The 224,939-nt window shown below is 35.1% G+C and overlaps 7 protein-coding genes, 1 long non-coding RNA gene, 2 other non-coding genes and 2 pseudogenes across 12 annotated transcripts; 8 read left to right on the plus strand and 4 right to left on the minus strand.

The window, feature by feature from the left end:
- The first annotated feature begins 43,820 nt into the window (after nt 1-43,820).
- On the plus strand, nt 43,821-48,677 carry LOC146936977 (Zinc finger (CCCH-type) family protein / RNA recognition motif (RRM)-containing protein). Of its 2 annotated transcripts, none has more exons than XM_085751508.1 (10): nt 43,821-44,159; nt 44,437-45,579; nt 45,768-45,947; nt 46,097-46,282; nt 46,368-46,450; nt 46,641-46,889; nt 47,003-47,180; nt 47,407-47,610; nt 48,011-48,096; nt 48,195-48,677. In XM_085751508.1, the coding sequence occupies exons 2-9, from the start codon at nt 44,591-44,593 to the stop codon at nt 48,072-48,074; spliced, it is 2,133 nt and encodes a 710-aa protein (XP_085607634.1). In that variant the 5' UTR covers nt 43,821-44,159; nt 44,437-44,590; the 3' UTR covers nt 48,075-48,096; nt 48,195-48,677. The 2 variants fall into 2 exon arrangements, with proteins under 2 accessions (XP_085607634.1, XP_085607635.1); XM_085751509.1 differs by having other exon boundaries at nt 46,097-46,276.
- A 12,916-nt stretch (nt 48,678-61,593) lies between these two features.
- Nucleotides 61,594-68,997, minus strand: LOC146936978 (uncharacterized). Its single transcript, XM_085751510.1, has 3 exons — nt 68,789-68,997; nt 65,620-65,931; nt 61,594-61,944 (listed from the first exon to the last, which is right to left on the minus strand). The coding sequence occupies exons 1-3, from the start codon at nt 68,908-68,910 to the stop codon at nt 61,893-61,895; spliced, it is 486 nt and encodes a 161-aa protein (XP_085607636.1). The 5' UTR covers nt 68,911-68,997; the 3' UTR covers nt 61,594-61,892.
- Nucleotides 68,998-76,878: 7,881 nt separating this feature from the next.
- Nucleotides 76,879-81,183, plus strand: LOC146936979 (albumin-1-like). The gene is made up of 2 exons (XM_085751511.1): nt 76,879-77,006; nt 80,559-81,183. Exons 1-2 carry the CDS (start codon nt 76,955-76,957, stop codon nt 80,969-80,971), a joined length of 465 nt encoding a protein of 154 aa, XP_085607637.1. The 5' UTR covers nt 76,879-76,954; the 3' UTR covers nt 80,972-81,183.
- Nucleotides 81,184-85,010: 3,827 nt separating this feature from the next.
- LOC146936980 (putative disease resistance RPP13-like protein 1) lies at nt 85,011-199,519 on the plus strand (annotated as a pseudogene).
- Nucleotides 130,204-130,309, plus strand: LOC146936981 (small nucleolar RNA R71). The gene has a single exon (XR_015033822.1). It is a non-coding gene; the product is annotated as a small nucleolar RNA R71 (small nucleolar RNA).
- LOC146936982 (F-box/kelch-repeat protein At3g23880-like) lies at nt 133,824-135,457 on the plus strand. Its single transcript, XM_085751512.1, has one exon. The coding sequence runs from the start codon at nt 134,099-134,101 to the stop codon at nt 135,266-135,268; it is 1,170 nt and encodes a 389-aa protein (XP_085607638.1). The 5' UTR covers nt 133,824-134,098; the 3' UTR covers nt 135,269-135,457.
- On the plus strand, nt 146,725-148,576 carry LOC146936983 (uncharacterized). The gene is made up of 8 exons (XM_085757367.1): nt 146,725-146,803; nt 146,991-147,048; nt 147,144-147,273; nt 147,384-147,538; nt 147,723-147,843; nt 147,938-148,114; nt 148,202-148,273; nt 148,376-148,576. Exons 1-8 carry the CDS (start codon nt 146,725-146,727, stop codon nt 148,574-148,576), a joined length of 993 nt encoding a protein of 330 aa, XP_085613493.1.
- Nucleotides 150,071-155,922, plus strand: LOC146936984 (uncharacterized; annotated as a pseudogene).
- LOC146936985 (small nucleolar RNA R71) lies at nt 157,761-157,867 on the minus strand. Its single transcript, XR_015033683.1, has one exon. It is a non-coding gene; the product is annotated as a small nucleolar RNA R71 (small nucleolar RNA).
- On the plus strand, nt 164,265-165,599 carry LOC146936986 (F-box/kelch-repeat protein At3g23880-like). Its single transcript, XM_085757752.1, has one exon. It carries the CDS (start codon nt 164,266-164,268, stop codon nt 165,451-165,453), a length of 1,188 nt encoding a protein of 395 aa, XP_085613878.1. The 5' UTR covers nt 164,265; the 3' UTR covers nt 165,454-165,599.
- LOC146936987 (protein CORTICAL MICROTUBULE DISORDERING 3-like) lies at nt 178,195-182,047 on the minus strand. Of its 2 annotated transcripts, XM_085751514.1 has the most exons (7): nt 181,290-182,047; nt 181,103-181,173; nt 180,945-180,981; nt 180,086-180,634; nt 179,150-179,371; nt 178,717-178,808; nt 178,195-178,511 (listed from the first exon to the last, which is right to left on the minus strand). In XM_085751514.1, the coding sequence occupies exons 5-7, from the start codon at nt 179,363-179,365 to the stop codon at nt 178,502-178,504; spliced, it is 318 nt and encodes a 105-aa protein (XP_085607640.1). In that variant the 5' UTR covers nt 179,366-179,371; nt 180,086-180,634; nt 180,945-180,981; nt 181,103-181,173; nt 181,290-182,047; the 3' UTR covers nt 178,195-178,501. The 2 variants fall into 2 exon arrangements, with proteins under 2 accessions (XP_085607640.1, XP_085607639.1); XM_085751513.1 differs by having other exon boundaries at nt 181,103-182,047.
- Nucleotides 199,520-214,927: 15,408 nt separating the features above from the next.
- LOC146936988 (uncharacterized) lies at nt 214,928-215,968 on the minus strand. The gene is made up of 2 exons (XR_015030811.1): nt 215,412-215,968; nt 214,928-215,325 (listed from the first exon to the last, which is right to left on the minus strand). It is a non-coding gene; the product is annotated as an uncharacterized LOC146936988 (long non-coding RNA).
- Nucleotides 215,969-224,939: the final 8,971 nt, after the last annotated feature.

Genomic DNA, 224,939 nt, shown 5'->3' on the forward strand with positions numbered 1-224,939 from the left:
CGATGGCTCCTTACCGTATGTCAGCTTTAGAGTTGGCAGAGTTGAAGAAGCAGTTAGAAGATTTGCTTGATAAGAAGTTTATAAGGCCAAGTGTGTCACCTTGGGGAGCGCCTGTGTTGCTAGTTAAGAAAAAGGATGGTAGCATGAGATTGTGCATAGATTACCGTCAGTTGAATAAAGTGACGATAAAGAATAGGTATCCACTTCCGAGAATTGATGACTTGATGGATCAGTTAGTGGGTGCTCGCGTGTTTAGCAAAATTGACTTGAGGTCAGGTTACCATCAAATTAAGGTGAAGGATGAAGATATGCAGAAGACGGCCTTTAGGACACGGTATGGACACTATGAGTATAAGGTGATGCCTTTCGGTGTTACTAATGCACCTGGTGTGTTCATGGAGTATATGAACATAATTTTTCATGCTTTTCTGGATAAGTTTGTTGTTGTATTTATTGATGATATCTTCATTTATTCTAAGACTGAAGAGGAGCATGCAGAGCAATTGAAGATTGTTTTACAGGTGCTGAAAGAAAAGAAGTTGTATGCAAAGTTGTCAAAGTGCGAGTTCTGGTTAAGTGAAGTAAGTTTCCTTGGCCATATTATTTCTGGTAGTGGTATTGCAGTTGACCCGTCGAAAGTTGAAGCGGTATCACAATGGGAGACTCCTAAGTCAGTTACGGAGATTAGAAGTTTTCTTGGTTTGGCTGGGTATTACAGAAGAATTATCGAAGGATTTTTGAAGTTGGCACTTCCATTGACTCAGTTGACCTGTAAAGGTAAAGCGTTTATGTGGGATGCTCAGTGTGAGAGTAATTTCAATGAGTTGAAGCGAAGATTGACGACGGCTCCAATTTTGATTTTACCAAAGCCATATAAACCTTTTGTTGTATATTGTGATGCTTCCAAGTTGGGCTTGGGTGGTGTGCTAATGCAAGATGGCAAGGTAGTGGCTTATGCTTCGAGACCGTTGAGAATTCATGAGAATAATTATCCTACGCATGACCTGGAGTTAGCTGCTGTGGTTTTGTGTTGAAAATTTGGAGACACTATTTGTACGGTTTCAGATTTGAAGTGTTTAGTGATCATAAAAGCCTGAAATATTTATTTGATCAAAAGGAGTTGAATATGAGGCAGAGAAGGTGGCTAGAATTGTTGAAGGATTATGATTTCAGTTTGAATTATCATCCAGGTAAAGCCAATGTTGTTGCTGATGCCTTGAGCAGAAAGACGTTGCATATGTCTGCTATGATGGTAAAAGAATTTGAATTGCTGGAACATTTTAGAGACTTGAGTTTTGTTTGCGAATTAGCACCTCGGAGTGTATAGTTGTGTATGTTGAAAATTAATAATGATTTCTTGAAGAGTATCAAAGAAGCACAGGAAGTTGATGTGAAATTTGTAGACTTGATGGTTGCTAGTGATCAGACCGCAGATGGTGATTTTCAGGTTGATGATCAAGGAGTGTTGAGATTCCGAGGCAGGATTTGTATCCCTGATAATGATGAATTGAAAAAGTTGATTTTAGAAGAAAGTCACAGAAGTAGCTTGAGTATCCATCCGGGAGCTACAAAGATGTACCATGACTTGAAGAAGTTGTTTTGGTGGTTCGGGTTGAAGCGAGATGTCGCGCGGTTTGTATATGCTTGTTTGACTTGTCAGAAATCAAAAGTTGAACATCAGAAACCTGCCGGTTTGTTGACGCCTTTCGATGTGCCGGAATGGAAATGGGATAGCATCTCCATGGACTTTGTGACTAGCTTACCGAATACTCAAAGAGGGCATGATGCCATTTGGGTTGTTGTCGATAGATTGACAAAGTCAGCACATTTTATTCCAATTAATATCACTTATTCAGTAGCTCAATTGGCGGAGATTTACATTCATAATATTGTGAAGTTGCACGATGTCCCGTCGAGTATTGTGTCAGATAGAGATCCGAGGTTCACTTCGAGATTTTGGAAGAGCTTACAAGAAGCTTTGGGCTCTCAGTTGAAGTTGAGTTCGGCTTATCATCTGCAAACAGATGGTCAGTCGGAAAGAACGATTCAATCATTAGAAGATTTGTTGAGGGTGTGTGTACTTGAGCAAGGTGGAGCTTGGGATAGTCATCTACCGTTGACAGAATTCACGTACAACAATAGTTACTATTCGATTATTGGTATGGCACCTTTCGAAGCTTTATATGGTCGAAGGTGTAGGACTCCTTTATGTTGGTTTGAGTCGGGTGAAAGTGTTGTGTTGGGACCTGAAATAGTTCAGCAGACTACGGAGAAGGTCAAGATGATAAGAGAGCATATGAAAGCGTCGTAGAGTCGACAGAAGAGTTATCATGACAAGCGTAGAAAGGACCTTTAGTTTCAAGAGGGTGACCATGTGTTCTTGAGAGTCACTCCTATGACCGGTGTGGGTCGTGCATTGAAGTCCAAGAAGTTAACTCCAAAATTTATTGGTCCTTATCAGATATCTGAGAGAATTGGCAAGGTGGCTTATAGAGATGGTTTGCCACCACATCTTTCGAACTTGCATGATGTGTTTCACGTGTCGCAACTTCGGAAGTATGTAGCGGATCCTTCGCATGTTATTCCTAGAGATGATGTGCAAGTTAGAGACAACCTTACGATGGAGACTTTACCTTTGAGGATTGATGATCGCAAGTTGAAGACGTTGAGAGGCAAAGAGTTACCTCTAGTGAGGGTTGTTTGGGGAGGAGTAACTGGTGAAAGTCTTATTTTGGAGTTGGAAAGTAAGATGCAGGAGTCATATCCTGAGTTGTTTGCTAGAGGTAATATTTCGAGGACGAAATTCTCTAAGTTGGGGAGAGTTGTAACGCCCCTTTTTAATTCTATTATTTTCAGTAGATGTGTGAATATTTTTATATGACTTTATTTGTTAAATATATGATTTTATGTGAAATATATGTTTTGGGTGATTTTATGCGATATATGGTGTAATTCTATTTTATTATGTGATTTATGGAGTGGTGTTTGAATGGATATTGTTTTATTATTTGATAAGATAATATGAGAAATAGAAATAATATAGAAATAGTATTTATTTTGGTTTAAGGGGAATAATGAGGAGTTAATAGAAATTGAGGGAGTTAAGAGAAAAGAGAGGTTTTAGTTTACAGTAAAAACAGAAAGTCAGAAACAAAAACATTTTCACGTGAAAACTCTAGAAAAACTGGTTTTGGAGAGAAGGAAGAGAAAGCTAGGAGAAGAGCTAGGAAGAGAGGATCCAACCAATTTTGCTGTAGAATTTGCTATGATAAGGTAAGGGTGGGATTCCTTTCAATAATCATGGTATATAATTCTGAAAATTGATGATTTGTTGTTCTTGATTTTAGGGTTTGAGAAGTTATGATAAATGATGAAATATGATGAAATATGTTGTTGAATTGCATTATTGTATGTTGTTTTGCTCCCTATGTTGTCTACTAAACCTGTAAACATGTTTGTAAAACAATTTGAGTGATTATGGGATCAAAGATGGGATTTTTGTGTGAAACCATGTTGAAATCGCAAATATTTTTCTGAAACCTGAAGTCGCATGCTTAAGCATGAAATGCACGCTTAAGCGTCCTAGCCAGATAGCTGCTCAGAAAATTTTATAGACAGGACGCGAAAGCGTCCCAAAAGCGTCCAGAAAGCGTCCCAAACTTGAGTTTCGACATTTTGGTCGCGAAAGCGTGCATTTCTCGTAAAAGCGTCCTACCCTTTTTATAGAGGACGCTTAAGCGTCCCAAAAGCGTCATGTTAGCGTACTGGTCCTGTGCAACCTTTTTCTGAAATTTGCTTCGTGCACTAGGAGTTCCCATGATCATTTTAATATGTTCCCTTGATTTATTAAGAATTGTTTAAGAGGTAAAAATTATATATGGGAGTGGAATGATGTGAATCCTTGTATAAAATGCATTCTATTATGCTATCTTGATTTCCTTTGCGTTGTTGACATTGTAGTATCGTCTAATGTCAAAGTTGGGGAGTGTGTCATAATTGTTTTAGGCACATATGTCGCTGTTGTAGTCGTTGTTGAAGTTGTATGTTGATATACACAAGTTGAGTCCATATGCATACTCATATTCTGTTGGGGGCTTATGCCCTGGAATGTTTATCATTCAACCCGTTGGGGGCTTATGCCCTGGAATGTTTATCATTCACCTGTTAGGGCTTATGCCCTGGGATGCTTTAACCATCCAAATTGTTGGGGGCTTATGCCCTGGAATGCTTAGCATGCAACGCGCGTAGATTGGTACCACCTGCATGATGCATTAGTTGTTGTCGTTGTCGCATTGTCGAGTTGTTGTTGTCGTTGTCGCATTGGCGAGTTGTCGGTGTCGTTGTTGATAACGAAGTTGTTGTTGTTGTTGCTGTTCTTTGTTGCTAAAAATGATTATGTTGTTGCTTACGTATTCTTTATATATATTATTAATGATGCATGTTGTGATATGTTGTTGTTTTCATTAATTTGATGAATTATATATTATTATTATTATTATTGGATAAGTTTCTCACCCCTTCTGCTTGAAAATGTTGCCCTTCGTATGGGTAACTTGCAGGTAATGATGGCTTGTAGGTTGGTTGGCTCAAGTGTCTAGGGCTCTGATACATATTAGGATGGGGATCGTCGCGAATGTTTTCTTCATTACTTTATGTATCATATTTTTGAAAAGACTTGTTGTTGGAGTTTATCGTTGTTGAAAATAACGTTTATTATCATGAGGCCTACGTGCCAAGAATTTCATTGATGTTGAATTTGGATGATGTTGAATTATATTTTCTAAAAGAATTATTCCGCTGCAATTTAATAAGATATTCTAAATGTTGGTTTTAAATAAATAGTTATTTTCTATTTATGAATTTTTGAAAAGCAGTGTGACACTCCGTTGTATGATTTACTCTGATTATTATATTTAATATTAGGACTGTTGGGAGAACGGGGTGTTACAGAAAAAGTCCCACATCGAAGAACAGGAAGAAATATGCAAAGATTTGACCATATAAATATAAGCCTTATGTGTTAGTATTTCTTGCAACAATAGTTAGTATGGTTTTTTTATAGCTGGTATTACCTCTACTATTCTTTATTTGTTCTCTATTTGTAAACATTGATTATAACGAAATTCTTTTCAGTGGCTATACTCGTGGATTAGTCAACACAATGCTAGATATCACATTAAATCTTTTGTCCTTTTCATTCTTTCTTTTACTATTTTTATCATTATTCTCGCGTCTTGTTATAACAATCTGGTATTAGATCGTTGGTTCAGATCTGTTCAGGCGGGAACAATGGCTGGAGGTAAACGTTTGAAAGTCGACAAGTTCACTGTGAGAAATAATTTCAGTTTGTGGCAGATCAAGATCCGGGAGTTTCTTAAACAACATGGTCTGTGGACACCTTTTTTAAAGCTTACATCAAATCCTCTACTTGCTGATATCGCCACTCTGGAGGAGAAGGCACTTTCTACGTTGTTCCTTGCTTTGAAAGATCATATCATCACTGAGGTTGTGGAAGAGGATATCGTTGTTGGTTTGTGGTGTAAGCTAGAGAGTTTATAGATGAGGAAGAGTTTAACTGTAACGCCCCGGATTTAAATCCAAGAGATTACTAAAATATTTCTTTTTTTAGAAAACGTGACGCTATTTTTTTAATAATAAACTATTAAAAAGGAAGTTAATAGAAAGCATTTCTAGAATTAGAAACCATTACAAATTAAATCATAGAAAATAATTTCTTAAATTTTTTTTTCTAAAAGGTGGGAGAAGTGATAAACTTCATGAGTAATTTAAATTACAATAATAATAAATAAAAAAACCCAAATTCATTCCCTGCGTGCGTACGATTTATACATCATTCTTCTTCAAATCTTCAAACTCATAAATACCTAAAATGTTGGTTATAAGGGGTCAATATTTCCTAAACCGCAAAAATACAATCATAAAGGGATAAAGGCACAGGATAGCAAGAATAATAAAACACTCACCACATAAAAATCAAAAGCTCAATACAAATAAAAGAAATTAAAATACAAACTTTATGCAAATACTAGACCATGATCCGGTTATCGTCCCAATTAGCATAAATTTATAATCACCCCATTTGACACCTAAAGACAAATCACCCTGATTGACATAAAAATAAATCGCCCTAATTGGCACCTATGACTCAACTATATATCATGCTATGCATGATGTGTACACTCTTTTAAATCATCACAATTTCTTCAACTTCAATTAAATATTCAAAGTCTCTTTCAAAAGATTCATCTGAGCATTTTCTCTAAAGAACAAGAGAATCAAACATAATGTCATGCAGGAGACACCATAAAAACGTAGACAATCAATGTGGAAATAAAAATTTATATTAAGGGGAATTATTATGGTCAATGATACTCATAAATTAGAATGAAAGGATATCAAATAATTGTGATTAATGATCGGACCAAAAAGCATGGACTAATAAAGAGAATTAGCTTTAATCATATTTTGGAGCAAAAGAATAGGAATGTATGCGAGAAGGATTGGCTCGTTACATACTTCCTGGCAGAGAAATGAGGGATTGAAGCACATGGTAATTTAACACAAAATCGCATTAGTCATCAATTATATTCAATTGCACCCTATTAAAGGAAATGATGCATAGTAGATGAGTTGGCTTGTTTGTACGAGTCTTGAAAGAGAAAAGGAAAAGCATACACACATTCAATTTGAGAATAGCTAAAACTAAATTAAAGGGAATTAAAGTAATGAAATCTCCTAGTTAATGGCTTATGGTTGAAACATATGGAATAGAGAGGATTAAATATTTTGGTCAAAGGTTACTACCCTTTTAACAATTGTCTTGGATGTAATTAAAGCATAAAATCAATTGCCTCCCGTGTTAGCATGAAAATTAGAATAAAGAAAGGAAATTATATTCTTTAATTATTTATTTCTTTTTCACATAAAAATAGTGTCTTTCAATAAATCAGAAAAATTACTAAAAGGGACATATAATGCATATAAAATATTGGGTCGTTACATTAACCAACAAGTTGCTCTTGAAGCAACGTCTGTTCAGTCACCATATGCAGTAAGGTATGTCCTTGAGAGAACATCTAGATCAATTGAATTCAATATTATTAGATTTGCATAATATTGATATTAAGATTGATGATGAGGATGATGCCTTGATTATGTTTGTTTCTTTACAATTATCATATGAGAACTTTAAGAAGTTTTTCATTAGTGGTAAAGATTCATTGTCTCAGGAAGAAGTTAGGTATGCCCTTCACAATAGACAATTGCGTCATAGCTATAGGGTCATTGTTTCGGATGGTCAGACTGTTGGGCTAGTAGCAAACAACAATAAGGGATATGGTAAATCAGTTAAAAGGAAGTTCTCTAAGAAACCAGTCATTAGGGGTCCGAAACCGACAAATATTTGCAATTATTGTAAGGAGAAGGGGCATTGGAAGAATGATTGTCCCAAGAAGAGGCAGATGCAACAACAGAAGGCATCAGGTATTGTCGTTGTTGTCAGTACACATTCCGAAGAGGATATCACTTTAGTTGTTGATGGTTACACACATTATACCAATGTGTGGGTTCTGAATTCCAGAGCGTCTTATCATATTTATCCTAGAAGAGAATGGTTTTTAACCTATGAGCAGCTGGATGGTGTCAATATTGCTATGGCCAATAGTTCTGTCTGCAAGGTGGTTGGGATGGGGTCTATCAAAATTAGGACTCATGTTGGTAAATTTTGTACACTGAACGAAGTTAGACTTGTTCCACACATGACGAAGAATTTGATATCTCCGAGTCTTTTGGACAAGAAGGGGTTTAGTTTCAAAGGTGAAGGTGGAGTTATGTTTGCAAGAGTTCAAGTGTGATTTTGAAAGGTGTGAAACAGGGTACTATGTACTTTCTACAAGGTACGACGCTAACCGATTATGTTGTTGTTGCTTCCTCTGAGATTTACCTAGAAGATATGACGAGCTTGTGGCATATGAGGCTTGGGCACTGAAATATTATGTTAGTTTATTTCATGGATAGTTTAATTCACCAAAACTTAATTATAATACAAAAATTTAACCCGATTTTTAAAATGATCTAAGCTAATTATTAAGCATGCTTAACTAGAATTTCAATGAACAATAACATGAAATTTTCTTTAATAGTTTTTATTTGTGAATTCAAACACACAAAACCTATTAGTACAAAATTCTAAAGAAAATATTCATTCATGGTAAAGGGGAGTGCAATTGAATTTAATTTTAAGGGTTTAATGATAATTATGAGAGAAAAAATATCCAATTTAGGACAATACTGAAAACACCCTTTGTTATATGCTATTCCAAATTCAATTGCATTTTTAAAAAACAATATATTTGTTTAAATAATGATATATTTGTGGGTCACATATCTCCAAATCAAAATCACTCAATACCTTTTAAATAGATCTAATGGTTCATATCCATTTTGCACAAAAAAAAAAAAAAAAAATCCAGGTCTTCCATGCTAGGAGATCCAATAAGGTCATGCACCGTAACCTAAACGTATATTTTCATTTAAGTAGGTTAACAAAGTTCAAAAGGGCAGACGCATATTTTTTTTTTGAGGGAGCGCATATGTTTAAAAATAAGAATATGATAGGTTCCATGTCATGTCCATGTTTAGCCCTTCAAAAAAAAAAATTTGTTTAATTCTTGAACTTTTATACTCCCTCTGGTCCTATTTACAAGAGAAAATTGACTTTTTAGATACATTGAATAATGTACGTATCTAGTCAAGAACCTAAACCAAATACATAAATTATTTAATGTATCTAAAAAGTAAATTGTTTCTTATAAATAAAACCGGAGGGAGTATAAATTTTCAAGTTTAGGGGACATTTTGCACATAAGTGCAAAACTTCAGGGGAATATTTGCAAAACGTCATGTTGACTATCTTCAGGGAAGTATAAAGCAGTTCTAAAGCCTTTTAAAACCTAACTCGACAGTCGACACAACATACTCTCACCCTTGACAACGTAACAAATATTATGATGCAGTATCGTATCCCAATCAGTAAAACAAAGTTAAGAGATGATATGTACAAAGCTTATACTAATTAAATGTTGTTCAGAACATATTTTGAAGTCATTATTAATGATCTTTAAATTAGAACGAATTTCCACATTCATTAGCTAAAAAGATGCAATTGGATAGATTTTTTAGGGGCCCGTTATATTGTTTGGTCCAATTTGCATCCAATAGGAGCCATTGTGAGAATGTGAGTGTGGTAAAAGAAACAAAAGAAGACTTGTCTCTATTTAGCATTGGGAGGACAAAACAAACAGTTAGTTAGGACAATATTGTTTAGAATGGGTCACGTGCAAGTAACTTGAATGGCACTTCAAGTTTCAGGACAAAGACTATTTGGTTCTTGTGTTTATGAATTTAATTAGGCCTAAATTCTTGCACCCTATGCATGAAACAAAACACCAACCACCTAATAATTTATGGTGTTAAGATGATATAGACTCAAAAGACACATACAGCATCTTTGACCAACAAAATTAGGTTAAGTGTTGTGTCAAATTAAAAAAATAATATTGTTATTTAGAGAGTGTGTTTAATTAGGGTTTCAAATTTATTCTAAAAGATTTTTTTTTGAAAAAAAGTAATCTTCAATTGCTGAACCAGTATGTACAGAAAGAAGAAAGACACAAAGTACACCCTCCGGTCACTATTATAAGCAAAACTTTGTATTTTAGATTCATTCATTAAATGATGTATGTGGTTCATAATAAAGACCACATACATCATTTAATGAATGAATCTAAAATACAAAGTTTTGCTTATAATAGTGACCGGAGGATGTAATTTATAGTGGTTCCTTCCACAATCCGGAAGTAGTCCACCCCCCTTGCACTTCCAATGAGAGTTCACTAAAATCAATATCTGATTACAATTGCTCAAGCACAAAAGCAAGAGACTTCAAACTACTAAAGCACAAAAGCAAGAGGTTTCCTATGCTCAAGCACAACTGCAAGAGACTTCTTATGCTCAAGCACAAAAGTAAGAGACTTCTATTCAAACAGAATTACAAAGAAAAATGTTTGACGTTGAACACTTGATATACAATCAGTGGTGTTCGCAACACAAATCAGATAAGACTCTTAAGACTCTAGAATTTCTAATATATGAAAGTTGTTAAGAAATTCTAAGTGAACTTTGATGTGGAACAATTTCAGCAGAGATTTGTCACTTGTAAAATTGTTGTTAGAGTCTTGCCAATCTTCAAGTTTTCACTCCTTTGTATAGAGGTGTGAAAGATATACGTTGAAAATTGCCAGCACATCAAAAGAGTTGTTGTTGGAGCTTGATAATCATCAATGATCTGTTGCTTGATTTGGTTATTGTCCTGTGAAGGAACAATTTCAAATCCATTCAAAGAATAGAGGATAACCAGCGTTGATATAGTTGTTATGTTGTACTATAGCATACAGGGAGAGTGGAGTAGTGGTTGTACAATTGTACTATGTCCTTTTTCCTGCGCTCTTAAGTGGATAAGCATCTAATGCCTTCAAATTCCTCTGAATTAGTCGTTGCTCCAAGCTTCCATTCCTTTTGCAATCATAAGCATGAGAATAACAACATTTAACTAACTGTAGCTTCCAGTCTCCAGCTTCTGATGATCTTCAGCTTCTGATGGCGTCAGCTTCTGGTAGACAGCTTCTTGTAAACAGCTTCTGGTGAACAACTTCTGATGAACTACTTCTGATGAGCTGCTTTTTAATGTCTTCAAACGCTATCTTCTTCAAACTCTATCTTGTAACACAAGCTCCTTTTTTGTGAATTCCATTGCTCTCATTTGTTTTTTCAGAACTTATGCTTGATATAAAGACACTTAAAGTTTTGTCTATTGTCTTGCATACTTGAACAAATATTAGCATATCCAATTGACATTTTCTAATACCTTGTTATCATCAAAACTCAAAGGGTAATGTTAAACATATTCTGTTCCAACGATCTCCCCTTTTTTTATGATGACAAACACTAGTATTAAAATGCTCAATTGTTGTTAATCTAACTAACAAGTTGGCTTTTAGGGTCTGAGGTTTGTAAGCTCCCCCTAAGTCTGATAGTTCTTAAGGTGAGTTTTGTAAGCTCCCCCTGAGTTCTATCCATGTTAATTAAATTCATTTAAAAACCGTCAATCAGAAATAATCTCACAAGAAATTAAAGACTAAGAGAGATGAGAAGCAGATTCTCCTAATTCAATTTTAAATTAGTGGGGCTCAGAGCCTAAATAAATACTATATCTACTCCCCCTTTTGTCATCAACAAAAAGTAAAGTAAATACTAAAAAGAGAAGTAAGAAAAACATGAGATAATTCTAAAGACATAAGAACCAAAATAATCAGCAGTAAATTCTCAGAAGTAGCAACATAGTGTTATCAGAGCATAATGTAAAGAAATAGTTATCAGAAGCTTAACAAGAGACAAATAAGAAATTACTAGAAACATAAGATAAATTGTGTGCAATATATGGTTTGGCTTTTTTCTTCATCATCTCCATCATTTCCTTCATCATTGCAGTCATATCCTCTGATTGTTTCTTCATAGCTTCCTTTAACTCATCATATCCTCTAGCTTGAGCTTCTCCTCTTGCTCTGAATTCTTCTTTCTGATTAGCCATGCTCCTCTTTAGATTCTCATACATTAGCTTCTGCTTAAAGAGGTCTCTTTCAAGCTTCGTAATCTTTTGCTCTTGTACAGAATCATGTTTCAACTTCTCAAGAATAGGAATATCAGCTTGAATCTTCAATTTTGTTAACCAAGACAAGTCAAGGTTCTCTTGAACACCAGAATTGATAATTGATGAAGCATCTAGAAAGAATGGAGTATTTGAGATGTACAATCTTCTCTTGGCTTGATTTCTGTTAACTTCCACTTCTTTCATGCTTTTGACAACATCTTTGAACCAGTTGTTGAGATTGTTGAGAGACTGATTATGAACTTCTAGAGATAGCTTCTGAAGTTCACACATAACTGTGTCTACTCTTTCTCTAAGAGCAATCTGTAACACCCTATTTCTAATAAGCGGTAAAACGCGCGAATATATAAACATATTCTAGAAATAGATGCTACGTCTACGAATAAACCACAATACATACATGCATAAAGATCATGTCACATCACATAGCAGCGGAACATATTCATATAATCCATAAACAACTCCCAATCTCAATATAATAAAAATATATCCTCCATATCTCAAATACAACAATATCTCAACTCCAAAATACATAGTCAATAATGCAACATGCAAGAACTATCCTAGATCAGAGCTCTAATCTAGACACTTGCAAATAAAGAGGAACGTCGCTCCTCGGCATCATCAAGCAAACAGACTAAGTATCCTGCACTCCATCTACCCGTCCATACGGAAAGGTAGGTGGTAAACCACTGAGGGTTAGCATTACATCATCATAATCCATATAAGATTAATAAGAACTTTGAAAATGAAAGATATAATCAAGGATAAAGAATGACAATTCATACATGGTTCCTCAATATTCACAACATATAAGCAATCCAAGATCATTCAATATCATTATATCAAGTTCATATCCACAAGTGTATCATACACATATCACAACCTCACCTTGTCAATCAACAATTAACAATTCAATCCACAAGTACAATTAGCAATAATCAACCATCAAAAACACATCTTAATGCAATTCAATCCACCAACAGTTTATGCAATGTCTCTAGACTCGTCTAGATGCATGTGGTACCAAACACCTCAAGGTCGTCACCTTTGATGCAACAAAAACATCGTAATCACCTCAATTGGATATAAAATCCACCACCATCAGTCATGTATGCATGAACATATGACTCAACTACAAATGCACATGTTCACACAAACAATAATCACCTCACCATCACCAATACTTGTATATATGCAATCATTAACAATTCACCACCACATATCATATATACAATCACCAACAATATCCAAAAATTCCACAACATGTAGTTGTCACATAAATACACCACCAATCATCTTCACATAACATATAATAACTCTCCATAAAGGATTCACCATCAATTAATTCTCAAAAGTCATTTCTAGTTAAGTTCGTCTCTCAAAATTACAACATTAAGTTAATTGAACATTTGAGTCAAAACCAAGTAAACAAGCTCAATTTCCTATGCCATGTATTCTCACAAGTCACATATGCGTGTAATAGAGATTACATAAGCATTTTATCGGCCAAGTACGACAAATTCAATAAAAACTCAAAGTTCGTCTCACTTTATCATTTTTCACAAAAACTCTCATTTTCAAGCAAAACAAGTTAAGACTTGGTGGAACCAATCACAACTACTTTTTAAAAATCATACAAGCAAGAGCCTAGGCCAATTATAAGCAAACAAGCCTTAATTCCAAAAATTAGCCTAAGTCGTTTGAGGAAAATCACAAGTTTCAAACCATTTGAAAATTCGAACATTCAACAAAGCCAAGTATGTTCCAGTTGAAAAGTAAGTGAAAACAGTACAAGAACACCTTCAAACGGTCGCTACGGACCCCTACACGACTGCCCCCGACCCCCCGAACACAGAACAACGGGTACATTGCCCTGTGCAGGGCGCCTGGCGCCAGGAGTGCAGCGCTGGGCGCTGGCTCTCTGAGTGTGGGCGCCTAGCGCCCTAGCTCAGGCGCAGCGCTCCGCAACGTGCGTTTTCGCGCGTTTCGGCCGCGGGTTTATGCCGTTTTCGCCCTAAAATCGGATGTTTAAAACCCTTCAATGTCAAAAGTGATCCGAGGCATAACCCGAGGCTCCAACACATCAAACTCACACGTTTCGTGGCATTTGAATAAGTTATACAAACCTTTGAAAATTCATTTTCTCAAAACAACAAGTTTTCTTCTCTAATCAAAACCACTTTTCTCAACAACCAATTTCAACAACAACATAACAATTCTCATCACCAATTCATAATTAATGATACCCAATGTATCAATTCAACAACAACATGATTCAAATCATCAACAACAACAATTGAACATGAATCCATTCATAATTCATCAACCACAACTTCACAATTGGTTAATTTCATACAAAAACATACTATGCTCATTTCTACTCATTTTGACATACAAATTCAACAACAACAACACAATTATCATACTAATCATGTTCTCAAACATAACAACAACAATTATGCACGAATTTACATCAATTAAAACCAATTCATCAATTTCATGAAAATGGGTAAAAGAGAAAAGTTATGAAATTATGAGTGAAGCCTAACCCTCTTACCTTAATCCTTCACAATCACTAGCTAGTGCCTCACTTTAGCTCGAACCCTTGATTATCTAGCCTCTTCTAGCTCTCTCTAGTTCCTTCTCTTCAAAACCTTTTTTCTCCTCTTGAGCTTTCTCTCTAACTCTCTCTAATTGTGAAATGAAATGAAATGAAATGTTTGTAAGACCCCAATTTCACTACCAACTAGTGTTTATATAATCTCTACTCAATTGGGCTCAACTCACAATGTTTTAATGGGCCTAACCCATTTCTATCCTAACCCAAAATGTTACTACTCGCTAAACGGTAAAATACAACACTAACGGTCACTTAACGGTAAACTAAATAATTACCCCACTCTCCAACACTTAGTAAAATAACACCCTCACTAAGCACTAAAAATAACCTTCATCAAAATTACAAAATTACCCCTGCCCTCAAAACGACCAAAATACCCCTAAGTCCAAAATGACTAAAATACCCTTCTAACACCGAATTCTACGAATCCCAGCCAAAAATACACACAGAGGCAATTAATCACATAAGAGCACATATAACAAACATAAATAAATAAATAATAAAATATATCTAGCGAAAAATCGGGCTGTTACACAATCCACTTATCTTCATAGTTCTCATTGTGAATAAGATTATTTCTAGCCTTCACTAGCTTGTTCAGATGCTCAAAGATGTTCTCACACACCTCCTTTAATATAATAGAATCTAGTAAAAGGGTAGGTGCTGTTGGTCTATATGGCTTTTAGGTTACAAAGCTAGGGGGTGAATAGCTTTTTGAAAAGTTTTTCTGAAGATTTGTTTAAAACCGATTTTAACAAAATTGACTATTGAAATTGTGCTCGAACAATCACAAACAATGAATCAAAAAGACAAATACATGTGCAATAAGATTTAATCTTAGAATTGATAGATTTACGATACAAATCTTATCATACAATCAAACTTTAATCAACCTTGAACAATATATAAAACTTATAACAATTTCAAACCAAACCTAAGTGAACAAAAATACTATGCTTTCAAATCAAAACACAATACATGTGTAATTGAGGAATTGAATAGATATTGCAATCAATTGATCTAAGAAAATTATATGAAACCTAATTCAATGAATTAAATTAATTTTCTATGAAAAACAACTTAGACCAACACAAGCAATTATTCTATCAACTATTTAATTAATCACATGCAATAGCAAAAAGTAAAAAGGATAGGGAAGAGAGATAACACCGATATTTTTATAGTAGTTCACTCTTTATCGTCCTCGCAAGAGCTACGTCTACTCTTCTTGATGAAGTATGTCTTCACCATGGTCATCCACTAAGTAACAAATGTTGATTACAATGTATTTACAAGAGTTCTTTGAAATTAAACCTAATTTTTCAACCCCTATGCAAACACTCCCCCAAACACCAAGTAACCCTTGAATTTGTGCTCCTTGAATCTTCGGATCCTTGATTGCCCGTGCACCTCTTCGAACTCTCCACTCAAGTCTTCGATGCTACGTCCGGTAAACGAACCCCCTTCGACTTCAAGAATGGTTAGAAAGACCCATAAGTCCTTTAGAGGAGGAATGAGATTATTCACTTCCTTTGAAGCCTTGATTAAGCCCAATCAATCTTCTTGAGAAATGAGGAAACTCCCTATTGGAACGATACTCTTTTACTACTCTGATAAAACCGTGCACTTGCGGAAACAACACACCAAGTTTTTGGCGCCGCTGCCGGGGAGTTAAGTAATTTTGATTAACTTTTTAGTATCGGTTAGACTGAATTTCCTTTTCCTTTTTACCTTCAACTTTTGGAGTTTCTTTTTCTTTTATGCGAAGAAGCAAAAGTCTTGGTGAATTCGTTCCCGATATCGAAAGGTTCTTGCACAAGAGAAGGAGAAAGGTACGTAATAATAACGTCATGACTGAGGAACGCACTCTTAAAGGTTCTTGCATTCATCTATTACTAGGAAAAAGACGGAGACTAACATGTTTGTTTTTTTTTGACAAAAATAAACGATATTCATTCATTCAAATTGATAGAGTACATCGATACAATACAAATCCAAATTCGCTAAAAACAAAAAGGATGAATCTGTGACCAAACTCACAACATCCATGTTAATAGCATAAAACGGCAAAGTACTTATGCCTACAAATATGACTAATTTGACTATATTCATGTCTCCGGAATACTCATGTCTCCGGATCTGCAACGTTGACGACGCCAAAGTCATTGTTCATTGATCGGATCTGCACTTGCTCAAAGCTAATCTTTCAACCTGAATCAAATAAACACCGCACTAAGACGGGAAATCAAAACAAACAGTGTCGTTCAGAGACGACGAAATCAGAAAAACAAATGAAAGAAAACAGAAAATATGTGAAATCACTTATTCAATTAGGATAGAAGGAAAAACAATTTGGAGGGGTGATTTTTGGGTCAAAATTGACCCTAAATCACCCCTCTGAAACGAAGAAGAAGAAGAAGAAGAAAAGGGTGACGGCTAGGGTTTGAGAAGGAGTGAAGAGAGAGAGGAAGAAAGGTGGAGAGAGATGCTAACATGTTTGTTTGTCCACCACTTTTCATTGTATTTTGAAATATAAATATTTTATTATTCACTATAACATTCAATTTATATGCTTTTGAATATGAAAAAAAAACATGGTAATAAAATATATTTTCAACTAAAATATAGGTAATTAGTTCTCAAAATCCTTACAATTATGGTGTAGATTTGATTTTTAATTTAAATTCGAGTTTATAATGGTAAATTTGTCCAAAAAAGTCCAAACAAAAAGTAGTTAAATGTTAGTCAACTTTGAAATTGCATATATAATGACAATGACTAAGAAAGATATGCATTAACTCGTTTATCTATCCGCATTAACTCTTTTATCAATTGTATTTTAAATAAAATGAAAAATAATGAAAAATAATGTGAAATATATCAATCAATATATTTAAAATGTGGGTCTTAATATGAGAAACGATAGAAGTTACTATTAATGGCTTTTTATTAAGCAAAAGACTAATGAAACTAAGTGTTGCTACCCGTTAAAAAGAGAGAGAGGACATTTACAAAGGGAGAAGCGGGGCAAATCAAATCTTCTCATAAAGAGATAGCTCTAAAATTACGAAGACTAGGCATGTTCAACAACCAAACATAACCAAACATGTTAAGACCTATGCTAGCTAGCTTATCTACACAACAATGCTGTAAAGATATAACACACCAAAATTCATGGTTCTAGAAATAGCTAAACAATTGCTCCATCTATTTATTAGAATCCTAGGCACAAATATGAGAATTGGAAAGCTTGGACAACTAGCATAGAATCATTTTCTAACCAGAAATTATTCCAACCCTGATCCTTAGCAATTTCTGTTGTTCACATTGTACCACAGAGCTCATCCTGAAGAGCATAGTCAATACCAAGATTTTTAGCAACACGACCAACACAATCAGCATCTTGATTCCTGAAAAGACCACCACAAGAGGCTTGATTGATCTGGGATGCTTCATCAACATTGCATTTAATCCATTCAGAAGAGGGAGGCTGCTAAATGACTTTTTTAATAACTGGATCTTTATGATGATAATTCACCACCTTGAAGGTTTTGAGGATAACAAACCCTCCGATAGTAATGGATGTTACCTTCTTTGTTTTGCTTCCTAACAGTGAGATAGATGATAAAATATGAGAGGTTGATGTCTTCCAAGGGATGCTTCTATTTTGGAATCTTGGTTGACTTCTAACATACCAAATAACATTTATGGTGTTAATTGTTCGAATTCTGCTCTTCTCCCAACACGTTTTTCTCATTCCCAATCAAACTTCTGAAAATGCCCCTGCGTGAGTTAACTCACGCTGCGTGTCGTTTAAAAGACCAGACAGAACCTCATTTCCTCATTTCCCATCTAAAATCTCCAAAATCTCTCTCAAATCACGCAAATCCAAAATTCCTTCAAGTTCAAATCAAACAACACTCCAATAACAAGTTTTCATAATCAAACTCCATTAACCTTTTTATGTTTATATGTTAGATTTTTCCTCTTAAATTAGATTTTTTTAGTTTTAGGGTTTTGTTTAAATTTTGATTTTTCTGCAAGAAATTATACAATGTTACATGTAAATGACTTATATTGCTTATTTGTTTAGATTTTGCATGTTTATGTTGTAGTTATGAGTTTTAGGGTTTATGTATAATTTGCACTCCAAGTGTTTGATTGAATGTTTGAATGAGTTTTTCATTGATTGTTTGATTTTTTAGGGTGTAGGTTTGAAACAATGGCCGATTTGTTCAGTGTTTGCATACGCTTCAACGGTGGAAATCCTCAGTTGAGGTTTGGTACATTAATGTCACGTTAAAAGGTTTCAAGGATCAACTGAATGAAATCAACCAAGGACTCAACCATGAAGACACAAGGAGCGTGAATACGTTTGGTATGAACGTCGAACGTTCGACGAGAGGAGAATAATGTTCAGTCAGCCAGAGTTAATGAACGACGACGATGTGAGGAGCATGTTCTCGATTTTTTGTCAGCACAACATGTTCCCGTGGATCGATATGTTTGTCATGTTGCTGAGATCGTTTGAAGATATTCTCAACAGTTTGATTCCGCCAAAAAACTATGTTTAGGTAGCATCATTATTCTGTAGTGTCTTTATTTTGTTGGAATTTAAGTTTAATTCTTGTTAGTTTGTTGAAGATGTTGTTATTGAAGTGTTGTATACTTAGGGTAGAGATTTGCAAATTCTTTAAAATGTCAAAGAATGAAGAGAACATAACATGTATTCTAGCAAATCAACTTTATAGGTTTTCACAACGAATTCCTTCGTATAGAATGAGTGTCACATAAGGGAATGCACCTCTAAGAGGTTTCTTTGAATTGGATCATGTTCCTCTGTCAATTGAAACTTGTCAATTGGCAGGGCAGTGAGATTCAATTCAAAGCAACCTCTTGGAAGGCATTCATTTATGTGATGACAGGAATGCACCTCTAAGAGATTCTGTTGAGCTTGATCATGCTCCTCTGTCAATTGAAACTAAACCATCTTGGGGTAATACTAAACCCTCTTGGGGTAAAGCTAAACCTCTTGGGGTAAATTTAAACCTCAAGTGGTGCAAGGTGATGGGGGAGAAAGAGAAGGGGAATGATAAATAGATGGTGGGGAAGAAGGGTACTGGGGTAAGGTATGTTTCTTGTCTAATGTGAAGAAGACCTTCAATGTCAACCTTCTTTGCAGTGCTTTGTCATCTCCATTGACCGTTCATACAATCCCTGAAATTTTCAAAGAGGTCTCTTTCTATGAAAGGTTAAGGATGGGAAAACATTGTTGTTGTAGAAGGAAGAGGAGAAGAAAGTGAGGAGGAGAGAATGTGAGAAATAGTGATGGTTGGAAGAGTATTTATAAAGGGAATGCAAGTCTAGGTTGTATCTAACCATTATGGTGGGTCAAAAACGTGCTAAAGCATCTGACCACCATCCAAAAAAACGTGACAAATGTGGTGTAGATAGGTGCATGAGTTAACTCACGCCACCGGCCAAAGGTGTGTGAGTTAAGTCACGCCACCGGCCAAAGGTGCGTGTCGCGGTGATTTTCGGAGATCAAGCTAGTAGTTAGCATTGACTCACAATTTTTTTATTCACCACCGAACTTTAATTTTTCCAAAGGAAAGGGGGGGAAGTTCGAAATAACCCACATTTTAAGATTTTAGGTTCGTGGGTTAGTTACGTAAAGGGAATGTGTTAGCACCCTAAACGCCCGTAGTATTTACGGGAACCTCTTGATTTTATTTATTTTTTGGCTATAACTTACTTGCTTTTAAAAAAAGAATTAGAGTGAATGAGTAAAAGAAAAGAAAAATGTTTTTTATGATTTTTGATTTGGAAGGACATGATCATTTGCCTACATACCCGTGAGGGATCAAAACCTCGTAGTTCGGGGGGTAAAAAGCCGAGTGATTTGTTTGATGTTTTTTAATTATTTTTGAAAAGGTTTTAAAAATGAAAGCCAAATGGCAAAGAGAAAGATTTGTTTGGTGTTTTTTAGTTTTAGAAAAAAAAAAGTTTAAATATGATTAAATGCATTAAAGTTTGTATTAAAGAAAATTAAATGAAAAAGTCTCTTGATAAGAGTAAAGGTTTTTTTATAGAAAAGGAACTCTTTTTAAAATTTGTTTTTTTTAATATTTGAATTTTTTTATTTTATTATTTAAAGCCTAAAAATTAAAGGGTGACAAAAAAAACGTGAGAGATTTTCGTAGTGACGTTGGATCAATACGAAAACCCCTTTCCCTTGGATAATAAACTAACCTATTTTTTTTTTTTTTGCATTTTTTTACATAAGAACTAAACAAATAATAAAGTAAAGATAATGCATATTTTTTGATTTTTTATATTACAACTTCCTAAAATACAATCTAAACATGGATAATAAGCCGAATAGGGACTATGTTCTTAAGACAGTTCTTAATTTCGAAGGGACATTATAAACCGAAGGGACTATGGCCTTAAGAACACTCTTTAAATCTGAAGGTAGAGAAAAAGAGGGAGAAGAAAAGAATAGCTCGTCAACATAAGCTAAAAGAGGGAGAAGAGAGAAAAGTTCTTTGACAACTCAAGAGAACTTTTGATGTGTCTATAAGTGAGGAATGAGAGCTCTATTTATATGTGAGTAGGTAGATGAAGATGGAAGACTGCTTTAATGTATTTTGATGGGGATTAAATGTGATTTGATGGTGAATTTTGAAAGAGAAATGTGAAAGTTGACACTTGAAACTTGGCCACAAATGGTGGCGTGGCTGAAGAAAAAAAAATTGGACCCCTTTGGACACTTTTTTAATTTTTTTTTGGACCTATCTAAATGACTAATTAAAATAAAAATAAAATAAAAGGTAAAAATAAAATAAATAAAAACTAAAAATAAAATAAAAGTAAAACAAATAAAAAGACCTAAAATAAAATAAAAAGTGTGCCCGAAAAAGAACCAAAATGAGTTATTTTAAAATAACTCTATGTCGAAATTTTCCTTGAAAAGTCAAGGAATATTCTGGGTCAAAGAGCATATGAATGTAGGATCTTAGGTCAAAAATTGGGGTATGACAGATGCCCCTATTTAAGTTTCTTCGTCCGGAGATTTGAAGATGAAATCTTTGATTTGATGGGCCGAAGAGACTCAAATACACAGTACACCATTTTTTACCCTAAGATACTACGAATGCAGGACGACAAAGATGATTTGACTGACAGAGAGAAATAACAACATGATGCCCAAGTTCGTTGAAGAAAGGGGTCAGCCTCCGCTAGGGAGTAATGTAGTTTGACTGGGGAAAATGTTTGTCTACTATCGTATTGATAGTTGAGTGAAAACAAAAGACATATATTTACCTACTATCGGGATTGATTGTTGTATGAAGGTAAAATTGAAAAGGACATTGTCTACAATCTGTACGGATAGCTGTATGAAGACAAATGACATGTATTACCTACTATCGAGATTGATAGCCGTATGAAGGTAAGATGAAAAAGACATTGTCTACTATCTGTATGGGTAGCTGTATGAATACAAATGACAAGTATTACCTACTATCGTTATGAGGATAGCTTAATGAAGGTAAAATGTAAAAGGAAACGGCATTGTCTACTATCGGTATGAAGATAGTTTAATGAAGACAAACAATAGGTTTTACCTACTATCGGTATAAGGATAGCTTAAGGTATTTGCAAGCATATGCGCTTGGCTTAAAGGTGTTTGCAAGCATGTGCGCTTGGCTTAGAGGTGTTTGCAAGCATGTGCGCTTGGCTTAGAGGTGTTTGCAAGCATGTGCGCTTGGCTTAAAAGTGTTTGGAAGCATGTGCGCTTAGCTTAAAAGTGTTTGCTAGAATCCACTGGGCTTATGATAGTTTGCCGGAATCTACCGGGCTTCGTAAAAGTTTGCCGGAATCCACCAGGCTTTGTAAAAGTTTGCCGGAATCCACCAGGCTTTGTAAAAATTTGCCAGAATCCACCGGGCTTTGTAAAAGTTTGCCACAATCCACCGGGCTTTGTAAAAGTTTGCAGGAATCCATCGGACTTTGAAAAAAGGTTTGCCAGAATCCCCTAGGCTTTGTAAAAGTTTGCCGGAATCCACCGAGCTTTGTAAAGGTTTGCCGGAATCCACCGAGCTTTGTAAAGGTTTGCCGGAACCCACCGGGCTTGGCTTACGATGAGTGACATCTCATTATCCGACATACAGGGGACGACACTTGTGACAAGATTCAATGTATTTACAAATTGTTTCTATAAAGAAAATGCCACTTGCTGCTTGGGTCAGGACTGAACCAGAGAGACACGGCCAAACAAGATTTATGGGTGACCAATGATATCATGTATGAATGATGTTGTGTATATGATGTGTATGCATGAATGTATGAATGTAAAACATGTATGGTTGGATAACTGTATGACTGTACGACAGGTGAACTCGACGAAACATACATGGTCAAATAAAACGGGAGGTGGACTGACATCGCAGAACCAACACTCGGCAATCTTCGTTGGAGATGAAATCATTGGGGACAAATTGAGCCACAGACGGAGTAAAGCCCGACACAAGGTAATTGATAGAGGAGTAGTTACTTCTTAGGGAGAAAGCCCATTATTAATTTAAAGTTTGGAAGAAGACACCGTTGGTAAATCGGCACAAAATGTTCTTCCATCAGCACGCTTCAGTAGCCATGCTTTTTCTATTGTTTTTTTTCCTTTTTTTTGAAAATCCCTAACTTTTGCATGGACTGCCCTTTCGGGTTTTCAGTGTACCGGGAATATATTCCTTTTTTGTGCCCCTAATTTTTGCCTGGACCGTCCTTTCGGATTTTCAGTCCACCGGGACGCTCTCTATTGCCTAAGTCGCCTTTTTATGTTTTCGACTTAGCAAGGTTTTTGTTTTTATTATTATTTTTTTGTGTCTTCTTGACATATGTTATCCCACAGCGTTTAGCCATGTTTCCTTTGCAGAGTTTAACCCTTCTTGAGGCGGATGTTGACGTACGTTTCACCTACTCACGAGTTCAAAGAGAGTGTGTTTGTTGTTTACACTTTTCAAAAGATGTGAAAAAAGTTTTATATTTTTTTGAAAAATTTTGCTTCAAGTATTGACATCAAAAATAGAAGAAATTTTACAAATAGAATGAACGAGAATTCCAAATAAATGGGCACATGCTCAAATTTGATGAATTAAGTGGTGGTCTGCCAATGACGTGGCCCCACGGATCTCTGCAAAAGTTGGAAAATGGTAATTATATGGGAAAGATACATTGACCACAATAACCGCTATTCTCCCTAACAACTTTGAATTCCACCGTTCCGAGTCTTTGATTTGCAGATGCTTCATATCGGAGGTCTTCTGACAACTGAAATGCCCCATGTGAATCATGTCCGACCTGATGCAGTTACTTTTTCATGAGCCTTAACTTTTGCATAGATTTCCTTTTCAGGTTTTCAACCTATCAGGATAATCATTTTGTTTTTGTCTCTAATTTTTTCCTAGACCGCCCTTTCGGGTTTTCAGTCCACCGAGACACTCATTTTTGCCTAAAACACTTTTTCAGGTTCGTGACTTACCGAGCTGTTCTTATATTTTTGGACAAAGTATTTCTTGATTGCATCTGTGTTCACAGGACGTGGAAGTTCTTCACCATCCATAGTTGCAAGAGTCATAGCATACGTGCCTTCATAGTTAGGTGTCCACTTGGCCCCTGGAGTCTGGTTGAAAAGATATATATATATATATATATATATATATATATATATATATATATATATATATATTGTACAAGGTCTCCTTCACGAGGGCGACCTTTCTTGCCAAAAGCTTATTTCATCCTCTTTTGATATAATTGTTCATGACATATGGTGGTCATGCGTTTAAGTTTAATCAAGCTTCTTTCATCAGAACTCTCATTGCGGGACTTCGACCTCCATGGGAAGCACGACCTCCATGTCATATATTAAGGAAGAAGGGGGTTTCCCCTGTTGAAGTGTGTACTGGAGTATGATACCCATGCAAGGCAGATGATGGCATCTGATGCCAGTTTTTGTAAGTAGATGCCATTTTCTGGACGATCTTCTCGATATTTTTGTTTACAGCTTCAACGGCTAAGATGCCCCAGTAGGCGGGAGATCTCATCGGGATTCTTTTCATCCTCCTCTTCTTCAGCCTTGGATACAAGGACCTCAAAGTTTAGAGAGAGTACATGGTTAATGTGTTCAACGGGTTTAACAATGTTTAATCTACATTTATGTTTGATTTTAGAAAGTGAATGATTGTGTGTAGACATTTGGAAATGATTATTATTCTTTAAGGTTCTTTGTATTACCATTTTTCCATAAAAACACAATAAAAACAAAGTCGGAATCAAAACGACTTTTTATTAATGATGGAAAATACATGAAGCAAAAATCCCTTCATAAATTCACTTTCGTCTCGGGCGGGAAAAAAGGATTGTTTTTGAAAAATAAACACGCATTATTCGGAAAAAAAGTAGCGGAAGGAATGGCAACAACGACTCAATTGCGGTTAACCATTCCATGTGTCATAACACTAGGTACCATGATTCGGTAGCAGTTTAACTTTGCACATTTGGATTCAAACCTCCGAAGGACAGGATGTTAGCTCGGACTAAATTTCAAATTGCATTCTTCAAAGTATCGCAGTTCTCAACATCATGACCTAGTGCTCTTTGATGGAAGATGAAGGTGAGAAAAACACAAGAAGGGGGGTTGAATTGTGTTAGCTTTTTCTTCGTTTTCTCCTAAGCTGAAACACACTGGCCAGAAGCAAATAGAGACTGCTTCTGAAGTGATGTTCAGGACTAACTTGCAGCGGATAAAAACAGAGAGAGAAAGAAGAAAGACACAAAGCAATTATACAGGTTCCTTCCACAAACAAGAAGTAGTCATGTCCCCCTTGCACTTCCAAGGAGAGTTCACTAAAATGTAATATCTGATTACAACTGCTCACTGCTACAACTAGCAAGAGACTACAAATGCTCAAGCACAACTGCAAGAGACTTCCTATGCTCCTGAACACAATCAAGAGACTTCTAATGCTCAAGCGCAACTGCAAGAGACTTCTAATCAAATAGAATTACAAAGAAAAATGTTTGAGGTTGAACACTTGATATACAATCATTGGTGTTCACAATACAAATCAGATACAGACTCTTATGACTTTAGAATTTCTAAGATATGAAAGTTGATAAGAAATTCTAAGTGAACTTTTGAATGCAAAACAATTTCAGCAGAGTTTTGGCACTTGTAAATTGTTGTTGAGTCTGATGCCAATCTCTAAGTCTTCACTCCTTTATATAGAGGTGTGAAAGAGACGTTGTGAAATTTCCAGCACATCAAAAAGAGTCGTTTGAAGCTTTGATCAATCACCAATGATCTTTTGCCTGCTATGGTAGTTGTCCTATGAAGGATCAACTTCAAATCAATTCCCATTGTGAAGGAACATCATTGCAGGCAGAGCTGTTTTTCTTGTCTTGTAGCAGAGAAAAAAACAGAGTAGTGGAGGTAGTGGTTGTACACTTCGTACAATTGTATTTGTCAATGCTTTTTGAAGATAATCATCCAATGCCTTCAAATCCTCTCAAAATGATCGTTGCTTTACATTTCCAGTCTTCTGCAATGCTTAGACGAGTTTCAATCCATTGAACAGCCCTTGAAGCTTTAAGTCTTGCATCTCCTGATGAACTTCAGCTTCTAGTGATCTTCAGCTTCTGATGAGATGCTTCTGATGAACTTGCTTCTGATGATGTCATCACTTTAGGAGCACTTCTCTTCAGACCCTTTAAGCTTCCTTTTTGTTGATTACTTAGTTCTCTTTTGTTCATCCAGAACCAATTTAAGATGTCAAATTTTGTCTATGGTCCTGTACACTTGAACAAATATTAGCTAGTCCAATTGACAATTTTTAATACCTTATTATCATCAAAACTCTCAAAGGTTCATTGTTAAACACATTTTGTTCCAACAATCTCCCCCTTTTTGATAATGACAAACAATAGTATTTAAAATGTGCAATTGTTGTTAATCCAATTAACAAGTTGACTGTAAGGGTTTGAGGTTTGCAAGCTCCCCCTGAGTCAAATAGTACTTAAGGTGAGTTTTGTAAGCTCCCCCAGAGTTCTATCCATGTTAATTAAATTCATCATTTAAAAGCGCAATAACACTCAGAATATTCTCACATTAATAGACTAAGAGATAAGAAGTTGGTCCTATTAATTTAAGATGATTAAAAATTAAATTAATGGGGCTCAGAGCCTATAAATATTATACATATACTCCCCCTTTTGCCATCAACAAAAAGTTTAAAAACTAAAGACAAAAAGACAGCAGTAAGAAAAAATAGTGAGAAAAATATTCTATAATAAGAGCATAAAACATATAAATAAATCAGAGCACACAAAAAGATGAGGAATATATCAGAGCAAAACCACATAATTAGAAGTATATCAGAGCAAGACAATAGAGTTCAGAAGCATAAAATAGGCTTAATTGCATGGTTGGTCCCTTATGTTTATTTTAGTTTTCAAGTTGGTCCCTTACGTTTTGAAAGTTTCAAGTTGGTCCCTTACGTTTTAAAAATTTTCAAGTTGGTCCCTTACGTTTTGAAAGTTTCAAGTTAGTCCCTTATGTTTATTTTAGTTTTCAAGTTGGTCCCTTATGTTTATTTTAGTTTTCAAGTCGGTCCAAAACATAAGGGACCAACTTGAAAACTAAAATAAACATAAGGGACCAACTTGAAAACTAAAATAAACATAAGGGACCAACTTGAAAACTAAAATAAACATAAGGGACTAACTTGAAACTTTCAAAACGTAAGGGACCAACTTGAAAACTAAAATAAACATAAGGGACCAACTTGAAACTTTCAAAACGTAAGGGACCAACTTGAAAACTAAAATAAACATAAGGGACCAAACATGCAATTAAGCCCATAAAATATTAATCAGAAGCGCAAAATAAGTTCAGAAGCAAAGATTGAAGTCAGAAGCACAAAAAGTGTAAGAAGATTGTAAACAAGGACACTTAAACTAAACAAGCTAAAATGCGTGCAACTAAGGGTTGGCTTGGTTGGCTTGTTTGTTAAACATTTCCATCATCTGTTTGATCATCAAGTTGGTCTCTTCTTATTTCTTCTGCATAGCTTCTTGTTGTTACTTCATCTCATTCTTGAAGTCCTCATTGCTCTTTATCAGATTCTCTTCTCTTGCTCTAGCTTCTTCCAGCTTAGCTTCAGTAGTTGACTTATATTCCAGCATGAGTTGCTTTTGTTCCATAAGCTCTTTCTTCAGCTTCCTGTTCTCAGATTCCAAGTCAACATTTCTTTTCAATAAATCCAGGCTTCCAGATGCTGATTTGAAATTGACCTTGATCAGAAAGCTTAGATCCAAGTCTCTATGATGCACACCAGAAGGAATGAAGTCTGTAACATCTCTTCCTTTTAAGCTAGGAGGATTCTGCACCCAAGTTCTGAGAATCTTAACTTTCTGCAAGTTGTTATCTACTCCTTTCAACCAGTCTTGAAACTTCTGTTGAGCTGAGTCTTGTTCATCTAGACATGTTCTCTGGAGTTCAGACAAGACAAAGTCAACTCTATCTTTTAATCTTCTCCACTGCTTCTCATAGCTTTCCTTGTGAGTAAGATTATTCCTTACTTGAATCAGCTTGATCAACTCCTGACCTATATTCTCACACACATCTTGTAATAGAGTAGAATCTAGAAAGATGGTTGGTGGTGAGGGTATTTTTGTAGGTTTGGGAGGAGCTACAGGTTGAATACCTAAGGATGATGATGATTGAATGTTTGTGGAGTTTAGAGTTTGAGTGTTGCTGGTTGAGGGTTGATCAGGAACTGACTTTACAATCATAGTTGAAAATGATTGCTCAATCTCAACATCAGGAGCATATGGTGTGATCATGAAGTCAGGTTCACTGACGGTTTCAGGGATGGAGAGTGAAATGATATGCTCAGAAGCAAGTTGTTCAGGAACAACATGTTCAGGTGAAGAAACATGTTCAGGGCTAGTTGTTGTGGTCATTTATTGGTTAGGTGCTTAGTGTGGGGGGCGTTCTAAATTAACTTCCATAGTAGTTACTTCAGAGGCTTTTTCTATGATTGGCCTAACTTCTGGTAGTTCACCTGAGTAATGACTGACCAAATTGTCTAGTACAGATGTTTCTTGGGTTTGGTTGGTTGAGGTTGGTTGAGATGATGATGAAGCATTGGGATTGGATGACTCAGAACCTATGTGTTCATCTGTGAACTCTGCATCAGCAGGAACAACATTCAAAGGTTGGATCATTGGTGGTTTCAATGGATTATTAGCAGGAAACCTATTATAGAAGTCTGCTTTCCTTTGAGACAAGCCAATGATTCTTTCATCAATATTTGATCTAACAGGTTCATGAGTGATGTTATCAGCAGGCTTTTTGTGGAGTTTGGTTGAGTAAAACTGACCTATAGGTATGTCTTCTAGATCTATAGATGATGAAGAGGATAAGGATTAAGAGGATAATGATTGGGTTGAGTCTGATTCTACTACAATAATAGTTTCAGAGTGTGGAGAATTAGGAATACTTGTATCAGCTTCTGGAGCAGCAGCTTTGTCCTCCTGGACATCTTCACCAGCCTTCACAACCATCAGCATGTTCCCAGCCTCTGAAGTTACCAATTTCTGCAAATCTTCAGTAACTTGCACCAACTGCTGTGGCACAACACCAACATCTTCCTAAATGACTTATATTGCTTAATTGTTTAGATTTTGCATGTTTATGTTGTAGTTATGAGTTCAAGGGTTTATGTATAATTTGCTATACTAGAAGCAGGAACTTCAATTCCTTTTGCAAGTTCTCTGATCTTTTCAAGTGCATCAACATCTTCCATCTTCTTCTTCTTTACTTCCCTTGTAACTAGGTCAGTAGCAACTGCAATTTGCTCTTCCTCTTCAGCCACATATGTTGATTCCTTCAACTTCCTAACAGGTTGCTTTCTTTTCTTCTTTGGGATTGGGGGCTGTTCAGGAGCAGTTTGAGTGGAAGCAGCAACTTTGCCACTTCTGGTTCTCTTGTTCAGGACAATATCTGTGTCCAGATCCTGAACCACCTCTTCAATTGATGGTAAGACAAAACCACCAATCTTCAGCTTATCAGAGGCTTTATCTTTTTTAGCCTTCTCGGAGGGTTGTTCAGCTTCCAAGTACTCATCTTTGGAGGCTTCTTTCCTCTTGGACTTTCTGCTTTTGGCCACCGGTAGAGCACCACCATACATCTCTTCAGGCACATCTTCAAGTCTGATGACTTGACCAAATGTTTCGAAATGATCTGTGATGAAGTGCATCTGAACATCAATAGAGTCCTTCTTGCAGATGGGAGGAAAATCTTCCATCAGATTTGACTTTGCTCTAGATTCACTAATGTCAGTGTTGAGCTTTTTGAAGACATCTTTAGGAATCAGAGACATGTTCCTGAGAGTCTTGCCCTTGATTACCTTCCCTGTTTCAGTTTCAAGATGCTTATCAGTGAAAAAGTTGACAGCACTGAGAGCTTTCAGAATCCCTCCTTGATGAAGAATTTCTAATATCAGTCTTCCATAGGGAACCCAGCACCTTTTGTTCTGCTGACTTTCCCTGAGCTCCTTGATCATATGCTTGAAGATGTATTTGGGAACATTTGCCTTGTCCTTCCCGATGAAGAAGTGAAGGAATACCATGTGTCCCAGTGATGGTTGATCATTGCCACCACCTTTTGGTAGCAGATTCTCATTTTGAATCTTCAGGAGTATCTTCTTCTCCATGCTCAAGTCAGAATAATTTCCTTTCTTTTTGCTATTGAACATGGACATGTTGACAATCTCGTTCCAAGGACTTGTCTTGGGGTTAGGTATCTCTGATCCTGCATATTTACCTGATGCATCTCTTCTGAGAACATATGCAATGGCCTCTTCAGAGATGTATACAGGAATCCCCATGATGTTGGACCTTATCTTCATGCATTTGAACGGTTCCAGCCCCATTTCTTCTCTAGTCCAAAGTACACCATTAGCCCTTGTTCTTCGTAGTAGCTTCTGATATGACACCCATGATATGCAAGAGAAGTGAAGTCAACTGGATTCTCCATCTGAATCTTTAACTCCCATTCTTCCAAGGACATAGTCCTCCCTTTGATTTCATAGGCAGGTTTACCATGTGTAGTTGATTCTGGAATATCTTGTTGCATGCTAGATTCAGAGGCAGAGCTTGATGATGCCATTGATGTTGAAGAATGCTTTTAGGGTTCTAAGTTTTAAGTTGCAGATAGTGCGCTTGCTTTCGCAGAGAATGGTTGAGAATAGAAAGTGTTTGTTGTGAAGTGAGTAGTGTGTGAATTGTCTAAGCGTTTTTAGTAAAAACGATTGCAATTCAGAAAGGGGACAAACAAACACAACATTAATGACATAGGGGGAGCGTGATAGTATTTTCAAAGCTAAAATCATCATTGCCCTCTTACGTTATACAACCGTACACATAAGCCACGTTAGAAGTTTTTAGAGTAACTGCCAAGTTAGTGGGCCAGGTGTCACTAAAAATAACTTCCAGCGTTTCCACTAACTCTGTTATTCAGAAGCACAAAACCCGGCTTCTGGACTTCAGATGCTGACGTCATCTTCAGAAGCACATTTTCCTCAGAACCTCAATAAAGAGCTTCTGATGGACCATAGCTTCTGGATAGACTTCAGGACCTAAATTCCTATTCAGGAGCAAGCAAATTCTAATCAGACACAAAGTGCATGTTCAAATTTTTCTTTATAATATCAAATCTTTCCACAGTTAAAGGCTTAGTAAATATATCAGCTCAATGATGCTCAGTATCAATGAATTGTATATCTAAAATTCCTTTTTGAACTTAGTCTCTGATAAAGTGGTGTTTGATTTCAATATGCTTGGCTCTTGAATGTAGAATTGGATTCTTTGACAAACGAAGAGCAACAGTATTATCACAATAAATGGGAATACTGTTAGCATTAATCTGATAATCTTCTGACTGATGTTTCATCCAAAGTAGCTGTGTACAACAACTTGCAGCTGAGATGTATTCTGCTTCTGCTGTAGACATAGCAATAGTTGCTTGTCTTTTGCTAGCCCAAGATATCAGATTATCACCCAGAAATTGACAATTGCCACTGGTTGATTTTCTTTCAATCCTATCACCAACATAGTCAGCATCACAAAATCCAACCAACTGATAATCTAAGGATTTCCTACAAAGGAGTCCAAGATTAGTTGTTCCTTTCAAATACCTGAAGATTCTCTTAACAGCAGTTAAATGAGATTCTCTAGGATCTGATTGGAATCTTGCACACAAGCATACACTGAATAAAATATCTGGCCTAAATATAGTGATGTATAACAAAGAACCAATCATACCTCTGTACAGCTTCTGGTCTACTTTTGTTCCAGTATCTTCTTTGCTTAAGGTGCAGGTTGGGTGCATTGGAGTGTTCATCATTCTACAATCTTCCAGCTTGAACTTCTTCAGAAGCTCCTTAGTATATTTTGTTTGATGAACATATACTTCATCTTTGCTTTGTTTACCCTCTTGAGGTAAAAACTTATTTTTACCCTCTCCGGTATATGCCAATAGCTCTTTGGGTAAATAGTGATCCATCCTGTTGGGGAAAATGACATCAAGACCCCTTGAGGTAAATTTAAATTTGGTTTCTTTTATACCCCCATGATGATTCTATTTACCCACGGTAAAAAGATTTTAGGAGTAAAAGGAAGCAAATCGAAATTTACCTCATGGGATAATGCCCTTTTCCCCAACCGAACGGACCACTACTTACCCCAAAAGCCACTGGTATATACCTAAAATGGTATAAACACTCTAGAAACTATAGAAACAAAGAAGAAGAAGAAGGAGGAGGAGGAGGAGGAGGAGGAGGAGGAGGAGGAGGAGGAGGAGGAGGAGGAGGAGGAGGAGAAGGAGAAGGAGCAGGAGGAGAAGAAGGAGGAGAAGAAGAAGGAGAAGAAGAAGGAGGAGGAGGAGGAGGAGAGAGTGGGAGGAGAAAATGTGAGGAAAAGAGGAGTATGTGAGGGTTTTTATAGGTGGTATAAGGTATATAACACTTAATGAGGTCCAAAAACGTGGTCAATCTGAAGGAAAACGTGCAAAAACGAGTCAAGAACATTGACTATCGTCCAAGAAACGTTTTTCCTTCAGTTTTTACCACCGGCCAACGTGCGCAAGTTAACTCACGCATAGGCCAGTGGTGCGTGACTTAAGTCACGCACCACCGGCCAACGTGCGCAAGTTAACTCACGCATAGGCCAGTGGTGCGTGACTTAAGTCACGCATAGCTTATAAGGTGTGTGACTTAAGTCACGCATAGCAAGGTGCGTTAGTTAAGTCACGCAGCGTGACTTAACTAACGCAATAAATTTTTTATAATAAAGTAAATAAAATAAATTAGAATAAAGTCAATAAAATAATTTGAATTAAAATTTGCGATTAAATGAATTCGAATAAATATTGCGATAGCGTGAATTCGAATAAATATTGCGAGTGGGTGAATTCGAATAAATATTGCGATAGCGTGAATTCGAATAAATATTGCGATAACGTGAATTCGAATAAATATTGCGATAGCGTGAATTCGAATAAATATTGCGATAGCGTGAATTCGAATAAAAATTGCTACAACGTGAATTCAAATAAAAATTCGAATTAAGGTTTCGTTACATTACATAAACGACATGTATGTCAACAATTACATTACATTACATGCATCTTCCAACTACAACAATTGTCTTGCCTCTGAATGGGGCAAATTCAAACTTGCTAAGTAGCAGGACTCCAGCATACGATCAACATCTTGAATGGTGGTATTCAAGTGCCAACGAAATGAGGTCCATTCCTTGACACTTGAATACCATCATTCAAGATGCTCATCGAATGTTGCAGCCATGCCGATTAACAAGTTTGAATTGCCTCATACTGAGTAAGACAATTGTTGTAGTTGGAATGTGCATTCTGAAGGTGAGAAAAACACAAGAAGGGGGGTTGAATTGTGTTTTGAAAAATTCTTCTTTTCTCCTAAAAACTGAACACATTGATCAGAAGCTAAGTGAAACAGCTTCTGAAGTGATAATCAGAATCTGAACGCAGTGGAATAAAACAGAGAGAGAGAGAGAGAGAGAAGAAAGACACAAAGCAATTATCCCGGTTCCTTCCACAATCCGGAAGTAGTCCAGACCCCCTTGCACTTCCAAGGAGATTTCACTAGAATGTAATATCTGATTACAATTGCTCAAGCACACAGCAAGAGTCTTCCTTTGCTCAAGCACACTTTGCAAGAGTCTTCCTATGCTCAAGAACACAATCAAGAGACTTCCTTTGCTCAAGCACAACTGCAAGAGACTTCTAGCTAAACAAAATTACACAGAAAATTGTTTAAGGTTGAACACTTGATATACAATCAGAGGTGCTCACAATACAAATCAGATACAGACTCTAAGACTTAAGAATTTCTAAGATATGACTTTGAGACACAAAAATTCTAAGTGAATGCAGAACAATTTCAGCAGAGGTTTGACACTTGTAAAAATGTTGTGAGTCTTTCGTTCAGCATTGCCAAATCTCTAAGTCTTCACTCCTTTATATAGAGGTGTGAAAGAGACGTTGTGAAATTGCCAGCACAACAAAGAGTCATTGTTGAAGCTTGATCTTTCACCAATAATCTTTTGCATGATTTGGTTGTTGTCCTATGAAGAACCAATTTGAAATTCATTCCCATTGTGAAGGAACATCTTTGCAGGCATAGCTATAATTCTGGAGCTGTTTTCTTGTCTTGTAGCGTGGACACAAAACAGAGTAGTGGAGAAGGTGGTTGTACAGTTCGTACAAAGTACAATTTCAACGCTTTTTGAAGATAAGGTTCCAAAGCCTTCAAATCTTCACTAAAATGACCGTTGCAACCATCCACTAGTCTTCTGCAGTGTTTTCGAATCCAATAGACAACTTTTGAAGTGTTGATCTTTGAATCTTCAGCTTATGGTGATAATCAGCTTCTGATGAGCTTCAGCTTCTGATGAAGTTGCTTCTGAACTTTTCGCTTTTGATGACTATTCGCTTCTGATGACCTTCAGCTACTGATGACCTTCAGCTTCTGATGACGTCATCATTCTTCAGGCGCACTTTTGTCTTTAGATACTCTTTCATATTCAGATGCACTTCAAGCTTCCTTTTCTTGATTCCTTAGCTCTCCTTTTGTTCTTCAGAACCTTTACATGATGTAAATTTTTAACTATGGTCCTGTACACTTGAACAAATATTAGCTAGTCCAATTTACAATTTTTAATACCTTGTTATCATCAAAACTCTTTAAGGTTCATTGTTAAACACATTTTGTTCCAACTACAACAATTGTCTTACCTCTTAAATGGGGTAAATTCAAACTCGCCAAACAACAGGACCTCAGCATTTCACCCGGCATTCATGTTTTCCTTTGAAAAGAATAAATTGTTGTTAGGCTTGCTTTAGATGATGGTATTCAAGTCCCAACAAAATGAGGTCCATTCCTTGACACTTAATACCTTCATCTAAACCAGCCTAACAAAAATTTAATCTTTTCAAAGGAAAAACATGAATGCCGAGCGAAATGCTTGAGTCTTCGCCGTTTGGCAAGTTTGAATTACCCCATTTCAAAGGTAAGACAATTGTTGTAGTTGGAATGCACCTTACCCTAACTAATGACGATCTTCTGGCGAAATCAAGTTGTTGATGATATCTTTAGTTGATCTCAGCAACGTCACCCGCATATCGATCCACTGGAACATGATGTGCTCCCAAAACATGCTCGTCAGGTTTTCGTCGTTCTTTAACTCCACCCAAGTGAATGATACCCTCCCCTTGTCGAGCGTTGGACGTTTATACCGAACGTTTTGCACCCTCCTTGTGTCTCTGGGATTGACTCCTTGGTTGAATTCATTCAGTTGATCCTTGAGACCTCTTAACGTTACATCAAGGCACCGAATCTTCAACCTCTGAGGTTCTCCGCCGTTGAATTGTGCATGAACGTCGATCCACCCGGCCATTGCTTCAAATCTACACAATAAGAAATTAAGCACAACCAATGAAAACCTCATTCCAACATTTCATCAAACACTTGGTGTGAAAATTATACATAAACCCTAAAAATGATAACTACAACATAAACATGCAAACATCTAAATAACTAAGCAATATTACTCATTTGCATGTAACATTGTATCATATCTTGCAAAAAAAATCAAAATTTAAACAAACCCTAAATCTAAAAAAATTCTCTAAAACTCAAAACTACAACATAAACATGCAAACATCTAAACATTTAAGCAACACAAGTCATTTACATGTAAACATTGTATGATTTCTTGCCAAAAACACCAAAATTTAAACAAACTTTAAATCTAAAAATTTCTAATCTAAGAGAAAAATCTAACATGTAAAAATAAAAGGTTAATGGTGTTTGATCATGAAAACCTACTTGTTATTAGAGTGTTGTTTAATTTGAACTTGAAGGAATTTTGGATTTGGGTGATTTGAGAGAGATTTTTGAGATATTTTGAGATTTTAGATGAGAAATGAGGAAATGAGGTGGTCTGCATGTTTAAGACAACACATAGCGTGAGTTAAATGGCGCAGAGATTAACACATGCGCTAGTTAAGTTGCGCAAGGGTATTTTTGGCATGGCTGCAGGGCGAGCAAAATGTGCAGGGTGAAGAGCAGAATTCAAATTTCTTTAGGTAGGGCTTGCTATTTAGAATGTAACATGTACATCCAAATTGATGAAAGTAAGAGATATTGATCTTCTTCCCTTAAAGAGTTCATATGCTGTTTTCTCCAAGATAGGTCTGATATAGATTCTATTTTGGACATAACATGATGTATTCACTGCTTCTGCCCAGAAATGTTTAGCCAAATTGATTTCATGAATCATGGTTCTAGTCATTTCTTGTAAAGTTCTATTCTTCCTCTCTACAACCCCATTTTGTTGTGGAGTTCTAGGAGAAGAGAATTCATGGACAATTCCAAGTTTTTAACAAAAGTTTTCGAATGGCTCATTTTCAAACTCTCCACCATGATCACTTCTTACTTTTAAAATCTTCATTTCTTTTTCAGACTGAATTTGAGTGCAGAAGTTACTGAATACATCATAAGCATTGTCCTTACTTTTCAGGAATTTTACCCAAGTCCATCTGTTGTAATCATCAACAATAACTAATCCATATTTACTTCCATATAAGGATGCAGTGCTAACTGGTCCAAATAAGTCAATATGAAGTAATTCTAAGGGTCTGGAGGTTGAGACAATGTCTTTTGTTTTAAAAGATGATTTCACAATCTTCCCCTTCTAGCATGCACCACAAAGTGCATCTGAATGATAGTCAATGTCTGGTAGGCCTTTGACAAGTTGTAACGTACTAAGCTTAGAGATTAATCTCCAGTTAGCATATCCCAACCTTCTGTGCCACATCCATTTCTTATCATTCACTGACAGAAGGCAAATTACCTTCTGGTCAACCAGTTTAGAGAAGTTGATTTTGTAAACATTCTCCATCCTCTTTCCCTTGTATACTATGGACTTGTTATCTTTGTTGATTACTATGCAGTTGGTCTTTTCAAACATCACATCATAACCATTGTCACAAAACTGACTAATACTCAGTAGGTTATGTTCAAGACCATCTACCAGCCACACATTATTGATTGAGATAGAGGAGTTACCAATAGTTCCTGTACCAATGATCTTGCCAGACTAGTTGCCTCCAAATTTCACACTTCCTCCTTCTTTCATTGTGAGAGTAGGAACATCGACTTCTCTCCTATCATATGCCTTGAGCAACCGCTGTCTAGGTATCATGATTTTTGCTTTTCTTTTGCTCTTAGACATATATCATTTTCATCTTCAGAGTCTGAGTCAAGATCTGCTTCAGAAGTCTTAGTAGCCACTAACTCCACAGCTACATTTGCTTCATCTTCAGCTTCTTCCTTTTTAGATCCAGATTCACTGTCTAAATCTTCCCAGGTTGCCATTAAACTCTTCTTAATCTGCTTTCTGAATTTCCTTGTGTTGAAACTTGATTTCTTTGACTTATCCTTTGATTTATCCTTCTGAAGATCAGGGCAATCATCAATGAAATGTCCATGCTTCTTACAGTTGAAGCATCCCTTCTGATCTTCTTTCTTGGAGCTCTTGTAGCCACCTCTCTTACTCAGAAACTTCCTGTTCTTCCTTGCCAGATACTCAAGCTTGTTGGAAAGCATAACCATCTTCTCAGTATGATCTTCATCAGAGTCTCCATCAGGTGACTCATCTTCAGATTCAATAACTTTAAGAGCTTTTAATAACTTTCCTTTAGATGGTAGAGCAATATATTTACTTTTCTTAGCAGGCTCATGTTCATTAAGACTTATCTCATGAACTTTGAGAGAGCTGACAAGATCTTCAACACTTAAAGTGTTTAAATCTTTAGCTTCCTCAATAGCAGTAACCTTTGGTCTCCATCTAGCAGGGAAGCTTCTTAGTATCTTGCTAACATGATCAGAAGCAACATACCTCTTCTTCAGTATTTATAGTCCAGAGACAAGGGTTTGAAACCTTGAGTACATTTCCTCAATAGTTTCATCATCCTTCATCTTGAACAACTCATACTGATGAACAAGCATAAGAGTTTTTGCTTCTTTGACCTTCTTTCTTCCTTCATAGTTAGAAGAAATAGAAGCAAACATATTTTTAGCAGTGGATTTGTAACTCATCTTCATATACTCTGCTTTAGGTATAGCAGTGACAAGTGCTCCTCTGATAATATAATGCTTCTTGTAAAGTTTTTTTAGAGCAAGAGTATGTTTCTTTCTGTCAACATCAGCTCCTTCTTCATCAAGGACCAAGTCACCAACACCATCTTCAAGTATGTCCCATAGTTCTTCATTTAAACACATGACACAGCTGTAGAAGTTGGCTTTCCACCAAGAAAATTTTTCAGGATCTCCATTAAACTTAGGAATCTTTCCAAAGTTAGATTTCTTGTCACCATAATCATATGGAACATCATGATTGTGTGAAGGTCCAGAACTGGGGGAATCACCAGACATGTTTTTCTCAGATCTTTTTATGTTACATTGTTAAGTGTTAAGACAACAGACCAAGGCTCTGATACCAATTGAAGGTGAGAAACACACAAGAAGGGGGGTTGAATTGTGTTAGCTTTTTCTTCATTTTCTCCTAAGCTAAAACACACTGGCTAGAAGCAAATAGAGACTGCTTCTGAAGTGATGTTCAAGACTAACTTGTAGCGAATAAAAACAGAGAGAGAGAGAGAGAGAGAGAGAGAGAGAGAGAGAAAGAAGAAAGACACAGAGCAATTATACAGGTTCCTTGCACAAACCGGAGATAGTCCTGTCCCCCTTGCACTTCCAAGGAGAGTTCACTAAAATGTAATATCTGATTACAACTGCTCACTGCTATAACTAGCAAGAGACTTCAAATGCTCAAGCACAACTGCAAGCGACTTCCTATGCTCCTGAACACAATCGAGAGACTTCTAATGCTCAAGCACAACTGCAAGAGACTTCTAATCAAACAGAATTACAAAGAAAAATGTTTGATGTTGAACACTTGATATACAATCAGTGGTGTTAACAATACAAATCAGATACAGACTCTTAAGACTCTAGAATTTCTAAAATATGAAAGTTGATAAGAAATTCTAAGTGAACTTTTGAATGCAGAACAATTTCAGCAGAGTTTTGGCACTTGTAAATTGTTGTTGAGTCTGATGTCAATCTCTAAGTCTTCACTCTTTTATATAGAGGTGTGAAAGATACGTTGTGAAATTGTCAGCACATCAAAAAGAGTCGTTTGAAGCTTTGATCAATCACCAATGATCTTTTTCCTGATATGGTAGTTGTCCTATGAAGGATCAATTTCAAATCCATTGCCATTGTGAAGGAACATCGTTGCAGGCAGAGCTGTTTTTCATGTCTTGTAGCAGAGACAAAAACAGAGTAGTGGAGGTAGTGGTTGTACACTTCGTACAATTGTACTTTGTCAACGCTTTTTGAAGATAAGCATCCAATGCCTTCAAATCCTCTCAAAATAATTGTTGCTTTACTTTTTCAGTCTTCTGCAATGCTTACACGAGTTTAAATCCATTGAACAACCCTTGAAGCTTTAAATCTTGCATCTCCTGATGAACTTCAACTTCTGATGAGATGCTTCTGATGAATTTACTTCTGATGACGTCATCACTTCAGGAGCACTTTGTCTTCAGGAGCAGTTTTAACTTCAGGAGCACTTCTCTTCAGATGCTTTAAGCTTCCTTTTTGTTGATTCCTTATCTCTCTTTTGTTCATTCAGAACCTATATAAGATGTCAAATTTTGTCTATGGTATTGTACACTTGAACAAATATTAGCTAGTCCAATTTACAATTTTTAATACCTTGTTATCATCAAAACTCTTAAAGGTTCATTGTTAAACACATTTTGTTCCAACAGAAGACACATGAGAGGTCAACTCTAAACCAGGTTGGCAATTTTTTGGGCATCAGAGGAGGCGCCTTGGTCAGGACCAAATTCTTGTCAAGCAAAGCTGGGAGCCACTATGCATACTTCATGGGAATCAGGTCAGATGGTGTTCTTCGACCGCGATTCTGTGGATTGGACTGCTGGATAGCCTGTTGTTAAGGCTGTTGTTGATGTTGGTGTTGGGGCCTTTGCTGGGACTGTGGCTGATCCTGCAAAACCACCAGCAAAGATACCAAGGTACTCAACTTCTCTATCTTGGCCCGAAGTGTTATCACCTCTTGCTCGATCTTATCCATTTCTTTCTTAATGTTTGCCCGAGTGATGTAAATGCGAGTTTGGCTACGGACGAGGACGTCGGGACACTTATGAGACGGATTGACCTTTTATTGAGAAAATAATGTATGAGACTCGGACTTGAAACTATGAATGCAAAAATGATGCATGATGCTTATGCAAAAATGGATAATTTTTATTTTATCGAAGGACTTTTCAAAATAATGGTAAATATTACGGAGAACTTTTTTTTTTTTTTTTTTTAACAATCAGTTCCATATTCCCTTTTTTAAAAACAAGAACAAATCCAAGGGAAAAGTCTTTAGCAAAAGCTAAAGTTTAGTTAAGACTTTAGAGGAATGTATTTCTTGGTGCTCCTTTTTACAAGGTCCGTATCCTTGATGTTTACAAGATGACTTATCTAAGTTCTTCGATGGGGTACTGGTTAGCATTCTCCTTACATGGATTGTTAATGTGCAATTTAATTTCCATCTACGCTGTTAATTTTCATCTATTGTCATGGTGTTAATGTTGGTGACAGAAAATGTTAGAGAAAGAAAACTATGCGATACAATTAAAGTTTAATCTTTCTTTAAAAAAAAAAATTTTATAATTATTCTCAATAAAAATAATGAACAAAATAATAATATAATATAATAATATATATCAATGACAAATATGTATCTTATGTTTTTCCAACAAATGATCTCATTTTTTCACTCACCCACAATATTAGTAGAGTTTTATTTAAAATATGCTTGAAAATAACGTGTTCCACAGATAATTGAGATTTGAAAATTATTTATAATGGAGATTATGAAAATATGCTTGAGAATAACTATCTGGTTCGATCGAAGGTAATCAAAATCTGAACATGAAATTCCTTAAAAATAAAATAAAATCTGAACATGAAATATTTCAACTGGTAGCTAATTTTTCACTTGAGTTAAATAAATTGTTATAAGTAAAAGATTTTTTTTTTGACAAAAGTAAAAGATATTTTGTTATTTAGTAGTAAAAACAATTTACTTCTTTTTTTATATACATGATATAGATTCTGAATTGAATTTCAATTAGTAATTATTATATATTGTCATTAAATATGATATGGTCATTTGAACTTGACTTTTGTTTGGTTCTCAAATATACTTATAGTCAAATTTTTTTTTTTGGTATTATAATACTTATAGTCAATTATTAAAAATTAAAATTAAAAATTCAAAAATATTTAAAATTACACTCCCTCCGTCCCTATATGTAAATACCCTTTTATTATAGGGAAAGAGTGGTTACATATAGGGACGGAGGGAGTATGATCTAATAGGAGAATCCGTTCAATTCTTAGTAAAATATTTTTTGATCAAACTTTACTTATCTTCTGACCGATCACTTCGGATTATCAAAACCACTTTTCCTCTAAGAATCGAAAGGTTAAAAAAAGAATACAATTATTTAAGATTGATTCATATTTTAAATTTTAGACCACTGTATTATTTTTGGAGTGGTAAATTTTAGACTACTGAAAAATTCTTCTTACGTTTATTCAAAAAGTATAAAATTCTTCATTTCAAAAAGGTAACTCTAAATATTAAACTTGTTCCAAATTTATTTGAAAACTTACTCTACACAATTGTATATTAATATCTTCTCTCAAAAAAAATTGTATATTAATATCTGAATTTAATTTTTATGCAATATCAATGGAAATTTACTTGATTGTCTTAGTTATAAAAAAGAAACTGATAAAAAAAAGATATAAAAAAGAAACTCTACATTTATTTGACACAACACAAGTATCAAATCAAATCCCACCATAAGTATCTGGAGAGATTTTGTCAAAAAAAAAAAGTATATGGAGAGATATTTTAGGAATTTCTATAAAAAAAAGAGAAATTTTAGAAACTAAAATTTTAGCAAAAACAATTTCTATATTTAACGACAAATATAAATCAATGTTTTTATATTTAATGAATTTTTTTTTGTTGGAGAGAATATTTCATGAAATTAGAATCTGATTTGATCGTGTGCAAAATTTACTAATTTGGTGACAATATTTTATGAATTATGTTTGCTATAGAAATTATATTAATCACAAAGTGTAAATTTATGTCCTTAAAAAAAAGGTGTAAATTTATGAAAAAGTGTATTTTTTTTTGTCAAGAGTAAATTTATGTCCTTAAAAAAAAAAGGTGTAAATTTATGAAAAAGTGTATTTTTTTTGTCAAGAAAAAAGTGTAAATTTATTTGACTTAGAAACCAAAACAAACATATTTAATGATATTATAATCCGATTTGATTATGTGCAATATTTACTTATTTGGTGCCTAAATTTAAGAACCGCTTTTGCTATAGAAATTATAAATACCGGTGCAACGAATCAAAGTTGTTAGACCAAATACCTTAACAAAGTTTGGATTTCGACTACTCTACTTATGTGCATTAGTTTACGACCAAATTTGTTAGACTTAATGTCGTAATAGTTTGGATTCCGACTACTCTACTTATGTCCATGAGTTTACGACCAAAGTTGTTAGACCTAACACCGTAATCAGGTTTGGATTTCGACTACTCTACTTATGTGTGTGAGTTTTTAATTTCTATCATCCTTTTGTCTTTATAAGAAAAAAACCTAAATATGACTGTGTCACATGTTAGAGGCAAGTGAACGTGCACTATTTGAAACACAGATCTGGATCTAGGGATGGCAATACGGGCCAGCCCGCCCCGTTTAGGCCCAGCCCGCTATTAGCCCACCAAAAACGGGGTGGGGCGGGGCGGCCCAACTTGAGGGGGTGGGCTCAAAATCACACCCCGCCCCGCCTAAAGGCGGACTAGCGGGCTGGCGGGCTGGCCCGTCTATCTTTTTTTTTTTTTTTTTGATTGTTATTAACAAATATGTTGCTATTATAAAAACAATAAACTCAATATAAAGACTCTAACATTAAACAAATCTCAAAATAAATTCACCATACATTGAACAACGTCCTGTAAACTAAAATCAGTTCAATTTTACCCATTTTAAGGATATTTAAATAGAAACTTTTGTTTTTAGAAATTAAGACAAGAAAGAAACTAATATAACATATCATGGCTTCAAAAAAGAAGAAAGGAAGAAATAAGCAGATCAACGCAAACATTAAGTTCACTCAACACAAACAACAACTAAGATAAATAAGCAACAAAGCTTACCTTAAACCCAAGTGAATCAGAGCAAATCAGACTCCGATCGAGAGTGTAAATTAAAAATTTGGTCACTAATAGTAAAGAAAGAAAGTTTAATAAGCCCGCGGGCCAGCCTGCCCCACTCCGCCATGACCCGCTTTTTTAGCGGACTTAACAGGGGCGGGCCAACTAGAGAGATGGGCTCAAAATCTCACCCCAGCCCGCCTAAAATGGTAGGTTAAACGGGCTGGCCCAACGGACCGACCCCGTTTTGCCACCCCTATCTGGATCCATTCAAACAAACAAATTCTCCTAACACAAAGACACACAAACACACACATAAGCACTAGCACTTGTTGTTGCTCCTAAACCACACTACCATCACTCCTTGTTTTTTTTTTTTTATTGTTTCAAAACACACACACAAAAAAAGACTCAGAGTAAAGGGTCTATATAGATAGAGAAAGTGTCATTGTTTGTGTTTTGTGTGTGTAGTTAGTGAGAGAAGAGTAAGAGAGAGAAACTGAAAGAAAGGGAGAGAGAAAAGGTCTTTGGAAAAAGACAAACTTTCAACTTCACTACTTACACACACTCTTAACTCACACCACACCCCCATAAAACACAAACTACAGTAGTAAGATGGTTGTGCAACTAGTTGCTTATGTAACAACTATGGTTTTGGTTTGTGTTATTTGTACTAACTGATAAAGTTTGACTCTTCTTTATTGTGTTTGTGTGTGTGTTAGAAATTTGAAAGCAGTTTCTGAACTCAGACTCAGAACTCAGAAGTGAAGTAACCAAGAGAAAGATTTATGCTTTCATGGGTAAGTCTGTGATTTCTGCACAGAATTGGTTTTCATCTTTGATTTGGAAAAAAGGGTTGTTTTTTAATCATTAAAAAGTGTATAAAAATTGAATTTTTATCTCTCTTTCTCTCTCTTGTTTTGCTACTTTTGAACTTGTTTCAAAAAACCAAATTTCTTTGTATGTTTTTTTGTTTTCCTTTTTTGATTCACCACACGAGAATAGTCTTTATAAGCACTTTACTTTCTTGTTTTCTTTCTTCTTTAACATGCTTTTTTCTCTCTTAATCTTTTGCAGGAACATGAGAAAGAAACACACACACACTCACACTCATCTTTTGGTTGGTAGGTAGGGCTTTTGTGTGTAGTTGAGAAAAAAAAAGCAAACTTTTCTTGAGAAAGATTGAAAATTTTCTTTTGGGTCTAGCTAGTTTTTTCCTTTTGAAACAATCATGGATGGTTATGAAGCTACTAAGATAGTTTTTTCAAGGATCCAAAACATGGACCCTGAAAATGCTTCAAAAATAATAGGATTACTTCTTCTTCAAGACCATGGTGAGAAAGAAATGATTAGGTTAGCTTTTGTACCTGAATCACTTCTTCATTCAGTGATTTTCAAAGCTAGAAATGAGTTAGGATTACCTTTGAATTCTCCTTCAACACCTCAATCTCCTTCACCTTTTCATTCAAGTAACCCTGTCCCTATTTCAAGACAAAATTCCAACTCTTCAAGACTCATAAACAGTGGAATGACCCTTCCTTCTAATCTTAGTATTCCAAATCCAAATTCAGCTTCTTGGGCTACTTTATCTGAACTTCAAAACCATGATGATTCTCCTTCTATGAATAATTCTTCACCTTTTTATGCAAATGGAGGTGTTGCTTCTGCTGATTCAATTGATGAGTTTCACCTTCAAGACCAACTCTCTTTCCTCAATGATGGAACATCATTATCATCACCTTCTTTTGTGTCAAAGAATTCAGATTTGTTTTACTCACAATCAGAGTTATCTTCTAGTCCTAGTAATGGTGGAAGTGTTGGTAATGGTATTGACCCTTCATTTTATGGTTATGGAGGTTCAGTTCATAGAAGGAGTTGTTCTGTGAATGATGCTGCATGTTTGGTTTCTGAGGATCCAAATTCTGGTTTAGGTTGGAAACCATGTCTTTACTATGCTAGAGGTTACTGTAAGAATGGTACTAGTTGTAGGTTTCTTCATGGTGGATTTGGAGATGGTGGTGAAGGTGTTCCTTCAATGGATGGTTCTCCTAATAAGATTGAGATGATGGATCAGTGTCATGAACAGCTTCTTAGATCTAAATCTCTTCAACAACAAAGACTAGCTGCAGCTTCTCAGCTTATGGCCACTTCACCTTTTCCTTACTCACCTAAGTCAATGAGTTTGCTTCTTCAGCAGCAACAACTAAGTGATAGTCAAAGGTATAAACTTATACTATAAATTACAATTACAAAGTTTTGTTCTTTTTAAGTTATTGAGTTTTAAACACAGTGCATGTTTGGAATGATGTTGAGTTCGACAAAATCACGCCGGCACTGTGATTTTGTTGAAGCTTCAGCTTAAGCTTAATCTACAGTTTGTTGAATACTAATCATGAATGATATTGCAGAGCTGCTGCAGCAGCACTTATGATGAATGAAGATTTGCAGAAATTTGGAAGGTCAAGGTTAGAAAGAAATGATTTTTCTTTGAACAATATTGGAATGATGAATCCAGCTTCTAGGCAGATATACTTGACTTTTCCAGCTGATAGTACTTTCAAAGAGGAAGATGTTTCAAACTACTTCAGGTACCTCTTTTTCCCTATCTATCCTTAATAATGAATTGGATTATTCATGCGTGTTCGGTTTGACGTTGAGTTTGTAAGCAAATCCGCCGAACTCACGGTACTAGTATAGTTTTTGGAAATTAACTTGTTTTGCATTAATTATATTGCAGCATTTATGGACTTGTGCAAGATGTGAGGATTCCATATCAGCAAAAAAGGATGTTTGGATTTGTTACCTTTGTTTATCCAGAGACAGTGAAACTTATTTTAGCTAAAGGAAACCCTCATTTTGTTTGTGATGCTAGAGTGCTTGTTAAGCCTTACAAGGAGAAAGGCAAAGTCCCGGACAAGTACAGGCACTTCCTTTTCATTGTCTTTAACACTATCAAATTGTTTCATGTATGCTTTGAAACTGTGCTGAGGTTTTCTTTACATTTGCAGAAAGCATCAACAAATGGAAAGAGGAGATTTTTCTCCTTGTGGTACACCTACTGGACTTGATGGTAGAGATCCATTTGATCTTGGTAAGTTAATAACTATGAAACACTCACACAGACACTGGACATGCCACTGACACGTGTTCATAAGTGTTGGACATTAGACACGCCTTTAATCAGAAGTGTTGGTGTTACATATGTTGATAGTAACTTATTTGAGATCGTGTTCTAATTATGTTGGTCGCTTTAACACGTGTTTTGTTGTCAAATTTCTTAGGGGGAAGAATGTACTACAATACTCAAGACATTCTTTGGAGGAGGAGGTTAGAGGAACAAGCTGATTTGCAGCAAGCGCTTGAGGCTCAAAGCAGAAGACTTATGAGTCTTCAACTCCTCGACATCAAAAAGCAACATCAGCGTGCACTTTCGTCGGGAAGTCCAATTCCATCCCCAACTCACTCCCCTAATATGTTCAATCACAATTTCCCATTTTCTTCATTTCACAGCAGCTCAGAAAGCCAAGAGGGTAATAATCTATTTTTCTTCACCATTTTAACTAAATTTGAACTTGAGTGAACTGCGTTTTCATCTAGCATTTTGATTAAACTTATTGTTGCATTTTATGTTGTTTGATTTCAGAGAATGGTTCGGGTTCGGGTTCAGGTTCCGGTTCTGCTAGTACTGCTTCAATTCCTGTTGATCAACAAGTCAACATTTCTGTTGGCAAAGAAGGAGCAGTCAATGGAGGAGAGAATGGAAATAGTGATGCAAGTGGGAAACAAAGCTCAAATCATGAAGAAAGTGATTTACAAGAATGGTATAAAACTTTTTTTTTCTCTCATTTAGAATAATAACCAAAGAGGATACAATAATAGCATGTAGTTGCACCTTACCTTTATTTTTTTGCATCCAATTCCTCTTTTAGTCCATGCTAAAAGTCTCATGCATTTATTCCTCATTTTCATTACTAAACTTTGAAAACTCTGACATTGATTGTTGTCTTTTAAAGGTTATGCATCTAAATATGTTGTGAATAAATGCAGCTTGGAGCATAATCTCCCTGATAGCCCTTTTGCTTCCCCTACTAAAGCTATTGGAGACTACATGGCTGCTTTCAACAATGGACCTAATGAGACCAATGATTCAGATGCATCTGCCAATTCCAAATTTAGTACTAACACACTTCTTCCATCATCATCTTCACTTGACATGGGATCTTTCAAGTCCTATAACTGCCAAATACCAAGGTAGTAGCAGTAACCATCATTACATTTAGACCGATGTTTGAAAAATTGAACCGGACGGTTCCACAAGTTAAACGCCAAACCAACACTGTTTGGTTATTTGAAACAGTTGAACCATGACCTAAAAACTATGAAGCACAGACACTCTTCGGATTAGACGTGTTCCGGCAACACAGCACCGACACTTGTAATTATACTGAATTATGTGATTTTTTTTTTTAAATTATTAGCTATGTCAGCGTGTCTGTGTTGTGTCCAGTGTGTGTGCTTCATAGCCTAAAAATCCTGTCAGTTCAATGTATGATTCAGTTTTTAATACATTGATTCAGACTAGTAACACATTTAAATTTCTAGTAATCTTAATTTTTTTAATTATTGATTATATATTTTTAAAAACTTATAGGTTCTCTTCTGGCCATGGAACCATTGGAATGATCGCCGGCACCGGTGGACCAATTGGCATTTAGCATTTAATTTTCTCTGGTCCAGGTAAATTATACTTCATATCTCTTGTGTTGCATGTTTACATAAATCTCTTATTAGTTGCTTTTGTTGAATAAGATTTTTATGATTGAATAATTTTACAGGAAGAGAAACATGACAAAACAATCCTGGACATGAAAACAAAAAATCTTGTAGAGAATCACCACCACTGATGCCATCACCATCAATCATCAATACTATACTAATTACTTCCATACAAAATGCATACTTCAAAAGCAGTTCAGTAAAGGAAGTGGGACATGCATTCCCTTTCTTTTCTCCTTATATCATAATTATCATTGTACTATTTTCACTTCTCATTTTCTGTAGTAAGCTGAACCACAGGTTAAAAGAAAACAATAGCAAAAGAATCAAGAGAGTGAATATCTAGTAGTAGTAGTAGTAAAAAGTAACAAAATCTTTCACCTTTTCCTTTTCCTTGCTTTTTTTTACCTAAGTTTGATGTATTAGTCTTTTAGTTTTATATTAGAAGGGTAATTTTCAAGATCATAGAGAAGATTTGTTGTATAACTATTTGAAGGCTGATTCAAAATATGATGATAAGTAACTTTAGATTGAAGAGCAAAGGAGAGGTGGAAGTTATAATTATTAGTAGTTTTTTTTGGTAAAGATTATACTCCCTCCGTCCCATATTACTTGACCTATTTAGAATATTTGCACTATTCATGTAACATGCTTTGACTCTATTTTTCTACTAATATATAAAAACAAAATATAGCATATAAGATGTTGTTAGATTCGTCTCGATTAATATTTTCAAAATATCAAATTTTCGTAATTTTTTATACTAGATTATTAAAGAAATTTAAGTTTAAAATTGTGCATTGGCATACGTGACTGAGTCAACTAGGTCAAGTAATATGGGACGGAGGGAGTAATTATTAGTCTTAGCTTTGTTGAAATTTCAAAAAGGAGATTTATAGCACTTTTATTTTTAATGTTTGCAGTGATGTCTTGTACTCCTATAATTGGTTGTAACACAGTTATCAACCCCTAGGCCACCACCAAGACACAAAAGTGAAAGATTTTTAGAAAAGTAAAAGTAGAAAGCAAAAGTGATTATGACTATTTGGTCTCATTGCCTAGATCCCTCACCCCCTCTTTTGTTTTTTCTATCTCTCTCCTTCTCTCTCTTATGTGTTTTTTCATTTTGGGAAATTAATCTTCAAAAAAAATTCTACTACTAGATTGAGGTAATTTGAGATATATAGAGAATAATTAAATTACATACGACACTTACATGGCTATGATACTATTGACTTTGTTGAAAGTGTAACTTTTGGTAACTAAATTGTAAATCTAAATATGCACCATGTGATGTCACTATTTAATTATATATATAATTTTTAAAATAAAATCTACTATTATATACACTGAACAATAATTTAAGTTTACACAATAATTTAAGGTATTTGTTAGCATTTGCCTATTTATATATCATTAAAACTAAAGTAATGAAGGAACAAAAAAGAATTAAAAGATTGAGTGTTTTTTAAATTAATATATGAAAGGGAAATTTGTCACATTGTTGATGCAATAATTTAAAACTTTTGAATATGTAAATTGGTGGGAGGTGAGGTGGGGTAATGTCTTTTATTTGATGCCATTATTGGAGAGGGAAAATATAAGAAGAGAGAGAGGTCCACAAACAATTACAAACACATCTTCACATGGGTTATGCTGACACTGCAAGTGGGCCTTATATTCATTTATATTATGCCAGGTTGTGTGTGGGGTCCACCCACCAAAACCCACCCATGTGACTGATGCCCACTTTCTCTCTCTTAAATATATATATGCAAAATATATAAATAAACTCTTGCCCTAGCCTTTACTTTCTCTATCTGACAGGAAAGGACATGCAAAAATCTATATAAAAGTAGATTTAGATGCCCACACGTATGACAAAAGTTCACAGTTACTCGAATATTTTGGGGTTTGTGACTGTGCCCTTGTGAATATGTAGTACTCCTATATTGTGTTACATAAAATAATACTGTATACTAGTACCTCATTTCCTTTTTAATTGTTACTTTTTCACATTTTACACAAATCAAACAATCAATAAATGTTACTCTCTTTGTCCCTCAATAGATGATCTAGTTGACAATATACATTATTGACTTGAAGTACTTTGACCATATTTTTCTATTAATTCACAAAGATAAATAATATCATGTACTCCGGTCTTAAATATAAGAAAAGATTCCTTTTTTAGGTTCATTGAATAATTAATGTATTTGCTTTACAATGTAGACCAGATACATTAATTACTCAATGAACCTAAAAAAGGAATATTTTCTTATATTTGAGACCGGAGGGAGTAGGATGTTGTTGGATTTGTCACGATGAATATTTTTAAAATATTAAATTTTCATAATTTTTTTTAGTAGAGAATTGAAGATATCAAAGATAAAACACATGCATTGGTACATGTGTCGAAGTCAACTAGGTCATCTATTGAGGGACGGAGGGAGTATTACTTTTGATACAATTGTTTTTACTTTTACTACAATGACCTTATTAATTTAATATTTCATTTCATATGTTTCTCTCTCCGCAATAAATATTTAAGGGTAATATTGGTAAAACAACATTTAATGTTGCATTGAACTTTGAAAGTGGCAGTTAAATAGGAACAAAAATGACAATTAAAAAGGAGCGGAGGGAGTAATATAATGTCATAGCATAGCGGCATAGCCTCGTGAAGTGAATTACAATGGCGTTACTTTTATTTTACCCTTTTCCCAAGCTATTATTTTTAACTGCTACCTAGGTATTGTGGTACTACCTCCGTTCCTTTTTAAGTGTCACTTTTTAACATTTTACACAAACCAAGACACTCAATAAATGTTACTTTTTCTTATACAATAATCTATACTTTTACTATAATAGCCTTAGTCATTTAATATCTTATTTCATATATTTCTCTCTTCACAATAAATAACTAAGGGTAATGTTGGTAAAACAACATTTATTGTTGCATTGAACTTTGAAAGTGACAGTTAAATAGGAACAAAAAATTTCTCCAAAAGTGACACTTAAAAAGGAACGGAGGGAGTAAAATTTTAGTATTAACTATTGAGCTTGAAAGTTGAAATTGTTTTGAAATTGAAAAGGAAAAAGGTTGTTGATAAAGAAAAGAAACTGGCTCCTCGTGGATATGCACGAGGTGTTATTGTGATTGGTTTGAAATTTTGATTTCCTGTGCTATGGAATTTGTAGGTCAAAACAAACAATCTAGATCGAGATGATTTGATGACTGACAATGTTTAAAAATTGAAGAGGATTGAATGGATAAGATCTTGGAATCATGGTTTAACTGTCATAACCAGCTTTAATCAAGATAATCCTGCAAATTGGTTTAACCGTCCTTTCTAGGTGAAAGAGACCTTAGTAATTAATACGTGGAGTTCGGTTGGAGGTAAATAAAACATGTTAAATAATTACGGAGTATTTCATCACTGAACTCGGATTTTTTTTGAAGAATTTGTTCTTTGGTAAAAGTTATTAACCACTTAAGTTCAATCACTTGGTTTTATATTATTGCATGATAAACACAATATGCAAGACTCTCTTTGTGAAAAGCTGATCTCAAACTCTATTGTTGAATGGAAAAGCTTGCAAATATGCATAAGAGCTAGAGAAGAAGCATGAGAAGAGGAATTTTTATTTTATTTTACCAATCTAACGGTTACAATCTGATATGCTATCTATAGTGAACTAGATACAATTACACATATAACCAACTCTCTATCAAACCAACTACTAATTAGTTATATCTTTATTGCATTGCTTGTTGAACAAGCAAGCTATTTTGCCTTCTAATTTTCACTATTAACATCCCCCTTAAAACTGGAATATATGTGTATAGTTCCAACCATGTTTTGTAGTAAGTTGAAAGGACCATGATGAAAGGACTTTGTCGTTATATCAACTACTTGTTCCTTTGATTAAACTGGAAGCATGTGAACAATCCTCTGATGGAACACTTATTAGTAGCTATATGGAGGGTTGACTTGTTATCATAGTATATGATTGTAGGTGATGGATGTTCTATGAGAAAATATTTGAGTAAGTATTTTAATCATTGTTCTTCACAAGTTTCTTGGGCTAATGCTCTATATCCTGCTTCAAATGAAGATCTTGAGACAACTATTTTCTTTTTACTTTTCCAGCTAACCAAGGAGGTGCCAAGGAAGAATCAAAAACCAATTATTGATCTTCTAGTATATGGACATGCTCCCCAATCTTAACCTGAAAAGCCCTTAAGTTTCAAAGTTGATGAAAAAGTGTAATCCTTGCCCATGATTAATTTTAAGGAGCTTTAAAACATGAAAAGTTGATAGCATATGTTCATTGATAGGAGATGTAACACCCTACGACTCCGAATTCGAATTATTATATAAAGAATATAAATAATTGAAAAGGTGTTACATACATACTCAGCTTTTCACCAAATAATAAAACAAATATCATAGAATAAGAGCGAAATGGGCTTTGGCCCTCTTTTGTACCAAAAAAAAAAAGAATAAGAGCGAAATAATTCATTCATCTCAATAATAAAACAATTTTAGGTTCTCAACATCAATTAGAAAAATAATTTAAAGTTTCAAAATACTTTAACTCTATGGAAAAAATATCAACGTTTAAACACCCTAGTGTTACAGATCAGAGCACATAATCGATTGCATAGTTATTCACTAATAAAATCATGACGGAAGATAAACTCCCATCGTCACCTTCTAATCGTCCCGCAGCTAGAGATTCTCGTCTTGAGTATCTGTATCATACGAATACATACACCACAAAACACACAACAACAATAAAGGGGTGAAAATATATTTCAAAACATATGATCAGAACAAATGAAGCAACATAAAATAACAACAGTATATAGTCATTTCACCATTAGCATCAACGTTTATACACATCATTTACAACATCAATTACTATCAAAACATCATCATGTATATGCGAGAATGAAACTCTTTCCTATCACCTATATGCATGCCGGTATCAGTTTCTACTCACCAAAATTGTATGTCAGAGTTATGTTACTGAGCAATACAACACATCACCAATCATCACCATAATCCTAATTATGTTATGATGCATGAAGACTCACCATATATAAACAACAACAATTTGTATTGCTCAGAGTTATGTTACTGAGCAATACAACACATCACCAATCATCACTAGAATCCTAATTATGTTATGATGCATGAAGACTCACCATATATAAACAACAACAATTCATCACCAATGTTCATCATCCTAAGATTTTTATTTAACATCACCATTTATTATCACCGTATTCATTTATCATCACCAATAATCATCACCGTAATATTTGTTTATCATCACCAATTTATTTTATACATCACCAAATCATCACCAAAGTTTAAGTTTATATATATCCCCAACAATATTATCAAAATTAACAATAGTCTCACCTCGTATTAACACCACCACCACCACCATTTACGTCCATATAACTACACCATTTATGCCACTAAAAATTCTTACTATATACTTTAAGATACTTAACATTTTGCCCCATCATTTTAATTACTTCTAACCTTACCTAGTGCCTTAACTCATCATTTCCTAATTTAAATTATACTCATCTTAGCTCTTCTCTTAGCAACGTTAATTCTTCTTAATGGGTTACATTCTACTCTTTGTTCATTTGAATCTTTTACTAAGAGTAAACCATTAAATTGGTCCATGTCTTTGTATCAAATTTTTAAATTGGTCCCTAACTTTATTAATAACTCAAAATGGTCCCTATCTTTGTTAAACATTTCTCAGATTGGTCCCTGACTCTGTTAGTTGTTTTGTATTTTGAGTGTTAATGGCTCAATGTCTTTTGGATATTATTTTATGGCTAATGGCATAATGCCTTTTCGATCTTATTTGGCACGATAATGACTTAAAATACAAAACAACTAATAGAGTCGGAGACTAATATGAGAAATGTTTGACAAACACAGAGACCATTTTGAGTTATTAATAGAGTCAGGGACAAATTTGAGAATTTGGTACAAAGACAGGGACCAATTTGAAGATTTACTCCTTTTACTAAGTTATCCAACATTTATTTTTAGACTCCTTATTATCCTAGATGATTTACCTTTGCCATCTTTACCTCACCATACCTCTCTTTGTATCATCTCATGTTCCTCCCTTTAACTAGTTTAGTTTTTTAGACTCACCATTGTTTCATGAAATTACTTCTAAAACGCCTAAATACATTCTCCACACTTCGGGACCCTATCCTTCACTTTAGGAACTAATTTGGGGAAGAAAAGTTGGTTTTTTTAAGGCTGGGAAAAGTGCACGGCTGTGCACTTCAGAGTGCACGGTCGGACACTTCAGAGTACACGACCATACATTTTTATAATGCACTGGAGAGAAAAATTGCAGGGACAAATGCACAGTCCGTGCCTTTTAGGCGCACGGCCGTGCGTTTCTAGCAGGGTTTAGAAAATCACATATTTATTTTGCGATTTTACTTTAAGGGACCTTTTTCGATTCCGTTTTTGACCATAAACTCATTAAACTCGTCCCTAATCATCACCTTAAGGTTACCCTATCATTGAAACACTATTTTCCTCTTAACCTATCCAATTTCACACTACTTTCATGGTTAAATTCTCAATTCAATTACACTAACTTTCTAACTTTGGTCAATAAGTTTTAATCTCTCAATAATAACAACAACACCAATTCATCTCCAAATTCTCACCATGAATACATCCCCAAGGTTCATAGAATAAAAACCAACTCATAAATCCAGAATTAGAACACCCTAAAATGAAAGTTCCCCCTACCTCGAATTCTCTGACGGTTCAACTTTTGACTTGGTTTTTCCTTAGCTAGGGTTTGCCTCATTTTTCTCTCCGATTCTCACGCGTAGCAATAATATGTGTTCTAATTTTATATTCTTCTATTTATATTAGGAAGTAGGTTAACTCTTATTATTATATTTTTTTTCTCCCTTACTTATCATAATTTTACTCATTCCTCTCCCACTTATTTTATTACTTCTATTTCTCACCTCCTCTCTATATTATTTGTTACATTATTGCTCCCCTCATTATTTTAATTAATAGAAATATTATTAATCACCAAAAGATTATCTCTTTCTCATCAACGGCATATTATTTCAATTAAAATGCCTCGTCCCCACAATAATAATTAAAACGCTGCTCATTTCATGTAATTAAATTAAATAATAAAAAATTTGTGGTGTTATAACTCTTTTCCACTTGAAGAATTTTCGCCCTCGAAAATTACCTGAAGAAAATAGCTCTGAATAAGATTCCCTCATTCGACTCTCTAGCTCCCATGTTATGCTTCCCCCAGCAGGTCCTCCCCATGTTACCTTCACTAAATTAACGATCTTCAATTCATAAAGGTAAGGCCTCAACGGTCAGGTTGTCTCTTAATTGCACTTCATCCATTTGAATCACGTGTGATGTGTCAAAGACATACTTCCGAAGTTGAGACACATGAAACACACTATGAAGATTCAAAAGTGACGGCGGTAAAGAAACTTGATAGGTTAGCTCTCCAACTCTTTTTATAATATGATAAGGACCAATGAAACAAGGTGTAAGCTTTTTAGACTTCAATGCACGTCCAACACCCGTTAATGAAGTGACTCTAAAAAATACATGATCCCCTTCTTGGAATTCCAATGGCTTCCTCCGCTTATCATGATAACTATTCTGCCTGCTCTGCAGTGCTTTCATCCTCTCCTGAATCATCTTAACTTTCTCAGTAGTCTGTTGTACAATCTTCGATCCAAGCACTGCACTCTCACCAGATTCATACCAACACAAAGGTGTTCGACATCTCCTACCATACAATGCTTCGAAAAGGGGCATCCCAATACTAGAGTGAAAACTGTTGTTATAAGTAAGTTCAATCAATGACAAGTAAGTATCCCAACTTCCTCCTTGCTCTAGAACACATGCTCTCAACAAATCATCTAAGGACTGAATTGTCCTCCCAATATGACCATCAGTCTGAGGGTGATAAGCAGAAATCAACCTCAACTTGGTTCCCAATGCCCCTTGCAAACTCTATCAAGATCTTGATGTGAACCTCAGATCTCTATATGAAAACATAAGGGGATTCTCGGTCTATTTTTATTAACAACCAGTTGTCGAGGTTGTAACATTGTTTCTTCGCGATCGTAGCATTTTTATTATGGTTTGATAATTTATTTTACTCCGCTAAAATGGAAAATGGTAACAACCACTTTCGAAACTGTTATGATGTGGTCAAATTCTTGATAACGATCTGTTTTTGAAACATTGGTCTAACCCAGGTTTTCAGATGTATCAAACTTTATCAAAGATTGATTGGACCACATGCTATCAAGTAATCGCAATTGACCCACTCGATCATAAGGGTGTTGGTGTGTTGGGCAGTCCCACATTGGATAAAAAAGTCAAAATATGAGGTTATAAGTTGAAGCAATCTTCACCTTACAATAGATTTTGTAAGGGTTGAGTTAGGTCCAACATAAATTTGAAGATATATTAAGTATTTAATATTAAGTCTAATTCATCTTTACACGAGTTTGTAAGATGAAAGATGTTATAAACTTATTTCAGGTCTTATATTTATTCTATATATAATTTTTTGGTTACATTATATTTATTCTATATATGACACTTGAGTTTTCTCAAATAATATATTTTCTTTTTAAAATTATCCTTTAATTATTAAGAGAGATAAAATATTGATATTTCTCCTCATTTCATTAGGTTTTTTTTTTAAATGAAAACATAAGTAATGTGTCTTGTAATTTAGAAAGAGTTTTGTAAAAAGGATACAATTTTTTTAAGTCTTATAAATAGGAACAAAGCAATCATGCCCTAATTTTTTTAGCTTCAGTTTCTCTCTAAATTCTCTCTTCCTTCTTCTTCATTCATCGGAGATGAGTGGTTTTGAGTTAGTATCACTCCTTTGAATCATTTTATTTTCCTCTTTTAAATTATATAAGTGATTTCCACATAGATCATGTTTTTCGTTTCGTGTTTTTTTCGTGATTTTATGTCACGATGCGACATGCGACGTTGTATTGTTCGTTGTCTATGGTGCAACATTGTTTAATTTTCCGTCTTGTTGCAATGTTTACTTAATTTAGATTGACATATCAACTTTGATCGACAAATTTCATGACTTGCTCATCAAACTTGCAAACGGGATGAATGTGTATTCTACTAAATTTTATATTTTTCATTATTAGTAGGCATTTTGTTATTTTACGTTATTAATTTGAATGTTTTGAGTTCGTTTACAATTTCATCCCTTTTAATTTTTGCAATATTGCTTTGTGTTTGTTTTTGGTGTACTCTATCGTTTAGTATTAATAGATTGTTTTTAGTTAAAAAATAGTAAATTTTTTTAATTTTTTTATGTATCTATAGTTTTTCTGTAATTTCTATAAAATAATCAAAAGTAATATTTATAATAGGATGGAAAGTTAATATTTTCTTCACTTGAAAGTGAGATGATGTAGTTTGAGCTGTTTGATTTTGATTCAAATGTTCCGATTGGAGTGATTATGTGGATTATACTACAAGTACAAACAATTGTGATATTTAAATTTGACACGTTGGTTTGAGGTGTAAATTGAAATTGAAATTCATTATTAATAGTATTATTTATGATATGTACTGTTTCTTTAGTGGTTGGTGGTGACTAGTGAATGTGTATATGACCCCTTTCTAGGAGACCCTGTTTGGAGTTTTGGAAGTTCATGAGCTAAGATTTTGTGGATCAAAGAGATAACCGCATGATGCTGGTTTGATGAAGACAATTTTGTTTTCTCATGTCACTTGTAAAGTTTTTGTTCTTTTGTATGAGGGCATGTGTTCTTGAAGAAGAATAATTATATGATGGGTTTGATTTGTTTGTGGTCCAAATTATAAGCCCCTAGTTCAATGTAATTTAATCAAATTTCATTTCAAATATAAAGTTAGAATGTTAATCTTGATCTAACAATCAAGATGTATTGATTGTGATAGCTATAAGATTTTTTGATTGCATGTTAAATCAAGTGTTGTTTGTAATAAGTAGTTGGTATTCATGTTTTCTAATTGTATAGGACCACTTTTATTAAAAGAGTACCTATATTTTGCTTTTGGCAAAATTTTCAAATAAGTTAGGCGTTGTTTGATTGTAAAAGTGGGGAATGTTTTTCTTGAACAAAAAGAGTCTTTAGGTTTGGACTCACTAGATTTATCTTTCTAACTAGAAAGGCTAGTGAGATTATGAGAAATAGAAATGGCTGGTCACTTATCAATTGTGGGGAATTTATTTATCAAAAAGTGGGGCTCGACAAAGATATTTATGTTAGGATGTTCACTTCATATTATTTAATATTTTAATAATAAATTAAATTGTTATTGCATATTAAATGTATGGCAGATTCAAATCTTGGCCACCCACTTATGTGAATATCTAGCACTATTTTTTTTTTTTGAGGTAAGCCACTGGACTACTTGAAAATAAACAATAGTTTGATGATAATTTGTAGGTCTGTTTTTATGTAAAAAGCGAAAATTGCAGTCTTAAATTAAATGATTTTTTTTGTGAGCGTTATATTTTAGAATTTAATATGTTCTTGATCCCTATAAATATGTCAATTTTTTGTTTTAGTCCCCCCAAAACTTTCTTCAATTGTTAGTCCCCACAAAGTTTTTCATCTTCATTTTTGGTTCCTCATTTAAAGTAAACTCATATGTACAATTCATATTTTTGAATAAAATTTTACAGAAAAATTTATAATATTATAAGAATCTCTCCCAAAAAATATTAGAACTTTTTAAGAAAACATGAATTAAATATGAATTTTTATATTTTTTGCGGTTAAAAATTCATATTTAATTTATGTCATATTAAAAAATTCTATTTTTTTACAATATTCTACAAATTTTTGCACAATTTCATTAAAAAAAAATACAAAAATTAACTTAAAAATAAGGACCAAAAGTACTTATTGAAAATTTTATAGGGACTAAAAGTTGAATAAATTTTCAGAGGGAATAAAACAAAAAGTTGATATATTTATATAGAACAAAAACATATTTAACCCTATATTTTATATAGTACATGTGATTAAGTTTTTAATAGCAAAACAAACTTAACTCATCCCCTAAAAAAACAAACTTAACTCATATTATTAATCAAATAAAGTTTAAAAAACAAAGAAACAATCTAAAACATTTGGATATTTATTAAGTCTTCACTTTTTTTAAGCAAATATTCACATATTTTAAACAAAAAAAGCGTTATTATTGTTAATTTATTGCATGTTAGGGTAGGGAATAAGAATGTAACTTGTTGATTTAATTTTGCATGTTAGTGATATTATTTTAAACAATTTTTTTTAAAATAACATTAGAGTCTCATCTACTCTAGTGCAAGCTCTATCGTCTCCGTGCCAGGGTGATTCAGAATTCTATGCTATTGATTCTAGTATTATTTATCAGTTATCTTACATTCCAACTTCGAGGTGAAGTTTGTTAGGAGACAAACGAACATGGTTGCTCATAGTTTAGCTAGGGCGGCATGTTCTTGGGCTAGTCACCATATTTTTGATTCTTATCCTTCTTGTATTGAACATTGGATGATTAATGATAATAGTTAACTTTGTTTCGGTAAAAAAAAAATATAGAGAAAAACAAAATAACTAATATCAATAAAATATAAGCATAACCAAGTTGGGTTGATCTGGTGATATTGACTTGTGACCTTGAAATATGTTCCCGTTCGATGTTTCATGTTCGATTCCCCTTAGTATCAATCGAACCTGAAACTCTGAGGAGAAGCACACTTAAGATCTCAAACTAACACAGTCAAACCAAACCAAGTTTAGTTTAGCACCTAGTGTTTGAACCTTAACATAAAAAGAAAAGAATCGAATCAATTTAATTAATTTATATTATATCTTCCAGTTTGTCGGGTGATTAGTTGATTCTTAGACTCTTGCTACCCTTGTATCACATGGACACAAACTTTTTTATTTTTTGTTGAATAAACACAGCACATACATTTTTTTTTTGAAGTTACACACAACACATACATTTTTAACCCTTGAGTAGTTTTTTTTTAGGGGTGACGATAATAATTATAATTTAAACAAAACATGAATGGCAGGTTTGATTGCCGTGTGTGCTAACACAAACTACAAAAGTTTTTCTTCTTTAATGGACAAAAGAATTAAATAGAGATTGCGCCGAAAAAAACACCAGGAAGAAAATAAGAAAAATCAATCATATTCAAATAACCACTCAAATCAATATAATGAATATATTGACCGAAAGTTTAAATATATAACTTTATATTATATCCCCTCAAAAACTTCATATTATATTATTATAAAGTTATAAAGGCAAAAACAGTCAGCCTAGTTATTCAGACTACCACAATCACACGAAGTAGAGGCAATGAACTTAAAGGAATCGATGAAATGGCTTGACAGTATAGGTCTATCTAAGATGTTTATTGAACTTGATTGAAAGCAAGTGATTGACATCTAGGAGATTTAACACTAATTTCAAAGTTGGCGCTATTATTGATATTTGCAAAACTTCACTTTGAATCTATCCAAACTTTATAAGTTTCATTATAAGACAATCAAATAATGTTGTCTATTTGTTAGGAAGGACGTCATTATCTTATGTCAGTTACCACATTCATGATTATGTGTCATCTTGTATCGAGACTATTATCATTAATGAAATGAGTTAAATTTGAGTTAAATTTGCTTTTGTAAAAAAAAAAAAAAAGTTTATATAACTTTATCTACTCCTCTCCTCTATATATGAAAATGGTAACAAATGTTCTAATGATATTAAATAAGAAATTTAATGATCGACTCATGAAGTAAGCATACACCTACCTATTAACCTGTATACGCAACCTGAGATATAAAAGGGAATATAAAAAAGATTGGACTAAATTGTTTAATATAGAGCCTATTAATATATATCCCAAATTTAAGGCTTTTGGTTACTATTTATCTGATAAACACAATTTTTTTACGTCTAAAATGACTTTTATAAAAATTTGATTTGCCCTCAAACTTAAATGAAAACCTGTTTCGTAAAAACACTATTTAAACGTCCTAGGTAACAATCAAGCTTGGAAGAATTTTTACCATAAAAATGGATCCTTTTGGCAAAATAGTTTTTTATAAAGAAAACCATATGATTATTTAGAAAATAAGTCAGATGTAGACTCTTTTTAGCAATGTCAAACCACTAATTTATAGCTGATAACTTGTACAGTATAGTTTCGTATGAAAATTATAGTTATTTAGAAACAATTTTCTCTCACGAGCTAATCATTTTTTCACAATTTATCAGCAGTATTCTCTGAAATTCTAAGCAAGTGTTTACTTCCACATATGGAAATTCAAGTTATAACTTCATAGTTCAAACACATTGATCATTGATGGAACTCATTGTGGATCCAAACACGCCGTAAATCATACCTGCAAATCTCAAAAAAGATGATGCAAAGTAAATCATACCTACAATTCTTTCTTTTACATTGCTAAGCTGGAAGTTACCAGAATAATACTAAAAACTACCCTGCAGTAAGGATATAAACAAGCTTCAAAGGTTGTTTGTTCTAGTTCACATTCTACAAAAGTAAGCACTTTCAACAAGTGAAGTGCTGGATCTTTAGGTGTGATTTCTCACTCATAATTGATTTCAATTCATAAACTTATAAGGAGATGGATGTTCCTAATGTTTTCGGACAAATAGCTTGCTTATGTCTTCAGTAACAACGTTTTTCCTGAAAAATATAAAATCAGAAATTCATTAATATTATATATTTCAGAAAGAACACAATAGCAATTTCAGATACGAGAACATGTATAACTCATTATCAAATGGCTTTATTAAGCCGAGAACATGTTATGTATAAAAAAAGAATAAACATAAAATAAAAAGAAGCAAGAAATCCAATACATCTAATGCATTGTACCAAAGCATAAGTTACCAAACAGTACAAAAAGGAATGGCAACATATGCGAGGCGATTATCTACTTAGTTATCAGAGCAATCTGCAGATCACTGACTTTTTTATTAGTTACAGCCATGAAATCATCTATGAAACAGTGGGGAAAAATGAAAAATAGCATGAATGCAATAATTTACTATTCTATTAGGAACTGGAATAGAAAAAGGAAGAATAGATAGAACAGAACAGAACTATCTATGAAACCCGGAATCCGAATTCAGATTATTGCAAAATCAAAAGGGTGAAGGGAAAACAAGATTTACATATACAAAACTGTTATGAACCGAGAGAGAGAAAATAAGAAACTGAATGAAACAAATGAAAAGAAAAAACAATATTATTAAATAAATGATTGAGAATGGGGAGACTGCACATATTTCAATTCTATTCAGAAGCATCGGGACAATTGATTAATAATGCGAAGAGTAAGTTTTATTCGGGGTCAATGTCGCGCGCCTGTTTATATTCTATTTCCACTTTGTTAGGTTTCACTGCTGGTTTGATTCCTTTCCAATATCTCAGCTGTCCTATTTTTAAAGGTAAGCCAAGGAGCATTTATTTTCAAGCTATTACTGATCGTATTAAAGTCAAATTATCGACTTGGAAGGGTTCTCTTCTATCAATAACGGGCAGAGTGCAGCTTGTTAAATCTATTATTCATGGCATGTTAGTTTACTCGTTTCATGTCTAATGGCCGGTGATGTTGCTGAAGTCTATAGATCGTTGGATTAAAAATTTCATCTGGAGTGATGATGTTAATACCAAGAAAGTTTGTACGGTTGCTTGGAAAACTATTTGTCTTCCTTGGGAAGCGGGTGGTTTGAATTTGAAGTCTACTCGTTCCATTAATGATTCCCTCATTTTGAATCTTAGCTGGAAGCTTATGGCTGAAAAATCACAATGGTCGGATATGTTTCTGAAGCGCTATTTTTCTTATGGTCAGCCTACTCAGCATCACTTCCAGTCCTCGGTTTGGGCAGGTATTAGAACCAAGATTGGCCTAGTTCTTGACAATTTTTTAGGCTGACTGGCACCGGTAACTGGTAACTGTATTCATCTTTGGCGTGACAACTGGCTTGGGGTTCCTTTGGTTGATTTGCTGGAAATTCCTCCTACTCTCAGGCAGCACCTCTCCAGTACGTTGAACTCTTTGATCAAGGATGGTCGTTGGCATATTCCTCCTGAATTGGCTTGTCAACCAGAAGTTATGTCTCGAATTAAAAATATTTTTTTACCTATTGCACCCCTTGATGATCGGTTTGTTTGGAAGCACTCTCCAGATGGTTCTTTATCAGCTAAGCTTGCTTTTAATTTCCTTCATCCGCCTTCTATGGCTGTTCCTTGGGCTGGATTGATTTGGCGGAACTGCATTCCTCCTTCCTCTTCTTTTACTTTTTGGCGCGCCTTGCATCATAAATTGCCAACTGACGAGAATCTTCGATCCCGTGGTTGTCTCCATTTGTGTGCTTTGCTACTCGATAGATGAATGTACCTCTCACATCTTCCTGCATTGCCCTTTTGCGGTCTCCATTTGGGCTTGGTTGGAGGCTCAGTTGCAGTGTACTTTTGATAGGTCCTCTCTGACCTCTTTGTTAGATGTGGTGCCTCGGATGTGCAGCTCTCAAATTCGTGATATTTTTATTTCGGCTATTGTTCACACTATTCACACCATTTGGATTTTCCGCAACGCCGTTAGATTTGGCTCGGGTACGCTATCTTTTCATGGGGCTAAGGCCAAAATTCTCTCTTCCGTTGCCATGTCAGGTAGTGTGTCTACTGGTAAACGCTTACCTTCTGACTATTGGTTGTTGAATGCCTTCCTGATTTCTCCTCACCATAGAAATGTTGCCTCTATAATTCCTGTCGTTTGGAAAGCTCCTACATTGCCTTTTGTTTAGGTTAATACGGATGGTTCTGTTGTTGATGGCTTGGCCGCTTGTGGTGGTATTTTTTGTGATTATCGAGGATCTTTTTTGGGTTGTTCTGCTTGTAATCTGGGGCACAGATCAGTTTATGAGGCTGAGTTATTTTCATCTTTGGGTGGAGGCTCCCAAAGTGCGTTGCATGCTTTCAGGAACCCTTCATTAGTTCCTTTTGATCTTAGAAACAGGTGGTATAATTGTACTCATGGAGGAATTTCCATCCTTTCCTCTCATATTTTTCGTGAAGGAAACTGTTGCATGGATAAGTTAGCAAATCATGGTCATGGCTTGGTTGATGTTCTTTGTGGGACTCTATCCCCATGTTTATTCAAGATGACTTTTATGGAGACAGATTCGGACTTCCTAGGTTCTGTTTCCCTTAGGTCTCTTGTTTTTATTTTTGGTCTTTTGTACTTTGTTTTCAGGGGGTTTTGGTTTGGTATCCCCCTCTCTTGTACAGCTTTTCCTTCTTTTTTTTTTTTTTTAATAAAATTTTCTGAGCAAGGTGAGGTTGGAGATAGTCTTGGGGTGCCATCCTAGTTGGGATGTCAAGCTTTCTTCTGCTACCCTCCCTTTGTTCTTGATTCAGCTAAAAAAAAATTGATAATGGGGAGAGATTTCTCCTTAAGGGTTTTCCCTTTCACATAATTTCTCATTGGACATCAACTATCACATTCACATATGTCCATTCTTATCATCCATATAATTATAACTCCTTCAAACTAACATACATAAATATTCGCAACTACTTTAATTCCTCTATTATCCTAACAACATCTCTAACAAGTTCAAGAAATCATCAGAAGGATCATTTCTGAATAATACACCATATTTTGTTTTTTTTCTTCCTATTTTCTTTCTACTAGTGTTCTAGTTCTAATAAGGAGTCTTCTAGAAGATTAAGTCTGATGCATGTTATTTGGCAAATGCCACAAGATGAAACAAACGGCTTTAGGTTGTTCAACAGCAATTACGGTTTTTGTAACAAAGATACAGAAGCTATCTTTGTTGTTAATGCAACTCAAACGAATACTTGGAAGTTCACCACTTCAATAATAACAATCTTTTTTTAATAGAAGCTATTTTTGTCATGGGTTTTGGATCATGGTTTTAACAAAGGGATTTCTATCTTTGAGTTGATGTTTCATTCAATATTAATTTGTTTAACTTCTCTTTTTTTTTAAATAAAGAAATCCTTTTATCAAAATATTAATGCATACAAAAAAATCTGCATACACCCACAAAAATAAAATAACAAAGTATACTAAACAATAAGAAAATTAGAAAAAACAGCATTTTATTGATGAAATCAAAATTATAGGCAGACAACACAGCATAACTCTTTTAAACTTTGAAGTTTGCAATTTCTGAAGAAAACAACCTGATGTCACCGCTCATCAATTAAGCATCTACTAATCTCAGATATGAAGAAAAGACATCTAACTTTTACGTAGCCAGCAACAGATGCACAAATAAATTAACAAGCAGACAGCCATCTTAATCACAAGTACACAACACTACTAACCTTCCACTGAGCTGAGGTGGAACCAGCAGACCAGCTGCCGTTTCTGGTATATTCCTTGAATGAGGCGGGTTTGCTCTAGGAACTTTATTGCGACTGGAAGAGGAGACCTTTCCATTTGAGTCTCTCTTACGTGAAGCATTTTCAGCTTGAGCTGCAGCAACTCGAGAGGAGTGATCACTAGCATTCATCAGACTCGATGGGACACCAGGTGAATTCAATAGAAGTGAAGCGTCAGGAAGTTTCTCCACCGAAGAGGATGATGACTGTGGTTTATTTTCTAGCCGCTGGGTGGATGAAGATCCAGATTTTGTCCTACACAAAAGTGCATAAATACTGAGTACAGAAAATAATGTTTGATCGAGAAAGGTGAAATGCTACTATAGTTAGTATTTTTCAGGGTAAAACAGTGTTTTGATGGGATCTAGCCCACTGATTCAATATGATGGGATCTGGCTGATTACATTTTTTTACTCGAAAAATTAAATTTTATTTAGAACATCCATTAAAAGAACAGAGAAAAGTCACTGCAACAACCACCAGCTAATCTAGAATCTATCAATGGTCAAGAAGCCATTGCAATCCGTATCAGATCCAAAAGTCAGTGTGCAGAACATAAGAGTATGACCCTTCAACCCAGGTCAACACCAAACTTAACAGTCACTACCATTGGTTTAAAGTCTTCAATCAATCAAAATTTAATCCACGGTTCAAACTCAGGAAGAAAAAAAGAAGAAATACAGAATCCCCCACAGAAACAGGGATCACCATGAAACACGAGACCATATCAAATTCATCTTTGGCAAACAGATAGTATTAATATAACACAAAATCATAAACAGAAGACGAAGAACGGCTACCAAACCAAATGACTTATGAACCTCAAAATTGTGAAAATATGATACGAACCAAACCGCCTACAATCAGAGGCGAAGGTCACAAAAAGCAACCAAGAACTAGTGAAACCATTAAAACTAGCTGAAAAGCATCAAGCCTCACCTCACCTCACCGACTTGACAATTCAACCCAACTAACAAATTTCAAGAACATAACATGGCTTCAAAGAAAACACCAAATCAGGCAAAAATTGTACCAAACAGAACTTGCACACAAGGCCTAGAATAAAATACCACAATTCTCATTATAGTTGCAATGTGAAGCACCCTAAACAACCTACAGCCACAGCAACAAAAGCCATCTACCACAGCAGCTGACAAAAATACCACCAACAAGAACAAACAATCGTAATATATACCTAAAATAAAATCCCCTAAAAAATTGTTACCACATTATGAAGGTCATGTACTCTCCATTTGGAGTAATTTGAAATTTTGAAACATCATGGCAAAAAAACAACTACCACGACAAAAGCCTTCCTGCTAGGTGGGGCCAGTTACTTGGATGATCAAACAATGTCATAATGTCCTATGGTAAAAAATGTATAATGACTAACTGTTTACATCTAAATCCTTCTTAATGGTCAGACCTGTGATTTTTCTTAGTTCCTCTTGTATATCATGTCAAATGACATATTATTTAAATCAAACTTGTTATTAATGATCTGGTCTACGGTTTTTCTTAGTCTCTCTTTATCGCAAACTATTAGGCACTAGTTCTATCCTTTGATTTACTTATCCATTAGGCTTCTACAGGTCTTATCCAAACAAGCCCAAACTACTAAAATGAGACTGTACCATCTTTCTCACAATAAATGGTACCAAACTTCCTATCTTAATATTTTTCTAAAGAGATCGCCAATATCTTCGAATAGCCATCAAAGACAGTCGCTTGAAGAAACTATCGGTAAACACATGCAGAACTTTAATATCAAAATAATGAGTTTGTGTGTGAGCCAGCTAGAAAAAAAAGGCCATTCCCCCTTCCTTTCCTCCTACTTTTACCGTGAAACCCCTTCCCTCCCACCTTTCAAACAAAGCGTTAGCGGGGATCGACTTTCTAACCCTGTCCTTGTTTTATACTATCAACTGCACACCTATTTCCTTCATTTTGTTTCAAATAGAGAACTTTTAAAAGGAATTAACCTTCCCCTCCCCATCCTCGTTCTCCACTAAAAAAAGAATTAAACCAGAAAGCTAACCACAACTGAATCCCTCTTCCCATACCAGAATAACCACTAACATTTGTCTATAAAAGAGTAATAATAAAAAATAACCAATTATCCATACTTTCCAACATCAAACTTTTCGACTTCAGATTTGTTTCAAGTCTAAGAAATCAACACAAATCCCTCCTAGCGTATGACACTTTTATATTTTCTCAAGTTTTACCTTTCAAGTCATACATATTATCCTCATGATAGGCACAACACAAACTACCCTTTGTCTCTATGCAAATTCCTTTCTTTTTTGTTTATTTTAAAGAGCCTAACCAGTGACGGATCTATTAAGGAGCCCATGGACTGGATGCCATGTCTCCCCCACTTAAGAAAATGATTTTTTTATATAAGAAATTTACCAAAAAAAACCTCTTCGGTAATCCATTTCACTTTCATACCCTTTCTCTTGCCAACTTAAAGCTTTGTTGAATCTCTATTACATGAACCAAATATGTATTGGTGTGAATGCTAGGCCGTTGCCCAGAAGCAACACGCTTTATAGCTAGAGTACAATGTCAAATAAGCAAGGGCTGCTGCATTACTACTTGGATGCAGCAAAAAATAAACAAGGGTCCTCACATCTTCGTGAAAAGGTTAAAGAAGTTAGTTCATGAGAGTAATATTCGTTGCAGGAAAATCTATGGAATTAGTGGACACTAAGACCGGTGAAAACTAAGCGATCCGTTTTTATATGACTTTTAAGAATTTCAATCATAATATGTTAGTTTCCTCTTAAAAACTATAATATGATAGTTAATTAGTATTTGTCGCTCCCTCATTATTTTGGGCAAGATCCTCCACTTAACCTAACGGCGAAACTCACACGTTATCGAATCCCGGGTTCGAACCTTCTCCCTGCATATCAAATATCCCTGCAACTACCCTCTAAGTTACACTAGAATTTAATCAATGACCTAACATTAACACACCAATAAATAGTATTTTCATATTAAATTAAATTCTGGAAATTCAAATTAGAATATTACCTAATACAAGGTTACAACAAAAAATGAAGGTATTGAATGAGTTAAAAAGTATAATAAAGGAATTACATACAAGTTCTGTGGAGGTTGAGGTTGTTGAGGAGATTGGGGTTTCTGTTTTTCGTTTCGTTGTTCTTCTGTGGGTTCTGGAACGTCGTCGTCGTCTGAGGAGGAAGCGTAATCGACCAGTGACATTTCCGCCGGCGAATATGTTACGGTGGTGCTCAGTAGGCGTGCGTGAGTTTTCTGGAGTTTTGTCACAACTGCGATGAAAGCCTGTAAGGGTTAATTTTATTTTTCTTGTGTGTTAATTAATTATTAAATTAAATATTATAAATTTAACTATTTGGATAAGATATATCTGTGAAGCCCGGATACGAGATACGATACGGATACGATACTGCACCGATACGCCGATACGGAAAAATTTCAAAAATCAAGATACGATACGGCTGAGATACGTTAATAAAAAAAAATTATATAATTAAATGTACAATATAATTATAACCATTTTTTAATATGCAAATATATTAACAAACACAAGAAACCAGGCTCGTAGCACATTAACATAAATATAAATAATATTGACGATTAAGAGAGTGGTCATTAGTCAATTACATACACAGTATATACCAAAGTCGTCCGATACCAAGACTTCGACGGTGGCCAAAGTGGACGGCGGCCACTTTGGAAGAAAAAGTTGAAACCCTAATTTCTTAGAAAGGGAAAGATGCAATTGTTTGTGTGGTGTGGTGTGATGTGGGTCGTACTGGCACCAAAGAACGATAAAGGAAATGTATATATATTATAGTAATAAAATGTTTTTATTCTTATTTTTTTTAAAAAAACAGAAATCAAAATAATATAAAAAACACAAGTATCTGTGTGTATCGGGACGTATCGGAAAGTATCGGATAATTAATTTTTAAAAAAATAAAATTTAATATTTGGATACTCTCCGGATACGTATCGGGAAGTATCGGGCAGGTATCGGTGCAGGATACACAGGGGATACAGTACGTCATCCATTTTGAAGTATCGGGGCTTCACAGAGATATATCATTTAACTTAATTAATTAAGAGAAATGATATTTGTACAACCATTTTCTAACAATTTTTTGATAACTTTCTCTCTCATACTCACATTATCTTCTTATTCTCTCTATTCCTTTTTCTCTCTCTATTATTTTTAACCAATCAAATGAGAGAAAACCAAAGTTGTCATAGAAGTTGTACAAATATCACTACTCATTAATTAAGGATTTTGTAAGAAAAAAAAACTTAATTAATTAAAGATCTCGCTTGAATCATATCGATGTTCTAATCGGATCGAGAACTAGTCGGTTCACACAAATAAATAATTAACCACCTAAAAGACATTCAGATGATATGATATCAAATTCCTTTTAACTTGTATGCTCGAATCTAGCTTTGGTAATCCGAGAGTTTACACAAAAAAAGGTTTAATTAGGCATTGTTTAAAAAAGTCATAAAAGAAATTTTGTCTTGAAAAAATACAAGAAAAAATTATAACTAAACAATTTTCAATACAAAAGTTACTCTCCCGTTCCAAATTAGGTAGCATTTGTTTATCCATGTGCATTATTTATATCACATAATTTGACCATATTTTTCCATTAATATATAAAGACAAATTGTCCTCGTGAGTTTAGCTCAGTTGGTTGGGACAATACATAAAATATGCAAGGTCCGACCACTACCAAAAAAATATAAAGACAAATTATAAATTCAAAATATTAAAATTTGATATTTTTACGAATGAACAATTAAAGATATTAATGGTTAAAATTGTGGATTGAAAATACACTTATTGTGCATTGGTGAAACAGTTAATTATGTCACTTATTTTGCGATAGAGAGAATATTAATTTTGAATGCTTAAACAATATTTTAATGACACTTTTCTTAAAAAAAAATATATATTTTAATGACATTTATTAGCATCTTTCTCTAATATAGGAATATTAATAGAGATTTCTTCTAACTTAAGGAGATGTCTACTTGAAAAGATTGTCAAAATCGGGATTTTGCTTCAGGTAAAAAAAATGAGCAAAATTGAAAATTGTAAAATTGCAATACAAATCGAAGGATTTTACTTAACTACTTTTGTAGAATCGATATAAGAAATCATAAAATCGCAATTAAAATCGATGGATTTTACCAAAACAAAAATAATAAAAAATGTATGTTATAAATTGTATATAACCATAAATAACTCAGTTTAAAGTCTACAAAATACTTATACATAAATGATTTAAAATAAAAGGACAAGATCCTTCAAAACCCCTTAAAATCATGTAACAAAAAAAAAACCCTTAAAATCCTCCGATTTTACATGAATTTCACGATTTTGTGCGATTTTACTATGGTTTTGCTAATTTTGGAATTCTGCTATGAATTTGAGTTGTTGAAGGTGAATAAAGTCTCAAAATCTTAGATTTTAGGATTTAAGTCGGGATTTTGACAACAATGACTCAAATCGTATTTTGGCAATGAAGATTTCACACACAAACAAAAAAGGTTTAACTACTCAATCAACTTGTTTTTAACCAAAATTACAATATTGGGTCCTGCTAACAAGTGCTTTAAGTGCATTGTTTAAGTAAGTGAAAAGGATACTCTATCAAAATTTATGAAAATAGGTTCGATTTCTAGGGGGAACAACGTTTGGCCAGTGCACATCTCTACGCACAAGCCGGATTAGGCGCCCACCTTTGGTGAGTCGGAAACAGGTGCGAAAACCAAAAAATTTATGAAAATATATTTTTGAAATAAAATGTTATATCGGAGATTATTTATTTGTCATTTGTCAAGTTTAGTCATTAGCCTTGTCGAACTAGAATCAACAAGTCCATGCCGATAAAAATTAGTAATTAGTGCGTTATGTCGTGACATCAATGATCCTGTTTAAATTATATAATCCAAATGCAAATTGAATACTTTGATGATGGTTGAACTAAGCCCTTTTACAGATTTTAACAAGTTGAATACTTTGATCATTGAAAATTGTAGAGTTTTGAACGCACAGATTCTTTGTAAATCAAATACCACACTTGTCAATTTAACTATGGAAAATGCTATTTATCTAGAAAAATAACATCAAGAATTTTTCAAGACACATGTGGCAAGTTTTAATTGCATGATTTATTTGTCTACTTCCTATTTTTCAGCCACACCTCCTTGAATTGTGGCAAATAGTGCATTGTGATTGGTTGCTCTTTATTCTTGAATAATTCTTGATGTTTTTTTTTCTAGATCTGGATATGGGTACGAAAGTTATGAATGTAAAATACCATCCTAATTCACCATCATCTTTCATTGCAGAGGTTCTCACCTTTGTTCCAAATTTATTCAAGGTTATTCACCATCATCTTTCATTGCAGAGGTTGAACGCACAGATTCTTTCATATGAATTATACATGAAATCGAGATATGCCAAGTCCAGGAAAGAAGCTGCAAAATTTCATTTGAAGAAAACTACATTAATACCTAATGGAGTACTGGACTTTTTGCTACAAAACTCACCGTGCGCAAAGGTTAACATTATAAAATGATTAAAGTGAAATGTGCTTTCAACTTCTAAAATATATATGTTTCTGGTTTGGTTTTTCGCCTCCTTTGTTTTACAAATCATTTGTGAGGATTTTTTTTTTTTTTACTTGTATACTACTAAGTACTAACATAATGCGATTCGATCGCAACTTAAGTGGATGATGTGTTGTTAGGATTAGATTATTTCCTTGTAGTATTGAATGAAAGTTGATGGTGGTTTGAAAAAAAAAATCTTTAGGTCAATGAAGGTTCAGGGTAATATCAATGTATTATGATAAATACTCCTACAATAACCTCTGAAAATTTGGTTTTTATTATCATGTTTGCTCTCTGGTTTGTGATAGGATTGTAAGTAGTTTTGTTTTACTTGATTCCATTCCCTTGAGATATCTCTCATTGGTTTGCTATGATACTGATTCTATGTCTAACTATTTCGCAGTTTTTCCTTGTACCTGATTGATAAACGTTAAGTTGATGAGTTTTCGATTAGTCTCACTAATTTCTTGCTTCCTTTTTCCTTTTTATTGGGTATCTGTTTTGATTTTCTGTTTGATGTGCTACATATTTCCTCTATGTTTTCAAAGATGTTGACACAAGGATTGACTTCTACTTTTCTTGATGTTGTACTTGTCTGGTAAAATGAAAAAGTGCTACTTGTGGAGTTCACATAATGCACTTAATTTGAATTTGTGGAGAAGTAGATACAATACAAGTTCATATTCATATTGGTGTTACTTTTTCAGTTGAAAACAGAACCAAGAGCACACGATAATGGAAGTCATAGATCTTGGGTTTTGCAGAAAGGCACGTGGAGAATACAGAAGTTTTGTCGAGAGATTGGAATCAAGAGAGTCCTTGAAGTGTGGATGCCCTAGCTATAACAAGAACACTTTTTCCAAGAGAAATCTTTCTATTAGCTAGATAACAAGTTGAAGTTTTCTTTATTTTCCTGCATTCTATTATATCACAATTCCTATTTTATTTTATGTATAATACTTTTAGGAGATTTATATACTTTAATATTTTTGGATCATGTGTATGATCTGTCTTTATTTAATTTAGAGAACATGGTTTGAAGCTAGCAAAGACCACCCAAAAGTGGGCTACAAAGGTGAGAACAAAGTGAAAGATGAGAGTAGTCTTTTATACGTTATTGCATATTTGTTCTTCATATCAAGATTCTGATTTGCTTCTCAAGTCCTATATTTTAGACTAAAGAGCAATCCTTCTGGTTGAAGGTTTGGAGTTCAGTTCACTAGGATTTTGACATGACTCCAATACCTTCTTCTCTTGTCTTCAAGTTTATGGTTGTGCATATATTATTTTTGTTAACATTTTACACCATATATTATAGTACCCGATCCGGGTCAAGCAGCGCAGAAACGGGAGAATGATTTGGTTCTTAATCCCCTCTTCTATTTCTGAGACTCAAGTCTAATAATAAGACAATGTTAAAATGAAGTTAGCGGAGTCTTTATGGTAGAACATCATGTAAATGTTTAATCATTGTAGTAAACGGTAACCCCCATGATTCATTATGGGAATATCATGTCAAATAATATTTTCTGTTCAGAAGATACTAAGATGGTGGAGATTCAAAGAGATTAAATTGCAAAGCTAGAAATAAACAATTGTATGCTTCACTATTTGTAATTTTTATTATGAGTAGCTAAATCCATAGATATTAAGTTTAAGTCTGGAGATAATTATGATGTAGATATGTTTGAACCACGTAGGTTGTGAAACACTATTTTATATGAATGACAATCTAGTTTTGTTCAATTCAATTTGTGTTTAATGTTTTTTATATATATATATATATCACACGTAAAATGATTTCTAAGTATGAATGACTAGTGACCATAGCTTTAAACTTTGACCTAATTCAATTGTTCAATTAAACATGATTAGTCTATGAATGGATAATCATTTAATTGAGGTAATGGATTAACGATTTGAAAATTTTCAAAGTTAATTAGGGGTTGTAGAATAAGAAGGGAACTTTTACTCAAGGGATTGATCAAAGTTAATTTTGTTAATCATCGTAAAACTAGAGAAACATTTATGGAATTTATGCAATCAAACCAACTGTCTAGGGCAACACCCATATTTTACACATCTAAAATCATACAATATTGTTAAATTGAAATTAATGCAGTCCTCGTGGATACGAACTTAGAATTATTACTTCGATAATTTTAATACACTTGTTAAATACTACCTCCGTCCCTATATATAAGATCCTTTTGTCAAAATTATGGAAATTAAGAAAGTTGACATTTGTATTAAAGTTGTTTGCAATCACTATTGTTTTTATATTATTATCCTTTAAGAGAGAAAATTAGTTTATGTTTTCAATATGTTATTTATTGTTGATTGAAGAAAAAGATGTATAATAAACAAAGATATGTAGGTAAAAAAAATTACTACCTCCGTTCCTTTTTAATTGTCACTATTTGATATTTTACACAAACCAAGACAATCAATAAATGTTACTACTTTTGATACAATTGTTTTTACTTTTACTATAATGACCTTATTAATTTAATATTTCATTTTATATGTTTCTCTCTCCACAATAAATATCTAAGGGTAATATTGGTAAAACAATATTTAATGCTGCATTGAACATTGAAAGTGACAGTTAAATAGGAACAAAGAATTTCTCTAAATGTGACAATTAAAAGGAACGGAGGGAGCATTAATGTAGTTGCAAATAGAAAAGATGTCTTATAAAGAGGAAAAAAAAATTCTCAAAAGGTTCTTACAATCAGGGAGGGAGATAATATCTATCGATTCCATAAAGTGAAACCAACTATGCTAATCACCGTTCTCATGATGAAGTCCCTGCGGCATGCAATCACCCACTAATTAGCTTCAAATGATTATTTTTGATCTTGCCTCTTCGTAAGTGATATCTGAAACAATGAAGATTTAAGGCTTTGTTTGCGAGTTTTGAGGGGAAGGAAAGGAAAGACTAAGGAGGGGAAGGGAAGGAAAGGGAGGGAAGGGAGAAAGAAGGGAAAATCTTTCCCTTGTTTGGGAGTTAAAGAAACCAACAATGAAAGGAGATTGACGGTTTATGTGATAATTTTACTATTTTACCATTTTTTTTCTCTTAAAATCATTACATTATGTTATACTTTGTAATTTATCTTGTAAATTATAATTGGAATTTTGAATTATTATGAGGAAAAAATTGTCAATTTGTATGTTTAACCCCCAAAACCCCCCAAAACCTTTCCCTTGTTTTTTTAAAACTCCCAAACAAGGGTTTACCTCTCCATAAGCCTTTCCTTTCCCTCCCCTCCCCTCCAAAACCCAACTCGCAAACAAAGCCTTAGAGTTTATCAATTTTAGAATAAAAAATGCACATGAGATAGACTATGAAGCAAGTTGCTTAATTTGTTTGTTGAAAGTATCCTTGTTTATCAATATCTGAAGTTCTCTCATCTATTTATATTCCTTTCCCTCATCTTTCTAAGTGTTTTCTTAGGCTTTGTTTGCGAGTTTTGAGGGGAAGGAAAGGAAAGGCTTAGGAGGGGAAGGGAAGGAAAGGGAGGGAAGGGAGAAAGGAGGGAAAACCTTCCCCTTGTTTGGGAGTTAAAAAACCAACAAGGAAAGGAAATGGAGGGTTTATGTTATAATTTTACTATTTTACCCTTTTTTTCTCTTAAAAACAATACATTGTGTTATACTTTGTAATTTATCTTGAAATTTATTCAAAACAACTTATCTCATAAAAAGTAAATTATTACAATTATTACGATTTATTTTTAAAAAACAGCTTATTTATAAAAATAAAAAAAAGCTTATTACGATCTCTTTTTTAAAAAACAGCTTATTCAAAACAACTTATTTATATAAAACAACTTATTATGATATCTTTTTCAAAAAACAACTTATTCAAAACAACTTATTTGTCTAAAACAACTTATTACGATCTCTTTTCAAAAAACAACTTATTCAAAACAACTTATTTATGTAAAACAACTTATTACGACCTCTTTTTCAAAAACAAATTATTCAAAACAACTTATTTATCCAAAACAGCTTATTACGATCTCTTTTTTAAAAACAACTTATTTAAAACAGCTTATTTATACAAATCAGCTTAATACGATCTGTTTTTCAAAAACAACTTATTCAAAACAGCTTATTTATACAAAACTGCTTAATACGATCTCTTTTTCAAAAACAACTTATTCAAAACAGCTTATTTATCCAAAACAGCTTATTACAACCTCTTTTCAAAAACCAACTTATTCAAAACAACTTATTCAAAACAACTTATTTGAAAAAAAAAACTTATTCAAAACAGCTTATTACGATCTCTTTTCAAAAAACAACTTATTCAAAACAGCCTGCAAAACTATATTATCATATTTGCAGGCTGTCACATTTGTAAGCATGTTGTTGTTGTATTCCAATAACCTGAATATTTATTATTTGATGAAAGGGAATGAAACAATTTTAACTTCATTCCCTTTTAAGATACCACAAAATTGTTAAATATCACCATCAAGCCGTCTCATATATTCCATTTTAAGGGAGCCTGTAGTGTCAGCTAGTATATGGATCGCTCTATAAATTGATGCATGTAACAATGAACTAATGCAACACTAAGCTAAGTTCATAACAAATAATTCTTTCCTCTGATCAAACAATGACTTATGTTAAGCTCATTACTTTGGCTCTCTTCCTCGTTACCACACTCTGTATGTATTTTTTTACCATAGTGTTCATCTTATCCATAATAATATTTGAAATCTCATTGACAGCCTTTTGATTTGAAAGCATCCAGTCTCTTATTATTTATTTTTTTTAATGTGTATTAGGTGTACACCGTTCTTTTTGTTGCGTTAGTGCGTATAAATTGCATATATATAATAGTTTTTGCAAGTTTATATTGTAACAAACTATATTTATCTTTTACGATGACATTAACAATATAACATTTTTATATGCGAATTTGTTTAATGATATAGAATACATAGTATAGAAAATAATAGGCAAAATTATTTTTAGTCCCTTAACTTAATTCCAGATAACAATTTAGTCTTTAATATTTTTTTCATTTCAATTTTGTCCTTTTGGGCCATTTGTATCTAAATTTTCAAGCTTAAAGTTCATGTTTTTATTTTCTTAAAGCATCTCAATCTTCAAATCTATCGTTTTTCATCTATGTTTACATATGAATATTAGATTAAAACTTGAAAATCCGTATGTAAATAGACCAAAAAGAGCTGAAATTAAGTTAAGAGGTTAAAAGTGTAATTTCATCAAAATTATAACGATCTTACGGTGGGGTAGTTTTTATTTTAATGACATTTAACTATTTTTTATTTAACAATTTGAATAAAATATTGTAAAAATGATAAAACAGTAAATAAAATTCTTAAAAATGTCATATATATATATATATATATATATATATATATATATATATATATATACGAGGAAGGATATATTGACTCCAATAGTAAGTTTAAAGAGTTACTTCACATCTCCACCATTCATATCATTTTGATCTAATGGACTAGATTTTAGTCTCATCATTCTTTACTATTTTCACCATATCTACCGCTTCCATTTCTTCACTCAATTAATATTTATGTTCATAAACACAATTAATTATTAGTAAAAACAATCACAATATATCCACAAGTCCTAGCCGGCAAAAATGCTGAAATTGTTAGGCTGGATGTTATGACCGGGGTTCGAACCCCGGTACCTCCACTTGTGTGTGTGAGTTGACGTGGGTTCGAACCCCGGTACCTCCACTTTTGTGTGTGAGTTTAAAATGACTTTGTCATTTCGTCTATCTATAAACTATCTATAAAAAATGAAAATCACAATATTTTTTTTGAAAGAAGTAAAAACAATCACAATTTTTCGTCATGGTACAACGATGTGGTGGTGCTTTGATTTTTCTTTTTGCAAAAAATTAAAAGAAAATGTAAATGATTAGAACTGAGTTAATTTTTTATTTTTTGAGATCCATAATGATATTTGCATATTTGCAATTGCCAAAACTCAAAGGAGCTCTTTGTGGAAGCTTATGAAATCATAGCATCATCTTTTGATTCATCATCCCTTCGAGAAAAAAACTAAATTAATTTGTACCATATATTAATCTATAATGATATTCTATGGATTCATTTGTCAAAAAAAAGATATTCTATGGATTCACCAAATTTGCAACAAAAACATCTGCACTTAAAATATTCAAATCATGAATGTTGAGTAATAAAAGAAAACCGTAAATTATTGCAAAAGAAGAAAGAAAGAAACCATAAATATTGTGAGAATAGTTAAGGAAAATGAGGTCACATGATTATTAATAAGACTAAAATCTAGTCTTATTAGATTAAGTTGAAATGAAGGGTGGAGATGTGGAGTAACTATTAGTTTTGGAATCAATATAACCTTCATATATATATATATATATATATATATATATATATATATATATATATATATATATATATATATATATATATATGAGTAATGATATTTTGACATACATTTGATGACAACTTTGTTGACAACCTTGTTTTTCTCACTTCTTATTGGTCAAAAACAATGGAGAGAGAAAAAGGAAGAGAGAGGATAACAACATCATGTGAGTATAAGAGAGAAAGTTGTCCAAAAGTTGTCAAAAAGTGATTGTCAAAATATCATTTCTATATATATATAGAGTTAGGATCCGTTGACACCAGGTGTCAACGGATTCGTTGACACCAAATCTCAACCCTCTAATTAATTTAATCCAATGATCCATAATTATTTGTTAAATTAATTAGCATGATCTTTTTTCCCTTGCCTCACCTGATCCCACGCTTATTTTTCTATGCCATCGTCTTCAACATATCAAAATTAATGGCCAACAATCAAAGCAAACCCAACCAAAATTCCATCGATCAATTACAATCCATCTAAAACTTGATTTCCATGTCAATTCACCAAGAATTTAGAAACTCAAGAACTCAATTTCAAAAGAGTTTTTCAAAACAAATCTTCCGTTTGAATTTCTACAAGTCAATTAAAAGTGGTGAAACTGAATAAATCAATTTCAAAAAAGAATTTTCCGTCTCAATTTCTAAAACCTAAGAACACGATTAAAAGCAATTTCATAAATATTTCCAAACTGAAAAACCCACCGATCAAAGGAAACCTATTTAATCCAAAATACCCTAGATCCACGATTCACTAGTTTCCTCTAATTTCAAATGATTTCATGAGTTTTAGATAAATTATTATGTGCATAGGTGGCAATATGTGAGAAATCTATCAAGGAATGGATGTGGTAGAGAATAACTAATTGTCCAGAACCAAAAATGAGTATGTTCTTCAATTTGTGATCAGAAGAGATACATTACGGTGAGTCAATATAGAAACTATTTATTAGCCTTTGATTAAAATAAATTGACGGTTGAGATTTGGTGTCAATGAATCCGTTGACACCTGGTGTCAACGGATCCTATCTCATATATATATATATATATATATATATAAGGTTTGCTATAATAGTCTCACTTCTTCCTTCAAAAAGAAAAAGTCTCACTTCTTTATTTGAAGGTCTATTTCAACACTCAACATCTTTTCACTTGGACCAAAAACCAATTTTTGTTTTTTGAAAAAATAAAAAATCAAGGAAAAACTTGTATTACCCTTTACTGATTAATTAATGTTTTTGTTTGTTTTTGTGAGCTTAGCTCAGTTGGTAAGGACAATGCATAATTTATGCTATGTTCGAGGTTCGATCCCCGAACACCTTGATCGACTGTTTTTTCTTGTCATTATTTCTAGTGTTCTCTCTCACCAATTCTCCATCTCTCTCATGAACAAGTTCTTCCATTTCAAATTCTTTAAATCAGTTGCAGTGGTGTTTATAAAAACTACCAATTTATTTTTTTTAACTCGTCTCTCAATTTCATTTTCTTCAATTTAATTTAAGTAACATACTACCTGAAAGTTAAGATTAATCACTCATCTCCCTCTAACTTTTGCTTCACTAGACTACTCAATTAATATAGTATTGATACTCAATTAAATACCACAAATTCGTGAATATATATTATTGTGGTAATCATATACATTTTCTGGTCACTATTATAAGAAAAAAAATCTACATTTTAGTTGGCAATCTACATGATTTAATTAATGAATGAATCTAAAAATGTTGATTTTTGCACCGGAAGGTGTAGGTTGTATGTCTAGATGTGTATGTACTGATTCCAACTTTAACTGCCTTCTCCATTTTGTAGTAATATTTCAGACGAAGAATGTTGAAGCAGTGACTTGTCCAAATTCGGGTTCCATTTGTTCACCATTTGAGATGCCACCATGTGGCAACGCCAAAGATTGTCGTTGTATCCCTTGGGGGTTATTTTTTGGTACTTGCACAAATCCATCTAGTTCTGAACATAATATGAAGATGATCGAGGAACATCCTAACTTATGCCAAACACATGCTGAGTGCATCAAGAAGGGAAGTGGGAACTTTTGTGGTCGTTATGCTAATGCTGATATCGAATATGGATGGTGTTTTGTCTCTGTAGCTGAAGCAGAAAGGTACTTCAAAATTGGATCAAACACTGCGGTAAAGAGTTTCTTCAAGATTGCCTCTAAATCTAAAGAGCAAGACTACCTTAAGATGGCTTTGGAAATTGCCACTTAAGGATGATATGTCTAAAAACAACTATGCATTATCATGCATCTACTACTTTAAATAAAATAACCTTTGTTTCCAATTGATCGATTGGATTTCTTCAATATCCGTTTGGATTTTGATAAAAAATGCATGTGCATGGGTGTGGTATTGTAATATAAAAGTATTGGAATGTTACTTTGAATGTAATGCTTTGACTTGTACATTACTCGTTCTTTTAATTTTGCAGGTTATAATTTGTTTGCGGTTTTAATTCTTAAAATGTTTAAATTTCATTTTTATATGGAGCCAAACATAAAAACAATTCGGGTTACAAATCTTGAAAGATGCAGTAAAAGATACTATTGATAAAAAATGCTTTTGAATGAAATTTACAAGAACACAAGAGTGCTTATGTAATGCTATGATGACTATTTCACTGTTGTGACCTATTAGCTTATATTAACTTTGTATAATGCTTCTCTTCTTTCTTCGTAGTAGAACAGACAAAATTAGAACAGCATGTCCTATGCATGAATACATCGCTTCTGGTATTTTTCAGAATATGAAATTTTATAAACATCATTCTACACTTTTGCAGCCATTGTCACCCCAATGATCTATCACAATACATAGACTCATCCAACATAATCCAAATATACGTAGTCATAATCCAACATAACATATATTCTTAGAAATCGTGGTTGGGCCTAACACAATCCCACAAAACCAGCTTGTGAGGTGAGGATTGTCCTCGACCAGCACTATTGGGCTTGGTTCGTGGACATAAATATGGTGGTTGTGTTAGAAATCGTGGTTGGGCCTAACATAATGCATAGACTCATCCTGAAGGTGAGAAAAACACAAGAAGGGGGGGGGGGGGGGGGGGGGTTGAATTATGTTTTGGAAAATTCTTCGTTTCTCCTAAAAACTGAACACACTGGTCAGAAGCTAAGTCAGACAGCTTCTGAAGTGATAATCAGAATCTAAATGCAGCAGAATAAAACAGAGAGAGAGAAGAAGAACGACACAAAGCAATTATACTGGTTCCTTCCACAATTCGGAAGTAGTCCAGTCCCCCTTGCACTTCCATGGAGATTTCACTAAGAGTAATATCTGATTACAATTGCTCAAGCACACAAGCAAGAGACTTCCTTTGCTCAAGCACACAAGCAAGAGACGTCCTATGCTCAAGAACACAATCAAGAGACTTCCTGCTCAAGCACAACTGCAAGAGACTTCTAACTAAACAAAATTACACAGAAAATTGTTTAAGGTTGAACACTTGATATACAATCAGAGGTGCTCACAATACAAATCAGATACAGACTCAATGACTTAAGAATTTCTAAGATATGAGTTTGAGACACAGAAATTCTAAGTGAATGCAGAACAATTTCAGCAGAGGTTTGACACTTGTAAAAATGTTGAGAGTCTGTTGTTCAGCATTGCCAATTCTCTAAGTCTTCACTCCTTTATATAGAGGTGTGAAAGAGACGTTGTGAAATTGCCAGCACATCAAAGAGTCGTTGTTGAAGCTTGATCTTTCACCTTTGATCTTTTGCCTGATTTGGTTGTTGTCCTATGAAGAACCAATTTGAAAACCATTCCTTATCCAAAGGAACATATATGCAGGCGAAACTGTATTCTAGAGCTGTTTTCTTGTCTTGTAGCGTGGACACAAAACAAAGTAGTGGAGAAGGTGGTTGTACAGTTCGTACAAAGTACAATGTCAACGCTTTCGTCCAAAATTGCAAGCACATGTCTTCAAACACCTTTGAAAAGACCGTTGCAAAATTCCACTAATCTTTTGTTGTGTTTTCGAATCCAATAGACAACTTTTGCAGTGATGATTCTTCAATCCTTGAATCTTTGCAAATTCAGTTGATCTTCAGCTTCTGGTGAAATGACTTCTGATGAGGCAGCTTCTGATAATGCAGCTTCTGATGATGCAGCTTCTGATGATACATCTTCTGATGATGTGGCTTCTGGACCTCTTGTCTTCAGGAGCACTATTCTTACTTCAGAAGCAGCTTTACTTCAGGAGCGCTTTTTCTCTTCAGTAACTTTTTAATTGTGGTCATGTACACTTGAAACTCTTTAAGGTTCATTGTTAAACACATTTTGTTCCAACACATCCAACATAATCCAAATATACGATGACTAATCTAACATAATATATATTCTTAGAAATCGTGGTTTGGGCCTAACACACAATCCCACAAAACCAGCTTGTGAGGTGAGGATTGTCCCCGACCAGCACTATTGGGCTTGGTTCGTGGACATTCTTAGAAATCGTGGTTGGGCCTAACACAATCCCACAAAACCAGCTTGTGAGGTGAGGATTGTTCCCGACCAGCACTATTGGGCTTGGTTCGTATTCTTAGAAATCGTGGTTTGGGCCTAACACACAATCCCACAAAACCAGCTTGTGAGGTGAGGATTGTCCCCGACCATCACTATTGGGCTTGGTTCGTGGACATTCTTAGAAATCGTGGTTGGGCCTAACACAATCCCACAAAACCAGCTTGTGAGGTGAGGATTGTCCCCGACCAGCACTATTGGGCTTGGTTCGTGGACATAAATGGTGGGTGGCCCGATGGCGGAAGAAATCTAATAGCAGGTGGCTCAATGGCAGGTGGCTCAATGGATTGATTGAAGAGGCTCTGATACCATCTTAGAAATCGTGGTTGGGCCTAACACAACCCCACAAAACCGGCTTGGTAGGTTAGGATTGTCCCCACTTATAAATACTTTGTCAAGCCATCTCCTATCCGATGTGGGACTCTTAACATATATTTTCAGTTGCACCTAATTCCATGTTTGAACTTAGAAGCAAACAAACAACTTCCTCATCCGAAATCTTACCATCCCATCATTCCTTCAACACAATATTGTCACTGAATTTTAACCAAAACATATATTTGAGGTACATAACGTTCACTGAACAATTTAAACACAATGATACTTCAACAAAAAGAAAAATTGATGAGTAGTCACTAGTAATCAAGCAACAAGGTGTATATAGTCAATTTTCAACTTCAACGTTTTTAACTGAATATGTATGTATAGGCAGTGTAAAGAGCACTTCAACATCACTGGCAGTGATTCACTGCGCTCTTGCACCCTTTCGTCGTTTTGGATAACTTTTCCCCTATTTCCATGAAACTCACTTTGATATCTATTTTTTTCCTAACCTATGCCTCGACCGACACCACAATGGGTTGCCTCACCTAGGGGCTGACTGTCTGGAGTGCTTTGTCGCCTTGTCCTGCCATTGTAGCTCCCATTTCAGCTATTGATGTTCTAACATCAAAGGTAGATACTGCAATAGTTAATTTAACTGGGGACACTATATTCAACTAGGTTGCACTGAGGGGCTTTTATTTTATATCCTGCACAAATTCAAATAATTGAATCAGGCTTTATTGAAAGCTATTGATCATTAGGGGATGTCCTGTACTAGAAGAAAGGTATGAAAAGCAGGAACATTGGTCCAATATTGCTCCCATTCCTGTCATTAAAATTAATGGCTAAGTAACAATATGAGCTGTTCATGTTGTTCTTTTAAAAAAAGTTGTTCATGTGGCTATGTGACTGCATTAGATTTGAAATGTTGGTAGACTCAAACCAAAGTTGAACAGTATTGAATTTAAGGTTCTGAATAATTGCATGTTGTTTGGGTAACATATATCCCTCCCAAGATAACCTCTTCATTGTCTATTTCTAAAGGTGTGCCGTATGTTTTTGAGAAATACTTATCCTGTTGTGAACAATTCATACTTTATTTCTCTTGTATATTGATACTTAACTTCGCATAGATTATATTAGCCAGAAGACGCCTGGATAAGTCAATAAACTGACTTATTTTTTTACCACAATAAAATTGATCTTATGAATATTACAACTATTAAAGATCACAGTATACAGTATTCAAAATCCAATAGCCTTTCAAGTTTGAGCGATGATTTATTCTTGATGCTATCAGATGTGACAGACCAGCTGAAAGGTATCATATGCATTGCAAATTCTTATATTGTCAATGCATACTTTATATAATATATATGTGAATGCAAATCTTAATAATTAAATATTTTGCTAAATTGACTTGTTTTAAAAGGAAACATCAGCATGTAAAATAAAAACTTTAATACTAGGAGGACCTGGGTTCTGGTAGGTAAATAATTCTATGAATTATTATATTTTATGTTGCCAGCCTAACTTCACATAAAAAAATGATTTGCGGGAGTGGACATGTTTAGTAAATTAATAGAAGTAGGCAATTGTAGATTACATATGGGTACATTACCTTTTCAGAATTTTTCATTTAACATTCACAAAACAGCTCAACCCAAAAAACATGGCTGCAACTTTTGTCGGAGGTGCATTTCTCTCTGCTTCTGTCCAAACTATGATTGCCAAATTAACTTCAACAGAGTTTCGTGATTACATCAACAAAAAGATTTTGAATGTCTCGCTCTTGAAACAGTTACAACCAACGCTGCTGATTCTTCAAGCTGTGTTGGATGATGCGGAGGAGAAGCAGATCAACAATCCTGCTGTCAAATGATGGCTTGATGCAACCAAATCAGCTACGATTGCATGCGATGCAAGCTGGAGAGTACTGAAGCTGAAAGCAAAACTAATCAGGTGTGGAACTTCCTTTCATCTCCTTTTAACACCTTCTATAGAGAGATCAATTCCCAAATGAAGATCATGCGTGAAAGATTGCAACTTTTTGCACAACATAAAGATATCCTTGGTCTGAAAACTGTAAGTGCTAGAGTTTTTCATAGAATGCCTTCAACTTCAGTGGTTGATGAATCTGTCATGGTTGGCAGGAAGGATGATAAAGAGACAGTTAGGAACGTGTTGCTATCAGACAACAACGGTACTAGCATCAACAATATAGGTGTTGTTGCAATTTTAGGTATGGGAGGTGTCAGTAAAATGGCACTTGCACAACTTATTTACAATGATGAAAAAGTTCAAGAGCACTTTGATCTAGAAGTCTGGGCTTGTGTTTTAGAAGATTTCAATACTTTGAGAATAATCAAAACTCTCCTTGAGTCTATCACTTCAAAAACTTGGAATCTATAACTATTAATAAAGGCAATACTTAGTGTTGGTGTAGCCTATTTTTACTTCCTAAAATACCCTTGACAGTTTGAGTTTGAATTTAAGTGACATCCTTACACGGTTACTAATATTCATAATAACTCCTTAAAACCAACTACACCACTAACATACTTCCCTTTTTTTCCCTACTTTTTATTGAAGAACTTGGACTTTCATGATTGATGGTAGTTTATATTTGCCAATTACTAATAGCAATACAAAGCGACAAAAGTCATCTAATGGAAACAAAGGTTGATGAAAAAAGACAAAATCACTTGCAGAAGAGGAAAGGAAGACATTTTCAAGTATGTACGAAAAGTTTAATATCGTTTAAAATTTGTGAATAATGTTTATTGCACAGAATTTACTTTTAATGAATGGCGTGTAACATATCGGATGTATGTTGATGTCTGACACCTACACATTTGATTATGTTCAATAAATTTATTTATGTGTCATTATTGTGTCTGGTATCGGTGTATGTGTATGTGCTTCATAAGTTTGTTTTCTATTGGGGAACCTAAAAGCGCAACAATATGTCAACCATTCACCATGATCATTCTTTTCCACGCGGAACGGTTAGTACTCCATTTATGTTTGCTATCTTGCATTTTTGCTTATTAGTCTCTGAATTTTTTAGAGAATTGTTAACATATTTTTCGATGGACATTTATGGTTCCCTTCACCATAAGTGTGTTTTACAGGAATTAATTTTTCATATTTAATCATCTATAATCTATATCTTTTTTTATAATCTAAAACATCTATATAGAGGACATGGACCTTTAATCTGGATTTTTATCATTCCAATTCTATTCTTAGCAAGTGATCGTTATTAAACTTGGTCTTGAAGAGGCAAAGAAAATATAACGAAATAGGAAACAAGTAGGGTATCAGTGCCATGTTTTTCAACTGCCAGTTTTGCGATAGGGAAATGGGGACATTTTGGTGGCAGTGAAGAAATCACAAATCAGTCTGTGCGTGGGGGATAAGTTTTTAACTAGGAGATGGCGGTGGTCATGCTATTTTGATGGCGCAGTACGGCAGATGCGGTTACTAAGAAAACTTTCATGTTCTTTCTTCTGTTCAGAAAAGGTAGATACTGCTCTTCTCTCAATAAGATGTAAGTCTTTTTGTTCGGGTTACATTTTTTTATCTATTCTTATTTGGCTATTATGTCCATGGTAGCAGACACACCATTCTTGATGAGGTCAAGATATTAGAATCACACGGAGCAGTAAATATTTTATTGGGTCATCCTTTATATCAATTGTAGTCATGTCGAGGAAGTTTGTGAAGTAGTAGAAGACGTAAATATTAAATCAGTGATGTTCTACCATGATCAAAGAAAAACATAGTGCATCAAGGTTTTACCATTATAATGCACAAAATCTATTTCTCTACATAACTGATTTCTCTTAATCAAAAAGAAAGTGCTCAAAAGCATTTTCTATTTCCTACTACGATCTAAAATAATCTTCAACACCGTTGACTTTTTTTTTTTTTAATGTGCACTGATGTAGGAACTTGAGAACAAGCATAGAATAGAGAAAAGGAAACACAAGGATTAGGAGAAAGTTTTTTTTTTTTTTTAAGGGGATTAGGAGAAAATATACATGTTTTGAAATAAACTTTGGTGAAGTATATATGTAACAAACTTCATTTAAGGGTTCTGAAACGAAAAGCGCTAAAGAGATTAATTGTGCATTTGGAATCACAATGAAATGTTTTAGATAAAGGTATGAAACTATAATATCCTTATGTCTTATTTATATATCTATTTTATTGTGAGCGTGTTTGATTGGTGTTGCGTCATTTTTCGGAGATCAAGGCTATTTGATTAGCATTTGACTCACTTTTTATTTCACGACTGGACTTTTTATTTAAAAGAAAGGGGAAAAGTTCAAATACCTTATCTTGAAAAGTTTAGGGTTCGGGGGTTGGTTACATAAAGGGAAGGTATTAGCACCCTTTATGTTCGTAGTATTCTACGAGAACCGGCCTCTCGGTTTTATTTAACGTTTTGTGCTTTAAACTTGCTTGCTTTTTTTAAAAATGGAATTTTGAAATGATTAAAAAGGAAGACCTAATTATCTACATTTTATTGATCTGAGAGGACGAGTGTCCTTTGCCTATGTACCAGTGAAGGATCAAAATCACGTAGTTCGGGGTTGAAATTGACGTTTGATTTGTTGTATGTTTTTTATTAATTTTTGAAAAGGTTTTAAAATGAAAAGCCAAGTGGCAAATGAGAATTGGTTTGTATTTTTTATATTGAAAGAAAATAGACTCAAAGTATGATTAAAATTGATTTGATATTTGATTAAGAAAGAAAATAAAAAGAACGATCACTTGATTGAGAATCAAGGTTTATTATGAAAATATTTTTTGTGATTTTTGTTATTTGAATGTTTTTGTTGTTTTGGAATAATAAATGAAAATTAAACTAACGGAGCAATAACAATAAAAGCGCGTGGATTTTTGTAGTGACGTTGGGTCACCAGAAAATCCCTAATCTATTTTTTTTGTATTTTTTTGATATATATAAAGCGGTAAAGAAATAAAAGACACACACACACACACACACACACACACACACACACTTTTCTCATTTATATTTACATTGGGCCTAAATACATTCTAATTGCTGGAAAATAAATGACAATAATTAAAATGCTAAATAGAAATTAAATAAAGTGCTAAAAAGAAATAAAATGCAAGAAAATAAAAGAAAGGGACAACCGAAGGGACAAAAATTACCGAAGGGACAAAATTCCGAAGGGACTTATTCCGAAGGGACAGAAAAAAAAGGGAGATGAAAAGAATAGCTCGTCAACACAAGCTAAATGAGGGAGAAGAGATAAAAGTTCTTTGACAACTCAAGAGAACTTTTGGTGTGTGAAATTGAGAAGGATGAGAGCTCTATTTATAGGTTCTAAGGTTGATGAAAAATGGAAAATTGGTTTAATGCACTTTGATGGGGATTTGAATGAGATTGATGGTTTTGGAATGTGATTTAAGTGATTTTTCAAATGGGAGAGTTGACATGTAAAAATGGCATGATTGGTGGCACACTTGAGAAAGAAAAAAAAATTGGACCTTGACACTATATTTTTTGACAATTTTTAGACTCATTAAAAAAAGTTAATAAAAACCTAAAGAAGTAATTAAACAAAAAACAAAATAAAATGGTAAAATGGAAAATTAAAAAAATATAAAAATAAAGTCTGAATAAAAATGAAAGATAAAAATAAAAACTAAAAGTTAAAAAAAAAAGACTAATAAATAAAAAAAAAGTGAGAAGAGGTATCAACGTTGAAACGCGTTCCTGATGAAAAATGGGAAAGAACTTTCTGACTTTGTGATTGAGGCTGTGATAGTGGCATGGTTGGAATAGAATTTTCTTTGGACCCCATTCACAATTATTTCGGACTCATTAAAATGGTTAAAAAAAACTAAGAGAAATAATTAGACTAAAAAAAATAAAAAAAGGTAAATTGGAAAATAAAGACTAAATAAAAATAAAGTATTAAAAGATGGAAACTAAAAAAAAGACTAATAAATAATAATAAAAATTAAAAAAAGTGAGAGGAGGTCTAAAAAAAACAAGGAATATTCCAAGTCAAAAGACATGTGTCAGTGGGACCTTAGGTCAAAAATTGGGGCATGACAGATGCCCCTATTTAAGTTTCTTCGTCAGGAGATTTGAAGATGGAATCTTTGATTTGACGAGCCGAAGAGACTTAAATACAAAATACACCAATTTGGACCTAAGATGCTATGAATGCTCATGATGCAAAGATGATTTGACTGAGACGAGAAACAACAACGGGAAACCCAAATTCGTTGAAGAAAGGGATCCGACACCGCTGGGGAATGCAATTTCACTGGGGAAAAGATTGTCTACTTCCGTATTGGTTTGAGACGATAGCTTAATGAAGACAAGACTTTTAGTGACATCTCTAGAACAGCTAATGCTGGGGATGACACTTTTGAAATTGAAATTGATTGGCGGCTTCTCTAGAACAGATAAACTGGGGACGACACCATTGAAATTGAAATTGAAATTGATTAGTGACATCACTGGAACAGCTAACGCTGGGGATGACACTTTTGAAATTGAAATTGATTAGTGACATCACTAGAACAGCTACGCTGGGGATGACACCATTGAAATTGACTTGATTTGTGACATCACTAGAACAGCTACGCTTGGGATGACACTTTTGAAATTGAAATTGATTGAAGGTAGACTCAAGTTATCCCTTGTTTAGGACTGGCGGCTTAGAACAAGATAACCATTTGCGAGAATCCGCTCGACTTGGTAAACATTTGCGAGAATCCACTCGGCTTTTGATGAAAGTTGGCCAGAATCCACTGGGCTTCATAAGAGTTTTGCGAGAATCCACTCGGCTTGGTAAACATTTGCGAGAATCCACTCGGCTTTTGATAAAAGTTGGCCAGAATCCACTGGGCTTCATAAGAGTTTTGCGAGAATCCACTCGGCTTTTGATAAAAGTTGGCCAGAATCCACTGGGCTTCATAAGAGTTTTGCGAGAATCCACTCGGCTTTTGATAAAAGTTGGCCAGAATCCACTGGGCTTCATAAGAGTTTTGCGAGAATCCACTCGGCTTTTGATAAAAGTTGGCCAGAATCCACTGGGCTTCATAAGAGTTTTGCGAGAATCCACTCGGCTTTTGATAACAGGTTTGCGAGAATCTACTCGGCTTTTGATAAAGGTTTGCGAGAATCCACTCGGCTTTTGATGAAAGGTTTGCGAGAATCCACACGGCTTGGTGAACATTTGCGAGAATCCACTCGGCTTTTGGTAAAAGTTGGCCAGGATCCACTGGGCTTCATAAGAGTTTTGCGAGAATCCACTCGGCTTTTGATAACAATTTTGCGAGAATCTACTCGGCTTTTGATAAAGGTTTGCGAGAATCCACTCGGCTTTTGATAAAAGTTGGCCAGAATCCATTGGACTTATAATGAGTGACATCTCTAAACCAGACACCATGGGGATGACCCTTTTGATAATAAGAAGGTAAATGTAAGATGTTCACGTGTAGAAACTTTCGGTTTGACGCAATGATAAGTAAAGACCGAACTGAGGAGACACGACCGAAACAAGATTTTGGTGACTAATGCAATCATGTGTGAATGATGCCGTGTGTATGTTGTTTATGCATGAGTGTATGAATGTGTGAAAGTATTAACGTATGAATGTATGATTGTATGAATGCATGAATGTATGATTGTATGGACTGGATTGTGACAGGTGACTTGACAAACAAGACAAAACAGGTAAGATGGGAGGCGGACCGACATCGTAGTACAAACACTCGGCAGCCTTCCTTGAGGATGATAGTATTACGAACAAATCGAGCCGCTGACGGGGCAAAACCTGGCACAAGGTAGCAGCTGATGCTCCTGGGGATAAAGCCCATTGTTGACCAAGAGTCTAGAAGAAGTCGCCATTTGTAAATCGACGCAGAGTGTTCTTCCACTAGTATGCTTAAACAGTCATTTTTTCATTTTTTTTTTGAAAATCCCTAACTTTTGCCTGGTGTTTTATCTTGGTTTTTCGGGTGTCAAACATTGATTAAGTTTGAACCTTTTTAACCTTTGATATCTCATTTTTTCTTGGGAAGGGAAAAATAAAAAAACCCTTGAGAATCGAGGTTCGGGAGTTGTTTTGGTTATGAGAAGGTGTTAGGCACCCACAACGACTATAGTATCCTATAGGAACCGTCTTTACTTTCTACGCGCGCGCTTTATTTTTAAATGCTATTTGAAAATGTTATTTACACCTAAGGGTTTACTAAGTGAAGAATTGGAGGGAGAAGAATGTTTGAGTTTTTATTTTATTTGAATTGAAGGAATTTTAATTCCTTGCCTACGTACCCTTTTAAGGGATCAAATCCACCGTAGTTCTCTTCCAAAAAATGTTTTTCTTTTTGTTGGTTGATTTTAAGTTTGAAAATTGGAATTTTGAAGAATGAGAGAGAGGCCTCATGGGCATGAGATTGTGAAATTGTGTGGTTTGATTAGTGATTTTGGAAAAAAGTCAAGTATGATTAATTTTTATTGAAATTTGATTAAGAAAATAAAGAGAAAATGCAAAGGAGTTTCGACTCCTATTTTCATTGGAAAAGGTTTTCAAGTGATGTTGTTCAAGTTTTTGGAAAATTGATTTTCTAAGTGTAAATCCTAAGCATTCATCTAAACATGCAATCCTAAACATACATCTAAACATGCATATCCTAGCCATATATCTAAAAATATCTATGTGATGTGTGTGCATGTGTCGGTGCTTGTGTCGGTGTACATCATTAGAGTCCATAGTCCATATTACATCTTTCACCTACATACACACTACTTTGTGAGAACTTAATCTCACATGAATGAATTAAGAGCAAAATAAAAGTAAAGAAACAAGATGAGAAAAGTGTGATGGAGAGTATGCTTATGATGTATGAAACATGAAACAAGAAAATGTTAGTAGCATAGGGTAATATCAAGGAAAATAGAGCAAGTAAAATATCATGACAAAAGCATAGAAAACTTCACAAAATAAAGCCAAAAAGTGCAAAAATATAACTAAAATTTACTCACAAAAATGCAAGAATCCTATTGCCTAAAATTCTCACATCTTAATACATTTTTCAAAGGCTTAGAATCAGGTTTTAAAATGAGAATTAAGGTAACATAATGAACTTGACATTTACAAAGTAAACTTAGGCATATTTGCTTTATTTATTCACAAATGTAACTTGCAAACCAAGTAATTAACCAAGACTCACACACATGCAGCAAGATCAAATACAAACAGTGACAAATCCATTACAAACTCACACATCACAAGTCTCAAACATATGTCAACACATTGGAATCAAAATTATGCACATTTTCACAAACTTTTCAACATAAAATCCAAGCATTAAACAAAAAAAAATGTATCAATATTTTTGTCAGGTTTTTAACATGTAATAATGTCACAAAAGTATCAAGAAAATCATCAAGAACACATGGAAATATTTTTAGGAATTTTTTACAAGAGTTTTAGGCAAGGCAGTGGTGTGAATATCAAAGAGTAGCATGAAAATAGCAAGAAAGCATATAAAACAAAAAAAAACCAACGGACCTAAGGTCCAAGCCCAAACACCAACTGGATTCGGATCTCAGGAAGCCACAAGAGGCACAGGATTGATCCAGAGACTCAAACCCTAGATCAAACGGTGGGGACTCAGGGTTTAAGGACGAACCAGACTGGTTCAGGTGAACCGGTCTGGTTCACTCCCCTTTATAAACAAAAGAGGCCGGTTCAGCCTCATTTGTCCCCTTCCTTTCTCTCTCTAACCCTCTCCTACTCTCTCTAGTCCTCTCGTTCTCTCTGCAACTTCCGATCATCTTCTCCGGTGGAATTGACCACCGCCGGTGATGACGGAACCCTAACTTCACCAAAACTCTACGATCTACATGGATCTAAACCCTAAAATGTGCTATCTTTCATGCTGATTACGGATTTGCACTTAGTTTTTCAAAATAAACGGTGAAATTCTGTAGATCTACATTTTGATGTTTCGGTTTTGAATCTTTTTCGATCTTTTTCAACTTTTCGAACGAACAAGTCTTAGGACTTGTTGATCTACTTCGTTTCACCGTTTATTTTTGTTTATAAGCCTTTGGTGAAGATTTGAAATAGAAACGAGGAGGTTTTTATGAGTTTACCTGTTTGAAACTGGAGATTCGAACCAAAAGAAAGGTGAGAAAGATGTTGAAGCTTCTTCTTCGTCTCTGATGTATATTTTGATTCAAACTTCGAAAATAAATCGAAGTTTCTTCGTCTTCTCACTCTTCGTCTTTTCGAACTTTTCTGATGCTTGATTCTTTTCCGTTTCTACCTCGATCCTCTTCTTCTCTTACCCTACCAAATCCTTCGTGATCGCAAATTCGTCTTTGACGAATCTTTGCTTGAATTGCGAAGGTGAAGATTCGGTGATGATAACTTTTCTAAGAATCTTCTATGAATTCGAACCAATTTTGTGTAATAATCGTTGAATTGAGTTTATTTGTGGCGGAATTGGTACGAATTTGTGATGAATTGAAGTTGAATTGAGTTCTGAAATTTTTAGGGTTTGGAGTTGTTCATCGTGTTCTTCATGATTCTGGAAAACGGTTACAGTTTTGATTCTCTTGGAGAAGAGAGAGAAATGGGAAAGGTGTTTGTGATGATTTGCACTTGATGATTGGAATTGTTGACACTGTGTCGTATTTATAGCTGACAAGTGTGATGCCTTGGCCTGTAAGGTGCTGCCACGTGAACATGAGCTTGCAACTAACTCTTTGGACCATTCTGCAATTTTCAGAACTTAAAGGACTGACCTGCAAAAAATTATTAAGGACTAAAGGACTTAATTGCAACTGACCTAAAAAGGACTTAAAATAAAAGTTTGATCTAAAAGGACTAAGACCTAAATTTTTAAAAGAAATAAAATGAAAAAGGACTAAAGTGCAATTTCTTAAAAGTTTGAAGGACTGAAGTGCAATTTTAAAAATCTTGAGGACTAAAATGAAAAATTAAAATAAAATTGAATTTAAAATTGGTAAATGGAAAACAACGTAAAGTGGAACCAATAAAAAACACAAAATGGACTAAAATGAACCAACTACTTAAATGAGGCACTTCAAAGTAACCTCTCTCTGCCAAAATTTTGTGTGAAAAGACCAAAATGCCCCTAGAGACTAAAATGACTCAAAATGTCTCAGATGCGAATTTTAAAATGGTTTTTTATCAGGGAATTAAAGCAAGAGTTCAAACAACCAAATTAAAAGACTCAGAGACAATTTTTAGGGATTGAACAGAGTTTTAACACTGGAAATGACTAAAATGCCCCCAGGGGCTAAACTGACTCAAAATGACTCAAATACAATTTTTGAAATGGATTTTAACATGGAATTAAACAAAAACTCATTCAAACCAACTGAAAGGACTAAAATGAATTTGAATGCAGGAAATGACTAAAATACCCTTTTTTATGAATTTTGCAGATAATGTTGAAATAAAATGCAGAGAAATATGCAATTGATCAGAGAGAAATTCAAATGACTTGAAATGCAAGAAAAATGTTTTTGGATGACTTGAAATACAAAAAAAAAACATAGACAAATACACAGTTGAAAAGATTTTTAAAGCTAAATTGAGAGATAAAGCAGAGTAAAATGTCAGTGTGAATCAATAGCAAATTGACAATTTTCAATAGTAATAGACATATATCAAAGATGAAAGAAGATTTTGAATAAGTATTTTTAGGTCCAAAATTAGGGTATAACACCTGGACCGCCCTTTCGGGTTTTCAGTCCACCGGGAATATATTCCCTTTTTACGCCCCTAATTTTTGCCTGGACCGCCCTTTTGGGTTTTCAGTCCACCGGGATGCTCTCTATTGTCTAAGCCGCCTTTTCAGGTTTTCTACTTAGCGAGCTTTGATTATTATTTTTTTGTATATTTTTTGTATTCTTGGACTGTGACAGCGTCTTGCTCAAGGCAAGAGTCCTCCCCATAGTTCTTAGCCATGTTTCTCTTTCGGAGTGTAACCGTTCTCGAGGCGGATGCTGATGTACGCTTCACGTACTCATAAGTTCAAAAAGAGGGTGTCTGTTGTTCACACTTTTCAAATGATGTAAAAAAAAGGTTTTGCATTTTGAAAATTTTTTTGCTTCAAGTATTGCCATCGAAAATAGAAGAAATTTTGCAAATAGAATAAATGAGAGTTCCAAATAAATGGGCACAGACTCAAATTTGATGAATTGAGTGGTGGCCTGCTAATGGCGTGGCCCCACGGATTTTGAAAACTTTGGAAAATGGTAAATATAGGGGAAGGTACATTGAACACAATAACTGTTATACTCCCTGACAACTTTGAATGCCCCTATTCTGAGTCTTTGATCTGCAGATGCTTCGAATTGGAGGTCTTTTGATAGCTGGATGCCCCAAGTGTATTGTGCTGACTGGTGCAGTTACTTGTCATGATCCTTAACTTTTGCATAGATTGCCCTTTTGGGTTTTCAATCAATCAGGATAATCATTTTTGTTCTTGTCTCTAATTTTTGCCTGGACCGCCCTTTCGGGTTTTTAGTCCACCAAGACGCTCATTTTTGCCTAAGCCGCCTTTTCAGGATTGCGACTTATCGAGCTCATATTTTTGACCGAGTATTTCTTGACTGCACCGGGCTTCATAGGATGTGTGTGTTTGTCACTATCCGTTGTCACAAAATTCATTGCACATGGGCCTTCATAGTTAGACGTCCACTTGCCCCTGGAGTCCGGTTGAAAACATAGCACCTTTTTTATCACAGAGTCTCCTTTTTGAATTTCACTGGGACGAACCTTCTTGTTGGAAGTTTGTTTCAACCTCTTTTGATGTAGTTGTACAAGGTCGTTAAAGTTCAATCAAGCTGGGATTTCAGCAGAACTTCTATTGACGGGAGGTCAGACCTCCACGGGAAGCACGACTTCCATGTTGTATATTGGGGAAGGAGGGGGGTTGCCCCTGTTGAAATGTGTACTGAAGTACGATATCCATGCTAGGTAACGGTAACATCTCATACCATACTTTGGAAATGATTGCAATCTTCTGGACAATCTTCTTGTTTTTCGTTTGCAGCTTCGATGCCCCAGCATGCGAGAGACCTTGTCGAGAATCTCTTCATTCTCCTTCTTCACTTTCGGACACAGGGAAATCAAAGTCGAGAGAGAATACATGGTTAATGTGTTCAACGGGTTTATCAATGCATGATTTGATTATTGATTTTGACAAGTAGAAGTTATGATTATGCAGATATTTGAGAATGGAATTTATTTTTTTGGTTTTTTGTATTACCACTTTTCCAGAAAAAGCACAAAACATAAACAAAGTCGGGATAGAAACGACTTTTTATCAATGATGGAAAATACATGAATCAAAAAAAGCCCTGCACAAATTCACTTTTGTCTCGGGTGGGACGAAAGGATTTTTTTTTGAAAAGCAGCAAACAACCAACAAACACATCATTTGAACATATAAATAGTAGAAGGAACATCAAAAGCGACCCAATTGCGACTATCCACTCCATGTGTCACAATATAGTTCGGCAGTGGATTAACTTGCACGTTCGAATTCAATTTTCGAAAAGCAAGATATTGACTTCAATCATCTTCTGGACTTCAATCTTCAATGTGAAACAGTGCTCGATGTCATGGCCGGGTGCTCCTTGATGGAAGGCACAAGAGAGGTCAGGTTGATACCAAACCAACAACTCGTTAGGCACCCGAGGAGGCGCTCTATTTTGGACAAGGTTCTTCATGAGCAAGATGGGAAGCAGCTCCACATATGTCATTGGGATTGGGTCAAACTGCATCCTCGGAGCCTGTTGTCGAGGCTGCTGTTGATGTTGGCGTTTGAGCCTTTGCTGGAACTGCGGCTGATTATGCAGAGCTACCAGTGAAACCACCAGGGTACTCAGTCTTTCTAACTCAGCCTGGAGTGTTGTGATCTCTTGTTCAAACTGATATGTTCTCTCTTATGTTTGCACGAGTGTTGTAGGTGCGAGTTGGCTTTGGACGAGAACAGTCAGAACACTTCGAGACAGATTGACCTTGTTGGAAAAGACGAATTTGTGAGAGTCGGAATTGAGACTATGAAATGCAAATGATGCATGATGCTTATGCAAAAATAGACACATTTTTTTTTATTTGAAGGACTTGTCATAGTAATTGTAAACATTATAAGGAACATTGTTTCATTTGATAATTTGAAACATTACAAACAGTTTCCTTAAGAGCAAAAGTAAAGTTAAGGAAAGAGACCCCAACAAAAGCTAAGGTTTGGATAAGAATTTTGAAAATGTATTTCTCAGTGTTCCTTTTACAAGGTTCATACTTCTGATGTTTATAAAAACTTATCGAAGTCCTTCGGTATTTAATGAGAAAGAGTTTATGAATGTATGCATGTATGCATGATTATGCTAAAGAACGGTGAAAACATGGTAAGGTTTTGGGTCCATAATAATGGAGTCAAGGGTAAAAGCGCCATTTGAAAAGGACTATGGTTTCATTTGCACTTGTAACAAGGGTTCTACCAAGTTCCTAAAGTCTACAACCCCCTCCGAATTTCATTGGGTGACAGGACAACACCCGGTCCAACAACGTTCGTAGGAAAGTCTCGTTTGAGTGTAGCATCGCGTGTCGACTAATTCCAAGACAACACTTGGTTAGCCACCGCACTACGTCCTAAGAGACCAAGATGGGTTAAAGGTAACTAAAGGTCCTTAGCTTCGACGGATGCTTAAAAGTAATAAAGTCTAAACGTGACAACACACGCCAGCATATATCACTCCAAGATCCTTCGCTAAGTGTGGCCATATCACATGCTCCAAAACACGAGAATACTCTCAGAATGTCACTATGATTCTGTCAATCCTATCTTATATTTCTCTCAAGCCCGGGTTAGGACTTATCTCACCACTCACGTTAAGAAAGAAGAAACAAGAAGGAAGAAACATATACACACGTATTTCCGTCTTTTATTTTATTTTTTAAGCAAGTTATAGCACAAAGAATTAAATAAAGCCAAGTTAGACTTAACCCTCTTAGGGGATTCCCCAGTGAAGTTGCCATTTCTGTCGCGTCATTTTTCGGAGATCAAGGCTATTTGATTAGCATTTGACTCACTTTTTATTTCACGACTGAACTTTTTATTTAAAAGAAAGGGGAAAAGTTCAAATACCTTATCTTGAAAAGTTTAGGGTTCGGGGGTTGGTTACATAAAGGGAAGGTATTAGCACCCTTTATGTTCGTAGTATTCTACGAGAACCTCTCGGTTTTATTTAACGTTTTGTGCTTTAAACTTGCTTGCTTTTTTTAAAAATGGAATTTTGAAATGATTAAAAAGGAAGACCTAATTATCTACATTTTATTGATTTGAGAGGACGGGTGTCCTTTGCCTATGTACCAGTGAAGGATCAAAATCACGTAGTTCGGGGTTGAAATTGACGTATGATTTGTTGTATGTTTTTTATTAATTTTTGGAAAGGTTTTAAAATGAAAAGCCAAGTGGCAAATGAGAATTGGTTTGTATTTTTTATATTGAAAGAAAATAGACTCAAAGTATGATTAAAATTGATTTGATATTTGATTAAGAAAGAAAATAAAAAGAACGATCACTTGATTGAGAATCAAGGTTTATTGTGAAAATATTTTTTGTGATTTTTGTTATTTGAATGTTTTTGTTGTTTTGGAATAATAAATGAAAATTAAACTAACGGAGCAATAACAATAAAAGTGCGTGGATTTTTGTAGTGACGTTGGGTCACCACAAGAAATAAAAGACACACACACACACACACACACACACACACACACACACAGACACACACACACACACTTTTCTCATTTATATTTACATTGTGCCTAAATACATTCTAATTGCTGGAAAATAAATGACAATAATTAAAATGCTAAATAGAAATTAAATAAAGTGCTAAAAAGAAATAAAATGCAAGAAAATAAAAGAAAGGGACAACCGAAGGGACAAAAATTACCGAAGGGACAAAATTCCGAAGGGACTTATTCCGAAGGGACAGAAAAAAAAGGGAGAAGAAAAGAATAGCTCGTCAACACAAGCTAAATGAGGGAGAAGAGAGAAAAGTTCTTTGACAACTCAAAAACATTAGTTTAATGCACTTTGATGGGGATTTGAATGAGATTGATGGTTTTGGAATGTGATTTAAATGATTTTTCAAATGCGAGAGTTGACATGTAAAAATGGCATGATTGGTGGCACACTTGAGAAAGAAAAAAAAATTGGACCTTGACACTATATTTTTTGACAATTTTTAGACTCATTAAAAAAAGTTAATAAAAACCTAAAGAAGTAATTAAACAAAAAACAAAATAAAATGGTAAAATGGAAAATTAAAAAAATATAAAAATAAAGTCTGAATAAAAATGAAAGATAAAAATAAAAACTAAAAGTTAAAAAAAAAAGACTAATAAATAAAAAAAAAGTGAGAAGAGGTATCAACGTTGAAACGCGTTCCTGATGAAAAAGAACTTTCTGACTTTGTGATTGAGGCTGTGATAGTGGCATGGTTGGAATAGAATTTTCTTTGGACCCCATTCACAATTATTTCGGACTCATTAAAATGGTTAAAAAAAACTAAGAGAAATAATTAGACTAAAAAAAATAAAAAAAGGTAAATTGGAAAATAAAGACTAAATAAAAATAAAGTATTAAAAGATGGAAACTAAAAAAAGACTAATAAATAATAATAAAAATTAAAAAAAGTGAGAGGAGGCCTGAAAAAAAACAAGGAATATTCCAAGTCAAAAGACATGTGTCGGTGGGACCTTAGGTCAAAAATTAGGGTATGACAATAGGTTAAGTGAAAGACATGTCAATATTTTATGTCTAATTATTGTGAGCGTCTTGGATTGTATGAAGTGTGTTAAGTGAGAGATATGTCAATTATTTTATGTTTAAAAAGTTTGTATTAATAAATTAATATCTATTTATATCATTTCATTCATGGAACAACTACTACTCTAAAGTAAAATTTTCCTTTACAACCTATCACTTTTGTATAGAAATGTGCATTTGCGCAGTAGAAAAAGCGGACAGACAGGCACGGGAATGCCCGTCTGGAAGCTAGTAGCAATAATCTTATTAGTCTTCGAGTCGAATTAAGGGAAAATTTATGGGGCAAATGATTTTTGTTTGTGTTAACCTATGGAATGATAATTATAATGATTGGGATGAACTTGTAACTCCCTTGATTAATGGGAAAACTGGTAGTAGGGTCATCATCACAACACGCAAACAAAAAGTTACAGAGGTCGTACATACATATCCTATTTATAAATTAGAAACCTATATCAGATGAAGATTGCTGGTCTTTACTCTCGACGCGCGCTTGCAATCGGAGGTGAAGAGTTTTGTGACACTAAATATCCCAACCTTGAAGCAATTGGTAGGAAGATTGCAAGAAAGTGTGGCAGATTGCCAATAGCTGGAAAAACGCTCAGAGGACTTTTGCGTTCAAATGTAGATGCAAAGGAGTGGATTGAAATTCTAAACAATGACATATGGAGCTTGCCAAATGATAATATTTTACCGTCTTTGCATTTGAGTTATCAATATCTTCCTTCTCACTTGAAGAGATGTTTTTCCTATTGTTCAATTTTTCCAAAGAATTATCCACTTGACAGGAAGAATTTGGTTTTGTTGTGGATGGCAGAAGGCTTCCTTGAACATTCTCATGGAAAAAAAGCAGCAGAAGAAATAGGTGATGACTATTTTAATGAATTGTTATCCAGATCCTTGATTCAACAATTTAATTTGTGATGCATGACCTTGTTAATGAATTAGCTATACTCGTATCTGGAAAATGTTGTGGTAGGCTTGAATGTGGGGGTGACATCTCTAGATGTGTTCGTCATCTGTCATATAATCAAGATGAATATGACATTTTCCAGAAGTTTGAGACTTTCTACGATCTTAAATGCTTGCGAGGCATCATACCAGTCGGCCCTTCATGGCGAAAAAATTACTTATCCTACAAGGTGGTTGATGATTTGCTACCCACACTCAAAAGTTTACCCGTTTTATCTCTGTCAAAGTATGAGAACATTAACATGCTACCAAATTCAATTGGCTTTGGTGTTACTCAAAAGTTTGGTGTTGTTTTCTCTCTAACACTGGAATCAAACGCTTGCCTGATACAATTTGTAACCTGTACAATTTGCAAACCTTAATTTTATGTAGATGTAAGAATCTCATTGAGTTGCCAGTACATATCAGGAATTTAAATAATTTACGTCACCTTGACATCAGTGAGACCAACATAAAGGAGCTTCCTATGCAAATTGTAAGGTTAGAGAGCCTTCAGACTCTAACTTGTTTTGTAGTGGGCAAGCTACATGTCGGGTTAAGTATCAAAGAGCTAAGAAAATTCCCACAGCTACAACGAAAACTTCCCATCCTGAACCTACATAATGTCAATGATGCCATGGAGCCATATGATGCTGACTTGAAAAGTAAAGAACACATTGAGGATTTAGTACTCGAATGGGGAAAACAAGCTGAAGACTCGCAAGCAGAGAGAGATGTCCTTGATGCGTTGTGTCCATCAATAAATCTGAGAAAAATTGGACATTAATTTGTATGGGGGGACAAACTTTCCAAGTTGGATGGGAGATTCTTTGTTTTCCAACATGGTGTCTGTTTGCATCCCAAATTGTTCATATTGCACAACACTTCCATCACTTGGGAAGCTACCTTCTCTCAAGGACTTGGTTATTTCTGATATGAGGATGTTGGAATCAATCTGTCCAGAGTTCTATGGCATGACAGGAGGAAGTTCAAACTCATCATTCCAACCATTTCCATCCTTGGAAACGCTGCATTTTCAAAACATGCCAAATTTTAACGAGTGGCTTCCAATTGAAGGAAACACAGTTCCTTTTGTTAGTCTAAAATCCATGGAGTTAGATAATTGTCCTGAACTGAGGGGACATTTTCTTAGCCTTCTATCATGCATAGAGGAAATTAAAATACTTGGTTGTGATCATCTTTTGGCAACACCGCTTACTCTACATTCACTCTCATCTCTTGATGGAGATTTTGATTCTGAGTGGCCGTTGCTTGCGAGTGATTCTCATGTCTGCCTAAAATGATTTTGAGTAGCACCTGTCTTCAACGCTTGGCACTCTATAATATTTTGAATCTCAATACATTTCCATCAAATGGTCTACCCATTTCCTTGAAGTCACTTTATATTAATAGGTGTATGAATTTATCATTTCTTCCTCCTGAAATGCACAAGAATTACACATCGCTTATAGAATTGGTGTTAGTGAATAGTTGTGAGGCACTTACCTCCTTCCCATAGGACAATTTCCCTAAACTCCAAAGTCTTTCCATTATTTTTTTTGATAGTTTGGAATCCATTTTTATTTCAGGAACTTCTTCTCATTACTCGTCAACCCTCCAATCACTTTCAGTCTTTTGATGTAAGGTGCTTAGATCAATGCCTCAACGGATGGACACCCTCACAGCTCTTGAATACTTGACTCTGGAAGATATTCCAGAACTGAAGTTATCATTTCTGCCTCCTAAATTACAGTCGATTCATATTTGCTCCATGAAAATAGAAACGCCTGTAACTGGCGGGTGTCTCCACCAACACCTTACTACTCTTTCAAAATTGACTATTAGAGGTGATGATGATATTGTTAACAACTTTTTGAAGGAGCAGCTTCTTCCCATCTCCCTAGTGTCTCTCACAATTTGTTATCTCTTTGAAATGAAATCATTTGAAATCATTTGAAGGAAATAAGCTACTTACCATTGGGGAATTCCCTATATTAGAAGAAAGGTATGAGAGTAAGAAGCAATGGTCTGACATTGCTCACATCCATGTCATAAGAATCAATGGCAAAGATACAATATCATGAGAAGCGAAGGAAAAGTTGCATTCTCGTTTCAGGTACATTTTTCTTTGGGTTAATAGTGCTTTACCCCCTGTAATATCGGTCATTTTCGGTTTTTCCCCTGTAAAATATTTTTTTTGAATTTCATCCTTGAAATTTGAAGATTTTTTGGTTTTGGACCTTACTGAAAAATTTCACCCCCTGTAATTTGAGCCAATTTAGGTTTACCCCCCTTGTAATTTGAAAAAATTTCGGTTTACGCCCTGTTAATATCTTCGATTTACTCCCTGCCATATCTTCGATTTTGTACTGTCAAAATTCATGAAGGTCCAAAACCAAAAATCTTCAAATTACAAGGACGAAATCCAAAAAAAATATTTTATAGGGGGTAAAACCGGAAATGGCCTATATTACAGGGGGTAAAACATTATTAACCTTTTTTCTTTTACTTTCCTAGTCAAGAATTTTTCAATGTGTGCACAAACTAAAGAGATATGTAACATAGTCAATTTGTTCGATATCTTTTGGTTGTTTGTCTACCTATTTCACTTATCAACTTCTCTTAATTGGAATCCCCTCATGGTAATTTTTTATTTTTTTAAGATTTCCATTTGTTTACTATCCATAAATTTAATTAAAAAAATAGTTTTAACTTATTTACATGTTACCTTCCTTCCTGTTTTTGAGAAAAACAGATTTTGTAAAAATGTTATCCTAACAACTTATTTTAAAGTATCCCTATAAAAAAAAAAACTTATTTTAAAGTAAAGAATTAATTTTGTACTTTAATTAAGTTCAACTATTGTATGATTATTTAGATTTGAAATACGAAGACAGATCAAAATTCCAAACATAACATTTTCTCTGTTTTTTAGTTGATATTTGAGACTGAAAACTGCTATTAGAATCGATGTCTAAACATTATACCAAAATTCATATCCAAAAAGGTATAATTTAGTGAACAATGTACCAAAACTAAAAGGGTGTTAGAAAAATGAAATGAAAAACATTTCTATTTTGGGATTGAGGACGAGGATGTCAACTCATTCCTGAGGTGTGGCACCATTTGTTGAGTCCACTGGCTCAGCTTCCGCCGACTCATCAACCTTGTCTTCTTTCTTACCTGAACAAAAAACAAAGCATCATTTTTCAAGCAAGAAAACTCGGATAAAGAGACACCGTGCCCTCTGTAAGGACAACATAAACCTGATATGCCTGAAGTAAAGCATACACAACCACATACATGATACCATATCCTACATTAAGGTATAAAACACTTCGCCTTGTCCCAAGGCTCGTGCATGGGGGGAGGGGGGGACTTATGGATCGGGAAAACCCGGATAAAGGACATAACGCCCTTCAAAAGGGCCAAAGTGACCCTGAGCGCCATTCGCAAGGACCAGAGTATCCTTAGGCGGTGGTCTTTATACGGGCACCGCCTAAGAAACCTTCTAGAAGCAGCTAGAAGCCTTAATGCTTATCTCGGCCCAAGTAACTTAACGCCTAAGCTAGTGGATAAATGGGTCCAACTACAGCGATAAATACCAACCTTGAGAGCATTATCAAGGCATGACCTAAACAGATTAACCCTAGTATGATAAACCGTACTCGCTGAGTGTACACAAATAATGTTTTAAAAGTATTCCAAAAACTTTTACCAAAAAAAGTATTCCATCCAAAAAACAAATATGTGTGAAAATTTGTTATATCCGAAAATTCCTCCGAAAAAGCTAGGGATACACATCTATATGAGAATTCCAAATATGAATCCGAGGATTCCACTGCTGAAATCCTATGTGATAGAAATTTTGGTAATGTTATTTTGACTTTGCTTCGGTTTGCTTCACCTTCCCATGAACGGCCGAATGCTTCTTTTGAAAGGATGCTTTAGTGTCTATGTCGTTTGCCTTTTAATTATCGTGCTGATAAAGCAATGGATCAGCTTACTGAGAATGATTTAGACCTGATCCTTGAATTGGTTTCTCGACTTGAAGATTCCACCCTTTGTGGAGGAGGTTTTGATCCCTTGCGGGTACGTAGGCAAAGGACATTATCCTTCCAAATCAAATAAACAATGTAAAAAAATAATTTTTCTTTTCTTTTAGTCACTTTAATTCCATTTTCTAAGCAAGTAAGTTATAGCACAAAAAATAAATAGAATCAAGAGGTTCCCATAGAGTACTATGAATATTTAGGGTGCTAACACCTTCCCTAAATATAACTAACCCCCGAACCCTTAATCTTTTAAAAATGAGGCATTTGAGCTTTTTTCCCTTTCTTTGAAAAATTAAAAGTTCAGTCGTGAAATAAAAACAGTGAGTCTATGCTAAACGAAAAAGATGCGAAAGCTGTGCTCGATTTCCTGCGCTAAGTGGTCTTTCTGCATAGCTTGTCCTCCAAAAATGACGCGACACTACTTTTACCACGTTTTTTAAGGCAAAGAAACTACGCGAGTTCCGGTTGTGTCTGTATCTATGGATAGTCCCTTTTTGGATGTGCTCCTCTCCCTTTTAGTGGAACTGATCAATTCCCAAAGGTTTGGTCCTTAGCCTATGTTCCTCAAAAAAATACCTGTAAAGGAGATGGGAGGCTTCCTGGTTTTAATTTGCACCCCCTGGGAAAGACAATGAGTACTCTCAAACAGACATTTGCATTCTCTGCAAGTAAAACTCAGAACTCCATGGGTTTAGAAGGATGTTCGACTTTGGTCCTCTATCCATTGGTCCATAATTTATCTTTTAGGGCTTTCATACTATCGAATGTTATGTAATAGAGGTTGATGTTTTATTGCCCCAACATTCGAAACTTTTGTATTTCGCCCATTAGTGGCTTTAATTTCTTAATGCCATGTTTTTATTTTCTTTTCGAATTATTATAAAGTTATTTTAACTTCTTGTAGTAATGGTTTATATTTCTTCAAATATTTCCCATTTATGCGTGTGATTCGATTGCCGTCATTAAACTCTTCGATTTCATATGCATTATTGGAAAAGACTCTTAGGATTTTCCATAGTCCTTCCCAACCAGGTGCCCACTTACCTAAGGCTTTGTTTCTTTTATCCATAGGCAGGATAACTTTCCAAACCAAGTCATTCACATCAAAAGTTTTTTATTTGACTTTTTTGTTTTAAAACTTGGTTATTCTCTCTTTTTGCCTCATAAGGACGTCTAATGCTTTTAACCTTTCTTCGTCTAAATCAACCAATTCGTCCAACACCATATTCCAATAATGGTCAACAGGAATTTCATGCTGTCTTTGAATTCTGGTAGATTGAAGACAAATTTCTGCAGGTAACTCGACATCATGTCCAAATGTGAGCCTAAAAGGAGTAGTTTAAGTTGACTCTCTAAGAGAGGTTCTATAAGCCCATAGAGCTTGATCAAGGATTTTATGCCAACCTTTTGGACTTTCCTTTGTCTTCTTTTTGATCAAAGTAATAAGGTTTTTGTTGGCTGCTTCGACTTGACCATTTGCTTGAGCATAATATGGTGTCGAAGTTAACAATTTGAAACCTATTTGGTAAGCAAATCGTATCATTTTCCGACCTGTAAAAATCGATCCTTGATCAGTGGTGATAGTTTCTGGAAACTAATGACCACATTTTAAGTAACTTTTCTTGAAGGTTAGTTTTTCAATTCGACATCCTTGAAACTTTCATCTTCAGAGGGAAACCTCAATACTTAGTTTTTAAGTATCGAGGTGATAAATGATTCCATAGGTATTTTTCACCTCGATACTTATCCGATTCCAAGTAATTTAACGCCTATGTTTTTCTTTCATCAAGGAAAATGATATTTGCACAACCACTTTTTGACGATGTAATTTATTTTTATCATCTTCAAAAAAAAAAATTATTCCCCGAACATGAGTGTAGGTTCTGAAAGAAAATAAGTTCAAACAAAGAATATGTGGTGTGAAAATAGAAGATGGAGAGGGCATGACATACGAAAAACTAATAACGACAGTGAGAAGAGGCGCGCATCATCTCACAGCATTGCAGACTAGCGATGGCCATTGGCCTGCTCAAAATGCAGGTCCTATGTTTTTCCTTCCTCCCTTGGTGAGTAGCTTGATCTATTCTATAGCATGTACATCACAACCATCTCTTGGGCAGGTTTTGATAATTTGGTCTCTACAAAACTTCATTTAAAATTTCAGTGAAGTATGTTGAACGACTAATCAATAGTAATATTCTACTTGCTCAAAACACTGCAGATTTTCTTTATGTACATTACAGGACATCTTGGTTATGTATTCTTGGAAGAGCATCGCGAGGAGATTCTTCGTTATATATATTACCATCAGGTATCACTCCTTCTTGTATGAATATGATGTAGGAAAAATATATTTTTTTTTGAGATTTCTTCATGTCAATTATGGACAATCAAAAGTTGTGTGGTTTGTTTAAAGAATGAAGATGGAGGTTTAGGGTTACACATAGAGGGTCACAACACCATGTTTTGTACCACACTCATATCGATAGGTTTCAAATTTTTAACTTCGACACCATATCTTCTTCAGAATCGCGGTTTCCTCTTCTTCTAGATCGTTTTCCTCTTCTTATGCGTTTACCTCTTCTTCTGTGTTTTTCCTCTTCTTCTTATTATGTGTGTGTTTCAAGTTTCTGGGTTTCTGAACCCACTTGGTTGGCCTGGTGGTATTGATTTGAGATCTGGGAGTGTGCTCATCCTCGAGGTCTCAGGTTCGATTCTCTCTGTGATGTCAATTTGGGTGGGCTAATTTAACTTCTTCAAAAAAAAAAAAAATCTAGGTTTCTGTATTATTACATTTCTGGGTTTTAATGTGTTTCTTACTTTTGTGATTTTGTTGGCAAAAGTTGAACCAATTAAAAAAGATAAAGGATGAAAGTGGAATAAGAAAAAGATAAAACTAAAATGTTACTAAAAATTAAGTTAAAAACTATTTATGTAATTTTGACTGAAAAACAGAAAAAAATAATGAAAACAAAATTACATTAGGGATTCTTAAAAAAAGATAATAAACCTTTTTGAATGCGATCAAAACCCTTTTTTAAGAGAAACGGAGTCTACAGCGCCGCACATACATTCAGAGATGGCTTCGTCAAGGAATCCTTTGCCCACCCTAACATCACTGCCACCTTCACTCTCTTTCGGCAATTCACTACACGCGCCGCCTCTGCCCACTCTTCCATTTGACGTCATTCCAGAAATCCTATGTTTTCTACCTGTGAAGTTTCTACTCCGGTCTCGATGCGTATGCAAATCCTGGAATTCTCTCATATTTGATCCCAAATTTGCCAAGAAGCACTTTTGCATGTCTGCTCGCCGTATTTACTTCATAAGCTACAGAAGGTTGCCAACCAAGTACGAATTCAGCTCTTACCCTTTCGACTCACTTTTCACAAAAAGAGCCACTGAACAAGATGTGTTTGAGTATTCTCCCAACAATTGTCTCGGAGAACGTATGTAATGCATTTTTATCGCTTTGTTGGCTCTTGCAATGGCATCCTTTGTATTTCAGACGCCAATGACAAAGGCTTAATTATATTGTTGAACCCCTCCATTAGAAAACTCAAGGAGTTGCCCCTTTTTGAAACAACACAAACTGCAATGTATAATAACGTTGAGACGACTGTTGGCTTTGGCTATGATTCTTGTACGGATAATTACAAGGTGGTTGTTCTTATGTGGTACAAGATGTGTGTCGGGAGTCATGGTTATGTTTACAAAACTGAAGTGAAGATTCATACGTTGGGTACCGATTTTTGGAAAAATATTCAAGAGTTTCCTTCTGGTGTTGTCCCAATTGGACAATCTGGAAAATTTGTGAGTGGCACGATTAATTGGTTAACCTCCATTGATCTTGAACAAAAAAGTCCCCGCTTTATTGTTTCTTTTGATTTGGGAAAAGAGTGTTTTCGAATTCTTTTACCTCCTGATAATGGAGGGATAGATGTGTGTATCTTCTTAGCCTTGGGTGTGTTGACGGATTGCTTGTGCCTGACTTCTCGTGATGATACCTACTCTGTAAAGGATGTTTGGGTTCTGAAGGAGTATGGAAATAGAAAGTCGTGGACTAAGTTGTTCAATGTTTCTTATAGGGGAGATCCTAAACATAGTGTAATTGGTGAGCCATTATATATTTTTGAGGATAATCAAGTGCTGCTAAAATTTTCGGGGTATTTAAATTTGAAGTTGGTATTTAAATTTCACGGTGACTCCAGAATCAGACTTAAGCCCCAATGATATTCCAATAGTTAGTGAGTATTTGGATGTTTTTCCACCCGATATTACTAGCTTGCCACCGGAAAGGGAGATTGAGTTTTCAATTGATTTAATTTCGGGAGCCGAACCTGTGTCGGTAGCACCTTATAGAATGTCTCCTTTGGAACTTAAGGAACTGAAATCGCAATTAGAAGATCTTATTCAGAAGCATTTCATTAGACCCATTGTGTCTCCATGGGGTGCACCGGTATTGCTGGTCAAGAAGAAAGATGGCAGCATGAGGCTGTGTATTGATTACCGTCGGCTTAATAAGGTAACTATCAAGAACAAATATCCTTTGCCAAGGATTGATGATCTCCTTGATCAACTTAAGGGAGCGTGTGTGTTCTCAAAAATTAATCTTAGGTCGGGTTACCATCAGATACGCATCAAATCCTCTGACGTGTCCAAGACAGCTTTCAGAACTCGTTACGGACACTATGAATTCCTGGTTATGCCTTTTGGAGTATCCAACGCACCAGCAGTCTTCATGGATTATATGAACCGGATTTTCCAACCTTATCTAGATCAGTTTGTTATTATTTTCATTGATGACATTTTGATTTATTCTAAGAATCAGCAAGATCATGCTCAGCATCTAAGAATAGTGTTGGATATCCTTCGAGCGAAGCAATTGTTTGCAAAGTTCAGTAAGTGCGAATTTTGGTTATCTGAAGTCAAATTTCTGGGCCACGTTATTTCTCAGGGTGGTGTAGCCGTTGATCAATCGAAGGTTGAGGCTGTTCAAAATTGGGCAAGGCCGAAGAATGTTTAAGAAGTTAGAAGCTTTTTGGGACTAGCAGGTTATTATCGACGTTTCATCATGAAGTTTTCCCAAATCGCTTTGCCTTTAACTCGACTCACGAGGAAAGAGGTACCTTTCGTGTGGGATGAGGAATGTGAAAAGAGTTTTAGGACCCTGAAAAAGAAGTTGACTCAAGCCCCTGTTTTGATTATTCCAGATTCGGAAAAGAAATATGTGGTATTTTGTGATGCATCGTCTAAGGGACTCGGAGGAGTACTTATGCAAGAAAATAATGTAGTAGCTTATGCATCTAGACAACTCAAGACGCATGAAGCAAATTATCCCGCCCATGATTTAGAGTTGGCTGCTATAATCTTCGTTTTGAAGATATGGAGGCATCACCTTTATGGAACGCATTTTGAATTGTTTAGTGATCACAAGAGTCTGAAATATTTATTTGATCAGAGGGATTTGAATATGAGGCAGAGGCGTTGGATGGAATACCTTAAGGACTTCGACTTTGATTTGAAATATCATCCAGGAAAGGCTAATGTTGTAGCGGATGCTTTGAGTCGTAAGGCCTTAGTTCAAGCCGAAGTTATGATGCACACTTGTAAGATGTATGAAAAGGTTCGTGATCTTAATCTTGGAGTTACAGATGTTGGTGATGGTATTTGTTTGTATAATTTGGAAGTCTCGTGTGACTTGCGATCAAGAATCGTACAAGCACAAAGGGATGATTTAGAACTTCGGAAACGAAGTGGTTACCCAGAATTCTCTATGGCTGCGGATGGAGCAATTTTGTTTGAAGGAAGATTATGTGTTCCAAATGATCAAGATCTTAGAATATTGATTTTGGAAGAAGCTCATAAAAGCAGTTTTTCGATTCACCCTGGTACAACTAAGATGTATCAAGATTTAAAGAAAGAGTATTGGTGGCCCGGCATGAAAAAGGATATTGCTGAATTTGTAGCTCGGTGTATTGTATGTCAACAAGTCAAGATAGAACATCAAAGACCGGCTGGTATGTTACAATCACTAGAGATTCCTCAGTGGAAATGGGAGCACATTACCATGGATTTTGTAAGAGGTTTACCCCGTACTCAAAGAGGTCATGATTCGATTTGGGTAATTGTGGATAGGCTAACCAAGTCAGCTCATTTCTTACCGGTAAGGTCTACCTACAAGACATCACAATATGCAGATTTGTTTATTTCCGAGATTGTCAAGCTATACGGTGTTCCTGTGAGTATCGTGTCAGATAGGGATCCAATCTTCACTTCGCATTTTTGGAGGGCTTTTAATAGAGCTTTGGGGACTAAATTGAAACTAAGCACGTTACATCATCCGCAAACCGATGGTCAATCAGAAAGGACTATCCAAACCTTAGAAGATATGTTACGTGCTTGAGTTTTGGAAGATGGAGGAAGTTGGAACCATCATCTACCTTTGATAGAATTTTCCTACAACAATAGCTATCATGCAAGTATCGGAAGGGCACCATATGAAGCTTTGTATGGTAGGAAGTGCAGGACCCCATTATGTTGGGCTGAGGTTGGAGACAAGAGCATCCTTGGACCCGAGATCATTCAAGAAACGACTTTGAAGATTAAGTCAATTCAAGAGAAGATGAAGATATCTCAGAGTCGTCAGAAAAGCTATGCGGACAATCGACGAAGACCTTTGGAGTTTAATGAAGGAGATCATGTATTTCTAAAAGTTACGCCTAAGCTGGGATTGAGAGGTGTTTTTAGAATCAAGAAATTAAGTCCTAGATATGTGGGACCGTTTTTGATACTCAAGCGTATCGGACCAATAGCTTATCGATTGGCTTTACCTCCAGCTATGTCAGGATTGCATAATGTATTCCATGTGTCGCAGCTGAAGAAGTATGTTCCAGACCCCTTTCAGCCAGTCGAATTAGACTCTATAGAGTTAAGGTCAGATTTGACGTTTCAGCCAGAACCAGAGAGTATAGTAGACCGTGACGTCAATTCACTCAGGAACAAAGAGATTCCCATAGTGAAAGTAGTATGGAAAGGATCGCCAGATGGTGAAGCAACATGGGAACTTGAATCAGAGATGTTGAGGCAGTACCCACATTTGTTTTCAGGTAAATTTCAAATTTCGAGGACGAAATTTTTTTTAAGGGGGGTAGGATGTAATATCCCACTTTTAAGATACGAAAATTACCTATTAACGATAGTTTAAAAGCGGTTAAGACTAAGGGTAAAATGGTAATTTCTCACGGAGGGGCTATTTAAGGATTTTTGGCTCAATAATTTCATAATTCTCACCATTTTCTCTCTCTAGGTTAAAGATTCAATTCTTCTCTCCCTTCTCTCTAGGAAAAATCGGTTCCCTCCTTCTCTCGCTCTACACAATCTTTGATTTTCATCTATCCTCATGAAATTAATGATAAAGATGGCTAGGGTTTATGGTGTTTTGGTTAGGGAAGTGATGAAGAAATCTCCTCTTTTCTCCACTATTCATAATCTTTGCTCAATCTTCTTCTTAATCCTTCATGAAACAACAATCTAAGTTAGATTAGGGTTGGAACTTGTTGGTGATAAGTTGGAAGCAAGCTTCACCAACATCTCTCTTTCAACTAGGGTTTGAGCTTAGGGTTTGCTGTCAAGGTTTTCGAGTTGTGGTCTTGATTTGAGGACATTTTAAGGTGAGTTCTTAGTTAGTAATCCAACCATGGGATGTGTTTAACTTGCAAGGAAGAACCATATGTATTTTAGGGTTTATGTGTAGTAAAGTTACCCCTTTTTATGCCATGCATCTTTATACTTGTGAATACTTGTTCAATAGCTATTTTACAGGTTCTATATGACTTCTAGTACCATGGTATGCCTTGGGGGACTTTGTATTGAGGTTTTTGGGTCCAAAATGTCATTTTTACATGTTCTGGACTGTCATAACTTGCCACGGCGAGCTAATACTCGCCACGGCGAGCTAATACTCGCCACGGCGAGCTAGAACTGCGATTAGGGGGTACCACTCGCCTCCAACTTGCCTAGGCGAGTAGCTACTCGCCTCCCACACCATTTCACTCGCCATGGCGAGTAGACAGTGGGGGAGACTCCTTGTTTTGCTCGTCATGGCTGGTATGGGCGTTTCGTGGGCGATTTTCTTAGAGCAACACTTGTAATAACAACCCCTCTAATCAAGACACCAAGGCATAGTCTTTAAAAATGTTTCTTGAGCATTTAACAAGTATTTGCAATATGTAAATGAGCATGGCATATGTGATTTAAAGCATGAGATGAACGTGTAGCAAGTAATAGCTAATTTTGGAAAGGAACTAGAGCCTCGATGTAGATATCGAGAACTAGATCATTGATCGTAATTATATGTATGATAAGTGCGATGAATATTCTTCTACGCTCATGAACTTACATGTTATTACTCTAAGGATCGATCAAGGATCCAAGTTAGAGGAATATAATTCAAATGGTTGTAGATTAATCGTTCATGTATGTATAAGACTATAACTAATATAAGTTGTAGGTGTTCGTTTCTCTCGTTATCCACGTTAGGGGGATGCGAGAGGTTCTCGACCTAAGGGGAACGGTTCAAGCCGCAAGGGACCCGCACGACACTGAGGGAGTCCGATGTACGTACATCGGTCATGTATGGGAGTGTACTCGGGGTTACTCCACCCGGGACTCTCCGTAAAACGAACCAAGATTTATGTTTGATTGTTCAACCCTAACATAATGATATAAAGAATGTGTTCATGCATGATTGTGATATGATGATAGATATGAGCAAGTTATAAAAGATTGCCAAGGACGATCTTAGGATACCCTATTCGTCCGGTATAGGCCGTGCCATGATTTGATTCATGTTTAGGCTTCGATACATTTAGTGTATCTTAGCAAAGCAGTTCTAGGAACCCTTAACCGCCATGGCACGTATGTTGTTAGCAGGCCTATAACAAATAGGAGAGATCTAAGATGGATTTAGTGTGCACGACTGTCAAAGGTACAAGTCCACACACGTATAATCAACCGCCAGGTTGTAAGGTAGACACGTGATAACCATAGGTTTCCTCGAGGTTATCACTAGCCTAGGGCTAAGAAGAACTCACTGAGACATTATGTCTCACCCAACTCCTTTTTGTTCAGGTTCACAGGTTGCGCAAGGAAAAGGTAAAGAAAAGGTCTTGGATTGATCGTGACTTCATGGAATCACTATGTTGTGAATTAGAGATGTATATGTTATATTATAAGATATGTATTATGGGTCTTGTAGCTACTCTATGTATGTTAAACCTTTCGGTGTAATAATGTAACATAGTAGCTTTGGATGGTTGCAACTGAACTTCCGACTTGATGTCGTGTCTTGTATTTGTATAATTAATGTATCCACTGCCAGTTTAACGCTTATTTGAATATTCTAGACACTTTCAAATTTAGGCGTTACACTGGCCCTCCAGAGGATTTCGCTATTAGCGACATTTGCTGGGCTCCTGTCTGAAGAATTTCGCTAATAGCGAGTTTCTTCGGGTCTGTGGTGTGAAATTTGCAATTTTTGAGCCAAAACTCATCCAAATGGCTCCTGCAATGCACCCAAACATCCAGCAACATATAGAAGCAATAATAAACATATTACATGGCAATATTAACAAGTAATCATCTTGAATTGGCTTTAGGGTACTAAAAATATAACTAATAAAATTTGCACAAAATCATAACTTCCACACTAAGTAATCCCAACCAAAGGAAGGTTAACTATCTAAGAACTCACCTTGTACCAAAAGAAGTGATACTCAAGTATTTCTATGTCCAAACCAAAACCCTAAAGTTGTAGAGATCAAAAGGAGATAGCTTGCTTCAAGTTCCTATGTTACTTCAATCAAAGACTAATCAATCATTCCTTACTTGCTTGCTTGCTTGAAGAAGAAATTTCAAAGTGAAGATGAATTGGAGTAGGGATGGGGGCCGAAATTCTAGAGATGGAAGAGAGTAAAAATGTTTGCAAAACCTAGTGAGAGAAAGGCTTAGAACAAATGGATATTTTGTGGTCCTAACTCCCTTAAATACTCCTCACGCTCAAATTCCAAATTCGCCCCTAATCTTAAGAGTAGTGCTATTTATCGGGAAAAATAATGTCCCGAAGTTATCCCGATTCACAATTAGCCAGTTAAAAGTCTTCATGTGCGGAAAAAAAGGAGGAGGTGGGGCATGGCTTTAGGAATTTATCAAGTGAATAGTATTCGGGAACCTCTCGGGATGTCATTTATCGGGACGTTTAGCAATTTCCTAATCTTAATCACGCGCATTTTCTATAGTAAACAGGTATTATTTCGCAACATAGATGAACGGGGTATTACAGAAAATTTTGGTCATAATTTGTGTTTGGCTTAATTGTATGTTTGATCCCTTATGTTTATTTTAGTTTTAAAGTTGGTCCCTTATGTTTTAAAAGTTTCAAGTTGATCCCTTACGTTTTAAAAGTTTCAAGTTGGTCCAAAACGTTACTACCGTTGGAATAAGTTAGCCCCTCTCGCAAAATTAACAAAATCAGGGTTTTAAAAGTATTTCTATCTTGAAGAAAGTCAGTTGGTTTCATTTGGTTTCAACATACAACAAAATTAACAAAAATCACAATAAAACAGGTTTCTTGATATGGAGTTTGTTGGAACAAAATGTGTTTAACAATGAACCTTAAAGTGTTTTGATGATAACAAGGTATTAAAAATGTGTTTAACAATGAACCTTAAAGAGTTTTGATGATAACAATGTCTTCAAGAAAAGGAAGCTTTAAAGCGTCTGAAGAGAAGTGCTCCTAAAGACAAAGTGCTCTTGAAGAATGATGATGTCATCAGAAGCAGAAGTTCATCAGAAGCGGGCAGTTCAGAAGCAACTTCATCAGAAGCTGAAGCTCATCAGAAGCTTATTATCACCATAAGCTGAAGGTTCAAGGATTCAAGAGTTGTTTCATGGATCGAAATTCGTCTAAAGACAGCAGAAGACTAGTTGAACTTTGCAACGGTCATTTCAAAAGTGTTTGAATGCATTTGCTTGCAAAAGGAACGAAAACGTTGACATTGTACTTTGTACGAACTGTACAACCACCTTCTCCACTACTCTGTTTTTTTGTGTCGCTGCTACAAGACAAAATAACAACTTTGAATGTACAACCAAGCCTGCAGAAGATGTTCCTTCACAATGGGAATGGATTTCAAATTGGTTCTTCATAGGACAACAACCAAATCAGGCAAAAGATCATAGGTGAAAGATCAAGCTTCAACAACGACTCTTTTGATGTGCTGGCAATTTCACAACGTTTCTTTCACACCTCTATATAAAGGAGTGAAGACTTAGAGTTTGATATACGACTCAACTACAATTTACAAGCCCCAAAACTTTGCTAAAATTGTTTTGCTTTCAAAGTTACTTAAAATTTATGTTTTCAAGTTCACATCTTAGAAATTCTTAAGTCTTAGAGTCTGTATCTGGTTTGTATTGTGAGCACCTCTGATTGTATATCAAGTGTTCAATCTCAAAAAATTTTCTGTGTAATTTTGTTTGTCTAGAAGTCTCTTGCAATTGTGTTTGAGCCTAGAAGTCTCTTAATTGTGTTCCTGAGCATAGGAAGACTCTTGCGAAGTGTGCTTGAGAAAAGGAAGTCTCTTGTTGTGTGCTTGAGCAATTGTAATCAGATATTACATTTTAGTGAAATATCCTTGGAAGTGCAAGGGGGACTGTACTACTTCCGGATTGTGGAAGGAGCCAGTACAGTTGCTTTGTGTCTTTCTTCTTCTCTCTCTGTTTTTATCCGCTGCGTTCAGATTCTGATTATCACTTCAGAAGCTGTCTCACTTAGCTTTTGACCAGTGTGTTCAGCTTTTAGGAGAAACTAAGAATTTTTCAAAACATAATTCAACCCCCCTTCTTGTGTTTTTCTCACCTTCAATTGATATCTAGAGCCTTGGTTCTGTTGATAACACCTAACAGAGTAACAGTCCAAGATCCGAGAAAAACATGTCTGGTGAATCATCTGTTTCTGGTAATGGATTTGGCAACAATAACAACAGTGTTCCATATGATTATGGTGACAACAAGAAATCCAGCGTAGGAAAGATTCCTAAGTTCAATGGAGATGTTGAAGAATTTTCTTGGTGGAAAACCAACTTCTACAGCTATGTCATGAGTTTAGATGAAGAACTATGAGACATACTTGAAGAAGGTGTTGGTGACTTAGTCCTTGATGAAGAAGGAGCTGCCGTTGATAGAAAGAAACACACTCCTGCTCAGAAGAAACTCTATAAGAAGCATCATATTATCAGATGAGCACTCGTCACTTCTATTCCTAAAGAAGAGTATATGAAGATGAGTGACAAGTCAACTGCTAAAGCAATGTTTGCTTCTCTTTGTGCCAACTATGAAGGCAGCAAGAAGGTTAGAAAAGCAAAGGCTCTTTTGCTGGTTCATCAGTATGAGTTATTCAAGATGAAGGATGATGAAGCTATTGAGGAGATGTACTCAAGGTTTCAGACCCTAGTCTCTGGACTACAAATACCGAAGAAGAGTTATGTTGCTTCTGATCATGTAAGCAAGATACTCAAAAGTTTGCCTACTAGATGGAGACCAAAGGTGATTGACATTGAGGAAGCTAAAGATTTAAACACTTTAAGTGTCGAAGATCTTGTTAGTTCTCTCAAAGTTCATGAGTTAAGTCTTAATGAACATGAGTCTACTAAGAAGAGTAAATCAATAGCTCTTCCATCCAAAGTCAAGTCATCAAAAGATCTCAAAGTAGATGAATCTGAAGAAGAAGAACTATCTGGTTCATACTCTGAAGAAGATGCTACTGAGATGGCTATGCTCTCCAACAGACTTCAGTATCTGGCCAGGAAGAATAGAAAGTTTCTGACCAGAAGGGGTAACTCCAAAAGCTCAAGGAGAGAAGATCAGAAGGGATGCTTCAACTGTATGAAGCCTGGACATTTCATTGTTGATTGCCTTAATCTTCAGAAGGAGAAGTCAAAGGACAAGACAAAGAAGTCATCTTTCAAACCAAGCAAATTCAAGAAGCAGATTAAGCAGAGTTTAATGGCAACCTGGGATGATTTGGAAAGTGAATCTGGATCTGATAAAGAGGAAGCTGATGAAGGTGCAAAGATAGATGTTGGGTTAGTAGCTACAACAACTTCAGAACCTGGATCAGAATCTGATTCTGAAGATGAAAATGAGGTATATTCTAAAATTCCCAGAGATGAACTTTTTGAGTCACTTAAAGAACTTCTTACACATTTTGAAGTAAGAACCAATGAGTTGAAGGATTTAAAAGAAAAATATGTTGATTTAGTGAAACAACAAAAATCAACTCTATTGGATCTGAATGCTTCTGAAGAAAGACTGAGAGGCTTTGAGTTCATTTGTAAAACTTATGAAGATAAGCTCAGGTTCTTATGTCAGAAGGTACAAGAAAAGTGTAATGAAAAATCTTTAAGCAACCATGAAATTGCTCTTGAAGATTTTATCATGTCTGGTATTGACAGAAGCAGAGTTGCTTCAATGATTTACAACATTTACAGAAACAGTGGCAGGGGGATTGGTTTTTCAGGAGGGAAACCTAATGAAATCAGTCTCAAATCATGTTGTGAATTCATCAAGGAGATATAAGCCTAAGATCCTTTATACAAAACATTACCAAGAGATATAGGCCTAAGATCCTTTATATTACCCGGGTCTTAGCACTTCGAGACCAAACAAATATTTGTTTATGTAAGGTTTGAAGGAAAGTAACCGCGATCCAACCAAGAAACCATTGCCTGAAAAATATCATCACCACACACATGCCAGAATCTCTGGTAAAATTCCAGGTTAAAACCATCTGGTCCTGGGGACTTATCCGGTTGCATCTGAAAAAGGGCTTGACGCAATTCTTCCTTTTTAATAGGTGATGTAAGCATGCTATTGTCATCCATCGAAACACACTGGCTCATCAAATCCAGCACCGGTTCATGGACTCCCGCATTCGCAGAAAATAATTGCTCAAAATAATTTTGTGCCATGTTACACATATCCTCTTGCGACGTAGCCGTCCTCCTATCATCCGTGCGAAGCTTACTTACCTTCTTCACTTTGTCACGGGCTATCGCTGATGTATGAAAAAATTTATTATTCATATCCCCTTCCTTAAACCAGTGCATTTTCGCTCTTTGCTTACAAAAGGCCTCTTCCTATACAAGTAGTGGAGCATGTTTCTCACGAGTTGTGACGTATTGCGTACGCATCATACCATTCCGTTGGGCACGAAGTTCCTCTAAAATATATGAATACAATGGTTAATTTCTTCCTTACACCGAACTCTCTTCCTTCTACCCCAACTTTACAACTTCGTAGAACAATTCACAACTTTATCACCGAGCTCCAACCCCATAGTACCACACCAGCCATCCACCGCCGCCTCCTCGAAATCGTCCTCTAAGAGCCAACTACTTTCAAACTTAAAAGAATAATTATACCTATGACGAACTGTAGGGATTTTATCAAGCAGTATTGGAGTGTGATCTGGGTGAGAAGTAAGCAAGTTTGTTAGTTTGACTTCTGGAAAACGTTGAAGCCATTCAGAATTTCCCATAGCCATATCCAATCTTTATTCCAGCACTCGATTGTTACTTGGACTCTTGATCCACGTAAATGGGTGACCATGCAATTTAATATCGGATAAGTCACAGTCATCAACCGCTTCATGGAAACCCATACACAACCAATTAGGATGGGGATGAATACCAGCTTTGTCTTGTTGAGACAGAAAATCATTAAAATCCCCAATGATACACCGCGGAAGAGATGACATAACCCGCAACTCCCATAGTAAATCCCAAGCATCACGATGATGAGAACATTCAGGAAAGCCATAATAACAAGTTAATCTCCATTTCTCCAAAAAAAAAAAACAAGTTAATCTCCAATCACCAGCTTCTCTATCCTCCACAATCAGATTAATGAAATTTCGAGAGTAATTTAACACACGACAATTAGAATCATCTTTCCAAAACACTGCCAGTAGGGATAGGAATAGGCTAGGCCGAGCTAGGCTTTACAAGGCCTAAGCCTGGCCTGCCATATATTTTTAAAGCCTAAGCCTGGCCTAAGGCCTGTCATAGGCCTATTTTTTCGGCATGAGACTGGCCTTCTGAAAGCCTGATACGACCTGTTAGCCTACTTAAAAGCCTATATCTTATGAACATCTTTAAATAAGTAATGTGATCTAAGTTTAAATGGACTAAAGAATTAATAGTTCAACTAGATTAAACCCTCTTTTGATAATCAACACGTGGTTTAAGAGAAATCGACTATATATTATATCATATTTCAATTCTAGTTTATAATAAACATGTATATATGCAAAAAAATTAATGTATCTAACAAAGCTTAAATTATTGAAAAAGTTTACAAATTTATATTTTAATTCAAAGTACTAAATATAATATAATAATAAATAATATTATTCATATTACTTAAATAGGCCGGCCTAACAGGCTTACTAGGCTTTTTGAAAGGCCTGTGGCTTGGCCTGTTAAGCTAAATAGGCTTAAAAAAAAGCCTAGGTCTTCTCTATTTAAGAAAAAAGCCTGGCCTGGCCTGGCCTGTCGTAGGCTAGGCCATAGGCCCCTGTACGCCAGACTGGCATATTCCCATCCCTATTTGCCATCCCACCGCTCCTGCCTTCCACATCAACTACTAAGCATGAAATGATGGTTTGTCTGATTTGTGGAATCCTCGACATGTTGTTTGTCCTCTCGCATACGCTTTCTATGAAACTGATATTCCATGTCTGCATTATTTTCCTTCTCACAAGGACAGTGCACCTGGTTTTGGTTATCAATAGTCGAGGAGATGGTTGAATATGATGTACTCGACCCTATATCTTCAGTACAAGTCAGTAAAGGAGCATTTGCATGCCTTAACTCCTTCACACCATTGCTAGATCCACCTGACACAAGCGTAGAACCAGTCTGCTTACCCATCAGTACCTGACATGTGGTCACCCTCTCCATAGAAGTCGGAGATGCCTGCTGCCTACTTGACTCAGACTGTCCATCTGTTTCGGCTCTCCTCCCTCCCTCCTTTTCCAAATAATCCTTAGAACCCCCATCTTCTCGTAACCACGTTGATGACACCCTCCCTCCTGGCTTCCACAAATCTGCCCTAATAGCGTTTGACCACCGTTTTGGAATTGTAACATCTGGTTGAGAGAACCTAACCTCACACTTGTTCTCGCTATGTCCTAGCACCCCACACACAAAACAGAAGGTTCCTAACCTCTCATACTTGAAATCAACCACACACCATTCTCCCCCATTCGCTTTGATCTTCTCCCCTATCTTCAATGGTTGTCTGATATCAAACCTCACATTCAACCTCATATACTCACGCCAGAAGCTAGAATTGTTATTTCCCTCGTACTCCAAAAAACTTTCCAATATAGTTTCGTAACCCCGTTTCCAACTTTCTCCTTCATCATACCAGTTGGCAAATTGTAAACCCTAACCTAGAGATTCATGTAGTTTAACTGTATATCCTTTAACGGCACCCCTATTCGCAACTTCTCCAGAACCAAAGAGTGATTGTCATATGTCCACGGTCTGCACTATAGTACCTCCTCCATATCCCGTTTGTGAAAGAATTGGAATAAGAACAACCCTGATTGCGCTTCCTTCACAGCCACCCCCTTCACCGGTCGCCACTCCTCAGACATCCGTATTTTCATCTCCTTAAGCCGAATAGGACGGTTGACAAGAAAACGTCCAACCAAACATAGACAAGTATCATGTTCAGAACTTTGTTCCTCCTCAATATCAAAACTCAGTCCTTCATCATCACTTAGTGATAAATCTTCCAAACTCACCGCTGTCATTGAACCAGGACAACTGACTCTTACAAGAAGAGAAACACAACAGCTTTCACAAAGATGGAGAGAAAACCTACAACAATTGGAACCCTTGATAAGGGCAGATCGCACATGAGAAGCAATCACAAACAACCCTATCAGATCAGAACACAAATCAGTAACACTAAACGCGCAGAAACAGTTGTATCACTGAAGCAGTTGTATGGCAGATTGAGATGGTAATCGCAAATAGTTTTCTTTGGTTAATCGCACATAGTAGAAGCAGTTTGTGAAAACCGTAATTGAAAACTGATCGCAAATTGCAAACCGCGTTTGTTGTTTTATGGTAAATCGCAAATTGCTATTCTTTCAGAAAGAAACGTAATCAATTCATCACCGCTTGAAATATGTTTCACAGAGCGATAATCAATTCATCATGGCTTCGATGAATTTGGGCTTTACTGTGAAGAATCGTAACTTGCTTTTATTTCAAAAAGAATCGTAAACCGCTTTTAGTTTTTGCTTTCAGATAGAATCGTAAATCATTTTTGCGGTATCAGTTATCGTAAAAAAGAAAGAATTTTTAGTAAAAAAGAAAGAGATTTTTTGTTTTTTGACAAGGTAAAAAAGAAAGAGAATAAACAAGAACATATAGTACGTGGTTAGTTTAGTAGATACCACCAAAGATTAAGAAAACATTCTTTCCAAAAACAAAAACAACAAATATTAAAAAAAAAACATGTTTTTTGTTTTAAAAAAATAAAATAAAATGAAATTTACAAATTTATCCTTTACTAATAACATAAGTTATATAGGCAGTAGAATTGAGTTTTTGGATCCAGAAGTCCTAGCTCAACTGAAAAAATGCCGAAATTGTTAGGCCGGATGCCATGACCGAGGTTCAAACCCCGGTACCTCCACTTGTGTGTGTGAGTTTATAATGGCTTTGCCATTTCGTCTATCTACCAAAAAAAAAAAAGAATAGAGTTCTTGGTGAATAACAAGTGGGAGTAGACTTGTTAACTTACTCCTTCATGTTTTTAGGTGAGAGTAAGTTAGCAAACCCCTATATACAATTTTTTTAAGAAGCTAAAATGGAATATAATACGAAAACAATGAATCTTTCCTAGCACAATGCGTATGATAGATCTCTGGCAAGTGCACCAAATACTATCGAAGTAGTAAAAATATCGATCCCACGAGGACTGTTTTTAACTTCAATAATTCAATTTCGTTATATAATTAGGATGTGTAAAGTTTATTTTTAGTTTGCCACTAGGCAGAAGATTTGGTTTGATTTTATGAAATCAAATAAAAGAAATTAGATTTGATTAAGAAAATAAGAGAGAAAGATGAGATCAGATCCGTCGAATCCTCTAAGTTCCCCTAATTGGTCTACTGCACCTATTTGTTATGAACCCTCTTCTAGTTTACGATGATTAACAAAATAGCCCTAATCAATCCCTTGAGTTAGGACTCTCTTCTTAAACTACAACCCCTAATTCCTTAGGTGGTCTATTAATTCTTGAAGGTTTTACCGAACGTTAACCTATTATCACTAACAAACGATTATCTATTCCTAGACTAACCCTGTTTATTAGAACAATTCAATTAGGTCTAAGTTGAAAGCCATGGTCAGTGGTCATTCATTCTCACGAAATCAAGTTATATGTGATCAAGATATAAAAAGCATTAAGAACAATTGAATTGAATAAACTAGAATTGAATTCATAAACAAAATAGAGTTTCACAGCAACATGTGTCAATTAGGGTTACAAAGATTCATCTCGGATCTAATCTCTAAGAGATTTAGCTACTCATAATCGAGTTTACAAATAGCATAATCAATGAAATAATTAAAACATACATGAATTGGTAAAAGGATGAAGAAATCGCCCTTCTAGCCGTCTCCGATGTCTCAAAATCGCACTTTGCTCTCCAAAGTCGTAACCCTTGTTCTTCAGCTTGAGTGCAGTATTTATAGAAGTTATGGGCCTGACCCATCAAAATCGCGCCGCGCCTTGTATTATGGCGTGCCGCGATTTCCCTCAAACAGGGAGGATGTAATTTTGCTTCAAAAATCGCAGCACGGCTTGAAATTGGCGTGGCGCGATTTCCTTCGAACAGACTTCAAATTTTAAGCTTTTTGCACTCCAGAACAGTATAAATTGCATGAGAACTCTATCAAAATGTCACAATAAGTCCCTAATATTACGTAATGACAGGATGTCATCACAATCCCAAACTTAAACCATTCCTTGTCCTCAAGGAATTTGCTTGCAACAGTGACAAACGACAGTAAAATAACAGTTACCTGACAAAACGATAGTACCCAAAAGTTCATTCTCCTTCTAGCTAAAGATGAGCTTGTTTGACTTGTTCGCATCCACCAATTCACAACTCCACGCATCAAATTGAAACAGGGTTCTACCAGTCGACATGCAGGTCTACATATTACCATACGCTTGAAAAGTTTCTAAACATCAATCAAAGTCAATATCATTACACACTTTTGAGGTCTTTAGGGTTATAACGGGGCTTAGGTGAAAGGTGGGATATATTTGGATAAGTAGGCTACAAAAAATTTGAGTTAGGCATTCCTACGGAAGTTAAAGCACAAAATTCATTCCTTCCTTCATTCACCTTGTGGAAATACAATCAATGCAAAGGTACTAGAGAACATTTTTAACATTTAGGGACACTCGAGTTTGAAGTTACTCGGATTTTAGCTGTTTTGTCCCTTTTTCATCATTCAATTTCTTTTTTTTTTTTTGATACACCATTTTTGTGTGTATTTTTCATGTCAATTTCATATTTCTTCTCTAATTCTCTAGTACCCCCACCCCAAACTTAGTTGGTTGCAAATTCCAATAGCAACCCCAAACTTAATCTTTAGCAACATTCTACAATGCCTTAACTCAGAAAATACATTAAGGGACAAGTCCTAAAAGTTTCTAGGCTTGTAATGTAGTTTGTCACCGAACAAAAAGTTCTAATCCTACCGGCTCACAATTGGTTAAGAAAGGATAAATTTAACAAATTAAAACAGGGTAGGCTTCAAAAAGGCTCACAGGACCAAGCACTTTTGCCTCAGTGTGTAATTGACAGAGACCAATCAATAATAGAGAAACAATGCAAGTTCTAGAAATGTAGTCGCATGGAAAACTAATCTAAATATAAGTAAATTGAAAAACAAGATTTGGCAATGAACCTTATGGCTGAGATTTCTGGGAGTATGTGACTACCTAGCAACGCCGTACACTTCGCCTTTGAATCAAGTCACCCCTCCTTTAGAACTTTTGGAACACCGTTTCATCAAACAACTGTTACTAAACTGGAATAGGTCACATGAAACAAAACAAATTCATTAATAATAAACAAGTGCAGGAGCAATTACAATAGGGAAATAAGTTCAATGGACTTCGACATTAAAAAGAAAATAAAAAGAAAATACACCAAAAGAAAAATGACTGAAAAATAAAATACAAAGCAGAAAATGCTAATCCATCAGTAGATCAGCCCATGTCCTGATCATCATCCGAGTGTCCAGCCCCCGGTGTCCTCAATCCTTCAAAGATGCCATCCCCTTGATCTTGCTCGGTGGTATTGAAATCATCAGTGATTTCCCTCCTCATGCGCAGCCCATACTCTTCTTGATGTGTAAAATATTGCTCCATGCGCTCACGGGAGCCTCCAAACCTCTCATAAGACCCACTAATCGGACCCATATGCAATTGAGCCTCCGCAGCAAACGCAGCTGAGAACCTAGGACGGTTCACCCACAGCTGGTCCGAAGTCTCATTCATCCAATTAGCTTGCACATGCATGAATTCCTCAAGCTTTGGGTGAAGGGGAGCATAACCCCCTTGGCTACTACTCCCTCCTTGCTCCATTTGTTGTTGCCTCGCTGCCTCCCTCTCTCTCTCTCCTTCATATAGCCCTCATATTTCTTCATAAATCCATCCATTACCGAGTCGGTGATTGGCTTCATATTGCTTGTGTTGAGATCACTATCATAAGCCGGCACCAACTCTTGCTCACACAACCAATTAATTAGACTCCCATGCCCCAATTGTGTGGTGTTTCCGGTTGCTAGATCATGAAGACTATTGGCCAAGAGGCGGCCAATATCTATAGGGTGCTCCTTGATGATGGTATAGGCAGCAAGCACCCTCTTGAGAGGAATTTCAGAAGTGCAAGATGCACTCTCAAGAGTCTGGACCACATAAGACACCCATGCCTTGGGTAGCGGCAGCATCTCCGCATAAGTAAGCATCCGGGACTTTTTCCAAGTCGACCCAGGCCTACACATGGTGGTGATGATCTCATCAAAGGTATCCTCCGTAATAGCAAATCTCTCCCTCCTCAATTTTTCAACCCAACACTCCTCCGGTGCTTGAACATTCAGCCATGCGTTGAGAGCATCCGGGCTGAAATCAATGTACTTTCCTCGAACAAAAGATTGAAAGGGTGTATCGGACACCCTTGCATTTGCAAAGAATTCGACGATCACCGTTTTATTGTTTGCTTCGTCGATCATCTCATTCAACCTCGTCCACCCCCTCCTTCTTAATTCAGATTCAAAGAAAGGATATTTCACTAGCTTTGTGAAATCAAACTTCCTTTCCCCTATTACTTCGAAACTCTTCATAGATTGATGGAACTCTTGGGCTTGGTCATTGATGAAATGGATGGCGTTTTCGGGTGGTTCGGATGCGGCACGAGGACGTTTGGATTTGCTTGTGGATGGCTTGGGGTTGGTGGCTTTCTTTGAGCGGGTGTTTCTTTGGTTGGAGGCCATTTGTTGTTTGGAAGATGGTGAATGGAAAGTTTTGTGAAGTTTGGGAAAGTTGGGAATGATGATGGTTTTATGGTGGTTTGGATTGATGAATTGATGATCTGATTGTGGGTAGATGATGTTTAGAAAGTGAATAAGATGGTGAAAATGAGGAGAATTCGTAAATGGAAGTTTAGGGAAGTTTTGGTAGAGAAAAATAGGAAGAATGGAATGAAAATGATGATGAACAGTGAGGATTTTATAGGGCTGTTTGGGCAAAATCGCGGCACGCCAAAATGCAAGGCGCGGCGCGATTTTGAGTCTAACGGGCAATAACGGGCAAATTTGTAACGGCTAGTAACGGCTATAAGTTCCAACGGCTATATTTTTTTTCACATAACAGCCAAAATCGCGCCGCGGTGGATACTAGGCGTGCCGCGATTTTGGCGAAACAGGGGGTCACCTTTGCTGCTTCTGAAAATCGTGCTGCGGCCATATATAGGCGCGGCGCGATTTTGAATGTTCAGGGAGCATTCTTTGCTTCCTCAGGCCAAAAATTTTGTTTTCTTGAAAAATGCCTGAGTTCATTGAATCTTTGAAAAACTTTTGAGGAGAGAATCATGCAAGACATCAGTACCTTGCATGATTTTCTTGGCAAGAGGTATCCTTGAACAAATTTCTAAAACTTTCCTGCCTTGTATTAAAAGAAAAGAAAAATATTTTTGTGTTTTTGTTTTTGAAAGCAATAAAATCATACCTGAAAAATAAATAGTGGGTTGCCTCCCACTCAGCGCTTCTTTACCGTCACTAGCTTGACTGATGACTATCCCTAAGGATCAGTTGATGTGGCTCCCTCTTCATTGTTTGGGAGTCCTCCTTTACGGTACCGTTTCAGCTTTTGTTCCTTACCCTTGAAAGTTCCTTGTGCACCAGACTTCCTTAGGTCCACAGCTTCATCAATAGGCTTGTTTCTTGCCAACCCTTCGTCACAGTACCTCCTAATTCTTTCTAAAGTATCAGAGAGAGTTGAAAGCATACACCATTGAAAAGCAGCCGGCCTATTACGCATCCCATAGGGAATCCTCTTATAAGCCAATTTACCACCTGGACCAGTGGTAGTAGTCTTTATTTCATTGTTACCAGTTGTCAATCCCCCATACTTGTTGTCACGGATGTCTCCTGATGATTGTTGTTGCTTCTGTTCTTTGCTTACTTCCAGTTGCTTAACACCCTCTATTATTCCAACATCTTCCATCACTTCTTGTCTGTCTATAGATTCCACACTTTCCACCTCCGTAGATTGAATAGGTTGAGATTCAAGGGATTTATCTTCGACTGTTTCTTCCACAACGTCAATTCGGTAACACTTGGGATTCTCATCTTGGTGCTTCATTGCCTCAAAGATATTGAAGACTACCTGCTCCTTATGGAACCTCAACATTAGCTCTCCACGTTCAACATCAATCAAAGCACGACCAGTTGCAAGGAAAGGTCTTCCTAGAATGAGTGGCATGTCTTCATCTTCAGCCATATCTAAGACCACAAAATCTGCTGGGAACACCAAGTCATTAACCTTGACTAGCACATCTTCAAGTATACCGAAAGGATAAGAGATTGACCGATCAGCTAAAGTAATGGTCATTCTTGTTGGTTTTGTTTCCCCACACTTAAGCTTCTTCATCATTGAAAGAGGCATCAAGTTGATACTTGCTCCCAAATCACATAAAGCTCTACCAATGTCTACCGGTCCAATTGAACAAGGGATAGTGAAAGCACCAGGATCCTTCAGCTTGGGTGGCAGCTTCTTTTGAAGAATAGCACTACAATTTTCAGAAAGTGCAATGTTCTCATCATCCTTAGGCTTCCTTCTTTTAGTCAACAAGTCTTTCATGAATTTAGCATACAACGGCATTTGGTCGAGAGCTTCACCGAAAGGAATATTCACCTGCAGTTGTGAGAAAAGTTGCATGAACTTCTTGAATTGACCTTCATCCTTTTCTTTCTTCTTTGAAAGGTGAGGGTATGGAAGCTTCACATATGATGGAACAATTTGTGGTTTATCTCCATCTTTCAAAATTTGACTCTTCGACTTCCTCAAGATTGAATCTTCATCAATTAACTTCTCACTTTTTTCTCCCTCTATTTTTTTCTTCCTTTCGTTTTCAACTACACCCTCATCATTTTTTTCTTTTTCAACTACACCCTCATCATTTTTTTCAACTACATCATTCTCCTCTACCTCAATTACTTCATCAACCTTCTTTGGAGCTTTTGGAACTAAAGGTGTCAAAACCTTTTTGCTCCTCAATTCAATGGCATTACAAGACTCATTCTTAGGATTATCTTTAGTATTACCTGAGAATCCGCCTTTGTTTTGTTCAGCCAACTGCTTAGCCAATTGCCCCAGTTGAGTTTCAAGCATCTTCCTAGAAGCTTCATTGTTCTTTCTTTCAGCTTCTTGACTCTTCTTCATCTCTTCAAAGTTGCCTTGAGTCATCTTCATGAAATTCATCATAGTTTCCTCAAGAGCTGATGGCTTCCTTTGTTGTTGTTGGGGAGGAGTGAGCATCTGAGAGTTCAAAGCATTGTTATTTGAGTAGCTCAGATTGGGATGCTTGTTGATGCCTGAATTGTAGTATTGATTCTGCCTTGATAACCTCCCATGAAGTTAGCTTCTTCATTTGATCCTTCTGGAACACACTCACCGTTTGGATGTTCTTCACCACATAAGTCACACTTGATTGCAGCTACTTGTTGTTGCTTATGAGCCAAGGTGAAGCCTTGAAACTCCTTAGTTAGAGCTTCGATTTGTTTGTTCATAGCTGCTTGGTTAGCAAGGATAGCAGTTTGTTCACTCACCCCAAACACTCCTCTTTCTTTCTTTTTAGCTTGATCACGATATTCATTGCCAGCCATGTTTTCAATTAGAGCTTGAACTTCATGATCAGTTTTGCTCTTGAGACTACCCCCTGCGGAAGCATCTAAGAACATTCTAGTGTTTGGTGTTACCCCCTCAGTGAAGATTTGGAGGTATTGCTTCTCGGTGAACTCATGATTAGGGCATCTCTTAAGAAGCAAATTGAATCGCTCCCAAGCATCATACAATGATTCACCTTCTCCTTGCTTGAAGTTAGAGATCTCCATCTTCTTTTCCCAATATTTAGACATAGGAAAATATTTCTCCAAAAACTTCAGCTCTAACTCTTCCCATGTTTGGACAGTCCCGTTTGGTATTGTTAGCAACCAATCTTTTGCTCTTCCCGTCAAGGTGAAAGGAAATAGCCTTAGCTTCTTTTGTGCTTCAGTCACGGTGGCAGGTTGCACACAAAACTCGCAGGTTTCAGCAAAGCGGCTCAAGTGTTCATGAGGACTCATAGCTTCAGTCCCATCGAATTGCTTGTCCCTCAAACCGTTGAGGACAGTTGTCTTGATGTCGAAGGCTACGGGGTTAGCTGGTTGAAAAGTGTGGGTCAGTTGACCGCGATGAGTGGCTAACCCGTAGTCTCCTAGCTTAGGTCTCGGTGGTACAACTCCTTCTCCTTCCATAGTTGCAGATTTAGGAGAAGAGACTGTTTCAGATTCACTTGAGAGTTGTTCCGGTATTTGTTCTCGAACACCCGGTGGAACGGACTGAGCTAACCTTTGCGACCGGACAGCTTTCCGAAGTGCTCTAGCAGTTCTTTCAATTTCCGGATCGTACTCTAGGTCGTCAGAGCTCTGTTTACCTCGCATAAACAGCAAAATACCTTAGTAGCACTGCACAACGCAAAATAATCAAGTGAATATGAAAACAGAAAAATAAAAATAAAAAAAAACAGAAAAGTAAATTGCAAAAACCCTAAATTATAACGTAATTGCCTTGTTGAAATAATTCAACAGTCCCCGGCAACGGCGCCAAAAACTTGATAGATCTCTGGCAAGTGCACCAAATACTATCGAAGTAGTAAAAATATCGATCCCACGAGGACTGTTTTTAACTTCAATAATTCAATTTCATTATATAATTAGGATGTGTAAAGTTTATTTTTAGTTTGCCACTAGGCAGAAGATTTGGTTTGATTTTATGAAATCAAATAAAAGAAATTAGATTTGATTAAGAAAATAAGAGAGAAAGATGAGATCAGATCCGTCGAATCCTCTAAGTTCCCCTAATTGGTCTACTGCACCTATTTGTTATGAACCCTCTTCTAGTTTACGATGATTAACAAAATAGCCCTAATCAATCCCTTGAGTTAGGACTCTCTTCTTAAACTACAGCCCCTAATTCCTTAGGTGGTCTATTAATTCTTGAAGGTTTTACCGAACGTTAACCTATTATCACTAACAAACGATTATCTATTCCTAGACTAACCCTGTTTATTAGAACAATTCAATTAGGTCTAAGTTGAAAGCCATGGTCAGTGGTCATTCATTCTCACGAAATCAAGTTATATGTGATCAAGATATAAAAAGCATTAAGAACAATTGAATTGAATAAACTAGAATTGAATTCATAAACAAAATAGAGTTTCACAGCAACATGTGTCAATTAGGGTTACAAAGATTCATCTCGGATCTAATCTCTAAGAGATTTAGCTACTCATAATCGAGTTTACAAATAGCATAATCAATGAAATAATTAAAACATACATGAATTGGTAAAAGGATGAAGAAATCGCCCTTCTAGCCGTCTCCGATGTCTCAAAATCGCACTTTGCTCTCCAAAATCGTAACCCTTGTTCTTCAGCTTGAGTGCAGTATTTATAGAAGTTATGGGCCTGACCCATCAAAATCGCGCCGCGCCTTGTATTATGGCGTGCCGCGATTTCCCTCAAACAGGGAGGATGTAATTTTGCTTCAAAAATCGCAGCACGGCTTGAAATTGGCGTGGCGCGATTTCCTTCGAACAGACTTCAAATTTTAAGCTTTTTGCACTCCAGAACAGTATAAATTGCATGAGAACTCTATCAAAATGTCATAATAAGTCCCTAATATTACGTAATGACAGGATGTCATCAGCGTACTAAGAAAGAAACAACCAAGTCCAAACAATATTTACAACAGCTCTGTACAAAAGCATAAAACTACAGACATAAATAATAATTAGCCTATGCCCAGCATAATGAACGGACTAAGACACCAACAATGAAAATTGAAGGGAAGGGTAGTAAATTTCGCCTTCAACCACATAAAAATGAGGGACTTAATCTTTTCCACCAGCTGAATTACCGAGCAATTTATATCTATAAACAACCTGTTATTTCTTTCTTTCCAGAGTTCCCATACAATAGCATACCAAATAACCTGTAAAATTGATTGACAAACGTCCTTTGAAGAGCCACCAACGTAATTGAATTGAGTAAAATGAGCCGTCAAAGACTGATAGGCAGCCATATAAATGGCCAACCACCCATAAATCAAATGCCAGACATAACCAAAGAGTTTACAATGTAATAACAAATGATCAGATGTTTCAACTATACCGCAACCCGCGACATACTCCAAGGAATTTTGATCAATAAAACTGCGACGAAATAAATTATCCTTATGCCAGAGGGATGAGATAGGCACCAGAGTAACAATAGGAAGTTGTGCCGTTAAATATTTATAGACACTACGAACAGAAAATTGTTTAGAAGTTTCTAAAGTTCGTAGCCATCTATCATTTCTATCAACCTGTAAAGAAACATTATGAAGCAGTAAAATGAGTTCCCCCATCGACTCCTCCTCCCACACTAACAACCTACGCCCTCATCTCCACGCCCCACCCTCTTCTCCCCAACCTAGCTCCCTCATATCAAAAACAGACTCCCCCTTATACACCGTTAAGACATATAGGCTGCTGAACCTGACACTAAACGACACCCCACCACACCAAAACCACTCCTCGTTACTCAACGCATGAACATCACGCCACCATAAAGATGACCCACGACCACCACCACCCAGCAGCCGCCGCCCATCAACCCCATAACACGCTGACAGCATAAACCATAAGGTATCCCTCTCCTCCAACATCCGCCAACACCACTTCCCTAACAAAGCAACGTTAAACTCCCTAATACTTCTTACCCCCGAACCACCAACCTCCTTACTCCAGCAAACAGTTTTCCAATCCACCCAAAATATTTTCCTTTGGTCAACACCACCCCCCCTCCCCCCAAAAAAAAAAAAATTAAAAAGGGATTCAATAGAGGAGACACACCTGACGGAGCCTTAAAAAAGGAAAGAGCATAAACATGCAGAGACGACATGACTGACTTCAGCAAAACCAGACGACCCCCCATTGATAAATGTTTCAACCAACCCGTCAGTCTAGATTTTATACGGTGAATGATCGGTATCCAAAAGGACAAGCATCGAGCATTTTCACCAATAGGCAGCCCCAGATAATCAAAAGGGATATCCCCAACCTTACAATTGAAACTTCTATGTGCATTGCATTTAAAGATTTAGTGTTTCTTTGCTAAATTATAGTACCTTTTAAGACTTGGTCCCTTTGATATATAAAACTTGGCTTCGCCCCTGGATGCATGTGTAAAATAGATTATTCACTAACATAATATACTAATTAAACTCTACATTTATTTTTTTACACAAATTCTACTCTTATTTTTTGATAAAATATATAACAGTGTACATTTATTTATTTTTTTTGGGGGAAAATATAACACTTACTTATATTATTCAAACCAAAGATTATATTATTCAAACCATACTACCACACTTCCGTATGATACTAAAGTCAAACCAAAGAAATAAAGCCCATTAAAAAAAACCAACGAAATAAAAGATTACATCAAGAGAAAAAAAATAATGAAAACATAATTTCATTAGGCTTTTTTTGAGGGATTCATTAGGGTTTCGTAAAAAAAGATGACAGCACAGCGGCAATACATATTATATTTCTGAATCCTTTTTTCAGAGAAAGGAAGTCTACAGCGCCGCACACACATTCAGAAATGGCTTCGTCAAGGAATCCTTTGCCCACCCTAACATCACCGCCACCTTCACTCTCTTTCGGCAGTTCACTACACGCGCCGCTTCTGCCCACCCTTCCATTTGATGTCATTCCAGAAATCCTTTGTTTTCTACCTGTGAAGTTTCTACTCCGATCTCGATGCGTATGCAAATCTTGGAACTCTCTCATATCTGATCCCAAATTTGCCAAGAAGCACTTTTGCATGTCTTCTCGCCATTACTTCATAAGCTACAAAAGGTCCCCAACCAACTACGAGTTCAGGTCTTACCCTCTCGACTCTATTTTCACAAAAAAAACCACTAAACAAGATGTGTTTGAATATTCTCCCAACAATTGTCTTGAAGATCGTCGTGTAATGCGTTTATATCGCTCTGTTGGCTCTTGCAATGGCATCCTTTGTATTGCAGACGCCAATGACGAAGGCTTAATTATATTGTTGAACCCTTCCATTAGAAAATTCAAGGAGTTGCCCCTTCTTGAAACACCACGAAAGATGATTGTTGGCTTTGGCTATGATTCTTTTACGGATAATTACAAGGTGGCTGTTCTTATGCGGTACAAGATGCGTGTCGGGAGTGGTGATTATGTTTACAAAACTGAAGTGAAGATTCATATATTGGGTTCCGATTGTTGGAAAAATATACAAGAGTTTCCTTTTGCAGTTGTCCCAATTGGACAATCTAAATTTGTGAGTGGCACGATTAATTGGTTAACCTCCATTGATCTTGAACGAAAAAGTCCTCGCTTTATTGTTTCTTTTGATTTGGGAAAAGAGTCTTTTCGAAAGATTTTTCCTCCTGATAATGGAGGGGTAGATATCTTCTTAGCCTTGGGTGTGTTGAGGGATTGCTTGTGCCTGACTTCTCGTGATGATACCTACTCTGTAAAGGATGTTTGGGTTATGAAGGAGTATGGAAATAGAGAGTCGTGGACTAAATTGTTCAATATTTCTTACAGAGGAGATCCTAATAATTATAGTCTAGTTGGTGAGCCATTATATATTTTTGAGGATAATCAAGTGCTGCTGAAGTTTCCTGGGTATTTAAAATTGAAGTTGATTGATTTATTGAATGATACTATTACATCTATTGAAGTCTATAACAGCCCACAAATCTACACTGCGAGTTTGATATCACCTTGTTGGATCTAGTGTTATGCCACTTGAACATAAAATTCAATAACAACCTATAATATAGTTTCTGTTTATATTATTATTTTGTACTTGTTTTGATTACCGGTTACTTGGATTAATTAATTAATTAATGGTTGATTGATTTTGCAGCTGGACAAATTGCTATTATTTTAATTTCTATATATTACTTTTTTTTTTGTTATAATTTTTTGTTATCTCATCATGTATTACATTTTATATAGTTCACAATCATGCATTGCGATATTAATATATGGTTTGTCATTTAATTTTTTATTATCCTAATTAGGTAGATGTTTTGCAAGGTTCAATTATTTTTTTCCACATGTTTGAACAACACATAATGAGCTGGGAAAATCAAATTTTATAACGCATGTGGATCAAATTTTAAAGTTGAGAGTCACGTTCGTCATAATGGGTATATAAAAAAGAGTAAACCATCAAATCAATCTCTATCTTTGCATCAAATTTTTAACGTTTTGCAACTTTTTTCAGGATATTATTGTGTTGAAACTCATCTATGCTCCATATTTGCATTCAATTCTATAAGTTCTAACTCTGAATTTTAGTACTTGTTTTTTATTCTGCTCATTTTGTTATTCGTAACTGCATCATGATTATTAATCTGTCACAAAATAGTTCTTAATTTTGGTTCGCAACCCCAATTGCAGCCTCAGTATAAATGTTTTAGAGGCTTTTGCAACGACATTACAACTACAGTTGCAGCCACATTTACCTGCATTTTTCCGTAATCTCTACGATCAGAACTTCAATTTTAAACCATGTTGACACAATTACTTGAGTCTAAAATGTCACTGTTGTTGTAAAAAATTATGCATGAACTATCTTTATAAATAATAATCGATATATAAATATAACAATCAATTAAATATAAATAAAAGAGAGATCAATGAACTTATCTTTTTGAGATTGTTGTTGAAATTGATCACCGACCACACCGCTATGAACATCTTTGACAACCAAGCTAAATCTACTACCGAATCAACTATCAAGATCTGTAGAACGAACAAGCAATGAGATAGTCTGAGACGTGCTGATCGCACTGTCCTTAATGATTTTCCGCGTAATTATACGTTAATCCCCCAAGATTTAACTGACCCTTCTTGGTTTAAAATCAAGGATGCAGAACTTGCAAGAAGAAATATTTGCAGGAAGATGAGAACCCAAAGTTGTGCATAGACTCGTTAAAATTGTTTTCTGTAAGTTCAATATCTGACTCTATGAATAATATGAGGCTTTTGTTTGTTGTCCGTGTATATATAAAATCAGTCCTTGATCATCAGTAAAAAACACTATTAATGCCAATTAAAATTGACGGTTACTGTTCAACCAAGTTAACAAAAATTGAGGAATGCAACGTTATGTTACTGCACGTGCATATCCCTTTTGACTTGGTAAATTCAAGGAATAAAAGATGTGCTACAAGAAATTGTATGGCAAAATATGTTTAGCCTAAGTCCAATACATGATCAAAGGGATTGGACCATGTCTAATAAAATAAGGATAATAATAATAACTTTCTATTAAAAAATATTTTTCTATATTTCTCTTAATTAAAAATATGGGACACAGAATATTTTAAACTTTTGAAATATACTCAAAATTTACAACATGATTATTAATCTGTCACAAAATAGTTCTTAATTTTGGTTTGCAACCCCAATTGCAGCCTCAGTATAAATGTTTTAGAGGCTTTTGCAACGACGTTACAACTACAGTGGCAGCCACATTTACCTGCATTTTTCTGTAATCTCTACTACGATCAGAACATCAATTTTAAACCATGTTGATACAATTACTTGAGTCTAAAATGTCACTATTTCTTTATTTCCAACAATCAAAATGACCAAGACGATAAATATGTGTTACACCTTTAGATTTCATTTAACAATTGATTATGTTATGCTATGAGTTGTTGAACAATGTTGTAATTGATTGTGATTCTGGAAAATGATATATGTACTTACTGGCCATATAGATACTTAGCTAATTTATTATGTACTGATTGAACCAGAAATTTAACAGTTAGTTAATGAGAAATTATAATGTACAATGTTGAAAAATAGTATTGACTATTTTAAGGAAATTGATAGGTAGTTAATGAGGATTGAGGAACCTTACGGTTTTAGTGAGGGAATCCATTGAGCCGTAGTCTCATCCAATTTCCTTTTATTTTTTCTGATAGACATGTAGTCGGAAATTAAGGAACAGTTGCTTGATATTGGAGTCGCCCAGAGACTTTGGGCCAGTTTGTTTTGGATTTTTTTGAAAAAAAATCTATTTTTTTGACTAAAAAATCACTTTTTTAACAGGAGTGCTATATATCACGAATTTTTCATCCGGAAAACATCCCGAGCGTGTAAATGGTTTAATTGGCTGCTGTTTGACTTTCTGACCTTGGCGGAAAACAAGGGTGATTGTTGTTAAAGGGCCAGTTAGAAAATGCCACCTCTTGTCGGGAATACATCGGGAAGGCATTTGTCGGGATACAAAGCATTTTCCCTTTTTTAATTTTTTGTGTGTTTGTTTTAGATTTTTAAAAAACCCATTTTGCTAAAAAAAATCATTTTTAGCCTCAAAATGAAAATCCATTTCAAGTAGCTTTTCCAAAATCTATTTTTTTCTAAATGCAAGGAACTCTAGTGTAAGGGTTTCAAATCTTAAAAAAATGATTTTTATGATAGTAAACAAACAGAAATAGCTTTAGATTTTTTTTAAAAATCTCTAAAAAAAAATTTCTAGATTCTTTTAACTCAAAATCTATTTTTTTTAAAGCTGAAACAAACGCACCCTTTGTTTTTTATTTTATTAGAATCATTTGATTTATGGTTTCATACTTCGTTGAGGTTCCTTGGACTATCTTGTACTAAAAATATTTAGACAAGTGTTCTGAACTACAATTGAAATTTAATAATCGTAATTATCCAATATTAGTTTACGACATTCCCAGTAATAATATAGATAAATGATTTGGGGTGGTATACTTCATCCTCCACAATTTCCACAACCTCCACCGTATTTCGTTCTTCGGAATACACAAGTCCAAAACCGCCAAGCACAGTTCTTTTAACATTCGGTTGCACCGTTCAGTGTTACCAAATCTAAACGAGGTCATCTCGAACATCACATACATCCTTAACCTATATCTCTCGAGTACAAGACAGTTAGGATTAAGTCACTACAACCATCATGACTAAGGTTGCTCAGCGGAATTATCAAACTCCTACAATGTAGTAACATTAAAGAACCCAAGAGCAAAAAAGTAGAGAAACAAAATTGTAGTGGTAACCAATATACAGCCAATCATGCGCTGCAAATTTTTTGAAGAAAAGAAATCTGGAAGATTGAAACCTACATGATTCCAAATGCTTATGGAGAAATTACAATCTCACACACAATGAAGAAATGTTCGTAATTATTATTTAAGACTACATGTTCTAAATAAATTGAATCTACATGTCCATATATTTTCTTCAACCCACTAATAATTTAAAACTAACTATCACCCACGCATCGCACAGGTCTCAGTCTAGTTTAATTAATATACGGATGCCTTAGCTCGCTAGGGTCATAATGGTTTCTTTATAGTGGTTTTCTGGTAATTTACCTAGTATTTGTTTTTTTTTTTACCAACCTAGTCTTTTATTTGACAATCTTTCTAAAAATTGATTGTATTGGTCTTGCATTTGTTCGCCTTATTTTATTAATTCATCACCTATTTTATCAAAAAAAAAAAAAGAAAGAAAAAAGAGTAAGAAACATTTTATTTTGTAAATCAAATACAACTCTAAATTAGCAATATTCTTCTATAAAATCTAAATCTAACGATACATTTATGGATTTAATTAATGTACTCTATTAGTGTACAATTAGTTTGTGCATGCATTTAATAATATATTGACATGTTAATTAAAATATATGAAAATATTATTCAATAATTGAATGTTATGTTCATGATGCATATGGACCACAACTCAAGCAAAGCCATGATGATGATTTTGTTATTCAAATGATGTATATGATGGTAATTTTTAGTTTAATTGATGTACTTCTATCTTGATCCATTATTGTATGAGATGGCATTTTGCGTCTAATTGATGTATTTCTATCTTGAAGAAAGTCAGTTGGTTTCATTTGGTTTCAACATACAACAAAATTAACAAAAATCACAATAAAACAGGTTTCTTGATGTGGAGTTTTCCCATTACTTAATACAACTTTAATTGGTTTAAGGTAACATAACATAACTTTATTCATTGATATGTCATAATATGGAGTTCTACCATTAAATAACATATGCCACAAAAGTCAATACAAAAAACTAGATTACCAACGAAAAAATGGAACATAGCTATTAACAACCTAAACATGGAACTAAGCCATTTAAGAACAATATTTCTCTCAAAAAAATAATAATTTAAGAACAATATTAATGTTCCAAAGCTTGTTCTTCCAAGACGTCTCCATTTTAAGCATCTCTAGATTGAGTTATGCCCATAGATATTGTCACCCGCAAAGCTTGTTCAATCATAACATGTCAAAACATAACAAAATTATTTCATTACATGATCATATTAATCAACAATAGCATATGATAAGACTATCATAATTTGAAAACCTGTCAATATATTTCTTTACACTAACCTTAATCTTCATTTTTGAAAAAATTCGATAGAATAACACTATCATAAATTCAAGACTTTTAAGACTGCACCAGTTCAAAATGACATTCCAACAAAATGAGAGAAAGTGAATAACATGAGCATAACCATATCAGAAGCATAACTATATCAGAAGCACAACTATATCATAGCGATATCAAAAGCATAACTATATCAGAAGCATATCAGAACCATTGTATTGTTGGTCTTACCTACAAATTCAATTTCTTGCTAAATCAGGTTCTTTCTTTAGCTTCCACTTTATGTTAGGCAAGACAGAATCATTGTATTGCTGTAACTTAGTTCTATTTGTTGCCTATCTTTCCGTAAAATAGCCTTTGATGCCTTCCAACATTGTGACCACACCCCTCATCTCTATTAAGCAAAACAGATTCGCATAAAAGTAGAATCAGAGACACAGATAAACTTAGAGATTTGTAATAAATCGAAACAGACACCATGATTTAGAGATAAGCAAAATTTGAAATCGAAAAAAGTATGCAAATACCTATAGAATCGTGTTTCCTTTTCTTCTTCTGGATCGCGTTTCCCTCTTCTTCATAATCGCGGTTTCCTCTTCTTCTAGATCGTTTTACTCTTCTTATGCGTTTACCTCTTCTTCTGCGTTTTCCTCTTCTTCTTCTTATTTTGTGTGTGTTTAAAGTTTCTAGGTTTCTGTATTATCACGTTTCTGGGTTTTAATGTGTTTCTTACTTCGGTGATTTTGTTAACAGAAGTGAAGGCAAATGTTGAACAAATAAGAAAAAGATAAAACTAAAATGTTGCCAAAAATTAAGTTAAGAGACTATTGGTGGGAGCATCCCCTTGTTTGTTTGGGGATTGACTGATTTTTTTTTTTCATTTTGTTTTGGGATATTTTAACTAGAACTTTGTTGTAACCTTGTTTTGTTTCCTTAGGCACGCCTTGTGCTAGGGACCAAAACTTTTTAGTGCTTTACCCTCTGTAATATGGGTCATTTCCGGTTTTTTCCTCTAAAATATTATTTTTAATTTCATCCTTGTAATTTGAAGATTATTTGGTTTTGGACCTTCATGGAAAATTTCACCGCCTATAATTTGAGCAAATTTAGGTTTACTCCCTTGTAATTTGGGTAAATTTCGGTTTACCACCCTGTTGATTTGAGCAAATTTCGGCTTGCTCCCTGCCATATCTTCGATTTTGTGCAGTCAATATTCATGAAGGTTCAAAACCAAAAATCTTCAAATTTCAAGGACGAAATCCAAAAAAATATATTTTACAGGGGGTAAAACTGGAGATTACCTATATTATAAGGGGTTAAAACACTATTAACCCTTGTTGATATATCTCATTTTGACTTGTTAAAAAAAATAAAAATAAAGGGACTATTTATGTAATTTTGCTTAAAATATATAAAAAAATAATGAAAACAAAATTACAATAGGGTTTCTTAAAAAAAATATAATATCCCATTTTGACTGCGGTCAAAACCCTTTTTTCAGAGAAACAGAATCTACATCACCGCACACACATATGAAAATATAGGAAAATTATAGATAGACCACTCTTTTGTGTACACCCCTCTATACACCCCTCCACGTGGCTTGGCTTTTATTAATTTTTTTTCTGTCTTTCTCACATGCTCTCTCTCTCTCTCTCTCTCTCTCTCTCTCTCTCTCTCTCTCTCAAAGAACTCTCTCTCTTTCCAATAACACAAAACAGAGTTCATCCTTTTCTCCATCAACAACCGCCGCAATTCATCCATCTTGATCTCCTTCGACGGCCGCGTCTACTTCCGACAACAGTCACAGTCGGCTCACACTCACACTCACTGTCCCGTCAACAACCGCCATTCATGATACATCTCCTTCCTGTAATCGTCGCCGGCACCGCCGCCTCTCCCATCGCCAACGCCGCCGATTCTCCCGTCATTGGCGCCGATGCACTTCTCTGCCGCCATCAATTTTTGAATAAAGTCAGATCTGAAATTTTGTTCAACAAGGAAAAGAACGAAGATAAAGGAAAAAAACCCTTTTTAGAGATTTCCAGATACAACAATAGAAGCTTGAATCATTGCAAAAACTCAAAAAATAATCGATTCAATAATGTTATAACATTTCAATTTTTATTCTTCTTGTTATTAAAATTTTATCAATGAACGTAACACCACTATTTGCTATTTGATGCTTATTTTGACACTTTTGTTTTTGTTAATTTTTTTCCAGTGTTAGACAGTTTCTGTGGTGGTTGGTTTGAATCAGTAAGATTGTAGAAAAAATATTTGTTTTGATAATTTGTAGTAGTGATTTGTGAAATTGAAATTTGAGATGAACAAGACACAATTTGTGGGAAGAAACAAGGAACTTGAAGGGACAACATAGATGATTTTTGTAGAGTTTACAATCAGCTAGTTTATCACGCCTAAAGACGGACAAGTTCTAATCTATGAAAAAATAATGGTGACGCATTTGTAAAAATGTGGTCATACAAACCATATATTTGGCAAGTTTATCTTTCCCAGGTGTAAATAATATCGTTTTAGGCGAATCGAACGCATGATCTCATTTGATCACTGCACTAAAATCATTTCCAACCATAAATAACCTGTTTTACAATCTGCAAGTTTATCACGCCTAAGGACGGACAAGTTCTAATTTATGAAAAAATAGTGGTCACGCATGTGTAAAAATGTGGTCTTACAGACCATATATTTGGCTATTTAAATTTCCCAGATGTAATTAATTTCGTTTTAGGCGAATCGAACGCATAATCTCATTTGATCACTGCACTAAAAGCATTTCCAACCATAAATAACCTATTTTACAATCGGCAAGTTTATCACGCCTAAGGACGGACAAGTTCTAATTTATGAAACAATAGTGGTCACGCATGTGTAAAAATGTGGTTATACAGACCATATATTCGGCTAGTTATCTTTCCCAGGAGTAAATAATATCGTTTTAGGCAAAATATATATATGCGAAGATTTCCCCAATTTCCAACGAAGACAACCACCGCAACGACCGTCGTCCACCATTAAACATGTAATAAAATGCTGTTGAAGGTCCTACGTCTTTTCCACATTCAGGTACTCCATCTCACACACTAATTTCTTCGGATTCGATCTTCAAAAATGATGGTTCTATTTTGCAGATTTGGTATCTTATATGCTAATGAATATGAACAATTTGACTAGAGTAAAATTCTTGAACAATTAACTTTCCAGAATCTTTTGGTTTTTATTCCTCCCAATCCATTTTTTAGAAATTTGTGAAACCACAATGTAAAACCAAGAGACATTGTGGTTGATGAAATTACTCAAACGTCAGTCACTCGTGTTTGTTCACCTTTTCCGTCTTTGTTTTTGTCTTCATCGGCTTTGAAAACATTCTCCTTTGCCGTCTTTGTTTTTGACATCAGTGACAGTTATGGAGTTCCGATTGACATTTAAGGAGGTTATTTTCCGGTAGGGTGGCTGGATCCGCGGCGAAGCTCAAGACACGGTACTTAAAACCTTGGTCGATCAGTCATTCAATCCTTCTCTCTTGATTGAGACAGGGTTGAACAAAAGTGAAAAAAAGATTGTTTTGTTTTGGGTTTGATGTTGAAAATCTTGTTGCTGGTTATCTGTTTGTGTTTTGGGAGGACAGAGGAGACAAGGAGAGAGGCGAGAATGAAATGAAGAAGAAGCATCGCTGGCGTCGTCGCTGGAAATAGAAGTGAAAAAGGACGTTATAGTCACTGAAAACGGAAGAGGAAAAAGACGGCGTCGGAAACGGAATAGGAAGAGGCGGGGAACGACGTCGTCGCCGGAAACATCGCCGGAAACAGAAACGTGGTGGGCGGCGACACTGGTTGTTTGGATCTGTACAAATCATAAAGCCAAATAAAGAATGGGTGATAAAGAAAGGGTGAAGGAAGAGAGGAGAAATGTGTGTGGGTCCCACTTGCCACTTGTTGCATTTTTGTGTGGGTGTGTAGGGGTGGATGCCACATGGGGGTGTACACCAATCACTACTCGAAAATATATATGTAAAATATATGAAAATATATGTGACAAAACATATGAAAATAATTATACACTAATTGACGTGACAAAACATATGAAAATAATTATGTGTAAAATATATGAAAATACCATTCAATAATTGACGTGACAAAACATCATCGAATGTATGTGTAAAAATACTAACGTAATATACTAATTAAACTCTACATTTGTATATTTTACACAAATTTTAAACTTATTTTTCCATAAAAGAATATAACAGTACATTTATTTATTTATTTTGGTGAAAATATCACACTTATTTATATAATTTTTTTTGAGGGATCACACATATTTATATTGATCCGCATGATAGTAAAATCCATCCAAAGAAATAAAGGCCATTAAATGAAAAACGAAAGAAATTAAAGATCACAAGAAAATAAAAAATAGAAAAAAATAATGAAAACATAATTTCATTAGGGTTAAAACAGAGCCGCACAATTATATTTATAAAGTAGAACATTGACCCGTGCGCCGCACGGGTCTTATAAGCTGAAAGTTATAATATATAATTTCAATAATAACAATTAACTGATTCACCATTTGAGCCGAATGTTTGGATAATATTGTCTTACTAATACGATATAATAATATCAGAAAGCTTTGAGATACTAAAAACAACATGGATTACAATAATATCATACTCTCACATTTCGAAATACTTCGTAGACTACGTTAAACGTCTCATCTGTATCTTCATTGTCTTTGTTAGTAATTATTATCTTTAGTCCTTATCTCGACGTAACTCTGGAAACAACCGCATATAACTGTCCATGCGAAAATACAGGCATTGGTAGGTATACACCAATGTGTCCGAGTGATTGCCCTTGCCTTTTGTTGATAGTCATCGCAAATGACACCGCAATAGGAAATTGCCTTCTTTGAAACTTAAAAGGAATTCGGACGTCTGAAGGTGATAGAGATAATCAAGGTATATATATTTTGTCTCCAACATTACCCCTCCCTCAAGCACAAATTTTTCCATCCTCGTTATAATCAATCTGGTTCCGTTACACAACCCATAATGTTGATCTAAATTCTTTAATAGCATTACTGGCACGCCAACCTTTAACCTTAACTTGTGATTAGGAAGGCCTAAAGCAACAATTGTGTTTAGGAATTCTGGTGTATGGACGTCCTCGATTGCATCGCCACTATTGTTTTTTGAAATGATTGAATCATAACTCAAATAGATCTTCTCTTCTCCTGGAATCATATCCAACATGTGTTCGTTGATTTTCTCAACAATTGATTTTTTGTGGTCAATATAGCTATATTTTGGAAGTAATTTATGTCATCCATATTTTCCAAAAGCTTTGGATAATTGCTGTCAACTATATACGCAAGAGGGTCGCCTGAGCTAGGGATGAGCAAATCCGGAGGGATGATAACTGTTTTATCAAGTTCATTGTCTTCACCAATTCTACCGTCACATATTCCCAAAACCCATTCTGAAAATAACCTTCTTTGATCATTGTCCGCATCTGATGCACCATTTAGCAACCTCATGTTTTTTTGTTAAAGTAAGGAGTTCAATATAATTCCAAAGGTTTGATGAATTAAGTGTAGCATGTACAACATCCTGTTTGTTACCTTTCGGTATAAACGACAAAATTTGTCTAAAGTCACCACCAAATATATACCACTACCTTCCCTCCAAATGGAATTGTCTTATTTTTCGCGTCCACCTCCTTCATTTATGTCTCTGAAGGTTCTATCAACGGCCTCAAAGCAAAATCAATGCATCATTGATGCTTCAAAACTATTGATTTTCCAATACACGAAGTGCAGTGAATGCAATACTCCAATATCCAACAAAAGGGAGTTAAGATTCTCTCCATTTAAATTTTTCTCCATTTCTACTATTTGGAGAGATATAGACACATAAATTCTTGAAAATAATTAATGACAGTGAGACTTATTTAATGATATGACCCACCACCCATTTGATGTGTTTATATCTCTCCAAATAGTAGAAATGGAAAAAAAAAATTAAATAGAGAGGATCTTAACTCAACAAAAGGGGAGGAGGTATATTAAGAGACGTGCAATACTACCAAGTGAATGTTTGAATTAATAACGAAGGCTTTGGTAAACCAAACGCATTCTGAATAATAAAGCATTGTGAAAATACATTTCATTATATATTAGTAATAAGTAAAATATTGTCAAAAAAAAAAAATAAGTAAAATATATAAATGTGCATAAAATGTCAGTTCCAATCACCTAATAATTAGCTAATAGTTGAACACATCACCTAATATTTAGATTGCAGTTAACCGCACTTTTTTTTTGTTAAAATCAAATTAAAAACTAAATAAGTTAATATCAGAAAATAATATAGAAGCATGATACGTGATTTTCAGTTTTTTAAAATGTAACCAATGACGTGCTAAAATAATGCTAATTCTTTCTTTCATAAAAAAAAAAATAATGCTAATTCTTCCTTCAAAAAAATAATAATGCTAATTCAATTATGCCTAATTTGATACGCAATCAGAAACTATGTTGGCGTCAAATCCCCACTAATTTCCAGATATTCTGTTGAATAATTCGATTATTTTAGATGATGACCGAAACAAATTTTATATGAAGCAAAGGGCAAAAAGAGTAAAAAAAACATAATTGAATTTCCTTAAAAAAAAAAACATAATTGAATTGAATAGTCATATGAAATTTCAATATATGATGTGCCCATAAAAAGCCTAAATATGAAGCAAAATATCTGTCATGTAGTTGAAACATGTTTCAGGCTGATCCAGTATTGATAATACATTATGCAACTTATCATCTTGTAATATTTAGAGTTCATCGTTTTGAAAGTTTAGTTGTTAAGGATTGATAATTATTTCTGTTCCAGTAATGAACCTTGTTTAATAATTCGTTTAATCAATAATCTTTATTGGCAATACTTCAAATTGGTTTATATGTGAAGACAGTTGCGAGAAACATAACTTTATTATAGCAAACAATTAAAATAGTGAATTGGATTATAACATGTAACAAAAGTCAATTCATTGCTAATTTTGGATGATGATTGTCCAGTTGTTAAGGAATATCTTTCCAAGTAAGGATCTATATTTTGTTCATATAAAAAATGATTGGCAATTAATCATCGCTGCAAGTTGTTTCTACGTTTATATTTTGTTTGTGAATGATCAGGATTGATGGTGCTGATGTTGAGGTTACACAGGGGGTAAGCCAAGTTTCCGGAACAGTGATCGTTCCATTAGCTGAAGATATGCTTCAGTCAAGAATGATGACTATTGAGGACTTGATTGAATCGTCTGACGTATAATACTCAATCTTCTAATTTATTTTGTTGTATTCCACCATGTATAAATTGTTAACATGTTTATTTGATCTGTATAATTCATTTCATGTTTTATTGTTTATGGACAGCAATGTGTGGTAATTGTACTTGCCTCAATAATTGGTATTGAAGCAGAATATAGCTGGTATTATGACGCATGTACTAAATGTGCTGGTACGATCAAAATAATTGCTGGAAGAATGTTTTGCCCAAGGTGTAAGCAGAGCAGGAATGCTGTTCCGAGGTAAGTATTTGCGCTTTGGGTTAAGGTCGCCAAACAAAATAATTGTTTTAAAGGTTTTGTGAAGTTTCAAGTTTGTTATTTATGTATCTTATATGCGTTTTAGGATTAGAAACCCATGTTTGTTTATAGTTGTTTTTGACATCCCTTTAGGATATTGAATGAATTTTTTTCAAACATTTGTAAGGTTCAAATTACATGTGCAAGTTATGGACAATACCGGTTCCACCAGTTTCATTCTTTTTGATCGGAACGTGTCAAACTATGTTGGGAAAAGTGTGCAGGATTTGATTGATGCACAAGGACAGGTAATAGACCCAATTTCAATGACTGATTCACATATTTTTTGGGTTCATATCTGTTTTTCATGTTACTGAAGATATAGTGTTTTTCATGTTTCAGGGCAACAATGATAAAGGATACCCGTCAGATCTTGAAGTCTTGGTTGGAAAAAAAATGTTGTTCAAGGTGGAAGTCACAGAAGGAAATTTGCATCACTGCTGGCGTAATTATGGTGTGAAGAGGACATCAGATGATTCTGATTTAATAAGCCAGTTTGTTAAGCGTCATAATCTGAAGGTATTCTTTCTTTAGATTAAAAGGACATATCCCTGTTAATTGATTTATTATTAAACCTGTATTTCTCATTATATTGTTGAAGTGCAGATAACCTTTGATGAGGATGAAGATTGCGGTGATGATCTTGCATTAACCCAGGCTGCTGTTGTGTCCGAAAATGTATACACTCTTAACCCATGTCGTGTCATCTATGTTGGTCTTTCATTACTAGACAGTACCGATTAGATTATTAATGAAACGCTTAATGTTTTGAATAAACAGGTTAAGATGATTGAAGGAGGTGACTCAAGCAAGACTGTGCTGGACCAGAAAGATAGTGAGAAAACCCCATGTAGCAAGTCTGGAGAAAAAAGATCTGCTGATGCAGATGTATCTTCAGAGTTGGGAATTGATGGTCTTGGAGAAACGTCAATCAACAAACCACATAAGCTCAAAAGTGTTAAGATTGAGAAAACAGCTTGATATATGAATTTGGGAGTTTAACTGATTAAGTTCTGTTTAATTGAATCCATATTTTGTCTTGATTCTGGATCAATTTAGTTTATTTAGTTTTTTTATGCTCATTTCCCTGAATGCCAGACTCATTATCTTCGAGTATTTCAAGTACTGCTGCCATATATGGCCTTTTATCTTTATGTTTGTTGAATTTGGTTTGTCATGGATCTATTAAAGTGGTTGGTTTAAATTATATATCTTGCATTGTTAATTTCATTTAGCTTTTGTTTATGTTTTAAGGAAATTTTAAAGCACTTTGGTTTTTAATGAGTGATGCAATGACACACAACTTATATGTCGTCAATATACTGTTATTGCTTCCAAAATTGACAACTTCTCAAAAAAATGGAATCCCAGCTGAGTGATCCTAGCAAATAATCCTTTATAAATCAAAAAAGATACATCGTTAGTGTAGTTTGTGTTTAATCAAAATTCTCAATGGTAATTAATTGCCAAGTTGCTGAAAAACCATCAAAGTATACATGGTTAGTGTATAGTTTGTATTTCTGTTGTATATCTGTTGAGTGATTGATAAACTCCCAAAAATTTATTGAGTCAACCATTGCAAAAAAATAGGAAATGAGTTACTTTGATATGCTTGCTGTTGTAAATCAGTTTTGGTAGGCCAAATAAATAGGAAACAAAATCTGATATTATTTTTCAAAAGAAATTGACGTGGGGAATGAAATGATGACCATGTTTTATGGAAGATTTTTTTTTTTTTTTGCCAAATTCTGATGCATGTCAATATCTAAAATTAATCTTACAATTAATATACAATGAATTGGATTCCTCTAAAAAAAAGAATTGGATCGTAAAAAAAGGAATAAACCAACAATACTTCTTTACTAATTAGGCATAAATTAATCTTACAATTAATATACAATGAATTGGATTCCAATAAAAAAGAAATTGGATCGTAAAAAAAATGAATAAACCAACAAAGCCTATACTTATTAGGCGTTTCACAAATCTTGATTACCAAGTTTAAAGTTTTTATTTTCTTTTAAATTCATTTGATTCATTTTTAATAGGGAGTGTTATGGTAATATCACGGCACATTAGTGTACATTATTTTTTCATAAAAGATTTTTACCAAACAAGTTAAAAAAAAATTAGTAAATATGGTCAACATATTTTTTATTTCATATTAAAACTTTCCTAATTAGGGTGGCCTAAGATGTCATGTGCAAACGTGAATAGGCTTATATTGGTTGTATAAAAGTGTCTATTGAGTTTTCCACTATCAAACTGTCATTTATTGTTGTGGTTGCCTATTCACTATTACAATAATTATGAAGCAGCAGTTAAACTTATGCGTTTCTCAATACATTGGGACCAGTATGCTATAATCTATCCAAGTGAATTATGTAGTAAAACTTCTGATTTACAGATATTTACCATTTTTTCACTCCATCTACTTCCCATGGAATGACCTCTGCAACATATGACTTTGTAATCATGTCTGAAAGAAATGCTGGCGAATTGATGCCTAACAAAAGGCAGAAGGTTTTGAATAATCCATTGTCTGACATTACTAACGGTGATCAATCTGAACTCTTTGCTTCATTATTAGGCGTTTCACAATACAGGTTTTTGATGTCATTCTTTTCTCCTCTTGATTACAGTTGTTACACATCCTACAATTCGAAGACTAACACCAGTGAAATCTGGAAAATACACCCTTAAGCATTTACCAAATTCACATGTGGCTGATGATATTTATGGAGCTGAAAAGAAAAAACAGATACACCAGATGGAATGCAGCGAAAATGGGGAAGATCCATTTGTTCCCAACAATGCACACGGTAATTGTTGTTCCCCCACTATTTTATATGTCCAATTTGTGAACTGTACGTGTGCATTAGTCATATAGTACAATAGGCAAGGCTTGGAAATTACTCTGATACACATGCTTTTCAAACAAGCAGAAATCCTACTGGATACAATCGACAAGTTTGGAATAGATCCAATGGAAACAGAATGCAATGAAAATGGCGAAATATATGAGATACCTGACAATGATTGTGGTAATTACTTTATATATTGAACATCGAATTTAATAAGTTAAACTACCTTATCGTTGAAGTGTTTATATCAGACTTTTTACAAAACTATTCTGACATATTTGTTTCCAATATAACAGTCTCTATCACTGAGAATTTTCCAGCAAGCACATCTGTACCTTTTGACAGTGTTTTTAATGAATATGATAATGAACATTTATTCGAAGACTGCGATGAGAACTATAAAGACTGCGATGAGAACTATGAAGGCGGCGACATCCCTTTCAATGAAATTGGTATTTACTCTTTATTGTTTGCTTTTCGACTTTGGCCGTATTATGATTGAGCCACTTTTTATGCTCTAATTACTTATAACGAAACATAACTTAATGAATATATGACCAGCAGATGATGTCGACAGGGACAACGAAGAGGCTGATGCAAACGACATATGTAAGTGTAATTGGGAAACACATTATATAGAATTGGCTCATTACTACAATATTATTGTTCCTAAGGGGACCTCTATGCATTTCACATTGTCATGTTATCATTCTATTCAAAGTTGTTGTAACACTTGCAGCGTACTTTCAAATTGGAGAGCCGCGTTTTACATGTCAATGGTGTGGGGCATTAATGTGGTACGAAGAGAGGGTCTGCAAGCAACGTCATACATCAAATCCGGAGTTTTCAATGTGCTGTATGCAGGGAAGGATAGAAATTGCACCGTTTAAAAGGCTGCCGCAACGACTGTATGATTTATATCATAAAAATGACAGAAAAAAGCAAGTTTTTCCTAGAAAATATACGATCATTCAATTCCATGTTTGCATTTACTTCAATGGGGCGGACTATAGATACAACAAGGAATAATGGCAAAGCTCCACCTGTATTTGTGCTAAATGGAGAGAACTACCACCGTATCGGAAGTTTGCTCCCAAATGACGGTGACCAACCAAAGTTTGCTCAGCTGTATATCTACGATACAGATAATGAAATTCGCAATAGAATGTCGTGTGTTAGGTAACTTTGTGTATGATTTTTTTTTTGACTGCGTGTTTGTCATGCTACAAGACATTCTTATATTTGATTTGATTTTGCTCCTACTAACCTATTCGTTATCTTAATGCAGCATGGAAGATGATAGAAACTCATTAAAAAGAGATTTAGTCAAAGAGATACGACATATCCTCGACCGATCAAATTCATATGTCAAGTCTTATAGGATGGTCCGTGACAAGTTATTGGAAAACAATGCTCCGACCATAAAGCTGCGAATTCTGGGGAAGAGGGGTTATGATGGTAGACGTTACAATTTGCCCACTGCTTCCGAAGTGGCAGCTTTGGTTGTTGGCGATTACGATGCCGCTGATTTTGAACGAGACGTTGTGGTCGAAGAACGATCAGGTTTGCTTAAGCGTATATCGGTATTTGAACCATCTTACTTGCCTCTGCAGTATCCTTTGATATTTTCAAGAGGTGAAGATGGTTTTCGTAGGGACATCAAATTTAGCTACAGACCTAAGAAGAAGCCTATTAATCGAACATACGTTTCAATGAAAGAGTGGTTCGCATACAAATTACAGTAGAGAGATATTTTGCATTCACAGTTGTTGTTTTCTAAGCGTTTGTTGCAGCAGTTTTGTTGCGACGGTTTTAGTATGATAGAGTCATGGCGATTAAAGTGGTACAGAGATCATCAGAAGGAAGTCAGGGCAGACATGTACAAGGGGTTGGCTGAAGCAGTTCTTAGAGGAGAAACAGGTCCGGCCAGTGCAGGAAAGCGAGTGGTGTTGCCTTCTTCGTTTGTCGGAGGGGCACGATATATGATACAAAATTACCAGGACGCCATGGCAATATGTGGATGGGTGGGCTATCCTGATTTGTTTATAACCTTCACATGTAACCATAAGTGGACGGAGTTAGTTGATTATCTCAAAAAGCTTAATCTCAAGCCAGAGGATCGACCAGATTTAGTCAGCCGTATTTTCAAAATAAAGCTTGATCATCTAATAAAGGAGATTAAAAAGGGAAAATTTTTTGGGAAGGTTAAAGCAGGTAATTCTTTTTCATGTGGTTTTGCCTGTTTCTAATACAAATATCATATATGATTGCATTTGAATTTATTTTTTTAATTTTTATTTATGTGTATACTTTTTTGAATGTACATATGTATTTATGGACATTCAAAAATTCCGTTTTAAAATGTTATATTTATTTATATGATTAGTATATACCTGATCACATTTATTTTTGTGCTTTTCAGTCATTTATACTATTGAGTTCCAAAAACGAGGTCTCCCTCACGCCCACATCTTGGTTTTCCTACGGCCAGAATGTCGAATTCTTCATCCTAACAACATTGATAAAATTATATCGGCAGAGATCCCTGATAAAGACCGTGACCCTCAACTCTACAACATTGTTACGTCTCTCATGATACATGGACCCTGCGGAAGGCAGAATAATCAATCGCCATGTATGCTGAATGGTAAATGCACTAAATATTTCCCCAAAAAATTTGTTGACACAACGGTGATTGATTCAGACGGTTACCCTGTGTATAGAAGAAGGAACAATGGTGTATCTATAAAGAAAGGTGAATCTTTTGTTGATAACAGATATGTGGTTCCCTACAACCGTAAATTATTGTTAAAGTATAATGCACACATAAACGTTGAATGGTGTAATCAGTCCCGGTCTATAAAATATTTGTTCAAGTACGTTAACAAAGGACATGATCGGGTGACTGCAACATTTTACCAAGGCGGTGATGAATGTTACGACGAAATTAAGATGTACTACGATTGTAGGTACCTCTCGGCATGTGAAGCAGTGTGGCGGATTTTTTCATTTGATATCAATTATAGAGAACCATCTGTTGAGCGCTTAAATTTCCACCTAGAAGGTGAGGAACCAATTGTTTTCGAAGATCATGAGGACTTGGAAGATGTAGTAAAAAAACCACACATTCGTGACACTAAGTTTCGTGCGTGGATGGAGGCAAACCAAAAGTATCCCGAGGCCAAGGATCTAACATATGGCGAGTTTCCATTGAAGTTTGTTTGGAAGAAAACAGAGCGTAGATGGTCACCAAGGCAACGAGGGCTTTCTATTGGACGGATTCATTTTGTGCCGCCGGGAAGCGGTGAAAAATTTTATCTAAGGACCCTGCTGAATTATGTAAAAGGTCCAGTTTCTTATGATGATATCAAAACAGTTGGAGGTGTTAAATACGACAGTTTCAAGGAAGCATGTTTTGCTTTGGGCCTATTAGACGATGACAATGAATTCATAAATGCTATCAACCAAGTCTCTTTTTGGGGGACTGCCGATTATATGCGTCGTCTTTTTGTCATATTGTTAGTATCAAACCAATTGTCTCGACCAGAAGTTGTTTGGGAGAAGACTTGGCAGCACTTGAGTGATTATATGTTGCATCGTCAAAGATTGGCATTGCGTGTGCAAGGTAAACACATTTATTATTGAATTATTAGTTTTTTACACTTAGTTGATGTTATGGACCGATTGTTGTCAGTAGGGTGATATTATGTTAAATAAAAATTTATATGACCACTTTATATATTATATATGACATGCAGATTTGATATTGGATGACGATCAATTGAAAAGCTATACGCTTGCAGAAATCGAGAGATTGTTACGGAGTCACGGCAAGAATATGAAGGAGGATTACCCAACAATGCCTTTGACTGATGTGTCCCTTATCCATGAGTCACGGAATAGGTTGATATATGATGAGATGAATTATAATCAGCGTATTCTTGAAGAAGAGAACGAGCGGTTAATGGCAACCATGACATCTGAACAAAAACATGTGTATGACAAGATAATGGCGAGGGTTGATGCTAAACAGCCTGGAATTTTCTTCCTATATGGTTACGGCGGTACCGGAAAAACATTTATATGGAGAGCATTGTCATCTGCCATTCGGTCAAGGAAAGAAATTGTATTGACAGTTGCATCCAGCGGTATCGCAGCCCTACTTATACCTGGAGGAAGAACAGCCCATTCTAGGTTTGGTATTCCTATAATCGTTGATGAAATTTCAACTTGCGGCATACATCCTAAAAGCCCGTTGGCTGAGTTGATATGTAAGGCAAGCCTAATTATTTGGGATGAAGCGCCAATGATGCATAAACATTGTTTTGAAGCACTTGACCGAAGTTTGAGGGATATTCTTCGTGTTCAAAACGATGGAAGGAATGATATCCCGTTCGGCGGGAAAGTTGTCGTGCTCGACGGTGATTTCAGACAAGTTCTTCCAGTGATACCAAAAGCCAATAGACAAGAGATGTGTAACTCATCAATCAATTCTTCATATTTGTGGCGTTTTTGCGAGGTGTTAACATTGTCAACCAACATGCGCCTTTTACATGGTTCTTCAAGTTCGGATATTCAAGAGAGGAAAGAGTTTAGTGAGTGGGTCTTGGGCATCGGAGACGGTACTATTGGAGAAGAGAACGACGAAAATATACAGACAGAAATTCTAGACGACCTACTTATACATAGCTCAGGAGATCATATTGCTTCCATTGTTGATCACATTTATCCATCGTTGCTAGATAACATGTATGATCATTCGTTTTTCCAAGATAGAGCTATACTAACTCTGAAAAATGTCACGGTTGAAGAAATCAATGAGTATGTAATGTCTCTTATACCTGGAGAAGAAAAAACCTTTCTGAGTTGCGATAGTCCCCTTGGTAAAAATTCATCAGCTACCAGGCCAGATGACATACACACACCTGAGTTTTTGAACACAATTAACGCATCAGGTATCCATAACCACAAGATAAAGTTGAAGGTTGGTGTTCCTGTCATGCTTCTACGCAATTTAGATGCTACAGCTGGTCTTTGCAACGGTACTCGATTAATAATAACGAAGATGAGCAGATATGTGCTTGAGGGCAAAGTAATAACTGGCAGCAACATTGGAGATATAGTTTATATACCAAGATTGTCATTGAGTCCATCAGATACAAAAATTCCATTCAAGTTTCAGCGTCGACAGTTCCCTATTTCGGTTTCATTTGCAATGACAATCAACAAAAGTCAAGGTCAATCGTTGAAACAAGTTGGAATATATCTTCCTCAACCGGTTTTTTCCCACGGTCAACTATATGTTGCGGTGTCGAGAGTTACATCAAGAAACGGATTGAAGATATTATTGTTGGATGAAGATGGCAATTGTATGACCACTACATCAAATGTAGTTTATAAAGAAGTATTCCGCAATTTGTAAGGATGCATCAACGCTGTTGGTGTCTTACGATAATTTTTCACATAAACAGGTATCTGCTGAACTAATAATTAATAGAAATTAACATTGTTCTATAATTTTTCTCGCAGTGGTTGCAGCTGATATATTAAAATTTTTGTGTGTTTGTCCAGGACATTATTGCTATGAATGACTATATAGAGGCTGCTATTTCTTGGCTGATGATGAGTCATAGATAGTCTATTTTATTGCTTTATTTAGTTTAGTTTTATTTAAGATTTGATTTGATTTTATTGCATTTTATTTCCTTTTAGAATATTTTACTTTAAATTGTCTTTTATTATATTTTAGGAACGAATATATGGTGGAAGGTGTCTTGGAGCAAAAGAAAGAGGACTGGAGCAAATACAGTACAAGAATACGAAGATACGAGACAAAAATATGTCTCTACCAAGTCAGAAGCTTGGCACGGCCCGTGCCAACATGTGGCACGGCCGTGCCACCCTCCAGGACCACTTTTGCTGCTTTTCTTCAAGCCCAAGTTACTCCGTTGCAGCTTTACTGTTTTGCCCTTATAGTAGCTTAGTTTCTAAGTCAATTGTAAAGCTATAAATAGAGTAGCACTCCATCATAAACATTCATCTTTTGTTCTTGGAATAAAAGTTCACTTTTATATTATTGTTGTTTTACTTTATTGCTTTCTCTCTTCTTCCCCCATGTCTACAATGAACGTTAGTGAGTAGACACTTCTTTGTCTTGGGATTGTTGGTAAGTCTAATGACATGATCCTAAACAAACCAAGCTTAAACCCTAATTTCTATGTAACCCTAATTTCTAATCTAGATTCACCGTCTTAACGTGGATTAACAATTATCAAACTGTGGAAGCGAAAGCGGAGGGTTTGATAATCGTTAATCCATCATCCCAAACATCAATTCATAAAGCGAGAGCGGAGCTTTGATGTTGTAACAAGTGAATCTAGACAATAATTGCAAAACAGTGAAATAGTCTTTGCAATTATTGAGACAAAGAGTAGTTTCAATCCTCTATGCATCTTCTAGTAATCATGTCAGTGAAATAGGCTTGGTTACTAGAAGTAAACTCTCACCGGACTTTCATCGGAAAGGTGAGGGGCTAAGGGAAACCGGTCTTTAGAAATTAGTGTGTAAACCATAAAATTAGATGTTTAAGTCTTGTCTAGTGAAGGGTTTGTTGTTATGACAAACCAATAATCCCAAGGCTCTTTTATTATTATTGTTATTTATCTTCAGCAATTAACCCCCTATTTCATAATCTTTCTTCTTTTCTAATCATTCTCTAAAAGCTAATTGAATTCACAACTCCCTAGCGGAACGATACTCTTCTTACTACTATTACTTCGATAGGCCGTGCGCTTGCGGTTTGGCTCTATCAAGTTTTTGGCGCCGTTGCCGGGGAGTTGTTGCATTTTGATTAACTTTTTTTTAACGATTAGACTGAAAAAAAAAAAAGAAAAAAAACTTTTTTCGTTATTTTATTGTGTTTCTTTTTATATTTCTTTCAAAAAAAAAAAACATATATATATATATATATAATATATATTATTTCCTCTTTTATTATTATTTTACTTTTATTTAAAAAAAAAAATCTTTTGTTTTATCTTATTTTATTTTATTTTATTTTATTTTATTTCTTTCTTTCTCTATTTCTTCTTTTTCCTTTAACTTCTTGGGAAGATAATAACGATATGACTAAGGAATGCTCTCTCAAAGAGTATGCAATCCCATCTTCAAATGAGTCATATGATGCTATTGTGTACCCAACGGTTGAGGACAATTTTGAAATAGAACCTGCACTTGTTCACTCATGGCAACAAATGAACCAAGTTTTTCTTGCCCGATTCTTTCCCTATGCTAAAACCGTCCAATTAAGGATTCAAATCACACAATTCACTCAAAAAGATGGAGAATCTCTCTACGATGCATGGGAGCGTTTCAAAGAAATGCTTAGACTTTGTCCCCATCATGGTTTAAAGAATTGGCTTATTATTCACATTTTTTATAATGGTCTTTTGTATACCACAAAAATTTATGTTGATGCAGCTGCAGGTGGAGCTTTAATGAACAAGAATTACACAGAAGCATACGCCTTGATTGAAGACATGGCTCAAAATCATTACAAGTGGACCGACGAGAGAGCCATCACTAATTCTTCACCCTCCAAAAAGGAGGCAGGTATGTATGAAGTCTCTAACTATGATCACCTTGCCGTTAAGATTGATGCATTAACCCAAAAATTTGAAAAAATAAATGTTAGTGTCATCTCTTCTTCTTCTGCATCTCCTTCTTGTGAAATTTGTGGTGTATTTGGCCATTTTGGCATTGATTGCGAACTAGGTAGTGTTGTTAGAAGTCCTAAGCAAGTAAACCATGCTCAATATAATCAAGGGTTTAGAAACAACCAAAATTTTTTTCAAACCCCTCAAAATCTTTTTGGACAACAAACAACACCACCCAGTTATGCAAACAACCAAAGAGTCCCTCAAAAATCCAGCTTGGAACTTTTTTTAGAAAATTTTTGTATAAATCAATCCGAGCAGCTCCAAGAGATTGAAAATCAAACTGAATTTTTGAAGGACTCTATTGCCAAACTTACATCAACAGAAGACTCCATAGTTACTCACAGTAAGATGCCTGAGACTCAGACTTCTCAAGTACCCCAACAGGTGGCTACTTCCTCACAATCCTCCGAAGTCCTCCTAGACCAAACCGAAACCAACCCCAAAAACCATATAAGTGCTATTACTCTTAGGGATGGTAAACAATTAGAGGACCCCGTTGTGAAAATTAAGAACAATGAAGGAGAGATAGGGAGTGATGAGCCTCAAAGTGTGAAAGCCATAGGAGAGAATGAAAAGCCATTCGTTTCACCATCTCATGAGCATGAAATTCCATTAACACAAGGGTTTGATGAGTCCAAGTTAGATGAGCAGTTTATGAATATTATTGAAATACTTCCAAACAAATTGCCTCCTAAACTTAAGAATCTAGGAAGCTTTTCCCTACCTTGTGTCATAGGATCTGAAACTATAGACAAAGCCATGTGTGATTTGGGAGAGAATGTTAGTTTGATGCCATTGTCCCTTTCTGAAAGATTGGGTATAGGATAGATAAACCACTTTCTAACCGTCAAGCTAATGACTCTAAACGAGCGCTTCGTGGGAGGCAACCCATGAATTTTATTGCTTTTATTTTTGTTTTGTGTTATTTTAATTTGTTTTGTAGGTATTTGTCCAAATATGATGCAAAAAGGGGAAAGAAAGTTGAAGCCATTGACCAGAAACCAAACCAAAAAAAAAAAAAAAAAAAAATCTCAAAAAAAAAAAAAAAAAAATTTCTTCCCTCTTTTTACAGAAGCTTGGCACGGCCCGTGCTAATGTTGGCACGGCCGTGCCAACCTTTCACCCAAAAAAAAAAAAAAAAAAATTTGAAAAAAAAAAAAAAAATTATTTTTTTTTATTATTTATTTTTTTATGTTATTCAAAACAACCTCTTTCATTCTACCTCCATAACTCTCTTCAAACTTCACCAAACCATAATCTCTCCACCAATCTTCATCAATAAACTCAAAAACCTTATTTAAACCCCAACCCCATCACTAAACCAACCATTCGCACACAAAACCCTAACCTTCACCCAAAATCCACACCAAATCAACTAAGGTCAATTGGAAGAAGAAAGGTAAGTAGACTGAAGACTTCAGAAGTGGTGCAACCAAGAAGCAATCAACAACTCATAATCATGGGATCCAAATCAAGGATTCCAAGCAAAGAAATAGGTACAATTCTCTAATCTCTAGAACTATCTATGCTTGCAGGTACCCTGATGATTAATGTTATGGATAGACTAGCAATGGATGAACATATGATTAGGCTGTTGAATAACACAACCCTGTGCTTAGGTACCTTCAAAGGGTTATGGCTTGCACCACATAAAGTAGGAAAGAGGTAGGAATGAAGAGGATTGATGAGCTGTTGTTGTGGGCTATGCTTTATAACCATTCTATTAACATTTGCTATTATTTGCATGATTATCTTGTTTCAATTGTTAACAAGAAACAGGATGATTAGAGTGATATAATGGTAGGTGGAATCATCACTTTTATTGCTAGGAAGTTTGGGGTGAGTGTGAATTAAAGGATCAAGAGGATAGAGGGGAACTATTATCTAGACTTATATACTACTTTGTCCTTCCTTAGAACTCATGACCACAATTACCAATATGAATGGAAAATTATTAGAGCTTATTGTTTGATTATTCTATCTAATCCGGACTTAAATAATTCGGAGGTGGTGGAAAATTTGCTTTATGTTGGTACTAACCCACAGGTACATAATGATGGTGATGATGGTGGTGATAGAGCGGAGGTAGGTGCAAACTTGCACCATGAACAAGAAGCCGGTGGAAGCTATAATGATGAACGGCGGGCATGGATGCAAACCAAAGTTCACAGAATAAAGCACCGAGCAACAAAGACAAGGTGTTGAAAGAACCAATGTCCAAAGGAGCAATCAAATAAATGAAGAAAACAATCAAATGCTCCGAAACATGATGCAACACCTTCACCTCCAAAGTCCACTATGGACCTCAATAAAATTGTGAGCTTTCCTCTTCCTCTACTCTTCTCTATTCTAATTCTTCTTCTTCTTCTTCTTCATCTTCTTCTTCTTCTTCTTCTCTTTTCTTTTCTTTTGAATCATTGAGGACAATGCTTCTCCTAAGTGTGGGGGGGGGGGGGGGGGGGGGGGGGCTAATAAAGTGTCTAGAGTCGTAGTGTTCCCAAACTCCCTTGAACTTTATTCTTTTGTTTTGTTTTTATAGCAAGAGGCATGATTAGTAGCTTGTTTTTAATGTAAAATATGGCATAAAAATTTTTGTTTTGTCTCTTCTTTAAAAGTTGTTTCTTGTACATGAAAGTAGTTTCTTGTGTTTCTTGTGTTCTTGCTATACCCACATCTTGTTTTATTGTGAAAAATCTCCAATGAGAAAAGCACCCAGTTGCAATCTTTGAGCAAGTGTATGAATAGGTATTTTAAGGAACACGTTCTATCTTTAGTGTTAACTTAGACCCTTTAAAGTCTTAAGAGTAAAAGTAGTATAAGTTTGTGTGGGAAAATTAATCAAATTGTTCTTAATTGTTATATTCTTATTAATTTGTTAATGTTAAATGGGGCAGGAGAATGGCACCAACATATGGGGGAAAGGACAATTACATCCTAACTTCCTAATTGTGGTTGTGACTCCTTAATTTGAACTTAAAGTGAAACAAATTCATCAATGCTAGGGGGAAAGGACAATTACATCCAAAAAGACTTCCTACGCGGAGATGAAACAAATAAATAATTTTGCAGCACTGCTTAGGGTGATTTTGAATCTAGGGGGAAAGGACAATTACATCCGAGAAGACTTCCTACGAGGATAGATAGCCCCTAAGCATCTGCAGCCCCTTGTGCTTAATTGTTAAATTAATTCAATCTTAACTTAAATTCCCATCACTCTTATATGAAATGAAGAAAGGACTTTTCTCGGTTACTTTAGCATTAAGGATAGAAATATTCCTCATAATATCTGTCTTATACAGGAGCAAGAAAAGGGTTGGACTGCACACACACACTCACTTGAGACTTGATGTTGGGTAGAATAGGTTCATGAGAAGTGTTTGAAGTTGTAATTAGTGTACTTGAAGCAAAGCCTTTCTTTTGAGACATTTGTTCTTAATATTGCCATAATCAAATCTTTTGTTGCTGCTATGTCTGTTGCCTTTTGCTTGAGGACAAGCAAAGATTCAAGTGTGGGGGAGTTTGATGAGTCATAGATAGTCTATTTTATTGCTTTATTTAGTTTAGTTTTATTTAAGATTTGATTTGATTTTATTGCATTTTATTTCCTTTTAGAATATTTTACTTTAAATTGTCTTTTATTATATTTTAGGAACGAATATATGGTGGAAGGTGTCTTGGAGCAAAAGAAAGAGGACTGGAGCAAATACAGTACAAGAATACGAAGATACGAGACAAAAATATGTCTCTACCAAGTCAGAAGCTTGGCACGGCCCGTGCCAACATGTGGCACGGCCGTGCCACCCTTCAGGACCACTTTTGCTGCTTTTCTTCAAGCCCAAGTTACTCCGTTGCAGCTTTACTGTTTTGCCCTTATAGTAGCTTAGTTTCTAAGTCAATTGTAAAGCTATAAATAGAGTAGCACTCCATCATAAACATTCATCTTTTGTTCTTGGAATAAAAGTTCACTTTTATATTATTGTTGTTTTACTTTATTGCTTTCTCTCTTCTTCCCCCATGTCTACAATGAACGTTAGTGAGTAGACACTTCTTTGTCTTGGGATTGTTGGTAAGTCTAATGACATGATCCTAAACAAACCAAGCTTAAACCCTAATTTCTATGTAACCCTAATTTCTAATCTAGATTCACCGTCTTAACGTGGATTAACAATTATCAAACTGTGGAAGCGAAAGAGGAGGGTTTGATAATCGTTAATCCATCATCCCAAACATCAATTCATAAAGCGAGAGCGGAGCTTTGATGTTGTAACAAGTGAATCTAGACAATAATTGCAAAACAGTGAAATAGTCTTTGCAATTATTGAGACAAAGAGTAGTTTCAATCCTCTATGCATCTTCTAGTAATCATGTCAGTGAAATAGGCTTGGTTACTAGAAGTAAACTCTCACCGGACTTTCATCGGAAAGGTGAGGGGCTAAGGGAAACCGGTCTTTAGAAATTAGTGTGTAAACCATAAAATTAGATGTTTAAGTCTTGTCTAGTGAAGGGTTTGTTGTTATGACAAACCAATAATCCCAAGGCTCTTTTATTATTATTGTTATTTATCTTCAGCAATTAACCCCCTATTTCATAATCTTTCTTCTTTTCTAATCATTCTCTAAAAGCTAATTGAATTCACAACTCCCTAGCGGAACGATACTCTTCTTACTACTATTACTTCGATAGGCCGTGCGCTTGCGGTTTGGCTCTATCAGCTGATCAATATGAGAGTGTACTTATAACATTGAAGGCAATAGAATGCATTTTAATGTCACACATGTTGCTGTTGCGTTAATGGTAAATACTGCAATATTATAATAAAGCATCTAAATGATTATTTAGATGAAGGATGTTATACATGGAATCCCAGCTGAGTGATCCTAGCAAATAATCCTTTATAAATCAAAAAAGATACATCGTTAGTGTAGTTTGTGTTTAATCAAAATTCTCAATGGTAATTAATTGCCAAGTTGCTGAAAAACCATCAAAGTATACATGGTTAGTGTATAGTTTGTATTTCTGTTGTATATCTGTTGAGTGAATGATAAACTCCCAAAAATTTTCTTGAGTCAACCATTGCAAAAAAATAGGAAATGAGATCAATTGATATGCTTGCTGTGGTAAATCAGTTTTGGTAGGCCAAATAAATAGGAAACAAAATCTGATCTTATTTTTCAAAAGAAATTGATGTGGGGAATGAAATGATGACCATGTTTTATGGAAGATTTTTTTTTTTTTTTGCCAAATTCTGATGCATGTCAATATCTAAAATTTCCTATTTATCTTCCTGTACACACCATAAACACTGTTATTTGCCTATATTGCAGGTAAAATTTGATTTCATCTTTTTCCTAGCTTTGGAAGGAACTTTTTGGTGATAACTTAGTGCTGGTTTTTCCATGCCATTCCAATTGCCATTCCAATTTGCAACATTATCCCACCTGTTAAAGTTTTTGCTATCATTTCCATGTTTTTTTATGTATGTCGTTAGCCGTTGCGTCTCCACAATTGTCCAGGATTTTGTCTCTTTGGTGGCAAGCTTTAAGTTGCTTTTATCTATTTTGATGAATTTACTAGGTGTTGCAATTTTATATGGAAAGCACTATTGCAGTATTATTTTGATGATTCTGCATTTGTAATTTCGTGAGTACAAAATTGCAGATTGAACTGATGTCAATTATCTTGAATGCTAATTCACCTTGCTTTCATATCAATTCTATTTCTTCCAAACCGATTTATAATGGTATTGCAACTATATGGAATTAAACTGTGCTTCTGAGGTCTTATGCTTTTTTTGTCACATGCACATGGTTACGATTATTAATTGCCGTTGGAGGTTATCGAGGATATTATATTTATTTACGGTTCTTCGACAGTAAGTTACGTTATAAATACCGTGGCGTAGTCAACCAAAGATGTTAGCAGAATCAAACAATCACCATATTGCCAATTTTACATTGATTCAAATACATTTTTAACTTTATCTGACCCGTGCGGCAGCACGGGTAGACGTCTAGTTTAGAGTAAGGGATGCGATCAGAACCCTTTTTTCAGAGAAAGGGAGTCTACAACGACGCACACACATTCAGAGATGGCTTCGTCAAGGAATCCTTTGCCCATCCTAACATCACCGCCACCTTCACTCTCTTTCGGCAATTCAGTCCACGCGCCGCCTCTGCCCACCCTTCCATTTGACGTCATTCCGGAAATCCTTTGTTTTCTACCTGTGAAGTTTCTACTCCGGTCTCGATGCGTATGCAAATCCTGGAACTCTCTCATATCTGATCCCAAATTTGCCAAGAAGCACTTTTGCATGTCGTCTCACCATTACTTCATAAGCTGCAGCATATCCCCAACCAAGAACATATTTAGAATTTACCCTCTCGACTCTCTTTTCACAAAAAGAGCCGCTAAACAAGATGTGTTTAAGTATTCTCCCAGCCATTGTCTTGGATATAGTCGTGTAATGCGTTTTTATCGCTCTGTTGGCTCTTGCAATGGCATCCTTTGTATTGCAGACACCAATGACAAAGGCTTAATTATATTGTTGAACCCTTCCATTAGAAAATTCAAGGAGTTGTCCCTTTTTGAAAGACCACAAACTGCAATGTATAGTAAGGTTAAAATGACTGTTGGCTTTGGCTATGATTGTTGTACGGATAATTACAAGGTGGTTGTTCTTATGCCGTACAAGATGCGTGTCGGAAGTCATGATTATGTTTACAAAACTGACGTGAAGATTCATATATTGGGTACCGATTTTTGGAGAAATACTCAGGAGTTTCCTTTTGGTGTTGTCCCAATTGGACAATCTGGAAAATTTGTGAGTGGCACGATTAATTGGTTAACCTCTATTGATCTTGAGCGAAAAAGTCCTCGCTTTATTGTTTCTTTTGATTTGGAAAAAGAGTCTTTTCGAAAGGTTTTGCCTCCTGATAATGGAGGGGTAGATATCTTCTTAGCCTTGGGTGTGTGGAGGGATTGCTTGTGTCTGACTTCTCGTGATGATACCTACTCTGTAAAGCATGTTTGGGTCATGAAGGAGTATGGTAATAGAGAGTCGTGGACTAAATTGTTCAATGTTTATTATATGGGAGATCCTAAACATAGCGTAATTGGTGAGCCATTATATATTTTTGAGGATAATCAAGTGCTGCTGAAGTTTCCTGGGTATTTAAAATTGAAGTTGATTGATTTAAGGAATGATACTATTACATCTATTCAATTTGATAACAGCCCAGAAGTCTGCACTGAGAGTTTGATATCACCTTGTTCTTAATGTTAGGATCTAGTGCTATATCACTTGAGCATGAAATTCAATAACAACCTATAATATAGTTTTTGTTTATGTTATTATTTTGTACTTGTTTTGATTACTGGTGACTTTGATTAATTAATGTTTGATTGATTTTGCAGCTGGACAAATTTCTATTATTTTAATTTCTATATATTACTTTTTTTTGGTTAGAATATTTTGTTCTTTCATCATGCATTACATTTTATATAGTTCACAATCATGCATTGCGATATTAATATATGGTTTGTCATTTAATTTTTTATTATCCTAATTAGGGTTTAGATGTTTTGCAAGGTTCAATTATTTTTTTTTCACATGTTTGCACAACACATAATGAGCTGGGAAAATCAAATTTTATACCGCATGTGGATCAAATTTTATAGTTAAGAGTCACGCTGGTTACAAAGTGTATATAAAGAATTACAAAGTTATAAGAGTGTTAAAAGAACCTCTCAAAGTTACTGTGAGAAAGTTCTAGTTTTTTCCCATTCTAGTTGTTGCAAAATTTATATTAGACTTATTTCATGTGGGAAATAATTGTTCAAATATGCAGCATGAGATAGAGAGTTAGAGACTATTGGCCTTCCACTTATGTTCTAATGTGAACTTGATTGGGCTTAGTTTTGACTTTGCTTATAGGAAAGTCTTGAAATTTTTCGTAAGCTAATTGGTAATATCTTATAGTGGAAATTTGAATATCTTTCTGAAAATGGGGAGTGATGGAAAATAAATGATTTGAGGATGAAAGACTATATATATGTGGAAGATTGATTTTGCAAGTAATAGGATTTGCTCATAAAGGAATGAAGAGTGTTGAATTTACAGCAGGACTTTAAGATTGGACTTTTTTAATTCTCCGGATACTGTTTTTGAACTTCAATAATTGACCAATGAGTTTTGTTGTGAGGAAATATATATATATTTTTTTTGTGATTTCCATTTGGCTTCAATTTTTGGAATCGTTGAAGATGTGTTTGACACTTCAAGGAAGAAAGAGCCAACCTTCTTGTAGTTTCTTGCTTACCGATGTTTTCATTATGAGCTTTCTAATTCTCTTCAATAATTCAAAGGTGAGGGATTCTTTTTTCGGTTATGATGTAAAGGAATGTTTAGGCAATGTATGGCGTTCTTCTTTTGATGGAGGAAAGCAGAAGGATACTGCATTCCATATTTGCAGCACTGTTTTGATGCCGCATTTGAATCAGGTCACGTTAATTGTGCAAAGACACAAACACATACTTTCCTAAAAAAAAAAAAAATCTTTATCAATGAAGAAACAACAATAAAAGTAATTCACCCGATGCAACAGAATCAAATTCCCCAGAACAGCCAATAAATTCAATTTGCAACACAAAAAATACCTGGTTCCCACAAAAAAGTAGAGAAACAAAATTGTAGTGGAAACCAATATACATTGTTATCAATTTGCAATACAAAATACCTGGTTCCCACAACAGTGGTTAATAATACAGCAAACAAATCAAATCATGTAAATTGAAAAATACCATATTAATTGGAATTCAAATATACATTGGTGTAAGATGCTTTCAGACATGTTAGGTACTAATAAGACACACTAAAACTTTCTGGCCAGTTCAGATCAATTTCTAAGATCTAAAGTATAGGTCATCAACAAATAATCATAGATTGTATGTAGAATAAATAAATAATCAGGATACAAATTTCTTTCCTATATCACTTGATGATCTTGGCACCAACTTACCAAGGATAATTTATTAACAAAAATTCTATTCACTATATAAATTATCTCAAGTTTATATGTCTATCACTGTTTAACCATTGTTATAAAAAACGCGATTTAAATCCCAAAATCCTGGTTTTCGTGTTTTGTGTAGCATTAACGATTCAAATCCATAGCAAAGTCCCAAAAATAGGCAAAATCCTATCAAAATCGCACAAAAGCGTGAAATCCGTTCAAAATCACAGGATTTTGAAGGATTTTGTTCATTTTTTGAAAAGGGTCAATTTTTGACCCGGTTCGTAAATTGACCCGATTGAATCCATGTCCCGGTTCTATAAATACCCAAAAGGCCAAAATTTTTCATTCTTTCAATAGTTTTCCCTTCATCTAGTTAAAGATGAACTAAACCTAACTAGTTACACTTTCATTTATGTATATGTATTTTGTGTACTTTGAACTTTAATCATTTATGACTATATGCAATTTATAACATATATTTAGCATTATTTTTGTTTTTGTAGAATCCTCGATTTTGATTGCGATTTTATGAGTCCCGACTTTGCTATCCTATATCGATTCTACAAAAGTCCTTGAGTAAAATCATTCGATTTTAATTGCGATTTTACGAGTACCGATTTTGTTACTCCCTTTCGACTTGAAGTAAAGTCCCGATTTTGACAACCTTCCAATATAGCGCTGCAGAAGATATGGAAAGTACAACAACCAAGGAAACAAAATTTATTTCAAAATCACACAATGTAAGATGGAACGATAAAACAACTTACCGTCATTGAGGGGCGATCAATGACTCTGAACGAATGGAGACAAACTAGATGACGTAGGTCGTGACAGTAGGCAATCACAGTGGATAAGAAACAAAGATGCAAGCATGCAAGGAAGAGGAGATGCGATGACACACGGTGAATGCGCACAAACCAAGACCTAGACGCCAACAACAGTGCTGGAGCCAAATAAACAATAAAGATCGCTAGGTAAATACTTGTGTAAACAGAGGCAAGCAATTTAGCCCTGTTATACCTTTGTAGAAACAGCCAATTTTATTGATAAGCTATACCTTGTATCAAGGAGTACATAGGAAAGCAATAAAGATAAATAAAGATGAGAACAAAACCCCATAATCCTACACCAAGAAATCAATAAACAAGTAAAGGGACACTGTAAAGGCCCTGCTATTCAACTGCAGACCCCGCAACACATCCCAGTCCACCAGAAACGTACAATACAGCCACTGCACAGATTGCAACTGCTCCACAGTAATGCTTCAAACCCAAACACGACATTTATCTATTGAATCAGTCTACCTGATTCCAACACCATTCGTAAAAAAAAAACGGAAACAAGTTGAGTCTTTCAAGGCTCTACTTCCAAGACAACATCTTAATCCCATCAATAATTTGGATAGTATCCTTGGTAATATTTTTGAATATCTTTTCGTTCCTAAACTTCCAAATCACCCAAAACGGTGCAATGCCAAATGAGGAAATAACCATGACAAGAACTCTTTATTGAAAGCAAAACATGGACAAAGTTATACATACATTAGCCAACATGAAACAAGAACTCTTAATATGTGTAAGAAATTTGCTTGACTTCAAACCTTTTTTGGGTTTATTTTTCCTTTGCGTGCTCATAAAATTTCAAGTTATGGCAATGTAACCCTTTTACGATACTCAACAAGAGCCCACAGTGGAAAAATATTTCTATACATAGGATAATGCAACATGCAATTTTTCACGATTGATCCCGTGATTTCCTGTATCAAATATACACAAACATATTTAGAAATCGAAACGCAACCATGAGATGTGGAGCTCTTGCTTTCTCAAAACATGCATTCCTACGGTTTCTCAAAACAGAAAACTAAGGAAAACCAAGCACAAAAACAAAGGAAGAAAGAATCATCAGAGCATTACCTGTTATGATGGATGAACTAGACTTGAAGTGAAAAAGTTGAAGGTTCGGAAATGCTTCGCCTTTGAAGGAACTCTTGGAAAACTCTCTTAAGTTTTCGAGAAATGAAATGTTGTAATGTTCCAAACAAACGTTTGAACTATTTATACTTATTTCATAGAACCTCCCAAGGATTGCAAGGCCCCACTCTGGTGCAGCCCTTCACATGCAACTCTCCCCTCAAGCAGCATGCCTACGATCCTGATTATCCATCCAAGGGATCTGATCACTCGTAGCAGTTCTCTAAACATCAGGATTAAATAAACGGTACTGATGACACCTTGGAAACACAAACCAAGAACACTCTGCAGACTATAGGTACTCAAGTACTGTAATAGCCATTACACGTGTCACTTAGAAACCAAAGGTCATGTCGCCTCAGTCTTTCCCTCGAGATGTGGGCAATAATTGCGGAATGACTATTGACCAAACTTCCTGACGAGGAAATCTTTCTTTCTGGATTAAGTCAACCGAGCACTCACATGCCAGACATAGCCCACTCCATTGATGAACTCGCTTGGTTAGGGAACAAGGGGGTTCAGAGGAGCGCGTCCACGCACTTGCTTGCACAATTCTCACGACACTCATTACCACAAATGCAAACGGTTCATGGATTCAGATGCGTCTCCATATCCGTCAAACAAGCTCGACTTACTCTCAAGCGGAGAGCACATAGAAGCAAACTTCCTTTCTACGACCGACCACGAACAGCCAAAGATGCCCGCACTTAAGTTACCACTCCTCGTCAGGAGCAACGACTTAGGGGGCTACTGTTCTGGACCGGCCAAAAGGACCTTTGGCCCATTTATATAAAAGGACCACGTTTGGCAACGGCACTTGCGACACACACCTTTTCCGCGAAGGGGTGTATGGAGCGAGCGAGACCGGTTCAAACGAACCACAACGTCTCTCTGCACGTTCATGCAATAAACTCTCTAGCGGTTACAATTCCCACGATTTCGTAACCACCAGAGCCAGGTGTGCCATTACAACGGCTCCGCAGCCCTCCACCTCTATATATTGGGGATTCACTGCATTCCCCAAGGTAGAATCTAACTCTTCCTCTAAACCCTCACTCTATGATCTCTACTTACTTGAGCGTCAGAGTGTCTGCAGGTACACACCCCTCATTCGCTCCAAGAAGCATTCTGACGTATTCGACCACCATTCAATAATAAGTTATTATTAATCGAGTACCGTTGCAAAGACCAGCTGTAGCATCTAAATTGCGTAGAAGCATGACAGGAACACCAACCTTCAACTTTATCTTGTGGTTATGGATACCTGATGCGTTAATTGTGTTCAAAAACTCAGGTGTGTGTATGTCATCTGGCCATTCATGAAGAATACTTGAGCGTCAGAGTGTCTGCAGGTACACACCCCTCACTCTATGATCTCTACTTACTTGAAATGCAAGTCATTTGAATTTGTCTCTGATCAATTGCATCTTTCTCTGCATCTTATTTCAAAGTTATTTGCAAAAGTCATGAAGAAGGGTATTTTAGTCATTTCCTGCATTCAAACTCATTTTAGTCCTTGAAGGTTGTTTGGATCTTTTCAATTGGTTTGTATAAGTCCTTGTTTCAATTCCATGTCAAAATCCATTTCAAAAAATTGCATCTGAGTTATTTTGAGTCAGTTTAGCCCCTAGGGGCATTTTAGTCATTTCCTGTGTTAAAACTCTGTTTAATCTCTAAAAATTGTCTCTGAGTCTTTCAATTTGATTGTATAAACTCTTGCCTTAATTCCCTGTTAAAAAACCATTTTAAAATTGCATCTGAGACATTTTGAGTCATTTTAGTCCCTGGGGGTATTTTGGTCATTTCACACAAAATTTTGGCAGAGAGAGGTTACTTTGAAGTACCTCATTTAAGTAATTGGTTCATTTTAGTCCATTTTGTGTTTTTATTGGTTTCACTTTACGTTATTTTCCATTTACCAATTTTAATTCAATTTTATTTTAATTTTCATTTTAGTCCTCCAAGTCTTAAAAATTGCATTTTAGTCCTTTTTTATTTTTAGTTTCGTCCTTTGACCAATTTACATTTTAGTCCTTTAAGTCCAATTTTTGTTTTTAGCTTTTTATTTACAGTTTGGTCCCCAAAGTCTTAGTCAATTGCAGAATGGTCCTTCTTTTCAAATTACAGATTAGTCCCCCAATTTCCAGAAATTGCACAAAGACCCCAAAGTCCAAATTCGAATCACACAAGTCCAGTACAGGTGTCACAAGCTCATTGGCCCAGAATATCACACTTGGCCTATAAATAGAGGCCAACTCATCAATGCAACAGAACAATCATCAATCACAACACGCCAACTCATCACAATCACAGAAACAGAATCACACATTCTCTCTCTTGACAGTTACGATCAAAAGCCAAAGAAACCCAGAAATTCATCTCCAATTCATCAAACCCTAAATTTCCAGAACAAAGAATTGAATCGAATTGAAGCTAATTCGTTGCAGTTCTCAGAGATTCGAGTTCGAATCTTCATCATCGAACTGAAGGAACTGCAATCCAAGCACAAATTCAAAAGAATAGTGCGATCACAGTTCAGAGAGGTGAGAAGAAGAGAGGATCGAAGCAGAATCACATTAGTGAAGAAGAAGAAGAGAATAACTGATTTATTTTCAGTTCAAGAACTTACCAGAAGCATTTGCAAGGATCTTTTTTGTTCGAATCTCCAATCAAAACCAGGTAATCATCACAACTTCTTCGTTTTTCATCGCAAAAAGCTCAACGAAGGTCTATAACACAAAATAAACGGTGAATCATAGTGGATCCACGACATGGAAACATTTTTTCTTCGAAAAACTTTAAAAAGATTCGAAAAAGATTAAAACCGAAACCCTAAAAATGTAATCTGTGAAGATTCACCGTTTATTTTGCAAATCCAAGCACATATTCATAATCAGTGTAGAAATTAGTTCAGGTTAGGGTTTTGTTTCAAGAGTTTCGAAGAAGATTTGAAAACGTTGAGACCGTAGTTTCAAACTTAGATCTACGAAGATTCACCGTTTGTTTCGTAAAACTAAGTCCAGATTCATAATCAGTGTAGAAAATAGAACAAGTTAGGGTTTAGATCCATAAAGATCAAAGATGTTTGAGATGTTGCCGGAATCTGGAATTCACGGCGGTGACAATGAAGATTTTGATGAATCTTCATCGTCTCCAGCCGTTTCATTCCAGAAACCTGCGGTGGAGAGGTGAACGGAGAAGAAGAGAGAAGTGAGAGCTTCTCTCACTAGAATAAGCTTAGAGAGAGAAAGAGAAGTGGGAAATGGCCTTGGACCAGCCTGTTGAGCATATAAAGGGCCTTGAACCAGACCGGTTCACTTGAACCAGTCTGGTTCACCCCTGAGCCTTGAATCTCCACCATTGGATCTAGGGTTGATCCAATTGGATCAATCCAACGGCCTCTGTGCTTCCCTGGTGATCCAGGTCCATTTCCCTTTGGGCCTGGGCTTCTTCCTTCGTTATTCCTTTGTTTTTTTGCTATGTACACTTGTTTTCTTGCTGTTTGAACCCCTGCATGCTTATTTTTGTACTATAAAATTCCCTAAAATTTCACACATGTTCTTGATGATTTTTGTGTGGTTCTTGTGCCATTTGTTTACAGGAAAACTTGATAAAAAATATTGACACATTTTCTTGCTTATTTCTTGAATCTTGTATTAAAAAACCTATGAAAAATTGCTTAATTTCCTTTCTAACTCTTGAAAATATTTGTGGTCCATACTATGTGATTTTGTGAAGTTTTTACCTATTGTTTTAAGTGTGTTTTGCTGCATGTGTGAATAATGATCAATTGCTTGCTTTGCAAGTTTTTTTGTTAGTGGATAAATAGTGTAAATATGCCTAAATTCACTTCAAAATGCAAAGCTTATCATATTGCTTGGATTCTCATTCTAAAACCTGAGTTTATGCCTTTAAAAAATATGTTGAATTGTGAGAATTATAGGCCATATGATTCTTGCATTTTTGTGATTGAATTTTAGCTATATTTTGCATTGTTTTGGCTTTGTCTTGTGTTGATTTCTATGCTCTTGTTATAGTATCTTACTTGCTTTATTTTCACCATATCACACCTTATGCTACTAACCATTTCATTATGTTTCATTCATCCATAAGCAGCTCATCCTCCATCTTATGTTCCTAGCTTTATTACTTGCACTTTAAATTTTGCCAATACTTAGTATGTAAAGACTTAGGAATTTTTTGTAATTTTCTTAAACATTTTCCAAATAAACCTTGGGATCCAAATTCCCATTGATTTTCCCTTTCTTTTCTTATATAAAATCTTAATGAATTTTAATCATACTTAGACCTTTTTGCAAAATAACTAATTCCACCTCACCTCTTCTAAATCTCATGCCCTTGAGGCCTCTTTTTATTCTTCAAAATCCCATTTTCAAACTTAAAATCAACCAACAAAAACAAAAACATTTTTGGAAGAGAACTACGATGGATTTGATCCCTTAAAAGGGTACGTAGGCAAGGGACCAATATTCCTTCAATTCAAATAAAACAAAAATTCAAAACATTCTTCTCCCTCCAATTCTTCACTTAGTAAACTCTTAGGTTTATATAAACATTTTTCAAATAGCATTTAAAAATCAAGCGCGTGCGTAGAAAGTAAAGACGGTTCCTATAGGATACTATAGTCGTTATGGGTGCCTAACACCTTCCCGTAGCGAAAACAACTCCCGAACCTCGATTCTCAAGGGTTTTGCTTATTTTTCCCTTCCCAAGAAAAAATGAGATATCAAAGGTTAGAAAGGTTCAAACTTAATCAATGTTTGACACCCGAAAACCAAGATAAAACAGCTGGCGACTTCACTGGGGAGATTCGAGAGTTACACCTAGTCTTTATTTTTACGCTTGCGCTTGTGTTTTTACTTGCTTCTTTTACTTGCTTTCTTATGTGAATAAATGTTTACTTTCTTGCAAACGTGTGGGGGTGAGAATATCAAAGCCCTACCCCCGGGCTGAGTGAACTTAGGATTTAGGGGGGGATATAATCGACAATTCAATGCGGGGGTTACCTCGTGTATTGGATTATGCGATCAATCCCACATAGCTGAGGCATTTTGGGGGTGATGTTGTCGGCGCGTGTTGTCGCGTTTAGGCACTTTGCTTCTAATTGTTCTATGACGCTATGAACCGTAGATTACCAAACCCATCCATGGCCATTTTCTAGGATGTAGTGCGGAGGCTAAACCGAGTGTTTTTCTCGTGTTTTAGTCGTCACGCGATACTACACTCAAGTTAGACCTTCTTACGGATAATCATGGAGCGAGTGTTTGTCTCGTGACACCATGATATACGTCGGAGAGGTTGCAACTTGGGAACCCTTTTAGAACCCGGTTACTATTATACTAAAGCCCTAGTTTCACCGGACGTCGTGTCCACCCATGACTCCTTGGCTTTAAATCCAAACCCTCCATGTTTTCTCCGTACTTGAAAGTGAACATGCATACATGCATAAACTTTTTTCATGCATTTATCGAAGGGCTTAGACAAATTGAATTTGTAAACATTGTAGGAATAGGGAAGACTAAGTCCTACAAGTTCAAGGAAGTGGATTTGGCTAGTTTGAGAGGTTTGGCACTCAAGATCGAGGATCCAACCGGTTTCCGACATCGTTATGGGGATTTACTTACTCTTCTCCGGACTAATGTGGATGAGAAGCTTGTGCACACTCTAGTGCAATTCTATGATCGGAACTATCGATGCTTCACTTTCCCCGACTTTCAGTTGGTGCCCACACTCGAGGCTTATTCTTGCTTGATAGATCTACCTATAGCTAAGTGGGTACCTTTCACGGGTCTTGAGCATCCCCTTACTCCATTGGTTATTGCTAAGGATCTTCATCTCAAAACCACCGTTGTCTCCAAGAATCTTGTTACTAAGGCTCGCATCCGAGGGTTCACTTCGAAGTATCTACTTGAGAAGGCCAATCTTAAGATCACTTGTCAGGACACTCTTGAGGCTATTCTTGCACTACTCATCTATGAGCTTATCCTCTTTCCAAATCTCGATGACTTCGTGGATATGAATGCTATTATGATCTTCCGCTCCAAGAATCCGGTTCCTACTTTGTTGGCTGACACATATCATGCTATTCATGATCGATCCGGCAAGGGTCGTGGATATATTCTCTGCTGTGTGCCTCTCCTCTATAGGTGGTTTATTTCACACCTTCCGAAGTCTTTCCATGATAATCCAGAAAATTGGAGTATTTCACTGAGAATCATGGCTCTCACCCCTAATGAAGTGGTTTGGCTCACTCCCGCAGCTAAGGTCAAGGAAATTATCTTCGGTGGTGGAAAGTTTCTTAATGTACCTCTTCTTGGTACCCGGGGTGGAATCAACTATAACCCGGAGCTCGCTTTGCGACAATTTGGTTTCCCGATGAAAGAGAAGCCCATCTATCTTGCTACATCTCCTTACTTCTTCAATTACTCTAATGCTCCCACAGGAATAAGAGAGGATTTCATAGATGCTTGGACCAAGCTTTGAAAGAAAGAGGTGAAACATATGGGTGTGAGATCCGATATTGCTCATGAGGCCTATACTCAATGGGTGATAAACCAAGCTGAGAAGATTGGCATGCCTTACCCCGCCATGAGATATGTGTCTGCCTCCACTCCATCCATGCCTTTGCCTTTACCTTTGCCTACTCAGGAGATGTATCAGGAGCATCTAGCTATGGAGAGCCGAGAGAAGCATCAGTGGAAGACTAGATACTATGAGGCTGAGAATTTGATCATGACTTTGGATGGAAAAGATGAGCAGAAGACTCATGAGGTCTTGACATTAAAGAGGGAGCTAGCCAAGGCTAGGAAAGAGATTGAAGAAAAGGACAAGTTGCTTATGAGGGATTCCAAGAGGGCTAGGGGTGCCCGTGACTTTTATGCCCGATACTGCAGTTATGAGTCTGAGTCTGAGACTGAGGATGATCCTTCCACTTCCTATGCTTGAGGATTTCTGTTGATTGTTTCTAGTTATTGTTTATGTCGTTTTACATTTCAAAGTCTATCCCTTGGCTTAGTATTTCAAAGGGAATCATCTTGTAAGACCTGGTGATGTCTACTTGTTTCGTCCGGATATGTTAGTTAATGTTTCCATTGTTTAGTAATGTTTACAAATTTCTAATTTGTCTAAAACCCTTCGATAACACAAAAAAGAGTCTTTTTGCATATGCATTTACACATTTCATGCATCATATGCATTCATTGGTCACAAAAACTCCCCTTGTGCTCATTACCTCCTGGTTCTCCTGCCGCAGGCTGAAAGGTGGCTCGTGCTCGTAAGACTTACCAACCAGATAGAGTTCATCACACAAGATTGTACAAGAGAAGAAACATGGCTAACTTTGAAGAAGAAAACGCTCAGCTCCGTGCCGAATTGGCTACTATGAAAGAAGACTTGGCTAAGGCTCATGACACTATGTCTACTCTGATGGCTGCACAAGAACAACCGGTCACATTTGGTCCGGTCCTTACTGAAGTGGTGCCATCCATCCCATTATCCACTGTGACTTATGATGCTCGGTTTGTCATGCCCAATGGACGACCTTATGGACTCTCAGCTTTCTATGCTCCTAATACTGAGGCTGGTATCTCTGGTATCGGTAATCAAGGACAGATTCCTGTAACAACTTTTGCTTCTACAAGCACCTCTATGCCTCAAGTAACTACTGTTACCGATCCTATCGTACACACTGTGCGACAGGTAATTGATGTTGACACTCCACGTGGACAAGACCCTATAATGGAGGCTATGAGGGAACAGTTGAGAGAGCTAGCTGGAGAACTTCGTGAGGTCAAAGCTAGCCGTGGGAGTAGTGTTTCTGCTAAGGCTCGTGATCTATGCTTGGTATCCCGATTTGAGGTTCCTAAGAAGTTCAAAGAGCCAAATTTTGACAAATACAACGGATCTTCTTGTCCACATAGCCATGTCATTCGGTATGTCCGAAAGATGGCCAACTATGCAGATAATGATGCACTGATGATCCACTGCTTCCAAGATAGCTTGGCAGAAGATGCAGCAGATTGGTACACTGGTTTGAGCAAAGACAACATCCATACTTTTGAGGAACTCGCTGCTGCTTTTGAAAGTCATTATGAGTTCAACACCCGCTTGAAGCCGAATAGGGATTCCCTTAAGTATTTGTCCCAAAAGTCAGACGAAACCTTCCGTGAATATGCTCAGAGATGGAGAGGGGTAGCTGCCCGTGTTTCTCCCAGGCCAGTCTATTGAAGAGTCTAATCTAGACAAAATTCTGAGGCTCATTAAAAAGAGTGACTATAAGATTGTAGACCAGCTGTTGCAGACTTCGTCAAAAATATCCATCTTATCTTTGCTCCTGAGTTCAGAAGCTCACAGGAAAGTGTTGATGAAAGTACTGGAACAGGCCTATGTTGACCATGAAGTCTCCGTGGATCAGTTCAGTGGAATAGTGGGTAACATTACTGCTTGCAATAACTTGGGGTTTGGTGATGATGAACTCCCCGAAGCAGGGAAACACCACAACTTATCCTTGCATATCTCAGTGCACTGTAAGTCTGACATGATATACAACGTGTTGGTAGACACTGGATCATCTTTAAATGTAATGCCTGAGTCTACATTGAGACAGTTGAGTCATCACGGAATTTCTCTAAGGGGAAGCAGTTACTTGGTTAAGGCTGTTGACGGATCCCGTAAAGATGTTCTTGGAGAGGTCAATAGTGCAGAAAACACTTTTTAAATCAGGTGAATATGACTTTTTAAATCGGGTGAACATCTGATTTATAGGTGGCCGATTTAAAAAGTGTATTTGATTTTAAATCAGCCCCCTTTACCCGATTTAGAATCGTTTAATTTAAATCGGTTGAACCCATCTAAAATCTTTTAATTTAAATCGGTTGATACCATTTAAAAAAGGCTAACAAGAGTCAAAAAATTTTGAATTTAAATCGGTTCACCCCATTTAAATTCTCTATATATTTTAATTTTTTTTTATACACGATTATGGTACTGAATATAATATGAAATATCATATGATCAATGAAGGTATAAAACAATAATATTAATTTACTAAAACTTAATGTGTGCTTACTAGTACATGTCAAATTACAAAATAATTCTAGACCACAATGTCTCGTCATGTAAACAAAAAATAAGAGAAATATTGTTCATCTAACAAAATAAGCTATTAACATGACATGGACAAGCTTACTAGAAGAAATCAATTCACTAGCTTTAGAACCTAGAATTTGCAAAGTCTTATCATCGGCCTTCTATTTTTCCTCCTTGCCAATAACCTCACTATGGCCCAAAGCATCGACTGAATCAATTGCAGTAATCATTACTTGAACCTGTACAATTAAGAAAACATGTTTTAGACTCTACTTATATTTTCATTTTATAAATTCAGCATTATATGAAAGAATGGGGCAAGAGCTATCTTCTGCATAGACAAATGCACAAAAGACTCAGTTTGGTATATAAAAGAATGCCTTAACTTTGGTATATAAAAGACTCAGTTCCAATATTTAAAACCAGGTCAAAGGAAATCGTTACCTTAAATTTCTTATTATACATTCAGTGGTATTAGCCTCTTCTAATGCTGCAGCAGCAGCTGCAGAAGCAAGAGCTTTCCTTTCCATTGCATCCTGGATTCAGTTCACAATAAATAAAAAAAAACCCTTTAATCAAATTTGCCTTCAAATCAAAAAGAAGAAAAACAGTAAAATAATGGTCAATCCAAGGTTACAAGAAACCAGCCAAGCTTTTTTTTGAAAGAAACCAGCCAAGCCAAGCTATCATCTACAAACCTATCATTTCTAATGCATAAACAATCAATCACACTGCATGCATTTTTGTACTATAAGAAAAGTGAGAGTCAGATACAGATTGCAATTTTTAGTGGTGGCACAATCTGTTTATATCATACTTGTGCATTTCCATATTATATGACCACTAGAAATCAATGTTAAATTTCCAAAATTAATACCTTTCCAAGCCTTGAAAGTTTGCCAGACACAGCATCAAGAGGAACACCTCCATCACTCCATTTCTTTTCATGAATTGTAATGCCACCAATAGCTGCAAACTTGGGTTTCTCTACCTCCAAACAACTTTGAGGAGAAGAGTCTATAGTATTCTTATCCACAGAAGAATCATTGTCATCTGATTTTCGGCTTTTCACATCACTCAATCTCCTTGACATTGCAACCTGACAAAAAAAAATCAGAATGACTTCAATACAAATCACACTAAGTATCGACCAGCTAACTTGCCAACATACCTACATAAATAAGGATAAGTATTGAATTAACATTCAGGTAATATGCTGACATATAAAAGGAACTGATCGTCTGATTTAGCAAAAATCAAATTAATTTTCAATTCCTAATAATCTATTACCATGCATCATTTTTATAAAAACAATAAAATGATAACAAATTAACACTCTGGAAGAGTCCATATTTCAGACTATACTATCTAGACTTGCAAACAACTAAGCCAACGCATTAATCTCTAGATCTTAATAGTTTCTCTTATAGTTTTTCTAGGTATTCCTCTACCTCTAGTGATTTGACTACCCTCTATTTGATCTACCCTCCTTACTACATAATCTACGGGTCTTCTCTTTACATGTCTAAACCACCTAATCCTAGTTTCCATAATCTTTGCTACTATAGGTGCTGCCCCAACTCTCTCTAAGGTCGTCATTTCTAATCCTATCATGTTTAGTCTTACTACACATCCAACACAACGACCTTATCTCTGCTACGCTCATAACAGTGCAAGAACATATGTGGAATAAACACTTGTGATGTAACATAAGAAGTTCAGCTATTATCCTATCCTTCCAAAGCAAGCATTTCATTAATAAGATACTTAAAAAGCTAAAATAAAGTAGCAAATTCAAGGAAATATGACTCACTTGTAAGATCTTAAGTAGAAATCCCTCCAGTTAACTACACTCTTGACCTACACGTAGTTTAATTTGGGGTAAGGTTTACATATATGTTCCAGATTAATTCAGATAAGACTAATTCAAAAAAATTGAAAGTTATAAATTCAAGGAGAGAAGAACGGGAAGACAAGAAACCGACATTTCTACACAAATACTCTAAAGGTAGCAAGGCCAAGAGCCTCATTACGTATTTAAATGACTCAGTTTCTAATGAAATTTAAAATTTTCTCGTTATGAAATGATAAATCATGTGAGTAAGTCAATGTTCTATACTTGGGAGGACCAAGAATGTTAATGATTAAAGATCCAAAGTTATTGAATTGCCAAGCCATTAATGAACAAGGAAATACCAAATTTCAATAAATAAAAAGAACTCAGTTCGTGAAAAATTAGTATTATTAAAGTTATTGTAGGAATTTTGGTAATCGAAGAAAACAAAGTGAAGAAAAAATGAGCAAACAACAATCACAACCTCAGTGCTAGATAGCCCGCGCAATGAGTCGGTGAGTCCATCTCCTACATGATCAGCAAAAAGGAATATTAAGAATTAAAATACATACTATATTGTTCAAGGAATAAATAAAAAGGAATATTAGTCAAAATTTAGTCAAAACCAAATGAAACAGAGAAATATAAAAAATTGCTCAAAATTATATCCTTGGATTTGGGTACTTATGAATCAGTTTTTTTTATCACTCTACACTTAGAACATCATGCATGCTATCAGTTCTCAACAACAAAGGATGACAAATGTTGGATATAAATGAAGAATAATGAAAAACTGAATAAAATTTCATCCATTTAAAGTGAAATTCAACTATTTTACCTGTGAAATTTTCAGGGAAACAAGCTCGAGAAGCATCCTTGAAATCATGACATCCACACCAAGAAAAGCATGAGTTCAAATGGATATATTTCAATGGATTAGAAATACAAACAGAACAAAAACACAGATGATGCAGGAAAGAGGGTTTGAGAACATACCTTCCAGCAAAGTGATGATAACCTCCTCCTGGACCATAATGTGTTTTCCCTTGGTTACATCAAACACAGACCTATGAAAAGCAGATACACATTATTAGAGTTCACAAAAACTGTAACTATGCCATTACCTGCCAATTAAGAAATTTGAAAACAGTAATAATACATGGACAACCACTTTTTGTACAACCTATAGTTCATCAGTTCAAAAATATGGTTAATTAAACTGAGTTCATCGATAATTCAACCCTAGTTTTAGAACCAACACTATTATCTTTAGGTTGGCCTTCAACATTTTGTTCATCCCAATTCTTCCTTGCGGTCTTGGCGGACCCAGCCAACATATCAGAAATCTTAGAAATCCCAGCTACCATCTTCTTCTTTGCAGTGGAATCTCCAACAGCCGGCGAAAACTTGATTCCCCCAGACAACCTTCTCCCCGGAGAAATCGAAGCTCTTCTAGGATTTGGCGAAGGCTGCTTCCTTGTCGTCGGAGACGGCTGTCTATACCTCGACGGAACAATGATAGCTGCTTCCCGTGAAACCTTCCGATTCTCCTCTCGAGCAAAAACCAAACTCGGAACCACACATTTCGATGGTACCGGTGATGAAGATCTCTTCATCTTCCCCGCCGGAGATGGATCTCTCTCAGCAGAAACTTTACCAAACTTCCCTGCAGACTGTGATCGTTTAGCAGTCGCCGGAGATGAAAATCTCTTCGGCGTTGGTAAATTATCTCGTGGAGCAAGTGGTTCCGTGAATGAACATTGTTCATCTTCTGCTGCTGTTGTTGAGGTAGAAGCCTTCGTTGGAGAAGAGATCGGAGCTGGATAAAGCAGGTACAATTCCGATGAGTTGGAGAAGAGGTAGAACGAGCATCGCGTTTGGGTTTGGAAGAGGATCTAGATCTAGTTTTTTTTTTGTCGAAAGAAGGATGTAGATCTAGTTGTTTGGTTAAGTTTGATGCTATAAATCATGTGGACCGGTTTATTATCATTATCACCATTTTGAGTTTGAATCTTATTTACAACCATGCCCCTGAATTTAGTTTTTAAATCAGGTGGATATCAACCCATTTAAAATCTTTGACTTAAAAAGTGTTTTTTGCACTAGTGGGTAGATCTGCCAATTACCATTGGCCCTGAAACATTCCAAATCACTTTCCAGGTTATGGACATCAATGCTTCTTACAGTTGCCTCCTCGGAAGACCGTGGATTCACGACGCTGGGGCAGTAACTTCCACTCTGCATCAAAAGCTCAAGTTTGTGAGGAACGGTAAGCTTGTCACTGTACATGGTGAAGAAGCATATCTGGTTAGCCAAGTGTCATCTTTCTCTTGTGTTGAAGCAGGGTCTGCTGAAGGAACGTCATTTCAAGGCTTGACTGTTGAAGGTGCGGAGCCCCGAAGGGCTAGTGCTAGCATGGCTTCATTGAAAGACGCCCAGAAAGCTGTTCAAGAAGGGCAAACTGCTGGCTGGGGCAAAGTGATACAGATTTTGGAGAATAAGCGCAGAGAGGGTCTTGGATTCTCCCCAACCTCAAGCGTTTCAACAGGAACTTTCTACAGTGCTGGGTTTATCAATGCTATTGTCGAAGATGCTGCTGGAGGTAGTTATGTGCCTACATTTGTTGTACCAGGAGGCACCGTGAGAAATTGGGAGGCCATTGATATTCCTTTAGTCATGCATGCTTCCATGTAATGTGTCTTGTTGCTCATGTTTTTCTTTGTTTTCAAAATAACAATCCTTTCGCTCTGCCCAAGGCGAAAGTGATGTCTTTGTAAGGGCATGTTTGTTTCGGCATTGCCATTATTAATAAAAGTTGTCGTCTTTTCCGCGACTTTTTGATTTTTACTTTTTAGTGCCTTTTCCTTGGAAATAATGGTAATGCCAGAAAAAACCAAAACATCTGTATTTTCTTATTAATTTCAAAAATCTGCATGAAAAAACATTTTCCTAAAATCATTCCAATCATATTATGCACATTGAATCATAATAAACCCGTTGAACACAGTGACCCTATGGTTCCTCCAAATTTTGAATTCCCTGTATATGAAGCCGAAGATGAGGAGGATGATGAAGAGATACCATATGAGATCACTCGACTGCTTGAGCAAGAAAGAAGAGCCATTCAGCCTCACCAGGAAGAAATTGAGCTTATCAACTTGGGTACTGAAGAGAACAAGCGGGAAATCAGAATTGGTGCTGCACTCGAGCCATAAGTGAAGAGGAGAATCACTCAGCTTCTCTATGATTATCCAGATGTCTTTGCATGGTCTTATGCAGATATGCCGGGTCTAGATCCCAAGATTGTGGAACATCGGATACCGACAAGGCCTGAATGCCCTCCTGTCAAACAGAAATTGAGAAGGTCTCGTCCAGATATGGCTCTTAAGATTAAGGCTGAAGTGCAAAAGCAAATTGACGCAGGTTTCCTTATGACAGCTGAATATCCTGAGTGGATTGCCAACATTGTACCAGTACCAAAGAAAGATGGGAAAGTTCGAATGTGTGTTGATTACAGAGATCTGAATAAAGCCAGTCCAAAAGATAACTTCCCATTGCCTCATATTGATGTACTTGTTGACAGTACTGCTCAATCCAAAGTGTTCTCCTTTATGGATGGTTTCTCCGGTTATAATCAGATACAGATGTCACCTGAAGATAGAGAAAAGACATCCTTTATCACTCCATGGGGAACATTCTGTTATAAAGTGATGCCGTTTGGCTTGATAAATGCTGGTTTTACCTATCAAAGAGGTATGACTACTCTGTTTCATGAAATGATTCACAAAGAGATTGAAGTATATGTTGATGATATGATTGTGAAATCAAGTGATGAAGAGCAGCATATTGTGTATTTGAAAAAGATGTTTGAAAGATTGAGAAAGTACAAGCTGCGGTTGAATCCTAACAAGTTTACATTCGGTGTAAGATCTGGAAAGTTGCTAGGCTTCATTGTCAGCCAAAGAGGCATTGAAGTTGATCCCGACAAGGTCCGAGCTATCAGAGAGATGCCGACCCCTCACACTGAAAAGCAAGTTAGAGGTTTCCTCGGACGCCTGAATTATATTTCAAGATTCATATCTCACATGACCACTACCTGTGGACCAATTTTCAAATTGCTCAGAAAGAATCAGCCTGTTGTATGGAATGATGAATGTCAGGAAGCTTTTGATAGCATTAAAGAATACTTGTTGGAACCACCTATCCTTGTCCCGCCAGTGGAAGGAAGGCCTTTGATTATGTATCTGTCAGTATTAGATGATTCTGTGGGTTGTGTTCTCGGTCAACAAGACGAGACTGGAAAGAAAGAACATGCTATCTATTATCTGAGCAAGAAATTCACCGACTGTGAGACTCGGTATACGATGCTTGAAAAGACTTGTTGTGATTTAGCTTGGGCTGCCAAACGCCTGCGTCATTATATGGTAAATCATACAACTTGGTTGATATCCCGAATGGATCCAATCAAGTACATCTTTGAAAAGCCTGCTGTTACTGGAAAGATTGCACATTGGCAAATGTTGTTGTCTGAATATGATATTGTGTACAAAGCTCAGAAAGCAATCAAAGGAAGTATCCTTGCTGAGCATCTTGCTTGTCAACCTCTTGATGATTACCAGCCGATTAAGTTTGATTTCCCTGATGAAGAGATTATGTACCTGAAAGCAAAAGACTGTGAAGAACCACTGATCAATGAAGGGCCGGATCCCAATAGCAAATGGGGATTGGTGTTTGATGGTGCTGTCAATGCTTACGGTAAAGGGATTGGTGCCATCATTGTAACTCCACAGGGGCACCACATTCCTTTCACTGCACGAATAACCTTCAAATGAACGAACAACATAGCTGAATATGAATCTTGCATCTTGGGCATCGAAGAAGCCATTGATATGAGAATTAAGCACCTTGACATCTATGGAGATGCTGCACTTGTCATTAATCAGATAAAAGGTGAATGGAAGACTCATCATGAGAAGCTGATCCCTTACCGTGACTATGCAAGACGTCTATTGACATACTTTACAAAGGTTGAGCTGCACCATATCCCTCGGGATGAAAATCAGATGGCTGATGCTCTTGCTACTTTGTCTTCCATGTTTCGCGTGAACCACTGGAATGACGTGCCAATAATCAAGGTACAACGTCTTGATAGGCCTGCTCACGTGTTTGTTGTTGAAAATATGCCAGATCAAGCTGATGAAGTTATGAATGATAGAAAGCCTTGGTATTATAACATCAAACAGTTCTTGCAGAATCGTGAATACCCACCTGGTGCTTCCAACAGGGATAAAAAGACCTTGAGGAGATGGGCCAGTAGATTCCTTCTGGACGGAGAAATCCTATACAAAAGGAACTATGATATGGTCTTGCTGAGATGTGTTGATAAACAAGAAGCTGAGAAATTGATGCATGATGTACATGATGGTACTTTTGGGACCCATGCCACGGGCCATACCATGTCAAGAAAACTGTTAAGAGCCGGCTATTACTGGATAACTATGGAGCGTGACTGTTACAAATATGCCAAGAGATGCCACAAATGCCAAATCTATGCTGACAAGATTCATGTGCCTCCGCATTCCCTCAATGTTATCTCTTCCCCATGGCCTTTCTCTATGTGGGGCATTGACATGATCGGAAGAATTGAACCGAAAGCTTCCAATGGGCATCGTTTCATTTTAGTGGCAATTGACTATTTCACCAAGTGGGTCGAGGCTGCTTCCTATGCAAATGTGACCAAGCAAGTGGTTGTCAAATTTATCAAGAATAACATCATCTTCCGATACGGTGTTCCCAACAAGATCATCACTGACAATGGTTCCAATTTGAACAATAGCATGATGCAAACTTTATGTGAAGAATTCAAGATTGAACATCACAACTCTTCTCCTTATAGACCTCAGATGAATGGTGCAGTTGAGGCCGCTAACAAAAACATTAAGAAGATTGTTCAGAAGATGGTCACTACTTACAAAGACTGGCATGAAATGCTACCTTTTGCCTTGCATGGTTACCGTACTACGGTGCGTAGTTCAACAGGGGCAACTCCCTTTTCTCTAGTATATGGTATGGAAGCAGTTCTCCCTCTGGAGGTTGAGATTCCATCTCTTCGAGTGATCATGGAAGCAAAGTTAACTGAGGCTGAATGGTGTCAAAGTCGGTATGATCAGTTGAATTTGATTGAAGAGAAACGTATGAATGCTATGGCTCATGGATAGTTGTATCAAGTGCGAATGAAGAATGCTTTTGATAAGAAAGTCCGACCCCGAGAATTCAAGGAGGGCGAACTTGTATTGAAAAGAAGGATAAGTCAGCAACCCGACCCAAGGGGAAAGTGGACACCTAACTACGAAGGTCCTTATGTTGTCAAGAAGGTTTTCTCTGGTGGTGCCTTGATCCTTACACACATGGATGGTGTTGAACTTCCGAATCCTGTAAATGCCGATATAGTCAAGAAATACTTTGTCTAAAAAGAAAAGAACAGCGTGGTAGGTCGAAAACCCGAAAGGGCGGCCTAGGCAAAAATGCGCTTCCCGGTGGATCGAAAACCCGAAAGGGCGATCCAGGCAAAAGTTAGGGACAAAAAAAATAAATATGAAAAAGCTCGTTGAGATTATACGCGACTCAGGCAAAAATGAGCGCCTCGATGAGCCGAAAACCCGAAAGGGCGGTTCATGCAAAAATGAGGTTGATAATAAAAGACAAGTAACTATATCTGGCAAGTCACCATCACCCCTTGGGGCATCTGCAACTGTCAATGATCGTCTTCATCAGAAGCTTCTGTACTTGTGAATTCAAAATTTCTATGAAATATAGCGGTCATCGTGTTCAATGTACCACCAACCAATAAAATTACCATTTTCCAAGCTTTGTAAATCTGTGGAGTTATGCCTTTGGCTGACTTTCACTCTTCTACATCAATTTGAGCATGTGCTTTTGTTTGAAATTCTATTTCCTTTCTACTTTCAATGCTATATACAAAATATTTTCTTTCTATTTGATAATGTCAATGTCTGAAACAAACATCTTTTAAAGTTGAAAAATCTCTTTCTGTCTATTTTGAAAGCAAACCTGAGCAACAGGGTATATTCCATTGAAACATGCATGAATAAATGAGTGTCAATGTCTATTTCAATACATGTTACAAGCAGTTTGTTCCCCAGGATGATCTGTGGTCAATGGCAAGAATGAAAAAACAGAATGAAAAATGGGAAAAATGAAAATGAAAATGAAAAGCTCGCTAAGTCGAAAACCCGAAAGGGCGGCTTAGGAAAAAATGAGCACCCCGCTGATTGACAACCTATGAAGGCAATTCAGGCAAAAATGGGGCAATGAAAAGAACTTATTCCCGGTGAATCGAAAACCCGAAAGGGCGGTTCAGGCAAAAATGGGATTGAAAAATGAAAGAATGAAAATGATATAAAAAGCATTGACCACAGATACGAACATCCAATGTTTACCCAGCACTCACACGCCTAGCAATGGCAATACTGTATCAAAGAATCTTCCAAGGTCCCTCTTCTGCAGGCTTTGTGTATGTGATATGATATGTTGCCCTCAACCAGGGTTTCGATACGTCTCTCAACGACAGTCTCTCCATAGAGGATTCCTATAGTACGAGCCACCACGTGCCCAATCTTCCAATGTTTTGTCTGTCTCTGCGAAATTTCTCTGCCAAATAGTAAACCAATTATGCATTTCCAAGCATTCATACATGCATGATCATGCATTTTATGTGCTCATACATTTAATGATCTTATTATACCATACATACATGATGCATTTCCAATCTCGACTTTCAATTCAATTCAATTTCCACTTTCAATTCAACTCAATTTCAATTTCCAACTCAACTCAGTCTCAATTTCAATTGAACCCAATTTCAATTTCCAATTCAACTCAATCTCGATTTCCAATTCAATTCAATTTCAACTCTCAATTCAATTCCAATGTCTATGTCTCTGTTAAACCCTCAATTCAATTCCATGTCTATGTCTATGTCCCTGATTATTCTCAACTTTCAATGTCTCTTTCAATATCAACTTTCAATTCAGTTCAAGTCAATGTTAATCCACTCTCAATTTGCTTTTGGGCCAACAAAAATGGTCATGTCTATCTTCAAATCAAGTCAATATCAACTTACTCTCAATTTGTATCTTTCCAAATCAAACTTCCAATTTGTTTCTTGTTATTGGTCAAGTGGCTAGTTCGATCCAAAGAATAGCTTGTACCTGCTTACATGCCTATGCTTTCGGTCAAACGGCAAGTTCTATCCAAAGAACAGTTTGTACCCTGCTTATATTTTGTTATCGGTCAAACGACAAGTTTGATCCAAAGAACAGTTTGCCCCTACCTATATGTTGTGGTATTGATCAAGCAGCAGGTTCGATCCAAAGAACAGCTTGTATCAGCCTTTTGTCTATGTCTCCAGGTCAAATAGCAAGTTCGATCCAAAGAATAGTTTGTACCTGCCTATCTGTTTGAATTTTCAATCAAGCGACAAGTTCTATCCAAAGAACAGCTTGTATCTGCCTATATGTCTATGTTTCCGGTCAAGTGACAAGTTCGATCCAAAGAACAGCTTGTACCTATCTTGTACTTCTATTCCCGGTCAAGTGGCAAGTTCGATCCAAAGAACAACTTGTACCCATCTCTTGTTTGTATTACCTGGTCAAGTGGCTAGTTCAATCCAAAGAACAGCTTGTACCTATCTTTTGTCCCCTGGTTTGTCTATCCTATCAATGTCTACCTAAATCCCCCAGTGATATGACATGCTCTATAGACTCCAGTTCGTTTGTCTTGCATTCATAATCAAAATGTTGCATGGCATTCATGTTTCTGAAAATATGAGAGCGTATTTTTATGTCCAAAAACAGTGCAAATGTTAATATTTAAGTATCTTCATCCTGTCAAATCAAAGACTACGTCTCTTGACCCTCCGGACAAAGAAAATTAAATAGGGGCAACTGTTATACCCTAATTTTGGACCTAAAAATACTAGCTCAATTCTTCTTTTCTTGCATTTCAAGTCACCCAAAACATTTTTCTTGCGTTTCAAGTCATTTGAATTTGTCTCTGATCAATTGCAACTTTCTCTGCATCTTATTTCAAAGTTATTTGCAAAAGTCATGAAGAAGGGTATTTTAGTCATTTCCTGCATTCAAACTCATTTTAGTCCTTGAAGGTTGTTTGGGTCTTTTCAATTGGTTTGTATAAGTCCTTGTTTCAATTCCATGTCAAAATCCATTTCAAAAAATTGCATCTGAGTTATTTTGAATCAGTTTAGCCCCTAGGGGCATTTTAGTCATTTCTTGTGTTAAAACTCTGTTTAATCTCTAAAAATTGTCTCTGAGTCTTTCAATTTGCTTGTATAAACTCTTGCCTTAATTCCCTGTTAAAAAACCATTTTAAAATTGCATCTGAGACATTTTGAGTCATTTTAGTCCCTGGGGGTATTTTGGTCATTTCACACAAAATTTTGGCAGAGAGAGGTTACTTTGAAGTACCTCATTTAAGTAATTGGTTCATTTTAGTCCATTTTATGTTTTTATTGGTTTCACTTTACGTTATTTTCCATTTACCAATTTTAATTCAATTTTATTTTAATTTTCATTTTAGTCCTCCAAGTCTTAAAAATTGCATTTTAGTCCTTTTTTATTTTTAGTTTCGTCCTTTGACCAATTTACATTTTAGTCCTTTAAGTCCAATTTTTGTTTTTAGCTTTTTATTTACAGTTTGGTCCCCAAAGTCTTAGTCAATTGCAGAATGGTCCTTCTTTTCAAATTACAGATTAGTCCCCCAATTTCCAGAAATTGCACAAAGACCCCAAAGTCCAAATTCGAATCACACAAGTCCAGTACAGGTGTCACAAGCTCATTGGCCCAGAATATCACACTTGGCCTATAAATAGAGGCCAACTCATCAATGCAACAGAACAATCATCAATCACAACACGCCAACTCATCACAATCACAGAAACAAAATCACACATTCTCTCTCTTGACAGTTACGATCAAAAGCCAAAGAAACCCAGAAATTCATCCCCAATTCATCAAACCCTAAATTTCCAGAACAAAGAATTGAATCGAATTGAAGCTAATTCGTTGCAGTTCTCAGAGATTCGAGTTCGAATCTTCATCATCGAACTGAAGGATCTGCAATCCAAGCACAAATTCAAAAGAATAGTATGATCACAGTTCGGAGAGGTGAGAAGAAGAGAGGATCAAAGCAGAATCACATCAGTGAAGAAAAAGAAGAGAATAACTGATTTATTTTCAGTTCAAGAACTTACCAGAAGCATTTGCAAGGATCTTTTTGTTCGAATCTCCAATCAAAACCAGGTAATCATCACAACTTCTTCGTTTTTCATCGCAAAAAGCTCAACGAAGGTCTATAACACAAAATAAACGGTGAATCATAGTGGATCCACGACTTAGAAACATTTTTTCTTCGAAAAACTTTAAAAAGATTCGAAAAAGATTAAAACCGAAACCCTAAAAATGTAATCTGTGAAGATTCACCGTTTATTTTGCAAATCCAAGCACATATTCATAATCAGTGTAGAAATTAGTTCAGGTTAGGGTTTTGTTTCAAGAGTTTCGAAGAAGATTTGAAAACGTTGAGACCGTAGTTTCAAACTTAGATCTACGAAGATTCACCGTTTGTTTCGTAAAACTAAGTCCAGATTCATAATCAGTGTAAAAAATAGAACAAGTAAGGGTTTAGATCCATAAAGATCAAAGATGTTTGAGATGTTGCCGGAATCTGGAATTCACGGCGGTGACAATGAAGATTCCGATGAATCTTCATCGTCTCCAGTCGTTTCATTCCAGAAACCGGCGGTGGAGAGGTGAACGGAGAAGAAGAGAGAAGTGAGAGCTTCTCTCACTAGAATAAGCTTAGAGAGAGAAAGAGAAGTAGGAAATGGCCTTGGACCGGCCTGTTGAGTATATAAAGGGCCTTGAACCAGACCGGTTCACTTGAACCAGTCTGGTTCACCCCTGAGCCTTGAATCTCCACCATTGGATCTAGGGTTGATCCAATTGGATCAATCCAACGGCCTCTGTGCTTCCCTGGTGATCCAGGTCCATTTGCCTTTGGGCCTGGGCTTCTTCCTTCGTTATTCCTTTGTTTTTTTGCTATGTACACTTGTTTTCTTGCTGTTTGAACCCCTGCATGCTTATTTTTGTACTATAAAATTCCCTAAAATTTCACACATGTTCTTGATGATTTTTGTGAGGTTCTTGTGCCATTTGTTTACTGGAAAACTTGATAAAAAATATTGACACATTTTCTTGCTTATTTCTTGAATCTTGTATTAAAAAACCTCTGAAAAATTGCTTAATTTCCTTTCTAACTCTTGAAAATATTTGTGGTCCATACTATGTGATTTTGTGAAGTTTTTACCTATTGTTTTAAGTGTGTTTTGCTGCATGTGTGAATAATGATCAATTGCTTGCTTTGCAAGTTTTTTTGTTAGTGGATAAATAGTGTAAATATGCCTAAATTCACTTCAAAATGCAAAGCTTATCATATTGCTTGGATTCTCATTCTAAAACCTGAGTTTATGCCTTTAAAAAATATGTTGAATTGTGAGAATTATAGGCCATATGATTCTTGCATTTTTGTGATTGAATTTTAGCTATATTTTGCATTGTTTTGGCTTTGTCTTGTGTTGATTTCTATGCTCTTGTTATAGTATCTTACTTGCTTTATTTTCACCGTATCACACCTTATGCTACTAACCATTTCATTATGTTTCATTCATCCATAAGCATCTCATCCTCCATCTTATGTTCCTAGCTTTATTTCTTGCACTTTAAATTTTGCGAATACTTAGTATGTAAAGACTTAGGAATTTTTTGTAATTTTCTTAAAGCTTTTTAATTCTTCCAAGACCATAGCATGTATTTAGGCAAATGATGTAAAGGACAATGGTCTCTAATGATGTACACCGACACAAGCACCGACACATGCACACACACCACACGGATACTTTAGATGTATGCTTAGGGAATGTATGTTTTAGATGTATGTTTAGGAACCTTGACATTTAGGCAAATTCTCTTTTCCAAAAAAATATAAACAACATCACTCAAAACATTTTCCAAATAAACCTTGGGATCCAAATTCCCATTGATTTTCCCTTTCTTTTCTTATATAAAATCTTAATGAATTTTAATCATACTTAGACCTTTTTGCAAAATAACTAATTCCACCTCACCTCTTCTAAATCTCATGCCCTTGAGGCGTCTTTCTATTCTTCAAAATCCCATTTTCAAACTTAAAATCAACCAACAAAAACAAAAACATTTTTGGAAGAGAACTACGATGGATTTGATCTCTTAAAAGGGTACGTAGGCAAGGGACCAATATTCCTTCAATTCAAATAAAACAAAAATTCAAAACATTCTTCTCCCTCCAATTCTTCACTTAGTAAACTCTTAGGTTTAAATAAACATTTTTCAAATAGCATTTAAAAATCAAGCGCGCGCGTAGAAAGTAAAGACGGTTCCTATAGGATACTATAGTCGTTATGGGTGCCTAACACCTTCCCGTAGCGAAAACAACTCCCGAACCTCGATTCTCAAGGGTTTTGCTTATTTTTCCCTTCCCAAGAAAAAATGAGATATCAAAGGTTAGAAAGGTTCAAACTTAATCAATGTTTGACACCCGAAAACCAAGATAAAACAGTATTTAAAAAATGATTTCGGTAATAACGTCAAAGACATTTCCATAAGGTTGCTAATAAACAAAGGTGTTGTAAAGAAATTAAACCTTTGCATAGCAGATAATACTCTGACTTGTCAGGAGTTGCCTACAACATTGGACTCTATCTCAGACATAGAACCCACACACAAACCTTTTCCTTAAGGTGTATTCTAAAATCCCGTGCGTTTAAGGCCGTGTATCTTAGTTTTAACGAACGCTCTAGGAATTCTGCCACGAAATTCCATAGGACCAGCCTTAGTTCCACATTCATATAGGTGGGTCTATCAAGGGTACTTCTGCAACTAGGTACCCCACTCAATATAGAGTATATATCTTATTAAGAGTTTCTATTAGCTCATCCTTCTATCATAGCATGTTCTATCACTTCATGACTTGTTATTACCCATTGAACCTAAGTCTTGGGATCTCCAGTCATGTAGGTCGGGTTTCCATCACTCAGTGATCTATAAGCATTAGTCCCATCCTATTGGATGTGTTTAGGACTTTCTTTCTAGTAATTCCTTTCGTCAAAGGATTGACTAATTCTTTATCAGTAGGTACATGATATACTTTAACCATTCCTTTTGAAAGTAGCTAGCTCTCTAATCCTTTATGTGTTCGTGCCTTAATAATCGTCTCTTGCCATTGTAGTAACGATTCTCAATTTTTGTAATAGTTGCAGTACTATCATAATGAATTAACACTTCTGGACACAGTATTACCCACTAAGGGTTCTCAACTAGAAAACATTTTATCAACTTGCTTCTTCAATAGTTTTCTCTAGTGTTCTCATCTTAGAATCATTCCATAGTGGATTGAGTCAATATCATTTGTTTCAACAAACAACTCCTCTAGTGATACTCAATGGGCAACCACTGTCGCTTACGACTCATCTGATGGATGTTCTATTTTGTATCATGTGCCATTCAAGTACGATTGGATACTTCTCATTTGTATTTTGTACTATTCAAGTACAATATGATACTTCTCATTAGTATCTTGTACCATTCAAGTACAATAGAATACTTCTCCTAATGTAATCCAAGAGTCATAATTTTCTTAAGGCACCTTATGGCTCTTTTAATAGCATGGCAATGCTTTTCATGCGTTCACTAGTAAACTTGAACAAAAGTTTCACGACATGGCCAACGTCGGGTCTAATACATTCAATGCTATACTTAAAGACTGCCAATGATGCTCACATTTTCTGTTTGTCTAACATCATCTCAAGTGTTCTTGAAAAGTTTTACACTTGGATCATAAACTGTGCTAGCAAGTTTACAGTCATATAATTACTTTTCTTAAAATATTCTCAACCTTGTGAGATTCATCAGAAAGGTTCTCCTTTTGATATAGTAATCTTGAAACCAAGAATTACTTCAACTTCATCTAGGTCTTTCTTATCAATGTCGTTGACAAACAATGATTTCACATAATTCATAACATGAATCTCTCAACCAATTTGAGCAAGTCGTCTTCATGGAGACATATGATCGTGCAAATATTATTTACATATTTGTTGTAAATACATTTGTCACTTTCATTCACATCAGACTCATCGATAGCATTAGAATGTCAAATTTTTCGTGTCATACCTTAGGCTTTGTTTGGTAGTTTGGAGGGGAGGGAAGGGGAGGGTTTTGGAAAAAAGGAAGAAGCAAGAGGAAGAAATAGAAGACATTGGGAGGAGAGGGCTTTGGAGGTTAATTTTTTACTCATAATAAAAAATCCCCCCCATTTGGGGGAACTAAAAAATTGTATTGGGGAGGGTTTTGGGGGGTTATGGATGGTTTATATAAATTTTTCGAATTCAATCTATGTTATTATAATATTTTTAAAATTAAAAGTATATTAATCATAAGTATTAGTTTATCATTCTCTAAAAAATTGTTCTTTCAAAAAATGTGATTTTTTTGTCCATTTTTCTATATATTTCTAACCCCCCAAAGCCCTCCCCTCCCTTCCCCTCCAAACTCCCAAACAAAGCCTTAGGAGTTTATTGTACACCTCATAAAGATTTATCTAACTTACAGACCTTGTTTTCTTGTCCATGAACCACAATACCTTCAGGTTATTCCATATAGACTTCTTCTTCTAGTTTACCTTAAAAAAGGCAACTTTCACTACCATTTGGAGTACTATCGAGTTATAAACAACGACTAAAGGGACTAGTACTCTTATGGATATAATTCAAGTGACTGGTGAATGAGTGTCAAAGAAGTCTATATTTTTCTCTTTGTCTAAAACCTTTTACTACAAGGAGAGCATTGTACTCATCAACCGTACCAACAGGTTTTAGTTTTTTCCAAAATCCAAATACAACTGATTAGTTTGCAACCATGAGGCAAGTCCTTCAAGTGTCATGTTTTGTTAAACTCTAGAGAATCCATTTTATCGTTTATTGTTTTTTTTTTGCCGTAATTCAGCATCCAATAAGGATATAGCTTCTTTAAGGCTTAATGGATCTTCTTCCAATGTATATACCATAAGCTTCATACACTTTAGCAGTTCTTGCTTTCTTACCTCTTCGAGGTTCTATAACATCTTGTATGATGTTTTCATAACTATTTCTAATTATTGGAATGTGATAAGATATATTGCCCTCACTAGTTCTTAATATAGAAGGGGAATTTAATATACCCTCACTAGTTCCACCACTATTCTTTAATTTACAGGGGTACTTACTTCATAGAAATCAGCATCGTTTGACTTTATGATCACTTTAGCATTTAGGGAAATAAAACCTATAAGCTTCCCTAATTATAGCATACACAATGAATACACATTCATAAGCTCTACTAGTGAGTTTAACTCTCTTGGGTTCGAAATCCACACTTATGTCAAACAATCCCAAATTCAAAAATAAGACAGGTTGGATTGTCTTTTTTTTCAAAAATTTCTTAATTAGAATTTTTTGTTCATAGACTTGGGTACTCTATCCAACATAAATTTCAATTTTCGTTATAGAAATTGAACATATCAAGCATATCAATTTTATTTTTCAAAATTCGCAGTCATCAGTAAATACGATAAAATGTCATTTTATCATTTCTAGGTTATGTGCCATTAATTTCGCACATATCATAATTTATTAAGTTTAGAGATTCAAATTCTCTAAACACTGATTTGTATGTACTTTTGGTTCATTAAACTTGATTGCAAAAAATAAAATTGTCTAATCATATAACTTTGGAATTAAGTCCATGTTACTCAAGTATAAAATTAAAAGCTTGTTCTCATAATAAATTTTGATATGTCAAATATTAAAATCACGCAACTTATAAAATAAAGAAGAATTTAATTTTGAACATACCATCAAAGCGCAGTCTCTTCGGCCAAGAATGCGTGGTACACAAGTCTCTATTTGAGTTTGATTCAACTTAATCTTATTCAGTAGAAATCTGAAATTCAGATTCTTTCTTATTTTTGGAGCATACATCACATCCTAGAGAATAATTTTTCTTTTCGGACATGAATTGCAACTTCATATATCCAATGCCAACTACTTTAGTGGTGTAAGAAGATTCTAACAACACTTTCATATTTTCAGCAGTATCATATGTTTTGAACATAGCATAATCATAGAAAACATGGCGTGATGCGCTAATGTTTATCCACCATTCACTTAATTCACCAACTAGAATGATTTAACTAATCATATCATTGAATTTCTCTTTAGTCATGTTAGACTACAATGCAGCACTTGAGATGTTCATATAATTGTGGGACATATGACATGGTATCTCACAATTGTATTAAAAATAAATTGTGAACCAATGCCAATTCTTGATGGTGGATGATGATTTTCACTTAGGACCTTTTTGGGGTTTATATTCTCCTTGCAATTAAAGTTATTAATTCACAGTGCGGTTCTGATTTTTTTGAAAATAAATTTCAAACAGATTCAAAGTAGCATATGTGAATTTCGTTAGTGAAATTGTTATAATAACAATCACTTCATCATGTTCAGTACATAGATGTGTTTCTATAGCTTTTTATCATTCGTGTATTTATGGACAACGAAACCTCAATAAGTAATTCCTTCGGTAGACATAGCAGCTGATTTGTCTTAAAATTTTTGTTTTTCGAGTTCAGAAACGTACCTTTTTTTTTCTTTATAAAATCGAAGTCACCACCAAAGATATTACCATGTTGAGTCTTCTTGAAGTCTTACCGGGTTGAGTCACGACCAGGTCGCTTTCTTTAAGACAAATCACGACTCTACCCGAAATTGTGCAAGGTAGACTAACAACTGTGTGCCTCCAGGATAAACCAGTCCAGTTCACCTGTTCAATTAAATACTGCACCGTAAATAATCGTTCGAGAAATAACACCCTCTTATATGGTACTAAGAGCCACTCTTTAATACTGAAACCAATAAGGTATTGTTACCATTCTATCATGGCGTTGAGACCACTCAAATATGATTAATCTCACTTATATGTTGCTCACATATACTCTTGATTATAATGTGGAATTTTAACTCACACTTGACACATTAACATCTCTCCATTAAGTGTCAGGATCTCTGTGTCCGTGATCCACCACCAATAACCGCTCTCACTCCCTCACAATATTGAACTGAGATGTGATACCAGCGTTGAAATTTGTAAAGGTGCCTACACTGGTGTAGAACGACAATTTGGAGAAAGAACAACCACACAAGTGAGAATGATACCACCACATCTTCATCCAAAATTTTAAGGCTTAAATATAAGATTATTGTTAACTGACACTTGATACATCACAATGTTCTCTTTCTCAAATATGACTAAATTCTAGTCCTTTCAAGGCACGGTTGTCCATACTAAATTGTATGGTGGGACAAGCTTTCCGAGTCGGTTGAGTGATCCTTTGTTTTCCAACATGGTGTCATTATGCATCTCTAATTGGGAATATTGTGTAACACTTCCACCACTAGGTCAACTACCTTCTCTCAAGGACTTGACTATTGAGTGTATGACAATGGAAACAATTGGGCTAGAATTCTATGGCATGACAGTAGAACCTTCCACTTCTTCATTCCAACCATTTCAGTCTCTCGAGTCTTCAAAATTCTCTAGCATGCCAAATTGGAAGGAATGGATGCACCATAGTCACATTATTCGCGGTTCGTTCTGGTACGCGGTACGGGTACGGGTTCGCGGTACGCGACAGGAGAAGAATTCGGTACGTATAGGGGTATACAGCTTCGGTACGCTCCGGTTCGTAGTAGTAATAATACCTAAATAAATATAGTGAGCTATAAAAAAAAAGTATTTTTTTTACCTAATTTCTTCTACCAAGTTTCTCACTCTCCACTCTTTGTTCATGTTCTTCTCACTCAGTCCTCAACTCATGGTGATTCATTTTATATTTACTTTGTAGTCTAAACCTTTTTTTCAACCAATCAGCGGTAACCATGCTTTGGTACGCTTGGTTCGCTGGTTTGTGCGTACCAATACGCCGAAGTACCCGAATTCGGTACTCACGTACCAATTCGCAATTCTCCCTTGATTACACGAATTATGTGACTATGGGATGCACTATGAAAATGGTGAGTTTGATTTTCCTCGCCTTAGAAATTTGTACTTAACCCAATGCCCTCAACTAAGAGGACATTTGCCTAGCCATCTTTCTTCGATAGATAAGATCAATATAACTGGTTGTGAAAGTCTCTTGACAACACCATCTACTACTTTGCATTGGCTCACCTCATTAAACAAAATAAGTATTCAAGGATATATAAAAGGGTCTACAGAAAGTTCCCAATCGTTGTTACTTGGGCGTGAAAGAACCCAATGGTTGTTGCTTGAGATTGATTCTCCCTGTGTGCTTCAATGTGTAAGCATCAAGTATTGTGATACCATGTTTTCATTACCCAAAATTATTAGGAGCAGCATTTGTCTTCGATTCTTGGAACTTCATGGCCTTCCGTCTCTCGCTGCTTTTCCAACAGATGGTCTACCCACCTCATTGCAGTCACTTACAATTGATCAATGTCCGAATTTAGCATTCCTGCCACTTGAAACATGGGGCAATTACACATCTCTTTGGAATTTGAACTTATGGAATAGTTGTTATGCACTTACCTCTTTCCCTTTGGATGGTTTTCCCCGCACTCCAATATCTTTCCATTCGTGGCTGTAAAAATCTGGAATCCATTTTTATTTCAGAAAGTTCTTCTCATCTCCTGTCAACCCTTCAATCAATTTTTGTATATGAATGTGATGCACTTAGATCATTGACGCTACAGATGGACACCCTGATCTCTCTTGAACGTTTGATTCTCCAAGCTCTTCCCAAACTAACTTTATCGTTTGGTAATGGAGCTTGCCTACCTCCCAAATTACGTAGGATTTCTTTTGTATCACTGAGAGTAGCAACGCCTGTAGCTGAATGGGGTCTCCAAAGCCTTAATGTTCTAACAGGATTGACCATTGAAGGTGATGATATTGTTAAAACCTTGCTGAAGGAGCAGTTACTGCCGATTTCCCTTGTGTATCTAGGAATCGATACTCTCTTTGATGTGAAATCTTTTGAAGGATACTTAAATTTTATGGTTGTTCACGGCTTGAGTCACTGTCAAAAGACACTTTGCCTTCCTCTCTTAAGATATTGAGAATCTTCAAATGTCCTCTGTTAGAAGCAAACTATAAAAGTCAGAGGTGGGAACATTTGTCCATCCCAGTCTTGGAAATAAATGAGGAAGTGATGATATGAAGGAAGGGACGCAAAGAGAAAGGAAGGAAAATATGCAATCCTGTTTCAGGTATGAGTTTCTTTTATGCATTTATCCAGGAAGAATCGTTCAATTTTTCCTGTCGAACAATTCATAAAATAGTCAAGTTCATTTATAATAACCAACAAACTGTGGTAAAACACCATTTCTTGAGATTTTGAAATTAATCTGGTCTAAGACTTTGTTACACAATTTTCTCAACAAGTAAAAGAAAACTAAAAGGTCTGCTGCATAAGTACAAGTAGATTAAAATAAGAATCCAGATTGATTCATGGTTCAATGTAATGCCAACTTGTTCCAGTAAAATATACTTATCCTAAAGGTAATAATTTCAATGTCTATTTTATGCATCATGCACCCTCAATGTCTATTCTATACATTTACATGGATAAATAAATACAATTACAATTTACAACTTTATCTCAGTGACATGAACAAAAATATTCTTTCATAAAATCATATTCTTGAAGCAATTGTTAATTTTTATTCTTTTGTTGTCAATAGGTTTGTCATCGGTAAGGCGTGCAAAGTGCATACAACACAGAGATTTGGTTCATCTTTTCATTTCTCTTAAGGAAGCAGAAGACACTATAAGAATACGAGTTACTGGCAACATAAATGTATGTCATAAAGCTTCAGGTTTTACTTACTTATCTATTTTGATTATTTTGTATGTATATTTTTGTTCAGTACACTTTTTATAGCTTTAATTCATAAGCACTAACTTTAACAATATTTACATTATTAGTCAATCATAACTATTTGATGATTAAACCAATTTTACTTTCATCTGAATCTGAAGTGGATATGATTACTTGAAATAAATCGTTGGTTGTTCAGCTTTATTTTGGTATTGGGTTAGCCTTTTGTTTAAAGCATAGAACTTGTTTACTTGAAATATTTAAAAGTGTTATAAACTTGTTTTTAAATTGATTTACAAGTAAAAAAAGAAAAATTAACATTTACTCAGGTTGTACTTCTTTCCTCTGTATAGTTCGATTTTATTTTAATATATACACACTATTTAATTCAACAAGGGTGATAAACTTTCTTACTTCGCGCAGGTAATTCATGATGCCGGTGGACACTTCCTCGCAGAAACTGTCAAAATACTGTTTTCGTCAAACAAGGGTGATAGGATGGCAACAAACAATTTTTAGGCTTACTATCTCTGCTTGAAGACCTACTAGACAACATGAATCAAACAATTTTTAGGGAATAAGAATTTTTCTTGTCCAGATTCTCACTTTGTTTTAGGATTAGATCTCACATAAATCTTACTCCAAGTCCAGAAATTTGGCCGCAAAATCTCAATTACAGGCCAGCTACAAATGTAAATAGACATTGTCTATTTCCAACGTACGGAGAAATGTATCGAATGATGTTGATGTTTGCCATGCATATATTATAGAATGTTTATATGATGATCAGAACGATTGATGTGCATTGGGTTGCTTGAGAAATAATATTTTTATGCAAAAGATGTTTTTTTTGAAAAACTCAGTTGAAAAAACTCGCCAATAGCGAAATTACTCCAGAGGATTTCGCTAATAGCGAACCTGGGGCGAAATTTCAGTTTTTATTTTTGAAAATTGTCCGTTCGTCTCTAGGGTCCATAGTGGCTATTGAGGGGTTGTCTTCACAATCTTTTATGCAATAAATACCCTTTATAACATCAAGTAATGAATACATATCACATCTTAAGGTTTCTAAAGGAAAAGGCATGGGCAACCATTAACGGAATCAATTCGATTGAAGGTGACATTAGAAGTTAATGTGTCAAGAGTCGAGAATGAGCTTAGATCAAGAGTTTAGAGGTTTCGGTATCTAGAATTGACGTCACATATATAAAGACATGAAGTAAAAGTTAAGTGAAATCACAAGGTTCTTGGATTTTGCGAAGTTATGAGTACCCCTCGAACCTATGTTTTGCTTGAGTGACTTGCTAAGGCTCGTTATGATGTTAAATCATAAATTTTACGTGATTTTAGAAAGATATACGCATATGGGAGATTGACGTAGACATTTTTGAAATTCAAATGAAACCTTATAGGTACCGGTCTGTTACGACTCGCGTAGAGTGGGCTAAACTCACTAGAACCAAGATTTGATGACACATATGTGTTATCGACTCGTTCTGTGATTCTAGAGTAACGACTAGGGCCTAGATTCAGTATATTTTTATAAATATATATAGTGGGAAATCATCAACGTCAATAACCCGTGTGCTAAATTATGAAGTTTTTTAAAAGAAAAAATCAACGAGCAAGCATTGGTACGATTGAGCAAAATATAGTATGCGAGAATACGAAGATACAGAGTTAGATGCATAAGGAAGGTATGTCCAAGTGCAAGATAAGCTTACCATGGGAAGTCGGAAGGACAATTCATGGAAATAGTAGGTATGTAGTAGCAAAGATGTGCACTATGAGTTAAGATTGCTCGAGAACAAGTATAAGTATGGCATTGATATGTCAAGAGGTAAGACTACCTTGGGATTTAATCTTACAAGCAAAGGGTAGCGCAATGTTGTGAAGTTGATTGCAATATAGAAAGTCTTGAGAAGAGTTCAAGAAGATATTAATGCAATGATAGAAGAAGGGTGAAGTTTCACTCGTCTTAGCAGATTAGAGTATTGGTTAAAGCTAACCGGTGGGAATCAGAGTAGCGCGACGGAAGTTAATCAGTAAAGTTTTTAATAGTAACCATGAAACATGGAATTGGTAGTAAGAATCTTCGTGAAGAATGTTCAGGATAGTAATGCAGTTTTAGTGAGAAGTATAATGAGACAAGCAAGGAGTTTTCGACAGGATAAGTAAGTATTGATGCTCATACAGTCAGTGATGATTAAGGTAAAAGTATAAAGGATGTATCTTCACTTAAGTAAGACGAGAAAGACTAGAGTTACCACAGATGAAGTAATCGGGTTGCCTAATTGGTGATGTTGAATGCGTAGAAGAGCTGATGGTTACTCAGGAAGAGTATGTGCTATGATAAGGAAATCCGATTCAGGAGTTATACACGATGAAGTATGTACCCTCTTATACCATACTTGTTAAGTGATAACGATACTTGCTAGAATAAATTTAAGCCTTGATTTACAACTTTTAAAGTTAAGATAGGTATTAAGGAACTTGGGAACGATGATTATTTTAAAAATATGAAACCTTTACATTGTTGAAACAGATGAGATACGTTGTAAGCGAGTAAGCTCACTTAAGACGTGCAGACTTCAGGACCAACTTGTTGTAGGCATGTTTGGGGCGAGTTGTAAAACCTTTTTCAAGACATAGAGACTCGTCCTGTGGTTTTGCAGTATCATTACAATTTCTGCTTCAAGAAGATTTTTGTTTTAGACATGTATCTACTCGTTCCAAGAACCCATGTACCAATGTTTAGAAATTTCTGGAAGCAAAATGCTAGAATGAGTATCGTTATTAACTAACAAGAAGCGGTATTAGAAAGTACGCAAATACTTTGGGAAATAAGGTTTTAAGAGGAAACGACAATGTCCTTGGGATACCAATAGCATACGGGATACACGGGAATTTTGTTAAGAATGTTCAAGTGCAAATGGACTTAGTAGGAAGTTTCAAGAGTAAGTGTGCCACAAAACAGGTTAATAGATTGTCAAGGGAATCGGCGTAGTTGACTTCTCTTCTCTATGCCAAGTTAGACGAGTTACCCATGGTGTCGGGTGCAATGAGATTTTGGAGAGATAGAAAAGTTTCTTGAGACTCTAAAAAGAGATAAGAGAATTGTAGAATCATCAAGATAAGTAACAAAAGTAAGAGGCATGTGTCTCAAAAGTATAGTAAGAAAGATTATGTATGCAAGATAGAATGTATGCATGATAAGATGTCTTAGATGCAAGTAAGCACTGCAGGGCAAACCTGGATTCCGGTAGGACCCCAGTTTAAAGGCAAATCCTGAGTGTTTTTAAATAATGAAAGGTTACCTAGATGTATGGTTATGCTCAGTAGATAATTTATGGATTCAAGACAACCATTCCACTTGTAGTAAGAGCGTGTTTTAAACACGATGTTGTAAGACAGTTCTATGATTTTTATAAAGATAGTAAGATTGAAGGGACCATATTCAATTATATGCAGAATAAGAAAGAGGAAGAATTACAAGTTTTGATAAGGAAAGTATGCTTCGAACTCTTTGGAGTGGGTAAAACCAAAGAAGGCAGATTTTTGTCGCAGTGATTGGTAGATGATCTCTAAATTTCGAGGACAAAATTTCTTTAAGGGGGGTAGAGTGTAATATCCCGCTTGTTAGTATCGGAATATTACCAGCCAATCGTGCCAGAGGACGAAGCTGATGGAAAGAAAGTGTAACAGAGAAAGTTTATCAATGACATCAGTCAGGTATGGGTTTAAGTATCAGTGTCATGTCGGACGCGATTAAGTTGCAAGAGCTATATAAGGCCACAAGGGCCATTTTCCATTCATTTTCACTTCTCTTTCTCTCTCTCTAGGTTTGAGAGAAAGAATTCTCTCCTCCTTCTCTCTACCATGCGCCCTCCCCTCTCCTTTTTATCACCCAAACTTCCTCCTAATCATGATCAAGCATGGATTATGGTAGCTTATCAAGCAAGAAACACATGAAGGAAAGGATTAAAGCATGGATTGGATGAAAAGATAAGGATCAAGAAATATTCCAAAGCTAGGGTTTGAGCTTGGAACTTGAAGGAATTACAAGAAACATCTAATGGTGAGTTCTATAGTTAGTTTTCCACCCTTGGGTTGTGTTATCTCTTGTTAGAATTCATGGATTGATGATAATTAGGGGTTTAGAACCCTAAAGCCCCTTTGACCAATTCTTGTTGATTAGATGTTAAATTGCCATGAAATATGTTTATAAATGTTTCTATATGTTGCTGGATGTTTATGGTGCATTGCAGGATCAATTTGGATGAGTTTTGGGTCAAAAATTGCAGATTTTGTACCACAGACCCGAAGAACCACGCTATTAGCGAAAATTTCGCTAATAGCAAAATTCTTCAGGCAGGCCACGCCCCAGGTGCGCTAATAGCGCAGGCCTCTGACCTTGCCAATGTGCTTTTGGCCTGTTGGCCCATTTTAGGGCCGACAGTGCATTCCGAAGCTTTTCTTTCATCGTATTACAACTTTATAACCCCAAAACAACATCTAAGCAATGCACATAACATCAAATGATTCTTGAAATCAAAATCATGGTAATCTTAACAAGTATGGCAAGAATGGCATAGGGAGTTTTAGCCGAATACTCGGGTAGAAATGAACTAAGAAAGGGATTGAAAGTAGAGCCCTGACATAGCTTGTCAAGAACTAGAATAGTATGTAAGAAATAGAATGTTAGACTTGAGTTTATGCTTGATTAGATGCGAAGTGGAATAGATTGTTCCCTTCGTATCGAAGATAGAAGCCATACGAGTATGGCAAGACGTGAATTGATTAGATATCTCTTCACAGAAAAAGTTAAGCAAGCATTTAGTTTACCTCTAGTTTTATCGTATAGGAATCCGAGGTAAAAGAGATAGTATGTATATAGATTTATTACTCATGCATGTTTAGACTAAAGACTGTAATAAAGTTGTGAAGCGATTAGCTATCTATTCACAAAGAAAGCTTAAACAAGATGTAGTGGTCGTGTCTCTTGTGTCCACACTAGGTTGGCTCAAGGGGTTTCCATTAGGTGAAACAGGGTTAGCCGTAAGGAACCCGCATGTCACTGCAGGAGTGCTGTTCTTTATACCTTAGATAGGTTTCCTTCGGTTAGATAGGGATTGTGCTCGGGTTTACTCCACCCCGGGGCTCTCCTTAAAATGAACTCAGTTAATATTTGTTTGTTAAACGCTAACTTAATGAATGAATCTGACTATGCATATTTATTAGACATGTGTATGTTATGTCATAGAGCCTTGACGTAGATCGTCAAGAATTAGTAAAGCATAGACGTAGATCATCCAGAGCTAGAATGATAGTAAGATAAGATACGTTGTTAGAAACATCGTATTATGAAATAGAGAAAATAGATAAAGATATGCCGATGACGATCTTAGGTTTCCCCTAATCGTCCGGTTTAGAATCGTGTCATGATTATGTTAGACTTAGGCCTCGATACGTAGAGAGTATTCTTGGCATTGCGGTATTAGTTTCCCCTCGACCGCCATGACACGTATAAGAAGTGAAGCCTATAACAAGGTAAGAAGAATCTTATGACGGCCCTAGCATGCACGACCGTCTAAGTATGCAAGTCCCCACACACGTATAATCAACCGGCAGGTTGTATTGTAGACACGTGGTGACCGTAGGTTTCCCCTAAGGTTACCTATAGCCTAGGATTAGGTAGAACTCACTGAGACATTATGTCTCACCCCAATCCTTATTTGTTTCAGATAAACAGGTTGGTTTAGCAAGCTGGTAGCTGAATGGATGTTTCAGCAAGTGTTCGTTCGTACCCGCTGCAGGATGACAGGGATTTCAAGGATGCAGTTTCTATATTTTGGACTAGTAGTAGAGCATATTCGATCGTACGAACGTTCGTTGTTGTAATAATTATTCATTCAAGGTTTTGTAGTTGTAAATTTTTAATGTATCCAGTATCAACTTAATGCACATGCTAAACTTCCTAGGTACGTTTAGTATGGGTATTACACAAAATCAATAAATGTTCTACGACATTCAATTAATCCACGTTTTAGAAAAATTGTGACTATGAAAATCCATAAAGTAATAGGAAATTCAAGAATCTCCAAAATGGATCGACATAGACACTTAGTTTAAAGAAAATAAAATGTGGATTAATGTGGCTACTAAAATGTGAATAATGAATGAACATTTATGATTATCTCAGATTGTAAGTACTACAAGAACTCGATATCATACTCGATAGGAGTATTGATATTATACATTGTACTTATTATTTATGACCTCATAAAAAGTGGATTAATGTTGGTAAAAGAGAAGCACAATATATATTTGCATGCTAAGAAGTTATTGTGCATATTCCAACAAAATTGACTTAAGCATCCAATTATGATGCTTATTGAGATTGATAGAATTTTAATATATATCTCAATATAATAAAATGAGACTGAAGTTTAAAGTTTCTTAAACTAAGCCATATTTTATAGTGTGCACAAGAGTATATGGAAATGACGAGAATTTTAAATTGTATGTATATAATATTGTGTACACATTTCTCTTGATCTCACATGTATATATATAAACAAGAGTGTGATTTCTCATTTGAGCTCATAGTATATAGTGTTGTGTACACACTCCCACTGATCCCACCTATATATTAACAAGACTTAGTGGGATTCTCATTAGTGATCACTGATATAGAAATATTGTAATAACATAATATTCAACAGTGGGATACCTGATTACCAGTGCAAGATTATCAACATAAGTGGTTATGTAATTTTAACTAGTAGAGTTTCATGAACTCAACCACATATTTTGCATATGAGTATAGCAGAATTATTAAGACAAGTGGTAACTTAATGATAATATGAAACCCCATGAATATATAATTTTTCAATGGCAGATATTATCAAGAATTGAGTTTCGTGGTTAACCACATATTCTGCATTTATAGAATTAAGAGAACGTAAATTTTCATTTAAGAATTTTATAACACAAGATCTCCTTTTCACAATTAAAATTCCAATGAATTTTGTAAATATAGTAACCTTTATATGACAGAGTATGATGATTATATAAAAAGTTTTCTCATCATACGAGTGAGATTTAGTTTCTAGTATTATAAATAAGATATGAGACTCATATGAGTGAGATTTAGTCTCTAAAATCATAAAATAGGATATGAGACTCTATATACAATTTTAGTAACTCACTCAAAATTCAAATGTTACAATTATAATTGCATACATTTGAGAAAAGATTAGGTTACACGCAGCGGAAATGCATGAGACTTATATTTGATTATTATTGAGGATATAAGAGAAAATAGTTATAACCTTCCATAAATATTAAATATTAGCAATAATATAAAATATGTCAAAATATAATAAAATTAAATATCCCAAATATACCATTTATAATTATTTAGAATAATGGTTTAAATAAATTTTTCTCAATTGAGTTGTTAAGAATTTTGGGATTTTGACATATTGCTTTTACAGAGTTTACATTGATATGAAATAATATGGAAGTGTATAATAATTTATGAGAAAATAATATAACTAATATCCTCAATATAAGTCTCTACAATAATTTTATATCTAAAGGTATAAAACAAATAAATATATTTGTTTATGAGATATAGTTAATTGTCATGTAGAATTTTCCTCGCTTGTTAAAGAATTATATTCATAATTATAATTATATGTTCTCCACTTGGTGAGAATGATAGTTAAACTAATAAGATATTTTTCTTACCCATAAAAGGATGATTATGTTAAGTAATGTCATACCGATAGGGTATGTCCATCACGTTACACAATACATAGCAAGGATTCTCCCACTTGATAGAGAATAGATAATGATAGTTGAATTAAAAAGTTTGAAAGATATTTTAAATAAAATATTCAACTATTTCTCTATCACAAAATGACATGCTAAGTAACGTCACACCGATAGGGTATGTCCGTCACTCACATAACAAAGGGATAATAGCAATCCAAAATATTTATATATATACAAAAATAACATTTAAGTTGAAATTTAATTCAAAATTAGAATAATATTGAATTTCAAAATTTATATAGTTTGCTACATGTCTTTTAATAGAGTAACTTACTTATTGTAATCTCATTCGAGATCTTAAGGATAATAAGTAAGAACTATATCATCACAATGTACAATTCTTATGTCTCAAAAATTCAAATAATGATATGGTACTCTAATTATATTTGACATAAGTATAAAAATTAAGGTACATTGAATAATAGCAATTATATTAATAACAACACACCGATAGGGTATGACTGTCACCAATATAATGCTAATCTATTTAGAAAACTTTGCATAATTGTATTCACGATAGGTGAGATTACAATTATACAAATCAATAATGTTAATGCTTAGGAGAATATGATAAAATAATATCATGCATAAACAATTGTACTTAATTTACTCAACTTCAGCCATATTCACATTCAAATAATAGAAAGACATGCTTAACAATATTTTAAATTAGCACGTCATAAATATGACTTTAGAATTTATTTATATAAAATAGTATAATAACAAGAGTTATTATTTAGAATACAAGTGTGTGTAACCAAAAAAAAAAGAATACAAGTGTGTAAATTAGCTTTCTATTTTATCCAGAGTAGAACTCTTAGAATAAATATATAAGAATTATAAAGCTCTATTTAGAATATTCTGGAAAAAAGGATTTCACTTCTACATAGGATATCATAATTGCACAACAAAAGAGAAGAATGGATAAATGTTTTCATATGTGCAATGATATACGATAAGTCACAAGAGGATAAAAATAATTAAATCACGGACTTACCTCGCAGTGTGTGACATTCTTCCTTATGCTTAGAGCCAATGACTTTTGATGACTTAACGAGAATATCTTATAATATAGTCATCTCAAAATATTCATGAATACAGAATAAGCAATTATAAATAAACGTATGTCAGACTCTAATTATAAATCAATATGATTTATATAAGAATTCAGATGTAAGGATGATAAATATTTTAAAATTGCCTCAATTCTTAATATGTTGTTTGAATAATATTTAACGGATAAACAACAAAGAGGCGTGCAAATATAATTCATAGTTAGAATTTTAGCATAAAAAAATGCAACTATGCATCATTCTCTATATATAAAATATATAGTTTAATATTATTACCATTCAAATATTTAATTGCGACAAGACACATAATTAGAGAGTTAATAGTATTTGTCATAAAATTTAAAGTAACACTGGGTCTAGATTAAAGAGTATAGTAGAAAGTATAATGTATATTAAAGAGAAATGTGCCAATTTTAGATTCAATATTAATGGCATATATAATATACATTTCACTATACTCATTTTAAAATAAAATATTATTAGTACCCTTTAAATAAATTTGTGACAAGAATCAAAGACAAGTGTCTAATTATATATGTTGCAAAAAGAATGATCAATTAGAAAACTTTGGATATTTATGCTAATACAATATGAAAGAAAGAATATATTAAATTCCATATATTTGGCATTAGAATTAATAAAATTGAGCCTTCTAAAATTCACAATAGTAACATTTTAATTTATTAGATAGTTAGTGTTACTAATATAAGAGAAAAATTTCAAAATAGTTTAGGCTCAAATATTGAGAATATATGATTTTAAAAGAAATTATTCTCAACGATCCTTTTAAGATTTGACAAAATTTTGAAGTCCACGCATCAAGAATACAACATCAACAATTCTCAAAATATGTTAGTTTATACAAGATATTTGAGACAAGAATATAAGACTGAGTCTAAAGATTCTTCACAATACTAACACTTTAAAAGAATAATTTACATAAGTGTTATATTTTAGACTCAAATCTAAAGAATGCATGATTTAAAAGAACATATGATTCTCATATTAGTATACATCAAATATTTAGAGATCTCATAAACTAATTTAAATCCCAATTTTTATAGGTACAAAATAAATCAAATCTTCTTAAGAATATTTTAGATGCAAAAGAAATTATAATTGTATTCCAAAATAATAAAATATTTACAAGTTAATAAGGAGATAAACACTTCCTCATTGACACATCAATTTTGGAGAATGAGATATGTCTCATGTGTCTTATAAAAGTAAGGAATGTTCATAAAATTTTCACCAACAAACATGAGAATAAGTTTTAGAATTTTAATTGTCCCCGTATAAAACATCTAGTGTCATAAAATTCCATAAAATAATACCAAAATGATAAGAGTATTAAATAATATTTATTTGACATTAAAAAGATAAAAGAAATATGGAATTATTTTGCATTCACGCGTTCCCACGCGCAGGGGCTTTGACACAAGTTTTTGTGGGCGAGTAGCATTCACACGTGGGGCATCTTCTTTGCCCATTATGCCAGAAAATGGGTCGTATTCGACCCGTGGCAAGACCCGACGATATTTGTGATTTGGTCCAACGTTTTGATCGATTTTTAAAGGCCTTTTTTTTTATCGCGAGATAGAAACAGAAGGATTTTACATATCAATTTCATAAATTGTTGAATAAAATTTCAGATCAAAATTAGGGTTATTTGCACCAAAAGGAACGAATACGATGAATTCTTAGAATTCACATGGCATAAACATCTGATTATATCACAACCTCGAGCTTCAAAGGAAAATGTAAAACAATTCTCTCCTTTAATTTATATTGCCATAAGAGAGAATAAGAGTGATAGCGTCAATATAGATTGGCTTAGTATTTTTAAACATTAAATAGCCAATTACATAGCGAAAACGTCAAACATATGGATCACCACACATTAAGGAGATATACAATTATACCCTAGATCAAACTTTAAACAAGATTCGACAACAAGAACAGAATAGGATAATGGTTTCCGCAAAAGATTGTATCAGGTTTTGCAATTAATTTTGTTCAACATATAATAAAACTCGAGATCAAAATTGAAATGAGCCTTTTGAATTCACTATAAAATTGATCTAACAAGAATAGAGTTCATTCGATTTAAAAGTAGCCACATTCATGGGATTAAAACAAACATACGGCAGAACAAGATTATGTTGAAAATCATATGATACACGGATTAATAAGAATGATAGCCATAACCGTATCTAATTGGCTCTGATACCAATTGATAAAAGGTTTTAGGATTTAGTCATAGATTATTAGATACAGGTTATAGCATATCATCAATCTATAACAAAGAAGGAACAAGAAATTGTGTACCTTTTAGGTTGATGAAGTGTAACCGTCAAAGGATGAGAGAGATGACTACCCTCATTTCGTTTAGCAGCAGAGTGTTCAGAATAGTTTAACCGTCTGATGGGATTACGTTTAAATAGCTAAACGGCTGAGGGCAGGGACCTCTCATTGGGCTTAGCTAAATGGTCCAACCCATCATGGTCCATTTAGAAAGAATAGTCCAATCACACATATTCATCAACTAATCTACAATATAAACAATTCAACCCCTTTTCATTCAAAAGTACATGTGGCATGTTATAGTCTCATTCTAATTAATGCCAGGCTAATTAATGCTAGAATAATACAAATTTCCATTTCATGGTATATGCTTAGCACCTGGTATTTCAGTCTCAACACACACCTTCCATATACTGCCTCTAAATTTTAAGAAATCATTCGATTAATTATTATTATGATCAAATGAAATCTAGAAATTCAATTTCGTGATATCAAATGAAACAAGAAACTAAAAGAATCAAACAAGAAACTTTCAACTACCAATTAATGAAATTTAATTCAAATAATTCAACACTTATAACAGTCCTAAAAAACAATGTTGACAATTGATCTAATTCAAGACTATCGTTGAATTGTTTCTCACCTATTAAAATCAAATTAAAACCAAAATAAAATAGTGAAAGGTAATGATTCTTTTTGTCATAGAAAGGAAATAAAATAGCTCGGATCTTTTTCTCCCATCCTATTCTCATCACTGTTACTATTTTTCAAGAATGGTTTTGAGAACGGTAAGAAGATCAAGAACACCTTTAGTTCCTACAATTTCATCAAATTTTATTGTGGATTGCATTATTAGACTGTTCCCCTTCATCATGTTTTGTGATCATAGTTTAGGGTTTTATATCTAATAGTTGGATATTTAGCTCCACAGGAGAAAATAAGAGGAGAAGGTTAGTTATCACAATGGAATTGGTTGAGAAATTGATTTTGAACCTGAAGGAAGTTATAAACAAAAGGGATCTTGAATCTTCTCTCATAATTTGATTTATATTAATTGCTCCTTATGTTTTAGAGGTATAAATATTTGTCTACTAAATATCATTTTTGAAAATGCTTCATTTGATTGAGACATTATTTTCATCAGATAACGACATGATCTTATTCATTAAACTTCTTTTGCTATTAACGTTCAACATATTTATTTTCCCATATATTTGTTTGCGGAAGACCATATTGCTACTCAATGTTCCACAAATTTATGAAGAAATTATCGGATTTATACATTAAAGTATATCTCAGCTTTATCAACTTTAACTCCTTCCAGTTTGGTTGTGTTTCTTCTAATTGGGAGGAAACTCAACATTATTGAGATTTCTTTTATCGACTTTGTTTACAACGTCATTATTTTGCAGAGACCTTTATAATATTGAGAACAAAGTAGTTTCCTATCTATAGTATTCAGTTCAAGGGCGTATTCTATATTAACTCTCAGGGCCAAACTTTAGTCTTTTTTTTTTTTGGTAATTTGTCATTTACTCATTTTATACCACGAATCATATGTGTGTATTTTAATCTTTTTAAGGCTTTTGTTTATTTTTATGTGTTGTTTGGATTTTTGTTACATTATAAGAATTTTGAATTAGAGTTTCATTTTTCTTTGTTGTAGCTTCTCTTCTGGATTCTTAAGTTTCTTTTTTGACATATTCTAGATTCTTTCGTTGCGAAAGTTTTTCTGAATTTTATTACTCTAATTATTTCATAATTTGGTAAAAAGAATCTGAATTTTTATTTTAACTTTATTTTTGAAATATGTGTTCTCACTGAATTCCATATGTTTTATTTTCAATATAAAATAAATACAAACATTTTGAAATAAAAATTACCTTTTTTTTAATGCATTTTTGGTCGAACCAAACCGTACATCATTGCTTTTTTTTTTTGTAAGACGTACATCATTGCTTTAGTTTGATTTGTTTTCACTTTTGGAAATTGCTAAAACCCAAACATCATTTGACTTTGAAGAGCATGTAAATGGTTATTTTAAAAAATAATTATTACAATCAATATTTTGAATAAGACACATTTACTCAATAATATAAGTACTGTACTACCTCTCATACAAACAAAGTTGTAAAGAGTGTACTACACACATTAGCCAAAATATATCTAATTAAAAGGGGCACTAGCCAAAATATGTTATACATCAACCATCGATCTGAGTTATATGTTTTTAATCTTTTACGCAATACCTTTGTCCTACAATATGATTAATTTAGTTTATTGTTCATTAGTTTGTTGAGCTACATTTGTGCATTTATTTATTTTATTTTTAAATTGAACCTCCACTAGATAGAACTAGAAAATTAAGTGTAGAACATAGTGGCTAGATTTATGGTTTTTTACAATATACCACTAACATATAACTTATGAATGAATTTGGTCATTTCATTTACATATTTGAGGTTTCATGTGGGGTGAAAAAGTTTTGAGTGGTGCGTGGAAATGCTTGATTATGTTTGATGAATATCATAATTAGTGCAGCTCCATCCATATTATTATTTTTATTATTCAATTTTTCTCTTTGATTTGTATTTTTTTTTTGTTTCTGAGCATTTATTTCTCTCTATTATTAATTAATTTTTATTTGATTTCTTAAAAAAAAATCAGTGTTATTATGTTAAAAAGAGATGTTTGATATGTGCATATTTTCTCAAGTGTTGAATATTACTGCAAAAAAGAAAAACTAAAGAAATACCTCACCAATACGCTATTGTAGTCAGCCATATTGCAATAATTTATCTATTAATCTACAACTTTTGAACCGTAACTATATAAGAGATCAATTCTCTTGGTTCAAAAAAAAAAAGAGATCAATTCTCTAATTCTCCCTCTATTTAGGAGTCCTTCAATGGGTCTATATTTTCCTTCACTTGACAAGTAGTGCTTTTCTTTTTTACTAATAAAAAACTAAGTTATTATAGACAAACTAGAACGCCGACCAGTGCAACGCACGGGTCTCACGGGCCGGAATAATTTGATACATAATAAAACGAATAATTAATAAAGTTTTTAGTCCCTATAAATATATCAAATTTAGTTTTTAGTCCTCGTAATTTTTTTTGATAGATTTTGGTTTCTATAAAAAATTTCAGCACGTAGTTTAGTCCCTATTAAATTAAAATTTATTTAATTATGCTTAAAATTTTAAATTTTTTAATGATCTGTTACATACTTGTTTAAAACATTATAAAATGTTCCTTCGCTTAAACACATACTAAGCAAAGGCAAGCATACTAACTTGGTTTTATCAATCTGTACTTTTAATTTAACATGTGAATGCGTGGGATCTAGTTACTCAAGCCAAATCAGTATTGGGTTTTCTTCATCAAGCATACCAACTTGGTGAATGACTATCTAACATTCAGAAAAATATTAACACCTTCCGGAGGTAAATCTAAAAATAAATTTCGTACATTTAGAGGTCGAAGCGCTAATAAAAGACAATGATAATAAATTGTTGAATTAATACTTATGGCAATGAATAAATTTATTTAGGTGGACTGGAAAAAGTTTCCTTAGCTAAGTAAATATAGCCGACACAGCAACTTGAAGAAAATTAAAAACCAAACTGTAAAAAACAAAAGGAAAAAACACAGATTATTTAATGTCTGATTTATGCAGATTGAAGGAATTCGATAACAAAGCAAACGGCTCTAGCATTCGAGCAAGCTAAACATCTTTGTCGTCCTTGTGCTCAATTTTGACACGAACAACTCTGGTAGGTTTTGTGGCCGACGTCTGGCCAGCTTCATCATCATCAACAGCCACATAGTCAATGCTATTAGAGGACCTCTTAGCACCTGTTTTGGTGGTTGGTGTGTCAATCACACATGTATTGCTGCATGAGTCCTCAGCCTCTGGTACATCCTGCAGACATTGGCGGCAAACAATTTGATCAATTGTGTTACGGATTAAACCTTTACGGACTCATGAAAGATTAATGTAATAATTACCATCTGAACATTTGAATTGTTTGGCGCAGCACAATCCACACTAAGCTCAACAACAGATCCATCGTCGGAGTTATTAATTGTATTTGTTTCTCTACTGACTTTAGTCTCGTAGAGCTAACGTGCCTGCATGCACCTTCCATTCCACCGTAAAGACTCATCGCCACTGTATCAGAACACTTTTCACCACTGTTGCCTCCATCGATTCCTCACCGAACAGATCAGTTACCATACATTGATTGATTAGTAACTAATTTAGTAAGGGAACCATAGTTTCAATTATAAAATTAAAAAAGTATACCAAAAATTATATTAGGAGAATACCAGCACACAGATTTGTTAGCAAACAAATGAATAGTCACGCAACCGTTTAAAATTTCAGAGTAAACTTAAAAATGTCGTGATTTTATAGGAACTAAACATATTTATTTATAAACATAAAATTTCATTAGATATAGATAAAGAAACTATAAATTGTAATAAGTTAAATATAAAGTATGTAAATAAATTAAAAATTAAAAATATAATTATGTCTATATATACTATATTTTATTACCGTGTTTTTTAAATTCGTTCAAATATTATTTTAATTAATGGTCAAGAAAAGGGAAAAATTCTTATACGATATTTAGTGTGACAATAACAATAGTTAAATATCATAGTAATATGAAATCATGAATATAAATATGATAAAGGGCGACAACGGATTATACCCATGTTGGAGAATCGACTTAAACTAAACAATTTTAGAAGCTACTATGCATGTGTTTGATTATGCGGTGACCAAAATTGAGTTTGATTGAATTGATTTTATATATTTTTTTTTGAAAAATAAAAGAAGGATTATATTAATTGGAAATGGATCCCAAATTTCTTTTGGATTTTCTTCTACCCAAATCTTATTTAAAAGAATTAAACGCACTTTTGGCCCCTAACTTTATCATAGTTGCAATTTTGGTCCCCTATTAAAAAAACCACTTTTTAACCCCCTAAGTTTACCCTTTTTTTTCAACTTTAAGGTCCCCTTAATCTTGACTCTATCAACGCCCACGTGGCTCATCACTTAAGTGAGTTGGACGCCACATGCATTATTTTTCAATTAAATTTAAAAGAAAAAGCCACATGTGTATATTATAATTAAAGAAACAAAAAAGAAAAAGGTAATGGGAAGGGGCGCACGTGACAATCTTCATCTAAAACACAAACAACGATGTCAGCAGTTCAACATCTTACAACATGAACAACAGCAAACCACTTATTATCAAAAGAAAAAAAAAACTATGGTCCTCTTTAGAAAGAATTTATCAGGCCACACTCATGCTTTCTCACCTACCATTTCTTCTTCTTTTTCATGGATAAGAAAATTCAAGGATGAAGGTGACATTCACAGCCATGGTCATGGGTATTTATAGTTATACCGTATGAAAGAAAGAAGTAACAAACAACACCTTTGTGTTCTTAGTAAAGTGGATGAAAAAATGGGGGGAAAAAATTAGGTTTAGGGTTAGCTTTACGGATTAAGCATTTACCACGGTTTAGGGTTTATTTTTATCGAGAGAAACAGGTTTAGGGCTTCGTATATATAACCAAAATATTTGCTTCATAAAAAAAAGGCGAGGATAAGAATAAAATTTGTGCGATGCATTTTTTTAGATGGAATCTGTTATGTTAAATTGCAATCGTAAAAGTGTAGAAAATATTTGTTTCAAAAAAAAAAGGAGGATACGAATGAAATTTGTTAGGTTAATTTTTTTTTTTTTGAAAGGGAAATTTGTTAGGTTAATTAATAAATAAGGATTCGGATGGCCAAAACTATAGGAAAACAAATTTCGGATTTAAGTGAATTGATAACAAATTTCGAATATGACCAAAATTATAATTAGAGATAAATATGAAATAGTTGTTTCGGAAAATAGAAGAGATAAATACGAAATAGTTGTTTTGAAAAATAGAAGAGATAAATATAATATGATCAATGGCTAAAATTGAATGGCGCCTAAATGCGCAAGATCCAATGGCTTAGAAAAGTGGATGAAAAAATGGGGGGAAAAAATTAGGTTTAGGGTTAGCTTTACGGATTAAGCATTTACCACGGTTTAGGGTTTATTTTTATCGAGAGAAACAGGTTTAGGGCTTCGTATATATAACCAAAATATTTGCTTCATAAAAAAAAAGGCGAGGATAAGAATAAAATTTGTGCGATGCATTTTTTTAGATGGAATTTGTTATGTTAAATTGCAATCGTAAAAGTGTAGAAAATATTTGTTTCAAAAAAAAAAAAAAGGAGGATACGAATTAAATTTGTTAGGTTAATTTTTTTTTTTTGAAAGGGAAATTTGTTAGGTTAATTAATAAATAAGGATTCGGATGGCCAAAACTATAGGAAAACAAATTTCGGATTTAAGTGAATTGATAACAAATTTCGGATATGACCAAAATTATAATTAGAGATAAATATGAAATAGTTGTTTCGGAAAATAGAAGAGATAAATACGAAATAGTTGTTTCGGAAAATAGAAGAGATAAATATAATATGATCAATGGGTAAAATTGAATGGCGCCTAAATGCGCAAGATCCAATGGTTTAGAAAAGTGGATGAAAAAATGGGGGGAAAAAATTAGGTTTAATTAGGGTTAGCTTTACGGGTTAAGCTTTAGTAAATAAGATTAGGGTTAGCTTTACGGATTAAGCATTTACCACGGTTTAGGGTTTATTTTTATCGAGAGAAACAGGTTTAGGGCTTCGTATATATAACCAAAATATTTCCTTCATAAAAAAAAAGGCGAGGATAAGAATAAAATTTGTGCGATGCATTTTTTTAGATGGAATTTGTTATGTTAAATTGCAATCGTAAAAGTGTAGAAAATATTTGTTTCAAAAAAAAAAAAAGGAGGATACGAATGAAATTTGTTAGGTTAATTTTTATTTTTTTTTGAAAGGGAAATTTGTTAGGTTAATTAATAAATAAGGATTCGGATGGCCAAAACTATAGGAAAACAAATTTCGGATTTAAGTGAATTGATAACAAATTTCGGATATGACCAAAATTATAATTAGAGATAAATATGAAATAGTTGTTTCGGAAAATAGAAGAGATAAATACGAAATAGTTGTTTCAGAAAATAGAAGAGATAAATATAATATGATCAATGGCTAAAATTGAATGGCGCCTAAATGCGCAAGATCCAATGGTTTAGAAAAGTGGATGAAAAAATGGGGGGAAAAAATTAGGTTTAATTAGGGTTAGCTTTACGGGTTAAGCTTTAGTAAATAATAAGATAAGATTAGCATTTATAAGTTCCTTTCATATTGGAACGGTAAAACTTGACCCAAAAAACAAAAAGAAAAATATATTATTTTTGAGCAGGTGAATAAATTTTAACATTTACCAAAAAAATTGTCAAAAAAAAAACATTTTACCAAAAATTATCTTTCAAAAATAAACTTTCTCTCTTTGGCTGATATATAATTTTAACATGTGAATGATTGCTAAAATTTTAATTGCGGTAATAACTTCTTTTAATTTTGTACGTTAAAAAATTTGGTTTTTTTCCTTCAAAATTAGAACTTTTTACTTATAATAGTGATTGGTTGATGTATATTATTAACAATTGATCCTGCAATTATTTTGCTTTGTTGATACTTACTATTTTATACCATTTTAGGTGCATGTAATATGATCCTTTTTAGAAAACGGTTCAAGGATAAACTTTTTGGTCCCTATTAGACACCCCTTATTTTTATTCTTATTAGATGCCTTTATTTTGGTACTAATTAAGTTCTTCTTTTATGCTTAGATTTGTCGTAGAACATTGTAATACTCAAGGTGTGATCAATTGATTAGACTGGTTATTGTTTTGCTAGATTGATACATTGTTTACGTGACCATTATTTTCAAGAACATTTTCCAACTATGCATGATTTAACCTGCATTTTCTCATTCTTTTTTTATTTTGATTTCATATATTAATTTCAAGTGATCTTATGAATTATTGGAAGAATGCAAATAATAATCTTATTTATTCTCTTATGATTTGGATGTGCATGATAAACACTCAAAATTGTTAGAAGTTACAATTATGTTCATTTTAAAAGTAAAACTTGAGTACAATCAATCACTTTAGATGTGAAACAAATATATTTTATTTTGAATTCCATCATGGAGTCTGTTTCCATAAAAGGTTGTATGTAATTTGACAAGTTTGATAGATATATGTAATAATTGGATTGTGGGAAAAGATCATGAGCAACATATTGTGCCTCTATGATTTAACGATACAATGACGCCTATCTATCTATTTTGCCTTTTCCTGTTAACGATTATCGATAGAAGAGATTGTTGATTAGTAAACCAAGAGCTGCAAATTCCTTAATTATCTATCTTCTCCAATTATAAGATTAAATCTCACTCAAGAACTTAATAACAAAAATGATATTAATTATATTATTAAACCAACAATCACAATATCTCTTGATTTTAAAAATGAAAGTCTATGTTTTTGAATCATTCAGGAACAAAAAAACAAGGATAACATGATCAAAAGAAGTTGAAAGGGCGGAGGTTTGCGATGGGGGAGAGGGAGAAGTAGGATATGCGGGAGGGAAGGAAGAGCGGCAGGATCATGTTGGAGAGAGAGAGAGAGAGAGAGAGAGAGAGAGAGAGAGAGAGAGAGAGAGAGAGAGAGAGAGAGAGAGAGAGCAAACAACACATTGTAGCTAAAATGACACCAACAATGGACAATGACCCTTAGGCAGTAAGTTTGGTCAATCTATAACATAAAACATATAAGAGTGTGTGGTACTTCAGAGGACGTTGATCACCTTTTTCTTCATTGTGATTTTTTCCAACAAATTTGGAATGCTCTTTATAATTGGGTAGGCTGTTGGTGATTTCCAAAATAATGGAATCACTTTAGAACCAAAAGTTGTAACTCTTCATAGGAACCATTCATATACATTGGAACATTATTATTTATTATAGATAATGAACCATGACATTGATTCAAGTGTATATGGTTGTAACATTTGGCAAAAGGGTGCTTAATGAACCATAGCATTGATTCAAGTGTATATGATCATAACCTTTGGCAAAGGGGTGCTTAATGAATCATAGCATTGATTCAAGTCAAAGGGGTGTCTTCTCTCATGTGAAGAGTTATATAATGCACTATAAATGCTTGACATTTGGGCATTAGTTGGACACAAACACACAAAAAAGAACAACAACATAATTCTCCATCATTCTCTTACTGTAAATCATCCATCAATTCTCTAATGCATGAGTGAATTGCTGGAACCATAAATCTGTAAAATACTGTTAGGAGATACGCTTGGTGTGGTTGTGCAATACACGTCAAGGAACTCATAGTATCCTGAAGGGGATTCGCCGGTCATTCCTTATTGCATCCAATATACAGTTATTGGTGGGGGCGAATCGAACCTAAAGGTTAGTATGGCAACCCCATACGCTTTGAGTTTGCATGCATAACCATTAATCTTTTCAGGTTTCAAGTACAGCAGCATCTTCCCAACAATCAAGATATACAACAAATCTTTGGAATTTATGTGCACACTTCATCATAGTCATCTTCATCATCTTCTTGGTCAAGTTATTGCAGCAGACCCCCAACACAAGTTCCAACAATCTTTAGGTTCGATTTATGATTTACTTGTGATTAATGGCTGCAATTTTTGGGAGAGATGAAAGCTTACATTTTCATCCATGACTACGGTGAACGGTAAACAAATTCCATTTATGAATATATGTTGTGGAAATTTATGGATAAATATTTCATATGTGATGTGTTTATGTTAAATTTACATGTGATTGTAGATAATATATGCATGATAAATTTTGATATGTATGAAATTTATTGTTTGAAATTTGTTTGATGTTAATTTGAACATGAGATAATGTGCATATAAGTGATTACCTATTATGAAATATTTGGTGTTCTAAATGCATGTGTATAATATCTAAGCAAATATGAATATGTTAGATTTAACATGTGGTGACATATATATACATGATTTAGAAATTGTTCAAGTATATGAATTTTGATGAGTATAGTAATATGTTAAGAATGTTTAAACACTATTTTATTTATGAAAGTAGTGTAGATAAATTGTCAAAATATCAAGTGGTTGATTTAATGATATTATTTACTTTGTGTAAGAATTTATTATCATTAATATTGTGCTGATATTATATTTACATGATAATATGAAAAGTAATGGTTAATTTGTTTATCATGATATTAAAATAATTTGGGTATGTTTTGAATTATTGTAAGTTGATATATGTTCATGGAAGAAAGTCATAGAAAATATTAATGATTTTGGTTCATTGTTTATTCTTCTATGTCATTATTTATTGAAATTTAGTATTGAACATATTTAAACATAAACTTGAATTTAACACAATGAATTTATGATATATGTATTAGTTATATGATAACTAAAATCAAAATGTTTGTGTTATATTTAATTTTATGTGGAGTATATAACTTGCATGTTTAATCCCATCTTATGAAGTTTGGTTATGACATTCTTTTATGATCAAGTTTTATTTTGCTATGTATGTTTAATGCATTCAATGTATGATATATCTTGGCTAGATATAAAAGAAAGTTGAAGTTGAAATTGAAATTGAAATGCATGTTAAATATTGTTATAGCAAAGGTGTAATGACATAAAAGTTTGTGCATTATTACAATATACTCAATTGACAAAAGTGTGTCATGGTTTGATGATAGTTGGTGAATACTATCAAGAGTATATAAGTTGATCCATAGACATAGTTATGAGAATACAAAATCTATGTGAAGAATTGAATATTCAAAGTTTATAAAAGTTAAAAGAAAATCTTGCAATTATTTGACGAAATGATTGACAAGGAATGATGTCTTTGGAAATGATGTTGAATACATCGAAGACATTATTAGGGATGTGGTACAAACCCAAATCTAATTGATTACCAATGGTGGAAACTCAACCCACACTTGAGTAGCATCAAGTCTTGGGTTCAATGGTGAAAGTACACTATTAGAGTAATTGAAGTACTTGACAATAGATAACATCCCAAGGGGCAAAAGTACTTGGACCATAAGAAGAAAAAGGGTAGGATGAGGTTTTCCTCTTAATGGACATATAGCATATATTTGCTGGAATGCATACTTATGGGGCATTTCCGATATAGTCTACCTATGTGAGAATGAAGTTTGGCCGCTTCACGGAGTTCAAGGGTTTGACTCTTAAATTCTCATGAAAAGGGATATATGACACAAGGCCTTCTTAATGTGTCATTTTACAAGTCTCTTTATCAATGGTACCGAGATTCTATGTGTAAGTTATGCACACTTGTTCTAATGAATAGTTGGTTCAAAGCTTGCCTACCATACTATTTGGGAATGAGCGAAAACTTAACTTACTAAGTAATGGTTCAAATCGCGAGATACCATTATCTGAAGGCATGGAATTTCCGGATTTATGTGATTTAGTATTTTGAAAATGGTGGGGGATTGTTGGTGATTTCCAAAATAATGGAATCACTTTAGAACCAAAAGTTGTAACTCTTCATAGGAACCATTCATATACATTGGAACATTATTATTTATTATAGATAATGAACCATGACATTGATTCAAGTGTATATGGTTGTAACATTTGGCAAAAGGGTGCTTAATGAACCATAGCATTGATTCAAGTGTATATGATCATAACCTTTGGCAAAGGGGTGCTTAATGAATCATAGCATTGATTCAAGTCAAAGGGGTGTCTTCTCTCATGTGAAGAGTTATATAATGCACTATAAATGCTTGACATTTGGGCATTAGTTGGACACAAACACACAAAAAAGAACAACAACATAATTCTCCATCATTCTCTTACTGTAAATCATCCATCAATTCTCTAATGCATGAGTGAATTGCTGGAACCATAAATCTGTAAAATACTGTTAGGAGATACGCTTGGTGTGGTTGTGCAATACACGTCAAGGAACTCATAGTATCCTGAAGGGGATTCGCCGGTCATTCCTTATTGCATCCAATATACAGTTATTGGTGGGGGCGAATCGAACCTAAAGGTTAGTATGGCAACCCCATACGCTTTGAGTTTGCATGCATAACCATTAATCTTTTCAGGTTTCAAGTACAGCAGCATCTTCCCAACAATCAAGATATACAACAAATCTTTGGAATTTATGTGCACACTTCATCATAGTCATCTTCATCATCTTCTTGGTCAAGTTATTGCAGCAGACCCCCAACACAAGTTCCAACATAGGCTTCATCTTGGTCAACCCGTCTCATATTTCGGATCATCTGACTTATTTTATGGCTTTGAGAGGCTCTTCAAAAAAGTTACGTGTGATACTTCATCTGGTTTGATTTTCGATTGTTTGGGTCAACTAGTATGAAATAAATGCACATATTTTTGGTCTCTTGGGGACTTTTTCTCCTTCTTTTTGATATAACTGTTACTTTTCTTTGCTTTTCTCTAGCAGTCCTTGTGTGGAGAAAGTAAAGTCGTTTGCTTAATATATTTCCATTTTAGCTTCTTCAAAAAAATATCTATAACAGAAAATTATAGATTTAATTTGTATACATGGATACTAGAAAAATCTTTTACATATATGTCTGACCAAATAATACAAGTATACTACTTTTAAGGTAGTTCCTAAAATATAGCAAAAAAAATTATTTGACGTGATTTAACTGAATGTAAAAGAATTTACACCATCAATACAAGAAGATTAATCTCTTAAACTAAATTATTTTCTTAATAGCGATTTATTTACCCTTGCTTGGCACGAGCTACATACTAGTTAGTGCTTAACACAATAGACCATAGTTTATATTATGACATTAGCTTATAATAATTGATTATTGTCAATCCATGATTGATTAATTAAATAATTAATCAATAATTGGTTGTGAAAGTCTCTTGACAACACCATCTACTACTTTGCATTGGCTTTCCTCATTAAACAAAATAAGTATTCAAGGATATATAAAAGGGTCTACAGAAAGTTCCCAATCGTTGTTACTTGGGCGTGAAAGAACCCAATGGTTGTTGCTTGAGATTGATTCTCCCTGTGTGCTTCAACGTGTAAGCATCAAGTATTGTGATACCATGTTCACAATAGAATCCATTTTTATTTCTGAAAGTTCTTCTCATCTCCTGTCAACCCTTCAATCAATTTTTGTATATGAATGTGATGCACTTAGATCATTGACTCTACGGATGGACACCCTGATCTCTCTTGAAAGTTTGATTCTCCTAGCTCTTCCCAAACTAACTTTATCGTTTGGTAAAGGAGCTTGCCTACCTCCCAAATTACTGAATGGGGTCTCCAAAGCCTTAATGTTCTAACAGGATTGACCATTGAAGGTGATGATATTGTTAAAACCTTGCTGAAGGAGCGGTTACTGCCGATTTCCCTTGTGTATCTGGGAATCGATAATCTCTTTGATGTGAAATCTTTTGAAGGAAATACTTAAATTTTATGGTTGTTCACGGCTTGAGTC

The sequence above is a fragment of the Medicago sativa genome, chromosome 3 (assembly GCF_051527215.1).
Source record: "Medicago sativa cultivar Bolivia chromosome 3, Bolivia_mono, whole genome shotgun sequence".
NCBI classification, from domain to species: Eukaryota; Viridiplantae; Streptophyta; class Magnoliopsida; order Fabales; family Fabaceae; genus Medicago; species Medicago sativa.

Bases quoted from the DNA above. Each gene is read 5' to 3' on its own strand.
- LOC146936977 (XM_085751508.1), top strand. From the start codon at position 44,591: ATGGATGGTTATGAAGCTACTAAGATAGTTTTTTCAAGGATCCAAAAC. The intron at 45,580-45,767 runs GTATAAACTTAT...ATGATATTGCAG, and splicing joins CAACTAAGTGATAGTCAAAG to AGCTGCTGCAGCAGCACTTA. The intron at 47,611-48,010 runs GTAGTAGCAGTA...AAAAACTTATAG, and splicing joins TATAACTGCCAAATACCAAG to GTTCTCTTCTGGCCATGGAA.
- LOC146936986 (XM_085757752.1), top strand. From the start codon at position 164,266: ATGGCTTCGTCAAGGAATCCTTTGCCCATCCTAACATCACCGCCACCT.
- LOC146936987 (XM_085751514.1), bottom strand. From the start codon at position 179,365: ATGTCAAGGAGATTGAGTGATGTGAAAAGCCGAAAATCAGATGACAAT. The intron at 178,809-179,149 runs GTATTAATTTTG...AACTGAATCCAG, and splicing joins AACTTTCAAGGCTTGGAAAG to GATGCAATGGAAAGGAAAGC.
- LOC146936979 (XM_085751511.1), top strand. From the start codon at position 76,955: ATGACTTATGTTAAGCTCATTACTTTGGCTCTCTTCCTCGTTACCACA. The intron at 77,007-80,558 runs GTATGTATTTTT...TCCATTTTGTAG, and splicing joins CTTCCTCGTTACCACACTCT to TAATATTTCAGACGAAGAAT.
- LOC146936983 (XM_085757367.1), top strand. From the start codon at position 146,725: ATGTTTCAGGCTGATCCAGTATTGATAATACATTATGCAACTTATCAT. The intron at 147,274-147,383 runs GTATAATACTCA...GTTTATGGACAG, and splicing joins ACTTGATTGAATCGTCTGAC to CAATGTGTGGTAATTGTACT. The intron at 148,115-148,201 runs GTATTCTTTCTT...GTTGAAGTGCAG, and splicing joins TTAAGCGTCATAATCTGAAG to ATAACCTTTGATGAGGATGA.
- LOC146936982 (XM_085751512.1), top strand. From the start codon at position 134,099: ATGGCTTCGTCAAGGAATCCTTTGCCCACCCTAACATCACCGCCACCT.
- LOC146936978 (XM_085751510.1), bottom strand. From the start codon at position 68,910: ATGTCACTGGTCGATTACGCTTCCTCCTCAGACGACGACGACGTTCCA. The intron at 65,932-68,788 runs GTATGTAATTCC...ACTTTTGTGTAG, and splicing joins CCTCAACCTCCACAGAACTT to GACAAAATCTGGATCTTCAT. The intron at 61,945-65,619 runs GTTAGTAGTGTT...TATATTTTTCAG, and splicing joins CCACCTCAGCTCAGTGGAAG to GAAAAACGTTGTTACTGAAG.